The sequence below is a fragment of the Vitis riparia genome, chromosome 8 (assembly GCF_004353265.1).
Source record: "Vitis riparia cultivar Riparia Gloire de Montpellier isolate 1030 chromosome 8, EGFV_Vit.rip_1.0, whole genome shotgun sequence".
NCBI classification, from domain to species: Eukaryota; Viridiplantae; Streptophyta; class Magnoliopsida; order Vitales; family Vitaceae; genus Vitis; species Vitis riparia.
In genome coordinates this window covers 18,614,830-18,880,087 of record NC_048438.1, presented here as the reverse complement: position 1 = coordinate 18,880,087, position 265,258 = coordinate 18,614,830, and the positions used below count along the sequence as shown (strand labels likewise).

The following is a 265,258-nucleotide window of genomic DNA, read 5'->3' as shown; positions in this document are numbered from 1 at the left end:
ATGCCTCTCTTCCTCCTCGAATGCTTCCACCATGAACGAATGTGATTTCAGTTATTGGTATATATTTTCGTACTTAAAATCATAAGGAATTCAAATTACAGTTATTTTCTAATTTCTAATAATCACACCACTTAAAAATTAGAAACAAACACCAATAAGGAAACAACTTTTCTAAATATATTGTAACCACAAGTATCTAACTAGAATTCATAATCGATGAGACTTTTGGAAAGCAAGAATTACAAGTCAGGCCCAAACTTAATTCTTCTTAAATTTAAAAACTTTCTAAAATTTGTTTTTATAAATCTTACAAATCTTTCTAAATATTATTCGTAACAATTTAAAGAGTTTCTTCCCATAAAATAGATTTTTTTTTATGTTTATTTCAATTTATAAAGATTTCTAAGAATAATATCTCACTTTGTATATCTAATTAATGAAATCTTTTACAAATAAGAATTAGAAAAATACTCTAAATATATGTATATAAAAGGAAAGTCAACGAAACAAGTAAATTAATTTAACCAATTTTGTATATAGGTACCTCCTCGGCCGTACACGGCAACCGGAACAAAACTTCCCAACATGAAATAGAAGTCTAGAAAGTTGATTAGTACTAAATTAACTTCTTGGGGTCAAATTGTAATTTTCTTTGTTATATAACTGCCAGTGTGAAGCAATAATTTACTAAAATGAGGTGGATCAAATAAATGTTAAGTCAGGCCATGATCTATTGGGCTCATACGGTAAAGAAAGTGTGATCCAGTATTTATCGCCACTTGTTTGTGTGGGCTGGGTTTGGCACCTAATCCAAGTAAACTCCACTGCCGTAATCGTGGTGTGGCCGGCTCCGACACAATATTCATTTTAATCATAGAAAAAACTTGTTTAAGTCAAAAATCAAAATTTAACATTACTTTTATATCATTATAAAAGTGAATTTGAAAAGTGAGAAAATAAAATAAGATACTAAATTAAATAACAAAAAAACTAAATTTAATGAATTTACTAGAATATCATTTACCTAGACCTGGGATGACATGATCTTCAAATATTCTTAATAGAAATTGTTTTTCTTTTTTTTTTTTATTGAGGAATATGAAATATGAATTGTCTAATTCAATCCATTTTATATGTTAATGTTTTAAAATATAGGTTTTGGTTTAATTTATATTTTTCTAAACTGATTCCAATTAATTTTTAAAACATTTTTTCTATCAGGGGTAGAGATTGGAGGAAGGTTGGGTGTATTTTTGTGTCATAAACAGGTTAATGAACATTAAATTGTAATTAGACTAAGAAAGAGGCATCTGGTTCCGTGTGGTTGAGTGAGTTCAGAAACGCAAGATCAGTTATTTATTTTAATCTATTTATTATTATTATTTGTGATTAATTATATCAAATAAGTGGAAAAATGTTAGATCCAGAAAGATACATCCTTTGGTTTTTAAAAATAATTTTTATATATAATGTTTTAATTTTAATAAATAATTGTATAATTATATTTTTTAAAATTCTCAAAAACAAATTAAAGTGATTAATGTTAATTGATTCTCGTTTGAAATCAAGGTCAAATTTCAACATTCATTAACGTACAAAAGCATTTATGCTACACATCATTTGGGCGAGAATCCCATTATCTCTCTCTTTTTAGCTCACTAATTATACCATAGCTTTACGTAGCCCTAAAAAACCTACCTTTCCGCTCTTGTCTTTTAATCAGAAAACAACTTTTTGATTTTTCCAGGGGAGAAACACAACTGGACAAAGAAAAAATAATGTCCATAAAATTCATTCTTTTCAGACTGCGAAAAGAGGAGGAAAAAAAAATGTATCAACCGAAAACAAACTCGACAATTTCTAAATTCTAACTACATTTGTGTGAAGTCGGCATTTGGCCTCTGGGTCTGGACCCCAAGCTCCGTCCAGTTCCTTCTGAAACCACAATTGATCTTTTTTATACCGAGCTTGGTCTTCAAACATTCTTGAGAGAATTTATTTATTTATTTATTTTTTAATTGAAGAGGATGAAATATGATCTGTCTAGTTCAATCCATTTTATATGTTAATGTTTTCAAATATAGGTTTTGGTTTAATTTTTTTTTTTACAAGCAGACAAATTTCTAGTAAAATAACATATAAAATTAAACATACGAGGTATGACCCGATTTCACAAGCAACTTATTAATTGAAACATACATCAAAAAACATCTTTAAGGCATATAGATCATGACCTTAAATCTAAACTTAGAACCTAACTTTCAATTATATTTTTCTCCAAATTAATAAAAGGAAATGAATTATTTAATCCTCAATTTGTAATTTAAAGACTTAGAAACATGTGCAAAAAATTCTACTATGAAATTTTAAGAGGAGAAATATAACAACAACAATAAATCTAAAAATCGACATTGTGCAAAATCAATGTCGCATCCATTAAGCTTTAATGAATACTTAAATAATTGGAAATATCAATTAACAAGAAAAAAAAATTGTAAAGAAATACACCTCCAATAATAAAGGCATCATCACCAAATCCAATAAATATTCGACCGACTTTTGCTTACATTTGGACAAGGTAGAGATACTGTGACACTTTGATCATCCAAGTCAAAGACATAAAGATTTCGATATCGAGTAAAGTAAATGGAATTTTCTTTAATTCCTGCATTTTGAACAAGACAACACTTACCTTCATCTGCCGAAAGAAAAATTGTTTGTTTACCAATGTTTCTCACTTTTGTCCATGTATCTTTTGAACGGTCTAATCGATAAATTTCAAAGTTTAAAACCACGTGGCGTAGTTGAAACATTGTTGAGAAAACCTTGTGAACCACTAAAAGTTCGCCACTAGATTCAATCAAGTAACTCTTAAAGAATATAATTCCATGTGATCCAATGATTGGTGCACTCTCATTTATCAATTTCGTAAAGCGGATGATTGATCTTGTAAAATCAGCTACTAATATATATGCCTTCGGATTGACAATGGCATAAATATGTCCTTGATGAACAATTATACTTGTCCAATCAATGAATTCAACTTCAATTTGAAAGTCTTTTTTAACAAATTCATTGTCACCGGGTTGCCATGATAAAAGAAAATCATTAGTAACAAATAAGACATAACAATTAGGATCACTTGGAGGCAACGACAAGATGCAAACTTCATAGTCCAAGTCCATAGGAGGAAGCTGAATCTTCTCCATTGAGACAAGATTTAGAAGAAAATAGTCATCCGAATCAAAATCTTCTAATATCAACCATCCATAAGAAGAGCATGCTACACGTTTATTATGCAATTCTGGGATGATTCTGGTATAATAATGATGCTCTGGGATGTTAAAGAAAGTTTGCCTTTGTTTGTTTTTTCCATGAGAAAACATAAGCCAAGGATGCCTTTCACAAGTAGGAGGAGGGAGAGAATAGTGTGCTCGCTCTTCCATAATTATTTATGTTCCCTGTTGTTGTAAACTAAAAACGATCAAAATTTCAATTTTGTTTAGGCAATAAAAAAAAGTAATGTATAAAGAAAGCATCAAATTCAACTAAATTTCTCAAAAACATAATATATTTAAAAAAACCTCCTTAAAACAATGTTGTTGGGAGATTAATGAAGAACTTTTACATTTTGAAAGGTAAATTAATAATTTAAATAAATCAAAATAAACAGAGACAAATCAATGGAATTAGAATCTATTAAAGGGTATATAAAATTAAAAAAAAAAAACTGAAAAAAAAAATAAATAAGTCGTACCTTGTTTTATTGTTGGGAATCTGGAATTGTGATCGTGAGTAACTAGCTTTTGTAGAGAGAGTTGAACCAAGTTGCAACACTAGATCAGTTTTAAGAGCCGACACCACCAGGCATATTTATAATAAGAAAATTTAGAATTTGATCCTAAGAAGGTAATTTAATATTATCAACTTCCTAGGCTTCTAGTCAATGTTGGAATCTTTTGTTTGGGTTTCCATGTACGGCCTTGGTACCTATACACAAAATTGTTTTTATCATTTTACTTACATTGACCTTCTTTGTCATATTAATCAATATTTTTAGAAATCTTTATAAATTGAATTGTATGGGAAGAAACTCTCTAAATTGTTAAAAATAGTATTTAGATTTAGAAGATAAATTTTAGAAAGTTTTTGAATTTAAGAAGAACTAATTTTGAGTAGGACTTCTAATTCATGCTTTGACAAAAGCCTTCTCAATTAGGAATTCATGACTAAAACCAAATTGGAATATTGTGGTTATTATATATTTATGAAAGTTGTTTCCTTAGTGTTTGTTTCTAATTTTGAAGTAACAAGATGAGTAAAAATTAGAAAATAATTATAAATTAAATTCCTCAGGATTTTAAGTACCGAAATATATGCGTTAAGACAATAAGTCTATATTATATGTTGATAATTTTATTATAATTATTTTTTTGCTTAAGAAATCTTTTAGATGATGATTTATTATCTAATTAAAGGTTGTTATTCGTTGAACCCGAAAAGTCACATATAAGTTTAAAAATGGTTGTTAAATAAATGCAAGTTAGTTTTTTTGATAGGGTTGAATTAGAAGTTTTAATTAAGTTGAAACACTGAAAATTGAAAATATGAAATATTTTTTAATTATTTGAAAAGAATTTCAAATTAATAATTTAAAAAGAAAAATCTTTAAAAATAAATTAAAATGAATTTTAAATTAAGGATTTAAAATTAAGAATTTTAAATAGAAGAGATTTTCAAATATTTTTTCATTTAAAATTAAAATATAAAAACTTTCCAAATACAAAAACAAATGGTCCCATATGTTTATATATATATACATAAATTTTTTCTCTTTGAAATAAAACCAACCATTTAAATTTGATGCTGAGCTCCAAACAGAGACAATGGCCAGAGGGGTGTGGGGCGGGGCCAAGGTTTAAGAAGCCCAAAGTGGACCGGGCTCCAAGAGGCTACGCTAATGGCAACCTAGAACTCTCTACGCACGAGAGATTTTCAATGGTCATATGACTCTTTTTCAACATGGTTATTTGTTCTAAGAAAAAACAGAAAAACAAGTTTAATAAATAACAAATAAAAAATAGAAAACGATTTTCTATTTTAAGAACAAAAAATAAATATCTTTAAAAATTATTTTCATTTGTTTTTGAGATTTTTTTAAAAAATAATTATTAAAATTTAAATATAATTTTAAAAAATCATTTTTAAAACATATTTAAATATATAGAAAACGTGTTAAAAATATTTCAAAATTTTAAAATTTTGTTTTATAAAAATTAAAAATAATTTTCAAATATAGCTTAAAAATTTGACACAAAAAATTAATATTCGAAAAATTCATCCAATAAGGATGTTTTTACATTAGGGTCATGTTTGATAATTTTTTTTTAAAACAATTCTCTATTTACTAGTAAAAAAGAAAATAAAAAATTTGTTTGATAATTAGAAAATAGAAAATATATTTTTATTCTTTATAATAAAAAAATAGGTTAATAGCTTTAAATTGTTTTCATTGTTTTAAAAAATAATTATTTAAATATAAAAATAATTAAAAAAAAAGTCAAATCTAAATTTTATTTTTAAAAATATTTTAAGTTACCAGATATACTTAAAAAAACTATTTTAAAAATTATTTTCCAAAAATACTTTCAAGAAAGCCTTTCTTTCTTTTTTTTTCTCTCGATATCCATTTTGGTAAGACATAATATTTTGGGTATGTTATTATTATTTAATTTAGAGACGTGCGTGTTTTTTTTGGGCATCTTAATTTTATTATTATTATTTTTTTTTTATGGATTTTCATTTTTCGAGATAATTGTCATTGAAATTGTATTAAATTGAGCAAATGGTATGTTTCTTATAATTAAATAATAAAATGTGAAATATTGGGAAATAAATGATTTATTCAGGGTACTTTATTGTATACGGTATAGATAAGTCCCCTTGGCCTCCATAACATATTTTTCCTCCAAACATTTACTATTGGAGTGCGAGACTTTACTGGAGGCTTGTATCATTACCAAAATGAGGTGGGCCAAATTAACGTCAAGCCCAAGCTCTGATGCGTTGGGCTCATCAGTATATGTCCTTACCTGTTTGCGAGAATTGGGTTCGGCACTGGACCCAATTAAATTCCACTGGCAAAACCTTTGAGTGGGGATTGTGGTCTGCGAGGCAGCAGAGGGGGATAGCAGCATGGACAGAGACTGGGGCTCGAAGCCAGGGAGCGGTGGCGCCGCCTCCGCCCAGAATGAAGCCATCGACCGGAGGGAGCGTCTCAGAAGGCTTGCTCTCGAGACTATTGATCTCGCCAAAGATCCCTATTTCATGCGTAATCATCTCGGAAGGTACATCCTTCATTTTTCGTTTTTTTCTCTTCACAAACCCTTAGCCTACATTTGGTTGCGTAGGACCCTCAGGGAAAAGAAAAGAAAAGAAAAAGTGGGAAGGTGTTATCTTGATTTTTAGGGTTTTTTTCTTTCTTCTTTGAATCTTAAAAAGCTCCTTGAATTTTCTCACAGAAAATAACCCTATATATATATATATATATACTCCATTCTATTTGGATCTCTCTATTTTATTTTATTTTTATGTGATTGGGCGATTACAGCTATGAGTGTAAGCTTTGCCTGACATTGCACAACAACGAGGGCTATTATTTGGCCCACACACACAAGGGAAGAGGCATCAGACGAATTTGGCCAAGAGAGCTGCTCGTGAGGCCAAAGAGGCGCCTGCGCAGCCACAGCCCCACAAGCGCAAAGTCTCCGTACGCAAGACAGGTAAGGTTTCGATACGCTTCTCTGTTCAGAACTCTGGTATTGATAATGTTGTGTTGTGTTCCAATTCTTTAATTGTGAGTTATGTGATATACTTTTTGTTGATTGAGCTTTAGAACATGGGTTGAATCGTGCTTTTTCATGAGAAGAAATTGTAAAAGGGGAATTTTTATATGCTGTTGGATCCAATTCTAGAATGCGGCTGATTGACTCTAGGCATAAGAGTGCTTACTCATGGAAGGAAACCTTGTAACTCATATGATTTGTCCAAAAAAAAAATAACAGCAAAATCATTTGAAGAACTGGGAAGCTAGGGATTGTCACTTGGCTTGACTTGGGATCAAACAGATAGAAAAACAAATCTTAAATAGGTGACAAGATTGTTAGTCCATAGTGGCTTAAAAATAGGGCGCCTGCCCCTGGACATTCAAATCATTATGCACCCTAGCCTTCTCATGTGTAAAGTTTTGCACTCTGAAATGTGGTCAAATGAATTTAAATTTTCCTTTTGTTTTTAAAAATTAATGAAAATAACTTTTACTTATTTTTTTAAAATTATCATTTATTTCACTTTGTTTTAAAAAATTATTTTTAGAAAATAACGAATAAATAATGTTAAGAATTTTTAAAAATCGTTTTCTATTTTTAAAAATAAAAGACCTTTTTTAAATAACACGTCAAAATAGACTCTAAATAAATAAATAGTAAACCATCATAGAGAGTTGAATCGACACTAGATTAGTTTTAAGAGGCTGCAGTATCAGTTATATTTATAACAATAAAATTTAGAATTTGATCCTAAGAAGTTAATTTAATACTATCAACTTTCTAGACTTCTATTTCATGTTGGAATGTTACCTATATAGAAAAAGGCACAGCATTTGTGGTAGCCGACTCACCCAACCAATAGTCTCCAATAAAAGGATACGCACATCTCTAAATTAAAAAATAATAATATCCCGAAAATATTATATATGCCTTATCAGATTGGATTCTACCATGAAAAAACAGTGTTCTTAAAAACAGTTTTTAAAAAATAATTTTTAGAACAGTATTTTTATCATGTTTTGATATAAAAATATGTTTGGGATTCTAAAATATTTTTAAATATGTTTACATTAATTATTCTTTATGTTTGAAATATTATTGTTTAAAATAGTAAAAACAACTCAAAACAATTAATCTATTTTTTTTTAAGAATGAAAAAAATTATGTTTAATAATTATAGAACATGTTTTTTTATTTTTTATTTTGTTTTAATGAGAGAATAAAAAATTGTTTTCAGGACTCTAATGTAAAAAATCCTTATTGGATGAATTAACTTTTTGTTTCAAAATTTTAAGCTCCATTTGAGAGGTAATTTCTTAAACAGATTAAAATTTTTTTTTTAATCTTTTATAGAATAAAAGTTTGACTAAAATTTTAAACTGTTTTCAGCTTGTTTTCTATATTTTTAAATGTGTTTAAAAATAATTTTTATACGTAATGTTTTAATTTTAAAAAATAATTATATAATTATATTTTTTTAAATCCTCAAAAACAAATGAAAGTGATTGATGTTAATTGAAAACATCATGTTTTGTATTCTCAATAAAATTTTTATAATTTTTTTATTAACAATTAATGGAAGAATAAAGAATGGAAGTACAACATAAGAAGAAAATCTATTGAAATTATATGCTGCACCAAAAAAAAAAAAAAAAAATTGTAGTTTTGTGAGTAAAGAGTTAATGGGCCACCTTGGGCTTCTCAAACCTAGGCCTCGCCCCACACCCCCTTTGGGGCTCATCTCTCTTCTGGGCTCAGCATCAAATTTAAACGGTTGGTTATATTTTATTGGGTTTTAACTGTCCGTCCTTTGATTGAGATTGTTGATGATAAACAAGCAGGGCAATCCAAACCTTATTCCAAGTAAGACCAAAAAAAAAAAAAAAAACATGTGGCAAATCAACTTGAAGAAGAAATTCAAACACAAAACAAAAGTTACAAATTAATATTGTTACTTTCATAGTATATTACCAAGGTTTGATCCATGTAGAGTGGTACAATTGCTTCATGTGATAAAATAATTTTTGGGAAAAATCACATCCATTAGAATGAAATCTCCCAGTAGCAAGACAATAGAATACGACAGCATTATTGTCATAAAGCATGGGAAGATAAATCTTATTTCCCATTCCCTGAAATGTCGCTTCTTCTGCCCAGGATCCACCATTACTCACATACATCACTTTATTACCTAAATCCTCAACTTTCATCCATTCTCCTGTGGTGGGATTTAGCTTGCAGATCCAAATTTTTCCTTCTTCGTGAAGGAATACTGTTAACAACTCCCCATCGCTTTCAACCATGAAGCTTTGAACAACTGACTTATGGGGCACCTCAGAATATGACTTCCCACAAAAGTTCAAACTGCCCGCAATATCTTTCGGATCAAATACTATGACCTTTCCATCCACGTCCAAACAGTAACAGTTTCCATCGTGAAAGACCGGAGTGCCGGATATGTGAAAAGTGTCATTACCCTGACGGAAAAGTTTATCACCTTGATGCCTGGGACGAAAACGAATTTCAACTTGGATCCAATTCTCCTCTCCAGGTTTGGTGATGCCAATTGTCACCATACTATATCCGCTTGTTATTGCAACCACTACACACTCCGAGGAAGTTGGTGAAGAACAAAAACCAAATTGAAAGAATAAACCATCCCAAGGTATATCAGGAAGGTCGATTTTCTCATTTTTCAAAGGATGAAAGAAGAAAATACTAGAAACATCGTCACCAATTCCAGCCATGAGTAACCAACCGTACTTAGAATCCAATATTATCTTGTCTAACAATTGTGGAATATGTAGATAATAGGAAGCATGTATAGGATGATAAAAATTATATCTATCTCCCTTCAACGCCATTAAAAACGGGGATCTATGGTATGCAAAATCAAGGGGAAGTGGACGAGGTGTACGAAAAGCGGTGACCGACTTCCATGACTTACATATGGCACCAAAAATAATATGATCCCGTTTTGAAAAAAGATGTGAAAATATCAAACTTACAATCTCCGGTGGAAGCTCGGACCATGAATCATTCCTCTTTTCCTCCTCGAATGCTTCCGCCATGAAAGAATATGATTTTAGTTATTGGTATATATTTTCGTACTTAAAATCATGAGGAATTTAAATTACAGTTATTTTCTAATTTCTAATAATCACACCACTTAAAAATTAGAAACAAACTCCAATAAGGAAACAACTTTCCAAAATATATAGTAACCATGAGTATCTAACTAGAATTCCTAATCGAAGAGACTTTTGGAAAGCATGAATTACAAGTCAGCCCCAAACTTAATTCTTTTTAAATTTAAAAACTTTCTAAAATTTGTTTTTATAAATCTTACAAATCTTTTTAAATATTATTTGTAACAATTTAAAGAGTTTCTTCCCATAAAATAGTTTTTTATTTATTTTATGTTTATTTCAATTTATAAAGATTTCTAAGAATAATATCTCGCTTTGTATATTTGTTAATGATTAATGAAATCTTTTACAAATAAGAATTAGAAAAATACTCTAAATATATGTATATAAAAAGGAAAGTCAACGAAACAAGTAAATTAATTTAACCAATTTTGTATATAGGTACCTCCTCGGCCGTACACGGCAACCGGAACAAAACTTCCCAACATGAAATAGAAGTCTAGAAAGTTGATCAGTACTAAATTAACTTCTTGGGGTCAAATTGATTAGTACTAAATTAACTTCTTGGGGTCAAATTGTAATTTTCTTTGTTATATAACTGCCAGTGTGAAGCAATAATTTACAAAAATGAGGTGGATCAAATAAATGTTAAGCCAAGCCAGGCCATGATCTATTGGGCTCAATGGCTCATATAGTAAAGAAAGTGTGATCCAGTATTTATCGCCACTTGTTTGTGTGGGCTGGGTTTGGCACCTAATCCAAATAAACGTAAATCAATGTTTTCAGAATCGGACCGGTCATTGAATCGAAAAAGTTATCGGTTCACGGTTCACTGGTCAGACCGGTGGTCGAACCGCGGTTGAACCGGTGACCTCATAAATATATATTTTTATATATTATTAAAATTAAAAAAATAATTTATAATATTATTTTTTATATTTTTATTAATAGATTAAATATAAATTAAAATAAAATAATTAAAATTAGATTTTTTTTAATGATGAACCTTAACAAATTTAAATTAAATATATATTATCAAATACTATCATAGTCCAATGTAGCATGCATTGAACTCAAGCCACGGTTTCGATTTAATAAAAATTAAGATGAATTATTAATAATTAATAATTATTTATACGGAGGAATTCTCTCACTCGAGGCAAGGAAGCCCTTTTCAGTTTTCTCTGAAGGTGCCCTCCAGACGACACAATCCCTAAAAGTAAAAGGTAAAAAGCCCTACTTTCCTCTGCCACTCTCAATCCTCGCAGTTACTAATCTAATCATGTTTTTGATTTTTTTCTTTGCAACCCCTGTTTGATTCCCAAGAAAATCCATCCCCCATTTGATTTCCTGGAAAATTCATCCTCGTTTGATTTCCGAGAAAATCCGTTCAAAACCCCCAAGGAAAACCAACAAAATTGCTATTTTTTTTGCTTCTTGTGTTTTCCGGATCTGTTCTAAGGGTCTCTTTGCTTTTATGCCAATGGATTTAAATTTCACAAACCCTAACTCCACGATTTTTGAGAAATATCGCCAAAATTTTTCGATATTTCAAACACTGCCGGCGACAATGGGAACAGCCGCGGGGGAGGGGGGGTTGAGTGGCCGGCGACGGGGCTTTGCAGCGTTTCGGGGAAGGGCTTTCCAACGCGCGGGGCTGCTGCCAGAGGGACGACGCTCCAGTGACCGGCGAACATGGGAACAGCCGCGCGGACGCTGGGAGGAAAGAAAAAGAAAAAATAAAATAAAATTGAGTCGGACGGTTTGGAGGGAACCGGCTGGTTCGTCCGGTTCGGCAGTCCGATCTCCGGTTCAGCCGGTTCGATTCCGGCTCAACCTCTTTACGGGCCAAATGGCCGGACCGGACCAGAATGATGACCGGTCGACGGTCGTGGTGCGGCCGGCTCCGACACAATATTCGTTTTAATTAGAGAAAAAACTTGTGTAAGTCAAAAATCAAAATTTAACATTACTTTTATATCATTATAAAAGTGAGAAAATAAAATAAGATACTAAATTAAATAACAAAAAAACTAAATTTAATGAATTTACTAGAATATCATTTACCTAGACCTGCGATGACATGATCTTCAAATATTCTTAATAAAAATTGTTTTATTTTTTATTTTTTATTGAGGAATATGAAATATGAATTGTCAAATTCAATCCATTTTATATGTTAATGTTTTAAAATATAGGTTTTGATTTAATTTATATTTTTCTAAATTGATTCCAATTAATTTTTAAAATATTTTTTCTATCAGGGGTAGAGATTGGAGGAAGGTTGGGTGTGTTTTTGTGTCATAAACAGGTTAATGAAAATTAAATTGTAATTAGACCAAGGAAGAGGCATCTGGTTCAAGTACAAGACCTGGTGGAAAGTGGGGAAACATACCCACCGCTGCCTCTCTTAGGTTCCATGGTGATTTATCATTTTAGATTCTACTTTTCTGATCCGAATCATAGTTACTATTCATTCATAATTGATCGTCTGACCTATGTTCTCGCTTCAACCACAAGGTCAGTTATTTATTTTAATCTATTTATTATTATTATTTGTGATTCATTATATCAAATAAGTGAAAAAATGTTAGATCCAGAAAGATACATCCTTTGGTTTTTAAAAATAATTTTTATATATAATGTTTTAATTTTAATAAATAATTGTATAATTACATTTTTAAAAATTCTCAAAAACAAATTAAAGTGATTAATGTTAATTGATTCTCGTTTGAAATCAAGGTCAGATTTCGACATTCATTAACGTACAAAAGCATTTATGCTACACATCATTTGGGCGAGAATCCCATTATCTCTCTCTTTTTAGCTCACTAATTATACCATAGCTTTACGTAGCTCCAAAAAACCTACCTTTCCACTTTGTCTTTTAACCGGAAAACAACTTTTTGATTTTTCTAGGGGAGAAACACAACTGGACAAAGAAAAAATAATGTCCATAAAATTCATTCTTTTCAGACTGCGAAAAGAGAAGAAAAAAAAAATGTATCAACCGAAAACAAACTCGACAGTTTCTAAATTCTAACTACATCTGTGTGAAGTCGGCATTCGGCCTCTGGGTCTGGGCCCCAAGCTCTGTCCTGTTCCTTCCGAAACCACAATCGATCTTTTTTTTATACCGAGGTTGGTCTTCAAACATTCTTAAGAGAATTTATTTATTTATCTATTTTTTAATTGGGGAGGGTGAAATATGAACTGTCTAATTCAACCCATTTTATATGTTAGGTTTTGGTTTAATTTTTTTTTTTTACAAGCAGACAAATTTCTAGTAAAATGACGTATAAAATTAAGCACACGAGGTATGACCCGATTTCACAAGCGACTTATTAATTGAAACATACATCAAAAAACATCTTTAAGGCATATAGATCATGACCTTAAATATAAACTTAGAGCCTAACTTTCAATTATATTTTTCTCCAAATTAATAAAAGAAAATGAATTATTTAATCCTCAGTTTGTAATTTAAAGACTTAGAAACATGTGCAAAAAATTATACTATGAAATTTTAAGAGGAGCAATAATAAATCTAAAAATCGACATTGTGCAAAATCAATGTCGCATCCATTAAGCTTTAAGGAATACTTAAATAATTGGAAATATCAATTAACAAGACAAAAAATTGTAAAGAAATACACCTCCAGTAATAAAGGCATCATCACCAAATCCAATAAAGATCCGATCGACTTTTGCTTACATTTGGACAAGGTAGAGATACCGTGACACTTTGATCATCCAAGTCAAAGACATAAAGATTTCGATTTCGAGTAAAGTAAATGGAATTTTCTTTAATTCCTGCATTTTGAACAAAACAACACTTACCTTCATTTGCTGAAAGAAAAATTGTTTGTTTACCAATGTTTCTCACTTTTGTCCATGTATCTTTTGAACGGTCTAATCGATAAATTTCAAAGTTTAAAACCACGTGGCGTAGTTGAAACATTGTTGAGAAAACCTTGTGAACCACTAAAAGTTCGCCGCTAGATTCAATCAAGTAACTCTTAAAGAATATAATTCCATGTGATCCAATGATTGGTGGACTCTCATTTATCAATTTCGTAAAGCGGATGATTGATCTTGTAAAATCAGCTACTAATATATATGCCTTAGGATTGACGATGGCATAAATATGTCCTTGATGAACAATTATACTTGTCCAATCAATGAATTCAACTTCAATTTGAAAGTCTTTTTTAACAAATTCATTGTCACCGGGTTGCCATGATAAAAGAAAATCATTAGTAACAAATAAGACATAACAATTAGGATCACTTGGAGGCAACGACAAGATGCAAAATTCATAGTCCAAGTCCATAGGAGGAAGCTGAATCTTCTCCATTGAGACAAGATTTAGAAGAAAACAGTCATCTGAATCAAAATCTTCTAATATCAACCATCCATAAGAAGAGCATGCTACACGTTTATTATGCAATTCTGGGATGATTCTTGTATAATAATGATGCTCTGGGATGTTAAAGAAAGTTTGCCTTTGTTTGTTTTTTCCATGAGAAAACATAAGCCAAGGATGCCTTTCACAAGTAGGAGGAGGGAGAGAATACTGTGCTCGCTCTTCCATAATTATTTATGTTCCCTGTTGTTGTAAACTAAAAACGATCAAAATTTCAATTTTGTTTAGGCAATAAAAAAAAGTAATGTATAAAGAAAGCATCAAATTCAACTAAATTTCTCAAAAACATAATATATTTAAAAACCTCCTTAAAACAATGTTGTTGGGAGATTAATGAAGAACTTTTACATTTTGAAAGGTAAATTAATAATTTAAATAAATCAAAATAAACAGAGACAAATCAATGGAATTAGAATCTATTAAAGGGTATATAAAATAAATAAATAAAACTGAAAAAATAAATAAATAAACCGTACCTTGTTTTATTGTTGGGAATCTGGAATTGTGATCGTGAGTAACTAGCTTTTGGAGAGAGAGTTGAACCAAGTTGCAACACTAGATCAGTTTTAAGAGCCGGCACCACCAGACATATTTATAACAAGAAAATTTAGAATTTGATCCTAAGAAGGTAATTTAATATTATCAACTTCCTAGGCTTCTAGTCAATGTTGGAATCTTTTGTTTCGGTTTCCATGTACGGCCTTAGTACCTATACACAAAATTGTTTTTATCATTTTACTTACATTGACCTTCTTTTTCATATTAATCATTATTTTTAGAAATCTTTATAAATTGAATGGTATGGGAAGAAACTCTCTAAATTGTTAAAAATAGTATTTAGATTCAGAAGATAAATTTTAGAAAGTTTTTAAATTTAAGAAGAACTAATTTTGAGTAGATTCATGCTTTGACAAAAGCTTTCTCAATTAGGAATTCATGACTAAAACCAAATTGGATTATTATGGTTATTATATATTTATGAAAGTTGTTTCATGTTTGTTTCTAATTTTGAAGTAACAAGATGAGTAAAAATTAGAAAATAATTATAAATTAAATTCCTCAGGATTTTAAGTACCGGAATATATGTGTTAAGACAATAAGTCTATATTATATGTTGATAATTTTATTCTAATTATTTTTTTGCTTAAGAAATCTTTTAGATAATGACTTATTATTTGATTAAAGGTTGTTATTCATTGAATTCGAAAAGTCACATATAAGTTTAAAAATGGTTGTTAAATAAATGCAAGTTAGTTTTTTTGATAGGGTTGAATTAGAAGTTTTAATGAAGTTGAAATACCGAAAATTTAAAACATGAAATATTTTTTAATTATTTGAAAATAATTTTAAAAGAAAAATCTTTAAAAATATTTTGAAAATGAATTTAAAATTAAGAATTTTAAATAGAAGAAATTTTCAAATATTTTTTCATTTAAAATTAAAATATAAAAACTTTCCAAATACAAAAACAAATGGTCCCATATGTTTATATATATATACATAAATTTTTTCTCTTTGAAATAAAACCAATCATTTAAATTTGATGCTGAGCTCCAAACAGAGACAAGGGCCAGAGGGGTGTGGGGCGGGGCCAAGGTTTAAGAAGCGCAAAGTGGACCGGGCTCCAAGAGGCTACGCTAATGGCAAGCTAGAACTCTCTACGCACGAGAGATTTTCAATAGATTTTACTTTTATGTTTCACTACTCCTCGATTAATTGTTAATAGTAAAATTATAAACATTTTATTGATAATGGTTGTTTGATTGTCTTGTGATTTGTTAAGGTCATATCACATATGACTCTTTTTTTCAACACGGTTATTTGTTCTAATAAAAAACAGAAAAACAAGTTTAATAACTAAAAAATAGAAAACGATTTTCTATTTTAAGAACAAAAAATAAATATTTTTTAAAATTATTTTCATTTGTTTTTGAGAATTTTTTTTAAATAATTATATAAATAATGATTAAAATTTAAATACAATTTTAAAAAAATCATTTTTAAAACATATTTAAATATATAGAAAATGTGTTAAAAATATTTCAAAATTTAAAATTTTTGTTTTATAAAAATTAAAAATTATTCTCAAGAATCGTTTTTTAAACAATAATTTTCAAATATAGCTTAAAAATTTGATACAAAAAAATTAATATTCGAAAAATTCATCCAATAAGGATTTTTTTACATTAGGGTCATGATAATTGTTTTTTGAAAATAATTCTCTATTTACTAGTAAAAAAGAAAATAAAAATTTGTTTGATAATTAGAAAATAGAAAGTAGATTTTTATTCTTTCAAACAAAAAATAGGTTAATAGCTTTAAATTGTTTTCATTGTTTTAAAAAATAATTATTTAAATATAAAAAATAATTAAAAATAAAACATTAAATCTAAAATTTATTCTTAAAACATATTTAAAAATATTTTAAGTTACCAAATATACTTAAAAAACTATTCTAAAAATTATTTTCCAAAACACCTTTCAAGAAAGCCTTTCTTTTTCTTTTTTTTCTTTTTTCTCCCTGTATCCATTTTGGTAAGACATAATATTTTTGGTATGTTATTATTATTTTTTTATGGATCTTAAGTTTTCAAGATAATTGTCATTGAAATTGTATTAAATTGAACAAATTGTATGTTTTTTATAATTAAATAATAAAATGTGAAATATTGGGAAATAAATGATTTATTCAGGGTACTTTATCGTATACGGTATCGATAAGTCCCCTTGGCCTCCATAACATATTTTTCCTCCAAACATTTACTATTGGAGTGCGAGACTTTATTAGAGGCTTGTATTATTACCAAAATGAGGTGGGCCAAATTAACGTGAAGCCCAAGCTCTTATCCGTTGGGCTCATCAGTATATGTGTCTACCTGTTTGGGTTCGGCACTGGACCCAATTAAATTGCACTGGCATAACCTTTGAGTGGGGATTGTGATCTGCGAGGCAGCAGAGGGGGATAGCAGCATGGACAGAGACTGGGGCTCGAAGCCAGGGAGCGGTGGCGCCGCCTCCGCCCAGAATGAAGCCATCGACCGGAGGGAGCGTCTCAGAAGGCTTGCTCTCGAGACTATTGATCTCGCCAAAGATCCCTATTTCATGCGTAATCATCTCGGAAGGTACATCCTTCATTTTTCGTTTTTTCTTTTCACAAACCCTTAGCCTACATTTGGTTGCCTAGGACACTCAGGGAAAAGAAAAGAAAAGAAAAAGTGGGAAGGTGTTATCTTGATTATTAGGGTTTTCTTTTTCTTCTTTGAATCTTAAAAAGCTCCTTGAATTTTCTCACAGAAAATAATCCTATATATATATACTCCATTCTATTTGGATCTCCCTGTTTTATTTTATTTTTTTGTGATTTTATTTTTATGTGATTGGGCAATTACAGCTATGAGTGTAAGCTTTGCCTGACATTGCACAACAACGAGGGCAATTATTTGGCCCACACACAAGGGAAGAGGCATCAGACGAATTTGGCCAAGAGAGCTGCTCGTGAGGCCAAAGAGGCGCCTGCGCAGCCACAGCCCCACAAGCGCAAAGTCTCCGTACGCAAGACAGGTAAGGTTTTGATACGCTTCTCTGTTCAGAACTCTGGTATTGATAATGTTGTGTTGTGTTGCAATTCTTTAATTGTGAGTTATGTGATATACTTTTTGTTGATTGATTTTATTACACTTGCTTTAGAACATGGGTTGAATCGTGTTTTTTCATGAGAAGAAATTGTAAAAGGGGAATTTTTATATACTGTTGGATCCAATTCTAGAATTCGGCTGATTGATGCAAGGCATAAGAGTGCTTACTCATGGAAAGAAACCTTGTAACTCATATGATTTGTCCAGAAAAATAACAGTAAAATCATTTGGAGAACTAGAAAGCTAGGGATTGTTGCTTGACTTGGGATCAAATCTGAAGTAGTTGGGTAGGGCATTTCCCATTTTTATAGGATCTTATGTACCAAAAACAATGGTATCTCCAATTATAGCCCCTCTAGGATGTAAAATATATCTCATCTCACCATCCCCATAGTGTATGAGACAAATGTATGCATTTTGATTAGGGTTGTATTCTATGGTTACGATTCTACCATATATGTCTTTTTCATTCCATCAAAAATCGATTTTATGGTATAGACGCTTATGACCTCCCCCTCTATGCCCTGCAACAATGATTTCTCTAGCATTACAACCTTTACCACAACGATGTCAAATTATTTTGTGGATTGGATTTCAAGACGGGGGAATTTTGGTTCTTCATATCACACATCTTGTTTCTTAATAATTTAAACAAATTCTATTCTATTCTAACAGATAGAAAAACAAATCTTAAATAGGTGACAAGGTTGTTACTCCATACTGGCTGAAAAATAGGGTGCCTGCCCCTGTGACATTCAAATCATTATGCACCCTGGCCTTCTCATGTGTAAAGTTTTGCACTTTTGTGGATCTTTTATGGGCAGTTCAGTTTGAGTGAGTTGAAATAGTTAAAATCTGAAAAAAAAGAAAAGAAAAGATTATAACTCTGGTATATTTAGTGTCTTAAAATAAAAATGGGCATCGATGCATAAGTCAGTTCTCTAATTGGGTTTACCCAATCAGCAAACCTAAAACAAAAGCAGTGAAGGTTGATCCTTAAAACTCAATCCAACTGGACAAACCCACGGTCATGGTGATTTGGTTAGTTTCTCAGGTTGGACTGAAGCAAGGTGTATTTGGATTCATCAGTAATTCAAGTTTCAAAAGAGCCCTAATTAACTGTCCCTTCTGATAAAAGGAAAAAAAAGGATGCTTTATCCTTCAAACATTTACACTGGCATAACTATGCTGGGGTTATCATACGCCATGTCAGACTGTGCTGGAACTTGTGTTATGTTTGACTGCAGGAACGATTTGTTCAACTTGGACTAAGAAGTAAGATAAATTTTACTATTATTATTATTATTAGTAGTAGTAGTAGTAATCATAGTAGATATAGTAATGGTAGTAGTAGTATCTGGGAAAGTATTGTTATCACTATCATTATCAGGACTGATCATGTACCTTAGAATAAAAATGAGATATTATTATTACTACAACTATTATTGTTATTATTTGATTAGTCATCTGCTCAAAATATGATTGTTTTTTGGTTAGCCAACAATATGGTGGATATGAACTTGCAAAGCATTGTACAATAGAGTTGTTTTTGACTTAAATTTTGAAGTTTTACATAGAATTCAGGTTCTTAATCTCGAGAACTAAGTTCTATGATTCTTGGGTGTGTTTTCAGTTAAAATTGGTAGGCCTGGGTATCGGGTAACAAAGCAATTTGATCCAGAGACAAAGCAGAGGTCTCTTCTCTTCCAGGTGTGCTTTTTTCCTTTAATAGCGTGACTCATTTTTTATTAATTACAAGTTATATTAGTATATTTGTTTATGGTATGCTGAGGAGGAAGAGATGAAGGTGAAATGTTTTCCTGGCATCTTTCTTATGTAATGCAGATCGAATATCCTGAGATTGAAGACCTTGCAAAACCTAGGCACCGGTTTATGTCTTCTTTTGAGCAGGTAAGCAGTAAGCTATATTCTTTACCTGTCTCTCATGGTTAAAAAATGTTTTGTTCCTAGTGAACCATGCAGACTTTTTCTTCCCAGATTTGCCATTTTATTTATAATGCCTGTGAAGGTATAGGGATAGAATTGCATGTTTGCATTTCGAAATCAACTCCATACCTAATCTTTTGTTTCCTTTTTACATTTTCATTGGCACAGAGGGTCCAATCCTTTGATAAAAGATATCAGTATCTCCTGTTTGCAGCTGAACCATATGAGATAATTGCTTTCAAGGTACTTTAATCTCATCATTTTTTATGTTTTTGTCCTTTATTTTGTTATTTGTTATTTATATCCATGTGTTATGGTTGTATCAATTGCAGGTTCCGAGCACAGAAATTGACAAATCCACTCCAAAGTTCTTCTCACACTGGGATCCTGACTCAAAAATGTTCACGGTTTGTCTGTTTTCCTTTCCTGTTCTGCTGTTCTATATATTTTTGTAGTTCTCTGGGACCTGTACCCACCTGTGTGGTCAAAATGCCAACCAGATCCATATGCCACCTGTGAATTGAGCCCTGATTTAGGTTGTCCAAAACCTCATATGGAAAGAGCCCAGAAAAATAATTTGACTCATGTAGTGGGTCAAGTCTTGGCCATCAGACCCATTGTGTGTGTATTAATTTCTAAAGTACACTTCAAGAAAAGTTCTACAATAAAAAAAAACCATTAAATTATCTGTGTATCATTTAAACTCAATATGATTTGTTCTATATCCAGAAAAACCCAAATTATTGACTTCCATCGGAACTGTTAGAAAATTGGGATAAGTGGACATACCCTTCTTCCTCATTATCTGACATAAGTGAATGCTTAATTTTAAGGAATAATCCAAAAGGAAATAAAAATCCCCTTTTACTTCTTGCTGTTCAGTTACTCATCAGTAAGTGTCATGCATTCCACCATTTCCTCTGTCAGCAAGAAACTTTAGGACCCACCTAATTGGTTAACTTTCATAAAAGGGGCACTTTTTTTTTTTTATGTTTTTTGATTGGTAAACAAGAATGTACTGTGACGCACTAAAAAAAGTGCACTAAAGTACATGGAATGTATACAATGGCTGTCCAAAGATGGCTAAAAAAAGAAGGGGAAACAAAAAAAGACTTCCTCCCTTAGTGAGGACCCAACTAATCAATAAAGTCATACAAGGACATTGGACCTTCAACTATGTACAACTTGGTCCAAGAAAACAAGTTACAAGAGAATAAGCTTTTTAATCTTTGGATGGAGAGTTCCTCACTTTTGAATGATCTTCTATTTCTCTCCTTCCAAATTGTTCAAAAAAGACACAAAGGAGGAGTGCCCTACACATTTTTCCATTTCCTCCCAACAAAGGACCCACACCAACTTAACAGTCTCTCTTTTAGAGGAAGATAACACCCAGGATACTCCCAAAACAGAGAACAAAAGCTGCCAAAAAACATCTTGTCATACCACAATGTAGCAGAATATGGTCAATTGACTCCTTCTAGACATGACAAAGGAAACATCTATTAGCCAAGGACCACCCTCTCTTTTGGAGCTGATCTTAAGTCAGAGTTTTACCCTATGACACCTCCCAAGCAAAGAGACTCGCCTTAGGAAGAACCCAAGAATTCCAAACAATCCCTTCTAGGAAAGGGGCTGGACTCCTAGGCTCTAAGCAAGTGTAAAGCGACTTCATAGAGGAAGTTCCACTCTTAGTCTCCAACCAAATCACCTTATCTTCTTCTCCCACATCCAGCCTTATCTTGTAGCATTAAAAGAAAATGCTCCACACTCTCAATCTCCCAATCAGCTAGACCCCTAAAGAACCTTAATTATTCTTGCTTTTTTTTTTTTTCATTCTTTTGTTATTTTTAATCAGAAACAGAAGATGTATTAATTGTGATACAAAGTAAATGAGAAGGATGAGGGATCCTCTCCACAATATACAAGAAATTGATCAAAGTATGACTAAACTCCTCAATCCCGAACTAAGCTCCTCTCTTTGCTGTCCAGCCCTTTTGATTTATAAATCAAATGCCATCTGAGCTGATTAACTTTGCGTGAAATGCATTGAAAGGCTTTGGTACACGAGGCCTTGAAGGGAGAAAAGAAGTGAAGTAGATCCTACAAAATCTCCATCATCCTCCACTTTTCCTCAAAGATCCTAACATTTCTTTCTTGTCATACAATCCAAGGCATTGGGGGACAAACATTTCTTGCTATTTTCTTCAATCCAACCCAACCACCATAGCAAAGTTCATCTCCAGTGTAATAGTCATCATGATCTTGCCACAGTCATCTGAAAAATGCATGGGCACTCTTCTCACCACCTATGCACCATTATAACCACCATTCTTTTTCCTTTTGATTAGAAACATATCATGGCAACCATTGAGGCCAGTCATTATCTTCTGCCTCCATCAAAGCTTACTACCGTAGACCCCCACTGAAGTAAGTATCAAAATTATCAACTGAAATTATGGCTGCAAGTTAGTTAGGGTCAACCCAAGCCCAAAATAACCTTTGCACAAGCTTGGGTTGATTTTCAGTTGGTTCAATTGGGCTCAGGTTAAAAAGTTAACCTGACTTAATAAGGTTGTTATTTTGCACAAGCTTGGGTAGATTTTCAATTGGTCCAATGGGCTCAGGTTAAAAAGTCAACCTGACTTAATAAGTTTGGTCCTGGCTAACGGCCTCAAGCAACAAAAGTTGAACCCTTTTGTTGATGTATAACATATTTTCATCATTATTAAGCAAACCTTAAACCTTTCTTAAAATATTTAAACAAACTTCAGTAGACATGATGCAAACACTTTACAATTAGGTTCTCCACTTATTCTCTCTCTCTCTCTCTCTCTCTCTCTCTCTCTGAATCTGTCATTTTTTTGCGACTCAATATGATATAAGAGAAAAAACTATTAAGCTAGGTTGGCTTGGCCTTCACGGAGACATTCATATGTTGGGGTTGGGTTAATCTCTAACTTGATCCAATCTGCCTGGGTTTCAGCTCCAGGCATGATGACCAAGTTGGCAAAGTTTTCACCATCAGAATCACTTTTAATCAACATCTCTATCATAAAGTCACATGCTGTATGTTATTTTATTTGAATAGAGTACAAGTGATTGAATGTCTTTTGCAATGGGCATCTTAAATACTTATTTTATCAAGGCTATTTGATTTTTTTTTTCTTTGCCATATTTTAAATATGTTATTAATAAAACATCAACTTATGCATGTCTGACCTGCCACCTTGGTGGGGTTTAGCCACTGATCTGGTTTTGAGAAACTTTTGGATTATTTGTGAGTTTTCTATGACATAGTTCCTTGATGCCAATTGTACAGTTGCAATTGTATTTCAAAACCAAGCCACCAGAGGCAAACAAGCCTCAGCCTGCCTCTGCAGCTAATGGTACAACTGCTCCTGGTGCCCCACCAAGGCCTTTGCCCCCACCACCTCAAGCTCCTCCTCCACCTCCTCCTCCACCACAGGGACTCCCACCAGGTGCAACAATTGCTAATCCTCCAAGAGGACCACCGCCTCCTATGCCTGGAACCTTGCCGCCACCTCCACCTCCAATGGGAAATGGGCCTAGGCCTATGCCCCCAGGTGGAGCTCTACCCGTTCCTCCACCTCCTGTTGGCAGTGGCACAATGGCAAATTTCACTCCAGGGACTCAGATGGCTAGGCCTCCCTCAATGATGCCTCCACAAGGTTTTCCAGGACAGCAGATGCAGGGTCAGGGGATTCGCCCACCTATGCAGCCTCCTAACATGGGCAACAGGTTCCCAGACCCCAATGATGCCTCCACAAGGTTATCCAGGATAACGGATGTAGGGCCAGGGAGTTCACCTTCTTATGCTGCCTCATAACATGGGACAACAGGTTCCCAGACTTACATTGTCTTTGTAAGTTGATCTTTAAAGTGGTGTACCAAGCTGTGCTCTGTTCCAGATGCATTTTGCTCTATATCTACAAGGAACCCATTGTCTGAGATACACAACAGTTGCGATCTGATGGTCTAATTGAATTAGAAAGTAGATCTGATTACTGAACTATGTAAACCCGTTGCCCTTAAAGATGTTTGTATGTTTTCTGCTATACTTTTTACAACTTCCTATGTGTATTTGGATGTTTATTGAGTTTTTGAATATTTTAATTTGCTGTACGCCTAATCATTTTGAGCTATTTTCATTTTTTTAAAACGGGACTTGGATCAAAACTGTAATCTATTTTGTATCAGCTAGCATTGTCGAAAACTATTTGCGGAGGGGATATGTGATACTTCCAGGATTGTACTTTCAAGTCTCAATCAATTACAGCATTATTTCTAATGAATATGGGCACAACTTAAGCAGGATAAACCTGAAAATTCTTTTGTGCTATGTGTTTCTCATCATGCATGATGGAAATGGAAATGGGAAGAAAATAACAGTTTTTTTTTTTTCTCTGGTAGAAATTTTTTTTTTACATATTTAATTTGGAACATGAACAAATAATTTAATTTCCACTCTTACTTTTCTTGCTCGTGAGAGATGAAAGCAAGTCTAGTTGAAACAAGACTGGTAAGGGATTCCCAAGTTTGATAACGTTTCCTAATTGAATCTAATATAGGTCTTGATTCGCTGAGCTTATTGTTAGCAACATACCTAGGTAAAGAACAGCATTGTATGCTTCATGAAGCATCTGTGTTTCCTTTTAGAATTCAAGTATTGAAAGTAGACTACAAATTGCACAAGAGTGTTTTTGCCATCTAGTGTTCTCTTGTGCTTCAGGAATCTTTCAAATTCCATTAAAGATGTCATGTTTTCTAAATTAAGCAAACAAAACTTATACCAACAAACGCTTATATGGTCTTTTCTCACAAAACACTAAATCCCACAAGACTTATACCAACAAGCACATCTGTCTTTTTCACCTCAAATCTCCTACCTTCGCCTTCGCAAAAGGACTTGCAGATTCCGGTTTAAATGTTGATTTTGAGACCTTAGGAACTAGATTAGAATAATGACTTTTTCTTGGGTCTTTTAATGCTTTCTTTTCTATCTTTCAAATAAGTTTTTCAATCTTGTTTTTACACCAAAATCCTAATTTTTTTAGTCATTTCATTAATAATAATAAAAAAAACAAATAAAAAAAATCTTCACCCTCCAAGTGAGCATCCTTTGTTAGAGAGCATCCAAAGTTATTATGAAACAAAATATATATTTTAATCGTAATTAAGCATTGAAAGTGAATCCCTGAAATCGGTCAGGACTAATAACAGACGGAAACATGCAAGAGGGGAAAATAGATTTCAAACCTGATGCCCCACGTCTCACGGTTTTGCTATGTTACACACTTTCTAAGGACCTGGGTTTTACGGTCGCAAGGAAGGGGAACGTGTTCGAGTCCTACGACCAATAAGATATTTTAATTTTTCACTCGTCACCTGCAAAAATCAATGGCATCCTTTACAACCCAACCACTATTAATTGTAACTATACCATCTACGCCACAAGCAGGTACGTTTTGCACCAAATATAAAGGCATCTCTCTAGGTGTCCATGTTTTACTCCTAATTAAGAACCTGCTAAACTTGGTCCACTCACGCTGCACAGAGGTTCTTTGTAGAAGGGAAGAACTATAGGATGACCAGAAAGCATATCCGAAAGTCTAAGAACCTCAAATCATACATTCCCCTCACTGAAGCTCATTAGGAGTTGAAAAGAATACAAATAGCTGAAGAAATAACACAACCTGAATCAAACTCCAAACATAATGCAAAAATAAAAAAAAATAAAAAATGACAATAACATGGAAATAAATTTTTTTAACATCATTATCAACTAAGCCTTTAGGATGGGCTTGGAAGAGATGATTTAGCTTTGCCTACTCACAATATGCAACACTTTAGCCCCTTCTCCCAATCTTTAATTCTAATACATGAGTTCATATGGCCGGCCCCAAGAAATGAATGTTCTTGTTAACTCTGCAAGCAGTCTCCCACTAGGGCGGAACTCTCATTACAGGCATGGACATACTGGATCCAAGGCCTTTCAACTTGTTACCTCATTTGGAGGGAAGACCTTCTGAATGAATTCCAAGAAGCGCTTGGAGTAGAATGTAGGGTCAACCGCAGAGATGGACAAGGAATCAAATTGAAGAGATTTGTATGCATGTTCAATCTTCTTACTCATGTTGTACTCTTGCAATATGTCAATAATACCCAGGTAAAGAACAACATCGTATGTTTCGTGAAGTGTCTCTACTTCCTGTATCCCTGTAATCTTTTCTGCCCTTGCTGGCATATTCACACCAAGCTGGATTTGGAGTCTGCTTAAGAGGTCAAAAAGAAAATTAGAATTCAGATATTGAAAGAAAACAAGAATGTTTTTGCTATCTCACCTTCTACTCACACAACATGAATATTTCTAGTTCCTTTAAAGATAGATTGTTTTCTAAATTAAGCGCACTGATCTTTTTTTTATTTTATATGTATGAGCTTTCACCTTTAATTCTTTCCAGAAATTTTCATCTCTCTGAGGGTCAGGTAAAATTTTAATGTATCACTTTGTCATTTGTCTAGAAAAACTGATAAGAAACTCGTTCTGTTAACTGAAATTCAAATGGCAATTGGCATCAAGTTCAAGCAAGCTTTCAGAAGAGCTTTTAGGACACTACACATTTGCCAAAGAAATCAAACCTTGCTGTTCCAGGAAGAAGGAGATCCACTTCCTCACCACCAGCAGCAGATGATGCTCTCAATCGGCTACCTCTGATGTGAGGGCCCACAACAACACTACCGTCATCACTTCCACGAGGCACCAAGACAAGGCCTTCTGGATAGCTAGAGATATCATCCTCTATAGAATCTGTGGTTTGAATCATCACCAACAAAATTTTGAAATCAGTTCTTGTCCCACTGGATGATGAAATACTGAAATCAGTTCATGCCCTGCAGGACAATGCAACTATGCAAATGCTGTAGACAGGCAAAAAATGGGATCAGATTAGATTCCAGAGACATGCCCAGCCCAAGGGTTTGGATCCATCATCAATGCATGGTTTCAATCATAATCCATCAATTCAAACACATTGTAAGTAGACAACCACAAAAAACTGGAAGAGCACAGCTAAACAAAAATGAGAAATGGCATTTTTTACTTCAATGATAAAACTCATCCGAACCAGGTAATGGTTCAACATTCACTGCTTAATTCCATATCTACAATAGCTGCAACTCGAACTGTTCAATTAGAGGTTCAAAACCTTTGACCAGGTACTGAAAATCAGCCTCCACAATCCTGCATTTTGAACAACCCTGAAAATTGCAGCCTGGTAGGCCTTTTTGAGTATACATTAAAGGAATACTTGTTTTCTTTGCATAGAAATAAATCTTGGCTCTTATACATACTGCTGCTACAGTAGCAGCAGGAAGGTTTCTTCTATCTCAGTTTTCCTCTTTTCATAGTTATATTTAGTACCTTCAAAATATAAGGCTGATAAAAGTATTGGCAGAAATGTCATTCAAGGAAAGCCAATAAACGGAGACAGCTGTACACCACAAGTCACCATGAGAGAGTTCCACAATTTTCAAGTAACTGCTCATCAGTTCCAATGCGGTTAAAGATGGCAGTTTTTAAATAATAACTCACTGCTTATGAATTCTAATACACTAAAATATTACCAAAAATCATTTTTGTGACAAGCTTGTTATGAAAGCATTGTTGATTAAAATGATAGCTAAAGGAGGAATCAGTTGTCATTTTTGGTCTCCTCAACATGTAATCATATATTTAGAGACCCTGAGATGAGTCTCCAATAAAACTATCATTTCCTTTCAGTATCCACTATATTTTATTCTTTCTCCTATTGCATATAATTCTCAAGCACAAAAAGGCACCTGCAACTTAAGTTATTTACATTCCTCGAATTTCTTTTATTAACTTTACCATCAAGCAAGTGATGCATGCCCATATGAATCAAACAAACAGAACATCAGATATTGGATATGAAACCCACCTTCTTCTGCAAGAATTCCCAATCCATCAGCTCCTATACTTCGATTGTAAGACATGAGAGACCGCAGATGTTGGGGGGCTCGATAATGCACACCCAGTAAAAGGCTATAATCCATAATGTGCTGTGCTTCCAAAAATTTACTGTCAATCTCAATCTGCCTGCATAAAGATATACAAGGAAACTATAACCAACGACAGGAGCATTGATATGCAAGAAAAGAGACTACATACCTGACATTCATTTGCAGCCAAACTATGCTAAAAAATTTATTGAAATATAAATCATGGAGATTAAAGCTAAAACTGACAAGGAATTAGGGCTTTGGAAATCACCTAAAAATGAAATCACTCACTTTGTTCTCATAGGACTCAAAATAAATCATTTCTTCCCCTTCTGAAACATATAATTTTTTATAACACTTTCTTAAAATAAAATTAGTAAGGATCTCAAGAAAAGACAGCCCTCTACCTTTCCCTTCTTTTTCTTTTTAACCATTTTGGTGACATTGGTGAGGGAATTTTAGACAAAGGACTCAGGTGTTACAGAACTAACGAAATTGAAATTGAAAGACATTTTCAAAACGGTTTAAAAAAAAATTCATAATCAGTAACTGGACATAGAACTTAGATGAAAAATGCATCACTTGTATACCACCTTCATGCAGCTCAATGAACACTTGTTCTTTACAGTTGTGTGATACATTCCTGAAAAAGTTCATCAATAATTTCCCATTTGAAATTTGGTTCAAGAACCAATCTTTTGAAATTTGATTCAAGAACTAATACTTTTGAAAATATGCAAATGAAAATAAAATAAAATCTTCTTGATATCCAAATCATTGAGTGTTGCTTTCTCTAGAATTTCACGTTTGTCTCGTAAACTCAATTTATTATAAAAATTGACAGTGTTTTCAGATAAAAGGTTTGGTTAACTGTTCCTAGACATAACAATATATTTCTAAGTTTTAGTGATTATCATATCTCCTTTTAGCATTTTTTTTTTTGGCATTGCACCTTCATGATTGATGGATAAATGATATGTGAACTTCAGAAAATATGTAAATGGCAACGACATAACAGCTTATCAACTGTGACTTACATCAATAGAGCATCACGCCAAGAAGGTTCCAAATAAAAGCGGTAATTTAGATCCAGATCTTTCAGTGTTGTGTTCTCATCAATTTCAACCTTGTCTGTGGAACGCCCTAAGGAGGAACCTTTCAAATCAAATCTCCTATGGATTCGTAATTCTGTGCAGAACATGTTTCCCATTACTACAAAGCGAAACTGCAAAGTAGGACATAGTTTACAAAAATTAGTTCATTGTACATATATGCAATCATATGCTCAACAGTAGTTTTGTTTTTTTGGATAAGCAAACAAGAATATATAAAAAGCGCCATGTTCTCAACAGTGGGTTTCAAGAAAACAATACTGTTAAGGTAAGTCTTAATATACTCAGCTCATTGATATGGGTTTATTGACTTCCGAAATTTTAGTAACTTTAAAGATCCAGAACTAGGCATCATTCTAGATTGAAAAAGAACTGCAATATTAGAAATAATTAATTCATTAATTTGATTACCTTTTGCCCACTTGAAGGTTTGATCCTGTGAAGACCAAAAAATTTTGTTATGAGTGTGTTCTCATGGGACCGCACATGATGATGATAGTTTGGAAGCATTCGCAAAAGAACCTATAAAAACACAACTTCGATGACTAGAGAACTTCAATCTTGTAACCAAAAAAAGGAAAAGAAGGAAATAAAAATTAGATAAACTTCAGTTCTAGTAAAAAATATTTCATGCTCTAATGCTACATAGTTCATTGAGAAGAACAAAAGAAACTAATAAACTAAAATGAATGTTGAAAATCACACTTGTCCAGGATTAACAAGAACATCAAACAAGCAAGGGCAACAATTGAAGTTAATTGCCTTGTAAAATTAGGCCACTTCAAGTATTTTCATCATGAATTGAAGTCAATATTTACAATGGAAAAACATATTGTTAGCCCAAGGGTTCTCCTAGTCAGGTTTGATGATTAAAAAACAAGGTAAAGTCTACTAATGATTTAAATCAAGTGAAGTTTCCAAGTTTAAAAGTGTAAAACCAAAGAAATCTTAAGCAACTATGGAGGAAAGTCAATACCATGAAGTCTTGGAACTCTTGAAGACTTGAAGTGACCTAGGACAATTTGAAAGATGGTATTTATTGGTGCGCTTATGTCTAAATTATTTTTCATGCACTTAAAAGTTGATTTTTCATCCTCACTTAAGCTTAAAACATTATTTTTATCAAAGAAATGAATGAATCTTTGCTTTAATTCAAAACTTTGAGTCAAATTGTTTCTAAACTCGTCTTAAAAGATTTTAAGAAGGTTTACACAAGTTACTAGAAGTTCCAAACATCAAACTGGGTCAGTTTAAGCACTTTTCAATGTAACCAATTAAGAGGGTCAAGAACCGATTGAATCGGATGAGAATTCACTCAACTAGTTGGACTCGACCGATTAAGCGTCAGTCAAGGGTACTCATTAGTTTTTCTCTCTTCTAGTAGTTAGGGTGCAGCCAATTGAGGCATAGCCTCGACCGGTCAAAAGCCAATCGAGGACCAATTTAGGGTTGATGAAGGACAAGTCTAGGGTCGATTAAGGGCTGGTCCAAGGCTTGTCGAGGACCAGTTGCACATTGAGCTCAAAAACCTCAACAATCACCTTTAAAGCATTTAATGTCCAACTGCTAGTAAATTGATCGAACTGATGCTTGACTAGTCGAGGGTCTTTTATGGCTTTTTAGGTTCCCTATCTAGAAACCTATAAATTAAAGAATGTTAGAACATTTACTGATAAGAGAACAATTGCATTCAATTAGAAAAACATTTTCTCTCATTCAAAGCTCTTCATCTAAGTGCATTGATTTTCCACTTGCAAATTCTATTAGTGCACCTTTCAAATTCATCCTAGTTTCTTTTGTATTGTGAGCTAAACTTGTCTCTAGGATTGGAAGCATTAAAACTTTCTTATTTACTCATTGTGAGAGAAAGACTTCAAGTAGGTGGAAAAATTTAAAAGGATTGTAAGTGCTCTAACCATGAATCCAATTATAAAGCTTGACGGCTTGAGTTGGAAGTCTTGATAGAGAAACCCTCACTTGATCAAGAGGTTGAGGAGAGTGGATGTGGATGGATTACTAAACCACTATAAAAGAGTTTGCGCATTTTTTTCTCAATCCCCTTAATTTATCGTTGCCTTACTTCTCATTTTTATGTTACTTTGCAATTAATTGATTATTTTTTAAAAATATTTTAACACCCAAGCCCCCCCTCCCCCCGAGCGAATTACTTAATCAAATTAGCTGTTTTTCACACATTTTCTTACTGCTATTTTTTCTATAACCTAATACAGCAAAAAGAAATAAGGGATACTTCATACCGTCGTTAAGGAGATTTAGGAAGATCACAAATTTCAACCAGTTTACAATTGAAATATTATCAAACTCTTTTAAAATTTCCACGATATAAGTTACCCATGAATAACATTTGTACCCTCAGTAGTTGATACAAGGGTGGAAAAGGCAAAGCCCAAAATGACACTATCATGGATCCCTATAGACATTCGGTGGAAGTGGTGCACTAATCTTCCAATCCCTGTATGGTCCTAGGATCCAGCGTTATAGAATCCAACAATAGAGTTTGTGAGAGGGTGGAGGTATCCCATCTATTGTTTTCTGACCATACTCTTGTCTTTTGTGTGGATCTGCAAGCTCAAATGGTTAATTTAAGTTGGTTACTTGTGTGGTTTGAAGCCATCTCCGATAAGGAAGTAAACTTTGAGAAAAATGAATTAATCCCAATTTGTAGGTTTATTCTTTCTTCTGTATTTAGTTTCTTTATTGCCAAGGTAGGCAAATTCAAGAAAATTGGGAGCTAATAATTTATATACATGTTTTATTAACAAAAGCACAAAGGTCCCATTTCATGTGATTTGTCCACTAATGTTGACAATAGGACAAGGCAAAGAATCATAGGGCAATGCAAACTCCAACAATATCATTAAAAATTGAAATGTAGTGAACACCAAAAGTCCGGTATGGTACTTCCCCACCCCTAACTCTCAAAACATTGTGTATTCTAGTTGCAACAAGCTAGTCCTCTTTAAGTCTTGCCATATGTTCCCAACTTAGAAGATCCTTAACCCTCATTGACATCCATTCATATCCAATTGAAATTAAAGGCATGTTACACCTTCAATTCTAACAGAATAGAAGTGGCCCACCCTCTCTGCTTTAAACATAACCTCTGCTTTTATAAACATAAGCAAGCTCCTCTAACATGAAGCAATCCTCAATGTCTAAATTTGCATCTTAAGACAAAGTCCTTAAGCCTTGCTCTCAGTCACAAGACTCATTCATTCAGTCCTATAAGCCTTTTAAATTACTGCTTCACACTCAACATTTAGTAACAGTAGTTAATATTAAAATTAACACTAAACATTAGCAATTCCTTAAAGAAATTCCAACTTTGTGATCAAAAGTACATTCAAGGAACAAACAGAAGTTAATTTTGTGCAGCATCTAACAAGATGAACTCTTTATTTATCCCCACTTTTTGGCAGGTGTGTGTCATAGTTGAGTGGAGATGATGTGCCATTTCTGCATCACCCAAAATTTATGTAAAATCACACCGCATTATGCATCTTTTCATACTCACCCTCCCTTTATCTATTTGCCAAGGTTCAAAACTCTTATTTTGCACTGAGTGGCCATCAGTTTTTTTATAGGTAAGTGTTTGTCCCCATTCAGACTTGAACTTGGAACCTCTCACAACTCTCCCCAACCCTTTACCGCATGAGTCAAGCCTCCAACTGTGACTAGTAAAATTTTATGGAAATTTAAAGCCAAGATGAGAAAAGTAGGTAAAAATTATAATAGGTTTAAACTTTGACAACAGGTCAAATTTCAAGCCCTGTAGAGTTGGATTTAACCAATTATTTAAGAAATTTTGAGAAAGTTAAGAACTATGATCAACATTTCAAATTATATTTCTTAAGGTTTTCATTCAGAAAGAAACTAGCAGCATTACAGCTAGCATTCATAATCGTAAACAAAATCTAAATATGTATCTATTTTAACATTCTAGAAATGTTCTCCTAAATTTGTCCAAAGAAGTAAGCCACAATGATTTTCTAGAGGATTCACAAATAACCAAGATTAGTTCCAAGATAAAGGACACACCATCACTCTAGGTAGCCATGTTGCTATAGTCCTTCTAAGACAAATTCAAGAGGTGGTAAACTATTTAATTCACACTAACATAAAAGCGCCATCCCTACCATTTGCCTCATTATTTTGCTTCAGGAGGTTTTTTCATACACCAACTATGACAATTATTTGAAGAAAATTACCCCATGTTTCCCATTTTCTACAATAAGATTCTCATTTCTTTACAATAAAATTGGATGTATATGCGAGCAAGAATCTATGATGTCTATGATGTCTATATTCCCATTTTCTACAATAACAAACAACTCACTCCCATGTAGATATTGCCCATTCTAGGCCCAATGGGCCCTCATGACTTTAAAACAAATTTACTTAATTAAGAGAAGTTCACCACATATATAGTGTCGGAAACTTATTCCTCCATTCGATGTAGGATATTACAATCACCCCCTCATGTAGAAATAACACCCTCATTGTGTTCTATGCTTTGCAAGCCTAAACAAACAAAGGCTCACATTAGGGTTGAGGATCAACTCTGATACCATTTTTAACGTCTCACTCCCTTCCATGTAAATATTGTCAGCTTTTAACCCAATAAACCCTCACGGCTTTAAAACACTTCTATATGGTTAAAAGGAATTCATTATATATATAATTCCATGAATATTTTCCCCTAACCAATGTGAGATATCACAATCACTCCCATGTAAACACAATGTCCTCATTGTATCCTACAGGACTCGGGGCCTCTTAAACGGACAAACATTCTTTACAGGACTGGATAAAAAAAGCTCGCATGGAAGTCAAGGATTGACTTTGGTACCATTTCAAAACTACTCACTTCTTCTTGTCTAGATATTATCTACTTTAGTCCCAATAAGATTTCATGACTTTAAAACATGTCTACATGATAAAGAGAAATTCACCACATATATAGTGTCAAGAACTTATTCTTCAAATCAAATAAAGGAAAATATTTTTGATACTATATATGTATGAACTCCTCTTAACCATGTAGACACGTTTTAAAGTTGTAAGGGTCCATTGGGACTAAAACAAACAATATCTATATGGAAGGGAGCAAGTTGTTATAATTTAGGCAATAACTAATAAGATACAATAATTGTGAAAAGGCAAAGAGGCTTAGTGTTGAATAACTCCGAGAGCATCAAAGAGGAGATTTTACTTTACTTTGAAAAGCTCTACGCAAGTCCTACTGGAGAGTCTTGGAGAGTTGAAGGTTTAGATTGATCACCTATATCTGAAGAGAGTGCGTCTTTTACTGAAGAAGAGATTTCTAAGGTCATTTTTCAGTTGGATAGGGATAAGACGCCGGGGCCTGATTGCTTTACCATTGCAGTGTTTCAAGATTGTTGGGATGTGATCAAGGAGGATTTAGTGAGAGTGTTTGTTGAGTTTCACCGGAGCGGGATTATCAATCAAAGCACTAATGCCTCCTTCATAGTTCTGTTGCCCAAAAAAAACATGACAAAGAAAATCTCAAACTTTAGACTTATTAACTTGATCACTAGTCTTTACAAGATAATAGCCAAAGTGCTATCAGGGCGTCTAAGAGGGGTACTACATGAAACTATCCATTCTACTCAAGGCGCTTTTGTTTAAGGGAGACAAATTTTGGATGCAATTCTCATAGCCAATGAGATAGCGGATGAGAAAAGACGATCAAGGGAGAAAGGAGTCATCTTCAAAATTGACTTTGAAAAGAATTACGACCATGTGAGTTGGGATTTTTTGGATAATGTGTTGGATAAGAAGGGGTTTAGTCCTAGATGGAGGAAATGGATGAGAGGTTGTTTGTCTACGGTATCTTATGCAGTCTTAGTGAATAGAAACGCTAAAGGGTGGATCAAGGCTTCTAGAGGCTTAAGACAAGGCAACCCTTTATCCCATTTTTTGTTTACTTTAGTCGCAGATGTACTGAGCAGGATGTTATTGAGAGTAGAGGAAAGAAATTTGTTGGAGGGTTTCAGGGTGGGTAGGAACAGAACAAGGGTGTCCCATCTGCAATTTGCAGATAATACCGTTTTCTTTTCTAACACTAGTGAGGAAGAATTGCAGACTCTCAATAATTTATTACTAGTGTTTGGGCATATTTCTAGGCTTAAGGTTAACCTTGAGAAGAGTAATATTTATGGCATCAATCTTGAACAGGATCATCTTTCTAGGTTGGCCAAGTTACTTGATTGCAAGGCTTCTGGGTGGTCTATACTCTACCTGGGTCTTCCTTTGGGAATGAATCCCAAGGCTTATGGCTTTTGGGATCCAATGATTGAGAGGATCTCGAGAAGATTAGATGGGTAGCAAAAGGCTTATTTATCTTTTGGAGGTAGGATAACCCTTATCCAATCTTGCCTCACCCACATGCCTTGCTACTTCCTTTCCTTGTTTAAGATACCCACTTCAGTGGCTGCAAAAATTGAGAGATTGCAAAGGGATTTTTTATGGTCAGGGGTTAGGGAAGGTAAAAGAGATCATATTGTTAGTTGGGATGTAGTGTGTAATCCAAAGGCAAAAGGGGGATTGGGATTTGGGAAGATTTCTCTAAGGAATCTCGTTCTCTTAGGGAAATGGTTGTGGAGGTACCTTAGAGAAGGTTCAGCTCTATAGCATCAGGTTATTTTAAGCATTTATGGATCACACTCTAATGGTTGGGATGCCAATACTATAGTCAGATGGTCACATCGTTATCCTTGGAAGGCTATTATACAAGTCTTTCAGGAGTTTTCCAAGTTTACTCGGTTTGTGGTAGGAGATAGGGAAAGAATTCGGTTCTGGGAAGACTTTTGGTGGGGGGACCCACCTTTGGGATCCCAATATCCAAGACTATTTAGAGTAGTCACGGATAAAAATATTCATATTTCTTCAATTCTCGATTCTACTCGTTCCTTTTCTTGGAACTTTAATTTCCATCGTAACCTTTCCGATTCTGAGATAGAAGATTTAGAAGGCCTCATGCGGTCACTTGATGGTTTGCATTTTTTACCTTCGGGTTTAGATGCGAGATCCTGGTCTTTATCTTCTTCAAGGTTTTTTACAGTCAAATCTTTCTTTCTTGCCTTATCCCAATTTCCTGGTTCTACTTCAGTTTTCTCTACTAAGTTCGTTTGAAATTCTCAAGTTCCTTTTAAAGTCAAGTCCTTTGTCTGGTTAGTGGCACATAAGAAGGTAAATACTAATGACTTGTAACAATTGAGGAGACCCTACAAAGCTCTTAGTTCTAATATTTGTAAACTATGCATGAAGCATGGAGAATCAACAGATCATCTTTTCCTTCATTGTTCTTTGACGATGGGGTTGTGGCACAAATTATTTCAGTTAGCCAAGACGGATTGGGTTCCCCTGAGGAGCATTTCCGACATGTTGTCCATCAATTATAATGGTTTTAGTTTATCTAAGAGAGGGATCGTTTTGTGGCAAGCTGTGTGCATTGCTTTAATTTGGATTGTGTGGTGGGAAAGAAATGCGAGGATTTTTTAGGATAAAGCAAGGAATTCAGAGAATCTTTGGGACTCTATTCATTTCCTTGTTTCTCTTTGGGCTTTTTGTTCCAAGGTTTTTAAGGGGATTCCCCTTAACGTGTTACAACTTGATTGGCTAGCGATGTGTAATTCCAATGGATTGGTCTAATCTAGAGAGTTTGTTCGTTTTTTCTTTGTATTTTCCCGTTTTTGTATTATTGTAATTTAGTTTTCTTTGGTGGGAGGATTCCTCATCCTTCTCTTGTACTTCTTTTTTCTATCAATATATCCATTTGTCGTTTCCTATAAAAAAAAAAAAAAAAAAAAGTGGATTCATGTCCCATGTCAAGCATGCAAATAGTGTTCAAGCATGTCTACCTCACTATATGAAGCTGAAAGAGGGTAAGGGAAAAAAAGGTCACATCCTTGTACAAGGAAAGCCTAGAGTTATATTTATATAGTTCAAACTTAAAATTCAGCCAGGTTTTTCTTTGGGTGTTTTTTTAAGTCTTATTCAATGAGGGATTCAATTATGGAAATATTCGAAAGAAGGTTTTTTCTTGAAAATGACAATATCTTTCAAAAAAGAGACTTACGATTTTGAGGAGTACCTTTCTAGCTTACCAATTTACTTTTTGTCAGCCTTGGAATCCCTAGAAAGGTGAGAAGAGAATAGAATGGATAAAAAGGGATATTCTGCCATCTGGAGGTAACTTGGACAAGAAGATTCATTGAGTTAGGTGGTCCTGTTGTTTGTTTTAATAAATCTTGTGGGGATCTAGGATTAGGAGACTAGGGCCTCTCAATAAAGCATTACTTAGTACATGGCTTTGGAGATTCACAGAAAAGCATGACAACCTTTGGAGAAAATTAATCATGGGAAAATATGGGGAAATGGAAGAGGGTTGGTGCTAGAGAAGCTCTTGATTCAGCTTATGGAAGGCAATTAAAAGGGGTGGTAGAGTGCATGATATACATTATAGGCTTAAATCCTACAAACTTAAGCTTTTAGGAAAATTGTTAGTTCTACATGGTACTAGAGCTTTAGACGTTTTTTCTGAATAACCGTATGGGTTCAAGAAGTTTTGCAACTGCTAGTGTTTTCCTGCCAAAGACAAAGAACCAGCTTGATTTGAAAAACAACCTCGAGTTGTTTTGCATTCAACCATGTTAGAATATTCTAAGGTGAGTAACCAGAGGGTATGTGGAGCATCAATGATTGATCCTGGGGTGCAGAATAATTCCACCAGGTATGTGGCAGAACTCGAGAAGGCAGAAACTCACAAACCATTCACTAATAAGGATGGTTTGTGGTGCAGCTACTGTAAGAAACCGAGGCATGCTAAAGAGACATCTCGAAAGCTTCAAGCAAAAACTCAATCCTCTTATCAGAATGATTAAACATCCCTGAGATTGGCGGATTCAAGAAAGAAGAGAGAGATAGGCTTAGAAGCCTTTTTACATCATCATTGGATAATCCTAGTGCCTCGTGCCCCCTTGCATACTCAAGTTCTCAGATTCCCATCCTTTTAGTGCCTCAGAAAACTGTTTTCTAAGGGTCAGGGTCATTAACTCAGGTGCTACTGACCATATGACAAACTCTTCCCATCGGTTCTCTTCCTACAGTCCATATCCTGGAAATGGGAAGATTAAAGTTGTTGATGGTACATTGGCCACAGTGGCTAGTCAAGGCACAATAAATTTGTCACTCATTCCATCATTAAAATTAGTATTACACGTCCTAAGATTATCTGTTAATTTTTTATTTGTCTATGAAATCACTAAAGATTTAAAATGTCGTGTAACATTTTTTCAGACTCAGTATGTATTTCAAGACCAAGCTACTAGAAAGATGACAGGGCATACTAACGAACAAGAGGGACTCTACCTTTTTAAACCTTGTTGTGGAAACAGGGATTACAACTCTCCTACCTCTCCGAAAGCATTTCATCTAATAAGGGCTAAATTTGGTTGTGTGAAGATTGAGATATCCACCCTTTCTTTTGCTAAAAAAAAATGTTTCCTCCCCTATTTGAAAACTTAGATGTCAGCGCACTCCATTGTGAAGTCTGTGAGTTGGCTAAACACCATTGAATCTCATTTCCATTGATAAAAAAAAATTTCATCCATTTACTTTGATTCATACTAATGTATGGAGTCCTTCAAGAATTCCAAATATTTCTCGTCCCAGATGGTTTGTATCATTCATAAATGATTGCACTAGGGTTACTTGGCTTTATTCGCTAAAAAATAAGTTTGATGTGAGCAATGTGTTCCCTATGTTACACAAAATGATTAAAAATCATTTTGGAGTGAGAATAAAAGCTGTTAAGTCTGACAAAGGGAGGGAATACTTTAATCAAGTTCTATCACCTTTTTTCTAAGAAAAAGGTATTATCCATCAATCCTCTAGCATTAATACCCCGCAACAAATTGGGGTTGTAGAAAGAAAAAATAGGCATTTGTTAGAAGTCACAAGAGCCCTACCATTCCATGGTAAAATGCCTAAGTCCTATTGGGGGGAAGTTGTTCTAACAGTAGCAAACTTGATAAATAGAATGCCTTTTAGGGTCCAGGATCATTGATCCCTAATGATCGTCCTCTCACAATTTTTTACTAACTTCAATGGTTTCAACCAACTCCCTCTTGAAGTGTTTTGAGAGTATCTCATATGTTCATATGTATGACCAAAACAGCAGCAAGCTAGATCCTAGAGCCCTTAAGTGTATCTTTATAGGCTACTCTCTCCAACAAAGAAAGGGTACAAATGCTATCACCTATCTTCTAGAACATTCTTCACATCTATGGAGGTTGATTGAGGTTGTTTGCCCACAGGATTATGTGTCTCCCCATGTGGGGTTATGTGACTGCACGCAAGGGAGGGTGGGTGTTAGAGTGCATGATATACATTGTGGGTCCAAACTGAAGCTTTTAGGAAAATTGATATACAAAGGGGAAGGATGATTTTTTTTTTTTTATCTGAATAATGCATTTTTCAGTGGGAAATGGTCAGTGGGGTTTTGAAACAACTCTAGTGTGGATAAGGTCCATTAAAAGATTAGTTTCCTGGTTTTCTGGGATGAGGATTGTTGGAATCCAAGGATCAAAAGGAATTCTTCCGACCAGAAGCTGGCTCTTGTGAACCTACTTTTTGCAGGTGGTAAGCACCTCTTCATCTCCAATTATTTTATAGACAAGCTGGTATGGGGAGTAACAGTAAAGATCCATTTTTAGTCAGATGCTATTATTTTTCTTTGGATATGAGAGATGCAGTGACCCTCCCATCCAAACTAATATGAAATTCTAAGGCTGATTTTTTTTTTGAGAAGGAGCATGGGAGAAAACCCTCACCATGGATAATCTCACAAGAAGAAGATGAGAGCTGGTTGACAGGTGTTGTCTCTGCAGGCAGAATTCTTAGTCTACCAATCATGTTCTCATCATTGTAAATAGTGGTGTCTTGGGTCCTCCTGCATTAGGTTAGAATGGCATTGCTTAGCTGGCATGGAGCTTCATGGGTGCTTACCGTAAGATGGTCTAGAGGCTGATTCATTTTTCTGTTCTTGACTGTCTGGAAAAGCACAAAAACAGGATATTGGCAAGGGTGGAACGTACTAGATTGGGGTTGAAAATTCGTTTCTTAAGGACCTTTTTTTTGTGGTCCAATGGGGGGCTACACTCTTTCTTCTTCTTTGTGGGATTTTGTTTACACAATGGATTTCACAAAGTCTTGGTGTCTTGTGCTTTCTTTTCTCTAGGCATGGTTCATAAGTTCATATGCATTGTGTGTTCATGATTGCATCCCATTTTTTGTGGGCACCTTTATTAATACACTTCACTTTTTGTCAATTTCCAAGAAAAAAAAAGGACTTCCTGAACAAGCTCCACCAAAATTTTTAAAAAGAGGGGGGAAAAACCTCTTTGCAGAATGTAATTTCTGCAAAACTCGTGTGCACAAGCTCTGTGAAAAATGTTCTTGTGAACAAGCTTCACCAAAATTAAAAAACAGATCCTTCGCAGAATGTAATTTATCCATAACTAGCAAATATAAATGCACAAGATCCAATAGAGATGGCACACCTTCACTTCAGATTTTCGAAGAGTCTTAATCATGAAATGATCATCTTGAGACAGGAAGAAAACACTACCACTTTTCCCAGGAGAAGAAAGTTCCCTCAGAGCATCATTTCCGCAAATGGACATCATGTAGTCAGCGGCATCAATCTTAAACATCTCCCTTAAATTCCTTCAATCAGTAATCAAGCACTTGAGTTTTCAGAAAGGTGTGCATCTTAAGTACATTAATTAACAAAATTTAATTCTATAAATTTTGGTAAATCAAGACATAATTAATGCAGCTAGAAAGAAGGAAGGGAAAAAAATAAAAAACAAAACAAAACAAAACCAAAACCAACAGCTACATGTACAACTGGAAAAGAAGAAAGTATGCACATCAGAATGCATTATAATAAAAACATTTAGAGCAAATAAATAAAGACCTTTTACAAAATAAAATTTTAAATTATTTTCCAACAGAATAGCAATGCATGATAACGAGCTCAGTAAATGCAACAAGTAGAGTGTACACAAAGCAATTGCTAAAATAGCAGAACTGGGAAGATAGATGGATGCAATCCACAAAGAACAAAGTGAGTGGATGTTTTCATCCTCAATGCAATAGGAAGCCTGTGTGGTATAACTGAAATAATGATCCAAATATGCAGTTCCAAAGAGGAAAGTGGCTGCTTAACATGTACGCCAATAATCAATAAGAATATTGTAGATTCAGTCACAAATGAGCACAACTAAAGAGAAGAAGAAAACCATTTTTTTCCTATTTGTACCCTGACTAGCTCTTTCCACTAAAAGTGTCTTATTTTTTTTATTTATTTTTTTGATCAGAAACAAAGAAGATTATATTAATAAAAGAACAAATACATGAGAGAAAAAAGAGACAAAAGAAAGAGAAAAAAACCAAGGGAATGATGAGAGGTCCTTCCTACACAAATACCAAGGAAAACACCCAACAATAGAACTCTAAAAACAAAAGAAACCCCAACAATCTTCAAACTCTTGAAACGCAAACCCCAATCCAATTGAGTTGTAGAATGCTTAGAGGAACTCCTCTAAAAGCTTCAGTACAAGAAGCCCAAAGAGAAGAATAAAACCGGATCAAATCCCAAACCGTCTCTTCCGTTCTCCCTTTATCCTCAAAGATCCTGTTGTTTCTTTCTTGCCACACCATCCAAATCAAAGTAAGGCAAGCAATTTGCCAAAGTGTCTTGCCTCTTAATGAGTTCCCCAAGCCTTTAAAAGAAATAACCAACATGTCCTCAAGGCTCCTTGGAGGGACCCAAATCATACCTACTAGATTGAACAACCTGTGCCAAAGTCCCATGGTAACGGGACAATGAAGAAAAAGGTGATCAACCGACTCTTCATTTCCTTTGCAAAGAATGCACCATTGAGGACAAAGGGCTTTGTAGGGTCTTCTCAATTGCAACTTGTCATTAGTGTTTACCTTCCCATGTGCTACTAACCAAGCGAGAGCCTTAACCTTTGAAGGGACTTTTGAGCTCCATAAAAACTTGGCCGGAAGGAACATTAAAGGACTTGAAACTCTTGACAAGGCATAGAAAAAAGATTTCACTGAAAACGAGCCTGACGAAGACAAAGACCACGCTCTTGAGTCTGATGAAGAAGGGGAAAGAAGCACAGAATTAAGGGAGGACATTAATCTCTGAAGGAGATCAATTTCTGAATCCGTTAAATTGCGGCGAAAGTTAAAATTCCAAGACAATGGTAAGGAATTGCCAAGAACATTTGAAACAGTGAGGTTTTTCACAGAAATAACTCTGTAGAGATCAGCAAATTGAGAACACAAAGTTTGGTTTCCCCACCAAAGATCTTCCCAAAACCGAATTCTCTCCCCATTGCCCACCACTAGGCGGACAAAAGGGGAGAACTCCTGGAAAACTTGAGCAATAGCCTTCCAAGGACATCTGTGAGACCATCTAACCACCATGTTGGCGTCCCATCCATTAGGATGTGTCCCATATATACTCGCAATAACCTTATGCCAAAGACCGCTCCTTTCTCTAGGGAACCTCCAAAGCCATTTCCCTAAGTGTCTTATTTTTTAATAGGCAAAGAAATGCTAAGGAGACAACTAAGGACATGGAAAGTATAAACATATCAATGACCTCCCATCCCAACTACCCTTAGTCTCTAAGAATATCATGGCAAATATAGGCAATCCTTACAAGCTTCCCACACTAAAGAGAATACATTTTTCCTGAAGAAAAATTAAGAGCTCATGAAGTTATAAAAGTTTAAGCATGTGGGTCACAAATCCTTTCTTAATAGAATCATCAGCAATAACCGAAGAAAGTAATCCAACAAAGGCTTTCCTCAGTGGTCTACATTGCTTGTAAACATAATGCATGACAGCCATCATGATGACCTAACCAAGCTACCTTGTTCTTATGGTTAACAAGTTTTGCAAAATTAAGGTTCTAAAAGTAGGCTTGCTATTTTGATATGATAAAAACCTAATAAAATCAGCAGAACAAGACAGCACAACCCACATACTCATGAAGCATATTTTAAACTTTTGAAGCACCACAAAAAGGAAAGCTACAAAGAAAAAAGCCTCTAAACCACACAATCCATAGCCTCAAGAAATCCAAGAAAGAATCCCCCTTTCTTTTACTTCTAACACTTGGTACAAGATAAGAAAAGAAAAGACAAGAAAGAACAAAAAGAAAGAAAAGAAGGAAGAAAAAGCTACTAAAAAAATATGCTTCAGTTTGGGCATTGGTGTTTCTTTCCCCTGAATATGAAGATATTCCTATCCTCCCAAAGCATCCCTACACATCTCCCATACTCCATAAATCCACCGCACCAACCTTAAGACATCTAATTTGCAGTCCTTGAGATCTGCCAACTCATCTCTATCATCTGAAGAAGATACCACAATTTGGATATGACTAGACAATGCAACAACAAGTGGCCCACTATATCCTCCACCTCTTGCACAGTCAACACCAATTAGGGAGAATTTTCTCTTTCTCCTGATATGGCCAATGCTAAGAATTCCATTAAAAGGAACAAATATTTCTAACAGGTGGAGGCATATTATAAACTTGTATTACAATTTGGTACTTGTTTTCATCTTTTTCATTCGTATTCCTCATTCATAAGGTGACCTCGCGGCTATTTTTTGTTAATTTTCTTCCATTACACATCTCACACTTTACCCATAAAACCATGTACAAATAGGATACAAAAACCAAAAGTATTTTGCAAATGAGGTTTGGAGCAGGTCAAAGTCTCATATATTTTTTAACAATGTCTTGAATGTAATTTTGAAATATAATATTTTATTGACCAAAAAGAAATTATGGAAATTTATGTACACATGTTTTATTTGTAATATTAATATATGCTGTGAACTTCTTGGTCCAATAATATTAATTACACACTACTAATCTATTGCATCTATTTACAAAATGTTTGTTAAATCTAACGTTTATCTTTTATACTTTCACTTGATTTATTTTATGCGCTGTAAGTTTACAATATTAGCTAAGAAAAATATATGAATAAGATTTTTCAACTAAGAAACAAGAAGATAAGCTATATGCAGTGAACCCTGGTAAAAAATAGAATTAAAAATAAAAAATAATCAAAGAAAGATGTGATATGGTATGTAACATGTAACACTCACCCAAATGCAAGCCTTGTCCAAATACATTTTAATATCCCAGAAATACCCTAAGAGTCAAAGCCTCAACTTTTCCAAAGCTACCCCACAAAATGATGGTCCATCCATTTTTTTTTTCCTTTTCTTTATTTAGTTCCATGAAGCACTAGGCCCAGCTAAAAGGAAACAAATAAGACCATGCTACCCTGAAAGAATTAGCACTGTCTGTGGCATTCCCCAATATCAAACATGAATTTTAGGGCCACCTTTCATCAGAAGTAAAGTTCTATTAATTTGCACAAGACTTGAAAAGGTATACACAAGCCAGTTTAGAATTTGTAACCTCCAAAAACAGGGAAAGATTTTAAAAAGCTTATTTTTCTAAATATCCATCATAGAACCTTCCCCTACAATATATCACACAGCATTGTTGCTTCAAAAGCTTAAAATTTTAAGAAATGCACAATAAGCTTCAGTAGTTGGTTGCTTTGATGAATTGAATGACTAATTCTAATTGTGTAGTATCCATTGTACCCTGCATAAAGAAGACCATGACCTCAAGCAAATAATCTTGCCTTAATCATGGTTTCTCTGCAAACAAGTAAAAGGAAAACTTGCAAGCCACCCTGTCATGGTTCACAGTTATAATTTCCAAAGTGTAAGAGCAGCCGGAACAAGCTATGATGAATTTCACAACTATGCCAAGTAATTACATAAATAAATCAAATGCACTGCAGAAAACCTAATATGAACAACTAACCTGAAAACCATTGGGCAGTAGTCTTTCCACTTAAAATCTTCTGATTGATGAGGAGGTGTCAATTGGGATCCTTCTTTTGGAAAGCTCATCCAAAAACTGGCTCTGGGGCCAAAATCTGATGCACGAACCTCTCGCCTCTGTATTGGTGTAATTTTCCCCACAGTATATCTGATCACATTCAATTTCATACTCAGCAATCATGAGTAAAATATAATGACAGACATAAAGATCAGCATATATTTACATCCTTGATATGACAAGTGGGCCTATGTCTTTTGGGCAATGTTAATGAATTTACCTTTTTATAGGCAATCAAATCAACAAAGGTAAAATTTGGCCATGACATGATTATCTCCTAAGCTTCACTTGGAAGGAACATTTTATCTTAATAACTCAACATCCCATTTATTAATCTCTTTGGAAACCTGAGCCAATCTTAAGACTTCTTCCAACTTTCAAATACAAACCCACCTACAGTCAACAGTGTCCAATCCAAGTAGAAATATAAAATCTTCTGACCTAAAAATATACATTGAAGTTTCATAAACTCAATTCTTGAGTTCAATTCCTAAATGAAACTTAATATTAACCTCAAAAGTGAATTTTAAAACCCTAGAGTTTTGCACCAATCATAACCAATCTTGTCAAGTACCAGTCAGATTTAATATTTTATATGCTTTGCGTTATTTGAGGTAAACCTGTTACAACAATTTAAACATGAGAATTCGGAAGTGCATCAAGATGAACTGCTTTGAGAAGATCATTCAGTTACCAATCTGAACCAGCATGGTACGCATCTTACTCAGAGAATAAGCAGAAAAAATATACTTAATAATTCTATACAACATACTTGCATAAGATGCAACAAATAAGAAAAGATAAGAAGATGTATTAAATTAGGAAAATATAATTATCTCAGTACAGGAACATAACCAGAGAGGAAACAGTGAGTATACCGTATTCCAAGCTGCAAACTGAGCATTAGATCATAGCTCCTGTGACCTTTAATGATTGCTTCACCTGGCCTCTTTACATCCTTTGTAAGTTTCTTCTGCCGCCGTTTTGCACTTCTAGATGATGGTGAAAATCTATTATCTAACACCATCTCACTAATTAAAACACCCTGCATATATTCTCGTTCCAAAATTGGGGCATTTGTCACACTCTCTTTCTCTCCACCTTCTGAGACAGACTCAGATAAGCCCAATGACAAATCATGTCCAATTACTTTTTCGATAGATACCTCAAGACTCCAACGTCTTTCCAGGGCAACATTTCTGTTGCGAGACTGATCCAAATTTAACAGGTTTCCTTTTGAAAGCTTATCAGAAGAACCTCGACGAGATACCTGATTGCCACCAACCTTGACGTTTCCCATATCCACTGATGATGCACGATGAATATGTGAGACATTAAACTGCTTTTTCAAATCTGGCAACAGCCCTCGCTTTCTCAGGGCATTAATGTACAGTTGTTGTAAAGCTGGAAGGCTACTGCCTTTTGGATAAAATGCACCCTTTCCATCCTTCAAACCCCGTGTCCAAGTTCCAACATAGTAGCCACCATCACTCCATGTATATACCCCAAACCCATGCATCATTCCATTTAGCCAGCTTCCTTCAAATGAGTCCCCATTTGTCCAAGTAAGAGTTCCTTTCCCTGACATTTTCCCTCCTTTCATATTTCCCAAATAAACATTTCCATTGGCCCAGGTATACTTACCAGGCCCTTCTGGTGTTCCCTGGATCCAAGACCCTTCAAAGACATCTCCATTAGGATAATTTTGATATCCCAACCCATGTTTGAGATTCAACCTCCAGCGCCCATTATAGGTCATATTGTCAGGTCCAGTATAAGTCCCTGTACCATGCATATAACCACCTGAAAATTCACCCTCATAAGCGGCTCCAGAAGACCACCGAATTTTACCATTTCCATTCCTCATCCCCCGTCTCCATCCACCCTCATATACACAACCATCTGACCAGACATACTTCCCTGGACCTTCAGGTACACTACCGAGCAATGATCCAGAATAACATTCACCATTAGGAAGAAAGAGGTTCCCAGATTTAAACCCAACAGTTTCAGAAGATGCATGCAAAACTTCCCCATTGGTTACGATGGACTGGTAGTCTTTGCCATTGGAGGTAATGGCATCAAGAGATTTTGTTCTCTCTGTCCGAGAAATTGCTCCTTCCACAACATCACCAGTGGCCACAGGGCCAGACATGCATAATGTGCAAAAAGTTACAGTTCCTTACAAGACAGTAAGTGCCCCAAAATTCTCATTAGCAGCAATAACTTCTTAAAATGGCACTGCAACGCCAGAAACCTCTTGTTCTTTGATCTATTGAAGAGAAAAGAAAGAACAGGGAATTTGATCTCATGAGTGGCAGGTAATCATAGGCCATCCAGTAAACATTCATCATAACTGAAGAATATCCAAGAGAGTGACAATACAAGCACAGACCACAAGCCTTCCTAAAACAAGATTGAGACAGTAATCTAACCTCTAGCTATAACTGGAACTTTTGTTTGAAATTTAACCAACAAAAATGGTAACCACCAGAAGGGAAATTTATCAGAGCAGTGCAGATAACTTAAGAGCCAGAGCAACTCATAGAGAGGGGAAAATTTTTCCTTTTCTGGTAATAAACATCATATAGCGTGAATGATTGATGGCCCCATTATGATTCCAAATTAACAGGAAAACATAAATCAAAAGACAATCATCTCAAGGAAAGACAACAAATTATTATACAATTATCTTGTATATCGTCGCTAATTTCACCCGTCAACCAAAAAAAAAAAAACATTTCACAAACTGGAAAACCCCACTATACGTTTCTTTTTTCTCTAAGTGTCTGTGAAAAAGGCAATTTATGAACAGATTCCAACTCCATAATCAAATAGAAAGAAACTAATAAAGATAAAAATGAGGAGTAGACAGTGAGTAGTGTGAAAAAAGAAATTTCAGAAGTCTGGAAAAAGAAATATAAAAACCAAGGCATGCGAATAGACAACCCTTCCACCATCAAATACAAGAAATTCTCTCTCAAATCTCCAAAGCCCCATCAACTAAATTCAATAAATGCCCAAACAACTAAATTTGATCGTGCACCCATATTCTATCTTACATCACCAAAACCACAATATCCATTTCAGCCCTCAAAGAAATTTAAAAAACAAAACAAAATAATGACTGATAACCTCCATCCTTCAGTATACAACCTACTTAAAAGGTTTTTACTTTAACGAGAAAAACTTTTCCACTTTTTAAGTTCCTTTTCTCCCCCTGACTCCAAAAAGAAACACCAATTTTTTAATTCACCAAAATTTCCACACTTCCTCCGCATCCATGCCCAGAAACTGCAACGGCCCTCAAAAGCAACTCAAACAAATCACCAGAAACACACCAAACATCGCAGATATTAACTTCAAAGAAAGCCATACAAACAATGAATTCAACAGCCAAAAATTCTCATACAAAGAGAAACTTCAATGACTTTTGATCCAACCTTTTGATTCCACGGAATTGATTGAATCCGCAGTGGCAACGCCCTTAGCCAGACATAACCCAGAAAAATCAAAAAGCAAAATCAAATATCACTCAGATATACACTTATAGGCTTCTACACAAGGAGCGGTGTGTCAAAAGACGGTCCTGTCCATTGTAGTTCAATCATTTGAATTATGATTCTTTGGACCCAATCGGTAATTCGGGCTCCTAATTAGATAAGAAGTGCCCGGTTTAGTGAAAAGAGAAGTGCCCGTGAATGCTTGGACATTTTGGGTTTCCTTATATGGTAATATGAATTAAATAATGGGTTTCATATTATTATTATTTAAAAATGGGAAAAAAAAAAAAAAGGTTAAAACGTCGCTTACGGATCCTCTGTTTCTCACGTACGAGCCCCTCATTTATGTTCGGGGTTTGACCTGGGCTGATTGGGACGTTGGGCCCACACTAAAACGGCTGGGCCCAGCTGTTGATTGTTTCTTGCTGACGTATGGTTGGGCAATTTATGTGTTGAAATTCTGGCTGATGATGGAATCCTTTGTGGCCGAAAGTAAGCTAATATGATACTTAGTGACACATGGAATAACTTTCATGAAAAGAGGATCAACTTTAAAAATAAAAAGTTTAGAGTTGGATTCGCGCGGTTGTATATTCATTTAATTTTATAGTATTGTTAGACGGCATGATTAGTCATTGATAAGAAAGTTTATATTCTATATAATCCATCTTTTAACCAATGAATGTCAAGTAAGTATCCAATTAAAAATAATTGAACAATTTTAATTTCCAATTATTTTATTAAAATTTACATATCATTAATTTGAGTATACCACAGAAAACCGTTGAGGTAACAGAATTAGCAAATCCAAAAATAAAAATATGAGTCCGTACACCACAGCTTGTGCCAAATGTTAGGTTTATTCCATAACCCAAAGTTTGGTGAGAGAAGGCCATGATCGACAATTCCTGGATGACGCCGATTTATGCTTGATTGATAAACATGACTGCTTGGTTAGCATCCATCATTTTCTTCCAACCACATTTTATACGGTAGTTGATACATGTATGGTACTTGTTTTGTTTTGTTCTTTTTGCTGTTTTCGGCTGTGTGCTATACTGTCAGTTGTCATCCTAGGAGCTTTTACCCAATTTTACTAACAGGCGGCAGAAGCAGAAGAAGGGCACACCACAAGCATCTGGGGACAAGGCTTGTAGTCCAATAGTATCCTAGGCCTCTTTGTTGCAGAGTTGTACGTTGGGTGTTTATTTGTAGTACTTCGGGCGAGAGAGAAAGATGAAGACAGTTGCGGGCATCGCTATGTGGATGAGCATCTTGACAGTTGTTTCAACTTTCACCTCAAGCATCTTTCGAGGCATAGAATCAAAAAAGCTTTTGGACTGCTACTACATTTTGAGGAATCTATGATTGGAAGGAATCTAATGCGCGAAAATACATTCCAGTCTTTAGAACATTTTTTTTTTTTTAATCGAGTAGATATTCTTGATAAACTTTTTGTTAAATTTTTTTTCTTAGTACATATTTTTTATACGGTATTAGGAGTAACAAATGAAAATATAAATAATATTTTTTAAAATTATATTAAAGGTAAATATATAATATTTTCATGAAGAACAATTTTTAAAAATTTATTTATATTTCTCAAATACTATTTTTTTTTAAATTTGTTTTTAAAATGTTAGCCAAATCTGCAACAAAATTTCCAGTGGGAAAATTAATTAAAAATTGATTATAACAGTCGTGTTTAGAAATTTGGCCTGATAGATCCAAAAAAGCTTATAATAATAAATAATTAAATAAATTAATAAAGGAAGTAGAAAGGCCAATATTCACAACCATGCATTAAAAATATAATTAAATAAATATTTTTTTTGATGTTACTTTCATCTTTTGTTTTTTATTTATTGTTCCAGCATCCGTGTTGATATAATGCCACCTTCGTCATTGACATATGTAATGAAATCAACGAAGAAATAGCATGGGAGTAAAGTTGGTCGGTAGCCTGGGACTATGACAGCTGAGATGCTACCAAAACTCCCACTTTTATCCTATGATTGTGAGAAGGCCAGGTTTCAAAATTAGAATCGAAACGTTTTAAAAAAAATTATCGGCGGTGGCTGTGGTCGGTTGCCGGCACAAGACAACCTGGTCATTGGAGTTGGAAAATTCGAAAGCGACAACAGGGCCTTTGGCAACAAAATTTAACAATAACTTACCGCCTTCTTTTTCTTTGACTCTATGTATACGTCGACACGCTTTGTATATGATACTGGGTCTTTTTAAAAGGAGGTAGCATTAAATTTGTATTGTGTTTTGAGGAGGACATGTTCCTAATTTTTCAGGGTGAGATGTCCAGTGTGGTCAGTGGGTCACTATGGAAAGCCCATTGTGTTTCTAAATGATGTCTTGTCCTTCCTTGTCACTGCCCACCAAGACCGACGTCCCCTACAAAATGCTCCCTCTTTATTTCTAGATCACTTATCACTTACTGCCCCACGTACCTAAGGTTTCCATCGCTTATCTATCTCTTTGTCTACAATTAGTATATTTAGTATAGAGGAATGATAGAATCACTATCCACAAATTTTTGCTCCTAAGTTTATCATATTAATTAAGTTTTAAATTATTTTTAAAAATTATTAAACTCATCAATAAATAGGATGTATTTAATCATTGTGGATTTGAGGTTTAATTTAATTAATTAATAAAATTTTAAAAATATGATCATATGTGAATAAGAAATTAACAAAGTTTTTCACATGGTATGTGAATAAGGAACTAGAAGCTACATTCACTTTTATTATTTATTTAAAAAACTTCTATTTATTTAAAAAACTGTTTTTTTATTTATTTTTAAAGGATATTTTTTAAATCATCCGGGCAAGTTCTTAACATCTCAAAACATAGTCTAAATTTTAAAAAATGACAATTGTATTTTGGGCTCAAAAATTAAGATTTAATTCATATAAGTTCATCATTTAAGCTCAAAGCCTAGAGAAAATGTGAAAATTTAAAAGAATAATATAAATTTTTTATTTTTATAGAAATGACTTTTGCTCATTATTAAAAAAAAAAACGTAGAAAAACCTTAATTTAAATTTTATTTCTTTTGTAAACCTCAATAAAATATAATATAATTTAGTGATTTGGAAAAAAAAAACACCATTTTCTAAAACAAAATAAAAATAAATTATTATTATTATTATTTAAAAATCCAACATCTTCGAAAATATATATTTTTAAAATTTTGTATATAAAAAATAACTAAAAATATGTCAAATTTATTTTTTTAAATGATATATTTTTAGAATATATTTTAAAAAAAATAGTTTTCTAAAAATAATAAATTTTTAGAATAATTATAAAAAAAATTTAAGATAAAAAGACTTGTCAAATATTATGATAAAAAATAATTTTGAAGGATATATTAATCTTTTTATATTTTATATCATTTTTATTTATAGGAACTAAAACTTCATTTTTTTGCTCCAACTCAGCAAAATCGTCCCATTTTAAAAGCCATGTTTATCTGCATTAGTAGACAAAATTGACCTTGATGCTACTCATGCCGATCGATGCCAGTCGCAGCACATCACATCATCGTACTGCAACGGATATATGAAGTGAAATTGCTAAGCAGTTTGAACAGTTTTGATAAGAGTGTGATGTTTTTATGATGAAGAGTTGCATGTTCGCTTTTCATTTTAATATTAAATAAGCACTCCGTGCATTGCATTTATTACATGTTTGTGAGACACTTCATTGAGAAACTTCTGTGTTGCCATCTAAAGGGGAAAAAAAGAATGGATTATAAACATTTTAATTTGAAAGCTTTTCAATAAAATGAAAAAAAAAAAAAAAAACACCCCATTCATCTCAGTTTGATTTTATTAATTTTCATTGAAAAGAAAAAAAATTATTTAAAATATAAATATTTAAGCCGTTTGATAATATTTGTTTTTTTTTTTTTTTTATGATAGATAAAAAATTATTTTTGATTTTTTTTATTTAATTAAAAATAATTTATTGATATTAATTAATATAATTAAATTGATTTATTATTATATTGATTGATATTAACTGGGCGGGCCGAAATAGGTCGAGGGATCCCAAAATCGAAAACACGGCAGCCCAACCAGCAACCACTAAATTGATTTGATAGTACCAAAGAGTTGGTGGAAGAAAGATGAGCTACTTTTTACAAAGAGCCATGAGAATGGCCTACTTGTTTCCAAGTCTTTACAGTTAGCAAGCATCAATGCAGCATGGATGGCAGCCAATGCCACGGGATCACTCCTTTATGTTACCTCTACCCTCATCATCATTACCAAATATTCCAGACTTCAACCTTCACATCATGCCCTTTCCTTTCCAAAAGTTTGCCCATCTGCCATTCCCATCTTCATCCCCCTAAACCCTCCACTACACCGCCTCACTGTTTCATTCTTTGTCCGTTACTTGGATGGTAACTTTAACATAATATATATGGTGGTTCCAGCACAAGCAGCTGCATGGGTGAATTGGTCAATAAGAAAAAAAAAACACGCAGTCTTTGATGAAAACGGAATTTTAAACTATTAAGGACAGATCGACCTTTCTGGTAACTTAAAGCTAAAGGGGAAAAACTAAACTTGGCTTGGAGTTAAATCCGTTGAATCAGAAGAACTTTCTACCGTTTTAATCAATAAAAGAAGCTTGCAGGGGCTGTCGAAGGAAAAAGACATCTTCTCCACAAACTTTAACTAAAAGCTAGAATGGGTTTCACCAGAACAACCTTTTGTCGGTTAGTCAATGGAACTAATGATACAAGCTATGGTGATGAGAACAAAGCCTTGCCAAACACCACCCATCTCAATATTATTTCCAGAACTTTTTTCTTTTTACTTTCTAAGGTGTTGATATTTGAAAAGACTGCCTTGTCATTTTCCATGGTCACAAGATAGGGTTCGTACACTTCGTAGACGAAAAAACTTGGTTTTATTGAACAGCATTAATAATTGAAATAATAAGTTTTAAGTAATTTAGTAAAATTTGTCTGAAGTTCATTCAGATTTTGAATTTTAAGACTTAAATCGGAGAGGCTCAATCCGAAAACTTCGATCACATACTTTTTGTTGGGTCGGGAATAGGCTGAGCCCAATTACAGATATGGGCTAAGGTCGGTGATTACCCTAGCCCACTAAAATGCACAATGTAATTGGCAGCCCAGTTTAGCGGCATGAGGCAATTGGATAAATCCAAGCCCGGCCCAAGTTACAAATCCTTAAACCCTATGGAATCCAAAAGCGGGGAGAAGGCGGCAACTGCAGCGAACAATGGTGAAAGCATATCTCCGATACGAGCCGGCGGCGGCGTTCGGAGTTATCGCGTCCGTCGATTCCGATATCACCTACGATAGCTCCGGAAAACACCTCCTTGCACCGGCGCTGGAAAAGGTCGGAGTTTGGCACGTGCGCCAAGGCGTTTGCACTAAAACCCTGACCCCTTCTCCATCTTCTCGCGGCCCTTCTTTCGCTGTCACCTCCATTGCCTCCTCTCAATCCTCACTGGTAATCAATACCCGTCTCTTTCTCTTCGTTCTTTTGCCTCCGTATCTCCTTTTGGTTGTGGAGAAAAAAAAAAGGAAAGAGGGTTTTGAGTATCGCGTTTTATGCTGTTTCTGTTTTTAGTAAATAAAGAAATTCGTCGAGTGAGCTGAATGGCATTATTGGCTCGAGGGTTATTGTAGTCTTGGCTCTTCTAAAGAATGTAGCTTGGAAAGGTTCCTTGCGTTTGATTCCTTGAGGCATCTTGCATACTTCCTCTCTAACTTAGAAGAATGTAATCTCTCCTATTTGTGCATAAAAGAAATACTTTCTCAGCGACAAAACAAAAATAGTTAACTTTGCCATGTTCTTGACCTTAAGTATGATCTCTGAGAGAGCACAGAAAATATATAAGATTAGGTGAAGTAAAATTTGTCAAGTCACAAAAAACATGTGTGATTAAGATTATTTCTGGTATTGAAGTGAAAAATGAAAACTGCTTTGTCAAGTCACAAAAAACATGTTTGATAACAAGTTTTCAGAAATTGTTTAATATTTCAAGAAATGGGTTGTGTTTAGAAACTTATAGAACGTTGCTTTTCTAGTTTTTATAAAATGCAAGCACGTGGAATGTTGAAAAGTATTAAAAAAAACAAATGTATAGTTTTCATTTTCAAAATAAAAAATTAGAAAGCAAAACCATGCCATTCCCAGTCTGAATTGGCCCTAAGGTTTGCTATTTCATTAATGGATGAGAAACTGAGGAATAACTTTGGTTGCAGATTGCGAGTGGGTATGCTGATGGTAGTATAAGAATTTGGGATTGTGACAAAGGAACTTGTGTGACCACATTGAATGGACATAAAGGGGCTGTGACTGCTCTTCGGTATAATAAGATTGGATCTTTACTTGCTTCTGGTAGCAAGGATAATGATGTTATCTTATGGGATGTTGTTGGCGAGACAGGCCTTTTTCGCCTTCGTGGCCATCGTGACCAGGTTTTTATTTGAGATTTCCCAATCAAGATCTTAAATTTTGATATATATATATTGAGTTTGCTGCTTCTTGTTTTGTTTATAATATCTAAATGTGGTGAGTTCCTATTGTTTGTTTTACATGTTGTAGGTCACCGACCTTGTTTTCTTGGATTCTGGTAAAAAACTTGTTAGTTCATCCAAAGACAAATTTTTGAGAGTTTGGGATCTTGAAACCCAACACTGTATGCAAATAGTTAGTGGTCATCATACTGAAATTTGGTCCATAGACACTGACCCAGAGGAGAGATATCTTGTCACTGGATCAGCAGATCCAGAACTTAGGTTTTACACCATAAAGCATGACTTGGTGGATGAAAGATCTATATCAAAGTTAAATGGAACCGAAGCTGTGGACAGTGGAGATTCATCTGTGCAAAGCAAATGGGAAGTTTTAAAGCTGTTTGGTGAGATTCAGCGACAAAGCAAGGATAGAGTTGCCACTGTGAGATTCAACAAGTCTGGACATCTGCTGGCTTGTCAAGTGGCAGGGAAGATAGTAGAGATTTTACGTGTATTGGATGAGTCGGAATCTAAGCGTAAAGCAAAACGAAGAATTCACCGGAAGAAAGAGAAGAAATCCATAAAAGAGGTAGCTGATGTGACTCTAGATGGGGATGTTAATCTTTTAAAAGGGGAAGAAAGCTTTATCCCTACTGTTACCGTCTCTGATGTTTTTAAGCTTATTCATACTTTACGAGCTAGCAAGAAAATATGTTCCATTTCTTTTTGTCCAGTCACTCCAAAGAGCTCTCTGGCATCTTTAGCGTTATCTTTGAACAATAATTTATTGGAAATTCATTCTATTGAAAGCAGTTCAAGTACAAAAACACTTGCTATCGAGCTCCAGGGACACCGTTCTGATGTCAGAAGTGTTACACTTAGCTCAGACAACACTTTGTTGATGTCAACTAGCCACAATGCTGTAAAGTTTTGGAATCCAAGTACTGGTTCTTGCCTGAGAACTATTGATTCTGGGTATGGATTATGTGGTTTAATTCTTCCTCGTAACAAGTATGCACTTGTTGGAACAAAAGGTGGGACCATAGAAATTATTGACATTGGGAGTGGCTCTTGTATTGAAGTAGTGGAAGCTCATGGTGGCTCTGTCCGGTCGATTGCGACAATTCCAGATGGAAACGGCTTTGTCACTGGAAGTGAAGATCATGAAGTAAAGTATTGGGAATATCAATACACACAGGAACCCAATCAAGTGTGTTCTTTATGTTCTAAACTCTTTCTTTATTTTGTTTTGGATTTTACTATTTCATGTATCTCGTACTTGGTAGACCTTAAAATTCTTGTTATATGACAACTTTTTGAGATGTGTCTTGATATGAAGCTTAATACCATGTGGAGATAATGATCGAGGAATATTGAGTTTCTCATAGGATGCTCTTCATCTTGGGTTTTATAGTCTCATAAGATGCTCTTCATCTTAGATATTATAGTCCAACCTTAACTCATTAATTGCATGTATAACCTTGATAATATGTAAGAACTCAAAAATAACCCTTTCTGAACATTTTTATGTAATTGCCATGCAGCTTTTTCAATTGTCTATTAGTTATGGTTGTGTTAAATGCATATATATTCTTGTAAATTTGATTAGTCAAAAAAGGCTAATTATTAACATATGGTTTATTTTATAAAGTGGTGCTCTGGAAGTTGTGGATGTTATTCTTATTTTGTGAATTTCGTGTTTTTTCTTCTCCCCCCCCCCTATTTCCTTTTCTGTCTGGAAAACCATAGAAATTCAAATTTGAAATATGTGTTAGGGTGTCTCTATGAAGGTAATTGCAACCGTTGTATTGGTTATGTTGATAATAAGAGACTAATTCTGTCTAATTTACAGCATACCAAGCCCTTAATGGTATCACATGTAAGGACTATGAAAATGAATGATGATGTTCAAGTGGTTGCTGTTAGTCCCGATGCTAAGTATATTGCAGCTGCATTGTTGGATTGTACAGTGAAGGTGAGATGACTTCTTTAACCTTCTCCAGTTCTCTCTTTTTGCCATCCAAATTCTTGAAAAGGTATAAAATGTGTTTTTTTTTTATGCTAATTAACATTTTTATTAAATTCTGCTCCAGCACAGATTCCAAACACTTTACCATGTTACCTCCCTTCTTTCCATCCTTTTATTATCAATCCCAAATCAGAGAAGTTTGCTTAAAATTGAAAATTAATTTTGTACTACTATAATGAGGGTAGAGATTTCTTGTTTCAGGGTTCTGACAACTTGCCTCATATGCACATATAATGAGGCAAAACAGAGGGATAACTTTCTACATAGATTAACCTGAGATGAGAATGAAGCTAGAAGCTAAATCTTATGATTTGCAACGTTTATAACATTGTTAGTGAGAAGGTACAATCTAGCTAGTATATGCTAAAGATTCTTCTCATCTCATGCTTTAGCTTTTGACTGGTTGGCATGGTGGAGTTGGATTGCTGCTTCCAAATCCAAGAAGCAAACATAAAGTGTTTTGAAATTTAAATCATTTCTTGTTAAATATTTTATGGCAATGTGCAGTTTAGGATTATTTGGATTAGATTATTAGGAAGTCCAGAGAGAAAGGATCATGTAATGTATTTTTCTTCTTATATTTTCAGAACTTAATTATTTTTTTTTTGATATCTTTTAATTGAATTTTTCATCCTGAGTTTCTGTCAATGGTATGCTGGTTTATTTTCTAATCTTGATGTTTCAGTGGGCCAAACTGTTTAATATAAAAGTACTGCAGCTATTGCTTTGAAATTTCAGGTAACTGTTTTGACACAGTTATGTCAATCATTTTCCAGGTTTTCTTTATGGATTCCCTCAAATTTTTCCTGTCCTTATATGGTCACAAGCTGCCTGTGCTATGCATGGATATTTCATCAGATGGAGATTTGCTTGTCACTGGTTCTGCAGACAAAAATTTGAAGATTTGGGGTTTGGATTTTGGTGATTGCCATAAATCTATTTTTGCTCATGCTGATAGGTGCTTCATATTTAAAAATAAAATTTAAGATTTGATATTGTTTAGAGTTTAGATGATGTAAGCCAATTGTTACTTAGCAATTGTGAATTTCTCATAAGCATTTTTATGGCAGTGTTATGGCTGTGCAATTTGTTCGCAATACTCATTATGTGTTTAGTGCTGGAAAAGATCGCCTCATAAAATACTGGGATGCTGATAAGTTTGAACTACTTTTAACCCTCGAGGGACATCATGCAGAAGTTTGGTGTCTGTCAATCAGCAATCGTGGTGATTTTATTGTCTCGGGATCTCATGACCGATCCATTCGCCGTTGGGATCGTACTGAAGAGCCCTTTTTTATTGAGGTATGGAATTAGTTTGTGACATTATATGGGAATTGAAACATGGATGTTATGGCACACTAAATTTTTGTTTTTGTCCCTGTGATGGGGGTGTGACTGATGTTTAACCAAAGGAAATGCTATCTGACTTCGCAGGAAGAGAAAGAAAAAAGGCTAGAACAGATGTTCGAGTCTGACCTTGACAATGCATTTGAAAACAGGTATGCTCCCAAAGAAGAACTTCCAGAGGAGGGAGCTGTGGCCTTAGCTGGGAAGAAAACTAAAGAAACACTGTCTGCAACTGACTCAATTATCGATGCTTTAGACATAGCAGAGGATGAATTGAAGCGTATTTCTGAACATGAGGTATAAACATATTCTGTTTAATTCTAGACTAGTTAATGAGTCTAAAATCTTAATATGCCCATAAGATGTTGAGAAACAGTATAGTTTTGCTATGTGTATGTTGTCCAAGCAAAACAGTAGGAAAATAGCTGCAATCAGGCCTCAATAGTCATGGTTAGCTCATGGATTATAGGTTTATTGATTTATAATGAATTGCAAATGTTTGAAAATTGCAAGTGGAAACCATTAGAATTGGCTTAATATTTTGTTGTAGACTTCTCTTGATGAAACCATGTGTTGTTGGGCATCTGGTGAAGCTTCTTTTTGCTATTGGATTACTGTCATCATTGCTTTTGTCTTTTCGTTTTTTTTTCAAAACTTTTGTAACATTAAGTGCATCAGAGATCATAATTCATTGGTTGTGTAAGAATTAAACTTCGCTGGACTTATTTGTTCTGCAGACAACAATCTCTTGTTACTCAGAGGATATGCACCAAATTAGAAAAACTTCTGTGTATGCTTATGATATCATTAGGCATTCTAGTCATGGCTGCTGCAAAGGTTCCCAAACTTAGACCATCAGATCATCTGACGGCATTTGAGGAGCATTAACCCTCATTTTCCTCATGAGATGTCAGGGTTCTTCCAATACATTATTTGGTATTCTGTTGTGATTAAGAGCAGTAAGGAAAAGCATGAAGCTAGGGTTGTGACTATGTTCTGCTTGTGGCCAATACAACCACAACCTAAATTTCCTGAGATTCAACAACTGAAGCGACTAGTAGTTATGAGGGGGTGGCATCCTCCTATAATAGTTAGCGATACTGACCAATGCGAGCCATTGGTCAGGGGGGAGAAAAGGACCGCCTTTGAAAAAAAAGGATCTCACTTACCTTGCTAGGCAGGCGATTCGGTTCATACTTTAGAAGAATTGACTAATTATATACTGTATCTAATAATAGACTCTTCCTTTATTAGAAAGGTGAACCTATAGGCCTGTTGTAGCGCATTTCCAAAGTCAACCTAATTGGTTACCTTTGGAAATGCTAATAGTAAGCAATCAGTTTGAAACAAGTAGATGTACAAAGGTAGTTGTAGATCAGAGTGAATGACTCCTTTTTTCCTAAAGGTACAAACAACTTGTAGCAAAAGGCTTTGCTCAAGAATATTGGATAGATTATGAGGAAACTTCAGTCCAACTGTGAAGATGAAAATGATTAGGACTTTACTGGCTATTGCTGCGTCAAAGAAGTGGTTCCTATACCAGTTAGATATGAAAAATGCCTTCCTACACAGAAAACGATAACTCTATTTTTTACTTTCACAGAGCTTTATTGTTTCAGGCAATACTCATCTGATATGCAAATAAAAGAAGACCTTGTATAGCTTAAAGCAAGCTCTGTGAGCTTGTGACAAGCTTAGTGGTGTCTGCAATTCCCTTGACGCTAGACGATATGCTCATATTTTTTTGTTTGTTGGCCCTTGGAATAAGTTTTTGGTTATGCCAACCAAAAGGAATGGTGACCTTAAGTTGTACCATGTCCTTAGAATCAAGTACGAGGTCTCCCATGTAGGTAGTGGGTTTTTACCATGCTTGTGCAAGGTTCAGTGTAAGTTTTCACGTATTGGACATTTGAATATGGCCCTAGATTTGAGGCAAACGCTGGAACAAGTTGAGTTTGTTTAGTAGAGAACAGAAAATTGCAAAAAATATTTAAATGCACTGAATACAAGTTTTGATCATAAGGCACTGATTTTCAACTTGTGTTTTCAGTTTTCAGTTTCTTCCACAAGACAGCTGTTTTCATATTTTATCTCTCCTTGTGTTTTTACTCTTTTTTCGTTTTTAAATTAAATACACTCGATACACTAACGATTCATGCTTTGGAGCTTTATTCCTCTGACCTTGTCAGAAGTTTATTCTTGACCTGTGAATCTAACTTCCCTTCTGTCTGCTTGCTGCAGCCATGATGTTTCCAAGGGGGGTTGGGGTTAGCTTCTGGTTTAAATCTTTTTCCATTAGGCATGGAAGGGATGCACACATTCTTGCTTATATAAAACATTATTGTTCACTAACACAAATGAACAAGCTTGTAATAGGGAATTTTAGAAGTTTCATGAAGACACAAAAGTATCTTTTGTGAGTTCTTAGAAGTTCTAATTCTGTACAATCCTGATGATCTATGGTGGTTTCTATGTTTATTTGCAATGGGATGCTTGCTGTCCAGTTATTGTGCTGCTGGTGAAACCTATTGGCCTATCCTGTTGTGTTCTTGGATATTTGATTTTCCATTCTTTTTATTTTTTCTCTCCCTTTAATCTGTCCACTATTGTAGTAACATCGAATTTATATTTTCTGTTTCAAATGTATCACTGTTTTAACTTGTAAGAAAAGGTACAATTTTTTTGAAACAATGTAAAATTTTAGGTACTTGTGTCTTGCTTGTAATTATTTTTTACTACATGAGAATATTAAAAATTGATTAGATAAAATGAACAAAGAAATAAGGATTTTGGTGCTTTAATCTCTGAACTATGATACTACTTGGGGAAATCTCCTTTTTAATTTAAATTTACAGGAGATTCATAGGTTGATGCCATGTATCTACATTATGATTTATAAGTTTGGCTTTGTAATTTTCAGGAGGAGAAAACAAAGGGAAAAGTTGCTGACTTCCAACCAAATATTTTAATGCTTGGTTTCTCTCCATCAGACTTTGTTCTTCGTGCACTCTCAAATGTTCATACTAATGATATGGAGCAGACATTACTGGTATGTCAGTGCTATCCATGCCTTTCCACTCCAAAGTAAGGGGGCTAAATGTTTCTGTTTGGTGGAACTAAAAAAATACTATCTTCTATTTTGCATTGAACAGATTTTACTTTTTTTTTTCTTAAAAAAGAAAAAAGGAAAGAAGAGATTTTCTGTTAAATTTGACCATTTGATTTGTGTTTTATTTATTTATTTTTAAAGAAATTGCCTTGAATGCACTTTTGCATTAGCAATTAGTTGAATTCAATCAACACAAGGTTTGAGTTTTGAATAGGTATTTAGTTTTTTCAGTCCATAAAATTTAGTACATATGAATATTTCTCATAATTTTAACTTGGATTGAAGCATATGGAAAATCTGAGTCCTATAATTCCTCTGTACTTGTAACAAATTGGTCTAGGTTAGCTTTAGAGATATTAAAAGCCTGTTCTTCTTGGAGAAAAGGCTAGAGTGGTTGTCATCCAAAATTAAGCTTTCTTTTGTTTTATTCTTTATTTTTTAAAGTTCGAAAACATTTTCATGCTTCATCTTCCGGAAAAGCATATTGAGGCCCAACATTGCTAGGTGAGCTTCTAAATGCAAATTTCTTCTGCTGTAATGACCTTCAATCTGTGACATTGTAATTCAACATGCTCCAAAGCACTGCCCTTGGGGCCTGACTCAATTGGTAAAGGGTTGGGGAGGTTTTGTGGGAGGTTCCAGATTCAAGTCCCAATGGGGACAAAAATTTACCTATCAAATAAAAAATAATAATAATAAAAAAATAAAAGCTCCAGAGCACTTTGGTGGTCAGGGAATGATTTGAAGCTGTTGAAAATCTAATTGAATGAGGGGTAGCTCACCTTGATCTTTCAATCTTGATCAAGTCCGTTGTATTGGTACTAGGGATTTGGATTTTGCATTGTCCATTGTAACATTGTCTTCCTTGACATTCTTATTGCTCTTGCTTGTTGGGGCCATTCATTCAAATTATTTCCTTTCTTTCTTTAATCCAAGTTATTGTTGAAATTCTACTATGACAAGAGAACTCCAATGGTTCTTGCCTCAATATCAATTTCTGTATTACTTTAGACTGTCTCACACGACGGAAGTAAATTGACCTGATTAAGTAGTGAAAAGAAGCTGCACATTTTCCCTTCCTGCATCATTATTATGATCGGAAGCACTTTCCATATTTTATTCAGATTATTATTATTGAAAGGTTGACTCTCTGACCAGGAGCATTTTTTTTTTTTATGTAGGCTTTACCTTTCTCAGATGCATTGAAGCTTTTGTCCTACTTGAAGGATTGGACAATTAATCCTGACAAGGTTAGCCAATAAACACTTATAGATACTAAGGTTTTGGTAATAGTAATACACTGGGTCAATATATACATGGCACATGCTTGCACTTGGTAGAAAAATTAGACTTCTCAATGAATCAGTGGTCTATCATATTTCCTTTGCTTTTTACCATATGCGATCACAGATATGAGTCTCATGTTTAGATGCAGACATGGGGTGCTAAGCACATAACTCCCCAAAGTGAAGGCATGTGACATGGTTATACATATGTGTTTCTGTATATACTATATTCAATATGTTTTTCTATCTGTTTTGACTTCATTGGCCTAGAAAAATTCATACACATTTATATCGCAAAGTTCCATGGCTATAAAAGGTATAAATGTTATCGTGCATGTTCTTTTTTAGATAAAATATTTGTACTCTTTGCTAGGTGTCCAAAAAGGATTGGACACAGGCTGGAGTTAACAAGTGTGTTACATGGCCATCATCGATTGAGCAAAGTTTCCTTTGATTTATTATAGCTCATATTTTTTCATTGTGGCTTCATTTTGCATTGAGGTAAGCAATAATCCCTGTTTCCCATGCAATAACCATTTAGTAAATATCCTTATATGATAAATCAACAAGCAAGAGCACTGCATAAAATCTTCTAAGCTAGAGAGGGCTTCTTAATTATTATTTATTCATTCATTTTTTTCACTTTCTATTGTTACGGAGTTCAAGTTTTAACCTGTTTACATTTAAAAACCTGTTTTAAGATATTAAGATAATATGAAATCCTCATAGGTGATAAACACTGCTTTTGACATGCAAGAATTTGACATATTAATTAAATTAATATTAAGAATAAATTAAAAATACATTATATATATAGAAGTTACCTAAAGAAATATTTCTTTTTTTTAAAAAAATTTATTAATAATTTGTAATAATTACTAATTGCTTTGTCCTTGATTACTTCCCTCCTATGTTAGATCACTAATCTCTCTCTCTATCTCTATCTCTCTCTCATTCTCACTCTCTTTGTGCAAGCATGACCATGCACATGCACATGCACATGTACGTGCCCACCCACCCATATGTGGGCATACGCATACCCTTGCCCATTTCCTCCCAGCTACATGAATACATACATGCGTCCATGTATACATGCACATGCACTTGTGTGTCCATGTGTAGGACTAATTCTTCCTTATCACCACGAAAGGTTTCCTTGATCCTTTATTCTCTTGCTCAAACTTTGGTAATGTTTGAAGATGAGAACCTCATTATTTAATGATTTCAACTTTAATACCATGGAATTTTGTTGTTGATTTCCTTTTTTCCTTTGAAGTGTTTGATCTGGGACTGTTGCTTGATACAAGTAATTTAGAATATTGCTGTTTATTTTCCTATGCTGCTACTTCTGGTCTAATAGGTAGGTATTACTACTACTGAAATGTCAAGTTATCTTGTATCCTTGATTCAACTCATCATGATACTCCTGTCTATTTAGTGTGTATATCATAATATGAATCTGGATTAGAATTAGTATGGGTTCATACTTCAAGTTAGTTGCTTGATCACTTGGGAAATTCTATTATTGTGTTTTCTAATACTTGTGTGTTAGAAGAACATGGAATTTATTTAACTATACTGCAGTTGTGCTAACTATTGTGATATTATTGGTTACTTTGTGTGAGCAGGTTGAGCTTGTTTGCAGGATTGCTACAGTGTTATTGCAGACACATTATAATCAGCTGGTTGCTACCCCATCTGCAAGGCCTGTCTTGAGTGTTCTAAGAGACATTCTTTATGCAAGAGTCAAGGTAATTTTATAGTTCGGTCATGAATATAATTCAGAAGGTGTATGAGCTTCTTTTGTATTTCTAATAAAATTAAAAGATCAAAATTTGGTTTAGGAATTTGGTCATCTGCACATTTGTTGAGATGTTGGGTGAATAATCTGATTCTATCCTTTGATGCCTGGACTCTCCAACTTATGTTTTCACGACATGGGTGTGGTTGTGGGATCCTTGTTGAATACTCTTATTTGGCCTTGGATTATGGATATGACTGTTTGATTGTGATTGATTGATTTTTTTATTTTCAACTTCATATACAGTTAAAAATGAAAGTTTGCTGAAATGTGGACTCATAAAAATTAATTAGGGATAAGAAAGAAAAGATAGAGACAGAAGAGAAAAAAGTTTAGGGATAAGAAAGAGAAGATGGAGACAAAAGAGAAAAAAATGAGTTATTATAAAAGATATCTTTGATTTTATTGATATCATTGACTTCTTTTCCCCCCTTTATCATGCTGTATCCAAGTGTGTGGTGTGAAGGTTAAGACATCTAGGCACATATCCATGCCCAACACTCACATTTGAACCCATACGACATAGGCTGTATCTATTGTTGACCTTGGCAAAACTTAAATGTAAGGCTTTTAGTATCTGTGGTCAACTGAATTTTATTTAGCATGATGTAATTGGGTCATCAATGTGTCAACGTGTACCATTGGTTGAATAGTAAAACAGGTCGATTCACTAGTTGTATAGCTTGGACTTTTGATCCATTAAACTTAAGATGAAAAAAATATGCAGAAAAAATTGAATACGGGTATCAGCCTCTATTGCTTTTTTTCTGTTTGACTATGAGAAACTACAGATAGTAATAGGGTGATGTTGAATTTGAGTAATGTTGAGATATCATTTGAAGGTTTTTTCTATCAGGAATGACCATGTTTAATTTTTAATTGGTTGCATTTGAGTTTTAATCAGGAATGCAAAGATGTTCTTGGTTTCAACCTTGCAGCAATGGATCATCTAAAGGTGTGTATATTTGCATAGGTGACTTTCTGTAATTATAATTATTTCAAGTACAAGTGACTGAAATGGTTGCTTCTGTTTGATGGTGTTCAGCAATTGATGGCCTTGAAATCTGATGCACTCTTTCAAGATGCCAAAACAAAGTTGCTTGAAATCCGTGCACAGCATTCAAAACGCATAGAAGCAAGGACTGAAACTAGAGAAGAAAAACAGAGAAAGAAGAAGAAAAAGAAATCTAGTGATGAACATGCTTGGACCTGATTCCAAAGCTAGGCAATTTTCAAGAAATGGTTTTCAATGCTTTTGGAGATGAATTGTTCCAGCAGGCAAAGATATAACAACACCAAAGCACTGTAGCCACATGGCATGCTGCATACAGCAGCAGAAGAATGATTGAAGCCTTGAAATAGTAGTCATATAAATCAAAGTAATATGTAACATAATTGCATGTTCCCAATCTTTGTTTTTGTTTTTCCTCTGTCATCCTCTTTTGTCTTCTTCATCCCCTTTTTTGGGTGGTTTGTTTGTTTGTTTTGGGATCTAGGCATTTGGGTGGTGGCATGGCATTTTTATTTGCGGGCTCTTAACCAGTGCCTAGCAGCCAAAAGTTTTGAAGTTTTGATCTCAGCAGAGCTGCTTGAGGTAGGGGGGTTGGGGGCGGTGTTCTTCCTACATTTGAGTGGCAACATGTAATACCACTTGAGCCGGAAGTTGAATTTTGACAGCTGAATGGTTTAACATTTTGCTGATCTATTTATGTAGGCGGATGCTGTCTCCTATCAAAGACTACGCCTGGTATTTAAAATGTTCTGCATGAAATGGGAAATCAGTTTGCCTTGGACCAAAGAATATTGGGAGAACTGCTTTGTTGATGATTGATGGATAAAGGCAACGGTGTCTTCCTTCGAATTTTCAAACACAGACCTTCAATAATTGATGCCCTACCGTGGTTAGTCAATATAATCAAAGAATGTTTATTCTATGCGTGAAATGGAACTCAGTTTCGGTTTGTTGAATTTGCTTGTCTTGGACTGGACTAAGGACTATTGGGAGAAATGCGTTGTTGATTGATGGAACAAGGCAACAGTGTCTTGTTCCTAACTTCCAAACGCAGACCTTCCTTAAAAGATTGATACCCCGCCTTGGTGAATATGAGCTAAGAATGATGTAATATCTTCAAAGGTGAGATCCGACTTTATTTTAGATTCCAAGATAGACACAGACTTCTTAAATACAGGAGGTTAACCCTTCAAAGTATACAGAATGCACGTAATTATTTACAATTAGTGTACTGTTGGGAGTTGCATTCAAGGAAGAGGAATTTTGTTGAGCTGGTACGGGACTAGAAGCGCAAAAAAAAAAAAAAAAAAAAAATGCTTGGAGCATGTTTATTTAACCTTGTTTGGGACTCTATAGAATAAAAGGAATAAAAAGCTTTTCAAAAATGAAAAAAAATAAAAGCAAGCATTTAAGCTGTCTTTCGTGAATTCTATTTGGATTGAGTATATTGATGATCATTTTTATAACCATGTCAGGCTTTGTATTAGATTAGTTCTAACTTCTAAGTAGCCCTTCAAAGAGGATGGAATGGTACAATTGGTTAATATTTAATTTGCCAAGGTAACCCTTCAAGGAAGATGGAATGGATGCAATTATGAACATTTAGTTCATTGTTGGGTGTTGCACTCGAACAGTAAAAGTAATTCTGTCCAGCTGCCATGGAACCTTCACGGGCAAGAAACTCAAAAAGACAACAAATGCAAAAGAGCTTGGGGTTTTTTTCAAAACTCTCAGAAGAATCATAACAAGCAATTAAGCTATATTCCGTGAATTCCATTTTGAATGGGGTATATAGATAACCACTTTTTTAAACCATGCTAGGCTTTCTAGACTGTATTAGTTGTATAAGGGGAGGGTTTGTTTTTTACCTCCTCCGTTTCTTTCGTCTTGCTTGCCTTTTTTTTTATGACAAATGTATGTATTTACTTTGCTTTTTATATATAATCTTTTGCCTATCAAAAAATGAGTTTACTGCCACACCAAATTTGAACTTGAGAATTTGATAACAAATCCATTACTTTGGTTGCCCGAACAGACCCTTAAAAGCAACAAGCCAACAACACAGCGTTTCCGAGACTAGCTCAGAATTGGGTCAATGTGTCTATCCTCTAAGGTGCCTGGACTGCTATCTTAAATTTTTTTACTGAAAACGCATGATATGCATGGTCCAGCAAACATAAGAGATCCTTTGTGCCTGGCAGAACAGGAAGGATATTAAGATGGAAAGGTCTCTACTTGAAGTTCTTGCCTTCAAAGGTCTGGCCGAACTGCCAGTTCTTTGGGGCGATATGCCAGGAGGTAGAGTATCTACCATCACTTGCTCTGACTCGGAAGGTGAGTGATTCCCCAACCAACATGGCGTCAGTCTCCCAGTTCTGACCCCAATTACGCTTGAGTGTTGTCCATTTCAGTTTGCGATCGCCCTTCACCTGCACACTCGTGATATCTCCAGCTCCTCCAACATTCCATATAAACACAAGGTTGAAGTAAGGATTCCCAGATATTGTGAATCGAATCCCTCCTTTCTTCTTGCATGGGACCCTGCAATATAAAAACCCACTAAGAAATCCTCTTCGTCCTATGTGCTTGTGGCTGCCATTGTTACTCACAATCGTGTTACAATCAAGAAGTGAGTGAGAGAGCATGTAACCTGCGATACTGAACTGGAACAATGCCAGCCTTGTACTCGGCAATCTGAAGAAATGCAGGCTGGGAGAGATCAAAGTGTTCACGAGGTGGATTACACCATCCTCCATTGCTACTTGGAGGGCACAGGTTGGTGGCTGTAACCATGAGTGATGCCTGCCCTCGCTTGCACCCCTGTGGATCATCCACACATTTGATTTCGAAACAGGCCCCACATGCCTGCCCACCATTGAAGAGAACCGTGCTCAACGCTGCGGTTTGAACCCCATACCCTTGCTTATGCAGGTCTCCATAGCCACAAGCTCCCCCTACAATCAACGTTCTCTCAAAGAGGTTATTAGCCATACAAACAAGTATTCCATCAATAACTAAACAAGTACGAGAAGGTTTTCATACCCATTGTTTGTGAGGCATCGGCTCCTCCATAAAAGGTGGCATGAGCATTATGCCAAGGGCCAGGCTTGAACTTTGGTCTATGGTGCTTGGAAAGCAATGCATGACGTGCATTCCCTGTCCATCCATTGGCATGGACATCATGAGACAGCAGGAGCAAAAGCAGCGGCAGCAATGATGACAAGAGGGCTCGCAAAGGCAATGCCATGGTACCTAAAAACTTTGTTTGGCAATGCCTTTGAGAGTCCAAGGGACTTGTAGTTTTTTTTTTTTTTTCTTCTCTCTTTGAGGTGAATGTCTTTAGATTCTGGGCTAGCTACAGAGATATATATAATGCTCAGATTTCAGTTAAGTCTGTTTTGCCTGTTTCGGGTGAGGAAAATTTATGAAGGGATGTCAATGAATTGAACCGTTACGAGGGGTTGCCTCCAGCTTTTGGCCACTGTTTCTAACCAGAACAAGGGCATCTATGTTTGGCTCCCCTCTACAAATGGCTCCTAAAAAAATTTCCTTTTAATGCATTTAACAACATATACAAAAATAAGAAATAAAACTGTATAATTAATTACATATTTTTAGAGCAATTCTATAATCAAGGGAATTTGTCTAAGGGATGATGACCTGATATAAAAAAAATAAAAGAGAAAACTGACCATTGAATTTTGAAGCTTACATTCCCCCCTGACCTTTTCTTATTCATTTATACAAGACTCCATGTGGAATCTCATAATAAAGATTCCAAATGACATTATCAATAATAATCATAATAGTAAGACTTTGTTCAGATGTCCCACAGAAAAATTCCTGAATAACAATGATGACAAAATTCTAACTCCGATTGAGAACATATATAATGATTAAGCTACAACAATATTGGTAGAGAGAGAGGTCCGTTATCCAAGACTACTTAGAGTAGTCACGGATAAAAACATTCATATTTCTTCAATTCTTGAATCCACTCGCCCCTTCCCTTGGAACTTTAACTTTCGTCATAACCTTTCCGATTCCGAGATAGAAGATTTAGAAAGTCTCATGCGGTCTCTTGATCATTTATATCTATCACATTCGGTTCCAGATATGAGATTCTGGTCTTTATCTCCTTCAGGACTTTTCACAATCAAATCTTTCTTCTTGCCTTATCCCAATTTTCTGGTTTGCCTTCAATTTTCTCTACCAAGTTAGTCTGGAATTCTTAAGTCCCTTTCAAAATCAAGTCCTTTGTTTGATTAGTGGCTCACAATAAGGTAATTACTAACGACATGCTGCAATTGAGAAGACTCTACAAAGCACTTAGTCCTGACATTTGCATGATGTGCATGAAGCATGGAGAAACAGTAGATCATCTTTTTCTTGTTCTTTGACGATGGGGTTGTAACACAAATTATTTCAGTTAATAAAGACAGATTGGGTCCCTCCTAGGAGCATCTTTGACATGCTATCTACCAATTTTAATGGTTTTGGATCTTCTAAGAGATGAATTGTTTTATGGCAAGCTGCATGCATCGCTTTAATATGAGTGGTGTGGCGGGAAAGAAATGCAAGAATTTTTTAAGATAAAGTAAGGAATTCAGAGAACCTTTGAGACATGATTCATTTCCTTGCTTCTCTTTGGGCTTTTTGTTATAAGGTTTTTAAGGGGATTTCCCTTAATGTGATACATCTTGATTGGTTAGTGATGTGTAACTCCAATGGGTTAGCCTAACCTAGAGCAGTTGTTTGTTTCTACTTTGTATTTTCTCGCATTTGTTTCCTTGTAGTTTTGTTTTTCTTTGGTGGGAGGATTTCTTATCCTTCTCTTGTACTTCTTTTTTATCAATATATTCATTTGTTGTTTCCTATCAAAAATATATATATATTGATAAAGAGAGAGAGAGAGATAATTTGTGGGAAATCATGGTATGGGGATTCGACAAATCGTATCTTTTTAAATCCTCAAAAAATAACGAAATAAATACATTCATTTTCGAACAAAAATCTACCTAAAATTAAATGAACAACATGGGTATGTTTAGAATAAAACAAATGCATGCTGATCTACTTTTATTGCTAGGATTAGGAATGGCAGCCAATTAAGAAACAGAGAGTGGAGACTATGGCAACATTATAAATGTGCATGAGAGGCTTGCTGTTGCTGCTATTATTTCCTTACTGAATCTCCAACTGTTTTGTTTATTCCAGACCATTATAAATACCCACATACAAGCTTGCCCGAAAATAACAATCATAAGTATTAGATGTTTTAATCCAAACCAATAATGTACCCTGTGGTGTACAATGGACCCCCAAGCGATCCATCTTATTTGTGGTTAAATTTCATGTAGTTTTGGTGCAGCCTACTACTTGAGAGACTACCCATCCATCTCAGCCAGCACATCAAATAGTCAACTTAATAGCGATGTATAAGTTGCTTGTATGCATCTACATTCTGCGAGTAGTAATTGATCTCTGCCTGCAAAACAAAAAATGATGCTCAGTATTCAAATTTGCCTTTAAATCGAAATTCTGAATCAAACTCTGGGCAACCACTTCTTATTTGCAATCTTTTTGATCCAAATAAGTTGGTTTTGAATTGTAATCAGGAATCCTGTTTGGTTAGAGGAGTGTAAAAATTCTGGGGTTTAAGGCATCTGTGCTGATCTGTTCTTAGCTTCCAAGAGAGTGATCTAGAATTAGAATAATTTGAAGACAATGAAATTTGTAAAAATAGTTATGATCATTGACAAATTTGAGCTTTGGGACTTACTCGTCCAAGAATAATTCAGAATTTGGGAAGTACTAAAAAAAAAAGGGTTCATGAGAAGTTCCAAAGTCGGTTGTAAAACCAAAACTGAACAAAATCAATAAGAAAAAGGAAGCAAAAAAAATTTCAAAAATTACAACAAGAGATTTCATAGGGAAAAGCAGTAATAAACATGCTTATTTATGATAAGATTTTTATCGTAAGGGTTGACTTGCATACAGTTCAGTCCAGTGCAGTCTGACAAGTTTCTGATAGAATCATGCAATTAGGTCAGCAAAGATAAAAAGGATAACAACACCATATGATCTAATTTCAAACCAACTTTACTAATTAAAATTCTTAACTTCTCTTTTAAGAAGGAAAAACCACCAGCTACAACTCCAACAAAAACAGGGGGCAAAAAGGACCTTGGTTAGAAAATAGTTTTCTTGAATTAAATGAATAAAAGGATATCTTCAAACTGTGTAACCTCAAAAAAAAAAAAAAAAAAAGGGTGTCAACTTGCCAGAAAGAAGTCTTCACTTGTATCAGAGCAAGTGTAATAAGAGCTTTCCAAGACCTAATCAATACTTTATGATTCCAACAGCCTATGCATGAAGTCTCAGGACTCAAATCATTTCAACAGATATTTCCATGAGAAAGAAAAGTTCACCTTCAGAGTTTGATTACAAGGCAATCTTGTTCATCCAAATTGAATCCTTTAATAATTTAACATCTAGAGAACAACATTTTTTTTTTATCAGAAACAAACACATCTGGAGAACAACATTCAGAAGCATATTTGAAACATACCTTGCGAATTCCTTTTATGGCGACAAGAAGCTTTTCACCGATTAGATCTTTCATGACATTATCTTTCCCAAGAGCTTCTAACGATTCAGAAAGTGATTTTGGCAATCTTCGAAGTTCTGCACTGAGATCTGAAGGGTTTTCATCTGTTTCATAAAGTGATATGATTAAACTGTCAGCTTACAGTATCATTTTTTTCCAACATGAGTGCATACTACCAACTCAAAAAGGTACATAACTTTCTTCAACATTTAACAGTCATCAAAAGTTAGATGGTAGTAATCGAAAGTTCAGAGTCTTAAAATTAACACAAAAGGCTGACTCATTCTTTGCTTTTGAGATCTTCAACGATAACAACTTCTGACATGCTGAAGCAAAGAATCACCTGTCTTAGCCTTGCTAGATACTAAATGACCTAATAATCAAAGGCGAGGTCTGAGGAGTTACTTCACTAAGTGAACATCATACAAGCTCAAAGAAGAGGTTGTAAAAGTTGAGGTGGGGTAATTAAAGGACATTGATCTCTGCTTATCAGAAAATACTTTCTGCCTCTCTTAGATAAAATGTGATGATGAACAGAATTCATTTGAGACTCAGAAGTAGAAAAGATGCACTGATTTGGAGAGTCTATGACTAGGATCATATGGAAAATTCCAGACAAGAACTGCTTTAACAAGTAAAAGGCTTCAGTAAGTAAATCTAGGATTTTCCACATATTTTTTCTTGATCTTTTTACAACGGAGATTAGCATAAAATATTAGAAGAACGAGTTTTAAATTCTCAATAACCCCTTAAGATGCTTCATGGAGATACAAATTTTTTCAATACCATGTACATGCCAACAGACATGTGCATTGGGTACTTTTTGAGAACCCACATCTACCTCCTAGTTCATTCCTGTGGGGATTGCCATACCAGGTGCTAGAATTTTAGTTAGAGAGAATGATGTGTATGTTTCACACTTCTGGATACCAGTGGTAATTAAGGATGAAAACTGCACACATGGTTTTCTGATTAAGAAGGAAAATGTTGAGATGGAAAGGAATCCATCATAATATTTATGTGGCCATCTTAAGGTGAATGATGTATCAAAAACCAAGGTCATATAAAAATTTAAATTTCATGTTACAAGATATTACTAATGGTTAATCTTAAGCATTTCTTAGTATCAAAGTTTACATAATCTTACCAACAGGTACAGGAAGCTGAAGATGTTTCCGAAGGCCATCAATACCAGAAGCAATTATAGAAGCCAACCCCAAGTGTGGATTTGCACACCCATCAAATGATTTGATCTCAAAGTTGCTCACAAGACCATCTGGAACTCCTGGTGGGCATGCAGTTCTTAATGGAGCTTCTCTATTTTCTTGTCCCCAACACTGGTATGCTCCACTCCATGTATCGGGTTGTATTCGATCATAACTACAAGGCCAAAAAGCCAAACAGGATATAACAGTCAACAGAGTATAAGAGTATAAAATCTGAATTTTATTTGTGATATACATCCAAAATGAAGTTCAGAAGCCAAATGATATCACACACAATTTCCACCACCACAATGCAGCAATCTTCCATAAAAGGCCAGTCACTTCAATTCCAATAATATTTTCATCCTCCAAAATACGAAAAACTAAACAACAAAATTTGAGGACATAGAGAACTACAGGAAAAATAGTATAAAAAATGATTATGATGACAAAATGAATGTCACTGACAAGAAGTTCCTTTTTAACGAGTTGTTTTCATATAATATATTGTATGAAACCTTTCAATCTACAGAGCTTTGATATACTGATCCAAGTTATAAATAATATTTTGTTGGTTCAACAAATCCAAAGTTGTTGAAAAATCCAGACATAAATCATATTAATGAAGTACTAAGTTTGCAAAGGAAAAATTGCACATGCAATAGACAACATTGTCATGGAATAAATTTTTAATATAGTAACAGCTTCAGATAATATCTAATAAATGTGCTTTGCTTCATGCTCAATGGAAACTAACAAATGGAGACAACTTGAACCGGATATTAAAAGAGAGATTTTCCTCAACATTAACAAAGAATGGGGATAATTTTAAAAAGTTTTCCCTTGAAACACAATTTAGCCTCCACCAAGTAAGACTCTATGAGTTTTACGGTGTTTATACACATCTGTTAATTTTCTAAAAATATGGATAGATATGATAACTAGTTTTACTTTTCAAAAAATCATAAAATAAAATGAGGTACCTGACAGAAACATTGGTAATCATTGAGGAGATGACTTAAACATAAACAAATTGAGCCAGAAGTAATCAGTTTTCAACGTTCAAGGACCAATGGCTGGGCATTATGGAGGTAGGGATGGGGCATATTAAATGACATAAGTAAACTAGATACTTCCAAAGCATTGGAGAAAAATGTTTAGTTCTACATATGTATATCCATTTCAATTCTAGTGTATGTTTTTTAAAAAATGAAAATAAATAAACAAAAATTAGCAAAGAGTAACAATGAATTATTTACTCAAAGATAAAGATGATAACCTATTTGGAACTGGTGCTGTAAATGCCAAAATTGAAGGAAGATGATGCAAAACTCCTGCCATGAACTCTTCTCCAACCTTGGATATTCCATAGCGAGAGCCTTGACCAGATGCCATAAAAACATTTTCTCCATTCTCCCACAAACTGATATGCACATGGGATCCAGACCCAATGTCATCCAATGTGTACCTAAAAAATAAGAAGGAAATGTTATGTTGTGCAATGAAACAGATAGGTTTGGTAGGTTAGAGAAGACAATTCTACAGATAAAAAGGTGAATAAGGTTCCAAGTTCATACCATACTAAGTCAGTTCAAGTAATCATCAAAACAAAAGAAAACAGTTACAATTGGAACCACTTTAAACCTTTGAGCAAATTTTTGAAATTTCAAATTTCAATAATTGGAGAAATATCACATATGTGCATAATTGGGTGGACTAAGAAAGTCACAGGAATTTTGATATGTTTTTTATTATTTTGTCAATCTAGACCAAATTAGTTAGCACACGATTTAACATTTTGTTATATAATTGTTGTGACCTACCTAACTCCTTCTAGACCCTCCCTCAATCAAAACTTAATAATTATTTTTTATTCAACAATAGATAAAATACTTGAAATGCAATTTTGATTAGATCATGAATTGAAGAATGGAGGCAGTTAAGCTCCAAGGCCAAGTGTTAGCCCAAAGTTTTAAAATCAATTTTGATGAAGCAAATCCAATCCTTGTCTTGAGATTTTTTAATAGATTTAATTGCAATACTCTTAAAAATTCTCAAGAAGAAAGCTTTTTCATTAAGAAGCTAAAAATGCAAGAGGAGGCCTTGTCAAGATTATAAACAGAATAGGTTCATTTGTAAACCAAGTCAAGGTTCAAGTAGTGTGGGTAACCATACCTTAAAATTAGACCATCACAAACTAAGTCCCTTTTAACAATAAAGAATCAACTCTTCAAAATATTTTTTTACAAGAATTATTTATGCCTTATTGATAAATTTTTGTATAAATTGAGTTCATCCATACAAGGTTGAAATCCTATATTTTGACACATTTTCGTCATCAAAAAGGGACTTTCAATCTTAAGTTTTCAATCTGCACCAATCTGAGTCATCAAAAGATACTTGTGCCGCATTTTTATTTTTGGTGAAACCAACTTAAGTGGTCTACTAGGAGGTTGACCCATTGATCAAACTGTCCCCCATGGGTTGGTTGCTCAAATGATGCACTTTTAGTCTAAAGATGACCTATCAAGTGAGCAAGTGGCCAATCAGGCAGTCGTTGACCAAACATTTTGAGTCTCAATATTCATCGGCAAAAGCAATCAACGCACAACGACTAGATGGGTGGTCGTCTGGTTCATCAGAAAATTATGTCTAACCACCCTATTTTGGAAGAAATCCATTTAAATGACTCTTGAACATTTATGAATACCAACTACAAATAATTCTAGTTGTTCTACTTTGAGATTTCAAGATATGTTTAGTACAATTACACCCTCATTTGCATAACTTGTTTATTGCATCTTGAAGACCAATTATTTTTCTTTTGTAATTAAGTTACAAAGCTATTTCTTGTATTTCATTGAAGCTACATTTATTGCTTTTGTGTGAGAGAGTTGGAATGTTAGAAGAACACTTATAAGATTGTAAAGATCCATTTATACCTAGAAACTAAGTGAAAATAGAAGGAATCCTTGGTTTCAAGGATTTTTGATTAGTGGACCTTAATGCTTGGTTTGGAGCTTGAGGTCGTGCAAGTGCATAAGAGCATGCCAAACCATATTAAAATCATTGTTTGCACTCTCCATGTCTTGATATCTTTACTTCATTACTTCTTATTTTGCTTAACATCCATATACCTTGTGTTTAAAGTATAAACTAGCAAAAAGTTAGAAAAGATACCATCACTTGATTCACTCTCCCTTTTGGGTGAATAACATAGGTTTGTCATAGGGTACTTTACAGTACCTTGGAGTAACTATGTTGGTGCTTTGATTCTTGATCCATAAAGAGGAAAACTAAAGAGGATGATCCATGCATTCTTCTGCTATGCATTTTCATGGATAGCAGGATACCTCATCTTTTGTCGCATATAACTTCCTTTACACGTAATACCTTTTTGTTTATGACCAAAAAAGGTGATGATGCCTACAGGATTAAAGATTGGTGAATTGCATGGATAAGAGGTGGGAGATAGTTAAGATCTTTTGGCCAATGGGAGCCTTCAAGCGACCACCTTGTGGCACTTGGTTCTATTCAAAAAGGACCTAGAAAGGTTGATGCCTACAAGAATAAAGCATAGTCGTTAAAATAAGTGGTTCCAGAATATTATGTTACTATCTTGTTCCAAATCAGAAATTCTACAAAAAGCAAACTATTATACAACTAAAAAACAAGATATCAAAGAGTTCAAGATGATACAGAGATAGAGAGAGATCCATAAAATACATGTAGGCAAGACCACGATGTTGAATGGGTTAGGTGGGCAACCAGGAGTACTATTATTACAACTAGGACATAAGATTACTCCACATATGATGAGATGAAGAAGTGATGTTTGTAATAGTTCACCAATCCAACATAAATGATGTGGAGGAGAAAAATGGTCATTAATAAAAATATACTATGCAAGACAAGTGAGAGGAAGGCTGGATAGGGCACAATATAATTTGCAATAAGAGATTTAGAATTTCCTGTTTTAAAGAGAGAAATATCTTTTTGAGGTTTTAAAATCACGCCCTCAGAATGAGAGCCCATGGTCACATGCAAAATCTCTCTAGATGTAAAAGTTTAACCTAAACAGATAAATGCTACCTAGTCTAAACCACAAAGTTTAGCTGTTTTCTGGTTATAATTCAAGCATGATTTAACAGTTAAGTTGCTACTTAAATCAGCGATGCAAGTTTAGGCGAGGTGACATGTATGATACAAGCAAAAGAATGATACCAAATAATATCTATTAATGTACTAGCATAGCTAGATTATGTTCACGTTTTGTTCTAAAAGAACTTGATCCAATGCCACTACTTTTAAAGGACTTATTGGCTTGAAGAGCAAGACTAAAAATTGAAGGACGTAAATCAAATTAAGGTATGTGATTTTGGATCTGGTTAAGTAATGAAAAATTAATGATTGAATTTAATGTAAATGGAAGTCTAAAAAATTTAAGGAAGTTTAAAAATTTGGTTTCCTTATTGGTTCTCTCACTTTCCAGCTTTATTAAGCTTCCTATTGTATTCTAATTAGGGTTTTATGCTTATAAAAGGAAAAATATTTTTCATAACCCTAGAAGAGGAAGGACACATGCTAAAAGAAAACAATATATTATTTTTTCATTAATTCACCATAGTTCCTAAACTCTCAAAAATCAATTTAGTTGGAAACTTAAAAGTCCTTTCGATGGAATGGCATTGATGAGTTGATAACATTGCCTCAAGTTGTTGAGGTGTCCACTAAAGAGCACAAGATGTCACATCAAGGATGTGAAAGCAAAGTGTAGGTGCTGGGTAAAGTAATTCCTTTAGGAGAAAGTTGCATTAGGGTCAGGTAAATCAGTGTACTTGGTTTTCATATTTAGTAGATTTACTTTATGGTTGATTGAGACTCGTGGTTTTCTACCTCTATAGATTTTTGGAGGTGGTTTCCACATACATCACATGTCTATTGTAGGATTGATCTAGGTCATGATATCTAATATCTCATATTGATCAAAGAATACTTATACTGTCAAAAAAAAAAAAATCAATTTTTTGGCTGAAAAAACAGGACTACCTATTCAACCACCACACCCCACACCACACAACCCCCCCGCCCCCCCAAGGTAGTAGTTTCATGAATGAATATCTAAACTTTCAATATCTTTGTATAGATACCAAGGACGTTAAATGTTAAATGATAAAATAAGTATTTATATAAATCATGCAACTCAAAAAAAAAAAAAAAAAATGAGCGAGAGAGTGAGAGAGCGGGCCGGTGTGAGAGAGGGTGAAAGCGATGGGAGGGAGCGAGGCGAGCGGCGCGTTACAGAAGGATTAGAGGGAGACTTAAGGGATGAAGCAGAAGGTGATGGCTTCGTGGGGGTTAGAAGCAGGGCTAAGAAGGGAAGCTTTGGTGTGGAGTCGAAATGGTTCGACGTAGAGGTAAAGGAAAAGAAAGGCAAGGTGCAAGCCTTGATTGTTGAAAGGAAAGGGGGAGTCTCCTCGTGGATCAGGATGGGATCGAACAGCATTGGGTGTTTCGTCGAAGGTCTGGAGGCCTGTATCGAGAAAGCAGGAAACGGTTTTTGGGAGAAGAGGTGGAAAGACAGCGGAAGGTCCTTCTTTATGGTGCGCGACATAAATAAGGGAGGGCTATTCATTCGGGTAGGGGTCACAGAGGTGGGAAACAAAAGGTTCAGTATCTTTATCCCGAAGGGTAACGGGGATAAGGATGGCTGGGTACTAATGGTAGAGATGCTGCGCCGGCTGGGGTGTAACGTCGGCGACGAGAGCTCTCAGAAAAAGGGTGCGGCGCTCCTAAGGGCTTCAATGGAGAAATCCTTTGTGGAAGCTGTGATGCAACCAAAGGAGATGAAGTCTGTAGCGGCAAGGGCGAATCTTCGGCAGAGGGGAATGAGCCGAGCTTTGGGGAAATTGGCCCACTGTCTGGTAGGGAGTTGGGACCCTAGCTCAGGGGATGAGGACGACTTGAGAGGCTGGGGGATGAAATTGGCGAAGTTTTGGAGACTGAAGGGTAATTTAGGAATCGCGAAATTGGAAAGGGGGAAAGTCCTATTAGAGTTTGAGGAACGGGACGAAGCAGAGAAAGCCCTAAGAGTTGGGGGTTTCTCATGCGAGAGATCCTTTCTCAGCCTGGAAATATGGAGGCCTGAGAGTGGGTGTACGTCGGAAGGGGAACAGAGGCGCAAGGCTTGGGTGCGTGTTCTGGGGCTGCCAGCTTCGCTTTGGGATCACGACTCCCTGAAGAGAATAGGGGATGCATGTGGAGGATTCCTAGATATCGACCCACAGACGGAGTCGCTGGAAGACATGCAATGGGCAAGGATTTTGGTAAAGCTCAACAAGGAGAGGCCCCCCAACGTCGTGGAAGTGCGGACAGAGGAGGTCTGCTATGAGCTTACACTCTGGTGGGAACTCAAACCCACTGTGAGGACGGCGAGGGAAGGAAAGGGCAAAGGTCTCCTTGTGGCAGAAGGCGAGGACGGGGGTGAAGTCCCTGCACGCGCGGGGGGGCGCGTGAGGGGGTTGGTAGGTGGCGCAAGTCTCGAGGTCAGGCTGCAGACTGACGATGGGACGAGGGGCCAGACCTCGGGGTCGGGTCCGGAGGCGGTGCTGGATTCGGGCTTGAAGGAGGATGGGCCCCATGTAGCAGGCGGGCTGGTGATGCAGAGGGCTCTTGGGCCTTTTGAAGATGCTGGGCCCTCCTTCCCTAGTGCGCCTGGGCCGCCCGGTCTTGGGCCGTCTTCTGATGTTGGGCGGGCCCCGAATTTGATTAAAGGGGTTGGACTGGGTATTCGAAGCCCACCTAAGGCGGACGAAGCCCAGTCGAGGATGGTCCGTCCATATATAGGGGCTGATCCAAACCCTGTGGGAGGCCTTGATCAGTCTTGGTCATTAGTGATGAAGGGATTGTGGAGGCCAGTGGCTGAGGAGAACAGAGCGGAGGGGAATTCGAAGATGGCTGATGCTCTTCTGGAAGAGGCTTCGAGGTACGGGAACGTCCTTAATTTCTTTGGGCCATTGGTGTGTGTTTCTCCTTCTCCCCCTTCTTCTTTTTCTGGTCGGACTCCATTGGGGGAGTATTACGACCGTTCTAGGGTGGCTATGGATGTTTCTCAATGGGAACATACGGACCGGAGGGTGATTGAGAGAACGCCTGCAGCTCTGCAGAACGTGGAGTGCTGGCAAATTTTGGGAAATAATAATGACGAGACGGAATCCAATGGGAAGGATCTCTGTCCGGTTGGTGTGATGGCGCCAGAAAGTAGAGATTGGAGGGAGGGCAAATAGGAGGAGAGTGAGCTAGCAAGATTCAGCTAGTTTCTGGGGTTCTCTACAGTGGGTTTAGAGAAGGACATCTTGGACTTTATGGTCAAAATAAGAAGAAGAAGGGAAAAAGTGCACAGCAAATCTCTCTTAGATAACTCGAAATTTGAGAGGGAATTGAAGAGGCTTGAATGCTCCATCAACTACGATGGGGGAAGGAAGCAGATAGGAATTGGTCAAGGAAGAGGGGGCAGTCTTCAGTTGTATCATGAAGATAAAACTGGTTAGTTGGAATGTTCGGGGAGCTAATGACAGCTCTAAAAGGAAAGTGATCAAGGCGTTGATTAGGAGTCAAAGGGCGGACTTAGTTTGCATTCAGGAGACGAAAATTCAGACTATGACTGAGGGGGTGGTGAGGAGTCTGGGTTCTGGAAGGTTCATTGATTGGGGGGCTATGGGAGCTCAAGGCTCAGCGGGAGGAATTTTGGTTTGCTGGGATAAGAGATCCTTGGAGCTGCTGGAGATGGAGGTGGGCAATTTTTCTATATCTTGTAGATTGAAAAATGTTGAAGATGGAGGGGTTTGGATTTTTACGGGAGTTTATGGGCCGTGTAATAGGAAGGAGAGGGAGGAGATGTGGGAGGAGTTAGGTGCGATTAGGGGAATTTGGGAAGACCCATGGTGCTTAGGAGGGGACTTTAATGTCACTTTATCCCAAAGAGATAGGAGCAGGCAGGGGAGCCTTAATGGAGCAATGCGTAGGTTTGCCCAGGTGGTGGATGACCTTGCCCTCATTGACCTCCCCTTGCAGGGGGGTGTGTTTTCTTGGAGTGGAGGTAGGGGTAATCAGAGTTGGGCAAGGCTGGATCGTTTCCTGGTGTCTCAGGGGTGGCTTGATACCTTCAGGGGGGCTGTTCAGTGTAGGCTCCCTAGGCCTACCTCCGACCATTTCCCTATTCTGTTGAAGGGGGGTGGGATGAGGCGGGGTCCTTCCCCATTCAGGTTTGAAAATATGTGGCTCAAGGTGGAAGGGTTTAAGGAGCTGCTTCGAGATTGGTGGCAAGGAGGGGTAAGAGTAGAAAGAGCAGGAAGGGCTAGCCTTAGATTGGCTGCTAAAATGAAGGAGATGAAGGAGAAAATTAAAATATGGAACAGGGAAGTTTTTGGCAGAGTGGAAGTGAACAAAAGCTCTGCCCTCCGGCAAATTGAGTTTTGGGACAGGGTGGAAAGCGGCAGAAACCTCTCAGATAGGGAAATGGATCTGAAAAATGAAGCTAAAGAGAATTTTAAGAAATGGGTCCTATTGGAGGAAACCCATTGGAGGCAAGCGTCTAGGGAGCTTTGGCTTAGAGAAGGGGATAAGAACACTGGGTTTTTCCATAAGATGGCTAGTGCCCACTGGAGAAACAGTTTTTTGGACAGAATTAAAATTAATGGGGTGGATTTGGTGGAGGAGCAGGAGGTGAGGGAGGGGATTGTCAAGGCCTTTCAGCACCAGTTGAGGGAAGATGCAGGGTGGAGAGCCGACATAGAGGGTCTTTCTCTTAATAGGCTTGACCCTAGTGATGCTGAAGCTGTGGAGGTTCCCTTTACTGAAGAAGAAATCTTCTCTGCCCTGATGGATATGAATGGTGATAAGGCCCCAGGCCCGGATGGGTTCACTGTGGCTTTTGGCAAGCGTGTTGGGAGTTTGCTAAGGAGGAGATAGTAGAGCTGTTCAAGGAGCTCTACGATCAAAAGTCCTTTGCCAAAAGCTTGAACGCCACGTTTCTGGTCATCATCCCAAAAAAAGGAGGTGCTGAGGACCTTGGGGACTTCCGGCCTATCAGTTTGCTTGGGGGGCTGTACAAGCTTATGGCCAAGGTTTTGGCCAATAGGCTGAAATTGGTGCTGGATAAGGTGGTCTCGGCTGATCAAAACGCGTTTGTAAAGGGAAGACAAATTATGGACGCCTCTCTCATAGCCAATGAGGTGGTTGACTATTGGCAGAAGAGGAATATTAAGGGGATGGTGTGTAAGTTGGATATTGAGAAAGCCTACGACAGCGTCAGCTGGAGCTTCCTTATGAGGGTCTTGAAAAAGATGGGCTTCGGGCCGCGCTGGATGGAGTGGATGTGGTGGTGCTTTTCAACGGCAAATTCTCTGTCCTTATCAACGGGGTCCCTGAAGGCTTCTTCGCCAGTTCTAAGGGTCTGCGGCAAGGAGACCCAATTTCTCCCTACCTCTTTATTTTGGGCATGGAAGTGCTGAGTGCTCTTATTAGGCGGGCAGTGCAAGGAAACTTCTTATCTGGGTGTAGGCTGAGAGGTAGGGGAGAAAAGGAGATTATGGTGTCACACCTGCTCTTTGCAGATGACACTATTATCTTCTGTGAGGCCAACAAGGACCAATTAACGCATCTTGGATGGATCTTGGCGTGGTTCGAAGCGGCCTCTGGGCTTAGGATCAACTTGGCCAAGAGCGAGCTGATACCAGTAGGGGAGATTGAAAATATGGAGGAAATGGCGGTGGAGTTAGGTTGCAAAATTGGCAGCTTCCCGGTCAAATACTTGGGGCTGCCCCTTGGGGCCCGGCACAAAGCCTTGTCCACGTGGGATGGGGTGGAGGAGAGAATGAGAAGAAGACTTGCCCGGTGGAAGAGACAATATCTGTCCAAAGGTGGGAGAATCACCCTGATCAAGAGTACCCTTGCAAGCATTCCCATTTATCAAATGTCCATCTTTAGAATGCCTAAGTCAGTGGCTAAAAGGCTTGAGAAAATACAAAGAGATTTTTTGTGGGGAGGGGGAAATTCGGGTGGAAAGATTCATTTAATAAATTGGAAGGTGGTGTGTACTCAAAAGGAGAAGGGGGGCCTTGGTATTAGTAGGTTGGGGCTTTTGAACAGGGCCTTATTGGGCAAGTGGGTGTGGAGATTTGCCGTTGAGAAGGATGTTTTGTGGAAGAAGGTAATCGGGGTGAAGCATGGGATGGAGGGGTGTGGCTGGATTTCTAAGGAAGCCCGGGGGCCCTTTGGAGTGGGAGTTTGGAAGGAGATCTTAAAGGAGAAGAGCTGGTGCTGGAATAACATGAAGTTCAAGGTGGGTAGGGGGAATAAGATCAGGTTCTGGACTGATCATTGGTGCGGCACCGGCGCGCTGTCCAATGCGTTCCCCCTGATTTTTGAGTTGGCAGTGGGCAGTAATGAGCTGGTGCATGATGTGTGGGACCCAAGGCTGGGCCAAGGAGGATGGAATATCAGGCTGATTAGAGACTCTAACGACTGGGAGCTGGTGCTTATAGAAGATTTGCTCCTTTTGCTAAGGGACATCAGAGTAAGTTTAGAGGAGGACTGTGTGCTTTGGAAAGGTGGGGTTTCTACCAGATTTAGGGTTCGGGAAGCTTACAATCTGCTGGCAGCCCCTAGTTCTTGCGTTTTTCCGGGAAAAAATGTTTGGGTGGATAAGGTTCCGACCAAAGTGGCTTTCTTCGCATGGGAGGCTACTTGGGAAAAAATTCTTACTTTGGATAGGCTGCAAAGGCGTGGGTGGCAGCTCCCAAATTGTTGTTTTTTGTGTGGGTGTGAAGAGGAAAATGTAAATCACATTCTTTTACACTGTACAGTGAGTAGGACCCTTTGGGATATCGTCTTTGCCCTATTTGGGGTTCAGTGGGTGTTTCCAGAGAAGGTTAGAGAGGCGTTGTTCTGTTGGCGGGGCTCTTTTGTGGGCAAAAAGAGGAAGAAGATTTGGAAGACCATTCCGTTATGTATATTTTGGACGGTTTGGAAAGAAAGAAATAGGCTAGCCTTTAGAGGGGGTTTCTTGGCCATTCAGACTCTCAAGAGGTCTTTTGTAAGTAGTCTGTGGAGTTGGGCTAAGTTGTATAGGGGAGAGGAGTCCTCTTCGCTTATAGGCTTTTTGGAGTGGGTTGCGACTCCTTAAGGGCTGGTGAGGTGTTTTTGTTTTTTGGCTTTTTGGCCTTGTGGTTGCTTTGTATACTTCCTGTATGCGGTGCGGCCTTTTGGCCTTCTTTATATATTTTCTGCTGTTGCTTATTAAAAAAAATAAATAAATAAATAAATCATGCAACTCATACCCTTGTGATGAATATGAAACTTTTATTTTCCACTAGTATATTCATCCCCAAATTCGTATTACACCACATGCCCCTACCAGCCCCGACCCCCAAAGAAAAATAAATTTTTCAAAAATAAAAAAGTAAAAATTTGAGAGATTAGACATGGATCAAATTTAATTAAGATTTATAACTTTCTGCATACAAGAAAACAAGTATCTAGCATATTCTAACAAAACCAGGCTTACTTTGGAACAAAGGTTGCCAACAGCCCGTGTCTCCTTGCACAGGCCTTAATAACTTCATGGGTGAAAATCAAGTTGTCAGCAGAGCAACTACAAACTGTATGCCCTAGAGCAATTTCAAACTGACCTTTCCCAGCTTCTGCATGGAGCTACAACATTTAAAGAGCCAAAAGAGTTGGCAAAGGTCAGCAATATTTTAATTGAAGAGAGAGATCAAAACAAAGAAAAAGCATGGAACAGTCAATTAAGCATCAACGACCACAGCTGTTATGGTATCTGATGTTTTCCATTTCTTAGTTGTTTGCAGACAAGTTATATTTATACCCCTATGGAATCTAACACTTTCATTCTTTTGCCTGTTGGTGTAACTATGTTCAACATTGCTAAATGAAACCTTCTCCACTGGAATTAGCTTTCTCATCGATAGCCATAGTGGGGAAAATGTTATTTACTTCTCACTGCACCAAATGTGGATGCAACACATCACTTCCAATGAATCCCTAGGTAATCTATGCAATTTTTCCCTGCAACTGGATCCAGTAAAATGCCCACTCATAGGGAACACCTTAAGTAGTTCCTTCTCATGATTATGGTTATAAGATGCAACTATATGTTGACTTTTAACTCTCATGCTAAAACAATGAAAGAAGAAGAAAATGGAATAGTAATAGAATTCAAGTTCAATAGAGAAGTATTCCATAATAAAACTTTTGAGTAGCTTAATGAAGATGAAGTAAATACGTATGAAAAATTATTTCATGTAAGTATCTGCACAACAAATTTTCTTCTTTACCTGTTCCACTGGAACATTCAAGGATTGGAGAGCAGCAAGAACTTCATGAAAAATAGGGGATGCAGCATCAAATGCTGATGTAGAGCAGTAGGGGGTTGAGTCAAATGGCACCCATTCTTCTTTCCCTTCCCTGCAGAGACCATCAACAATGACTGCAAAGTGACATGGGAATCTTAACATACAGAGGTATAGAAGATAGCTTCACATACCTTAGTATCCTCTTCAAGAGATAAAACTCAACTTCAAAGCCTGCATTCACTACCTGAACAATTAAAAAATTGGTAAGGGAACAATAAAGGCATTTCACATTTTAGATATAAACAATCCAACATTCACTACCAAGTTAAATTCTTCTTTCAGAACTTTTGAAATCCTTCGTAAGGCCTCTCTTGGGCAGTATTCCCATGGTTTCCCAGGTTTAAGGTGCATGTCAGCCAAAACCATTTCCTCTTGTTTTGCCCTATGAGGAAAAGAAGTGGCATTAAAATCAGTGAAATTCAGTTACAATAACATAATGTTTCCAGCTCAAATGGTCTCATCCAATAACCATTAAAATCTATAAATTCTAATTGTAGATATATAACTCATCAGTACTCAGTAGATTTATACAGTATTAATGAGCTTATGCATAATTATACTGACAGAATTGCAAATGAACATGAAACAAGTGAAACTACAAAATTTTATGATTGTAAAATACGAGAACAAACTTAAAGTTATCCGATTACATGATTTATCGGCACTTTACTCAGAATGTATTAATTTCCAAACCATTAGGCATCATTTGCATATATTTTTCCGTTTCTTTCAGATTTGCATTAAATTTTAAGGGTATCCTATCATATACAAGACAAAGAGAAGCACAAAATTGACAATCTGATATATGATTTGACAATTGCAGCTATTATGATACATATGCATCCCTGTTTGACCGTACCTCATTCAAAGGGAGATAACGAATAAAGGGTTTTCATCTTCCATTTTCAATATTCAATGACCAGTAGTGGGGATATAGAATAAAGGGATAAACATAAGATAATGTACAGATGGAAAACTCAACCACAAAGAGTAGATAGAAACATCCAGGAATGCAGAGGAACATTGAAAGCCGCATCAAATTATTCAGTACCATGGAATTCTCCACTTGGTTGATAAATCAGGAACCAGTCTGGTCTCACCCACTCCACTCAGATTGGTCCCATCAGCTGGACCATCAATAGCTGAACTCATTCCCATACAAGCAAACGTTAGACCTATACCATTCTTCAAAACAACATCATAGAAGCGTCTTGCTGGCACAACCTGAAACAATTATATACAACAATTGCACGGAAAGTCAAGCTATATTTCACCTTAGCAAACAAATTGGATTTTACAAAATATAGAACATAAATTATTCAATTTGTGATAAGAATAATAAACACACCACGCCCGGACAGTTTGAGAATTCTTAAGGACTGAAAAATATTGTCTATGTTTTTAAATAATATAGCCAGTTGATTATTCTAGAGAAGTTACAAATCCAAGCCTGAACTTTTGTCTAATGGAAGCAAATATGTTCTTTTGTCATTTTTCTTTCTACACTACCGTAAGGACATTATACATTTAAAGATGGATTGGCTCAAGCAAAAGAGGGAAGAGTACAATAGAGGAAAGAGAGGAATTTGCCTAGTCTACGACTCAAATCCAATTTTTAACTGTGTAGCCTGGTGTACATTGTGAGTCTATATCTTAATAGCTTAAAGCTTTTAGAGAAGTTTGGTAGCTTAACAAGGTAGGAATAGAGATGATTAAATAATCCAGAACTGCTACTTTGTCTCTCCATGTGTTTGTATGGGATTGCACGAGGGTGTTAGCGTGGCACACTTTGTGAGCTTATATTCTAACAGCTTAAGCTTTTAAAAAAGTTGGTAGCTTAACAAACCTAGTTCTTCTTATTCTTCCATCATTAAGGTGTTTGTCTTCACATCCCTATAATTAAAAGACACTGCATAAAGTAATCATCTCATGAAAGAACAACTTGCTTCTAAATTTGACACAACTGAGATGGGGGAAGATATTAAAATTATTCAATCTCTAATAGTTTAAAGAATCTCTTTTCAGTTGTGGAGTTCCCTAATTATTGTGATATCTGACAAATAAAGAACTTGCCACTTTTAATGCCATCCAAGTCTTTATCACTAGCACTCCAAAACCTTCTAATCTTCCAGATAACTCTTATGTTTTCCAAACTTCGGTTTTAAATCATTCATGCTTCCCTCCATTAATTGCCTTGTTGAAACTGGTAGACAAAACCACATTGATCTATTCTCATTTTCAGGATCTCAGAAAGTTCAACTTGCTCATGAATATTCGATAATGAACAAAGCTGTACCATGGATGGCTTGATTTTTCTTCCATATGATGCTTTTACCCTTTTACTTTCTGGGAAAGGTATTTCAGTATTAATTTCACCAAGCAATTAATTTTCAAAGCTCTAACCAGCATGTTGTTCAAAAAGAGAAAACAAGAAACAAACAAACAAGAAAGGAAAATAAAAAAAATAAGGAGAGAACTTACACGGCATCTTTGCTGCCCAGAAGCATCAACCCAGATAATGCGAACAAGTGTGATGTCATTTTGTGAGGAATTATTGCCTATGCTCATGAGCTTAGGGCATATAGCATTCTTCAAATCAATAGACTTCATAGCTACATTTAGCTTGTAAAACTGAATTGCATTTTTAGCAAAGATGTCTTCAGCTGCCTCCACAGCTTCAGGAATTGAGAGATCACCGTCAATGCATGCATCTCGTAGAACAGTAAAGACAACTTCACGTGCTTTCTTTGCACCTGTCAAATAAATTTAGTAGATAATATAAGAACACAAAGAGTGCAACTTTTCAGTGATTAATGACATACCTACTTTGTCCCTGTAAGTCCAACACAAAGATATATCCCCTGATTGTCCTTTTAACCACAGAGAAAATATATCCACAGAATTGATTTTCAACCAGTAGTATCTTACAACTTCACAACTCAATTCAAAAGATGGATGATAGCAATGCTTCTCACATTGATTTTTTACATGTTCATTATTTACATCAACACTATCACACCCTCATTTACGAGGAACAAGATTTTATCACAAAAAACAGTGATAAAATATATGGCATGAAGGATGCAGAATCCTTTGAATAACAAACAAGAACAATGAAGAACCAAAAAGAAAGGAAAAGAAAGAAAAGACTGCCAAAAAGACCCCTGACATAATACCCAGGGTTTACAATATAATGTATGAGAATATAGGAAATAAACTCAAACATGATATGACCAAGAAATTACCAAAAATATGATAAATTGTGGACACAAGATGTGAATTAGTTATTTTTGTTATGACAAAGGACTGACTAATTTCTTTGCATAGATCTTATTGGAGGCCATTTATTCTTCTACAATCCAAAGTCACATTCTAAGGAACAAGTTTTCTATAAATTTCAAGCTTAATACAAGATCCTTGTCGCTCTAAAATTACTAACACCATAGAGCTACTGTACCATCTGGTTCATAAATTTTAAATTTTCCTTGCCATATTAACATGTATGAAGGGGCAGGTGATGACTGCTAGCTTCCAGAAAACCAGGCTTCTCAGAAGCATCATTGCACATAAGTGGGTAAAATGCAACATGAAAATTGAAATTGATGTCAGAAATCTGCTATTCTGAATGCAAGGAATAGAAGGCATAGAACAAGGCATTGATTCATTGCATAAAATCCTGAAACTAGAGTTATCATCAAGATTGGATATTGTATTAATAGACAATTAGTTAAAGATACCTAAGTAGAAAGTTTCAGGAAATGCATACCCATCAGTGCTGAACATCACCTGAAAATTCATCCATACGTGTTAGTGGTGCAAACTAGACAATTTAAATACACAATGAAAGTCTACTACTGGCCTTCTTCTGGACATTATTGCAGAATCCTACCTCCAAAAGTATTCATACATGTGAAGAAATTTGCAAATATTTAAAACCAAATGTGCATTAAGGCAAATAGCTAGAAGCTAATGCATATTGATATGACATAGATAAAATAAAATTCATAACTAAAGCAACTTCATAAATTCAATCAGATAAATCATGAGTGTTTTGAATATAGAGAAATAAATATAGAAGATACCTGAAACAAAATGCTAGCTGCCACAGGATTGTGAATGAGATAAATGAATACAATAACTGAGAAAATACACATTCTGTTATTTGAACTTCCAAAATGTGTTCAGGTTTAATTGTGAAAATCAGTTATCTTGTTGTACAAATGAAATGTAGTGAAGGAGCTGCATAATTCTGGTGAAGAAGTTGCAGGAGAAGAAATACTCAAACCTAAATCATGATTCGTTACATAAACTCCCTATTTAGAAGGATGAGGCATCCTTCTATATCCTAAATAGGAACTTAAACCCATCACAAACTTTTCAAACTATTAGATAAGTTAAATGTGTTAACAAAAGAAAAATATAGGTAATCCAAGACTTACCTCCAAGCATATGCTTTCTGAATTTTCCATAAATCCCTATTAATCTAGTCAAAATAAGTTAAATCTTTGCACTCTTCCTGTATCAATGACACCTAGACACCAGGTTTGATCCATACTCAAGACCAATCGTACAGGTAATGATGCATGCCTACAATGTGTAAATGTTGTTAGAAGTATGAGTTTCAATGTTATAAATGTGCCTCACCCCTTATCGACTTAAAAATGGAACAACTCTCTTTCCACTTGGACCAACTCCAATATTGCAAAGTTGTTTTAAAGAGATTTAGTACAATGTTTTAAAAATTGGATCAAATCGGCTGGTCGGACCAATTGGATCATCGATTGGCGGCCTCTCCGGTCCGGTCACCTTAGTTGAACCATTCTTGGATCGAACCAGGGTTGAACCGTTCAAACCAACGGTCAAACTGTCAAACCGCATGAACCGGCTGGTTCTCCAGGAACCACTCAAGCCTATTTTTTTCAAAAATTTTTAATATTTGAGTGCTTATCATTGGGCCTATTGGTTCTGGCCCATAAGGAGAACAGGTCAAGCCTCATTGGGCCAAATGCTTTTGACCCATGCCCCTTTGGTTTCTGCTCCAGAGTTCCAAGGGGTATTTATACCTATGTTTTCTATTGCGTAGCTTATGACTTTCTGATGTAGGATTTATGTAGGAAGTAGAAATATTTTTTGCTTGCCTAAGGATTAGACTATTGGGATATGAAAGCATCTTGTTAACTATTATTGTAAAACATCATATATTAAAGTAATGCTTCTTTCAAATTTCTATTATTTAAAACCCTTAAATAATTATACTTATCATATAATAATATTTATGAAAATAATATAACATTTTTTAAAATTATAAAATAATAAGATACACAATTTTGGACATGTAAATAAAACTAAATATTATAATTTTTCTTTAAAATATTATGTGTTTTATTTAATAAAATTCAAAATATTAAATTATTAATACATTTATATTTATCTTTACCATTTAATTTAACAACATCAAATATAAAGAATGAATTATTATTATTTTTTAATCTTACAAATTATACATCTATTACGTCACCAGTTCGACCACGATTCAACCACTGATCCGACCATTAAACCATGAACCAGTAAATTTTCCGATTCAATGACCGATTCAATTATGAAAATATTAATTTAGTATTTGGATTTCCTAAGCCTATCATAATTGTTGAACAATTATTTAAATAAACTTTTATACTATATACTCCCAAATGCATAAGAACTCACCTTCTTGATTGGAGCAAGCTCCAAAAGTTCTTTGACTGAAGATATCATACCATGGATGCTAAGCTTGGGAATTGCCAAACCAAAGTCAAGGTAGACCTGAAAATGAAGGTATTTTATCTGTATGGGAAATTTTGTGCTCAACACCATAATACATTTCCAAGAAGTATTTATTTGAATTCCAAATATTTTACCTGAGGATAAACAGAGGCTAGATATGATGCTTCCTTTGAGAATGGATAGGATGCATGTAAAAGCACTATACGACACTTGGAAAATCTCTTGTCCTCAAGAAGAGTACGGAGATGAAGTGGATTGGCCAGCCTCAAATCCAAATCTCTGTCTCCGAACCTAACAGCAGGAAAATGAAGGAAGAAGGAAACAATGTATTCAGAAAAAGATAACCAAGTAGTACAGAGAGAAACAGACTGCCCTAGTGCTTTGCTTGATTGCTGATCATAAGGCAACAAAATGAAAACTTGGAAGCTTAAAATAGCCACTCCATTGTCCTGTTAAAATTTCCAAGTTTCCAGTTTTTTTTCCTATATTTCCTAAGACATCAAAAGAGCATAAGGTGAAACAATAGTTCAACAATTCTAAAACTTTCTATTACCCAGTGTGTAGCTGCATTGGCAAGTCAAAGCATAGAGCGACCTCCAAACTACAAGTGAAGATATAGTCAATAAAGTTTTTATTTGTGATGCGGACAGGCTTCCCAGCTGGAGAAAAGAAAGGGATTGATTAACATATTATATGGTGGATACAATGAAACCTCTGTTCAAATGGGAAACTCACCATATAAAACTTCAGCAAGACCTTCCTCGGCATCCTGTCTACTGACATTTGTATTAATTTCAAGACCACTACGGTATGCAGCTATGCTTTTCAAGCCAGAGATCCCATCAGCAACTGTAACAGATGATAAGGAAACTAAAAGAAGCAAGAATCAAATTTTAATACATATTTTGACAACTAGCAGAAGAAATCCACTATGAAATATGAAGAGGATATGATTTTAACTTTCCCACAAAGATAGCAGTGAAGACATCCAATGTCCATGGAGATCCATCTGGCGCCTCCTAAAAGAACAAAAAAAGGAGGACAAAAAGCTTATGGATCCATCATTTGATGTATCTAAAAGAACAATTCTAGCTGAGAAGTTGAGATGAAATCCCATTAATGCAAAAGAAGGGAAAAATAAATATCAATGAACACAGAACATAAGTCTAGAATTTAAAGGTTGAGGTTGATATAAAAATGCTAAAACCAAAGGGAAGAACTACTGGGTCATTATAAATTTCTAAATCTAGAGTAGAACTGAATCTAAAGTTTTCTGATCACTGGGAAATAGGACAATGCACAGCATCATATAAAATGCATTTGCAACAAAAAGAGCAAGCTAATGATAGATTACTATGTCATTAAGTACTTGTAACCATAAAAGTAGGCAGACCAAAATTACTCACCTCATCAAGTATCTTCTCTGCAAGATGCTCAATTCTCAATATTCTACCAACAATGGGTGTGAAACTCCTATGCCACTGGATGTCATGCTTCTTGTCAAAGTCAATTCCATCATCAATCAGTATAGCAGCAATTCTTGCAGCTTTAAAGCAAATTGAAGTAATGGATTGTAACCCTGAGCATCTACGATATTCTTCAACTCCACTCAAAGATACCTCGGAGCCATACAGTTCAGCAATCTCCCTCAAACTTCTCTGCCATGAACAAACCAGTGCCATCAAAATAAAAGCCCCAGAAGCCACTATTTGAAATTCTTAACATACAGTAGCAAGTTACAACATCTATTGTTTCCCTTTTGCAAAAATGTCATCAAAACAGAGTGCTTGAAGAATTCCTTTGGTACTAAGTTCAAAGAGATTTGGTGGAAAGTTGTATCCCAGTTGCTAATTTGATACTACCCATCTCTCCCCTTTCCAAGCTTGGAACACTGTTTTGAAGTAGGATGACATGATGAATGGAACGAGGTTAAAATGTGTCAAGAAGTTGATCCATAGATGACACATGCTTTTTAAAATTATCCAAAACACCCACCAGCAACCAAAAAAGAAAACCAGAAACTCAATTTGAAGGATAATGGTGCAGTGTAACAGTACGAGTTAATATCTTATTTATATTTGTGTTTCAATTTGGGCATAAAAATAAAAGCTGAATTCAATTGGAACCAAACACTCTTGAGAAATATTCTATTTCATCAGAACAAACCGGGAATTGCGATGACACAATAGTGATACATATATCAAATGATTCATGCATCGAAATCACACCCTAATAACAATATGCAAAGATCACAAACCACGACATCATACTCTATACTGGTTCTCTTACCTCATAGTTGAAATCCATAAAGAATTTATTGAATTTTATATATATATAATAGGGTCTAAAGAAACTGATGAATCCAGCCTTCTTGGTGATTCCTAGAAATTCAATAGGGTCTTATGTGCTTATGTAACAAATATAACGAACTTGAATCCTAATCCTGATGCCTTTTCTTAGCCTTCATTAACCAGAAAGAAACCAAGAATAAATGATTATGCATATGGGTACACTCATACACAGACAAATGGTAATATCCATCCAATCGAAATATGGTAAATCTAAAAGCTTAGGAAAAAGTATAGATGGAAGATGAGAGCAGGAGAACGCGGAATGATGGATTAGTAGTAGGGGTTGCCTTGAAGCAGAGGGAGTGGGTTGCGAAGGATAAGGCATCGCCATTGGCCTCAGAGAAGCAGCCGATGAAAGGGAAGGCTGAATCGAGGGCGACGATATTGTGCGCATGGGCGTCCACTAACTCAACCTTCTCCACTGCCTCCCGCAGCTCTGCGTATTTCTCCATCTCTTTCTTTCTCCCTTTTCTTCGCCGACTGCTCCTGTCTGCTGAACTGAACAGGTAGGCTTTCTCTAAGAGTTTCCAATTTTTATTTTTTTCTAATATTGTGAAATTCTAACGGGCATGGATATCTCTGCGCATCATCGGTTCCAATTTTTTATTTCCAACCATGTCAACACCTGGATATCAGCAGATATTCGACTGAGTTTGAAATTTTGAAATTTCCAACTTATTAGTTGTTACAATATTTTTCTGGTATAGATTTGCAAATAAATGTAAAAAGTAATGATGAAAAAATGAGAATGGTTTTTATGAATAGGGAAATTTTTATTAGAATGGGAATTTGTCGAGACATTTTGACTTTTCTGTTTCCACTCTGCAATAGTCTAACTGTCTGACGTAAACGCCCTCGGCATTTTGAAGAGAAAATTACATTTGCAGTACCAATATTAAAACAAAGTAGCTATGGCGTGCCGGCCTTTCAACGTAGCCGACGAAGCGTCCAAAAGTCAGAACAATCCCATTTTTATTAGCGAATCTTAATGGCATGGTATTAGTCTATTTTGATACTCACAGATATGGTACACTGCATTTGAATATAAAATAATAATTTTTTAATATAAAGCTGTGGGAATGCAATAATATCGGGGGATATAAAAAAATATATATAAATGTACTAAAAAATAATATTTTTTATATTGAGTTTTTTTTTATTATATTATGTTCATGAATCTAATTATTATGTAGATGTGTGTTTGGGGTGTATAGGTGTCTCTTATATTTATTCAAATGTAGAAAATGAATTATTGGCATAAACCAAATCCTTCAATTAAATTAGGACTTCAAAATCTTGGAAGTTGATTAGAGAGACATTCATGCATGATGTGAGTATCATTTGAACACTTAAATAATTCAAGACACTTGAAGTCTTATGTTTAATTTGTTATGTTAAGATACACAGGTGTTTTGGTCAAATAAGGTCATCGCCTATTTACAGGCAGCCCACAAAGATTCCCCTCATAAATTAATTTAAAGTTTTCTATAAAACTCTATATGAATATTTACACGCTAACTCCACTCATTTTTTTATGTCTAATTTGCATTATTCTACCAATGACTAAAGGTAGATTGCTCTAAAAATTTCCAAAAACTTCTTGTCTACCTATATATGCTTAAGGGAGGGTCATTTGAGCAGGTTATTACACATTTTCTCAAATTCATTGTCTTCAAGATTGAATTGATTTGATAGATTCAACCATTGCCTAAGTCTTTATCCAATTTGGTTTTGAATTTTCCATAACCGACAAGTTGTTTTTGTGGGCACCTTGGCCTTGGGAGGGGTGGTAATTACCTTTTTTTTTTTTTTTCTTTTGGGGTGGATGAGTATGTTTTTGTGGGCTGAATTTAACATGCTTTGTGTTTTTATTACTGAACTATTTTTATTAATGAACTAACACAATGAGATACATATATTTATCAAATTGGTTACAATGAAGAGGCAATTAGGTATAAGGAGGGAACTACATACATAAAAGACTATAACTTGAACGGGTTGGATGGGTTAATGGCTAACCTGAACTTAACCTGAATTAAAAAACAATGAACTTGAACTCAACCTAATTCGTCCTCTAACCTAATGTATTCAACCTAGGTCTAATCCACACCTCATTTTTCTAAATTCAGAGTTGAATTCAAATTGTTTAGGTTAGACATTTGTTTTAAAATTGAATTACTTTTAATAAATTTTATTTATATTATAAATAAATAAAAATGTAACATAAAAACGTTTTCAATGTAATGGATATCCAAACAAAATTAGGGTTTTTCAAATATTTTTTTCTTCTCAAAATTAGGAGATATTACCAAAAAAAGATATAAAAAAAAAAAGAAAAAAGGAAAAGGAAAAATGAAAATAAGAATTATAGGGTAAATATTAAAGAAAAACATCTATAAATTCATTTTTATTCTAAAAGGACAGATCAAAATGTGAAATGGTAAATAAATTTTAATACCTCATTTTTAATTTATTTATTTTAAATGATTAGCAAGCCTATGAAAGTTATTATTATTCTCGTTTTTCAAATTAAATATTTTAATTTATTTATTTATTTTTTAAATATTTATAAAATTAACTTTATCATTTTTTAATTTTATCTTCAAAAATAACAATCTATTTTTATATTATTGAATTTTTAAAATTTTGAAAACAAATTAGGAATAAGAAGATCAGTCAAAGATTGGAGACTAGCCCATTGGTTGAGATGATCTACGACCGTTGTGGTGAACTTGTGAGACAAAGATAGTAAAGACTTGGATTTTAAGAATTGAAGTAAGAAATATAGAGATGACGGAAATGAATGAAAAAAAAAAAGGAAAATATGGGTTGATTAGGTAACAAATAACATGACACTTTTGTCTATCACATTTCATATCTTTATTAAATATTTACACTTTAAACTGGATCAAATCCCACATCGAAACCAATGAGGGTGAAATATTTATATTGCCATTTACCCATTAGACACCTGAGTGGTAACCCGCCCGCAGCTCAGCTTTCACAGAGATCCATCCACATTGGCTACTTCTCTAATTTTCCACAACGAAATTAAAAACATTTTCCTTTAAGCATAATTCATTTCTTTAGCAAGATATCTTTATTTTTAGTAAAATGCTATTTGTTTAAAAATTTGTTAACATATATACCAAGGGAGATATTTTATAATTCTTTTATAATAAAGTGCAAAATCTTCCTAAATTAAAAATCTGTGTAAGTTTTTTTCCTTGAAGAAATATTGAGGACTATTTAAAACCCTTTAAGAAATAATACAATGTCAAATATTTATATTTTAAAAAATATATATTATTTTAGGAAATTTCTAAATTATTTTAAAAATAATATTTAGGAAAGATATGTAATATTTAAGAAATAATGGTTTAGAAAAAGTTGTAAATTTAAGAATAAATATATTTGACTAAGGTGATGTTTGTTTTTTTGGCTTTTTACTTAAAGTAATTTGTTTTCAGAATTTAGGTCGTTTGTTTTTCTATTTTTTTCATGATTTATTACACGTTTTTTAATAAATAGAAAAAGCCAAAATATGAAATTTTTTCTAAATAGAAAAAAAAAATATAATGATTTTTCTTTACTTTTTAATACTTAATAGAAATAAAATATTACAAAAACAAACAATCTAATATTTAATACTATTAAGCATTAAGATTCTATTTAAAATTAAGTAAAAAAATAAACACTACCTAAAATAAAAAAGGTGTATTTATTGGGAAAGAAAAATTCTAATATTTAACATTTACTATTATTTTCCTTTTAAGTTGACGGGATAAAATTGGAAGGCGATCAAGAATCTACTTTTAAGGAGGAAATATTTCTAATTTGTCGTCTAATTTACAAATTAGGATTGATAAAAAGAAAGAAGTAATTAATATATAAATTATATTTCAAATGAGTCGTTGAAGAGAATTGGAGTTAGAAAAATGTACAATATTACATGTCCTTGAATCATGAGTAAATAATACATTCATTTTTCTTAATTCCACCGCAAGTGCCACTCTTACGGATTGGCAATTACCATCCGCTATCACGTGGGATGTAACTCATGTAAGCCTGGTAAAATTATATTTAAATTTATTCATTTCAAACTTATTAATAATGATCCAATAAAAACGAGAATGACCTCCATAAATATTGGATAAAAATGCATTTCAATTGAAAGGAATAAAAATATCAAAAGAAGATTATATTTAATTTTAAAATATTTGAAATAATAAAAAGTAATATTTGTAAAATTTATTATCTAACTATTACTTTTAGCATAACCTTATATGTTGATTAAATAATCATATTTATCGTCTTAGGTGTTCAGTAACGAGGTTTTCAGTGAAAAATAAGAATTGTTATTAAATTACCTTGTCCTTGAATTGCAATTCCACGTTTGGCATTGTTTCTGAAAAACACTTCCACTAAAAAAATAGAAACCCTGCCAGAAGTAAACAAGACGTTCATTTTTCTTAATTCGAAGCCAAGTATTAGTCGGGATCTAAGCCAAGGTTCATGGTCTCGGCCGCAGACATTTTGACCCTATCTTCTCCTCAATTCACAGATATATTCAATATACTTATAAGCAAAACGAGACATCTTAAAAACACACAAGAAAAAATCAGAATGCTTTCATGCAAGACAAAAATGAAAAATAAGAAAGTGTACAAATGCAACAAAACATTCTAGGGTCTAAAAAGATGCATTCAAGACATCTCATTTTCCGTCCAATTCAGTGATCCGGCATCAGTTGCCATCCTGCTAGTGAACAATTAAGATGAATAGCTACCAAAACCCAAAATACTTCTCCGCATTCTTCCATGTAAGCAAAGGTAAGCCCCGAATCAACATCAAGAAGACAGTGAAATATTTAGTACTTTGGGGGTGGACTTTGGGTGGGCAACAATCCAAAGCGCTTCTTCAAAAGAACCCTTTGCCGTGAATATTTATCATCAGGGGAGAAGCGAGCTGCATTAAAGGCAAAGGAAATGGATGACAAAGACAGATGAGTGTCATAGCAAATCCCAGCAATCAAATGATTGGTGACAATAATTCAGCTGATGATGGAAACTATAATAATCACACCAAATCAAGTGACAAAATGCAAGAAACTCAGAGAAAATAAGTCGATGGGTCATGGAGCACGGACTGATAGCAGTAATGCAATTAAGCATAAAAATGAATCCAGAATAATCATTAGCACCTTCTCTTCTTGTTCATTCTGGTATCAGTAAATAGAGTAGAGCATTCAACATCTTTACCTTTTTCCTTTGTTTTTTCGATGTGTTGTTACCATTACTTACAACCCAAAACTTGATATGAGGGCTACTTCAACTAGCTAAAGATGGAGTCCAACATCCATTATCCCATGCTAAACTTACCAGCAGTAATTCAAAAACCCAAGTAAACTGGAAATTAGGATGGACAATAAAAGGGTAATTACCCTTGCGAAAAATTTTAAGTTTACCTGGATGAGCAGATTGTGTGTTCACTCCAAGTGGTGATTCTTTCTGCATGCCACAGATGCACGAAGGTAAATGAGCAGAAGTATATGGAGAAAAATATACTAGCATGGACAGTATCATGTTAGGACAATGAGAAGTCGGACCATAGAAAAAATATCTGCAATTCCATGCCAAACAAATAAGACATGTTTGCAAAAGCATCAAGGATATGCACACAATCAGAATCTAGCTCAGAGGTTGCCATGCCACATGGATAATGCTCTCTCACAAACCAAATACATTAATGAAAACAACGTCAACTATTAGACGAGTATGTCAACATCTGTTTCAGTGTTTGAGGGGGAATTAATGGTGCACTGCCCCAAATTAAGTAAACAGGTTGCTACTGAACTGGACCGCAACAAAATTATCATCTTTAGGGTGTTTGGAAAAAGCATGAAGGTAGAAAATAGATCAGGACGGTAAACAGAAGCTTGCGTTAGAGGGAGAAAGAATGGAAAGCTCACAGGACCTATTAAAAAAGCAGAAAAAGAACACTAAAGTGCAACAGTACAGGGATTTAAAAGAAAAGTAGGAGATGGAGAACAAAGAAGAAACCTAGGTGATCACTTCCTCATCAACACTTCTCCTAGGAACCACACAGACAGGGAAATGACTTTTTATGATAGAAATAGGAGTGTCAATGGGTCTACCATCTAAAGTTATTAAATCTATATACAGTCTTGGAGCTGAGAAGAAAATTGGGACAGGTCAGATTCCACTAGTAGACACCAACACCCAATTAAATCCAAACCTCATTTCATCTAATATGAGCATGCATTTCAGGTTTATAAGCATAAGTTAGAACATCCAGTGAAAAAGATGAAAAACAAAAACCTCAATTAGCATACCTTAGTAGTGTAAACTTTATCGCCATTCTCATTAATGTAAAACTGAAGATACATTTTGGATCAATTCACCTGCTGAAACCAGAGCCAAATCAGATATCTCTAACAGAATAATTTTTATGATGAAAGGTTTAATAAATCTCAAAGGAGGGAAAAAAGAAAAACCTGGACTCAAGATCACTTACAATCATTACACAGAATAATTCGTGTGAAATAAGAACACAAAATGGAAGGAATAAATCAGATATCATGCTATATGACAAAAACATTTCCTTCATTTTTTTGAAAACAAGTATAATCATGAAAAACAAATCATAAAATAACCAAAATCCAACATCTTTGGTAACTAAGTACAAGGTGGTCATGAGATTACCAATAGTGCCTCAGCCAATCAAGTATCTAGTATGCATATAACAGTTTGTTTGGCACAAATCCTGGGTTTCATTAGCTAAACTACCTAATACAATACAGTTAGTAACCATATGAATATGTCTCATGATGCATTGTGATGCAAGATATTTGCCTTTAGTCGGCAACTCAGATCATCTCATGCAATTACCAAAAGAAATTCTGACTTGTCACTCGTCAGTCCATTTCTAATCCAATAGATTCAACTCCTTTCAAAATTAAAGGAGTAACGTGAATACATTTTTCAACAAGTGGGGAATCATTTTGGTTTTATTCACTGGGACAAATATTCCATAAGGTGTTACCAAAGAGAAAAAAAAGGATTATTTTTTTCTTTGAAATGTCACATATCATAACACAGTACAGGTTCAATATCACCAATACTGACCTCATATTCAAATCTAGACATAATGAAGTACCATAGGGATAGCAAACACTGAGAACTCCCAACCAAAATTGTCAACTCAAAATCTGAGTTTCGCATTGCTGCATCATTAACTCATTCACTCTATTGAGTTTTACAAGTGATTAAGTTTGTTGTGTTGAAAAAGAATTTTCCCCAAAAAAATAGATAAATTTTCTTTGCATTAGGAATATATGAGAAGATAAAATTTCCATGGAGATAACAAAGTCTAGCAGAAAATTCTCTTGGGAATTACTTTCAATTGAAACTTATGGATTCTGTGGAAAACTGTAAAAACATATAACCTATAAAGCAAAAATGAGCTACAAGAGTTAAAAATCACAATGTGCTCCCAAGTTTTGAGTCCTCAGCAACAACACAAAGGCATTGAGAATGCATAAAGATTCACAATTTTCACTTTCTTCACATTTCCACTGTCTTCTGAGCAACCAGATGAAAAAACACAAACTAGGACAGCATCCCCTTATTAAAATTATTTCAAATAAAGATGGAAAAAAGTTATCTTCCATTTGGTTGCTGAGAAAAAAGGCAAGGACATGAAAACAAGACAAAAAAAAAAGGCGACTGAAATCAAATGACTGAAATTGTCAGTTACTTTCTCCTTTCCTCCGATTCCTCAGGAGCCAAACAGAAATAAATAAATAAATAAAAAGGGCAAGTCTTGCTTTCCACAAAATAGAAATTGATTGAAGATTCAGGTTTGGAGAGGTGACAAAATAATAATAAAAGAGACAGTTAAGCAGCTAGGGTTTCTATTGTCAAAAATGCGCACCACTTTATTCTCTACTAATCAACATTTTTATGTCCCTTCTCTTTCTAGCAAAACCCTTCCTTTCTATTCCAAAATTTACTTAAAATTCTACTCAAATACAACAATATGCTGTCCAATTTAATAACAAAAACTTTTGTTTCTCTAAAATATTTCTAGATTCGGTTAAAGGGAAATCATTATTGGAAAATACTTTACAAATGTAATCAGAAAAGTATAAATATAAGAGTAAGATTTTCTATAATCGAAAATTACAATAAATAAATTTTTCCTAACAGAGTTTGTAAAATCATTTTTTAGAACTAACTTAATTGTTGCCCTTATTTATTGAATTGTATACTGTAGGAGAAGCTAAAAGATGTCTTTCCCTCCATGGTCCTTCATCTTATGTATGATGACAAGGGTAGCAAGAAAGGATGTAACTCCCTTGATACCCTTGGTGTACACACATGTCCTTCACATCTTTATAATTGAATCAAATTTCAACGGGTGTTATTTACACAACTCAAAAAATGGTTTTAGCATCATGAGGGGAATGGTTGGTACCCCCCCAATCCAAATTTTTAATTACTTTTTTCATATATTCCCAATATCTAAGCTAACTCTGTTTTTATACAAAGAAAACATTCCCGAATAGCAAAAACCATTAATCTAACAAAAATTTCATTGTGAGCTCTAATCCAAACTGGCAACAGTTCCACAACTGTTTAAAGAGAAACCCTAGAATTCAAAACATCCCAACATGTAAAGACTGAGAGTGAAATCCGACACTCTGTTTGAGTTGCCAATAAAATAAATAACACTAAAAGAAAACCACATTTTGATTACTATCTCAAACCCTAGATGGTGAAAATTTTAGTATTCAAACTTCTCTTTCGTTTTCTCGTTATTTTCTGATCTAGAACTCCATTGAACAAATTGGTAATAGAGATTGGAACTGTACCTTGAAGGCTTCAACTCAGGGATCGATCGAAACGCAAATTCTGGAGAAGGAATGATTGAGTGCTTTCGAGTAAAAAGAGATGGAGGCTTCTTCTCCTTAGCAACAAACCCTAAAAGCGTGTACAACATGAGTTTGGTCAGGTAAGTGGGCTGGGCCTTAGCCAGCCCAATTTGTGGACTGTTGAGATGTGTGTGGGCCCGATAATTTAGTCCCAAAGGAAACTCTCTCAAGTTCAGCCCATCACTTTAAAGATTCCAATCCACAATTAATTTAATTACGTTTAATTTAATTTCGGATTCAAAAATCTAATAAATAATTTAATTTTTTCAGTTTTTATAACTTATATTCATTAATATTTAAATTTTATAATCAAATTAATTAAGTGCGCCTCAAAATGATTCAGATTGATATTATGTCAATTTTATATTAGTTGATTTCCAAGGGTCAATATATTCAATTTTACTTCACATATAAGAAAGGTTCTTATGATAGAATGGACCACAAAAAAATATATTTATTATAATTAAAATAATAACTATATGGTATGAAATTTTAATATAGATTCTTATAATTAATTTTTTTTATTGTTATTTAATTAAAATGGTCATTAAAAATCTAATTTTAAAAGTCTTAACCCTTCATCATTTTTTGATTATATTTTGACAAAAGTATTCTCACTTTTATTTTTATAAAATATATATATATTTTTTTTAAACCTATATATAAATACTTGAAATAGTTAAGGGTATCTATATAAAAAAAAAAAATGAGTTATTTTTTAAATAAAAACATTAATGAGGTTAAATTTATAAATACGGTGATTATTTCATCAATTTTAACCAAATGATTTTTTTTTTAAATGTTGACTTTGGGAGAGAAAAATATGCAATCGTACACTTTAATTACATAAATAATGTAGATATAAACCTAGATAAGTAATTCTAACTTATTCATTCAAATACCTTATTAATAAACTATTTTAATTAAAATTTAGTTCAAAATTCATCCAATAATTTATATTTAATAAGAAAATAGTTATGGTTGTCGCATTATTAAAATTGTCATAACAATAAAATTTGTTCTAATCGCTCACTTATTTGGTAAGTAGAAATGAGAAGTGGGGATGAATATCTGATTCATTTTCTCATTAATTTTTATGTTCGGATGACTTAAATGATGATGAAAATGAAATTAAAAGTGATTCAAATAAAAATGAAATTTCATCCATAAGTGAGATTTTAATTCATTGTAATTATGAGGTATTTTGATTCCTTAATGCAAATTATTTTTCAAAAATTAAAAAACTAAAGATGTTTTCAAATAAGTTGTTTTTAAAAATAAATTTTTATTTTGATTTTATGAAAAACGTAAATTGTAAATTCAATTTATATAATGTAAACTAAATTTAAATTACATCTTAATAAAAATAAAAATAATTTTTAATTATAAATAATTTAAAATAAAATATGAATATTTATAATAAATAAAACCAAAAATTATATTTTTTTTATAAATATTATAAAATACATAGATATTAACATTAATTGTGTTTATTTTATTAAAAATAAATAATAATTATTCAAAATTAATAACTATTAATACCATTTTATTTTAAATGAATATAACAACAAACAAAAATTAAAATTTTAAGGTATAAATAAGCCCAAATTTTCCTTATATGCATACATTTATTATTAGAAGTTGAAATTCTATATTATTTTATTTAATCTATAATTAATTAGTCCATTTTTTGAATTTCAAATTATTATTAAAAAAACATAAGATTTATTAAAGAATTTAAAGCATTTCTTATTTCTATTATTTTTTATAGTCAATATATATATATATATATATATATATATATATATATATATATATATATATATATATATATATATATTGGAAAGAACAATTTTTATTTATATATAATGGGAAGAACAATTTTTATTTCACTTTGTTTTTTAAAAATTGTTTATAAAAACCAAGGAAATAATGGTATAAATTTTTAAAAAATCATTAAATCACACACACAAATATGTTTTTTAATATTTAGTAAAAAAAAACTCTAAAGGATTTTTAAAAATGAGAATAAAAAGTTATTTTAAACTATATATGATGTGATATTTAAAAATAAATAAAAATATAAAATTATTTTAAACATAGTAAACATTATAGACAATTTCTATTTTTTTCCATTATTGTTTTTATTTCCATTTTACTTGTGCATCAAAACACGATAATTTGAATTACCAAATTCATTTATATTCAAAAGGAAACATGAATGAAAATAAAATATTAATTATTACTCCTTATTCTCTCGTACCAAAAAGAGCCTGTATTTAATGCATGGATGAAGAGTTATCTCATCTGAATATTTTTTTTATAGTATAGTCTTCATATATACCTAGAGTCAATTTTATATATTCTTCTACTTAAACCTTCATTTTTAATTGATAAATAAAAATTCAATTATAGGATAAAAAATTATTACGACATAATTGAATAGGCATTAAAGGTGAAAATTTTATTTCTCTCAGTTTTTTCATTTGAAAATAATTATAAAATAAGCTTTACAATTATGTGTATTCGGTTTCCTTCTTTATAATTTAGTATTTATCTTTTTAATATACGTGATTAAAAAGTCAATCTTCACGTTCTAAATTCATTAAGCATAAAAAGAGAAAGTTTTTTTTCCTTGCTATTTTAAATAAAAAAACATTAATGGTTTATATCTCCAAGTTTTTTTTTATAAAGGCAAAAAAAATAAAGATTTATTTGGTAACTATTTTTAAATTTTAAAAAATAGTTTTTAAGAATAATTTTTGAAAATTGTTATATGATGTTTTGTAAAACAAAAATTTGTTTGAAAACTTAAAATGTTTTTAATATTTTTAAATGTTAGTGTTTTATTTTTAATTATTTTACATATTTATAATTATTTTTTAAAATAACTCTCGTAAAACAAGCGAAAATAATAAAAAAAAACAGTTAAAAAAATTATTTGAAAACACCAAATTTTATATTTTTAATAGAAAACAAAAAACTAAAAAACAAATTTTGATTGTCAAATGTTTTTTTTTTTTTTTTTTTTTGTAAAAAACAAAAAATTATTATTGAATATAATTACCAAACAAACCCTCCTAAATATTGGACATAGAAGCAAAATTTTTTAGTTAAGGCTAAATGAAATTTTATTGAATTTTTCTTCTCTCTCAATATATATATATATATATATATATATATATATATATATTAATCATGAAATTCAATAAAGTTAATTTAGACTCAGTGAGAAAGAAGTCCTGGTTTTGTGGTTGTTTATGTTGACGAAAATTGGATACAATGGAGAAAAGAAACACTCTCACACACTCACTTTGATACAATGAAACTCTCAAAGATACAAAATAAGAAGAACAAGAAGAAGAACACAAGAAAGGCTCAAACAAGTTCTTGGAACTTTGTCCAAAGACTCTATTTCCTCCCACCTCTAGAAATCTTTAGGGAACTAATGGAAATAGTCTTGGGATTGATCAAGCCTTTTCACTTTTCTGCATAAGATTTCAAAAGAAGAAAAGTCATATATATAGCACTCTTAGGGTTGAAAAAAGGTTACAAGGATGAGAAAAAACCCATTGTCTTCCTCAATCTCTTCATATTTGTAACATTCAAAAATTAAATCATATGTTTAATTCACACATTAAACATGATTTAATCTCAAATGTGTAACTCTCTTACACTTAACCTCTTAAGCTTTGTAAAGTTACAAAGATGAGAAGACTCATTGTCTTCCTTAACCTTTCAAGTTTTGTAACATTTCAAAACTTAATCATATGTGTAAATACCTCTTAAGTTTTGTAAAGTTACAAAGATGAGAAGACTCATTGTCTTCCTTAACCTTTCAAGTTTTGTAACATTTCAAAACTTAATCATGTGTTTAATTCACACTTTAAAAGTGTAACCCTTCTTACACTTTTATTTTCAAAGGTTATTTTTTCAAAAGTGTAACTCTTCTTACACTTTATTTTTAACCAACAATATATATATTTATATAAATATAACAATCCCCCACTTGGTTAAAAATAAACATCAACCCTTATAACCTTAACAGTGAAAATGCATAAAATAAAATATCTTTCGATTTGAATTTTACCTTAGTGTAATTGTCACAAAGCTCCGTTGAAATCCCAGGTTGCTTGTAGCATTGAACCAGTTATTCCTTGTAACGAAACCGGTAACAACACACACACTTCCACTAACCACACGAGTGCCCATTATTTTCTTGCTTAGCACTTTTATGGCCATGTGCTCAATCCATTCATGAACTTTCTTGAAAGAAACTCTAACTCTCATGAGAGGCGGCACCACCCCTAAGTTCACATAGGTGAAATTCTTCCAGCATCCTTGTTACCTTTAAGATGCTTGTCACACATAGACTGAATTTCATTAAAAGCTTTAAGCTTAACCCTCCAACGGTAACAACCAGCATTAATCATCACGGATGGAACTCACATGTTCTAATGCTGCCACAACCCACTTATCAATGACTTGTTTTTACCCATTGAACTTAAGACTAGTCATTTCTTAGTATTAAGTTGGGTTACCATCATTGGTGAGTTTTATTTAAGGAGTTTTAGTCCCATCCCTCTAGATGTTATCCTTACTAAATCTCTTGTAAGAGGTTTAGTAAAAGGATCCGCCAAGTTTCCACTTGACCTCACAAATGAGATTGAGATGATTCCATTTTGAATCAATTGTCTCACATAATCATGTCTAATGCTTATATGTCTAGACTTCCCATTGTACACTCCACTGTACGCACGAGCTAGAGTGGCTTGACTGTCACAATGTATCGACACTGTTGACACATTATTTGCAGTAAAAGGGATGTCCATCATGAGATCCCTAAGCCACTCAGCTTCTTTTCCAGTTGCAGCTAGAGCTATAAACTCTGCCTCCATGGTTGAGTGTGATATACAAGTCTGTTTCTTGGATCCCCAAGAGACAGCCCCACCACCAAGTGTAAAAACCCAACCTGTGGTAGATAAATTATCTCCCACACTCGATATCCAGCTTGCATCTGAATACCCTTCAAGTATAGCAGGAAACTTTGAATATTGGAGGCTTAGTTCTTTGGTATTCTTTAGGTAACCAAGAACTCTACCAATAGCTTTCCAATGTTCCACGCTTGGATTGCTAGTAAACCTACTTAGTTTACTAACTGCAAATGAAATGTCAGCCCTAGTACACTGAGCAGCATACATAAGACTTCCAATTGCACTTGCATACTCAAGTTGAGCCACCGATCTACCATCATTCTTTTCAAGTTTTATACTTGAATCAAATGGAGTATTAGCATTTTTAATCTTGAGATGACTAAATTTGCTAACTACTTTCTCAATATAGTGGGTTTGGTTCAAAGCATAACCCACACTATTTCTTTTCACTTTGATACCCAATATAGTATCAACTTCTCCAAGATCTTTCATCTTGAAGGTTGAGGATAGAAACCTTTTCGTTTCTATTATTCCTTTCATGTCATCACTCAAGATTAACATGTCATCCACATATAGACACACTATGACCATATAGTCATCACAAGTCTTAGAATATAAGCACTTGTCCGCATTGTTGTGTCTAAATCCATCCGAAAGAATAGCATGATCAAATTTTTCGTGCCATTGTTTGGGAGCTTGTTTTAAACCATATAATGATTTGACAAGCTTACACACTTTGTTTTCATTCCCTAGTAGAACAAAACCTTCCGGTTGTTCCATGTAGACCTCCTCATTGAGATTCCCATTCAAGAATGCCGTTTTGACATCCATTTGATGAACAAATAGATTATGAATTGATGCCAAAGCAAACAATATCCTAATCGATGTTGTTCTAGCCACCGGCGCATAGGTATCAAAATAATCAATACCTTCTCTTTGTTTAAACCCCTTAGCTACTAATCTAGCCTTAAAGGTTTGAATCATACCATCAGTGTGATATTTCCTTCGAAATACCCACTTGCACCCTATTGGTTTAGATCCTGGTGGAAGGTCTACCAATTCCCATGTTTGGTTGGACATAATTGAATCCATTTCATCATTGATGGCCTCTTTCCAAAAAGCAACATCTCTAGAAGCCATAGCTTCTTTGTATGTTTTGGGATCCTCCTCTATTTGAAGTACTATAGGAATTTTTCTTATAATATCTTCTCTATTTCCTTCTACTAAGTAAAAGGAAATTCTTTGAGAATCAATCTCATCCGATCCCAACACTTTCTCTTTTCTAGCTCTTTGGCTTTTCCGAGGCACAATGGGTTGCTCAACAACCTTTGAAGGTGTCTCCTCTTGAGACTCTCCAACACTAGTAGGCACTTGAGAATTGCTATCACTCAACAAATTCTCAAGAACTCTACTTCTCTTGATTCAATTATCACATTAGACTCCAAGTCTAATAGCCTATAAGCTTTGCTATTTGAGGCATAGCCTACAAATGCACACTTAATGGCTCTTGGACCCAATTTTGTTTTATTTGGATCCGTTTTCTTGCAATAAGCAAGACACCCCCACACTTTGAAGTAACCTATATTAGGCTTCCTTCCTTTCCATAACTCATATGGAGATATCTCATTTTTCTTCATAGGAATTCTATTCAAAATATGGCAAGCAGTCAATAAAGCTTCACCCCACAAATTGAAATTCAATTTAGCATGCAATAACATAGCATTCACCATTTCCAAGAATGTTCTATTCTTTCTCTCCGCTATGCCATTGTGTTGAGGTGTATAGGGTGCGGTGCACTCATGTATTATGCCATATTCTTCACAAAAAGAATTGAATTCACTAGAGAAATATTCACCACCTCTATCACTTCTAAGCACCTTAATATTTTTTCCTAGTTGATTTTCAACTTCGGCTTTGTAAACTTTAAAGGCATTGAAAGTTTCACTTTTGTTTTTCAACAAAAACACATAGGTAAATCTAGAACAATCATCTATGAATGTAAGAAAATACCTATTTCCACCTCTTGTTAACATGCCATTAAGTTCACAAAGATCACTATGTATTAAATCAAGCAAATTAGATGATCTCTCAACACTATGAAAAGGCTTTTTAATCATCTTTGATTTAACACATATTTCACACTTTTCAAATTTCTTGGTATCACAAGCAATCAAACCACATTTCACAATCCTTTTAATAGTGCTTAAACCAACATGTGCAAGCCTATTATGCCACAAAAGTAAAGAATTTGAATCACACATATAAGCGGAAGTAGAAGCCATTTTATAGGTATTGTCATTGGTACAAAGTTTGATCATCCCATCACAAGAATACCCCTTTCCCACAAAGTTCCCCGATTTGGATAAAATTAGCTTACCGGATTCAAACACCGCTTTGATACCCGGTTTGCCAAGCAAATCCCCACTAACCAAATTTTTATTCATATCGGGGACATACAATACATTTGTAAGGGTAACCTTTTTGCCGGAGGTAAAAACAACTTCAATAGTGCCCTTGCCAAACACCTTGGATCTTCCTTCATTGCCCATTTGAACCTCTTGATCTCCCTTTGCATCTTCAAAGGTCTTGAAAAGAGATTTGTCATAGGTAACATGAATTGTGGCACAAGTATCATACCACCATCCTTGCACCTTTCCTTGGACAACGCACACTTCGCTTAGTGTTGCAATGATCTCCTCATCAATTGCATTCACCACAGCCCCTTTTTGGTCCTTTCGGAACCTACACTCCCTAGCATAATGCCCGGGTTTTCCACACACAAAACAAGGACCTTTCTTGCCCTTAAATTGCTCTTGATTTTTCTTGGGGCTCATATAATTTCCGGAATTCCTTTTGACGTTGTTATTTTTACCTCTAGGATGATTGGCCTTTGAAATCGCATTGGCTTTGTTAGTCCCACCATTGGACTCTTCCACCATTTTGTCTCTTGATCTCGATTCTTCCTCAATGCGAAGATGTTTTTGAATCTCCTCCAAGGAGTAATCTTCGCTCTTGTGGAGAATCCTCTTCCGGTAACCTTTCCAACTTGATGGTAATTTAGCCACAATAGCACCAACTTGGAAGGCCTCCGGAAGTTCAATTTTGAGAACTTTCAACTTATTCACAATTACTTGCAACTCATGAATTTGTGGTAAGAGAGGCTTTTCATCAAAAAATTTGAAATCTATGTATTGAGAAATAAGAAACTTTTTGGTACCTTCTTCCTCGGCTTTGTACTTGTTTTCAAGAGCCTCCCAAATCTCCCTCGCGGAATTGGTGTTGGTGTAGAGATCATATAGCCTATCGGATAAGGCGTTCAAAATATGACCCCTACATATGAGCTCATCCTCCTCCCTCTTCTTCCTTGCCGCCACCACTTGAGGTGTGTCATTTTCCTTTGGTTCCGGTAACGGTGCCAAGGTAGGATCAAGGATGTAGAAAATCTTGAGTGCTGTGAGAAGGAATCTCACCTTGTCTTGCCACCTAGTGAAGTTGGAACCATCAAAACGATCCAACCTCACAAGGTCTTGGTTCATAATCTTGATAGTCTCTCCTTCCATTGTGAATAGAGTCTTTGATTGTTGACGAAAATTGGATACAATGGAGAAAAGAAACACTCTCACACACTCACTTTGATACAATGAAACTCTCAAAGATACAAAATAAGAAGAACAAGAAGAAGAACACAAGAAAGGCTCAAACAAGTTCTTGGAACTTTGTCCAAAGACTCTATTTCCTCCCACCTCTAGAAATCTTTAGGGAACTAATGGAAATAGTCTTGGGATTGATCAAGCCTTTTCACTTTTCTGCATAAGATTTCAAAAGAAGAAAAGTCATATATATAGCACTCTTAGGGTTGAAAAAAGGTTACAAGGATGAGAAAAAACCCATTGTCTTCCTCAATCTCTTCATATTTGTAACATTCAAAAATTAAATCATATGTTTAATTCACACATTAAACATGATTTAATCTCAAATGTGTAACTCTCTTACACTTAACCTCTTAAGCTTTGTAAAGTTACAAAGATGAGAAGACTCATTGTCTTCCTTAACCTTTCAAGTTTTGTAACATTTCAAAACTTAATCATATGTGTAAATACCTCTTAAGTTTTGTAAAGTTACAAAGATGAGAAGACTCATTGTCTTCCTTAACCTTTCAAGTTTTGTAACATTTCAAAACTTAATCATGTGTTTAATTCACACTTTAAAAGTGTAACCCTTCTTACACTTTTATTTTCAAAGGTTATTTTTTCAAAAGTGTAACTCTTCTTACACTTTATTTTTAACCAACAATATATATATTTATATAAATATAACAGTTTAGATGGTAAAAGTCTACTTGAAAATTTTCCATATTAATGAAGGAGTAATTTTTCTATTTAAGCATGGGTGTATGCCTATATCAATCAGTGCCGCTCAATCCACTTTCATCCAGGCAAAAGCTAGCTGTCAGAACTAAGATCAAGTGATGGAAACTCGAGTTCTTCTCTTCTTGACTCTGGTTTCCGTTTCTTTCGTATGTATGTTTTTATTGATGATTCAGTCTCATCTCTGATTGTTGAATCTTCAAACAATGCATTTTAATTTATTACTGGAAATTCTTGTTTTCTTTCAGGGGTTCATTCAGCCACGTTCACTTTCAAAAATCAGTGTCCGTACACGGTCTGGCCAGCAACTTTAACCGGTGCCGGCTCGCAGTTATCATCGACGGGATTCGAGTTAGCATCGGGAGCTTCATCTTCTCTTGACGTTCTCGCTCCATGGTCCGGTCGATTCTGGGCCAGAACCCTTTGCTCCACGGACTCTACCGGAAAATTTGCTTGCGCCACCGCAGACTGTGCCTCTAATCAAGTGTCATGCAACGGAGCCGGTGCAATCCCACCGGCCTCCCTAATAGAGCTAACTATCGCAGCTAATGGCGGACAAGACTTTTACGACGTGAGTCTGGTGGACGGATTCAACTTACCGCTTTCAGTGACCCCACAAGGTGGGTCTGGGGATTGCAATACCACAAGTTGCCCGGCAAATGTGAACTCTGCTTGCCCGTCGGACCTGGCTATGAAGGGGTCAGATGGGAGTGTGATTGGTTGTAAGAGTGCTTGTTTGGTCTTTAATCAGCCACAGTACTGTTGCACCGGCCAATATGCTACGCCGGAGACTTGCCTGCCCACCGACTATTCTCGGTTCTTCAAGAGTCAGTGCAGCCAGGCTTATAGTTATGCTTATGATGACAAATCCAGCACTTTTACCTGCTTTGGTGGGCCTAATTACCTTATCACGTTCTGTCCGTGACGTGTACAAGCTCAGATCACTTATCACAAAAAATAATTACTTGCCTTCTTCCGTAGATATAAAATATCTTCTCGTGCTGGTCTTCTATTAATTTCTAGTGTTTCAAATTACTTAAATTCATATACATTAACACATAATGCGGTTTTATAACTTCTAAATTTTAAATCCACGTTGAGAGCATGGTATTGATTTTAGAATACATTTTTTTTTATCTTTTTAATATTTAAATTATAAAATTTTTTAAGTGTTAAAAATAATAAAAATACTTTATAAAATTATTATTAAACTTTGACAGTAATCCTATAGAATATTTTTAAGCGAAAAAATATATTTGAAAACAAAATGGTTATTTAGTAAAATTTATAAAACAATTATAAAAATCTAAAAAATTACTTATAATATTAAAAGAAATCATTTAATTTGATAAGTGATCGTCCTAAAAATATTTTTAATGAAAATACTTATATTAAAAACTCATTAAATGAAAACACTGTGAAATGCAATTTTATGAAATGTTTTTATACTTTAAAATTATCATTTAAAAGTCAAAACACAATTCATATTTAAGAAAAAAAAAAAAAAGGAAAACAAAAACATTTTTAAAAAACAAATTGGAAACATAAATTTTAATAGTAATTACTTTTAGTTTATTAATTATTATTATTATTGCAATAATTAAATGTAGAAAGTAAACATTATTCTAAAAATACTCTAAATTACAATGAAAAGTCATATTCAACATGAAACCTTATTTTACAAATAGTTCTAAAAAATTTAGGGTCATAATGATTTTTTAAAACAGCTTTCTATTATATATAAAAAAAAATACAAAAAATACAATTGACAACCAAAAAAAATTTATATTTTATATTTTTAAGAATAGAAAATAAAGTGTTTTTAGATAATATTTTTTAATTATTTTAATTATTTTTTATGACTATTTTAAGAAATAATTATACACGTGTAAAATAATTAGAAATAAAACACTAAATATAAAAAATATTTTAATATATACTTAAAAATATTAAAAATATATTTAAAACATTTTAAGTTTCTAAACAAACTTTTATTTATAAAAATTTTAAAACAATTTTCAAATACTATTTTTTAAATTATAGTTATTTTCCAAAATAGTTATCAAACACACTCATTACCTCATTGCCATTTTGAATTTGATGGTCAAAGTCAACAATAATCTTTAATCATACTATTTATATTTGGAATGAGAAGTTATATTTAATTACGACTTTATGCCAATTTATATTTAGTTGTTATAATTAAAGACAATGTCTATCTCTCCGGATTTGTGTTTTATAATGTTTTGTTATTAATTTCGTAGTATACAATTTTTCTTTAAGTTTTTGAGGTTCTTTCTAACAAAAAGACATTTTTTAATATTTAGTAAAGGTAGTTTTTAATAGCAATCAGTCTTAGAAGGAAAGTTTAATAAAATAAATAAATATAATTTATGTAGCAAAGTAAATATAGTACACTTTATATTTAATTATTTTTCATATTTATATGATTTTTTTAAATGAATTTCATAAATTTAATAAAAACAGTTAAAAATAATTAAAATATATTTAAAAAATACATATTTTTTGAACAAATTTTCAAAAATATATTTCATGTCAAAAAATTACCAAACCTGTTTTCAAAATTTTTTAAAAAATTTAATTTTAATAATAAAAAATTAAACCACTTTTAAAACATTTTCCAAAAAAGCTCTTATTTTTCATGAGCTATAATTACTTTATTTACATCTCTATTTTTTTATTGTTGTCTAAAACTTCTCCATGCCTTATGATGGTATTTGTTTTTTTCACTTTTTACTGAAAACAATTTGTTTTCAGAATTTAGGTTACTTGTTTTTCTATTTTTTCATAACTTGTTATAAACTTTTTATTAAATATAAAAAGTCAAAATATATAGTTTTTTTTAAATAGAAAAAAAATAATGTATTGAGCTTTTTTATTTTTGAATACTTAATATAAATAATATATTAAAAAAACAAATAATCTAATATTGAATATTATTAAACATTAAAATTATATTTAAAATTAAATAAACAAACAAACACCACCGTAGTGATTCTTACAATTTACCAATTAGTATAAGTTATGGCCACTTTCATGCAAGGGGAAAACAAATTCTTGATGGTGATTTAGCCCAAAATCTCTATCATTTGATTGGGTATTTTTATTAGGGTCAGCTTGTTTGATGTTGCTGTTAGGAAGCATGAATTGAGAAACTTTATTGTGCTTAAAATTTATATTTGACCATGAATTGCTTTTTGGCCTAAAAATTAAACAACCTTAGTTGTGATTGTGAGTTAAAAAAAGGAAAAGTTATGGAGAAAAGGGAATATTTGGGGCAAAACCAAAGTAGTCTTCGTTTTTGTAAAGAAAACCTTGTTTTTTAGCGCAGCCAGTAGTTTTGCGGGTGCATGGAGCCAGCATAGAGCAGGTACGCTGCTAAGGGGCCCGAAAAAGGAAAATAGAAAACTTTTAGTATCATGTCATTAATTACATAATTTTCCCATAATAATTATTTTAATCCTTTGACGAGGAAATAGTTGGGATTTGAGAGCAAGGATAAAAATATCAGTATTTACAGATATATTGATACGTCGATTTATTGATATATGGAAGACATATCGACAAATATTTTGACATAAAAAATTAATAAAAATTCTAAAAATATTATAAATTTTTTTAAAAAAATTATATAAGAAGTAAAAATATATATTTTAAAGTTATTTTTAATATATATATATATATAATTTTTTATATTTGATAAAAAATATAAATTTTATAAATGTACATTTATTATTAAGTTGTATTATAGATTATTTTATAATATTATTATGATAATATGTCTAGTTTTAAAATATATTTAATATTAAAATTATAGTTCATTTTAATTTAAATGTATTAAATGATATCAAATAAATAATAATATATGCATAATTTTTTAATATTTATTTTTATTATATTTAATAAATATATAGATTATATAAAAAGACGAAAATTATGTTTTTATGTTTTTGGTAATAAATTAAAACAAATATAAAAATAAAATAATTATAAATTATTTATTTAATAAAAAAATCAAAAAATCATTGAAATATTAGTAAAATATCCGAAAATATCGATGAAACAGGAAAAAAATCGAAAAAATGATAAAATATTGACAAAATATATGAAAATATTAATTGACAGATATATCTTCCTGGAATTTTGTATCGGTATCCGATATAAATCGCGGATATATCCACAATATATCTAGATATTTTAATCTTGCTTACTTGGGAGAGATTATTTTAAAACTAAAAAATGTATACGCATTTACGTGTCAAGAAACAGCTCCTCACCTGTAAATACATAGTGCATAGCTAGTCAGCTACACATCAATCATTTTTAAGCACGTCTTTAGAGGGGAAAGCCAAGGCGGAGCAATGGCACCCAAAGCACTCTTCAACCTTCTCCTCTTCTTGCTTGTGATCACAGGTCTGTTTGTCCATTTCCATGTAAGATTAGTCTTGTGATAAATTTGTTTAACAAAACGACCAATTATGTGATTGCAGGCGGAAGTTCAGTGCAGTATTTCTACTACCTGAATCAATGCCCTTACACAGTGTGGCTTGCTGCAAGCCCCGGTATTGGCGATTTGATGCCGGAAAGGCCACCTTACACTCTGTACATCTTCCCCACACCAGATCAGTGGAACGGCAGCATTTGGGCCCGGACCAAGTGCTCCACTGATGCTTCACTGCATTTCTCGTGCGAAACCGGAGATTGCGGGTCCGGCACAATCGATTGCCAATCTCCACCTCCCAAATACCCTGTCACCCTACTCAATTTCGGCATCGACCAATCAGTGGTCTCCTACGAAGTAAGCTTGAACCACGGATACAATGATGTCCCGGTTCGGATCGAACCGATTGGTGGGACTCTAGAGGGGCGCTCTGACAAATGCCCCACGGTTGACTGCATCCAGGATCTTAGCAACGTGTGTCCGTCTACGTTGGTGGCCAAGAACAAGGACGGTTGGGCCGTGGGGTGCTTTAGCCCATGTGATGCATTCAAGGATCCCCAATTCTGTTGCACCGGAAACTTCAGTGGGCAGGCATGCCAGCCCAATGAATACTCCAAGCGTTTTAAGGAACTGTGCGGCCTGGCCCACACTTACCCAGCTGATAAAACCCCTGAAATTTATCGCTGCAAAGATGCTGCTTCCTACAATATAACCTTTTGTCCTTGAATTACCCATCATGTTCGACTTGTTAATATTGTGATTGTGATCCATCGTATATTTTAAATAATGGGGGTACTTCAGTCATCCACTTGCTTTCATCCTTGGAGGTAATGTTTGGAACTTAGATGCTTGAACCCATATTTAATCATCCATACCGTACCACATTACTTTAACAGCAAAAGCAGCTTGAACTGAAGGTTAAGGAGGATGCTGGTGGGCATGACTGCTGACTTAATGATTCATTTATCGTTATGATTCATGCTTTATGGGGTCAGCCGAGAGTTGACTCTTGATTGGCAAACAAATAAAATAAATAGATGCTTTTTGGTTTTCCTTTCAAGCATTTGAAAAGCAAATTTTTTGTGAAACAACATTCTTAATGAGCCAAAATTTATAAACTCAAACGGAGCATAAGCAATGCTACCAAAATTATTTTCTTTCTGTATCAATAATTTGGATTTTATGACTGGTAAGACTGAGACAATATAATTTTTAAACGTAATTTTTTTTTGTATTTTAAATTTTTTCTTAAATTTTTCCTTTATATTATCGTTAATGTTATGTTTGATTCCTAAAAAATATGAAAGAAAAAAAAAGTATGGAGGAAAAGTTTAAATAAATAAATAAATAAGAAAGGAAAATAAAAAATAAATTTAAAATCAATAAATTATTTCATATGCTGCTTCAAACTTATTTCTTATTTTTTTTCCTCTTGTAAAAGTTAAAATAGTTTTAAAATATATAAGTTTTTATCCATTTTTAATTATATTTGATTTCCATTCCTTTTTTTTTTTTTTTATGTTAAAACAAAATATGAGAAAATTATTTTTCTTTAACATTTTTTTATTTTCTTAATTTTTTTGGGAACCTAAATATAACAAAATCTATCAATAAAAATGTAATGTGAAGCAAACATAACGGAATTCCCATTCTTATTACATATTGAAGATAATGAATTGGTCACATTCTTTCTTACACTTATACTAAAAAAATCAGTTTATCAAGATAAATATTATTAAACATATGCTCAGAGTAAAATCAATTGGTCATAATCAATATGGGTTTTCAATAAGATGCATTTCATTTAAAATTAGAACTGTCATCGGTAATTAAACTAATATCAATGGAGCAATGCCTTTAATCCCAAAATTGTTTTTTTTTGTTTTTTTTTTAATCATAATATTGAGACGAATTATATAAGGAGTATTATTGGTGACGATAACTATGGAATTCCAACATCTAAACAATCACTTTCCTCCATTTTTAGAATACGCCGTTACCCCCACGATCGAAGTTTTAACCATTCTCATGTTTCAGCTTTTCCATATCTACTAGACAAAGTTGCAGCCATCTACCCTACTTGGACATAGTTTAGGAACTTAGAAAACGGGACCCGATTCGTTGCCCATTCCATTTAGCTGCATTAGCAAGAAATATTTGCCATTCGCCTCCGCCTCCGCCTCCGCCTCCATGCTCTGTTGGAAGCCGCCTTAGTATGCACGGTGACAAGCTTAATTACAAAAATATTTTGGGATGACAAAAATAGGATGAACCCTTAATCGTTCCAAAAGAAGTTTTCAAATATTATTATACCCATTTTTAAAAACCTAGGTTCTCTAAGTCAATTAAATTATTCAATATTATGAAACTGCCTAATCCAGATAAAGTTCCACTTTTAAGGCAAAATATAACATAACTTTATTCAGTATGCATATTTCGTGTAGTTGAGGAACAAACTTTCATTTATAAGAATTTGGAAATATATAGCCCTATTATCTTGTTTGTGGGGCGGTAAAATAAGTAGGAGCCCGATTATATTAATGTTATTTGAGTAGTAAATTAATTTCCATTTAAAGAAATTTTCATGCGTTACAATTACAAATTTTTTGGTCCTAGGTTTCAGGTTGTGGAAATTAATGCAGTTGGTGTACTTTTAACATGGATGGTGCGCATTTTAAGAGGGAATCGACTACTACTTGTGACTATGTACCATATTTAGTGACAATGTCATTGTCGTATTTATTTTGCTTTCAATGGATATCACCAGAAGCCCCGAGTGTCTGTACATGTCACAAACTCGAAGATAGGATTCAATGGAAGCAAAGGCCCTCTTCACCCTTCTCCTCCTCTCATTGCTGAGCATAGGTTAATTTTACGTTACGTTGTCTTCATTTTATAATCAATGCACCATGATATACACTGTTGGATGCTGGCTCTCCAGAAAATATCATTTATGATGATAAATTATCTAATTTGATGGTATTTTGGATTTGTTTTTCAGATGGATATTCGGTGACTTTCAACTACTTGAACCAATGTGTCCACTCGGTGTGGATTGCTGCCAGCCCCGGAATTGGAGACACCATGCCTGAGTATGGACCTGATACGCTCACGATATTCGACACTCCAGATGCATGGAGTGGCATGATTTGGGTTAGGACCCAGTGCACCACCAATGCCTCAAACTATTTTTCATGCGAGACGGGTGATTGCGGAACCGGCCAACCCGAATGCCAAGACCCACCGCCGACTTATCCGGTGACCCTACTGCACTTCACCATTGACCACTCGTTGGTCTCCTATGAAGTGAGCTTGAACCACGGCTACAATGATGTCCCGGTTCGGATCCAGCCGGACGGTGGGACTCTGGTGGGTGGGTCAAGGGCATGTCCTGTTGTTGACTGCATCCAGGATCTTAGCAATGCATGTCCGTCCACTTTGGTGGCGAAGAACAAGGCGGGGTGGGCGGTTGGGTGCTTTAGCCCATGTGACGCATTCAAGGATCCCAAATATTGTTGCACTGGAAGTTATACCGGACCACAATGTCTACCCAATGAGTACTCCGAGACCTTCAAGCAGTTGTGCAACCTAGCCCATACTTATCCGAGTGATAAGGATCCACCTTTTTACAAGTGTAATGGAGCTAAGGCATATAATATAACATTTTGCCCTTTTTAAATCCACCAATTTAGATAAAATACCCTCTTCACCCCAATGGTTATCATTGTCTGTTTCTGGTATGCTCTATTCAAGTATGCGTGTGCATAATTTCACTTGTTCTTCTTTTTAGTACGCGTTCGAGTTATAATATCTGGATTTGAGTTATACTTCTTTTCAAAAATAAATTTTTATTTTATGTTCTTTTAAAAAAAAATCGACAAAAACAAATCTTACTTGTCCAATTTCACTTTATTTTTTTAATTTACTTTTAAAGAAGAACGATGAAATAATATTAGAAAAATTTTAAAATATATTATTTTCAAAAACAAAAAAAATATTTTTAAATCAAACTATTGAACAAACTTTTATTCATATTACTATTTTTTTTTTTTAAAACTACTCACGTCTTCTGATATCTTGTACTGCACCTTTTTTTCATGTTCTTTTATTATGATATAAAGTAAGTTATTCGAATCCAGTTATAGGAGTTAAAAAAAAAGCTTTAGGTGGTCTTTTCATCTAATACCTAATACTAAAAATTTCTTTGAATTTGAGATGAACTCAACTTAAAACGGAATCATGGATCAGTTACAAACATTATTCTTAAAGAAATAAAACATATATACGATGAAAAAAAATTATAAAAGGAAGCAACAAATTGTCAAATACACGAGCGAGAGAGCAGCGGTGGCCCGTTCCAATTTCCAACCCATTGTTCTCATTCTCAATTCTTCATCTTCGCCTTTTTCTAGGGTTGTCTCCTTTCTCTAATTTCAGACCTGGGCTTCTTCAATTCTAAGCAATGGCCAAAAAGAAAGAGAGCGTAATCCGAATTGATCACATACCAAAGTCTTGCCGGCAGCCCAGAAGTCATCCCAGACGCCGCACGGACTTCTCCACCCTCCTCTCAACTCCTTTCCATGGAGGTCTTTATAAGTTTATATGCCTAGAATCCAAATTATTCTCTGTTTTCTGTAATTTTTTTAAGCTTTTTCTTGGCGCTAATCTTAATAAATATTGTGACTTGGGATTGATTTTCTATCACATTACTGTTTTGGTAAGAGAAAATTGAACTAATTCCATCGTTATCATCGTAACTACGTTAAGTTTCTCTGAATTCGTCGATGTTATCTTTTTCTTTCTTGAATTTGCTTAAATCTCATACATTGTTGCTTTGATCACTATATCTTGAGGTTTGATTCTGTAGCCATTCCAAATTGAAACTAATTCCGCTGCTATGAAATTCACCCCAATTTTTTGTTGTTGGTATTGTAATTATTTATTTATTTTTTTGTAACGACTCTGCACAAATCTTTTCCTCATCCTTAGAATTTACTTCATGCTTCATCACTGCAGAATCAATAATTATTCTGATTCTCCATGTTGTAGTTAATCATTGTGGCTTTCATTGAAAATTTTGTATCTTTGGAATAATACACACATCTGCATTGATTTTTGTCATATTATTGGGCTGCTGTGAATTAAGCTGATTCTTTTGTGGATAAGGGGACTGAAATAATGTAATTTTTTTAGTTGTTTGGTTTTTAAGGTTTATTAGTTTGATTTCAATTTATCATATTATACTGTTTAATTGATTCCTCTAAATTGAGCACGCCATTGTTTTTGCTTTTTACAAAACCAGAGCATTGGGTAATTAGCAAATTTATGCAACAGATACAAATACGGGAATAGGGTTGATATTGCATTATTGTAAACCCTGACTCAGTGAAGGGTGAACACATTGTTGCCTTTTTCACTGTCATTAAACATTCAGATCGTTCAATTAAATTCCCAATGAAATATTTTGCTAAAGGCATATGAGGGAAATAAAAATTTTGAAGCATCCCTACTGGAAGAATGTCCAAGAGAACGAGTGTGTGACCATTGTTTGCATAGAAGTGTACACATAGCTCAGTACATTTTGGACTCCTTTAGTGTTGAAGGGTTAACTTTCTTATGTAACTGTTTAAAACTAGAACGCTCCAACAATCCTGTCTGATGTTTATGAAGTTTAAGATTCTTGTTGCTGTTTGATTGAAATTTTTTTTTAAAAGATATTATTTTTTGAACATTTATACAGCAGGTTCCTTGCTGAGGTCCTCCAGCAGCAAAGATACACTGTCAAGCGTCAGTATAGCTAGTTTGGATGATAGGATGGAAAAGAGGACAGAAATGGCCAAGCTTCCTCTGATTAAATGCAATAATTCTGAGGATAAAGGATTGTGCTCAGATGTCTATGAAATTCCCATTGATGAAGTTGAATCAGTTGACCAGGGTGCACATTTTGACTCCGGCAATGATAGGTTTTTCTCATACTATGCATGCCATGATCTTGAAATATTTGACATGCTTTGATAATATGTTTTAAACAATAACTAGATGCATGAGTATGAATAGTTATTTATGCCTGGTTTCCCCTGATAGCTTTTTTTTTGTTCCTTCTAATTTTTTTTCCTAATAACTATTCATGTGGACATCTTTATAGTTATTCCAAGTCCAGTTATTTGACAATAATTGAGTCTTTTCTATTCTATGTAGGACTTTCGATGAACAAAAAGATGATAATGCTGCAACATTGGATTTCATGCCAATAAAATCACAAGTCATGGAAAGCAGTGGTGCTTTCACAAACCCAGGAAGTGTAGTATGGGCTAAGACAGCTTGCCAAGTATGGTGGCCTGCTGAAGTAAGTTATCGTTATGATCATGTTTGAACTTAGCAAGATTTGGATTGTCCTTTGCTTTTTCATTCTTATAACGTACATCTGAATTTGTAGAATTTCATCAAATAATAGATATTTTGAAGAGTAAATATGTGGCCGGTGACAATCAGGATTCTTAACAACATGATCTGGTTTTGCACCAGAATGGTGATGTAACATATAGACAGTCAAAATGGTAATGCTGTTTCATGAAAATAGAGACTGTGAATAGATGTTGTATTGACATGCCAATGTAAAAAATTTAATGAAAAGGGAATATGGATGTGATGAAAACACATCAATAACTTAAATACCTGTTTGTTTTTTTTTGATAGGAAACTTAAATACCTTGTTTTTTTGTGTGTGTGTATGCATACAAATACAGTTTTATCATCATTCTACTACTCTCTTGCCTACTTTCTGAATTCTTCTTATCATCATCCTTCCCTCATTTCCTCTCTTTTTTTTTTTTTTTCCTTTTGTGCTGAAAAAATGTAACTATGTCCTGGTGTATTGAGAGAAAATGACTTATGCCACTGTACTTTGTCAAAAGTATTGTTTTAAAAATATTGAACATGAATGTGGGATGTTGAACATGTGTAAGGCATGTCATGTCTGAAGGATACTAACCACATCTATACCATTTTTTTCTTTTTCTAAATCCCATGAATTGAATTTTTTTTTCTGCTTCTCTCTCCTTCTCTCTTTCAGTAGGCAAAATAAGAGTTGAATGAAATCCTAGAAGAACAAACCTGGAAATGCCATTTGCTAGCATTTCATGTCTAAGGATACTAACCACATCTACACCAATTCTTTCCTTTTCTCAATCCTATGAATTTAACTTCTTTTTTTTTCTTTGATAGGAAAAGAAAGTCCTAGAAAAATGAACCATGAGTTAAAAAAACCTCTACCTTTTTCAAATAATTCACATTAGTGTGCCACCTTTCTTTTTCCTGTCGATTTCTTCTTGTCCTTCTTGCTGTCCCATATTTAAAGTAAAGCTTTTTGAGAAAAAATTATCCTGGGATAAAAGTTTGAGAAACAAAAAAGGGAGTTTATCTAAACACGTAGCTCATGAGTTTTCTGAAGTGGCAAAGGGGTGGGGATATGGAAGGTTCTAGATTCACTCCTTGGCAGGGACGAATAATTAAATAAATATAGCCTACCAACAAAACAAGCCTGTATCTGTTTCTGAATTGTTCGATATAAGTTTCCCACAAGTTTTTGAAACATCTTAAAATATTTCTAGTGTTTCCCAAAGGTTTCTCCTAGATTTCCAAAAATTTCATCCCAGTTATGAAACAGGCTTCTAGGGAAGCAGTTTTGGTCGAAATATTAGTGCCATCTACATGGTACTGAAAAGATGCATTTTATATTATTGGGGTAGGCAGCACTTTTTATCATACGTTAATTTTTGAGCTTCCTTGTAATACCTACCTATTAGTTCCATAACTTTTGAGAAGTTGGTAGTTTTGTGTTCTTGCATATAAATCCCACTTGCTTTAGATCCCAACCTTTTAATTTGTTATGATATAAAAGTAGTTTTCAAGTGTGTCATATGACTTATTTCCCTTCTTAGATTTTTGGAGACGTACTTTCATATTGGCCAACTAATGAGGTTTGAACTGACATCTCCAGGTCATGGAAGAAAAATCCACCGATTCAAGAAACCAAGGCATTGATGGACATGTTTTAGTACAGTATTATGGGAACCATCACAGGTGAAGTTTCTAATATTTCTGCCTCTGCCTGCATTATATGTTTGGAATTTCCAAGTATCTTAAATTTGGAAACGTGTCAAATCTTCTTCTTGTGCTGAAATTTTGACGTAATTTTTTTTTCAGTGCTTGGGTTGATCCAGATAGAGATCTGTCACTGTTTGAGGATGTAAGTGTAGGATATTTCCTACTTATAAGCTTATTAATATTGCTTCATAAGACCCTTCGTTGTGATGGTATATTACAAATAACAGGCTTTAGAGTAAAGACAACTCTGTATTGATTTGGCTCTTCTAAATTCTCTTTTCCTCTTAGAACAATCACTGTATTAATCAACTGGACGCCTGGCATGGAATTTCAAATTTGATATAGGTGTGGAGGGTCATCATTGGCATTATTTTGCAAATAAACTAGAAGTTATTTTGAGAGTTACCTGTTTAATTTTCTTTGGGACGAATGGTGTCAATGCCCTCCATACCATGATTTTGTGCTGTGTGACAGGCTGGTGATTGCTGCAACTGTGCCGAAAATGATGGTAGAAGAGCCTGTAGCATCATTAACATAGTTTATATTGTGTTGTTGATAGACAGTTCATTTACCACCCACTTTCCTTACCCATGCCTAATACTCTGCTTGTGCTTTCACTCTTTTCAGTGCTTTGAAGAGAGAAGCTGTAACCCTATGGAAGATTTCCAAGATGCTTTGAAACAAGTACATAGCTGACCTTTGGCAAAAAAATGCAACTAATTTTGATGGTTCTCATCATTTTGACAATTTGCACATGCCCAAATTTGGATTTACACACTCTTGTATTCTCACCTAATTGCAGGCACTGCACAGAAAGAGACATCTCAATTCATGTAGACAATTGGTTGGAAGCCCTGATGGACCAGATAACTTACATCAGCAAGACCAGTCATCTGGTACGTACTGTGGTTTGCACACCTTATCATGCTTTTCGTCTTCAAGTATGACTAAGATACGCGTAAAGGTTACTTCTTGGGACTTCATGGTTGTGTCTTTTTGCCTGGGTTGCAAACAGATCTTTGGTAATATCTGGGGGATTGAAAATGATAGTGATCATCCTGACAGTTGAGTCTGTCGTTGGTAAACACAGATGGCTCTATTTGCCTGCAAATCAGTTCCAAGGTGTGAAGGATGGGAGGAAGGGTAAAAATATCATAGAAGAGGAACGCAAGCAGAATGGATTACACAAAGCAATTGCATAACAAAAATTGAATGCGCAAATGGAATTGATTAAATATAATAAACCAATATTTGCTAAGAGTGTAAGTAAATATCTTTGATTATTTAGCTAACTGATCAGAATGGATAGACCTGGAAAATGCTATTTCGCTAAAATTTGGACTTCTATGCATGCAACTACGGAGTTGGTCCTGTTTGTTAGTCTTGAAAATTATATATCTTGATTATTTATTTATTTATCATAGGTAAAGTATCTTAACACTTAACCTTGAAGTTGATAGTTTGTGAATACAAGAATCAAATCACATGCAATGTGATACTTTGTTTCCTTGTGTCACTCTATATCCTGTTTGCTATGTAAGAAGAGCATAAACTGTCTTTTTGAATTCTGAGTGTTACTGCTAGCTCTATAATGTGCCTGCCTAAAGGTTGTTACATGTGGAACTAAGGTGTGCCAACTTCCTATCTCCCTTTGCCATTCTAATTTCTCCATTTGGTTTGAACAGAAAAATGCATTTCATCATGTTCAAGCAGAACGGAAGATGATTCCATTGAAAGGGGGAGGGGGAAGAGGAAACGAAAGCCTAAAGTTCACTTTGATGTGAGTTGTTGTCGTTTTATTTCCCAGCTAATTGAAGGTATTCTTTGAGTCATTTGCCATATTTACAGTTTCACATACCTACTTTTGTAGGCGGTGGCACTTCCATTGAAACCAGCAAGAAAGGTTCGCCGGTTCAGGATAATGCGGTACCTTGGCCTCATAGCTCCAGTTGGTTCACCTTTTTCACTAGCTCATGCAAGAATCGCTTCCAAGTAATGTGGAGCTTTCAATCTGATTTCCTTCTTTTTTGCAGCTGTAGAATATGTCTTATTTATGATAGTGAATTTTCCCTCAGTTATTTTGCCTGTAAAAAGGTCACTGTCAAATCAATAATAAGTGTCTCCAATGTTACCATTTGGGATGTACGGGAGTGTATATAAAACATAGTTTTTTGACCAGTCCCGACCTCTCAATTATCCCTATGATGGATGATAGTAGATTAGATTATGCAATTCTTTTCAATTATGTAGATGCTATTTATCTTGTTTTATGATTCAAAAAGTTGTTTCAATCGCGTCATATACAGAATATTTTTATTAAAAGGAAATAAAAAAACAGTATTGAATTGAAGAATCCAAATAGCATCCAAATTATGTGATGCCATAAAAAAAAAAATTAAATAATTTAAATTGCTATTGGATTGTGTGATTGAAATTAATCATCTTAACCGTTGTTAAATGTGAAGTGTGGTTAAACCTTGATTAGAGCCACGAGGGTTAAAAGTGCAAGCTTTGATGCCTATGTGCGTGTCCCATCAGGCACGTCATCAATGATTTTTTATAATTGTACTATAATATTTGAAAATATATAATTCAAAATCATATCTTGAAAATCTCTCCATTTCTCACTTACTATTCTAATCATCAATTTGAGACCGTTTAGTTTTATCATGAAAATATTATCATACGTTTATATTTTATAATAAACAATTAATTTTCTAATTATTCATAATAAAACATAAATATTTTTATTTATAAATAATATTTCCATAATAAAATATATGAATAAAAAAATTAACTCTATAATTTATATCTCACATGATAGGTTATTTATAATATTTTAATTTTTCAATCAAATTAATTCATATTAGTAGAAGAAAATTAATTATTTGTGATAAGAAGGAAGGAGGACAGGAAGCAAAACGTTGGGGGATAAAACCAAGTGGGAGAACATTTCTGTTAGAGACATCTTCTACTTAAATAAAAGGCACAATAAAGGGAGATTTATTTACTCAAGTGCCTACTTTTGACTTTATGAGGCTTTTCGATATGGTGCGGAAAAAAGTTATTTTTTTTTTGGTAGTTAAGAGCCTCTAATTATCTTATTTAAGTATAAAATTTATTAAATTATTTTATCAATTATATTTAATTTAATTAATAATTTAATTTAAGTCATTAAAATATTATATTGGTTTAGTAAATACCCACTTAATATATTTCATGGGATTATATGGTTGGAAATTTTGGAAATGAATTATAGGAAAGGAAAAAAGTTAGAAAATTTATTTGATAAAGCTATCATCCAATATTCACATGTAATAATTATCATATTCTAATTAAATGCAATAATAAAGCTATTAAGAGGGTGCTATGTACTATGAGAAAATATAATTTTAATTAATGGGGCTTTACACAAGTGAATAGAATAAAATCCAACAAAATGCATTCCATTTGATGGTGCCGAACTTTTAAAATACTTATTTTTAATTTCAGAAAATTGGTTTAAATAAATTAATTACATTTTCAGAAAGCTACAGCATAATTACGTGGAATAATAGAAATATTTTTAATTTCGAAATAAACATAAAAAATTCAAATAAAATATTCAAAGAATCCAAATAATGCAAAAAGGAAAGTTTCCAAATTGAGATGGATTGAAGTGGCCAGCTGGAGAGAGCCACGGCAGTTAAAAAGGCTATGCCTATATATCCGTCCCCCCACCGCCTCGCAACGGGCAAGAATCATAGAGGGTCTGGTTGGAGCTAGGATGGCTTCTTCCAGTTCTGGAAACTCAATTCCCGCGCCAGGTCTCTCGAATTGCTTCGTCCAATTACGATGATTTCTCCAATTTGATCAGTGTATTACAGTTATTTGCTTTTGCTTGTTTCAGAGGCGGTGCAGGTTTTAGTTTCGTCGCTCGGAGATGAAGCTCACGTGGTCAAAGCAGCCTCCATGGCTGCTCTCAGAGACATCGCTGCCATGTGCCATTCTGTCCTCATTTTTATCTCCGTTCATACACACTTGAAAATGTGAATTACGATTTGCGGATCTAACGTTTTCTTGATTGCAGAAACCCTCTTTTGGTACTTGAATGTTGCTGTGCCGTTTCTCGAGGAGGTCGTCGGGTACTTGTTCTCATTCCCTTTTCTGTTTATTTGGAATCTAAGCCAGGGTTTCACTTTCTCAAAGAATGTTTCTTGATTATGCTTTTGAATTGAAAATGTTTCAGCGATTTGGGAACATGTCGGGGCTATTCCAAGTAATGGCATCTGCAGTCCGCGCTTTGGAGAAGCGAGACGTGGATCCTCCTTTCATGGCGAAGCTGGCCAAGATCGCCACTGCCGAGATGATCTCGTCCAAGGTGCATCAAAACCCTAAGTTACATCGCTATCATTTTGAACAGTTGAAAAAACTCTTTCAGGTGAATTAATATGGAAACACATCATCGTAAATTCTTGTGGGGTTGACCATAAGATTTCGGGTTTTATCAATACTTGAAATGGTGTAACTGATTGCGCCATCTGGGGCAAACTTTTTTTTTTTTTTTTCAAAGCAATGCCGCTGATCTGAACTTTTTTAATTTTTATTTGATTAGAAAATATTGATACCATTCAATGCAATGACAGCCGTATATTCTCATCATGTGGAGTACACCTTCATCATGATTCCCTCTTTACTGTAAATTGACCTTTCATGGATCACCTCTAGTCATTATTTTATTTTTTGCTTTTCATCTTTGATGTAGGAACTCAGTGCGGACTGGCAAAGGGCTGCAGCAGGACTACTTGTTTCCATTGGCTCTCATTTGCCGGACTTAGTAAGTTCTGTTGATTTGGTTGCTTACTAGAAACTGAAAGCTGTTCTTTTAGTTGGAACCCTTTCATTTGTCCAAGATAATGGGGAATCACTGTTGAACAATCAGTGGAGGTGGCCTCATATTTCGTTTTTGTTTGCAATATCATGGATAAGGTGTTTTAGTTGTGACCGGCTCTTCTCTTTTTTTGGCATTCTCCCTCCTCGCTCTCCTTTGTCTAGGTAATTCTGATTTAAAACTTGATAAACTTGAAATCACCATGCATAGAAGAAAGGAGTCCAATACTCCAATGAAAAGGGTAAGGAGGTGAGACCAGCCCAGCCCAAAAGCATTGACTGTAGGCGGTCAATTGGCTACCAAATTTATCAGGATGCCACCCAACTATCAAAGGTTAAACCTTTCCTTTCCAATCCAAATTGGTTGAAGAGACTTCCTTTAAAGCTAAGCTCAGTGGTATAACAATATATCACCGAGCTAAGTTATTTTCTTGGAAGAGCAGTCTTTCCTTTAATTATAATTGTTCTTTACATATTTTAGATAGTTTTTTAGTTTAAAACAAAGCCTTTATTTTTTGAATGAATCATGCAAAAGGGGCACTGTATAGTAGAGAATAATTGGGCCATGGAGTCCAACTTCCAAATATGTAAGTTCTTGTATTGAGTTGAGCATCGTGCCGCCCCACAGTCTGGATTTTCCACACTATTGCATAGCACGGAGGACTTTCTTCGTGTACTAGAGAATAAATCCTGGAAGGAAGTACAAGGTGGAGACCTTGGGTTCTTCTTCTAACATTTCATTTTTATATGGTCGTCCTTGTTATAATGTATATTATGTTTTTTACATTGTGTGATATTTGACTTCCTACTCTCTATCCTTCTCTTTCGATGAATGTGTTATTCAACATTTCTGTTCTCTATTTAATGATTTTTGCTTCTTTTATTATCTTTTTGGCAGATGATGGAAGAAATATTTCTTCATTTGTCAGGGCCAAATTCAGCTTTGCCTGCCATGGTTCAAATTCTTGCAGATTTTGCTTCTGCTGATGGTTAATCATCAAACTCTATTTTTTTTTTTGGTTTTCTTTTTCCTTGATGAAATATTATCAGATGATGGTGTTTTGGTTGCATGAAAGTTTTCTTCTTAAAACTAAAGCATCTCCTGCACTCTTAAATCTGTTGAAGCCTTGCAGTTTACTCCACGACTAAAAGGTGTACTTTCTCGAGTCTTGCCTATTCTTGGAAATGTCAGAGATGCCCATCGGCCAATTTTTGCAAATGGTGCGGTTGATTCTTTTATATTATTGTTATAAGCATGTCACACTTATAAAACTGTCCCAGCTCTTGATTTATTGTAAATCATCTTACCATGATATCTGGATCTAGATAGGACTAGATGACCTTACGGTGTAACTTTAATTGTATATATATAGCTTGCATTTCGTTATGGCTGTTCAAATTGAAAAGCTTGACTTGACAGTCCAAATTGTAGTTGTGCATTTTTAGAGGTTAGCTATGAAACAATTCTTTTCTTAGCTAGAGTTTGTTGTTTTGGCATCATTGCATCCCATATTTTTGTTGGAGCTGAAGAGGATTTTAGCTACTAAAAGAAGATGATGAGTTGATAAACTGCTCACTTTTTGGGTCTAAGTTCAAGGCTTGTTTTTAACTAATGTTGCATTCATTTAAAAAAAAAATAAAATGATTTGAGCTTGCAAATCTTTTCTCATGTTGACTATGTTGTAGATATGCTTTATATTCACAATTCTTTCTTTTTTATTCAATAAGGAATTGAACCTATGACATATGGTTAATTCTTTTCCAGCATTTAAGTGTTGGTGTCAGGCTTCTTGGCAATATAGTATGGATTTTCCATCGACTTCACCTCTTGATGCTGATGTGATGTGAGACCAGTTTTATGCTTTTACATGTTCTCTTGTTTTATATTTGGATCTGTATGTTCCATCTTGTCTGAAATTAATTCTCATTTACACAGGTCATTTCTAAATTCTGCTTTTGAACTTTTGTTGAGAGTTTGGGCAACTTCAAGGGATCTAAAGGTTATTTAAATAAATTTCATTGTTCTTTTCTCATTGTCCTCTTCCTTTCAGATAATCCGTTGTTCTAATTTTTAACTACAGACATACTATTCCATTGGTTATTATTTCAATTTGTGTTATTGTTCTGTTAAAAGTAAATTTTTGTTGTTCCCTTGCTTTTTAAAATAAGATTCATGCTAAATTATTTAGATAAATTTCATTGTTCTTTTCTCCTTGTCCTCTCTCTTTCAAATAAGCTGTTGTTCTAATTTTTGACTACAGACATACTATCCTATTGGTTATTATTTCAATTTGTGTTATTGTTCTGTTAAAAGTAAAATTTTCTTGTTCCCTTGCATTTTAAAACAAGATTCATCCAAATTATTTTGCATTTTGGTTCTTCTTGTATTTATAAATTGATTGATGAATGAAAATGTTTGTTTCTGATCAAAAAAAGAATTTTATTTATTTATTTATTTACATTTTGTTGTATTTTGGATTTAAACTGTTTCATTGTTTTCCTATTTGTTGCATATTCTATCCATCTTATAGGAACAAAGGCATAAAAGCTGAGTTAGGATTTCATGCTTGTCTCTACTTGCACGCTTAGGTGATTTGTTATCCATATTGCATGGCACATATTTTTTTTTTTTTCATTTTTTTTCTGCATTTGGACTGCTTAAGAATTTGTTTCTAAATATTGGTTTTGTTTGTAGTTATACATTATAGACATTCAAATTTCTTGCTGAGATTTTTACACATTTTATTGAATTGTATTATATATTATTTGGACATAATTCTTGTTTGCAATAGGTACGAGTCTCTTCTGTTGAAGCATTGGGTCAGATGGTTGGTCTTATAACTCGTGCACAATTAAAGGCAGCTTTACCAAGGCTTGTTCCTACCATATTGGAATTGTAAGATGTATTCTGAGTTGTGATATTTGAAACTGGCAGCTTTGTACTGTCATATTGTGCCCCGATTTTTCCCTTTTCAGAATAAAACTCATGGGAGCCCCCATACACACACAAACACACATATGTATTACAGGTTCATTGAAACAGGGTACCATTTCCGACCTTGACTAGATGCCTTTTAATGTTACGTAAAAGGTCTACCCTTGCCTTAGCAGCTCATATCTATTTACTATTGACATGAATGAACTTTGAAGTGTTGGGCAAACACCAATGACCCCATCTGGATGCCCCATGTCAAATTCACATCATATATTCCCAACCAAAGAAAAGGGGAAAAAGGCAACTATTGAAAGGCCTAAAAGGAAAAAGGCACAAAAAGGGGGTTGAACATCCAAGTTTCAGTTCGTATTTCTGACCAAGCTTACCTGGCTCTAAAGATCATGCAGAAAGCTTGCATCTCAGATTTGTCTTCTTGACTTACTTGGATGTATGCCATGGATCACCCATCCACAATTATAAGCAAAAATAATTTCCCAATTATTTATAGGATGAAGCTTTTCTTTGATCCCTAACATTTTCTCCAGTCTCATCACGTGCTTCTTAAACAGTGAGCTCAACAACCAACAGCTACCCTTGCATTCAAATTTGCATCTTAGTATGGGTCCTTGAGGATGTAGGTGCGGCCCTAGTTGCAATGTGTCTCCTTAGGAGATACCTATGGTATAACTTGGTTCTTCTCATTGTTGAGAACTTCAAAATATCAAGTTCTGTGCTGAACAGCTTCAGAAGCAATAGCTTGAATGGTGCACACAATGTTTGGACATTCCATCCCTTGAGGAGTGGCAGCCTTACGGTTGTTTGTCAGACTGATTAGACTATTGGCAAGAAATAGAGTTTCCAGTTTTTTTTTCTTTTTCCAAGTGGTCAGATAGTAAAATGTTGCTTGGCTTTGATGAGACAGGAGAAACATAGCTGGAGAGAACAGATGTCAATACATTCTTTATCATCTCTTTGGTCCTACAACATGTTTAAAGAGACATTTGCACGAGTAGAACAGGTTCACATGCCTTCTGGCTGTTCTGTGGAGCTAAAGTAGCTTTCTTGATGATATTGCTATTAATTTCTTCCTACTTTGGACGGCCAGAGAACCTGGCTTTCACTGTTTTGCACTAACATAGCACGACCTGATTGGGCTAGTTCATGTGACTGGGATCTAGGGTCCTAGAAAGCTGAAGCAATTGAACTGGTAGTCTTTTCAATGACTGGACAAGAATGGATGTCTTTTGTGTCTTGATCTTTACCATAGTTAACAGGTTTTTTAAATATTTGGTAAGGTAGTAACGCATTAGCTTCTATATGAACATTAATGAAGATTGTACTCTGCCTTTTCCTAATTTATTTTTTCCTTATTAATCAGGTATAAGAAGGACCTAGATATTGCTTTTCTGGCAACATGTAGTCTCCACAATCTCCTTAATGCCTCTTTACTATCTGAAAATGGGCCTCCTTTGCTTGATTTTGAGGTAATCCTTTTTGTTTCTCTTCATGTATATCTGTAGTTAAAATTGAGTTACTTGGTTCCAAATGTCACTTCCACAGGAAATTTGTTGGTTACATTTGTCATATGTGTTGATATACTTTCGGTTATCTCAATTTCCTTTCTGGTTAGGTCGGGTGAATTTGAGTTGATTCTCTGATGGAATTTCTGTTATTAATGTTTTGTCACTCTTTGATTTGATTTCCCCCCCCCTAATGTTTGTAAACTTGAGTTTATATTGGCGTTCTCTCTAAATTTGATGGTAGGTAAAGAGAAGCTAAATGTGGGATATCAGCTAATCTATTGGATTTGCAGGTTCACAAAATTTGTGAATTCTTACTCCTAAGCAAAACATGGCTTCTCTTCTCATAGAGAATGAAAGTAATGCTACCATGTTTGTAAACTGTTATTTGGGTTATGAATTGATTTATAACTGGATCTCCATAGATGTTTAGGCTCCAATTCAGTGTTCTCATATTGACATTGTGGGATGAAGGGGTGGGTTTGCGCAACATGGATACTTTGTTACTGCAATATAAGCTCCTAGGAAGGAATGTGGCCAGCTCTATCGACCATATCTGAGCACAAGTTCACTTTCCTATGTTGCAATGGCCAAATAAGAGGCTTTTTTTTTTTTTTCCTTTTTTTTTGGTGTCATTGCGATATTGGCTCAATATATTAATTGCAATTATCAGGAAATTACATTGAATAATCTCTTTAAAATTGTGAAATTATTCTAAGAAAAGGCCTTGGAGAAGGTGGATACAAATAAAGCTGAGTAATCTGTTTTTAGTTTTACCTCTTTCTTAACAAGAACGGTGGGAGATCTATGATCACCATTTTGTTATGTAAACATTTATATTTTTTGTTACTCTAGGTAATAAGAGTAAGGCTGGACACTTTATTCACTATCTTATTTTTTGAGGAGGTGATGGTTTGTTCCTTGTGAATTTTGTCTTGTTTGTCCATTTGCAAGGACTAGTGGAGCTGAACGCTTTGACTGCACCAGTACATGTATGTGGTTGCTCAATAGATGTGGGGTCTGATGTGTTGTGGATCCTTGAAGTTCTTGATGATTGTTTTCTATTTATTCCAAAACGAGAGATTGAGCTTGATAATTTGGTTGCAAATAAGCAATTGTACTTGACATTTGAAGATTAGAAAATCCCATTTGTTACTTTTTCTGTCTCTTTTTTTAACATATTATTGCTAATTCCTGGTGGCCATAAGTACTGTTCATCCCTGTAACATACGCATTTTTTTTTTGGTTCTGGGTTACTTTACATCTAGAGACTCTGTTTTATATTGCAGGAACTTATGGTTATTCTATCAACACTTCTGCCAGTGGTTTGCATTAATAATGACAGCAAAGAGCAGTCAGATTTCTCTGTGGGATTGAAGGTGTTCTTATATAATAGCGTTTACCTATCTATTTGTATACAAATGTTCATTCTTTCGACTTAGCTGGTTTTGCTTGCCATTGAGTTCATTATGTTCTATTGCCTTAAGATTTTTTTGGATATCCTTTGTTCATTTCTTGTAGCCGACATTTCTTGTTGCCTGAGTGATACATCAAAAGAATGTTCTTCTTTATGATTACATCCAACTCCCTATTCTTATGTTTGACTGATGATGGTTTTTCTATGGTAATTTTATTTTCATGTCTTTATATATTTCTCTGGCAGACATATAATGAGGTTCAACATTGCTTTCTGACTGTTGGCTTGGTATACCCTGAAGATCTATTTATGTTCCTTTTGAATGTGAGTACCATATCCGGGCTTGATAGTTTTCTAAGCTTTATGGATTTTTAAGTTTAAGGCCCTACTTATGTATTTTGTTGTGGTTGTTATAAACCTAGAAAAAATGAAGTGTTGTATTAATTTTTTGCTTGTACTGTTAAAAAATAAGTTACAGCAAACTCTCCTCAAGTTTAAAACCGATAAAAAGATTTTTCTAATTATTCAACATGTAACCAATTAAACAAAATTATCTGACAAATATCTTTTTTTCTTTAATCCCTTTCTTTCTCTAGAATTTTCCATTTTTGCAAAATATTTTAATTTTCTTTGTTATTTCCTTTTTCTTAGAAGAAGTGACAATCCATATCATAACATTCATTCTTTCCTAATTGTATTTTTTTTTAATTCTTTTAAGCTCACTTTTGCTCTATCATTAATTTAATTAGCTCATTATTTCTTAAATTGTCAAACCTTTTCTAAATCCTTTTAGATCTGTTTTCAACCTTCTTTCCCAGTATCTTAATTGTTTTGCTTTATTTTTTCAACCTGGTTTTATAGTTTTGGCAAAAAAGAGGGAAAGAGAGTTGGAGGGGGGGTAGGTTTGGTTTGAGAGATGGATATTAACATTGATTTGAAATGACTGCTACCAGAAGTGCAGGTTGAATGAAGAACCTTTGACTTTTGGTGCTCTCTGTGTCCTCAAGCATCTCTTGCCCAGGTTTCTTTCACTTCCATGATTTGTAATTGTTATCTATGTTTTTCTTGTATTTCCTAACTTTCTTACCATTCCCATATGGAGATTGTCTGAAGCTTGGCATAGTAAAAGGCCTTTACTTGTTGAAGCTGTAAAGTTGTTGCTAGATGAACAAATTTTAGGTGTTCGTAAGGCACTTTCAGAGGTACATGTGATGAAATGATTGCCCTAGCTGTTCCTGTAACTTTTAAGGGATTTTTTTTTGTTCCTTTTTTTTTTTTTTTTTTTTTTTTTTTTTTTTTTTAAAAAAAAACTTGCTCATATGTGATTCTGTTGGTATTGTGATAGTTGGTTGTGATTATGGCTTCGCATTGTTACTTGGTTGGTCCATCTGGGGAGTTGTTTGTTGAGTATCTTGTACGCAATTGTGCTCTGTCAGATCAAGAAAGCTATGCACTTGAGAACTCCAAGGAAGTGATTAGGTCAAACAGCAATAACTATGGTTGCCAGTACAAGAGATTGGAGGTTTTTATCTTACTTAACAAATATGGATAGTTCACAAATATTTTTTTTTAACCTGTAATCATGAACTTGATTATCTAGTTTACCAGATTGTTGTAAACTGCACAAAATTTTTCGTAGTCCATTGCAAGGAAGATCTTCAGCTTAGATGGTAAAAATAATGTGATTTTGTTTATGAAAAAATGAACCTACCATGATGTTTTCCATTGACAATCTTATAGTTGGCCAGAGGGTGGATCCCACACATTGAATATGTGCTATTCTTATTGTCTGGTTAGAGTGTTTTAGAACCCAAGCACTGTCTGAGGCTCACATTCCATATGTTGCCATGAAATATCACAATTGTTGCGTAAAATCTAGTCTTCTCTGACACATTCTTGCCATTTAATATTAGGTGATGTTCTTCTCAGGTGAAGTCTGGAGCTGTTTGTCTGACAGAGTTGAGATCTATCTGTGAGAAAGGTTTGCTTTTGCTAACCATTACCATTCCTGAAATGGAGGTATGCTAGATTCCTGGTTCTATATCATATTTCTGACCTTGTCTTGATTCCTTGGTGGTATTGCATTTTTTTTTTCTTTTCACCTTTAGAGTTCCTTGATACCTATAAAAAAAAAAAAAACAAAAAAAAGAGCTCCTTGATTGTGTATATTCAGTGAACTGCAAATAACATCTTGTATTTGATGTCTGCTGTTTTGCAGCACATTCTTTGGCCTTTTCTGTTGAAGATGATTATTCCACGGGCTTATACTGGTGCAGCTGCCACGGTAGGACTTTCTGCATGTCTTTCTTTGAGTTCCCTCTTCAAGGATTGAAATTAATTCTGGGGCTTATTCCACAAAGTTTCTTGTAGTACGTCTCTGGTGTGCATGTGTGTCTGCTCTAATGTGATCCTAGCTCATTTTGTTTGGGGATTGGTGCTTGTCTGAACTTGAAATTCCATTGCAATAACTTGTTTTTGAATATCGTTTTGCAGGTTTGCAGATGCATCTCAGAATTGTGCAGACATGGATCTTCTTATGCTAATACAATGCTTAGTGAATGTAAAGCTCGTATTGACATTCCTAATCCTGAGGTAGAATCTGATCTAATCTATCTGATGTCTCCAATGTTCTTTTTCACTTCCTATCCAGAATGACATATTGTCAACCATTGCATATATACTCAGGAGCTCTTTGCTCGCTTGGTGGTCCTATTGCACAATCCCCTGGCAAGGGAGCAGCTGGCTACTCAAGTTTTGACTGTAAGCAGCTGTTACCCTTAATTAATGTGCATAACTTTACTTCATATTGATATGTCTGGACAAATATAAAAAATGAAGTGGTGGCATAAATCTTCAAAATAAGTGTACAAGTACTAAAATTTAAACAAAGAACTTGGTAACTTGAGTGCACTTTGTTGACCCTCTTATCATAACCTAGTTAAACAGTTTGTTGCTATAACTCCTGAATATTGTGAGGTACCATTACATTTATTAGAGTTGGATTGTGGAAAAAAATTAATAAAGTTGGTCAATGGCTTTAACTTGATTAAATACACATCAGGCAATCCTTAATGTTAAATAAAAGGATGAAAGGGTTTTAAAATTTGTTAACAGTTATAAGTAAAACCTTAGTTTAAAAAATTAGAAAAATTAATGGTAAAGTAATTTTTACTTGGAATTCTATCATAGCTTACAAGAAGCCCCTAATTTGGTAAGTATATGAGACAAACATCTAAGATATAAGATAAGCCTCAAGGGGCTAGATGTGGATGCTTTGTCATTATGGTGTATCACCATGATATAATACAAGCAATGAAAATATTATGATAGCTTCAATATTCCCACTAATTTATGGACTAAAACCATTAGTTGTGATAAACTACAAGGAGCCTGAGAACCATAATTGATCAAACTGTGAAGTTTGGAAAGTATTATGGCTGCAATGACAGATTTTAGAAGGATTTTCACTTACGTAGTGAAGAACTGATGATATGGAAAACATGCTTAGCTACTAGTCTAAACTGAAAGTGAGGGATCACGTTGAAAAATGTTATGTTGATATGAAGGTCGTTGTTCAATGGAAGTCCCACTAGGTGGGTCCTTACTCATTGGAGGGGTGAGCTAGATATGTTTCTAATATTTGGCACCTCTCTCAATTAACTTGCTTGGGTTTTCCATTATGGGGGAATCTAAAGGCCTTTATGTTTTGGGATATTGTGATTGACATGGTCTTGGGGAGACTGGATGGATGGAAAAAGGTGTTTTCTGTTTCTAGGGGGTAGAATAACTATAATTCAATCATGCTTATCTTACATCCTTATTTCTCGTCTCATTTCAATATTCTAATGTCAATGACATCTAAGAATGAGAAATTGCAAGGGGTATTCTCGGTTTTTTTTTTTTTTTTTGTTTGAAGGAGGGGAGGGGGTGTGAAAAAGATCATCTCAATTGTTGAGACCTAGTGTGTGTAAACCTAAGGAGTGTGAAGGTCTGAGATTTGGGTTGATCTCTTTGAGGAATCATGCTCTTTTAAGAAAGTGACTTTAGAGGTTCCCTAGGGAAAGTTCTTACCTTTGACATTAGGTTATTTTAAGCATTTATGGGACACATTTGATGGATGTGACACCAACATTATAGTCAGATAGTCGCATCAGTGTCTTTGGAAGACGGCCATTGCATAGGTGTTCTAGGCTTTTTTAAGTTACACTTGTTTTGTGGTGGATGAGGTGAAAATTCATTTTTGGGAGGATTTGTGGTGAGGGGATCAACCTTTGTGTTCACAGTTTTCAAGTCTATAGAATTGTCACAGTTAAAAATCTCACAATTTTAGCTATTCTTGGCCATTTTTTTTTTCATGGAATTTTAATTTCTGTCACCACCTTATGAATTCGGAGATTGAGGACCTTGAAAGTCTTATGTCATCCCTCACTCTTGTGCACTTGTATCTATTTGCTCTAGATGTGAGAGCATAGTTAGTGACCCATTCAGGATTATTCTCAATTAAATCATTCTTCATGTTTTTGTCTAATATAATCTCACTCTTGTGCGCTTGTATCTATTTGCCCTAGATGTGAGAGCATAGTTAGTGACCCATTCAGGACAGTCTCAATTAAATCATTCTTCATGTTTTTGTCTAATACAATAGATATTGTTCTTTTTTCCCTAACGAAATTTATATGGAAATCTAAAGTCTTATGTAAAGTCAAAGCCTTTGTTTGGCTAGTGACACATAAAAAGGTAAATACTAGCAACATGCTATAGCAACATGCTATAGTTGAGAAGACTTTTCAAATCCCTTAGGCTTGATTGGTGTGTTTTATGTAGGGGGAGTGAAAAGACTATTAACTATCTTTTCTCTTTTTGCATTATCTGATAACTTTAGAGCTAGGACATTGTCTATCTAGACTAGTCATATTGATTGAGCTTTACTTAGGAGTATATGAGATATGATGATCATTTCATATAAAGGTTATGAGAGCTGTATTAGAGACAAGATCATTTGACAAATTGCTTGTCTCACTTTGTTTTGGATTGTATGATAAGAGAAAAATGTTAGAATTTTTGAGGATAAGTGGAGGACGACGGAGGGGTTGTGGGATTTACTTCATTTCTATTTCTCTTTTTGGGCCTCATGCACTAAGGTTTTTAAAGGCATTTCTCTTAGTATTATTCAGTTCAATTGACATTTTTTGATACATAAAAGAGGTTTGGACATTATTGAGAGGAGCTTAGTCGATGTTGTAGTGTAAACCTTTTGTATAAACTCCTTGTATAGTGGAGGAGTTCAATCATATTTTGATCAGGTTTTTTGTAATTTTGGGAAGGACTCCTCATCCTTCTCATGTTTTCTTTAACATTAGTATATACATCTTTTGTTTTTTTATTAAAAAATTATTTGGCACCTTTCTTAAGACTTGAAATATGGGTTTATGCTTGGAGTCAGAATTTTTTGCCTTTAAACTATAATGACTTGTGGAGATTTTTTATGTATGAGAGAACTTTATAATTTTTATTATGAACTTTTGTGGTTAGATTTGGTCCTAATTTTTGACATTAGTATGAACTGGTCACTTGCAATTCTTGAACCTTTGCATTTGTGCTAGGCATTTTGAAACTTTTACTATTTCATTGGACAATGGCCCCTCTAAAAGCAAGGTTTGAAATTTTGGAAATTATTGGCAAAACATAGTTGATATTTCGTGTATCGGCATGGGTCGATATGATATTACCATCGAAATTTTGAACGAGCGAAAATTTCCTAATTTCGACATTTATTGGTTTTTTTTACCAATTTTTTGGGAATTTCCTGATATTTTTTACCACTCAATGTGGTGAAAGGGTGCAATCCCACGTGGTCGAAGGGCGCTCCATCTGCTGGTCAATACGGTTAAACCGAAAATTGTGATAGACAAGGGATTCAAACCTACGTTAAAAGGATGGAATTGAACTTGGGCAACCACCAGGGCAACTCGGCTCTTGTTTATATATATGCAGAACATTAATATATTAAAGCCACCAAGGCAACTCGACTCTTTTTTATATATATATAGAACATTAATATATTAAAGCCACCATAAAACCAAAATACTAAAACAAATATTTTAATAAATGAATTAATTCTAATTATTTTATTTTAATTCATTTAATTGATTACTAAAAGTACAAAAACTATAATGCTATGATTTTCTTAACAAGTCTCTTTTTATATGATTTATATGATAATTAAATATAAAAATATAAATATTTAAAAAAAATCATACATGTATCATTATTTATTTTATATTATTGAATACATTTGAATTAAATAAATTATAGTTTTAATTTTAAATGTATCATTATTTATCTCATTAATCCAATTTTAAAAACTTACTGTCACTTTATTTTTAATATTTTTTTTATATTTATCCTTTTGATTTTATTTAATTTTGAATGTTTTTATTTTAAAATATTAAAAATATAAATTTATTCAAAAATTGCTAAAATATAAAAAAATTAATGAAGTTCTAATATTTTATAAATTAAGATTAATTTGATAAGATAAATTGTTAATATAATTTTTAATAGTTTTGATTATTTAAATAAATTAATGTCAATAGCAAAAAGTTGTCGCCACAAATTTGTAATAAAATTTTAGAAATTAAATCTCAAATAAAATATTTATATATAAATCTTAGAGATGATTTAATTTTTCATTTAAAATGTAATAAAGCATGTCTTAATAAAATTTGTTTTTAATTTTTAAAATAAATGAATATAAGTATATTAAAGGAATTTAAGATATTTTTTTTCAAAAAAAATTGATAAATATTATCCTTGACCATATCTATGTTAATTACACTTATAAAATAACTTTAGTGGGTGTATTCTTGGTTATTTTATTATTTTTTGAAGTTTTCTTTTAAGCATTTTCATGAATTTTGAATAAATTCCGTTATGTCGATATTTCTAATATATCTGTAAAGTCCAAGTACTGATATATTTGTATTTATTGATATTTTCATCCTTGTTTAAAAAATTTATTTAAGAAAAGAAAATAGGAATGCTAAGAATATTCATGTTACAAATGAATGAATCTGATGAGGGCTAGTTCTCTGAATTAATGGAGATTTGGTACCATGTTAGATACTAAGAGATGGTGCATGATATTGAGCCAGGTTTCATATGCAGAACATAAGCATAAATTAAAATAAGCAGCAGTTACTCTAATACTAATCAATGATTTCGTTTAAGATAGTACAATATGCACCATATGATGGAACCATCATTTTTTTTATAGGCAAACATAGAGTGTATGGTTGGACCATCATGATATTGTGATGTTTTAAGATTTTCAATGATTCTAGTTTCTTTTTTATTTTTTTGATGATAAACAACGACATGATATATTGAATTAGGAATTAAGAAGTACAATAGAAGGATGAAGAATCCTCCTATGAACAAGAACTAAACATAAGGAATGATTCTAGTTTCTTAAAGCAAATGGTTTCATTATTAAGAATTATTCAGTAGCTCCACTTTGATGTTCTTAAATGAAGAAACCTGTGCTTCACTTGTTCTCTTTTGTACATGCAGGTCCTATACTATCTTGCACCTTTATTTCCGAAGAATATCAATTTGTTTTGGCAAGATGAGGTACATAAGTTTCTTGTCAAAGTTGATTAGAGAACAATGGTTATTGTTTGGGTTGAGGGTTCAATCTTTCTTAAGTTTGCTATCAGGGAAATAATTAGAGAATTCTGGGTAAAGTAGCTATCACATAAAATAATATAAAATGCTAGGAAAATTTTGATAATATTAATAGCTGGCTGTTTTTTTGATAGCAAACACAGTTTTTGAATTTGGCATGATGTTTCATTACATAAGTCTTACTCAGCAATTGTTAGCTTTAGAGGTTGCACTTTGAGACCTCATTGGTGATGAATGGAATATCTTCATATAAATAACTGGAACATTCTAGATAAAGTTCTCAATATAATGATGAGAAATTGTTGGTAAAATTTAAAAAATTATATTAGGGCTGACTTTATTAGCTAGCAAATGTTAGCAAAGTTTTGAACATTGACATATGGTTATGGAAGTCCATGTCATTCTAATAAGATTTTCTGAATTTTGAAGAGTCCCAGTTATACAACACTATTTCATTTAACTTTTACAACACCGCTTAATTTTGCATATATAATCAGGTACATCATGGTGCCATTCACAAGTACTGTTAATGATTTAGCAGAATGCTTTCTACCAAAAACAAAAAGAAATAAATAAAAAAAAAGAAAAGAAAAAGATAAGAAAGGAAGCAGGGTGCTTAGTGGATAGCAGAATCTCATCTAGTCATGATGCTTTCATAATTATAATTTTAGCTTACCATATAATTTATAAAATAATAAAAAAAGGTTATACCTTTGAAACTAGAATCTAACTTGTTCCCCTACTTGGTAAGTTCTAGATTCCGAAAATGAAGGCATATGTCAGTGATACAGATGACTTAAAGCAGGATCCTTCATATCAAGAGACTTGGGATGATATGATAATCAATGTAAGTTTCACTGAATTTTGATACCTTTCAGAAAAAGTTTGTTCAACTCTTCAAAACTTTTCTTTTCATCATTAATTTTGCTTGACTACATAGTAGAGTGTATGGCCTAAAATTTCATCAAATGTTACTCTCGCAATGTTGGAAGATCATGGATTTTTTATTTTATATTTTCGTTTCCATTGGGTTTGAGTGTACAGATTTATTGTTCTGAATGAAGTCACTTAAAGGCAACATAGAGTTTAATTATCATTTTTCTTTTGCAAAAATAATTTACAGAAGTTGTATAGCTGGTTTATTTTACATAAGCCCATGAAAGAAATCAAGTTTACTTGTTTTGTATACTCTAAACAATTGAAAAACTCATTTTAAGTGCTTTTAAAAAGGGAATCATTTCAACAAGTGTTTGGTTGGGGATGTGGGAAGTTCCACATTCAAGTCCTGCAGGACAAAAATACCTAAGGAAAAAAAAGGAATCATTTCAAGCATTCCTAAGTAAATCCTTATGATTGGTATGTTTCTGTTTTTGGGTGACAGTTTCTTGCAGAATCTTTGGATGTAATTCAAGACACTGAGTGGGTGATTTCATTGGGAAATGCATTTTCCAGACAATATGAACTATATACATCTGATGATGAGCATTCTGCACTGCTTCACCGGTATTAATGCATTAGATTCATTTTGTTCTCTTACCTTATCATATGAATTTACTAATTTTGATAGAAAATCATTATATGTGGATTTTTTTCATTCTTAACTGCCCATCTTTTAACATTCAAAAGTTTGATTGAAATGATGTCTTTAATAGTTCTGGTTATTTATATTTTCTCATCTTTACTTATGGAAAAAAAAGGTTCTGGTTGTTATTATTCTATGTTGTTTCATCTCTCTAAGTCTTTGTTGTATGACAGTTGCAAATGTGTTTCATCATGAATTAAGGTATCTTCTTGCTATGAGACTAGGATTAAGAGATCTTTGATCTTTGATAATTTGATTTTAGTCAACACTTGTATTTGATTAGGTTTGATGCCAATCATGTATGCAATTTACCTTTGTTATTTATTTTTCCTTGTAGTAGAACTTGTATATTGGACGCATGATAGTAATGAAACTCTGACCTTGCAAATTGTAAAAAATTAAGAAAGAAATGCAGTTGTCTGACAAAAACATATGTGAAAATCAAATTTGGCGAGTCTCTTCCTCCCTATCTCCTTCTCCTCTCTCTCCTCTCTCTTTCCCCCTCCCCTCTCTCTTTTCTCTCTCTCCCCTCCTCCTCTCCTTTCTCTATCTCTCTCCCTGTCTCTTTCTCTGCCTCCTAAAAGAATATCTTGTGAGGAACATTGTATCCTAAATGTATAGGGTGTGTTCTACATGTATCAGGAATCTAGTTTTTTTTTTATTTTTATTTTTTTATAATAAAAAATTATTATTGTCAGAAACGAACAATTTGTTTCATTGAATTGTAGAAGGATGCTAAAGAAAGGATGAGCTATCTTTTACAAAATATGAACTGGCCAGTAACGAAGTAGAGAAAATTACAAGAAAAACAGTGCAAGAGCCAAAGGTCAACAAAAAATAGATAGATGTTACTGATTTTTTCAAAAAGTTACTTTTAGTTGTAGGATATGAACCGCATTGCCCTGACAAACATTGGGGAATATCCAATTAGTAGCTGTTTAACCTTGTCCAACTCAAGTTTCTATGGACAATCTCATTCAAAGAATATAACTATGCTTTTAGATTGTTTCTTATTCCTATGGTTGTGTGTTCTCATCTTTTGCACTTTATTAGCATTGATTTTGGATGTTGTTGTTTCAAAGATACCTCCTACCTTTTGCATTTCTTTTGTTAAGGTACTTCTATTCCAAAGATGGATCTTCATTCATAGGGCTTGGGTATACTTTTGTTGTGTGTATCTGTATTTGATCGTTTCTTTTCCATTGTAGGTGCTTGGGTATCCTTCTTCAGAAAGTTGATGATAGGCTTTATGTCCTTGAAAAGATTAATTGGATGTATACGCAAGCTAATATCGCATTTCCATCAAATAGGCTGGGTTTGGCAAAAGCCATGGGATTGGTATAGTGGAAGTAAAATTTTGTTGTTTACTCTTTTATTCCTTGCATGTTTTTGATTCATTATTGTTACTTTTGTGCCAGGTTGCAGCATCCCATTTGGATACGGTATTGGAAAAGCTGAAAGACATTTTGGACAATGTTGGGCAAAGTATCTTTCAAAGGTGCATCTCAGGATTATAAAATGGAAAAAAACTTTGATTAAAGAAAAAACCAACTTGATCCATCTACTTGATAATCCGAGGCACCATTTTACCTATGAAATCTTCTATTAATATGTTTGCTGGAGTCAAAAGTAAGTGGTCTCAACAAAGGACGTTGCTGTTTCCTATTAGACCCAATTTCAAAAGCCAGTTTGTAGCATGATTTGCTTACCTATAAACATATCTAGTTTTCCAGTTCTCAATTTTTCTATTGAACAGTTTCAACATATGTGATTTAATAACATTGATTTCAAACATTAAAAAAATACAAAATTGTAATCTTAGAATCCCCTTTGAGGTAAAAATTCTTTCCTGACCTCATAGGCATGGTTTCAACCTACCCCCAATATATGATATTCAAAAGATCCAGCCCTTCATTGTGAATTGGTAATTATTGTAGATTTGCTTAATTTGGATGTTCCCCCCTCAATTAGGTGGAAGTGACAAACTTTGGTTACAACTAGGTCTTATGGTTTTCAAGGAAGAGTAACTATTTTTACTTTTTTGGTTTGAGGATTTTTTTTAAGGAGTGTTGTTCCCTGATTTTTATGATTAAAATTTAAAATTTTAAGCAACAATTTACTTTTCAGTTTACTTCAAAATGACATTATCTTTTCTTGTTTGCTTTTTAAAACAGTTATCTATTAATTTGAAGAAGATTTAGACTGCTTTTGAGATAAGATTTTCTTTTTGTTTTTGGATAGAAGTTGAAGCTGAAGGTAAAGACATAATTTAAAGGGGCAATCTTGGTACCATGAAAATTTCATTAAAATTAAAATATTGAAATAACCTCTGGCATAGGCTAAAAAGATGCTTTCACAGAAAGCAACATCCTCCTTGTTCCATATGACGCCTTTTCAACTTAGAAGCTCTTTGTTTAAGTTAGTGAAATAGATCTAGAAGGCCTTGTTGGAGTTGAAAAAGCGCTGTTGGCTTCTGAAAAGCGGTAGGGTCTTAGTCTGGGTTAGTTCTTGTTGTTTTGTTTTCTCATAGGAGAAGATACACACACACACACACACACACACATATATATATATATATATGTATGTATGTATGCATATATTGATAGACAACAAGAGCCTGTATAAAAAGCACCAACAAAAAGGGGGTGCACCCTATGCATAACAGGCAATATACACAACATCACAATGAAAATATATACATAATTTATGCATGTGTGGCACTTGACAGAAGGAGCACAATCCTTGTACACAGAGGGTATACATGGAGCATCTAAAGCTAGTTGTTTCCTTTTTAATCCTTTTGATTTATTTATTCATTTAGTTTTTGTCGATATATGCAAATTTTGCCATTGATTTGAACAGTTGGGATTTGCCTATTGCAGAATTTTGTCTTTCTTCTCTGATCGAGGCAGAATGGAAGAATCTGATGATATACATGCTGCTTTGGCACTAATGTATGGGTATGCAGCAAGATATGCTCCATCAACTGTTATTGAAGCCAGAATAGATGCACTTGTGGTATAATATATCATCTAATTATCTTTTTCTAAATCTTTGTGGTTATTTGTATTGCCCCTTTCTTGATTGCTGTCAGCTTTATTTTTGATATTATTTTTTGTAAGCTAAATATAGAGCTATGCTTATTTTAACATGCTCAATCTTTCTGGATTTTAAGTGTGGCTTTCATTGTGATGATATCTTGGGTGCATATTTTTGTATTCTTGTTTGCATTAATCACATATTTCTCTTGCTTATAGGGGACTAACATGCTCTCACGGCTTCTTCATGTACGGCACCCTACAGCAAAGCAAGCTGTTATCACTGCCATCGATTTGCTAGGTTGGTAAAGCATTTTAAAGGTTCAAAATTAGTTTTATCTTTTCTGCTGCAGTTATCACACATATTTCTTTGATAAGCCTTGATGATCAGGAATATATGAGCAGTTTTGGTTTTCTAGAATTCATGATGTTTGTCTTCATAAAGCTATATTTAAAATGCAGTAGTATGATGTTCAGGAAAAATCAAAATGCTGTATTTGGTCATTCCTAAATTGTTATACAGGGCACTTTTGCTGATTGTTTCCCATCTAGTTTGAATTTTGGGGGGCTTTTTTTTTCCTTTCTTTTTTCTTCTTTTATTTTTCACTATATAGAAGCTTGGGGCCATTCTATTCTTTGCAAAATCTGCATTTCTTGAGAAAATAGCATGTCGTGAAGCATTGAACTTAATTCTTGATTGGCGCCATTGGCAATTAATCTTTTCTGGGAATTCAAAAAATCAAGAAGTATTGTCCTGTTCTGAAATTGGGTGTGTTGTATATTTCTTGCAATCTATAATTGATTCAAAATTTGATGTTCCGTGTGTCATTTTGCTTGTCTGAGACAGGTCTATGATATAGATAGCTGTGAACATTTTATTTCCAAATAACACTACGATCTTGTGAATATGACAGCACTGTTTTTGTGAATCCAGGTCGTGCTGTCATTAATGCAGCAGAAAGTGGTGCATCATTCCCATTGAAAAGAAGAGACCAGCTACTTGACTATATATTAACTCTGATGGGCTGTGATGATGATGATGGCTTTGCTGAGTCTAGTCTTGAACTTCTGCATACTCAGGTTTGTTTATTGGTTTGTATGTTGTTTTATACTGCACTAACAATGTTAGCCATTGGATCAACCTTTTTTGGTGGAGATCTTTTTCACTTTTTGGTGTATTAATGTCCATGCAGGCTCTTGCTTTAAGTGCCTGCACTACTTTAGTGTCTGTGGAGCCAAAATTAACAATTGAAACTAGAAACCATGTTATGAAGGTGAACTGCACTGTTTATTGTGATTATATGTCAGTAACATTGGAACTTCTGTTCTATGCTTAGTCACTGTTGTGAATATCCTTCTTTGAATTTGACAGGCTACCTTAGGATTCTTTGCTTTACCAAATGAGCCGTCTGATGTTGTTGATCCCCTTATTGATAACCTTATCACTCTCCTATGTGCAATACTTCTAACAAGGTAATAGCTTTATGATGTTAAAATATTTGGTGTGCGCTTTTTTGAATTGCTCACTCTTTTCATCAGCTTACCTTTCTGGATTAATTCTTTGATTTTTATTTATGTCTCATGGAAAATTTTGATTTTCCTTTTTCATGAACGTTCCTAGATAATGGAAGCAATTAAAGTGATTTGCTTAGGAAATGGGAGAAGTTAGAAATGTAAGTAGTTGGGAAGACTTACCACTTTCCTTTGTCCTCCCACCCTTTTACAATTCTCAATATCAGAGACATGCAGGAGGGAAAGAAAAGGAAACAGAGCAGGAGAATAGAACTGGACTCTGTGATGATTTAGCCATTTGTGATCATTTTTCCGCAGGAGAGAAAGAAAAGGAAATAGAACAGGAGAGTAGAACTGGACTCTTGTGATGATTTAGCCATATGTGATCATTTTTCCTAGAATTACAACATTTAAATTATGAAGGTTGCCCTTCTTAAAATTAAAAGGCTTCTTGTAACTTTTTTCAGTTTTGTGTTAACCTAACAAGAAAAACAAAATCCATGATAATTGTTATGTGTGGTTTCCATAATTTGTTCTTTGTTTATTTATTTAGCAAGTTCATTTCTTTCAATACATGTATATAATATTTTGTTTTGTCCTTGTCTAATAATTACAAGTTGGAAACTTGTAATTATTTCTATCAATATCTCTGTGTCGTTTCCAATAAAAAAAAAAAAATAAAATTACAAGTTGGAAATATTTTTGTTGAAGATAGTAAATGACATTTTTCGTACTATAATATTTCTATGCAAGTGACTGAAATTATTATGCTTTGGGGGTAACTGATGCAAACCAGTGATCAGTTATGAAATTTTATGTGCTGTCCTGCGTTGAGAGGGGGTAGTTGCTGGTTTGTGGTGGATTCAAAGTCGTTTGAGGTCTTGGTGGGGGAAGTTCGTGGGAAGTTGAGAGGTATCATCGTGGAAAGAAGTAGAGGCTTTTCCTCTTGGATTCAATTTGGAGACTTAAGCCTAAGGAGGTTACTGGATGGAGTAGGAGAATGTTGTAGGGAGGAAAGAGAAGGAATGTTGTAAGGAGCTCTCAGAGGATTATGGAGAGATTCTTGGTGTGTGACAGGTGATTTAACATGATTAGATATCCCTCGGAACGTAGTAGAGGTGGTGATTTATCCCTTGACATGAGGAGATTCTCAGAGGTAATTGAGGACTAGAGTTGAGGGATTTGCCCCTTTAGGGAGGTTGGTTTACTTGGAGCGACAGTTTAAGTAATCAATCTAAGTCTAGAATTGATCAGTTCCTGATTCTTGATGACTGGGAGGTTAAGAGGAGGGTTTTAAAGATTTGTTGAGATTGTGGTGGGATGGGCTAAATTTTAGCAGGTCTGCTAGCTTTATACTAGCTAAAAAGATGAAAGCTTTGAAACCTATTATGAGGAATTGGAATAAGGAAGTGTTTGGGAAGATTGAAGTTCATAAGGCTTTGGCATTGATCTGTGTGAATTTTTGGGATAAGGTGGAGAGGTGTCGTTCACCGTCTTTGGTAAAGGAGGATTCTAGGAGGGAAGCTAAGGAAAATTACAAGAAGTGGGTCCTATTAGAAGAGATGTCTTGGAGACAGAAATCAAGGGAAATTTGGTTGAAGGAGGGGGATAGAAACTCGAGTTTTTTTCATTGAATGGCAAGTGTGCACAGAAGAAGGAACCAAATGGCTAGAATCAAAATTAATGGAATGTGGATCACTGAGGACATTGAAATTAAAGAAGAAGTGATTAGAGCTTTCCAGAAACAACTCTTAGCCATTGATGAGTGGAGACCCAACTTAAGTGGTCTGTCCTTTGAGATGTTGGGCTCTATGGAGGCAGAAGGGTTGGAGAAACCTTTTACAGAGGAGGAGATTTTTGGTGCTCTGTCGGATTTTAACGAAGATAAAGCTCCAGCCCGGACGGTTTTTCCATGGCTTTTTGGCAGTTTTCTTAGGAGTTCGTTAAGGATGAGGTGATAAAATTTTTTTAAGGATTTTCATGAAAATGGTGGGCGTTTTGTTCGGAGTGTGAACATGACCTTCTCAATGTTGATTGCAAAGAAAAGGGATGCAGAGGACTTGAGGGATTTTAGGCTTATTAGTCTGGTGGGGGGTTGTATAAGTGGTTGGCGAAGGTGCTGGCTAATAGGTTAAAACTGGTGCTAGCCAAGATGATTTCCAACGCCCAAAATGCATTTGTGGGAGGTAGGCAAATTATGGATGCAGTGCTTATTGCCAATGAAGCCATTGACTCGATTTTAAAGAGTAAGGGTGGAGCAATTCTCTGCAAATTGGATATTGAGAAGGCGTATGATCATGTGGAGTGGTACTTCTTGTTTTCGGTTCTAGAAAAAATGGGTTTTGGAGAGAAGTGGATAAGATGGATAAAATGGTGTGTGTCTATTGCTAGTTCTTCGGTTCTGGTTAATGGCACTCCTACGGGCTTCTTTCAAAGTTCTAGGGGTCTTAGGCAGGGAGATTCTTTTTCACCTTACCTGTTTGCGGTAGTGATGAAAGCTCTTAGCTGCCTCATAAAAAGAGCTGTTAGGATAGGCTTTTTGTCACCTTGCCAAGTCAAGGGTAGAAGGAGTGAAGGGGTAAAAATCTACCATTTGCTGTTCGTTGATGATACCCTGATTTTCTGCAAGTCCAACGAGGACCAAGTGACCTTTTTGAGCTGGTTCCTTATGTGGTTTGAGGCAATATTAGGGCTGAAAGTTAATTTGGATAAAAGTGAGCTGATCCCAATGGGCAATGTTGAGAATGTGGAGGAGTTGGCTTCTGAGCTTGGTTGTAAGGTGGGTAATCTGCCCTCCACCTACTTGGGGATGCCTTTGGGTGCTCCTTTCATGTCTGTGGCAGCTTGGGATGGAGTAGAGGAGAGATCCCATAAGAGATTGATTATGTGGAAATACTAATATATCTCCAAGGGAGGGATAATTACTTTGATTAGAAGCACACTGTCCAACTTGCCTATTTACTTCATGTTTATTATACAAATGCCAAGGGGGATCAAATTAAGGTTGGAGAAGATTCGGAGAGATTTTTTGTGGGGATGTGGGGCCCTAGACCAGAGACCTCACTTAGTAAGATGGGCAACAGTGTGTCTTGAGAAAATGGGGCTTGGGGGCTAAGAGCCTTTCTATGCTTAATAGCCCCCCCCCCCCCTTGCAAATGGAGTTGGCGCTTTGCGAATGAGAGAGGGGTTTTATGGAACCAAGTAATTAGGGGAAATATAGGGAAGAACGAGGAGGGTGGTATTCTCGGGATGTAAGAGAGGGGTATGGTGTAGGGTTGTGGATAGCAATTAGGAAGTTTGGGCACATTGTGAGTAGTAGAATATCTTTTGTGGTGGGGAACAGCCAAAGGGTGAGCTTTTGGAAGGATACTTGGTGTGGGGATACACCTTTATGTGCTTCATTTCCTTCCTTTTTTTGCCTTAGTTGACCTTAAAAAAGCTTGGGTGAAGGATGTTTGGAACGGGACAGTGTGGGGGGTTGGAGTCCTTGCTTCACTAGGTCTTTTAATGATTGAGAGATGGATGAGGTGGAGGGCCTTCTGTTATGCCTGTGTGGTCAGAATCTGATCTTGGAAGAGGAGGATAGGGTGCAGTGGATGGAATCAAAGGATGGTTTTTTCTCGATGAAGTCACTTTACAAAGCTCTAGAGCCGGGCTCTTTAGTTTTATTTCCAATGAAGAACATTTGGAAATCATGTGTGTAGCCAAAAGTAAGCTTCTTCGCTTGGGAGGCATCTTGGGGTAAAATTTTAACCTCGGACTAAGTTAAAAAGAGAGGCCAGGCCTTAGCAAATAAATGTTATTTTTGTCAAGCGGAAGAGGAATCCATTGACCATCTACTTCTTCATTGTGAGAAAACAAGGGCAGTGTGGGAGATGCTTTTCACTCTTTTTGGAGTGTCTTAGGTGCTGTCGTCTTCAGTTAGGGAAACCCTATTGGGTTGGAATGAATTCTGTGGGAAAAAGACTCAAGATAGTTTGGAGAGCGGGTCCCCTTTGCATTTTTTGGACAGTTTGGAAGACAAGGAATAAAATTGCCTTTGAAGATGAGGTGTTGTCCATCCAAAGGCTGAAACCTTCTTCTCTTAACTCACTTTGGTCGGAGACTAAACTGTTTATAAAAGATGGTCCATCAACCTTTTTGAAGTTTTTTGATTGGGTGGGTTCCCATTACGGGAGGGGTTGTTGTTTTTTTTTTTTTTTTTTATATATCATTGTGGACAGTTTTTTGTTTCTCATGTTAGGGGGTGAGTATTTCCTTTTCTTTTCTGTACATTTTGAGTCACTATTTTAACGCCTCCCCATAATACAATACTTCTCTAACTTATCAAAAAAAGTTCTGAAATTTTATTCTTGAAGCCCTCATACAGAGCCTGTTAGATCTCATTAATTATTGTCCATTGGTTGAAAACTTGAGTGAATTAGGAGTGTCTTGCTGTTTGTTGTAATATATGAAAATTTCTATTTAGTTATTGATATCTACAGGGTTCTCTGCTTCATAATCTACATAACAGCAATCTAAAATAAATTAATAAAAACATGAACAAATCCTTCTTAAAAGAGAACATAAATTGATTTCTACTAGTTCATACACATGCTGAATCCATACAAGTAATACTCCTGGTGTTCCAAAATTGTTATTTTATTCGCCTCAGCATAAAACTCATTTCCCTTTTGCATTCATTCCACATTGGTATAAATCTATTCACATATATTTGTTGTAGCTGTATATTTTCATTTAATAGAACTTCTTTTGAACCTCATCTGACAAGCAATCTGTGGATAATCAGTGGAGAGGATGGAAGAAGTAGGGCAGAGCAGCTGTTGCATATTTTGAGACAAATTGATCAATATGTTTCCTCACCTTTGGAGTACCAAAGGAAAAGAAGTTGTCTTGCAGTGTATGAGATGCTTCTCAAGTTTAAATCAGTTTGTGTTAGTGGATATTGCGCACTTGGCTGCCATGGAAGTTGCACACATAGCAAGCATATTGACCGTACTCTGCATGGGAATTTCTCCAATTTACCATGTAAATTCTTTTTCTTGAGACATCTTTGTATATCAATTGTCTTTTAGTAACCTGTGTTGTTCATGTGTTTGATTTCAGCTGCATTTGTATTGCCAAGTCGTGACTCCTTGTGCTTAGGGGACAGAGTCATAATGTATCTTCCACGTTGTGCAGATACTAATTCTGAAGTTAGAAAAATTTCTGCTCAGGTCAGTAAATAGCAGACAATTGTTTGTGATCTTGGTGAAGTTGATCGCCTGTAATGAAATACTCCCCCCCTAATTTTGGCTTCTACATTTTCCTTTTGATAGATTCTTGATCTATTCTTCAGTATATCTCTTTCACTCCCGAGACCTGTGGGTTCTAGTTTTGGTGTTGATATAGAACTGTCCTATAGTGCTTTGTCTTCTCTTGAGGATGTTATAGCTATCTTGAGAAGTGTAAGTGCATTTTTTTCTGCCTCTATTTTATTCACTTTATTTATTTAGGTGTTGTTTGGATACTCTTTTATTTTCTGTTTTTAAAAACAAAAAATGATTGTAAATCCTATATAAAATTCAAAAACTCTTTGAAACTTACCTTAAAACGATAATTTTTTTTTGGTAGGATTGTGGTATAAAAATTTTACTACTTGATCTATCAAAAAAATAATTTTTACTACCTCAAATTTTAAAAGTAATTTTTAAGGACTTGAAATAAATCCATACTTTTTATACCAAAGTTACTATATTTTAGATAGAAGTTAACATCATTTTCTGTTTTTAAAAAAGAAAAAACAAGAAATGTATCCAAATGGCGCCTTAGTTATCCGTTTATCATTACTTTTGTTTTCTTCTGGTTATGTTTGGAGCATTGAGGTAAGTTATGAAATTAGCTGATTTCCTTTTTTTCTGTTCTATTTCCATCTTCAGGATGCTTCCATTGATCCATCAGAGGTTTTTAACAGGGTTGTTTCCTCTGTTTGTGTTTTATTGACGAAAGATGAGGTGAATGGAATTTATTATGTTTTTATGGACACAGTCTGAAATTGAAATTTATACTGCAGGTATTCATGCTGCTGCTGATTTTTTTGTGTTGTTGTTGCAGCTAGTGGCTGCACTGCATTATTGCACTGGAGCTATATGTGATAAGATCAAGCAATCAGCAGAAGGTGCCATTCAAGCTGTCACTGACTTCGTTATGAAGAGGGGGCATGAGTTGAATGAAATGGATGTTTCGAGGTGTCTGACATATAAAAGGAACTATGAACTAGTCACATATTTTGAATAAATATTTCAATTTTGAAAAATGTTTATTCTTCTTATAAGTAAAATAAATTTTCAACTGTTTACATGGTAAAAATAATCATTTATGTGTCTTTGCCCAACAGGACGACCCAATCCTTGCTCTCGGCTGCAGCTCATGTGACTGAGAAATATTTACGCCAGGAAACTCTAGCTGCTGTATCTTTTTGTTTATAGTCTTTCACCTATAAATTTTAAATGTTGCTACCTACTGTTTTCTAGTTATTTGACTGTTTCACCTGAACTGAAGTAATTTCACCATTGCATGATTTTTGTTGTGTATATTTGTTGACTATTTTCCTTAGCCATGGGAAGATATCTTCTCTGGCTGAGAACACCAGTTCAAAAATTGTTTTCAATGAAGTATTGGCTACTGCAGCAAGGGATATTGTCACAAAGGATATATCTAGACTACGTGGTGGCTGGCCAATGCAGGATGCATTCTATGTAAGTCCCATTTGATACTCAGTAGTGGGATTGTTCTAATTATGTGCTATAAATTGTTTTCCATATATCAGGTGATATTGATTATGATGATGATATATGTTTCTCACCTACTTCCAATCTTATTTCCTTTGTTTTGTTTTTTCCTATTTTGATTGATGAGGAACAAACATTTTCTCATGAAATTAGTAAGTAGTAAGAAGGATGAGAAGCCTTCCCCAATTATATAGTCTGATACATAAAATCCGATCAAAAGAAGGAAAACCTATACCTACTGCTTTGGCTAGCTTTGGGCCTTCTAACAAGTCTTGAATCTTGGCCTCAATGACTGGACCTTCCTCAATGCTTAGAGAATGCCCTCACTAGTATATTAGAATGATATATAAGTACTCCTCTAGTACCTTGTTGCCTTGAGCTTAGCTCAAATGTACCTGTCCAAATTTAATTTGAATCAGCCCACTGAATTTGTAGTGCACATAGGGTGTCTCCTCAAGCCAACCTAGTAGTTTTGCTTATTAGGTTCTAATCTAGTGATGTAATACCTAAAGGGATATTCTCAAAAGCTGTACAAGCCTGAGCTGAGTGGGAAGAGGAGAAATAAAACAAATCCCTAAGTGCTTCTAAAGCTTCCATTGATCCTAGAAGATAATCAAATTTCCCTGTTGTCAAATAGTCCAAATTAAGTCTTTTCTTTAGGAAGTCCCCTGAAGGGTCAATATTTTTGCCACAACTAGGTGAAATATGTCAATTTTAGTAAATCTGAACAACCTATCCCGCAATCCGAACCTCCACCCCACCTGAAAAAAAAAGGATCCACCAGTTTTCCACTCTTACATATGGCACAACATTTCACTTAATGGCTTTGTTCTTAGTTGCAATTGTCTTTGCTTGCCACAATCCTTGTGAGGATCTTAACTTTTGGTTGTGTTTTAGATTTCCAATCAACATTGCAATAGTAGAAGGATTTTGGTGCATAGGAGCAAAGGGAGCTTTAAAGATAAATTAACCTAGGATAGAACCTAGGAAGTCAAATGGAAAACCCTGTGTTGGGGAAAATGCGTGATAAATGCATGAGGACTACAGTTAACATAAGTAGAATAAGTTGGTCAATTTCCTGGTCAGAAAAGTTGAGATAGAAATTGAAATTCCATGACAGAGGAGGGGATGAAAACAAAACTGAAGAGACATAGGAGTTAACAATCTAAAGGGATTTGGGAGTTGAATATTAATTGTTGATCACGCCGCCAAGTATCTTCTCAAAAATGAGTATGTGCTGACTCACAAATAATTTGTGAAACAAGAGAAGTCAACGAATGCTTGTGCGATGGCCTTCCAAGGAAGTACTAGTAGGACCACTTAGCGATAGCATTGGCATCCCATCTATTATAGTCTCACTCACATAGCATAAATAAGTCATTTTTCCCTAGGAACCTTTACAACCATTTTCCTACTAGGGCCTATTCCGCAAAATATCCTCCTTACATCTAAGCCCCCTTCTGCTCTTTGGCTTACGAACCTGATCCTATGCTAGGAGATGATCTTTCTTCATTTTCCCAATACTCAATCCAAGAATTCTCTTTGTACTATTGTAGAACTTTGATAGGAATCTTAAAATGGAGAGAAACTGTGAGGAAACATAGGACTACCATGACTACATGAGTTATTCTATTACTTGGGAACAGGAAAGTCTTTTCCCAATCAGCTAACCATGCAAAATCTTATCAAAAGTGCATCCTGAAAAGAGGCAGCTCCATTTTTCCCCCTCTAAAGGAAGACCCAAATAAGATAGTCATTTAGAAAACCAATATTCTAATAGGTTGCTAGTTGAAGAAATAGGTCCTGACTCACATTGATACCCAAGAGAATGCCCTTTTCTAGATTTGTATTCAATCTTGAAATGTGCTCTAAACCCATGTACTTATAAACTTTTTCAAAATCAATCTTAAAAATAGCCTCTTAATATTTTAATCGTCTTTTCTCATTTGTTGCTTCATTTGCCTTTAGAATTATATCCTAAACTTGTCTACTCTAAACAATAGCCAATCTAAGAAAGATGGATGGTCTTATGCGACATCTCATGTAATCGTTGAGAAATCACCTTGGCTATGTCTTATAAAGTCTAGTTACCAACTTAATGGTTATGAAATAACTTGATTCATTGGTTTGACTCCTCTTAGGAACTAAAACAATGACATTGGTAATACTCTTATTTGTGACCTCAATACTGTATAATTAAGGAAAAAATTTGAGCATGTTTGGCTATCAATTTTGGCCTAAAAGTGTTTAGTAATTAGATAATTTTCTTTTTGATAGAGAAATAAAATAAATATATTACCAATGCTTAGAACAAACTCACCAAAAGTTCAAAGGTCGTAAAGGACACCAAAAGGCAAAACACAAAAGAAAGGGCAACAACAACAAAAATCTTTTCATGAAGACCCTAACGAATCTATAAAATCTAACATGGTAAGAGAATGCCCATTTATGTAAATCCTAAGCCATAGTAAAAAGTTACAAAGAAATGTGAGTTGTGCTTAATTAGACATTTCTTTACTTTCAAACAATTGTCGATTCCTCTCTCCATAATATCCTAAAAACACATAGTGGGATAACCCTTCAGACCTTCCATTTTTTATCCATAAAAGAACCATGCTGCCCTAAAAAGGTTTATCTTATCAAACTCGACATTACTTATGCAAACCCTAAGGAAAACACCAAATTCTATAACACTCTAGCTTTGACACAATACAAAAGGACGTGATCTATTGACTTTTTATTTTCCTTATAGATTCACTAGAGACTATCATCTCTTTTTTAACTGATCTAAAGTCAAAACCTTTCCCTATCTCATACAAAGAAACCTACTTTAGTCTGAACCGTCGACTTCCAAATAGATTTTGTAAAGAATGCTTTTGCTTTTTCCTTACATTTCTCAATTTCATTTTGTCTTCCTCTCATCCCATTTGACACTCTTACCTTGAAGCCTTAAGAGGAAGGCCTTAACCATCTTTTTCAAAGCTATAGAATACAAAAGGGGAAAGATTTTTAGAGTAGAATCTCCACACCATTAATCTTTCAAGGATTTCACCTTTCGACCATTGTGCATGCTAAGTGAGGTTTTGCCATTAAAATTTCCTCAACCAACTACTCTTACTTTCTTGAGAATATCAATCCTTTTGCTCCTCCTCATACTTCTTAGTAATAACTTGCTTCCAAATGGGACTCATTCCATTAGGTGAACCACTAAATCCACTTGCCTAGTAGTGCCTTGTTGAGGGTTGATAGCTTTCTAATACCCATGCCTCCATTACATTTCTCGTTGCAAGTGATTTCCATTTCATCAAGTATGGTTTTTGTTTTTTTTGTTTTTTTGTTTTTTTTTTGTAATGAACCTGCAACTAATAAAAAGTTTCTTTGGATTTTTTCAATCCTTTAATTCACCTTCTTAGGTAAGACAAATAGAGACATGGTAACTGTGCTAGTTTAATAGAGTGTTCTTGATAAGAGTAAGCCTCTTGCCCCTAGGAAGACACTGCCTTTTCCATATAGTTAGCCTTTTCTGAACTCCCTCTTCTATTCTATGCTAACAAGCCCTTGATTTATGGTAGGCACTTAGAGGTAAAACCCAAATACATGATATAGAGTTCCTCCTTCCTACACCCTATCTTAGCCACCAATTTCTCCATAAAAACATCGCCCACGGAATTAACTCTATTTTCTCCAAATTGATCTTCAAACTTGAGATGATTTCAAACCACATGAAGATTCAACTTAGATAAAGAACTTGCTAACCACCCTCATAAAAAATGAGAGTGTCATCAATGAATAAAAGATGAGACACCTCTACTCTTTTGCCTCCTCTTCCACTTCCCTAAAACCTCAAATATATCTTATTTTCCTTACCTTTAGCTAGAACAAACAAATATGGGGAAGAAGGATCTCCATGCCTTAATTCTTTAGATCTTTGAGAGAAGCTGGTTGGGGTTCCATTTACCAACATCGAAAATGTGGTTGCTCCATCCTGAGTTTAAAGAGAAGTTTAGAGATTGGTGGCAAGAGTGTACGGTTGAAGGTTGGGAAGGTTACAAGTTTATGAGGAAATTAAAGTTTATTAAATCAAAGTTGAAAGAGTGGAATGTAGTGGTCTTTGGAGATTTAAGAGAGAGGAAAAAACTCATTCTTACGGACTTAGGCAGAATTGATCGAATCGAACAAGAAGGGAATTTAAATCTTGATCTGGTTTCGGAAAGGACCTTAAGAAGGAAGGAGTTAGAGGATTTGTTATTGAAGGAAGAGGTACAATGGAGACAAAAATCTAGGGTTAAGTGGATTAAAGAAGGGGACTGCAACTCTAAGTTTTTTCACAGAGTGGCCACTGGAAGAAGAAGCAGGAAGTTCATAAAGTCTCTGATTTCTGAGAGGGGGGAGACTTTAAATAACATTGAGATTATTTATGAGGAGATTGTAAATTTCTTTGGGAATCTCTACTCCAAACTCGAAGGTGAATCTTGGAAGATTGAAGGGATTGATTGGGCCCCTATTTCTGAAGAGAGTGCAATTTGGTTGGATAGACCGTTTTCTGAAGAGGAGGTTCGAATGACAGTTTTCCAATTGAATAAGGAAAAGGCCCCTGGCCCTGATGGCTTTACTATAGCAGTTTATCAAGAGTGTTGGGATGTGATAAAAGAGGATCTTATGAGGGTGTTTTTTGAGTTCCACACTAAGGGGGTAATAAATCAAAGTACAAATGCGACATTCATTGCTATGGTGCCAAAGAGAAGCCAAACTTTTAAAATCTCAGATTATAGACCTATTAGTTTGGTTACAAGTTTATATAAGATAATTGCTAAGGTCTTATCAGGGCGTTTACGCAAAGTTCTTCATGAAACAATCTTTGGCTCTCAAGGAGCCTTTGTGGAAAGGAGACAAATTTTGGATGCTGTATTGATAGCCAATCAAGTGGTGGATGAGAAAAGAAGGTCAGGGGAGGAAGGGGTTGTCTTCAAAATTGATTTTGAGAAGGCCTATGATCATGTGGATTGGGGCTTTTTAGATCATGTGCTTCAAAGGAAGGGGTTCAGCCAGAAATGGAGATTTTGGATGAGGGGCTGTTTATCTTCTTCTAGTTTTGCTATCCTAGTTAATGGGAATGCAAAGGGTTGGGTTAAGGCCTCTAGAGGTTTGAGACAGGGAGATCCTCTTTCTCCTTTCCTTTTTACTCTAGTAGCAGATGTTCTAAGTAGGTTGATGATTAGAGCTGAGGAAACTGGGTTAACTGAGGGGTTCTTAGTGGGGAGGGATAGGACTAGAGTGTCCTTGTTACAGTTTGCTGATGATACCATATTTTTCTCTAAAGCCTCTTTGGACCTTCTTCAAAACCTTAAGATTATCCTTTTGGTTTTTGGGCAAGTATCTGGTTTAAAAATCAACTTAGAGAAAAGCTCCATTTCAGGTATTAACACTAGGCAGGAGGGGTTGTCTAGTTTGGCTTTGGTTTTGGAGTGCAGAGTATCAGAGTGGCCTTTGTCTTATTTAGGCCTCCCTTTGGGAGGGAACCCAAAGACAATAAGCTTTTGGGATCCAGTGATTGAGAGAATTTCGAGGAGGCTGGATGGGTGGAAAAAGGCCTATTTGTCTTTGGGAGGGAGGATTACTTTAATTCAGTCTTGTCTGTCTCACATCCCTAGCTACTTCCTCTCCCTTTTTAAAATCCCTGTATCTATAGCTTCAAAGATTGAGAAGATGCAAAGGGATTTTCTTTGGTCTGGTGCCGGGGAAGGGAAGAAAGATCACCTAATCAGATGGGAGGTTGTTAGTAGACCAAAGGAGATGGGAGGTTTGGGCTTTGGGAAGACTTCTATGAGAAATATTGCCCTCTTAGGGAAATGGCTTTGGAGGTTCCCTAGAGAAAGGAGCGGTCTTTGGCATAAGGTTATTGCGAGTATATATGGGACACATCCTAATGGATGGGACGCCAACATGGTGGTTAGATGGTCTCACAGATGTCTTTGGAAGGCTATTGCTCAAGTTTTCCAGGAGTTCTCCCCTTTTGTCCGCCTAGTGGTGGGCAATGGGGAGAGAATTCGGTTTTGGGAAGATCTTTGGTGGGGAAACCAAACTTTGTGTTCTCAATTTGTTGATCTCTACAGAGTTATTTCTGTGAAAAACCTCACTATTTCAAATGTTCTTGGTAATTCCTTACCATTGTCTTGGAATTTTAACTTTCGCCGCAATCTAACGGATTCAGAAATTGATCTCCTTCAGAGATTAATGTCCTCCCTAAATTCTGTGCTTCTTTCCCCTTCTTCATCAGACTCAAGAGCGTGGTCTTTGTCTTCGTCAGGCTCGTTTTCAGTGAAATCTTTTTTCTATGCCTTGTCAAGAGTTTCAAGTCCTTTAATGTTCCTTCCGGCCAAGTTTTTATGGAGCTCAAAAGTCCCTTCAAAGGTTAAGGCTCTCGCTTGGTTAGTAGCTCATGGGAAGGTAAACACTAATGACAAGTTGCAATTGAGAAGACCCTACAAAGCCCTTTGTCCTCAATGGTGCATTCTTTGCAAAGGAAATGGAGAGTCGGTTGATCACCTTTTCCTTCATTGTCCCGTTACCATTGGACTTTGGCACAGGTTGTTCAATCTAGTAGGTATGATTTGGGTCCCTCCAAGGAGCCTTGAAGACATGTTGGTTATTTCTTTTAAAGGCTTGGGGAAATCATTAAGAGGCAAGACACTTTGACAAATTGCTTGCCTTACTTTGATTTGGATGGTGTGGCAAGAAAGAAACAACAGGATCTTTGAGGATAAAGGGAGAACGGAAGAGACGGTTTGGGATTTGATCCGGTTTTATTCTTCTCTTTGGGCTTCTTGTACTGAAGCTTTTAGAGGAGTTCCTCTAAGCATTCTACAACTCAATTGGATTGGGGTTTGCGTTTCAAGAGTTTGAAGATTGTTGGGGTTTCTTTTGTTTTTAGAGTTCTATTGTTGGGTGTTTTCTTTGGTATTTGTGTAGGAAGGACCTCTCATCCTTCCCTTGGTTTTTTTCTTTCTTTTGTCTCTTTTTCTCTCATGTATTTGTTCTTTTATTAATATAATCTTCTTTGTTTCTGATCAAAAAAAAAAAAATAAAATCTAGTTGTCAAGATGCACGGTTGGATCTAATTGATCTATTTTGACAAAAGTTCATTTTGTTAAGAATTTCTAGCAAATAATCCCAACTAACATGGTTATAAGCCTTTTTCTATGTCAAGTTCGCATATCATACCATTTAAACACCTATCCATTTTGACAAAAGTTCATTTTGTTAAGAATTTCTAACATATAATCCCAACTAATATGGTTATAAGCCTTTTTCTATGTCAAGTTTGCAAATCATACCATTTAAACCAATGTTTTAAAAACCGGACCGGACCGGCCGGTCCAACCGGTTCAACCGTCGACCGGTCGCATTTCCGGTCCGGTCCACCCTATTAAACCGTTTAACTATTGGACCGGTTACAAACCGCCTGAACCAGCGGTCGAACCGGTGAACCGGACGAACCGGACGGTTCTAAACGAACCGAACAGTCCATATTGGCCCATCATTTTGCAAGCCCATTGTATAAAAAATAAAAAGCTGCAGGCCAAAAACCATGCTGGGCCAAGTCTTAGCATGACAAGCCCACACCCAAATCATTTAAGCAGGCTCAGTCTTGAGCCCACAAGATGGGCATGCTGTAGCTAACACTGAGGATACCTTTTATAGGCATCCTTTGCACCCTTACTTCTCTCCCCAGCCGATGTGGGATTGCAAACCAATAATATCAATGAAAAAAGTTTAACAAGTGCAACAGGAGGATTTGATGCTAGGACCTCAAGTTTTGTAAGTAACCTGGGACACCACTTGGCTACTCGTGTTTTGTTATTGGATATGCCAAAACAAAACAATATATATTACATTTCAGTTTTTATATAATATTAAATAAAAATAATATAATATTTTTAAAAATTATAAAATTAGTTAAAATTTTCATTTTTAATATATTCACATTTAAATATTGTATACATTTCATTTAATATGATTTAATTTGATAATATCAAATATATAAAATAATATTATTGATTTTTAATTTATTCATATATATTTTAAAATTTTTATAATTATTTTTAATTTTAATAATATATAAATTACATATTTATGACGTCACCGGTTCGATAGCGGTTCGACCACCGGTTCGACCGGTGAACCGTGAACCGGTAACTTTTCCGGTTCAATGACCGGTCCGGTTCTGAAAACATTGATTTAAACACTGATGCATGTTGACAAAAGTCCATTTTGTTTAGAATTTCTAGCAAATAATCCCAACTAACATGGTTATAAGCCTTTTTTGTGTTAACCTTGCTTATCATACCATTCAAACCATTCTTCAACCTAGAGTTAATTGCTTCTTTAGTAGTAAGCACTAAATCTAAGATTTGTACCCCCTTGGCAAAACCTAAGCAAACAACTTGTATAAACCACTTCTTTTTCCTTCTTCCATTGGCTATAATATGAAGTATTGGGAATTTCAATCATCCTCCTTGTGAACCTTTTTGCTTAACAATAATTCTTTTGGCCCTACTTTTGTGGTATCCTTTAAGGCAACTCATTCATTTGTTAAAAGGCACCCCCCCCCGAAGAGAGTCTACCATGGTAATATCCCTAATCATGATTTCCGTTCTCTCCCTTGTATACCTAAAAACGATCTTATTCCTCTTTGCTCTGATGCTTTGCAACTTTTGCATAACCTTCCCACTATGAGTTCAACTATAAACTTACACACTTACAACTCAAGATGTCATGCCACAGAGTTTCAAATCTAAGGTGAGTGCTTCCCACTTGAATTGATTGATATCTAATTGATGGTAGTAGTGATCAAAGACAAGATGGGATAGGGTCTCTTGAAGACTACAAAGGAAAACTAACATCCTAATCTAAAGAGTATAAAAACCTATGTGAACTTTGTAAACATGTGACTGTTGCAAATTTGATCAAGTGAAGGATGCATTTTTTCTAATAAGGGGATCAACTAACTCATACTCTCTGATTATGCCATCAAAATCTCTCATACTTGAGAAATTCTAGTATTTCCTGACTTTTCTGTGGTCTTTCTAGTAACGTTGAAATTGTCCCCAACATACCATCTCAGAAAAGTGAGCCCTTATATCCCTGTTACATTTGGGCATATTCCTAGAACTCTTACCTATGTCCTGTTGTGCATATTCCTGTTCTAGATGTCATGTTTGATTAAAGCTATTTTTCCTTTTTGATTGTGTGCTCTTACATTAATTAGTTAAGTTATTTGATTTATTACCTACTTATTTTTTTTATAGGCATTTTCCCAGCATATAGTACTTTCTTATTTGTTCCTGGAGCATGTGATATCTGTCCTTAATCAATCACCTATCGTTAAAGATGATCCCGAGAAAGGAGACAGTTCTAGTCATCGGGTTGATAGTCATATAGAGGATAACATCCTGCAAGCTGCTATTTTTGCTCTCACTGCCTTCTTCAGGTTTGTATTTTTAACTGCCTACATTAGATGTCTGCTTATGTGTGCGGGTCTCAGAAATTTACATCATTTCATGATTATTGTAGAGGTGGTGGTAAAATTGGAAAGAAAGCTGTTGAACAAAGTTATGCTTCTGTTCTTGCGGCACTTACACTCCAATTGGGAAGTTGTCATGGTCTAGCTACTTCTGGTGAGCAGGAACCCTTACGGTAATTGCCCATAATTTGTCTCCTTTTTTTTTGGTTAAATTCTTAGGAGATTTATTTCTGAGCTCATCCTTGTTCCCTGCTTCAGGGCTCTCCTGATTGCATTTCAGGCATTCTGTGAATGTGTTGGAGATCTTGAAATGGGCAAGGTACTTGAATCTATAGACACATTATGTATCCTTTTAATGATGGTGACTTGAATTTTAAGTTCTTCATCATGGGGTATAGAAAATATAAGGTATTTTTCATTTTTAGATTTTGGCTAGAGATGGAGAGCAAAATGAGAATGAGAAGTGGATCAATCTTATTGGAGATTTAGCTGGCTGCATTTCTATAAAACGTCCAAAAGAGGTAACATGTTCTTTTCATTCTGGTATATATTTGTTTCTTTTTTTCTTTTTACCCAATCATTACTAAAATTCATAAAAGATTTTTAGGCGAAGGAGATATTGAGAAACAAATTAGATAAAAACAAGGAAAAGTTGGAATTTTTTTTTTAGAAAACATTTTAATTTTTTTCTTTTTCTTTTTCGTTTTCTCCCTGCTAGGATTTTAATCTGGAACCTGCCATATCTCTACCCTAACCTTTTTCCACTTGAGCCTGGACTTAGGGGCCAAAGGAAAAGTTAGAATTATTTAATTGTTTCTATGATTTCTAGGAATTTTTTCTTAGTATTCTTTAATTGTTATGTGTTTATTTAATTTTATTTTATTTGTCTATCAAAATTATTTTTGTCCTTTGGTTTGAGAGTTTGAACCTTCTAATGGGTTAGTTCAACTTTCCTTTTTCTTTAATCGGATAGAAATGAGTAAGCTTTTGATTCAAATTTTTTTAGTTGGTTTGGATACAATTCTACTCAACCCCACATGATGCTGCTCCTTTGCTAGCCTTCTTGTCTAGAAAGAACACACTTTAAATAGAATTAGGGATGTCTTGTTTCCTGGTTGGTTGTTTTTGTTTTCTTTCCTTCTTTCTTTTGGTTGCTCCAAAAGTTCAAATGAAGTTGCCCGACATATCATATTATACTGGCTAAACTCCTTGAAGCTTCTGTTAGACCTTCACAAACCAATAAAAAAACTTAAAGAGTGTTATCAACAAACCAAATAGTGGCAGAACCAGAAAGTTTGGTGGGTGGGGGGCGGGCAAGGCAAAATTGTTCATAAATTTTAAAAAATAAAAAATCTTTGCAATAAAATAGAAAACAAATATAATATCCTCCTTATCATTCCAAAAATAAAAAAATTGGGAAAAAAAAAATTTGATTTTGAAATATATATTGTTAAATTTGATTAGAAAATTTTCAATATTTTTTCATTAAAAATCTTTTAAAACTTTTTCGATTAATTTTATAATTTTTCAAATAAAATTTGAGATTTTTTTTTTCCAAATAAGTATAAAGTCAATTGAAAGTGATGAAATCTTTGACTTAGAAATTATCTATTATATGGTAATATCCTTAATGTATTAAGTGTCTTGATATTTAGACTTTTAATGAATTCATATATCAACTTAAATAAAGTATAAGTAGTCACTAAGAATTTGATACTTATTAATTTATTATTGTCTAACGTTGAAAGCATTTTCTTAGTTATATTATCTTGAATGAGTAAGACTAAATATAAATCCAATTAATGTGAATAAATTTAAAAATTTCAAATGATGGAAGAGAATATACCATGAAAAATTTATTTAATAAAATATAAAATATAAGATGATAAAAAAAAGAGAAATAAAAATAGAATAAAAGGAAACAATAAGTAAGGCTATTAAGTAAATTTTAGAAAATATTTTATTTTCTTTTTAATTTTATTCAACTTACTAAAGTAAAAGTTAATTTCACTCATTCGGATTAAATATACTAGGCTCCCTGAGATTTGGATTAAATATACTTGATCATTATTGACTTGAAATTTCGTTAAATAGCTACTTTATTTTGAATTGAAAGGAAAACGAGTGAAATTAACAAATGAATAGAATAAGGGAGGGTTTTTGATGAAATTTTAAATTAATAGTGGTTAAGTATATTCAACCCAAACTCGAAGGAGGCAAGTGGAATTAACTCTACTAAATAAATTTACTTTTTAATTTTATTTAAAATTTATAACATTATTTTTATTTAAATTTTTTTGTGGTATTTGAAATATAGTTAATTTTTATATTCTAAAAATTTAAAACTAAATTTATATATATAGGGGTTCATTTTAATTTTTTTAAATCTCTAACTATATGTAAAATATATATATATATATATATATATATGTTTTGGAATTTGATGAGGGATAATACATCATTTTTAATTTGGGGGGGGGGGGGGGGAGAATATGCTTCCCCGGCCCATTACTGATCAAGGGCCTTTGCTGCATTATTGATCTTGAGTAGACAATATAATAATTTTGCTATAACAACATTACAGATCTCTAAACAGATTAGTAATTTCATTATACTTGAATTAATTTTTTATTCGTCCTTAATTAACTTTTATCCCTAGTAATGGGTTCAGACTTGATTCAGAAGCCAAAGGATCTTTTTTACTCTATTATAGAGTTTCCGTGTGGGTTTCAATTATGCATGCCATATACCTACTGTTCTTCTATGCTTTAATGAGGTTTTGTGGGACTTATGTCTCTCAAAGCTCTATCTTGGAGTATATTCCCTCCATGTCATTAATGCTTGCCAACCTCAAGTTGATGAAGGATTAAAAACTATTCATTCATAAAAAACACCAAATAATCTATCTATTTAAAATTTTATACAAAGATGTAGTTTATGGATTGACAACTATTGAGCAAGGATTAAAATATCCCAAACTATCAAAATATTGGTGGTTCAATTTTATGGAAAATTTGGCAAATGTTGGATGGAAATTAATTAAACCTCATAGAAATATTTTTAAAAAAACTTCAACAAATGATAAAACATTTAATAACATATATTGAAGTTGTATGATAAAATTTGTAATGTTAGGAAATGACATAATGTGCGCTAATAAGAACTATAAATTTTGAAAGCATATACTCAATATTAACATGAAGGTAAAAAAAATTTAATTAATTTTTTAATAAAATAATATATGTATAGTCAAACAAAATAATACATGGATAAAAATTTTATTTCATTGAAAACATGTTATGTTTCAATAGTTAAAATTAAAACATGTTACATTTATAAAATGGTTGAAATTTCATCAATTTTAAAAGTTATTCTTAAGTTAAGATGTACGATATACATATTCCATGTATCATAAATTTAGTTTTTTTAATCAATTTTTATTTTTTATATTACTTATTTTGCAGAATAAATTTTTTTTATGATAAAATTAAATTTGTGGTTGAAAAAGAAGAACTAAAAAAATGTTTGTAAAATATATTATAAAATAATATTAATGTATGTATTATTTCTAAATATTGAATAACATAATATAAAAAAATATTTATAAATTTTAAATATTTTAATCATAAATATTGTTAAACACAAGATAAATTTCATATATTTTTTTTAATTAGAAAATATTGGAATGCAATATAATTTTTATTTTAAACATTGAAAAATAATATATACATTCCATTTTATTTATTTTTATTCATTTTATAAACTAAATATAAACATTACATGTATCCCATTGGATATGCTACCTTAGGATATCATGCCTGTTGGACATAATATTCATGGATATCATATCCTAAGATATGCATTTCTATATTCCATTATATTTTTTTTATTCATTTTACAAACTAAATATAAATATAACATATCATTGGATATGTTACCTTAGGATATCATGCCTATTGGATATAATATCCAAGGATATCATATCCTATTGGAAATGATATCCTAGGATGTGCATTTCCTATCCAATGAGATACAAAGATATACATATCCTATCCTATCCCACCAACCAAATGTAGCCTTAGGGAATATCAACACAAGTAGATTGATAAATAATATCTTTATGTGTAAAGAAAACACCAAGACTCTCATTGAAATACTCCCTTCCATTATCAGACCTAATTAGTGTCACTGTGCAGAAAGTTGATTATGGATCATGGTGTAAAAATATTTGAGAGTGGGAGTAGTTTCAAATTTTTGCTTAAGACACCCATGTAGTCTTGTTGTTGTCATCAATAAAATTGATAACCACCTAGCCCTAGAGAGACAAGCTACTTGTGAGGGTTCCTAAACATCAATATGGATAATGGAGAAAGCACTTTCACTTCTTTTGTTACTTAAAGGATAGAGAATACAATGACTTTTTACCAACTCATATACTTCACATTTGAGTTTAGAATGATCTAAATTGATGAACAATTTAGGATACAACCATTGTAAGTCAAAGACATTTGAGTGTCCTGATCTCTCATGCATTATCCAATATTTTCCTGTTGGTTCCTTCACTACATTGCCCTTTATTTGATAACCTTGTATTCATTCCTTGGTAGGTAGTAAAGGTCATCTTTCCTGAAGTGAGGTTCTGAAAAATACTTGAATTGAGAAAAAGGTTACAGAGCAATTGCAAGTTTTTGTCAGTTTACTGATGGACAATAAATTGCAAAACATGTTATAAACATGTAATACAGAGGAGTGAGTAATTTCTGTGAAACAGACACGTTTCCTTTATCACTTACAGGGGTGACAAATCCATTTGCAAGATGCACCCTCTTGTTTTCCTGAACATGGTATAAAAGATGAGAAAAAAATCAAATTCTTTGGCCCTATGATCACTGACACTCGAATCAATGATCCCGGAGCTTAGGATTAGAGACTGAAAAGGTACTAAGGGCTTCACCAATTGTACTTGATTGTGCAAATGCATAAGAATTGGAAGATGGGGGAAACCTCTGATTTTCTCATGATCTTATACAAAAGATCAAGTTGCTCCTTTGTCAAAGGTAGGTTCTCAGCACTTAGAGAAGATCCTGTGTTGTCTGCAGTGAACATAATTTTCTTACATGTTCAGTTTTCTTGTGACATACAAAAGGACTTGTGAGAGCTATTTTACATGGGCTTGGGTATGGGTGTGACGTGCAAGTGTCAGGTACTCTGTAAAAAATTGAAGAGTCCAGTATCTCCATGCAAGATAGAGATCCTAGTAGGTGTCAAATTTAGATACATAAACTTTATTAATAATTTGAAGAAGAGAAATTGGACCTGACAATGTTGGCTAGTTAAAATGGTAAATTATGTTAGTGGTTGTACTGAGTTGATCTTAGCCTGTGGGTAAGTATGGATTCATTTCTAAAGGACCAGACAGAACCAAAAAGAAAAAGGGGAAACTTCGTACTTCCTACTAAATCATTTATATGCTAAAACTTGTAATTCTAGCGTTTCCATGCAAGGACCAGTGAAGCACATAAATCTGCAATTGTTAAATTCTACACAAAGAAAGCATTATAAGGTTTGGGAATCAAACATTTAAAGTAGCATTCCCAACCAAAGATCAATCTATATCTCTATAGTAGTTCCAAACTGATAAAACTTATGTACTTGTGTAGAAGTTGCTTAATTGAATGATGAATTTCATGGATCATTGATGAGATCCCTTCTACACAGGTTGGACTATCTCTATAGTTTAAGCATAAATTATGGACAAGTTTATTCAGATATTAGTTCCAAAATGGTGTTTTTGATAATTACCTAATTCCTTTATTGTGGTCTTGCATTAAATGTAAAAAATTGGATTTTAACTAATTTTGTCCTCTTATGGTATTTTTTTTTCAGGTACCAACTATATGTTTAATTCTGACTAAATCACTAGATCGGCACCAAGGATTTCAAAGGGAAGCTGCTGCTGCGGCATTGTCAGAGTTTGTTCGGTACAGGTATGGTTAACTGATGTACCTTAGGAAAGATGTTTTGTTTTTCTTTTTACTTTGTTTTTTGAAGTTTTGTCAGGATAATTGGTATATTATAACTATTTTACTCTTTAATTCTGTGTATGAGTTTTTGTTGGGTTGGGCTGTTGAGGCTTGCCCAATTTTGTGTGCCTATGGTTATAAGATGTTCTGAGGTATCTCACTCACCAGGGAAAGTACATATGATGTGCAAGGGTTGTATATAAGGTTTTTTCAGGTAACCCAATCAGGGGAAGCACATATCGTACAAGAATTACCTCTTTACTGATTCTGTTGTATTGACAGTCACTTTCCCACTGCTAGTGGCAAATTGCTCTGAATATGAATATTTAATTATCAATTTTCTTAATGAAATTTTGTTATTTTCAACTGAAATGACGCATTTAGCTTGTGGTGAGTGATGATGTTCAATTCTCTTGTTCTTAATTTGATTATATTGGTCTAAATTAGTTTTAAGCTTACTCTTACCAGCAACTTCTCATTGGTTAAGGGTTCTCATGGTGCAGTGATGGGCTTGATTCATTATTAGAGCAGATGGTTGAGGCATTGTGTCGACATGCATCAGATGACTCTCCAACTGTTAGATGTCTTTGTCTAAGAGGATTAGTGCAGGTTTGAGATTTTATAGATTTTAAATGGCTGTTTTGAATTCATTGGATTCATTGAATTTGGAGAACCCCTCTATTTTGAATTTCTTAGATGCTCCTTATTATGGTTAGTTCTGCCCTTTTTTTGTAGGCTAACTTTGTCTTTGTTTGGTGTTTGCTTTGGGATGTTTTGTGTATACTGCCTGTATACGTGGGGTGCACCCCCTCTTTTTGGCGTTTCTTATTACATGCTTTTGTTGTCTATAAAAAAAGAAGTCTGTTTATAGTGAATTCCATATTTGAGCAATAACAATGTAGACATCTTTTATGCATGCTTCTCAAAGTCTTGCATCTATGTTTCAATATTAGTTTTTACTTAAAAAGGATCAGCCATGTCTATTACATGCATGCAAAGTCATTCTCCTCAGAAATATTAGACAATCACCAAGACATGCACACACCGTCTAGGAAATCTTTGAAGTTCAATTCAGAATTTGAATCAAGAATCTGGAATCATTCTTTCTTATGTATATGCTTGTGTTCTTTGTCCCTCTTTTCCACCTTAGTTTTTTTTTTTTTTTTTTTGAAAGGATGTCAATTTAGATCTTCGGCGTGCAGATACCATCTATTCATATTCTTCAGTACACTAATCAAGTTCTTGGGGTGATAATGGCTTTGCTCGAAGATTCAGATGAATCAGTTCAACTAACTGCTGTTTCATGCTTACTGAAGGTGATTCTGCTTGCCCTATTGCTATGATTCTTGTTTTTATTTCTTGAAAGACTTATTGTTCTTAGTCCTGTACAACATCCCATCTGCTGTAGGTTCTTGAGTCTTCACCTAATGATGCGGTGGAACCCATTTTGATTAACCTTTCTGTGCGGATACGCAATCTTCAAGTACGTTCCTTATTTATTAAATTTTTCTGCATCCTAGACTGTTATTCTATGCATGCAATGAAGCAACTATAGTTGGCTGATAAGTTTCTTTTGGACACAAGTGGATGAGATACCATATTTTGTTGCATGACCCTATGTTTGTTCTCTCTCTCTCTTTCTCTCTCCACCTTTGATGCCTAATTAATTTTCTTTTGATTGGTTGTTAAGTTCATGCTTTAGTTATTATGTATGTCCTTTTATTAAAAAAGATGCTACTTTAAAATGGAAAACGGAAAAGGATTTAGAAAAAAAAGGGTACATGCAGAAATCAGGTATAGTTTCTTACAGAGTGAGAATGCTCACCCAAAGGAAAATAAAAGATTCCATAAAAATATAAGAAGGCCACTCAACTAAAATTTCTTGGAACCATTGTTAGCAAATAGGCAGATCTTTGGCCTTTACACAAAAACCTTTAATTTGGAGGTTAGCAGGCTGGTAATTTCAAAATTGCTGTTATGATGCTTCTCTTCCAATGAACAACCCACCCACATCAGTAGCACCACACCAACATAAGAAAGGAGGTCAAGAAAGTAGTTAAACAAATATGGAAATGGTTCACCAGTTTCTTCCTTCTAAATTGACCATAAAGATTTAAAAACAAGAAAGGTAAGGAAATGATGCATAAGATCATATCTTCTTGAGATAAGGGACTCTTATTTTGTAAAATCTTGCAAGTTGGGAAGATCCATTCCTTATCCCCATCCTATGAGATAATTTTTCCTTTTTTTTTTTCTTAAATAGACAAGAGAAAGCATCTAAAGCTCCTAATAGGAGGTGTGTCCCAAGTAAACATGTCTAAAGGTCAACTGAAGAAAAAGAGCGGCACAAGCTAGTTACTTTGACAAAACCCCAAAACTACAAATTGACAAAGGAGATGTCATTATCCATCATAGAACCTTTAGACCACTAAAATGGAGCATTAGGGGATCCTTTTTTACAGCTAAAATTGACTGCTCCAGCTAGTTAAAAGATCTCTTATCCTTTTCTTTCCATATTATCCAAAACAAACATAAAAGAGCCATTTTTTAAACCATCTCGTGTCTCTTTTCCTTGAAACTTCTATGCCAACCAAAAGAACATCTGTAGCTTCCTTAGGAAGAGCCAATGACAATCCAAAGGGGGAAGAAGACCAAAAACCACAAAGTAAAAGACCAACCACAATGAATGAGGATATGTTTTTCCTTTTCTTTTCTCTGTTTGCACTTAGCATCAACTTCAGCATTTTCTCTTACACTACGTACCTTGCAAATAAGTTGATGGAACGTTAGAATCCCAAATCCCCTAGTTGGAAAAACAGAATGTGCTGTCTACATCTCTGAAAGGGGCATGGCATCTGAAAGCTTGACAAAGACTTGACAGGCTTTAGCTCCTAATCCTAAAAATGAGATTCTGGCTACCATAATGCACTGCTTCTTCAACCAAAATATTCACTACCTAAGTATATCTGAACACAACTCTATTAAACAATTTTGGGAACCACATTTTTAGAGTTATACCAAATATCATCCCAAAATTTGGTTCTAAGAACATTTCCTATCGAAATGCAAGTACTCCTGTGATCCCAAATGAGTCCACAATGCCCATTTAACTTGGGTGGCCTGAGGAACATTGTTGAGTTTGTACTTTAGAGTGCCAAAAGGTGGAGGAACCAACTCAGTCTGTATAGCTACCAATCTCTTAACTGGAAGATGGACTGATTTCCCATTTTGCAAAATAAATGCAATTTTATTGTGCTTGCTAGTCTCATTGAACTTAGTCTACTATATCACATGTGGCAGCCTGCTCATTACAAGATATTCTCATGGTTGCATCACTCGAAAACTACATCTCTTGTAGAAGAGATTTCATCATTGCATCTTTCCATTCTACCCTACATTAGCTAGTAAATCATGATGGTTAATTTGGATACTCATTTTTTATAAAGGGGATACTGACCAGCTGAAAAAGTTTCACTTCTCTGTTATGTAATGCTAGTTTACTAAAGCCTAATTACGTAGTGATCTTAGTCAAGAAAAACCAGTGAAAAGATCATCACAGCTTGTAGCATTCCAAGTTATCATTCTCAAGGAATCAGAAAATTTAACTAATTTTGCCTAAACCAAATCAAGTAGTGATTTTTATGAAAAATGGATTGGATCAAAGATGTGATTTGATTGGTAAACTGAGTTATTAATTGAGAAAACAATGATAATTAAATCTAGATATTTTTACAAATCCGATTTCAGACCTAGAATTGAGAGATAATAGGTAATGATTAAAGAATTTTTGGTCTTTTCAAGATTGAAACATCGATATAGATCATTCACATTAGGAACTATGTTTTAAAACTTGAAGCTTGTTCTTTAACGGTCATCCAACAGATAATTTGATAAAAAGTTTTAACCTTTAAGACATTTTAAACTCGATATTCATTTGGTATATTCTTTTTAGTTATCAATTACATAGGATCACACCAAGTCAGTCATTGATCATAATCCTTTATGCATCAATAGACTTATAACATGCATTCTATGTATCTTTAACAGGGACAAACTAACAAAGAATTTAACTTGCTCATGAAATTTAAAGATTAGAAACTTACTACCATGAAAAGATTTCACTTTTCTTATCATCTCTCTCTCCGGGATCATCTAACTTCATTTTTACATCTCTATAAGAGGATTTAGCCACTAATGCTCAGATTAACACCATGCATTGAATTAAACTAAACTATATGAGATTTTATTCAAACTCACACGATTACAAAAATTGTGAATATATCTCCTCTCTTCCTTTTCTTCTTTGTATCATCTATGGTATTTATACCATTATCGAAAACTAACCTAAAAACATAATTAAAATTCCTAAAATATTAAAAAATATGCAAAAGAGCAGAATGAGGTAAGTCTCAGAGTGAAATTCTAGGAGTTCACAAATTGAATATTTCAACACTCCACAATGGTATCAAAATGGATTTCAACAAATACCCAAACCTTCTAGACCTATGATATACTTCTAATGTGGTATCAAAATGCATATTTTGTATTGAATTGCACTTTGATATATGGGATTGAGAACTTCCACTTTACAATTGTATCAAAGTGGTCTTGAAAAGTCTTCCAAACTTTTTGTATCTTCAGAATACTTTTGCCGAGTAATTTTGATACCCCACTGTATTGAAATTCATTTTGATAACACCCAAAACTCATTGTATTTGGATTGACTCTACTCCCTTGTATCAAACTAGTGTTGAAATGACCCTCCAGTGTCAAAATTGAATTCGATAAAAGGTAAAACTCTGTATCCAATGTAACTTTGATTCCCTTGTTGAATGGATGTATCTGATATTTCAATATTGAAGCTTGATGTATCAAATTTGTTCTGGGCTCGCTTTCTTATGTCAAATTGGCACAAGAATCCAATCTTATGTATCAAAATTCCTCTCTTTCTTGCTTTTTTCATCTTTTGTTGTACATTCAGCTTCTCCACCTTACTTCCATAATCCTTGGATCTGCGGGTTGTCATGCACTCACTTTTATGCACATGTTGTCCTCTTTTTATATCACTCTTCACTAGAGGCCAACACTAGTCCTCAATGGGGACTTAACATATATTTAAGTTAAAAGATAATGATTTTTACTCAAGAGTTATTTAAAAACCTATTTTTATATCTGGAGAAACAACAATCTGGAATGCTAATCAGATACACCATTTTCATTATTTGAAAATGAAATGAAATGAGCTTAGTGCGATCACAAAGGTGCTAACCCCAAGAACCTCCAAGGAGGTGTAATCTCCTAGCTTTCATACTGTATGCCATGAAAAAAAAACGCATAGTTTTCAGTCTTTATATTTAAAATTTTAGCCCACAGGCTACTATCTTGGGATGTTGCAAAATCAGTGCTGTAATAGTATCTTTAAGACCATTGTTTGAAAGTTTTAAGAATTTTGCATAACAACAATAGCCTTTTTTATTTTTTTTATTTTTTATTATTGTCTATCAAAAACAAAACAATAAAAAGGCAATAACTTTATATGAGCCCCTAAGGCCATTAAACACCCACCTTCTCTGTGCATAACTAGGAGTATCTTTACAAATAGAAACTTACATGAAAGGTAACTGGTAATAGTCTTGCTTGTGTTTGCCAGTTGAAATTAACAGATATAGAGTTGGTGTTCAACTATGATAACCCTTTCCAATGCGAATCATATATTTTTTTTTGATATACTTCCAATGCCAATCAGTTGGTAATATATAGATATAGAAATGTGCAAAGTAGAGTGGAGATAGGATATTAAGGCTTTAGGATTTTGCCCTTTGGTGCAAGGTGGTTGGACATCATTTCATTGCCTATAGAAAAAAGACTTCAGAATCTGCAAATTTATAGACTCTGTTCAGTAATGAAAATGGAAATTAATTTCTGTTTTCAGAACATAAAAGACAAAAATGTCAGAAAAAAAAATGTTCTTACAGGTTTTGGAAAACTGTTTTCCAAAATAATTTCAGAAAAGATCATTTTAGAACACAGTTGGAGAAATTTTTTGTACTCTACCAATTGAAAGTGATCTAAAATCAGACATATTTATTGTTTCGATTTTTGAAAAGAATGAGAACATTTCTGAAAAAGCTATTTTTATTTTCACTATCAAGTAGGACTCAGATATAGATTAAAAAAACAGCATCTGTTTTGTAGAGCCTATTGTTGCTTTATTGGTTTCTCATCTTTTGCGATGCATCCATCTAAGAACATTTTTTATTATCAGAAATGAAAACACATTGAATAAGAATTTGAAATTCATGTGAAGGATGAGAAATCAGATATATAAACTACATACTCCCCAGAACTATACAAAGGAAATGTGGTTCTCCTTTCTTTAAGGAACAATACATCTACAGAAAAGACAGAATCTTTGTTCCAATATTTGCTCTTTTAACCCTTTAATTACACACCAAATTCCAATTGAGCTGAATAATATTTAGAGGAGTACCGTTGAAAGCTGTGGTTGTTGAAGCCCAAAAAGAGGAATAAAAGCATCCAGCCAAGAACATCGGTACCAGATCTGCACTAGGGTTGCAAATTTGTGAATATTGTTTGGAATATATTTTGGCCTCTTTTGTCTCGGTATTTGGGATCCATTTCTTAATTTGGACATGTGTTGCAACACTTTAAGAACAAAGCTTGACATGGATTATTTTTCTTATTGTTTGGAAACAGATATGCACGAATGTGAAGATGCGAGCCAATGCCTTCGCAGCATTAGGATCACTAAGCAACTATGGAGTTGGGGCACAACGTGAGGCTTTTCTTGAGCAGGTTCTTTTATTGAACATGATCTGTGTTAAGAGTTTGAATTTTGGAATTTAGGAATTTATAACAATATTGTTGTTTCTCTTTTAGCAGATAATGATTGGTGGCTTCCTTTTATCTTGAGGAATTAAATTATAATATGATTGATCAAAATAAGAAAAAATGACATATGGTGCTACATTTTCCAAACTCAATTTGGTTTGAGTCTCTAAACAAATACAAGCATAAATGTCTCTAAATTTGCAAAATGTTCTACTTTGCCATTAAGTCTGTTGGAAAAGGAACTTGAAGAAGCATTTCAGACAGAAAAGTATTTTCTGATTTTTTCTCTATTTCCATAATATGTATAATAGAAATCAGGTATTGTTTTTTTGTTGCACCCATCTTCTTCTTTTCTGTTTGTTTTTTTTTTTTTTTTTTTTTTTTTTGCGGATATGCATGCACATATGTGTGTGGCTAGAGAGAGAGAGTGTATTGTGCACGTTTGTAAAGAATGTGTGTAGGCGGGTGTGGATGTATCTCCATAAAGAGTGTTAGTGTGTTCAATGAGCATGGGTGGGTGCTTGCTTTTTTGTGTTTGCAAACTTGCTTGTCGACAATTGCTCGATGTAAGGTTCCAAGAATGCTAACTATTACGTTGAAGAAGTACATGAGATATTTTAGGTAGAGGGTGAATCTAATTGACCTCTTTCATTCAAGAAGATTAATTTTGATGACCACAAGGCCCTGCATATAGAAATAGATGCTTGTTTGGTGCTACTTTTTATTGTTGTCTCTGTCAGGATGTCATTCTGCAAGCTTGTGCAAGAGCCTTTTTAAAAAATAAAAATAAAAATATAATAATAATAATAATAATAATTTTCTTCTTTTGGTATCTTACCTGGCATATTAACATGGAATTTGTATATCAGCATGTTTTTGGTGTGTACATTGGTTTGCTTCATCTCTTACGTAAAGGAGATAAACTGGAGATTTGATTTTTCGTATCTTGTTGTTCATAGTTTTAGCTTTCTGAAAACCAAAACCTGTGAGTTCTTTCTTTGTTGATGAATGAGTTCCTTAGAGATTTGTAAGTTCTTTCTTGGTTGGTGAATGAGTTAGTCGTTTGGTTTTCAACCTTCTTCTCAATGTCAAAGGCTTTTAACTTTTAGTTGTCTTAGAGATTTATGGTTTCCTTTCTTCACCTTGCAGGCAAGTATAAGGTTAATTACTCATCTTTTTTTTTTTTTTTTTCTGTCTAATTATTTGAGGATGCTAATCTGATGTTGTTACTTTTCTCAGGTACATGCTGCCTTCCCACGCTTGGTTCTGCATATTCATGATGATGATCTTAGCGTCCGACTAGCTTGCCGGGTAAATGATTAGTTTCCTTTACTCTCTTCTTTAGTGGAAGTTCTTCCTGACAAACCCCTCACGATTTCTTATGATCTCATCAATAGAGCACCCTCAAACGGATCGCTCCATTAATGGAGTTAGAAGGAATGTTTGCCCTATTCAATACTCATTCTTTTAATTCCGACCACCGGTACGCACTTTGAATCTGAAACAAAGGTTCTGAAACTAGTGTCTATTTCATTCCAAGTGCTTCATTCTGATGGACTGGAGTCCCTGTGTCTTTCAGAGGTGATTATGAGGACTTTCTCAGAGACCTTTCAAAGCAATTCTCTCTACGTCTATCCTCCAGGGTTGATACTTATATGGCATCGACTATACAGGTTTGCTCCCTGCTGAAGCATCTCCCTTGCCTCTCTCTCTCTCTTTGAGTCACTGGGCTTTAGTTATGTGATAACCGCATACAATGTCACAACCAAATGGAGCTGGTAACATGATTTCTCTCTACTCTCTTATCTTCTATTGAATCCTAGGCCTTCATGTAGCAAACCCCAAATAGTAGGGATGGGTATTACCTTTTATGATGGTGCTATGTCCAGGAATAACACGTGGGGTTATGGTCCTCTTTTTTGGCAAGCATTTTCCGTACTGTTGAATTTGGCCCCTATTTATTCACAATTTTATTTAATTATCCTCTCTTAAATTCTCCATGCAAACTCTGGGAGTTGAAATGGGAGAACAGTGCAATACTCTGCAAATTGTGCTTGTACCTCCTAGCGACCACAAGCTAATAATATAATTTAGCAACATTGAATAGATCTCCTTTTTCATGATGCAGGCTTTTGATGCTCCTTGGCCGACAATTCAAGCTAATGCCGTTTACTTCTCAAGCAGCATGCTATCTGTATCGGATGATCAACATATTTTGGCTCTATATTACACGCGGGTAATGCCTGGGATGCAGTTGCCACTTATGGTTAAAATAATTATATTTATATGTAATAATAAATCTCTCTCTCTCTCTCTCTCTAGGTGTTTGGAATGTTGATAAGCAAAATGAGTCACTCAGCAGATGAAATCGTTAGAGCCACATGTTCCTCTGCCCTTGGTTTGTTATTAAAATCAACGAATTTGCTCCAGTGGAGGGCTTCCGGACTTGATCGTGCAGACTCAGCAAGGGAAAGGCCATGATTCAGAGTCTACTGGAAACCAGTAGTAGTGCACAATGATAAATGCAAAAAGTTACTGCTGCCTTTTGAGGTTTGAATTGGATCACACTTGGGATTGAGTAGGATCTGGTTAGGCCACCCAGGGAACAAGATGATCATGTTGGTTTGTGGACTGAAGTGAGTCACTTTTTGATGGGTGCGTCAAAGTTGGATATGATATTCTGTATATGTTTTTTCTTTATTTTATTTTATTTTTGTTTTTTGTTTTTCGTTTCTTCTGCAACATGTACAGTTGCCTGTGTATGTAGTGGGGAATGGGTAAGTTATTTGAGAGGCATCTATTTGTAATGATATCTCAAACCCACAAGAATTGTATTATTATTTAGGCTGTGTTGTAAACTACAGTTGCGCCAGACTTGAGAACAGTACCCAGAAAGAACCAGAGCTCACTCTGGTTTCAGTAATAAAATTATGGAGGTTTGTGTTGTTTTAAGTTTGATGCCATCTTCAGGATGTGACATAATGATTTAATTAAAACAAGCTTGTGCCAAGATTGGTTTTCCTTTTCCCTCAATTTGAGAGGTTTGTAACTCCGGCAAATAAGGGACCGCTAGCGAGTTATGACTTATGATTTAATTATTCTGATTTTTAGTGACTTTACCAACTCTCTACACTCTCTAACTGTAGATGGTGCGTTATCTCATAGTTCAGACACAGACAGATTTTATTCTGATTTTTAGTGACTTTAGTGATTTTATTCTGCCTTGGTGATCAACTCTCTAACTGTAGATGGTGCGTTATCTCATGGTTCAGACAGAGACACTACGCCTGACGAGTTGAATTCGCGGCGATTCTAGCAAGGAAATCAACGCAACCACCCGCCAAATTCAGCCACGACCTTCGCCAAAATATCATCCTCGCATACTCATTCGTTGCTCATGTAACTTCAATTCTCTGGCCTTATCCTTCTCTTTTCTCATCTTTTTATTGCTATTACCAATCATGTCTGGCTTATGAAAAAAGAAAAATTCAAAATTTTGGTTCGAGATTTCTAGTCTATTTTCTTATCTTGAGGAATTTCTCACCATCTCTATTTATTTAAAAATGTTATTTTATTTTATTTATTTTGTTTAGCTCCTCCGATTTCCATCTCATTGGAACCTTCTACAAATTTTAGGAATTTAAAGCACAAACCCTAAGAATATTCCAAAAAGATAGTTGAGTGAAAAAATTGATGATTTTCCTACATTTTCTCATATTTTCTTAGAGTTCCTCTTCAATTTGTACTCGAGTGGTTTTTAGAATTGAACAGGAGTGTTTTCGGACAGTGCTTCAAATGAAGGGCATTTAACTAGATTCTTTTGAAAATAGGTCTTCCTGTAATTATTAGGGTTCGCATCCTCTGCAAATTACTCTAGGAAATGTGGATTGTACATGGATGTTAGACACGTGTGTCCGACTCCCACGGCCTTAATGGTTCAAGTCAGTGCATTCCATGTCAAGAGGTGGACTTATCTCTTTTATCTTTATAGATCCACAGATCCACTCGGTTCCGGAAATATCTAAGCGGAGAAAATGCTTGAAAATGACTTCTAATATGTTTAATCGTTTTTTACAAACTCTGTTTTTTTGTTTCCTCATTCTCTTTCATAAACAAATATCTGACTTATTTTTTTTTTAATTTGTTTTTCTTGTGCCTGGATGGTCGGAATCCCCACTTAGCTATCATTTTTTGTATTGGAGACTTGGACTGTGGTGTAACCGTGTAAGTTCATCAATCAGGCCAAAGGTACTGTTCTGTTTTGAACTCTTAAGGTTTCCTTTCAGCAATTGTTCGAGAACTGATGATCATCATTGTTATTTTAATTCCCTGTAATTCAATATTTATTGTTTGTCTCTATCTGTTATCTGTTGTTATACTATTTGTCATAGCTATGGTGCATGAGGAAATTTGGGTAGGAAGAAGATTGAAAATTCAAGGGCAAAAGTAGAAATTAGTTATTACCAATGACAGAGGAACCGAAAAACAAGCTTGTTGACATGACACTGTCTGTCTTCACTTGTCCACCTACATGTATGTTGACATCCTAAAAGAAGGCGCTCAACAATCAACATCAGCCCTTATCATGATAAGCAGGCAGACATATAACACTGTCTCTATGTATTTAATGACCACAGGGTAACCCTGCTAGAACCCACCCTGGAAATAAGACTCCAAAGCATCACCTTATTTCCAACTCTTCTCATTCAATTCCTCTGTTAAAACTCCTGATGCTATGGCTTCACAACTCCTTCAGCTCCACTTTGTTTTGATACCCTTCATGGCCCCAGGCCACCTTATACCTATGGTAGATATGGCCAGGCTATTGGCACAGCATGGTGTCATTGTCACTGTAGTCACCACACCTTTGAATGCTACAAGATTCAAATCAATGATTGACCGTGCTGTTGAGTCTGGACTCCAGATCCATCTTCTTGAACTCCAGTTTCCAGCAGTTGAGGCTGGCTTGCCTGAGGGGTGTGAAAATGTTGATTTACTCCCTTCACGTAGCTTAATCAGGAATTTCTTTGTTGCTGCTAGCATGTTACAGCAACCACTGGAACAATTGTTTCAGGAGTTGCAGCCCCGTCCAAGCTGCATAATTTCTGGTAAGAATCTTGCATGGACTGCTGATACTGCTCGCAAGTTTCAAATTCCAAGGCTTTATTTTGATGCTATGAGTTGCTTTGCTTTCTCATGCTCACACAATTTGGAAGCTTCTAAGGTCCATGAGAGCATCTCCAAGTTGGAGACCTTTCTGGTGCCGGGCTTGCCTGACCAGATTGAATTGACTAAAGCCCAACTACCTGAATCCCTCAATCCGGATTCATCAGACTTGACAGGCATTCTTAACCAGATGAGAGCTTCAGAATCTATAGCAGATGGGATTGTGGTTAATACTTATGAAGAGCTGGAGCCAAGATATGTGAAAGAATATAAAAGGATTAAAGGAGATAAAGTTTGGTGTATTGGCCCTGTGTCAGCTTGCAACAAGTTGAACTTAGATAAGGCAGAGAGAGGTAAAAAGGCCTTAGTGGATGAAAACCAATGTTTGAGGTGGCTTGATTCATGGGAGCCTAACTCAGTAGTTTATGCATGTCTTGGAAGTATCTCTGGCCTCACTGCTTTGCAACTTATAGAGCTTGGTTTAGGCTTAGAAGCATCAAACCGGCCATTCATTTGGGTAATAAGAGGAGGAGAGAAATCAAAAGAGTTGGAGAGATGGATTTTAGAGGAGGGATTTGAAGAGAGGACAGAAGGGAGAGGCCTCTTGATCTGTGGTTGGGCCCCTCAAATGCTAATCTTGTCTCATCCATCGATTGGGGTATTTTTAACCCATTGTGGTTGGAATTCAACCCTTGAAGGGGTATGCACCGGTGTGCCTATACTAACCTGTCCTCTGTTTGCTGAACAGTTTATAAATGAGAAGTTAGTAGTACAAATCTTAGGGATCGGTGTGAGTGTGGGAGTTGAGTCGGCTGTGACTTGGGGAATGGAAGAGAAATTTGGGGTAGTAATGAAGAGAGAGGATGTAATGAAGGCTATTGACGAGGTTATGGATAAAGGAGAAGGAGGAGAGAAGAGAAGAAAAAGAGCAAGAGAACTTGGAGAGATGGCACAGAAGGCAATAGAAGAGGGGGGTTCTTCTTATCTTAACATGAAAAAACTAATCCATTATATCCTCCAACAAACTATTGGAAATCCTAGTACACAACTAAGTTAATTAGAAATTTAGAACTTTATCTTACCTTTTCTTTTGTTTAAAGGCTTGTACTTTATTATGATTTGGAATTGAACTTTGCTAGTTATATGATTGACGGTACAAGGATATTCAGAAAATTGCTGAGGTCAATGCTCTTCTGCATCTTGTTCTCTTCCTTTTTCTATTAACTTCTTTTTCTCTAATACTACTGTTCAATCCAGATTCACCACCATCAGGTGGCTCTCTAAATCACCTTTATCCACTATACACCTTTTGAATCACTACTCTTTTAGTTTTTCAACTCCTTTTAATATTATTGTCTCAACTTCTATTGAAAGTTGCTCCAGAGTTCTTCTTACTAGCAATACACCTTTGTAGGGTGGGAGAGGTCTCTTTTCTTTTCTTAGGAACAAAAAATTAAGCAGAACTCAAAAGATCACTGGAAGTCATTTTCTTTCATTGGGAAAGATGAAACAAATTAAACTGAACTGGACAGATCAAGAGTTCTCAACAATCAGAATACAAGAACTTGCCATCTAACTCATATGAATTAGAGGATGATATGGGTGATTCTTATTATTTTTGCTGGTTGGATATAGTGTTCAGAGTAAATCAAAAGTAAGTAAATGACAGCCAGATTTGATTCAACGAGAAGAAATTTTAGTTTCTCAGCTTATTTGATTCATTTAGTTAAAAAGGTGGCACATGTGTAACTGTTGGTTCTTTCCTAAGGATTGCCATGGGAATTGAATGTGCATGCCTAAGGTAATGCTATCTGCATTCCATCTGAAGATCTGATTGCATATGAGTGGAGAAAATACTCATCCATTGATCTGAATGCCTGTAGACACTGTTTGGAATGTGACGCATTCAGTTGGTATGCCCCCATCTCTTTCTTGATCCTTATGTGTCCGGATTTAGAGTGTAACTTGCCTCACCAGAAAGTCTTGTTATTTAGATTCAGAAATTTCAAAACAGGCCTTGATAGCAAGAATTTATAAAATATTCCACTGTAAGAACCTGTGCTTAAGATCTAGCTCAAGTGCTAGTTAGGTTGGAGACAGGGGAGGTTTTGGTTAATTTTTATGAAATTATAGAAACAGAAAAAGAAATCTGTAGGCATTTTAGTTTGATGGTGGAAATAAGAAATTTTATGTTGGCAAAATTAAAATGAAAGCAGAGGACATATTTGGTAGTGGAATTGGGAATTGTTCTTTTCTTAAAATTGAAAAAAATGATAGTGACACAACAAATATGTTCATTATTATGCCTCTTAAAACTATTTTTAATGATGCTTCCTATATTGGTTGTTTTTGAAACAATATTAAGAATATTGTTTTTCATGTTAATATGCAAGTGTCCAAAACCTATTAGTTCTTTATCATGCCGATTTTTCCCCATTTTCTGACAATGAGAATATCTTCTAAAACATTTTTATTTGAGCCACCAGAGAGGCTCAAATATTTGGAAAGTTTTTTCAGGTTAGACCGTTGACAGGTTTGTTCTTGGAAGAGTACGCTTTTATTCATTAAACCATGCTTCTACCACTCAAAACATATCATGGAGTGGTGCTTGGCAATGTACACTTACATTCGTTAAAACCATTCTTCCATCACACAAACATATCGAGTATTGCACTACATGGGGCAGGTGCTATAGAGAGTCCCCATCGAGTAAGGTTTTGTCTTAGCAAGGATGATATCATTATTACCACACCTTATTATGTGTTCCGAGTCTAATGGAAGCAAAATTATGATGTTGATTCGAGATTTTTTATTAAATTTCTGACAGAAACTCGTTTTATAGAGATTGGTGTTTCTAGCTGGCATTGTTGACTGGATGTAGAGGTTAAGGTGGCGTTATCGACTTTTTTTAAAAGTTTAAGTTGAACAATGTTGTATAGAGACAGAATGAACTCACTTGCCCTATTAGTTAAGGTGGCGTTATTTGCTAATTTAATTGTTCAAGTTGAACAATATTTTTTAGGGACAGAATGAACTCATTTGACCCTGGAGTAATTGTCGGAAAATCTCCATGCTTATGTATGCTCTTGCGTCACCAGCACTAGAAACACACGCAAGTTCCACGCAAGCCATCCAATCCCGCAAGACACACACCTAAACAAGCACCCATTTTCTACAAATTGAAACCCTTATGGTTTGATTTACCAATTCTCTTCAACCCCCCAAATTGCAATGGCTTTGCTATCCCACCAGCTTCATGTTGTTTTGATACCCTTCATGACCCAGGGCCACCTCATTCCCATGATAGACATGGCCATACTACTGGCACAACGAGGTCTGATTGTCACTATAATCTCCACACCCCTCAATGCCAGTCGGTTCAATACATCTATCAGCTGGGCAATAGAATCTGGGCTCCTGATTCGAGTTATCCAACTCCGGTTTCCATCCCATGAGGCTGGGTTACCAGAGGGATGTGAAACCATGGACAATCTCCCCTCTCGAGAATTACTCACGAATTTCTATGTTGCTATTAGAATGTTGCAACAACCAGTAGAAAAATTATTTGAAGAGATGAAACCCAGTCCAAGCTGCATAATATCTGATGCAAATCTAGCATGGCCTGCTGATACTGCTCGCAAGTTTCAAGTTCCAAGATTTTATTTTGATGGGAGAAACTGTTTCAGCCTTTTGTGCTCACACAATTTACATATTACGAAGGTTCATGAGCAGGTCTCTGAATCGGAGCCCTTCGTGGTGCCTGGTTTGCCTCATCGGATTACATTAACCAGAGCGCAACTACCAGGAGCCTTCAGTTCAAACTTCCCGGATTTGAATGATACTCGCAGAGAAATAAGAGCAGCTGAACTAGTAGCTGATGTAGTAGTTAATAGTTTTGAGGAGTTGGAAGCAGAATATGTCAGAGAGTATAGAAAGGTGAAAGGAGATAAAATTTGGTGCATTGGCCCAGTGTCAGTCTGCCACAAGGAGGATATAGACAAGGCTCAAAGAGGTAATAATGCTTCTACCGATCAAAACCAGTGTCTGAAGTGGCTAGATTCATGGGAGCCGAGCTCTGTAGTTTATGCTTGTCTGGGAAGCCTCAGTAACATTACTCCGCCACAGTTAATAGAGCTTGGGTTAGGTTTAGAAGCTTCGAACCGCCCGTTCATTTTGGTTTTAAGAGGACACAAAGCAGAAGAGATGGAGAAATGGATATCAGATGATGGATTTGAGGAGAGGACAAAAGAAAGAGGCCTTCTGATTCGGGGTTGGGTCCCACAAATACTAATCTTGTCTCATCCTGCAGTTGGAGGGTTCTTAACACACTGTGGTTGGAACTCGACACTGGAAGCGGTTTCTGCTGGTTTGCCCATGATAACATGGCCTTTCTTTGCTGATCAATTTTATAATGAGAAGTTAATTGTACAAATACTGGAGATTGGTGTCAGTGTAGGAGTTGAGGTTTCTGTGCAACTGGGGCAGGAAGAGAAGTTTGGCGTGTTGGTTAAGTGGGAGGAAGTTCAGAAGGCTGTAAACAAGGTAATGGATAAAGGACCGGAAGGTAGAAAGAGAAGAGAAAGAGTAAGGAAGCTTGGTGTGATGGCAAACAAGGCTATGGAACAAGGAGGATCTTCCAACCACAATATTGCTCTATTAATAGAAAATATCAAGCAACTTGCAATGGTGCATTCAAGCAAAGATACGAGTTAAGAGTCAAACAGATTTGTTGATCCAGTCAACCAGGAAACCGAAAGATGGATTCCCAATAGGCTACCTGTATGCTTTGAATCTCTCCTACTCCCTCATACTGGAAAGCCTCCTTTCACCCGTAGCTGATATCACTCCTTGCATTCCGTTACATTCCCAGTGGTGGTGAATCTTTTGGCTTTATTTTTATTTTTTATTTTTTATTTTATCAAAATAGCTCCGGAAAATAATGTAATTTTTTCATTTTAGATATCTTATTTTCAAATTTTATATAATTAATTGTTAAAAATATAAAAACAAACCATTGTGATAATTTTTTTAATAAGTTTTTATTTATATCTTTTATATACTAATTAAATATAATAAAAATATAAATTCATAAATATTTAAAAATATATATAATGCTTTTTATATTCTTGAATATATTTAAATGAGATCATTATTCTAATATTAAATATTAATTTTTGAATTTTATATATTTTTAATAGCATTTTGGACTAACCCCACCTAACATGTCACATCAGCTCACGTAAGCTCTTACGCCACCAGCAGCGGCTAGCGGACAAGATGTCAAGAACACACAGAGCTTGGATCTACACCCAGACTTGAAACTCCAAAGCAGCATCCAATTCCATTCTCCATCACCTTCAATCCTCAGCTGTAATGGCTTTACAGAATTGCGATCGGCTTCACTTTGTTTTGCTTCCCCACTTGGCCCTTGGGCACCTAATCCCCATGATAGACATTGCCAAGCTATTGGCACAGCATGGTGTCATCGTCACTGTTATCACCACCCCTGTCAATGCAGCTGGGTTGACTACCATTATTGATCGAGCTGTTGATTCTGGACTCCGAATACAACTTCTCCAAGTCCCGTTCCCATCTGTAGAAGCCGGATTGCCAGAGGGTTGTGAAAGCATGGATCGTCTCCCCTCCCGAGACTTGTTCAGAAATCTCCTCATTGGCATTGGCATGCTAAAACAACCTGTGGAAAAATTGTTTGATGAGTTACAGCCGCGTGTTAGCTGCATAATTGCTGATAAAAATCTTGTGTGGACTGATGATACAGCTCGCAGGTTTCAGATTCCGCGGCTTGTTTTTGATGGAATAAGTTGCTTTTCGCTGCTGTGCACGCACAATTTACACGTTTCCAAGGTACATGAGAAGGTCTCGGAAGGGGAGCCCTTTGTGGTGCCAGGTTTGCCTGATCGTATCGAATTAACTAGAGCCCAGTTACCTGGAGCTGTAAATACGGGTGGAACGGACTTGAGAGAGATGAGGAACCAAATAAGAGAGGCTGAACTAGCTGCATATGGGGTGGTGGTTAACACGTTTGAGGAACTGGAACCAGCATATGTCAAAGAATTCCGAAAGGTCAGAGGAGATAAAGTTTGGTGCGTAGGACCGGTGTCACTGTGCCACAAGGAAAACAAGGACAAGGCTGAGAGAGGCAACAAGGCCTCTATCGATGAAAAACAGTGCTTCAATTGGCTTGATTCAAAGGAACCCAGCTCTGTGGTTTACGCGTGTTTAGGGAGCCTCAGTAGGCTTACTCCTCTGCAGCTGATGGAGCTTGGGTTAGCCCTAGAAGCATCTAACCGACCTTTCATCTGGGTTATAAAAGAGGGAAAGAATGCACAGGAGTTGGAGAAGATATTATTAGAAGATGGGTTTATGGAGAGGACAAGAGGGAGAGGGCTTTTGATCCGAGGTTGGGCTCCGCAGGTGCTGATCTTGTCGCACCCAGCAATAGGGGGGTTCTTGACACACTGTGGTTGGAACTCTACGCTTGAAGGGATCTGCGCGGGCGTGCCAATGATAACATGGCCGCTGTTCGCAGAGCAGTTTTACAATGAGAAGTTTGTGGTACAAGTATTGAGGATTGGTGTGAGGGTGGGGGCTGAGTTCGCGGTGAAGTGGGGAGAGGAAGAGAAATTTGGAGTGGTGTTGAAGAGGGAAGTGGTGGAGAAAGCCATAGAGCAGCTGATGGAGGAAGGAGTAGAAGGCCAGGAGAGAAGAAAAAGAGCTAGGGAGCTTGGGGAAATGGCAAAGAGAGCAATGGAAGAAGGGGGCTCTTCTTATCTCAACATGACATTGTTGATCCAAGATATTATGCAACAAGTAACATGCAATCAAACCAAGACATGAAGATTGAAGAGAGTGACCTCATTGTGCCCCTAAATTCTGTAACTTTTCAAACTGAGGGTTACCTTGCTGAAGAGTAATGGTAACTGGTAAGTCAGATATTTTGTAAAGAAATATTTGGTTAAAAGGGATGAAATAAGTACATTGATGGTGCCCATTTTAAACAACTGTAATAAGTAATAAGTTGATGGTAGACATTCATGATTTCCAAGGATCCGTCAGCAAAATCAACCCTATTGGCTATTAGTTACTCTCTGCAGCCATGGAAAGGAGACTTGGTAATGTGATTGGTAAAGAAGCCCCGACCAGCCCAAGCCCACCTCGACTGTAGCTATGGCCATCGTACTGTTCTTGCCGCATACTTGCATTGTTTTGAACGTCTCGTGTGAGTTGTGTGACCAACCGGAGTGAAATGGATATACTTGTTTCTTTAAAGGTAAATGCACTATTTTTCTTCTTTCTTTAAAGAAAATAAAATTAAAATTTAGATGTAGAAGAATCAATTAAATTACATCTTTTTCAACCTCCAAACACAGACATCCCAAACCCTAACCTCATTTTTCTTCATTTTCTACTCCCTTTCCTTTTTTTTCTTCTATTCTCTATCTTATTTCTCAAACTTTTATTTGACACTAAAATAAAAAATTTAAAAATAAAATTTTAAAAATCCAAATGTGAAAAATAAATAAATAAATAAAACTGAGTGTGATGCACCCGGCCTATCCACATGAAAAAAAAATAAAAAAAAAAACCATTTTTGAAGTCAAGTTTTACGAGATATTGAATTTAACACATGTTTATTTTTTTTAATTTTATAGAATCGAGAGAATTTGAGTCAATGTGAAGATTATTCATTTTAATTTTTAGGAAAGTCAATATTTATAAAATTTGTGTTTTAGTAAATTATCTTTTTGAGTTTGATTAAAATTACGAAATTATTGTTTTAGGATTAACACATGAGACTTATGTAGTTTTATATTAGTTTTAGAGAGAGAAAAGAAAAAAGTAATGGAGAAAAATAGATAAAAAGTGTATTGGGTTTTTTGACAAAGAAAGATTGAGAGGGTTTGAAATATGTATTCTCTAAATTTATTATTAAATTTTTGTTCCTCTTTTTCCGTGGACATAGTTGAATCACATAAATATTTTATTTTTTATGTTTTATTTTATTTTTCTTGTTGTAATTGAGGGTTGTGATTTTTCCCAACATAATATAAATAAAATGAAATATAAAAAATTTAGAAATGTATTTTATAACTAATGTAAACAATAATACAAGTCATTGGAACATAAGTTTTGTTTCTAAATATTTTGTATACAAAATACATATCAGAATTTTTTATAAGAGTACGATAAATTTAAAAAATAATTCTTAAATTATTATAGTGAAAAAAATAATTCCAAATCTATCGTAATTTTTGTTAAATAGGAAAAATATATATTTTTTTAAATCGTCTCTTCAAAAGATGATTTATGACATTTTAAAAAAATTATAAAAAAAAATCATATTTATGATAGAGAGGATATTATTAATGGAGGATATTTGAAAGTTAGTAGAATATATATGTATTTATGATTTTTTACAAAAATGGTTTTGTAACATTTACATATGCTAAGGAAAAAAAATAGTAAAATTTTATTTGATTTTTTTGGAAAACACCAACTAAACAGGAAAAAGAAAGTTAAAAAATATAATTTTTTTTTCATTTGAATGTTAAGAAAAAAGTGAGAAAAAAATACTAAGGAAAGCAATAATATATATATATATATATATAAATTTAGATAAAAGTGAGCAAAGTTTAATTATATTCTTAAAAAAAAAAAATCGTCTTTCCAAGAAATGATTTCTAAAATTCCATTTTTTATATGAGAAAATGTCTCTTGAAAATACGATTTGGACAAAAAAATATAAAATAAAATTGAGAAATTGTCTCTTGAAGAGAATTTTTTTTTTTTTTTTTGTTAAAACCGTCTCTTAAAGAGACAATTTCTCACTTTTTGTTTTTTTAATAAATTAATAACATTTTTTTAAACTCAATTTTCACATAAATTTGATAATAGTTTTTTTTTAATTCCAAAGTAAAAAAATAATAATAGATAAATATTATTTATCTTATATTAAAATTTGTATATTATTTATATATTAAATTTAATAAATAAAATTAATTAATTTTATAATATATATTTATAATAATTGTATTATTGTATGAGTATAATAGGGAATGAAAAACTGGATTTTTGAAGTTTTTTTTTGTTGAAAATCGTCTCTTCAAGAGACAATTTCTCATATTTTTTTTTCTTTTTGAAATCGTTTCTTGAAGAGACGATTTCTCAATTTTTATTTATTTATTTATCTTCAAAAGACAATTTTTCATATAAAAAATAGAATTTTAGAAATCGTATCTTGGAAATATAATTTTTCTTTATATAATTTTTTAAAAATGTTATAAATGGTCTTTTGAAGATGCGATTTTAAAAGAAAAAATTTCCCTCTTTTCTACATGATAAATTTGGAAGTATTTTTCGTGTTACAATAATTTAAGAATTATTTTTTAAAACTGTCGTACTCTTATAAAAAAATCTCACATATCATCCCTTTTTTATGTAACATGGGGCCCATATTGAGAAATAGTATTGTTGTCTTTCTTGCCATGTCAAGGTTGATCCTTATTATTATTTGTCAAGTTGGTACAGGTCATAGTTTTTGAACAATAATCATAGTTGTAGGACAATAGTTGCATTTCCAAGATGCCTTTTCTTTAAGGAACCGAGTTGTGTCATTTTTAAATGACTTCTCCTTCCATGGGGAAGGGAAAAGTCTCCACATTGAGACTCAGATGCTGGGGGAGGAGGAGCCATAGTTCGAAGGGTGGGAGATGGAGAGTGTTGGATGCTACATCAAGGGTTGTCGCTTTTGATTAAATTGGTCATGTTGTTGCTCTAGTTTCTTAGATATTTTCCTCTCTGTCCGGTGGATCTACTTGGTGTAATATAGATTGTTGTTCTTTTCCTACTAATAATATCAAATTATAGGAGAAAATTATCCTAAAATACAAAAAATATTGTTGATACTATCTATGTTTTTTGAGAAGATAAATTTATCTTGGAACCCTAAATTGGGATAATTTTGAAATTATTTTTAATAACCTAAAAATAAAAATAAAAATTAGTGCTAAAAGACCCTTGATAACACCCATCTTTTATCTTGAATCACAGCCTCTCCCACCGATTATTTGGTCAAGGCACAGCAATCCTATTTCACCACCAATCTCATCGGTCCAATTGCAGGGGCTCACTCTGGGGCACAGCAACCGATCTCTATTTAATTTAAAGACAAAGCATAACTCTCGTAATCACATTCATAGATTAAAATAAAACAAAAACAATATAAAGCCAAGTCTTAGTCCAACAGAAATATAACTCCCGGACCATCCTAAATGACCTCAATGGTCCAAGCTTCTACTGGATCTGAATTCAAATAAATAGCTAGTAAATTTATGTGTTCTAAAGTCTGATGCTAGCTCCACTGCAGCTTTTGCTGATTTGAAGGTGATTCCAGTGGCCATCTTGTTCGTCGGTGACCAAGGCAAGGACGACTCATCTCTCTTCACTGTATGAGATTCAGTGATGACTGATGAGTTCACCAGCTCCAGGTAAAATGTTTGCTAATTGCAGAGACCATCTCTGGAAGCTACTATACTATTTCTTTGGTTGGTCCATTTTGATTGACTTGTTCCATGATATCTTGGATCAATAATGTCGTATTTAAGTGGGAAGAACCCCCTTCCTCTACTGCCATCTTTGCCAACTCCCCAAGCTTTCTAGCTCTTTCTCTTCTCTCTTCTCCTTCCTTTCCTTCATCCATTAACTTGTCCACAGCCTCCTTTATTTGATTCCTTTTCACCAATGCCCCAGCCTTCTCTTCCTCTCCCCACTGTACCGTTACTTCTACTCCAATCCTCACGCCAATCCTCAGGACTTGGACAACCAGCTTCTCATTATAGAACTGCTCCGCAAACATTGGCCAAGTTATCATTGGAACACCACTGCAGATTGCTTCAATCGTGGAATTCCAACCACTGTGTGTTAAGAAGCCCCCTGCTGCTGGATGGGACAATATCAATACTTGAGGGGCCCATCCTCGGATTATGAGACCTCTCCCCTTGATTCTCTCTTCGTACCTCTCTTCCAGCAGCCATTCCTCTATTTCAAAGGAACAATCACTTTGTCTAATTATCCAAACGAATGGACGGTTTGATGCTTCTAAGCCCAAACCAATCTCTATGAGTTGTGAAGTTGAAAAGTGACATAGGCTGCCAAAGCAAGCATAAATCACAGACTTTGGCTTTCTGGAGTCGAGCCACTTCAAACACTGGTTTTCATCAATGGAGGCCTTGTTGCCTCTCCCAAACTTATCTGACATCTCTTTGTTACATAGAGAAACAGGCCCTATGCACCAAACTTTGTTCACCAATTTCTTGTACTCCAGCAAGTAGTTTGGCTCCAAATCCTCAAAACTGTTCACCACCTCCCCTTGCGCCAAAATGGCTGTGGCTCTCATCTTCTCCACAAATCCCGAGCCATCTGAACTTGGTTGAAATCCTGGGGGCAACTGGGCCTTCGTAAATTCAATTTTATCAGGCATGCCCGGTACCTCAAACGGCTCTGAATCAGCTGCCACACTCTTGAGAACGTCGGAGCGCTCAATGTTTTTAGCGCACAAGAGGGTGAAGCAAGAAATCCCATGGAATCTTGAACTTGACGGCAACATCCCGAGTCCAAGGAAGACAAACACTAGCAATTATGCAGCTAGGCGGCGGCTCCAAATGTCCAAGCAAATTTTCAAGAGGTTGTTGGAGCATACTAGATGCTAAAAAAAATTGTTTGTTCAAGTCCGGAGAGGGGATAGTGTCCATGTTTTCACATCCTTGAGGCAGGCCGGCTTGTTGGCAGGGAAAGGGGAGAGGGATGAATTGGATGTTGAGGTTGGAATGGATTGCTTGATCAATGATGGTTTGGAATCTGATGGCATTGAGGGGTGTAATAATAATGGTGACGGCTATGCCCCGAAGGGCGAGGAGTTTAGCCATGTCGGTGAAAGGAATGAGATGGCTTTGGGACATGAGAGGAACCAGAAGGAAGTGAGGATGCTGCGTGTGGGAGGCCATGGCAGAAAGTCTAGCCTGAGCTGTGTGTGGTGGTGGATGGAATGAAGCAGATTACCCAAGACTGAAAGATATCTGGTAAAATTTGACTGCTTCCCCCTACACTTGGCCACATGCCTTATAATTCAGTTGTTTTAAATAAAAAATATATATTTTTTTTTAATTACAAAATGATGATAAGAATGGTAAAAGTTGATGTTGAAAGGGAAATTATTTGATACTTATTATTCTAACAATCTAACACCACATTTTTATCTTATCTTATTAAAACTCAATAAAATTATAATGAAGACAGATATAAAAGGCCAACAAATATATAAATTTTTAATATTTGATTTTTTTTCTTCTTTTTTATAATGAAATCAAATATAAAAAAAAATCATTTTATTTTTTATTTTTTTAATACTTTTAGGAATCAAATATATCCTTATCCTCCAGGTTAAAAAAAAAATCTCCAATTAAATATTAAAATAATATTAATATTAAAGTGAAATGAATAATGAGTTTGTTCTATTTTCTCCCATTAATTTAAAACACTGTCTTCCATAATTACCAAATAATATTTTCCCAAAACCATCAAATCTGCATTCTTAGAATCAAATGACATAAACAAATCACTTTCCTCTCGGAAGTACCATCAAAATTCACATTCTGCAACCCAAATAACACGTAGCTCCTTATTACTCATGAAGACTTCTATCCCAATAACAGAATGTTTAGTCCAGCCGAAAAGAAAGAGACAACTCCCTAAGCGTAGGAAATGCCCAATGCTCTGGAAGCCCGCACGCCACCCCGGTCCAGACTGGCCCAATGATTAATAAAAGATGGAAAGAAATTTATAAATAAAATTTCCATAAAAAAATATGTAAATATGTTTACCAAAAAAACACCAACCATTCAAGTTTTCCTCAAAAGAAGAACTTCAATCAGCACCGACCCACTTTCCTACCTGCTAAATCTGCAGTCACTTTTTTGGCGGTTGGTGGCCAAACCCAATAATGACCACAAAAGGTGAGCTGGATACTAAAAAGCTGAAAGGATAGAAGGGAAAAGGGCAAAAACCCTCGAGATCGAAGCTTCAAGCATGAGCAGGATGTAAGTAGCTCCTTCCCAGTCAAGAAAGGGGAGCTTCCCCTTGAGAAACTCTCTCTAAATCCTGAATAATTTCTGTATCAAGAAACCTTATTTAGATCCAGAAATGATGAAATCAAAATTTTCATTATTCAAGAAAAATTTTTAGCATCTTCGATTATGAAAAGCTTTATTTAGAATTAAAAATTGAGATTCGAGAAAAGGGATAGGAATCGATGGTGTGTCTAGTTGATTGAAGTTTGAATAAATAAGGAAACAAATATACAAATTATAGAAATAGGTAAAATAGTTTTTAGGTGTTTTTATTTAAATTATTTTTTAAAAACTAATAGTATAAATATGAAGAATAAAAAAAACAAATATAGCTATTTTTACTTATTCTTTAAAAGTTGTTTAAAAAAATAATCATATAAATATAAAGAGTAATTAAAAACAAATATACAAATAAGGAAACAAATATTCAGGTCATTGCGAAACAAATATGTAAATTGTAGATGCATAGTTCATGAGATAATATCTTTTAGTTGTTTTTATTTATTTTCTTAAGATTATTTTAAAAAATAATTATATAAATATGAAGAATAATGAAAGATAAATATAGTTGTTTTTACTTGTTTTAAAAAATAATTATATAAACAGGTAGAATAATTAAAAAATATAATTATTTTTATTTATTTTTTAAGTTTGTTTTAAGAAAATGGTCACATAAATATGGAGAATAATTGAAAACAAATGTGTAAATAGAGAAGAAATATGCAAATTGTGAATAGAAACAAATATGTAAATTGATAAGAGGCGCAACATTAGAGAAATCTTTTAGTCAGTTTTATTTGCTTTTTAAGGTTGTTTTAAAAAATAATCATATAAATATGAAAAATAATTAAAAAACAAATATTTTGAAAAGTATAATTCTAAAAGATGACCACCATCTCCCCAAAAAAAAAAAAAAAAAAAAGAAAAAGGAAAAAAAAAAGACTCATTGAATTCATAATTTTAAGATTGAAGAGGCCATTGTAATGAAAAGAAAAAACTTACCCTTTATCTACAAAATTAAATTTTAATACAAAAATAAACGTTTTTTTACAATAAATTAAGTAATCACTAAAATAAATTACAATTTTAATTTTTTCTTGAAAAAATAAAATAAAATTTCATTATATATATATATATATATTTGGAAATTTAGAAATAATATTTTGTGGCTATTACGGAAGAATATTTATTAATAAATTGAATAATAAAAAAGATTAATCCATTACCTTTTTAAGTGACAATTACCTAAAAGCTAAACAATAACAGTCCACTTGAAAGCAACAAATGATGTGTACTTTTAGGTTATTTGCTTGAAGTGGTCAAAATAATACTCATATTTATAAAAATAGCCCATCAATTAAAAAAACACAAAAAAATGAGTTGGCAAAGACAAAAATACCCACTTTTTAGTAGCCAATAGTGACATACACATGCTTGGTTTCTAGGTTTGGCTCCATGCTTTTGAAGACTAGCTTGCAGTCAGTTTCAAATTTTCAATAGAAAGAGAATAAAAGATATATTTTTTAATTTGTTTGGAAGTATTGTGTGAAACTTCAACAGGCGTACGTGGAAAGTTGCTTGTAGTTGAATGATACCGAAGGCAGCAAGAAGCCAGAAGCATCCTTACGGTCCTTAGTAGGCCGGACGACACATTGAACATCAAATTAATGCCGTCACGTCACTGATCAGTGAAAAATTGGTAATCATAATATAATGTGCAATCTCTTTGTTTTCATTTGGACCCCATGTGGGTGTTTGCTTCCGAAGAATCACGACTTGGCTTGAAGTGAAATGAAATTTTATTTTTCATCTTCTGATAGCTAAAAGCATTTAGTTCCCTTCTTGAACATGTGATTGCTGGGAAGAAGAAAATATTTCATGGACACTTCGAAGAGAAGGGAAAAGATAATATGAACGCACGAGGACTACAAGCAATTTAGAGTTGGCATATTTGTCTTCATTGACAATTCTGAAAGGATGGCTGCAAGAAACTTCATCAGTTCATGGTTTCTTGTTTGGCTCTGATAGAATTTTTGGTCCAAATGGTCGGTTACACCACAAAAATTTTTGAAAATTTATTTTTTAATTAACCTCAGATTTTAATTTAAATTAATATTTTTTAAATATATGACTATTTTAAATATAAATTTGATAAAATGGTTAAATCTATTTATTTATTTTTCCATAAAAATGTTATTTTGCTCAAAACTCGGCTTTGTTATCTCTTGATTCCCTTCTAGAAACCCAAAATATGAGATTTAATTATGGATTGCTGCTTCCCATGTGTATGTTTGAAGGCAGCATATAATAATAGCCACTCCATCTCTTTGCTTTGTCTGATTTTCAATCACAGAGTCTCCAACCGATACCATCAATTATTTGAAGGCACCAAAATCCTATTCCTCTTGTCCTAGAATAGTAGAGACCCTCTCTGTAGAACAGCAACGGCTACCTTCAAGGGAGTGGGGAGGGGAGAGTACTCTACCACAATAGATAATTCAATTTCATACAATATGGGGAAGAAAATAAAAAACATAGTCTCAGGCCATGAGAATACTGCTTATTTACGCTACTAATCCTAAATGGATCAAACGTCTACAGGGCCAAGAGAATACAACTGCAAATATGCTTACTAAAAATGGATTCAAGATAAATACTAGATAGCAAATACAGGCAAATATATGTACACTAAAGTACAAGATATCATGACATCAGTGTACATATCATATGGGGAATATGGCAGTTTGCTTAATCAAGTCTGATGGTAACCAAGGACTACTGACCTCTCTTGATGTATGGGATTCAGAGATGAGTCCACCGGCTCTAGGTAAAATGTCGGGAAAATTGTGTTTTGGACTCAACTGAGTTCAAAAATTAACATTTGATCCATATACCATGTATATTTAAGCTTAAGACCCAAATAAAGTATAAAAATTAAGATGAAGGATATTGTCTTTCATTAATCCTTAAAATACCCTTAACCCTTACATAGACACAAGTGAGTGTGAATTTCAATTTTTTTGTGTTTTTTTTTTCTTTTTGTATTCCCTATTAAGTATTATTCATTTTTAACTTTTTTTTTTCTTCCAATCTATATTTCTATTTTATGTCAAATAAAAAGCAATAATGTTTTTTTGTTTTTCATTTTTAAAGATATTGAATCTTTTTGCTCTTATTATAAGCAATGATAAAAATTTTGAGATTTTTCATCTAAATATTTTTTGTCTTTTTGTATTTATCTTTTAGTTTAATTTTCATTTTTTATTTTAAATTTATATTACCCTTTCATTTATATATTTTCTCTTATTTTTAATTGTTTTTTATATTTTCTACATTAACCATATTTTAAATTTTTTAAAAATTGGCTATCACTTCACTACATATATATCCTTTTAGCTTTTTAATTTTTAATGTTTTTATTTTAAAAGTTTTAAAAAGATAAATTTATTGAAAAAAATAACTAAGATATGAAGTTGTAATATTATATTAATAATTTTTCTTATCTAGATAGACTAATGCAAAGTATTTTGACTCACAACAAGAAAATTGTCAATACAATTTTTTAGTTAAACTTTAGAAATTAAATTTCAAATAAAATATATTATATAAAATTTTATTTAAAAATTATTGAAAGTGGTATTTCATTTTTTTTTATTGATTTTCAAACTTATCTAATTTTTTACTTGAAATGTAATAGAATATGTTTATAAAAAAAAAAAATTAGTTTTTCATTTTTTAAATGAATGAGTATAAATATATTAAAAGAATTAAAGATAATCTTAGTAAAAAATTTGATAAATATGATTATAATTTTAAATATAGATTCATTTGGATAAAATTTCACAAAAAAAAAAAAAAGTGGAAAGAAAGAACATTGTTAAAACTACAAAAACAAAATATGCAATTACAAAATTTTGATGATGAAATTTAAAAATAAAATTGGAAACAATTCTTGAGTGAGAGAATTTGAGTTGGGAAAAAAATTTTTGAGTGGAAAAAAATGGGAAAGTTTTCAAAATCACTTGAAATTCTTAATAAAAAGTAGTATTGTACATCCTTGTACAATTAGTAAATTTGTCTTGTAAAGTTAGTGTAATACCCTTGTACAATAACTCAAATTTCATACATCATCTCATGAATATTTAACAATAGGTCGGTTAACCATGTTTGCATTAGTTTGGTTTTAAAAAAAATAAAAATTATTGTATAATTTTGTTTTACAATCATCATAAGTGAGGTACCTATTCAAATAACCATATACAAGTTAGATAAAGTGCATGAGATGAATGTATGCTTAACCAATGTGTGTAAGGAATGTCATTTATCATCGGTTAGGGGAAATAAATAAACAAGTTTTTCAGAATCACTTAAAATCCTTCATAAATAATAGTCTTGTACACCTTTGTACAATTAGTATATTTGTCATGTACACTTAGTGTAAATACCTTATACAGTGACTTAAATTCCATATACCCCCTACTCAACGTGTAACCATAGGTAGGTTAACCATGTTTTCATTGGTTTATTTCACAAAATAGTGGAAGATGGAAAAACAAAATTTTGTCTCAAACATCATTAGTGGGATAACTATTCGAATTATTATGTGCGAGTTAAATAAAGTGCATAAGATGAGTGTGTAATAGAGGAATGTGTACTTTAAGATTGTGCAATCCTTAGATGACAAGACAAAAAAAAAAAGTTGTCCAAAATTGATTAAATCTTTTACAAAGGATAGCCTTGTATACCCCTTGTATAGTTAGAATATTTGTTTTGTATAATTAGAACATTTGTTTTGTCTAATTGAACATTTACCTTGTACAATTAGTATAACACCCTTGTACAATGGTGCAAATTTCATCCATATGTATACATTACGTGCCACTATACATTACGTGCCACATATGATGTGTGAATCATGTTTCCAATGGTTTGATTTAAAAAATAATATAAAACGTAAAAACAAAATTTTTCTCCAAATATCATTATTAAGGTAAGTATTGGAATTGTTATATGCGAGTTAAATAAAGTACATGAAATAAAAGAATTTTTGGTAGGAGAACGTATAATCCCTAGATGACAAGAAAAAAAAAAGTTGTTCAAAATGTACAGTTTTATACACCCCTTGTACAATTAGTGTAATAACATTGTATAATGATATAAATTTCATATATATGTATAAATTATATCTATATGAGTGTGTAAACTATGTTTCCAATAGTTTGACATTTAAAATAATTAAAACAAATAAAAATTTATTTTATTTTATTTTATTTTCAATGCAAAATGTAATTAAAAATAAGACAAAGAAATTACTTAAAAACTATCATTTAAGCCAAGTTTATTTATCTATTTCCTTTTATTTTTGGAAATAAAGAAAAAAGAATAAAAATTTATTTAACCATAAAAAATATGAATATAAAATCAGTTAGAAAATATCAAATTTATTTATTTATTTCATTTTATTTTTGGAATGAAAGAAAAAATAAATAAATAATTTATTTAACCATAAAAATATTGATATAAGATATGTTAAAAAATAGAAATAACTCCAAATTTATTTACTTTTTTCATTTTATTTATTTAAATTAGAAATTAATTTATTTTAATATATTAAAATATGCACAATTGATTTATTACTTTGTTAATTATGGATATATTAAAATTTTCTATTAGACAAAAAATAAATAAAGAAAATAAAATTAAAAAGTGTAATAAATATATATAATTTAGTTATTTAATTATTTTTCATATAAAAGATAGTCCCACAAAAAAGACATAATTGATCAATTTCTTTGTTTAATTGTAAACATACTATATTTTTTATTTTATTATTAAAATAACTAATGAAAAAAAGGAAATGGATAATCAATGAATGAAATTTAATTATTTTTATTATTTTCATATAAAAAATAGTACTAAGGTTTTCAATTTTTATTTTTAAAAATAGTTTTCATTTTTTAATAAATATTTTAAAAAAATAAAATATAAAAATATAAATCATATTACCATTTTTTTAGAAAGTATTTTTTAAAATAGTTTTTGAACATATTTTTTTTATTTTTAATTTAAAATAGAAAATAATGCTAATTTTCAATTATTTATAAAAAAATTAAAAACAATAAAAAGTCTAAATTATTAAAATATAATTATTATCGTTGCATGAATAATGGTGTAATAAAGACAAAAAAAACTTATATGAAAGGTTATTGGGTATTTTAGTTCATAACTATTTTATATCCTTAAAAGGTAATATATAGAAATTTGAAGGATATATTGGCCTTTTATTATGGAAGTTATATGGATCAAATATTAATTTTTGGTTCCGGTAATGTTGGCTAACTGCTGAGACCATCTCTGGAAGCTACTATACTATTTCTTTAGTTGGTCCATCTTTAGTTGGTCCATTTTGATTGACTTGGCTCATGATATCTTGGATCAACAATGTCATATTCATTTGGGAAGAACCCCCTTCCTCTACTGCCATCTTTGCCAGCTCCCCAAGCTTTCTAGCTCTTTCTCTTCTCTCTTCCCCTTCCTCTTCTTCATCCATCAACTTGTCTGCAGCCTCCTTTACTTGATTCCTCTTCACCAATGCTCCAGCCTTCTCTTCCTCTCCCCACCGTACTGTTACTTCTACTCCAATCCTCACGCCAATCCTCAATACTTGGACAACCTGCTTCTCATTATAGAACTGCTCAGCAAACATTCGCCAAGTTATCATTGGAACTCCACTGCAGATTCCTTCAACGGTAGAATTCCAACCACAGTGTGTTAAGAAGCCCCCTACTGCTGGATGGGACAATATCAATACTTGAGGTGTCCATCCTCGGATTATGAGACCTCTCCCCTTGATTCTCTCTTCGTACCTCTCTTCCAGCAACCATTCCTCTAATTCAAAGGAGCAATCACTTTGTCTAATTATCCAAATGAATGGACGGTTTGATGCTTCTAAGCCCAAACCAATCTCTATGAGTTGTGAAGTTGAAAAGTGACATAGGCTGCCAAAGCAAGCATAAATCACAGACTCTGGCTTTCTGGAGTCGAGCCACTTCAAACACTGGTTTTCATCAATGGAGGCCTTGTTGCCTCTCCCAAACTTATCTGACATCTCTTTGTTACATAGAGAAACAGGCCCTATGCACCAAACTTTGTTCACCAATTTCTTGTACTCCAGCAAGTAGTTTGGCTCCAACTCCTCAAAACTGTTCACCACTTCCCCTTGCGCCAAAATGGCTGTGGCCCTCATCTTCTCCGCAAATCCCGAGCCATCTGAACTTGGTTGAAATCCTGGGGGCAACTGGGCCTTCGTAAATTCAATTCTATCAGGCATGCCCGGTACCTCAAACGGCTCTGAATCAGCTGCCACACTCTTGAGAACGTCGGAGCGCTCAATGTTTTTAGTGCACAAGAGGGTGAAGCAAGAAATCCCATGGAAGACGAGCCATGGAATCTTGAACTTGACGGCAACATCTCGAGTCCAAGGAAGACAAACACTAGCAATTATGCAGCTAGGCGGCGGCCCCAAATGTCCAAGCAAATTTTCAAGAGTTTGTTGGAGCATACTAGATGCTAAAATAAATTGTTTGTTCAAGTCCGGAGAGGGGATACTGTCCATGTTTTCACGTCCTTGAGGCAAGCCGGCTTGTTGGCAGGGAAATTGGAGAGGGATAAATTGGATGTTGAGATTGGAATGGATTGCCTGATCAATAATGGTCTTGAATCTGATCGCATTGAGGGGTGTGATAATAATGGTAATGGCTATGCCCCGAAGGGCGAGGAGTTTAGCCATGTCGGTGAAAGGAATGAGATGGCTTTGGGACATGAGAGGAACCAGAAGGAAGTGAGGGTGGTTGGATTGGGTGGCCATGGCAGAAAACCGATCTTTAGGTTTGTGTGGCACTGGCAGATTTTAAAGTTGCTATAAACATGGGACATTTGTAAGACCATGAGGTCCATGACTAGTAAATTAGGGTTATTTTTTTTACTTCTCAATTTTATTTTTATTTTTTTCATTTCCTTTTTTTCCCTTACTTAATCTTTTACCTTTTTTTTTCTAAATAATTAATTAATTCCTTTTATTGTGCACTTTTTTTTAATGTATATTTCGTTTTCCTTTTTATCCCTTATATAATTTTTTACTTTTTTCACTTTTTCCTTCTACATAAAAAAATCATTTATGGTATAATTGTAAATAATATTGAACTTCAATTAGGATGACAACAGTAGGAAATCCATACCCTTCTCTCTCTGTCTTATACAAAAAATTTCAACTCTTTTCAATTTTTTATTTTTAAAATTTAAAATTTTATTAAAATTAAATATAATTTATAAATAAAGAAATATTATAAATATTTATAATTTATTTTTATAAAAATAATATTTTATTTATATTTAAAAAATAAAAAATAATTAAAATAATTTTTTATTTAAAATTATATATAATCATGATAAGGTGGGGGTGGAACGTGCGAGGTGGGGTTATACGTCAACCTGTACTCCCAAGTCCTCATTAAAGGTAAGGTGGACCAATACCTGGAGAAACTCGTCCCCATCCCTAACCTCAACTACTATTACTGTGCAATATGATGGTAGGTGAAATGACATGTTGCTACATTAAGTATTCAACGTCAAGTTTCAAGTAATAACGTTAAAATATATATATATATATATTTTTTTTTTTTTTTTTATCTATATATACTCCACCTAGAAACTTGATCTGGTAACAACAGATTGTGTGATTAGGCATGATGCTGATTGAACCCTGAAGGTCTAGTAGGATGGTCCAATCTCCCCAAATCAGTTGTTACTTAATTGGGTTTCCCTGGAGTTCAGAATTTGAATTTTTGGTAACGTCCCTAATTGCCTATTCATGCCGAATGAACAAATTAACCAGTACGTGAATAATTATGCCTTCTTTATTGCAATTTTATACTTTTTTTTGTCTTGATTGATATTTTTCTTGTGCAAATCAAACATCTTCTTAGAATACACTTTATAAAATAATACATTGATTCATAAGGATACAAATTATTTTGAAAGTTGCGTAGAGAATATTCGGGGTCCCAATAATAAATTGAACGCATCAAAATAGAATACGAGGGCGTTACATTTGCATACAAAGTATAAGACAACTAGGTGACTTTGGCTTCATCGTAGAATTAAAAATGACAATGAAACTACTTTTTGTTATAATACGTTTCTTATTACTCCGTCTCTAATAAAATGAGTTCACAAAAAGTATGTACAGATAAGACAAGAAGAGGAGTTAGATTTGAAGTTTGCTTAGGTATTAAGAAAATATAAATAAAAGAATATATATATATATATATATCTGCGAAAAAAATATGTATCATTCAGGTGGGATCGGGACGGTGGTCACCCAGTCCGACTCATTCAAAATTTTATACGCGTTAAGTGGGGATGATTGGAGAAGGTCGGTCGGATCGTGAGCCACGCTGCCGCCCCTAGATAGAATGCCCACACCTACGAATTTTAATAGAACAGGGCTGAAGCATTCAATCCCTAACCAAACGTCGCTCTTGCCAAACACCCTACCCCTATGATCTCTCTCCCTTCCACCCCATGCCCCTCACCAGCTGAGAAACAGGAGTGGAAAGGGATTCTCTTCTCGCTGATCTTCAAATATGGGCTCCAAGTGGGAGTATTAATGGCAGTTCCGCAGTTGGTCATTGATTCGCAACAAAGTGATGGAGATTGGAGATGCGTCGATCATGGTTCAATGAAAAAGGATCACAATTCTGCAGCGTGTAAATACAAGGCCGCCGTGAATGGGAAGTTCAGGCAACAAGAACGAAACAATAAATAATCACAACTTCACACTGGGTATGTAACTGTGCCTTGCTCGTCCTTTTCTGCCACAATTTTTTTTTTTTAAATTTAAATTTGTAGAAAGATAGTATAGTATAAAATATTTACAAAATTGCAAATATGTTGTTATATTTGATTCTACATGAATATAGCGTAAAATGTAAGTATTTAAATCCCGAGCTAATTTTCATATATTTTATACCAATAACTTAATAGAATTAGGATATTACTCTTTTTATTATAACAATCTATCATTATTTTTAATTCATTTTCAATTCATAGGGTTAAGGATCCCGTTGTTCTTAAGAACTAACATGTCATCTTTTAAAATCATGCACTCTATAATAGTAATGTATGCTTTATTTAAATGCCTAATTGCAAACATTTTTATAATTCTAGTAGTCTTTAATCATTTCATCTTGAAGTATTTTTATTTTTTATATTTGATTGATCAAAATTTAGTTTGAATATTTCATTGATTACAACGATTCATCAAATTAATCTTTAAACAACTTGAAAGATTTTATGCTATCCTTTTTGAAGGAAAGGAGTTGAGATTATTATCACAAGATATATCTAAATTCTTTGAATTTATATATTTCTCATGATAATATCAATTTTTTTTTTCACAAGATTGTTAAATTTTTTTAATTAATTTTAAAATTTTTGTATACTATTTGAAGTCAAGGTGTAAGGCAAACAATTAATTTATGATGATGGAATATCAAAATGACATAATTTATCATAATTTCAAATTTATTTATTTTTATTTAGCAAATCTTAGGATTCTGAAACCAAAATACGTTTTTTTTTAACCAAAAATTATGTTGAGTTAAACCTAAGTTTCTTTCTTGGAATTTTCTTTTTGTGAATGCTAGAGTACAATTGATTGATCCACCCTAGAAAAAACCTAATGCTTTTATATGCGCTTGTAAGCTTGATAGTGACTACTCAATTAAAAATATACTGATCGGTGTTGGACACCGTGGGCCTATGCTTTGGTGGTCATGACTAATGAGATTGAAGGCATAGCAGGCCATGAGAACGACAAATAGAAATAGGATTTTGGTGCCTTTACCAATTCATTGCTGGCATCGGGTCGGAGAATTGGTGATTGAAAATAAATCAAAGGAGGTGGTGGCGTGGCCTTTTGTGTTGTCTTTGAGTGGAATCAGGAATCCTAGCCTCACATTTTTGGGTTTCTAGAAGGGGTTACCGGCCACTAGCCCTCCATTTCTTCCATCTTGATGCAATTCTTCTTGGACATGGACTCACGCATTCACCAAATATAACGCAACCTTTTACGAGTTAATCAGGAGATTCACGACACATGTTGACCGTTCAATTTGTCCTCCTTTTTCTAATCTATCAAGAAAATTTTCCTCCTAGCCACATGCTATGAAACCAAATTGAAATCAAATATGTTTTCAATTATGAGACTTCGCTTTAAACCAAGTTCAACGCAAGAACGGAGATTCTAATAAACTAATTGTTTTTTAATATTTATCAAAATATGATAATTTAAAATTATTTTAAAGTTCTTTTAATTGTTTGTTTTCCTTTTAAATTCCCGTATAAATGGTATTAGTTCAACTTTAAACTACTTTTCGAGTTATAAATCTTTCTTATTCTTATCATTCTTGATTGAACTTTCTTTGATGACATGTTATTCTTATCATTCTTGATTGAACTTTCTTTGATGACATGTTATTCTTATCATTCTTGATTAAACTTTCTTCGATGACATGAGATGTATACTCATTCTATATCTATTTAAGGGTTAAATTCTATGTAGTATAATTAGACATGTTATTCTTATCATTCTTTATTAAATTTTCTTCGATGCATGAGATATATACTCATTCTATATCTTAAATTCCAAGTAGTATTAAATTCCGAGTAGTGTAATTAGGTAGATTAGATAGAGTCCAAAACTTTATTTGTAAAATAATTTTAAAAATTATTTCTAAATCTATAACATTTTTAAGATATTTTTGAAAGTTATTTTTTAGAGAAATATGAAAATTGTGTGTTTGCTTCCTTCTAATTGTTCATTTTTTTATAAAAAAAAATCCTCATAAAAATATTAATGATTCAACTTTAGATTATTTTTCAAGATATCGATCTTTCATATTCTTATTATTCTTGGTTGAACTTTCTTCCTGACACGAAATTGATACTCATTCAATATCCATCCAAAGGTTAAGTTCCAAATAACTTAGCAAGATTAGATAAGAGGATGGAAAATATGTCATTCAAGTAGAATTGGTAAAAGATTTCAAAAAAACTATTATTATCTGTCTCTATATAACCTGAGACCAAAAAACATGGTTGGGTGACAATGTGTATAATGCCACTAGGCCAGGTCATTTAACCATATTTCTTAAATTTGAAAGTTGGGTCCAGCCACTAAAGTATGTATCACGTGGGACAGATCTGATTGGAGGTGGTATTGGATTTGTTGATGGCGTCCTAAATTACCTACTCACCCTGCTCGTGCTTCATGGACGTATCAACCAACAAATTCCTGGGGGTACAAGATCAGAATGAATCACGTTAAAGGTAAGGGAATTACTATAATATTCTTAATCATCTACTGGTGTTTTCTTTATACAAATCAAACTTGCGTGAAACATACTTCATACAAATATTACATTAATAGGTGTAGCAACTGAGTCAATATTATCAAATTCAAATAAAAAGTTGTGACAACTATTTGGTGAAAGTTATTTTACAGGAATGATATTTAAAAACTTTCTCGACTAGATATGGTGATGAAGTAAATACAGGTAAAAGTATGTTTATTTTTTAAAAATAAAAAAAAAGTAAAAAAAAAATCATAAGATAGGAATCCGACTTTATAAAATTCAAATTTCATACGTCCATCTAAAAAATAATTTAGACATGGAAAGAAAACATATGAACAGGCGGAGTCCAAAAAAAACACCAAGCGTGTTGACCAAGTCAACCAAGCCAAAAAAATTGAAGTCAAGTCATGGAAGCCGAAGTCTACCTCAGAATGCGGTGGGGAGGCCCATCCACCGTTTTGCACGCAATCGTCCAATGAGACTTGAGACTTCAAAGTTCAAATAATTGATCAACGCAGGCACTCGGTTCAAGTCCATCCACCGTTCCGCACGGAAACGTCAGTGGCTAAATGGGCGGGGGGTCAACCGTCCCACACCAGCAAGTGGATGATTCACCCTACGTGTATGTACTAATCCAATAATGAATTCTGACCTCTTCCAAATGCCTCATTTCCATGCAGACTAGCATCGCCTGCCCAGAAGACTTTCTAAGTCAGTAGGCAATAACAATCACTCCTAATTTACAACAAACACCTTCAACATTAACAAAAGCCGCATTGCATTTCTATCGTGCAAATGCATGCGAAAGTTCCAGCAGAGACCAATTTTGTGCTCTCTTCTGATTATGTAATAATCAATCATGCTTTATCTTGATGTGATGATAGCAGTAAATAGACAGATAATTTATAAATTCATCCCCCTCTATAGTCTAATACGCATATCTATTGACTTGTCAATCGCACAGCAAATTTGAGTCAAGTCGTTGATCTAGAAACAAAGGAGACTCTGTCAAAGGTCAAGCTAACGCAGAGAAATTGATAGCAAAAGCAAAGCATTGCTGCATCCACCTTCAAATTCTAAACACAAAGTGCATATTCCATTTTGGCGAAAACTAGTTTTACGGACTGCAATGGCATCAACATCCAACCGGCTTCACTTCATTTTGGTCCCGTTACTGGCACAAGGCCACATGATCCCCATGATAGACATGGCAAGGCTATTGGCTGAGCGGGATGTTGTGGTAAGCTTGATCACCACCCCTTTTAATGCCTCCAGATTCGAGAACACCATCCACCGAGCCGCTGATGCCGGGCTTCACATTCGGCTAGTTCCAATCCCATTTCCGTGTCGAGAGGTTGGGCTCCCTCCGGAGTGTGAGAATCTTGACATTGTACCTTCAAGGGACCTTATCAGGAACTTCTATAGTGCTATGGATAAGCTACAGAAACCATTGGAACACTACTTGCAACAACAGAAGCCCCCTCCCAGCTGCATAATTTCGGATAAATGCCTTTCTTGGACATCTGGCACAGCTCGAAAGTTTGGGATACCGAGGCTTGTTTTCCATGGGATGTGCTGCTTCTCGCTTTTAAGCTCCCATAATATTTGGCTTCACAATGCCCACCGTTCTGTGCTTTCGGATTCCCAGCCATTTGTGGTGCCCGGGATGCCTCAGAAGATTGAGATAAAAAAAGCCCAGCTGCCAGGAGCTTTTGTTACCTTGCCAGACCTGGACGATATTCGGAACCAGATGCGGGAAGCTGAATCAACAGCATATGGAGTGGTGGTGAATACTTTCAACGAGCTGGAGCACGGCTGCGTGGAGGAGTATGAAAAGGCTATAAAGAAAAAGGTTTGGAGCATAGGACCGGTTTCTCTAAGTAACAAGCATAATTTGGACAAGTTTGAGAGAGGAAACAAAGCTTCAATAGATGAGAAACAGTGCTTGGGATGGCTAGATTCAATGAAACCAGGGTCAGTTGTTTATGCCTGCCTTGGTAGCCAATGTCGTTTGGTTCCAGCGCAGTTGATAGAACTTGGTCTGGGTTTAGAAGCATCAAAACAGCCGTTTATTTGGGTAATCAAGACAGGAGAAAGATTTTCAGAGCTAGAGGATTGGCTAGTGGAAGAGAGGTTTGAAGATAGAATCAAAGGGAGAGGACTTGTGATCAAGGGTTGGGCCCCTCAAGTTTTGATTCTGTCCCATCCAGCCATGGGAGGGTTCTTAACCCATTGTGGTTGGAACTCAACAGTAGAAGGGGTGTGCTCTGGGGTGCCAATGATAACGTGGCCGTTATTTGCTGAGCAGTTCTTGAACGAGAAACTTATTATCGAAGTTTTGAGGATTGGAGTTAGCTTGGGCGTTGAGGTCCCCGTTAGATGGGGAGATGAAGAGAGAGTTGGGGTTTTGGTGAAGAAATGTGAAGTGGAGAAGGCTGTAGAGACATTGATGGATGGAGGAGAAGAAGGTGAAATGCGGAAAAAGAGGGCAAGAGAACTTTCAGCGTCAGCAAGAAGAGCCATGGAAGACGGAGGATCTTCTCACGTTAACATGTCAATTTTGATCCAGGATATCACGAAGCTACAATCCACTCAGGAGAACAGCTAAAACCCTTGCAGGAGAAGCTGCTTTAGTTTATCGGTAATTCTGTAACTTGCAAGAAATCCACTTCCCTTTCAAATAAAATTGCAAGTGCAAAGCCCTATGGTATGAATGGGTTCAACTTCAGACGATGTGGAAGAGAACATGAGGAGTGGAAGTCAGACTTACCAGAAAGGTGAAGGCGCGTATGAAAGAGAAGAAAGAAATTCCTACTCCTTTTTTTTTTTTGTGTTTTATAATGTTTTTTGAAGTGACTAATAAATCACGCAGCTCACACCGGGCATATAAGTATAAAGCCATGATCCCACACCCCAGCTGCCAAAGCTTCAACAAACTTGTAACTGGAAGTGTTGTAAACTCTTTTAAAGGACAAAAAAAATAACGTAATTGTACTTTTGGTGCAGGATTTACCATGCTACATGTTGGTGCTAGAACCCTAAAGTTAGGTCGTCGGATGATCAGATCCAACAATACTTCCTCCTTGAAGTGGTGACTGACCTGTTTTCCAATCGGCTGCTTCAGCTGCTGGACACTTGCGTAACTGGAACTCTGATTACCCTATTCAAGAGGGGCAAGACGAGGCCAAACAAAAAGAAGAATGGATAGATCTATGGCCTAAAGTGGGAGATGAAGGGTGGAATGGGGAAATATGAGATATTTTAAAACTTATCAATTGTATTGAGTTTCTATCCTTTGCAATATTCTCTGTAGTGTAGTAGTGGAATTGTCTTTCATATATGGATGTAAGAATGATTAATTACATTATGGTAAAATTCCGTGGACGTTTGTGTATGGATAATTTTATCTTTATGTTTTTACATTAAAATATTTGCATTGAAGCTTCTGTTAGCACAACAAACTAGTTTCAGAGCCATGGTTAAAGATTTCTAAAAGAGATAAAAAAAACATAATATAGAAGAAGATTACAAAAGGAATATTAATTAAAAGTAGAGTTAATTGTTCTATAATCAAAATATGATACAAGAAACATGTTTTCATTGTCCATAATGACTATAATTTCTCTTATAGATTTATTACATCTTGAAAGGTAAAAATTATAAAGCGCCTTAATAATTTAAATTGTAGCATACAAGGGGATCATGGTGTATGATAGGACCTTGGTGCACAAAGGAACCATGGAATAAGAAGAGAGCATGACACACAAGAAAGTTATGATGTAGTGTAAAGATTTGGTTTAGATAAGTTTTCTATATCAAGAAAGAGAAAGACGAAATTAATGGAATTTGATTGAAGGATTGTTAGAAAGTGTTTTAAATTTGTAATTAGTATAAATTCATTTAAGGAATACCATTTAAAATATATTATATATTCATATGTCACTGTAAAATTAGATTTTCTTATAGAATAATGAAAAAATTTTATAAATAGTTTACATCATGAGGATAAAAGGTTATAAAATGGATATGAGTTTGTGAAAATTAGACGTTATAGATAAAAATATAAGGAAGAGTAAGCGACACCCAATTGAGCGGGAGAACTCCTGGTTCAAGGCATAAAAATGAAAAGTTGGAATGAGATGTTTCATGGCCAAATAGTTGTATCTAGTTTGTATCATTTATAACATTCTTTATATATGTATAGTGGAATGATTTCTCTCATTCGTGGATATAAGTGTAGTTAGCTAAACCACATTAATACCTCATGCATTTTTGTGGATGAGTGGTTTTACCTTAGTGTTTTTGCATTAAGATATTTTCATTGTAACTTCCATCACTACAATAAGAGTCAATTCCCTCCCCCATGAAAGGAACCTTTTGGCAATTGGGCAAATAGCTCTACTATCACGCGGGCGGCGCCTTGGATGCCACAGTTAGCTTGACATTTATTGCTAAGGCTTGTGTTAAGCGACTGACTGATTAGGAATGTTTGTCGTTGATGGGATACGTCCTTGACCATGCGTGCATCGACTCTATTATTCCACATGATCACAAACAATTCTCTAATGGTAGTTAGAAACTTTTGGCTTTTCTAGTTTGGAAGTAGGACATTAAAGTGGTGTGCTTTCTCTTCATCATCCGAACGCAATCTAGCTATGTGACAATTAGACATTTTTTAGGTGTGATAATAGAGTAGAGGAGGACAATACCCAAATGCATACCCTGATGTAGCCATATGGGGTGATTGGACCCAGATGCACAATATGAGCAATCTATGTTTATATATACATATATATGCATATATATGAATTCTTAATCATATATGCATATATGCACTCATAATTTAAGATAATATTGCTACATGACACCATTTAATATAATATTTAATTTTTATGTGTATATAAAATAATTTCGTATATTTGTTCTATAATATAATTTGTATGTCTAATAATACTGTATAATATTTATTTGTACTATACCAGTTCCATTTTTTATATGACCAAAATGCCCTTTTAAATAAAAATAAATAAATAAAAACCTTTTAAACGTTACACACTTGTTATGCATAAAATATTTTCTTAATGCTATAAATTAAATCATTTTGTTAGTGCTTGTATTAACAATCTACTTATTTTATATAATATTTAGTACTGGGCTGTAGGCCCAACAAAATGTAATAAAAAGATATTAAGTTGGGCCTAGTCAGCCCATTTAGTGGTATGTGAAACCCAATATCAACACCCAACCGAGAACCCAGAAACCACACTGTTCAAAAATAATATTTTGATATTTTCAATATTTTTAAATAAATTATTTGAAAAAAATTATATCTCCACACACTCGTATAAAAACAATTATAAAATAGGAACTCTCTAAAAATAATTCAAATTTCATATATTCATCAGGTAAACATAATACCTATGATGGTTAAAGGTAATATTCATATACTTAAATACTTTTAACCAAAAAATGTATGAAATAATTATTATTTTTAGATAGTCGTTTGAAATTTATATTTTATAAATTTGAGTTTCTAGTTTTTAAATTTTAAATTTTTTTATTGAAATTTCTTAGTGATTTTAAATAAGTCATGTATATGTTTGTTTCATTTTTTCATTATCGAATATTATCTTTTAGGTTATGTTTAGTTCTTAAAAAGCATTAAGAAAAAAAAATGTTAAGAATGAATTTCTTATATTTAGCCGTCCAATGAAACATATCTAACAAAATTAAATATAATTAAATATATATAATTGTTAACTTTTAATTTTTTTTTTCTCTCTATTTTTTTTCCCTTTATTTCCATCCTTCACATTTTACTTCAAATTTTTCTAAAAATCAAATATAAGTTGAATGTATTGTAAGTTCTTTGTGAAAAAATAATAAAAATATTTTTTTATTATTTTAAAAATAGTGACCTTTTGAGAACACAGGAAACACAAAACATAAAACACAAACAACACCCCATCCCCAAACATGATTTTAATATTTTTCGTTCTCAAAAACAAAAAATAATTCTTGAAAACAGCAACTAAATAAACCTTTAAGTTATAAGTTGCAAATGATTCATCAATCTCATTTTCTTGATTTGTAATCTTGATGCACCATACACCGACGACTATCAAAATAATAATATGATAAATTTGTAGTAATTATAATATAGTACAAATGTGCATGTATAGTATAAATATAATGATAGATTTACCTCCCCATTTGATTATTTTTTAATAGAATTATTAGATATCATATAAATCACGCTATAATTGGAAAGCGTGAAACTTTTGTAGTATGAGAAGTACAAGTAATTGTCGGATAAAAGATAATTAAAAAATTCTAACATTTTTAAAATTTGAAATTAAATAAATAAAAAATTACTTTGGCATCAAGATTGAGGAAAAGAATGATAACTTTACGTTTCTAAAATAGAAATATATCAAGTTGGCAATTGTGGAAATCATAAATGAGAAATAGGATTTCTATTTCCGATCTCCTGTTGTTCTATTGCGTAGATAAAGTAATCTTATAGACACTAACAAAGCCGAGGAGATGGGGGAAACGGATGCCTGATTTCAGCGCAGTTGCCCATTTCCATTCCCGTGGCTGACTCTATTTGTTTTCCGCTTCAACAAATAAAACAAGTATAAAAATAGAGCACAAATTCCGAATAAAGTACCAATAATTGGAATGCATTGTGCCACAAATTTAAATAGGCATCTAGCTTCGAGGCCCATTAATAAATTGGCTGGTGAATGTATAAAGTTGTTGGACTTGGACCAGATGGTGGTCCAACCCCCCTCCTGACCTTGTGCTAGCTTTTCCTGTGTGTTCAGAAAGCCAGTTTACTTATCCACAGGCCAATAGCTCCACCTCCGCATGTCTTTTACAAGATACACAAAGGGGAGAATGCAAACGAACAAGAGAAGTAAGTTAAAAGCCTGCTTTTATGGAAGAAATACGGTCCTTTACGACAAGTGCCCCCCATTTTTTATTTTTTATTTTTCACTCTTATCTCACACAAGCTGTGGTGGTTAGCACGATGACCTTTGGAGGTGTGATTAGGACAATTCCCCTCTCCTGGGTCATAAATAAAACAACATCACTACCCGCCCTCTCAACTCAACATCTTCTCAAAGGGCATCTCTGGCTTTCTGCTGGCCTTCTGCTTTCACTTCAATTACTAGGATCATTCCACGGCCCTTCTTCTGGGTGGGGTCTCAGGGAGTCGAGGGCACAACATGAGCCCAAGGGCTAGGTCTATCATGGCATCCCCAATTATTTCTCATCCTCCAAAAAGCCTGCCTAATCCGAGAATATTAACATTTTGATCAAGTCAACAGGACGCTTATTACCAAGTGACTAAGCATGGTAGTGGCAATTTTGGTGTCAACATCAGCAAATCAAAGCCTGTATGCATGAATGGTGGTTCCCAGGTCAGCTATCTGTGTTGCTGCCTCTTCATATTTTATAATCAAAAGCTGTTGAGCTGGTACTTCAAAAAGTACCATATGGCAACCCATGTGAATTATATGCTTTTGAGATTATATCATTAGCCAACATGAACTTTATGATTATATCCCCTAAAGCTAACGCATTTTCTAGGGGATTTACAGCTAATGAAAGGCGGGTGTTGCCAGCCTTGCTCTTATTGTTTCATACATAAAAGTCCCTCAAGCCTCTTTCATCCCCACCTACTCTGTGGAAACCACTGCAACCCATCGAGGATCCCCCATCTCAGAAACCTTGATGTATACTCCCATTTAATCTACAGTTCCTTTTAAATTAAAAAATGAAGTCTAAAATGTTATGATAGCGTACACATTGCATCCAAAACCCTCGAATTAAGCACATGAAGCAAAGCATCCCTTATTAACAAGTCTTCGAAATGTTATTCTAAAATCTCCTTCTTTTTATCACGGCATAAAAAGCTACCGCTCCATTCACATCAATCCCCATGCCAAACTTTCCTTCTCCTTTTCCTTCCATCACGGAAAAGAAATGCTTTTTGTGGAGCGCCACAAACAAACCCTTGATTTAGCTCATTTCTTCCTCATCTCTCTCCAAAGTGATGCTCTACAGGTTGTTTAAAAAGTAGGCCTTTCTTTAGAAACAATACTCCTATAAAGTTAACCCCCTTATGCATAGGAATATATGAACAGAACCCAAGAGTTCACTAATAACTAACTTGATGGGATGTATGAGTAATAAACACATGGCTTGGATGCCGTTTTTTTTATTGACACCAGGGTATTTGATGTTCACTAGGTTTATGTTTTTCTGTTGACATTAGGCGTTGCAGCAAGATGTGATATGTTTGACATTGAAAATTATTCTCTTGGAATCTACTGAATAAGGGGTGGATTTCAAGTGGTTAATACTCCCACCCCCCACCGCAGAGGCCTTATAGAAGGAAAGGAGAGGCATGTGAGTGAGTAAGTCTTATCAGCATCAAACTTTTTTAACCGTACAAATTGAAAACAAGATGCCCATGAATTCTAATTGATGGTAGTAATGGTCATGCATATTTTTTAGAATCTTCATTTGATTTGTCATCTTGAAATGTTCCATTCCATATGAGCAGTCCTTTGCAGTGCTGTAACCCACCTGAACACTGTGCCGCCGGCAGGATTTTATTAATGTACATTTTAATATCTGATTTCTGTTAATTAATGTACATGATTATCTCCTTAAAATTGTTGTACCTCTCCCACATGGCACACCGCCTAGCAGGCTAACACAAATAAAAAGATGCTGTCTGAAGAAAATCTCGACCATTAAAATTTGTTTCTAGTCCGACATGATTGAGGAGAATGGTCGTGTATTTATTAGGAATTTTCTCTTTTATTAACCTATTTTAAGAAATGGAATTTTCAGAAGATAGAAAAAATTCATTAATAATATAATAAGGCCACAAGGACCTTTCAATTTGAATTGAAACGCTTTGTAATTGAAAAATGGATGGCAACATGTCCAAAATGGAAAGCAATATAATTTTAAATGTGTTGGGCGGGACTCAGATGCGGGCGAGCACACGATGGGAAATTGCGCCGTGGAGCGCCCGTCATTGGCTTTTCTACTTCCACGTCATCCATTTCACGTCACACGTCATTATCGGGCCCCCTCTGTGAACAGACCACCTAACTAAGGCCACGTAAGAGGCTATGGACACGTGGCAGAAGATGGGGAGGTGTCGTTTTTATGAACAGCTTTTTTGCGCCCATACGTAGCCTGGTGGCCGACCCTGTGCCTACGTAGAGACGCAAAGAAGATCCAAAGTGGCGTAAGCGCCAAACCCACCTAAATCCAAGGGTGGAGAAAGAACTTGAGCCACCACGCTTGATCGAAGCCGTAGGTGGGGGGAGAGTTTAGCTGATTTGTTTATGAGACTTGTCCTTTAGTCTAGGTTGTTGAATTTCTAAGTCGCAAGTCGTCTAAGCCTCTCTGGTTCTCTCGTTGTTCTCGGCAAATTCTCCATCATCAGCAGCAGCAGAAGAATCTAACGGAATTCCTGGAAACAATCACATTATTTTCAGTACCCATTTCTTCATATTCAGCAGCAATCTTTATGGTAATGTAGAACATTTGTCTGTCCAAATTCATTTCTCTTTCCCTCTATAGAAAAACAAATATGCTTGCAAGAAAGCAACTCATTCCGTTGCATTTTTCTTTAATTGCATTCCCCTTAAACCTTTCTCAGATACCAAACAGTGCCTGACTCTCTCCCTGAATTCCATTTAAGGGTTCAAAACAAGAGGCAATGCCGGTTCCACCGTGGCTGGAACCATTGCTCACCACACCCTTCTTCTCCATCTGCCGCACCCATGGAGATGCGGCCAGGAGCGAATGCAACATGTATTGCTTGGATTGCAGTGGCGACTCCTTTTGCTTTTATTGCCGCTCATCAAGACACAAGGATCATCAAGTCATTCAGGCAAGTGCCGGTTCGGTTTTCTCGATCCCCTTCATTGGATTCTTATTGTATGACTTTTGGGAGAGTGGTTGATTGTTTTTTAATTTTTTTTGAGGAAATAAATAAGTGAATAACAGTATATATGCTTTGTAATGTGAAATTGCATCAGATAAGGCGATCTTCGTACCATGATGTAGTGAGAGTAGCAGAAATTCAGAAGGTATTGGACATAAGTGGAGTTCAGACGTATGTGATAAACAGTGCGAGAGTTCTGTTTCTGAATGAGAGGCCTCAGCCGAAGACTGGGAAAGGAGTTTCTCATATATGTGAAACCTGTGGAAGAAGCCTCTTGGACCCATTCCGCTTCTGTTCATTGGGATGTAAGGTTAGCATTTCGTTTATCTCTTCTCTTGTAATATTCATCTCATTATTATTATTATCATCATCATCAATATTCACGGCTGATCATCATATGCCCATCCATACACATCATGACCCACATTCATAACCCACCACCACCACCATCACCCATCATTGCAAACCCGACAATGACCACCATTATCATCCAACACATGTTATGCTCATCATGCATACATCATGACCCACATCTCCATACATAATAATACACATCCATCACTATCATGCATATGCTCATCATTATCAATGCCATAGCTATTACCTATCTACCTATGTATTTCTTGGTAGGAAAATTTTGTATCAAAGAGAGTTTAGAAGAAGGAAGATTCGATGAATTATTGATACAATGTGGGTTGGTTGGTTGGATGGATTATAATTTTGTTTTTGATTGAAAAACTTAGCTTGTAGGAATAAAGAGAAATGGGGATGCAAGCTTTAGCTTAGAGGCGAAGAATGAGATGGCGATGGAAAGAGGAGAAGGGATATCAAGGAGAGAATCGTCAAGGGATGAAGATGAATTGCGTGAAGGCTTACAACAAGACATTTACCCGCCCACGCCTCCTCCACCTCCTTCAAGTGCAAGGAGAAGAAAAGGCATTCCCCATAGGGCACCCTTTGCCTCCTAATTGCCCTTAAAAAACTAATATACCCGACTCATCTTTTTCTTTCACAAAGTACTCTTTGGGAGGGGTTTCCTTGTCCTAATGTGGGGTAGGGTACCCTTTGGGTGGGGGTGACCAAATACAAAAGGGTAAGTGTGCTTCCCTTTTTGGTTTGGGGCCCAAACAACAAATTCTCTCTTGCGGAGATGCAATAATGCACAATTGTTATTGATACTTGCAAGGTGTACATTTGATTAAGAAATTAAAGCAGCTCATTGTGGACTCCGTTTATTAGTTTTCATGGCCCCACCATCCACATGGGCCGTTTACATAAAGAACCAACAGCTTTTCTTTGTTTTCTTCCATGTAATGGGCCTAATCAACTTTCTATCATTGTTACTGAATTGGAAAGCTCCATGAATTGGGATCTTCAATTTTTTTACCATTATAACTCTCTATTTCTCGGTGCTGCCATTTCTAATATAAGGTCACACTAATAATATTTTATTTGTCTTGTTACATGGGTGAAATTTCGAGGATAGAAACCAAGTCCCAACGTTAACCTTGAGAACTCCTACACACTGAAACAATGTCGGCACAACAGTACAAAATCATAATTTTTGAGGGTCAGGGCTCGCAGAGAAGAAAGAAAAATTTTCTCTACTGACCTTTTCAGTCTAGTCCAAGTAAACACATTAGTTTAATAGGAGGGTCAGGAGCCTTGACATAAAAGTGAAAGAAAAAAAAGCCGAAGAATAAGATCTAAATGAGTGAGGTTGAAAGACCCGCAGCACACCACGAGCTTGGATAATGATATTTCAACCGGTAGGCCACTAGACTTACTGATACAAGGCACGAGCTCTCCAAATTTTCCGTCCATTTCATGAATCTTATTCATATTATGATTTACTTGTGTGTTGAAATTAGGAAATATTTCAAATAATTGTTGATTCGATAATTGAATTCAGCAGAACCTAGCTGATTCTTAAATAAAAGACAAAAGGCGAAAGGTCGAAATTTAAAACACTTTGTCTGCACAAGTGGCCATTTCTTCAACTCTTCCTTGGTTGCTCCGCTCTTATGGATCTCACGACACCATTGGCATCATCGGCACATGTACAATGTTGCGCAACTTTAGCCTGGCCCCAACAAGGCTTTGATGGTGGGTTCTCCAAAGAAATTCCATGGATTCAAAATGAAGTCAATAATATTCCCATTATTATTTTAGTCTTTTAGATGCCTATAAACAAATTGGTTCGCAAGAGAAATAAATGAAGCACATGAATAAGGTTGATTTTGCTGACTTAAGTGGTACCATTCCTTCTGTTGCAAAGTCAAATCATGAATTATATCCCAACCATAAGATTGTCCTGTGATCTGTTTATTGAAAAAAAGAGAAAGTGATTAATTGCCGCTCACATTAGTTAATGTGATAAGAAGATAGGTTTTGGATTGAATGATGAGATAGAAAACATCCCCATTTCTGCCGAGGTTGACCTTCAGATCAGAAGCTCTGGTTGTTGAATATTATAAAGTGTGTATATATATTAGACTGAGTGGAGTTGGCTTTAAATGTCAGGCTCTGTCTTCTAAACCATGGGCAAACTTACACTCAGTAATCAGTGTTATGATTTCCAATTATTATGGATTGAAGGTACAAATGTTAGCCTTTTTTGAATAGGCAAACTTTTCCTGTAATAATATTCCAATCATCTAATAAAGAAATTATTTTTTGCCTTATATTTAATATAATGTAATATAAAAAATTTTAAAAATTATGACTACTTGGGCTGACTGAAAAATCTCAACCCTCTTCCAATTTTGATTATGATAATTTAAGAAGCACTGAAAACATTATAGTAAGAGCATATCCAATTGATTGGAGACACAAATTTTGGTCACTTTCAGTGTAAAAGAGTCTTAAGGCCTATAGGATTTTGGCACAAAAAACTTGAACTCGGCTTGCTCCGAATAAAGCGTCCCTGAATTGCGGAGGCAATGGTTCCACATGGCTGCCCATTCCGACACTGAAGCACTTCTCTGGGTGCACGTGAGGCTGACTGTAAAAGTTTAGATTGATTGTTGGAGGCCAAGTGGGCAAAACACTGTGGTCTTTTTTCCTAGTGATGACCTGGTTGGAGGAGCAGAGCGATGGATACGAGACCCACAAGGCCAGAGCCCTGAAACTGGAGGGAGACCAATATTATTATTCTTCTAGCTAATGGGCATCAAATATTTCTTTGTTTTCATGACTTCCTGTCTCAACTCTCTATGTAAGAAGACAAAATTTGGTGACCTTATCAGACTCCACTATGGGAATGGGACAGAAACATGGTTTTTTTTTTTTGTTTTTCCAAAAATGAGATCAGCCTATAAAATCCCCCCTTTTTTTAAAAGAAAAAAAAACCTTTATTTGGGTTTTTTTTCGGTGCTCAAGGCAATTTTTGGACTGCCCCAGTGTGAGGTATTAGGTCTAAATAGGGGATAAAATTTTCAATTATTGCACCCTAATTTTTTATTTTTTATTTTGGTTCCTCACTTTTCAAAGCGCTTTGGATTTTATGGCAAGAAGGAAATACAAGTTGGGCTTGCCACCTGCTTCATCTAAACGCACCAATATCTCCCATGCATGTATGTTTCAGACTATGCTCTGGGGCTTAAGACACAGAATTGAAGTCAAACCTCCAACTATTGAAAATGGGTAACACAAAACCCTCCATTAGTTTTTCGTTTCTGTCCTTTAATTTTACCTTCATCATTTGCATGCCAGCCCACAGCCTAGCGTATCCATAGCCAAAAAGGCTCCATTGCAATGCGTCCTCCTTGGCACTTAGTGGGGATGTTGTTGACTTGTTGGCATAGTCGCATAAATTTCAGGGAGGTTGCTGTCTTTTCGGAAAAAGTCAAGAGAGCTCTCAATGGCATAATACAAGCCGACGAGACACCAGGATCTGCACACTATCTGCGGCAACAGTGGCACGGAACACGCTTTTCCACACCTTGTTGAGATCTTTACGGAGACAGAGATGTCAGAGAAGAAAAAAAAGAAAGAAGAAGAAGAAGAAATATATTGATAATAAAAATTATGGTTACAATTAATAAATACAAAATTTATACAATCCACTTATTTATTTTTTTTTTTAATGATAACAAGTGATCATCAACTTGTTGAGCACAGTCAGCATAAAAGATCCATGAGAAGCACCGTCTGATCAGTATGGAAGAATTTGATTAGCCCTGCCACTCAAACCCATGCGCAGTCGGGAGTAGGACCTTCTCAGCGTTGAGGACGCTCGATCCAATTGTCTCATAGACCTCGCCTTATACGATCTACTCCGCCCAAGTATCGCTTTTGACGAAGAAGATGAAGCTCTTTCACTTTCTCTTTGTATGTCAATAATAACATAGGATTGACCCATGGACAAAGATCTCTTCAACCCCGCCATCACAGGCCTCGGCTTCCCATCCATATGCAATACACATGATTCACAATGGCGAAGCTGCAGACCCAGATCAGAACCATTACTTCTTTGATGTTGAAATTGAGCTGTAGGCCGATTAAACCCATTTCCTTCTTCAATAGCATCAGACAAGGATAGAACTGCGGTCACTGGTGAGCGGCACAGTGGGCAGTTGGTATGTCCAACGAACCACTCATCAATGCAAGTGATATGAAAAGCGTGGTGGCAACTAGGCAACAAGCGGACTATGTCATCATCCTCCAACTCTGCTAAGCATACAGCGCATTCACTTTGATCCGCATGGAACAGCAAGCCTTTTTTCTTTGAGTAAGAAAGAATCGGGATTGTTTCTAGGATCTTTGCATCCACTCCGGTAGACAATCGGGCACGTGGGGCGGATAACAATGGCCTAGGATCTGCTTGGCGCCTCAGGCAATATTTCACGATTACGAGATGGTATACTACTATTACTAGAGATGTACCCAATATACCAACCATGGAAATGAGTAAGGGAGTGAAGATAGATGCATGGGGTGGGGGAGGTATCCCTATGTTCTCCATGGCTCATCATCCATGGGAATTTGGAGTCGGAGCTGTTTGTAATCTCTGGTTTATATTCGGAAACTTGGAAGTGGATTTTTGGAAAGTACATAAGAATATTAAATTCTTTTGGTTGTGAATAAAGGACAAAAATAATGGATTCTGTTTGGATTTTTCTTTCCCTCAAGCGCATGGTACTCACCGTGGCTGTGTTCAAACCCAAAGTTTTTATCATTTGGGGTTTAACCTTTGCAGTTAAGAATCTTTTCACCCAAGGCAATAGATATATATTCGGCGAGTTTTAGGACCCATTGTTTTCGAGCCTGGCCAATAGCGTAGGTCTTTGATGTTGCAACCCCATTTCACAATGATGAATTGTTCGGTTTTTAGGATCTATGAGGTGAAAATTGTTTTGGATTGTCATGGCCATCTTAAAATGTTTGATTCATCAATACAAATTTGATAACTAATTTAACCATGTCTGTTTATTGAGTGATGGAGGAGCGTGAGGATGACAATTCTGTTTCAATGTGCATGGTATATTTTCTTTAAAGTTTACCGACTTGGCAAATAGATAATAATACACCAAATAAAGGGGCTGCCATGCAAGGAATAGTGAAGACAACCCCATTTGTGATTCAACTTAAAATTGAGACTTCTGTTCAGGAATTGTGAGGGAGGAAGGTGAAAAGACTCCACATGTGCGGTGGAGGTTGAGGCACGTACGAGTGACAAGGATAGATGGGGAGATTTCTAGGCTACCACCCCATATTTTAAGGCTACAAGCCAAGTTTGGGCAAACAGAATGTAAACGGTCAGGTGGGTTAGGTTTATAGGGATTATCTGTATCAGCGACAACTGGACTCGGTGCTATCGATCCTCTGTCATCTCACTCATCTCTGGCGCTTTCTGGGCTTCCGGACGGTGGATGCCAACTACTTTTATAACATCTGGCATGTCCGGGTTTATGGTCTGGTCAGGCCTCAATCTATAGTTTAAGACTCTAGCCCAAGGATGTCCCAACTCAGCCTAGTGAATCGAGCAGTGAGCTATAAAATGGGCTCTGCCAGGCCCACATAGTTAATGCGATATTATCATACATTGTGCTACTTGCTAAATAGTAAATACCATACTTAGCGTGGATCCCCTATTCAAAATCGAGCCCAATTTTGGACTGGTCAGTTATGAACTCTCTTGTAAGTGCAGAAGTATATGGGCTGGACAAGTTTCTGGCCCAACAAGGGGAACATTGACAGTGGGACAGGGTTATCATTGGTTGGGAAATCAGTTTTCCACCAGTCGAGCAGTAATCCTACGGAGGGACGCAGCTAAAGAATCATAGCCCTCTTTTTAAGCTGAATTTAGAAAAACAAATCAAGTGTGGGTTCTGGTTTAGAGATTTTAGTTGGATGGTTTTCAATTCTGTTGGGCCACCGGAAAGAGAATCCGGAAGACTTTAAGCAAATCCCATGCCCTACCGTCTCTTTAAATATTTAAATCATTCAGATCTTTTCAAATAGGCAACTGAATCATCGATACACTTATTAAAAACGGGATCATTGACCTTTCAACCCCATTATTCATTCGCTGCCTAGTTTTAGAAGCGCGTGTACTGAACTGCTTCATCGATCAAGGTGATGACACAAAGTCACCTGTTAACAAGGCGCGTGATCAGTTGTCTTGAAGCTCAAGATCCTAGGCAGAAAAAAATCTCCGTATAGCCACCTTATTGGAATCACAATATTTTCAAGGAAAAAAACAGGAAATGAAAGCGACTAGAACGATTGGTATCTGCCATTCAGCGTCTATCCCCAAACAAGACACCATTGATTCCACGCCACAATTCTGAAAAGTGAATCAAGATGGTGTCCAAGTATCTCAGCCTCCATCTCCCTCCCAATCCCCACTCGTCCTCGACCACTGCAATTTCTCCCACAACTACACGCTTCCTCACCACTCGTCCATTTCCAACTTCCATACCTACGAAACTGTCTGTCCCCATAAGATGGCTCTCTTTTTCAACCATGGCATCAAGCCAAGCCACACCCTCACCCACACCCACTCCCAAATTCAATGATTTTGAACCTCATCCCACCCTCACCAACGATGATCTCAAGCCCACGGCACCCCACCAAAGGACATTTTCCGGGTGGGAAATGGCTAGCCTGTGGGTGGGTCTTGTCGTGGGTGTTCCATCCTACTACCTTGCTGGCAGCCTTGTTGAACTTGGGATGGCTTGGTGGCAAGGAATTGCCACGGTTGTTGCTGCCAACATCATCCTATTAGTCCCATTGGTTCTCACAGGCCATCCAGGCACCCGCTACGGCATCTCCTTCCCAGTCCTTGCCCGATCGGCTTTCGGGATTCGCGGTGCCCATCTCCCTACACTGCTTAGAGCATTGGTGGGTTGTGGTTGGTATGGGATTGAGACATGGATTGGAGGTGAGGCAATTTTCCTCCTACTCCCAAAAACTATCAAACAGTCCTCTTTGTCCCAGTTCCTACCCTGGCTGGGCACATCCCCTCTTGAATTCTCATGTTTCATTGTCTTTTGGCTGGCCCAGTTGGCCATTGTCTGGAGGGGAATGGATGGAATCCGTGAATTGGAGAAGTACTCGGCTCCAATTCTCATCATTCTCACCTCCTGCCTCCTCCTTTGGTCTTATGTTAATGCTGGTGGATTCACCCCCATGCTCTCCTTGTCTTCAAGGCTATCCTCTTCACAATTTTGGTCACTCTTCTTTCCCTCACTCACAGCAAATATAAGCTTTTGGGCTACCGTTGCACTTAACATTCCAGACTTCACTAGATATGCAAAGACCCAGACTGACCAAATTATCGGTCAGGTTGGCCTTCCAATCTTCATGGGCGCATTCACATTTGTTGGCCTGGCAGTGACCTCCTCTACGACCGTGATTTTTGGCCGTTTAATATCCAATCCAATTCAACTTCTTGGGCAAATTGGAGGATTCACAACAATGATCCTCGCCATCATTGGCATTAGTCTTGCCACCATTACAACAAATATTGCTGCAAACGTTGTGGCCCCAGCAAATGCTCTTGTCAATCTCAGCCCCTCAAAATTCACATTTAGAAGAGGAGCTCTGCTCACAGCATTGCTTGGAATTGCTTTTCAGCCTTGGAGGCTTCTTCATTCCAGTGAGAGCTTTGTTTACACCTGGCTTGTAGGCTACTCTGCATTGCTGGGTCCAATTGGAAGCATAATTCTTGCAGATTACTACTTGATCCACCGCATGAATCTAAGTATCAATGACCTATACTCTTTGAGCCCCCATGGAGCTTACTATTATTCAGGAGGTTACAATTTGGCAGCAATGACAGCTTTGGTTATTGGGATCTTGCCAGTGGTTCCTGGTTTATTGCAAAAGCTTGGAATTCTGACTTCAGTTCCTGATACATTTGTTGCCATCTACAACAACGCTTGGTTCTTCAGCTTCTTCTCTGCAGGGATCCTTTACTGGATTCTTTCATGTTTGAAAGGGAAAGACAGAAATTCCCAACCTTTAGACCCCCTTTTGCCTGCTGCAAACTAATGGTTTATCCCTTTTCCATCTTCTCTTATACCTCTGGAACACAAACAAATTTACATACAAAATAAGAAGCTTTGTGATTACATATTTTAGTTTAATTTCGTTTCCCAAGTCTCAACAGTTACTGGCATTGAATATTTCTGTATGCCTGAATTGTCAGTCACCATGGAGATCTTCTCTATTGCTCCCCATCTTTTTTGTTGGAATGCTGAAATAGAAGTGGAGTGCAAGAAATGCCAACGTTCAATGATCTCTGTAATGTGAATAAAAATACAATACAGGTCTTTTTTTTTTTTCTTATTTGGGTGCATTATCTTATTTTGGCATTTGCAGAACATGGCATGTGCTCTCAGCTGCATATGACTACGCGCTTGTAAATTATATAAAGAAAATAATGATAAGTGAATCTCTCCCATTATCAACCCCAAATTGAGGCCAATATTTAAATTCATCTCAACTCTTTCTTAAACGTTACAGGATCTAAACCAATCTTCATGTCTCACAATTATTTCTTATTGCAGTTTTTTGCTTTCTCATTTGTTAGCCCCCTTTTCGAGCTGGTAGCCTGTAGGAGTTGTTTGATTAAATATGGTATGTTTTAAAGGAGAGCTCCGCCGACCATCACCCTATGTACCCTGTTTGATTCATTACATGGGACTGCTTTATTTTTAATTAAGAAAAAAAAAAAGAACATAAAGGCTAAACTTATTTTTTAAATCTATTTTCAAGGTAGAGAACAAATTGATATTTTTATTATTGGTTTTTAAAATAAGGATATCTGGAAAGTTGTTTTAAATATTATTTTTTAAAATTTTTAAAAATTAATAACATATTTGGTGATTGTTTTCATAAATAGTTTTGAAAAATAGTTTTTGATAACGGTTTTCTAATATTTTGTAAAATAAAAGTCTATTTGAGAACATAATTTTTTTTACTTTTTAACTTGTTTTTAATATTTTAAATATGTTTTAAAAATCATTTTTATATCCAATGCTTTATTTTTAATTATTTTTTATACTTGTATAATTATTTTTTAAATAATCATAAAAAAACAAGTGAAAATAACTAAAAATATTTTTTTTAAATAAAAAATTGAAAACATTTTTTAATTATTAAACATGTTTTCTTGTTTTTTTATTCTAAAAAATAGAAAACCATTTTAAAAAACAATTGTCAAACAAGCTTTAACTAATTTGATCGGATAAAAAATTATCCTTTTTTTAAAAAATAATTATTTTATTTTTATTTTGTATAAATATTTAAGTTCAATTTATATCAATATTAATCCAACCCAATTTTAGTCTATTAAAAAAAATGGAATTACAAGTATATGTTTGGAACTAGAGTGTATTTTCTTCTACTGATAAAATTTGAAGGCCTCCAAGAAGCCCACAACCCACGGCCCGGTCTGGCCCAGCGGGCTAAAGCCCGACAAGTCTGGGCCTGGCAGGTCCTAGCCTGGCCCAATCCCATTTCTGGATGGGTCGGGCCACCGGCCCCAATTTAGGCCCGAGCCGGCCCGCCCGTAGGCCCGCCACTTAAAAAAATGTATATATATATATATATATATATAAAAGATATTCAAAAAATAGAAAATGCTACATTAATAAAAATATTCATTGTTAACTATTTTATTCATTGAATGTATACATTATATTTGAAAATGTGGGAAAAGTTTACATCACTACAAAATAAGTACATCCCAACTAGGTTGGCACCTACTTATTTGTCAATCATTTGTATTTTTCAACCACAAAAAATAAAAATAAAAAGATGACATACATTTAGTAAAATATTTTAATCATTATCTTTTGGCGATGATGGAGAACTATTGCAAATCCATGAAGATCTTGATAATTTTAGTTTTTCCATATCGGCAAGCATATTTTTTCTTGAATAGAATCAAATATCTTTTTATCTGCTAGTGCCCAGTCTTTCACACATATATTTGTTTCAATAGAATCTGTCACTAAGCTGCAGCGTTTATCACTAACTACTCTTCCACCTGCACTAAAAGTAGCTTTTGATGCAACTGTACTCACAGGAATTGTTAGTACATCATAAGCAATGATAGAAAGCACAGGATATTTATGTTGTTGTGATTTCCACCATATTAAAATATCAAAATCTTCATCATCTTCAAATGAAATTAAATCAGTATTAAGATATCTATCTAAATCAGTTGTGTTGTTTGGAGAACTATTTGTTGCATTCTTTTGACTTTTCAACATTTCTAGAGCTCCTTTATAAAAAGATGAAGAGCTTGTAGATGTAGGTGGTAATTTAATAGAACTAATATTATCACCATATTTTTCTCTATAATAGTTATATAAATTATATAATAATGAATTTATTTCATTTATAATTTTTTCAATTTTTATTTGGTCATTAAAATAAATAATTGTTAACCATTAATCCAAAGCTTCAAATTTCAATCTAGGGTCCACAATTAAACCAAGATAAAAAATTAAAGGTATTTTTCCCAAATATTTTCTAATTTTTTCTATCTTTGCAAATATTGCATCATTAAATATATCCAAAATTAAATATTTTTTAAGTACAATAAAAATATTAGTTATTTGCATGACACTCGGTTTGAAGATGAATAATATACACCACAAAATTTTTTTGTTGAAATATCAAATACTTCAAAAAGATCTCTTAAAAGATCTACAATATGCTAATCGTAATCATTTAATACATCAATATCTGCTTCACAATCATTGCTAATTAATTGTATTTCATATAGTTCTACTACTTTTCTATATTTTATAATAGTTTGTAAAAGTTTATAAGTGAAATTTCATCTAGTGGGCATATCCAAATTTATATTTCTTTTTTTCATATTTAACATTTTGCAACAATAAAAAAATAATTCATATTTTGCTTGAGAACTATTAAGACCCGCAGCAATACCTCTAATTTTTTATAATGTATCATCAACGTGTTTAATCCATCTTTTACAATTAAATTTAAAATATGTGCACAACAACGCATATGAAATATTTTATATTGATCTTCTTTTATTTGCCATATATTTGAAGTAAATTTTTTGTTATCACATGCATTAGATGAAGAATAAGAACCACTTGCCATAATTATAATTATTGATAAAATATTATGCTAAAAATAATAAATGTAAAATTAAAATGTAACAAATAAATAAAAGAAAATGTGAAATATGTTATTAAATTAGATAACCGAAGCAGAAATTCCTTCAAATTCAAACTCTTTGAGCCACCAATTCTTGTTTTTCACCACCAATAATATTGAATAATTTGAGACAAAATGTAATAATTGGAAATATTGTGGAATGAGAGAGAGCTTGAGAGTTGAGATAATAGAATAAATTGAGGGTATTTAATATTTATAGGGAGGTATGTGACCGTTAGGATTTTTTTTTTTTTTTAAATGCCAAGATGACTGTTCAACGGTTATATACTTTGAAATTTAACATTTGAAGTGAGTGGCTTGTTCAACGGTCATGTGACTGTTGAACAGTCAACTCACTTTTATTTTTTTTTCAAAAATCATACAACATTTCTAATATATATATATATATAACTAATGCAAAATAATTATATAAAAGAGGGTCAGCTCAATTGGTGGTTGGCTCTCCTTGAAATCCTTAAAGGGTTCAAATCCTCCTTCTTTTAAAACTCAAAAGGCATTTTAATTTTTACCCAAGCCTGTAGGCCCGCTCGCCAAGCCCGGCCAGTCAACGGGCTTAGTGGCCCACCCCTAGCTGGGCCATGGGCCTTACTCCTCCGGGCCGGCCGGCCCGGCCCGTTGGAGACCCTTAGGTTAAATCAAAGTCTCCCATCAACTTTCCGAAACCATTTGTTTGGGTATGTAAAACTGCCGGAAGCAGAGGTCTAGTTGGACAAGTAGAATGGAAATGAAAAGATATAAATTAAATAATCAGATATGAGTAAAATGGAATTACAATCTATAAGCTTCTCGCAAAAGCCAAGGACCAGCACCAAACTCAAGATGCAAAATTAGGAGAGGATCTTTACAGCAAGGGAGGGAATTGTCCATAATCTATTGTTCTCAATTGTTCTCAAATAGATACAGCATCCCATCCAATCGGTATTCAATAGATCATACACAATATCAATTATGAGATGTCATGCATGGAGGGTAAAGTGGTAAGCATCCAAAAGAATTTAAAATAGAGAAGAAAAGAAGCTGGAAAGGACATAAAATAATATGATAGATGCGGAGGGCATAGAATATTGAATGGCTGAGGTGGATCAAGACCATGCAACGAATGAGTAACAAAAGACAAAAAAACTCAACACGGGAGCACCATCCTGTTTGGACACTGGGCCAGGATGGCACCAACTCCAGCCACTACTTTTGTCGAAAGGGTAGATTGACTTGGAGGTGATGGTCATAGGTCACTCCTCCTTCACATCATTATTTTAAGGGCGCAGTGACCTAAGAAGAAAGAGCACTAGGGTTCAAAGATTAGTTAGGCAACATATAAAGACTCAAGGCCCATAGGATCACTTGGTCCTACCCCAATAAATCCAACAGCAAATGGCCCAACTGCAAACAAAGCTCTTCAATATCTACCTGGTTCTTTTAATTTAAAAATGAAGAGCTCCTTTAGGTGTCATATAGGATAGATACCTAGCTACCTCATATAACACACGTTTGTAAAATATTCGTATTTAGTTTTATTAGTACAAAAATGCTTCTGAGGTCAACCGCTAGCTGTAATGCATGGATAAGCTTATTTTATGCGTCGAGATGATGAAGTCTGTGACATGTGAAGAGTGATGTATTCAATTCATTTTTCTTTTCTGCAGTTTCCTGGAAATTAAATGAACAATTGATTTAAATCTATATGTTAATATTGTAGGCTCATTAAGTAGACATAGTCATTCATTAATGGTGGATACTCTGATATAAGAATGCAAGAATGATTCTTGCAGATAAGTACGTGAATGTTTAAGTGTTGATCATATTATCTCCAAAACGATGAGCAGATATATAACATGTCACCAACTGACCAGAGGGTTGCTTTGCATTTTAGTCGGAATATATATATATATGTGCTATAATATGTTTCATATTTACTGTTTGGTCTGTTGGTCCGACGTATCCACAAACCCAAAAGTCATCTAAAATACATGAAGCTAGCACAAATGTATATATACCAATTAATGAGATAGCTTTATTTAATACGTCCCAGACCATGCAGGTGCATGTTTTCATATTTCATATACGAGTCAATGGAAAGTTGATATCCAATGACAGCCTCTGAAACTATAAAATTAATTGACTTATTTATGCTGACCAAATGCTAATTGAATTAAGCTCTATGCTTGCTAATCAAACAGGTCCAAGCGGGCTCCAAGAGAGGATCGATCTCAATGCACGGTACAGCTCCTAAAGCGCCTTTTTCTGAAGCTCGGGCCAATCTGATGATCACCTGATCAATATATATGAGGTGTTTAGGCATGCAACTTAAATAGTTTGAGTTTTAAGTCATATATAAACTACTAATCAAGTACATTAAAGTAGTCTGGCTGCTTCAGGCATCGTCCCAAGTCAAACACGAATTGAAATTTGGTTGATGTTTTCCAAGTCAAGTCATTGTTCAAGCCTACAGATAGATCAAGCTGGGTCACTGAGACAAATTACACTGTTGCCGGTCTGCCCAATGATTTGTCCCGAAGTTAACGAGTGATAGTAATCTGCTGAGAATAATGAATAAGAACAAGGATAAATACGTACGTGGTAATACTCAATTTTTCAATCAAAATCACCATAAAAGTCATCAAGGCAAAAGGTGGATAAGGACTGACCAGTTCTTCCCATGACAGCTTCAACCTCTGGCCCTCAACTTTTGAGATTTAGTCCTTAGAATTCTCTGGATGATGCGTGAGCTTCACGAGAAAGTCATAGAATGAATAGTTAGATCCGGTACTCATCAGAATACGTATCCATAATAATTGAAGAAATTATAAAGGCTCATTTAGGTCATTAAGACAGCCTAGGAATGCATAGTTTGTGGTAAGCAGTAAAAAATGGCCGAAACAACCCACCGAATTGCCTGGAGTTCTGACCAATGTTGTCGCTAACACTAGCCCCCAACAAACTAAATAAAGAGAATTAATCAAAATATTTGAGATTGAGAGGGAGAGGACAAGCATAAAACCCATAAAATTGTAATATTCGAGTGAATAGGAAAGGGACCCTACTCAAGCTGAGGTGAGTACCAAAAGTCAGCCATGGCATTCCACCATTTATATAAAGAGACAGATTCACTCTCAAGGTAGGTCCTAGGAAAGAGGACAGTGCATTATAGTTGAAATTTTGTGGCTATCTTATTGGGGGTTGCTGACCCTACCATCTCGTGCTGTGACTGTGCGCAGTCAACGGTTTTGTTATAGAGAACCAGTCTTGAATGGAATTCACAAACCGCAGACCCCATTTTCTTTTTCATAAAACTTGCTACTGTTGCACCATTCGAATCGCTTGATTCTTTCTTATAAATACACCTACTCCTCTTCAAAATCTGCACTCTTCGTTCTCAGTCCGTGTATATCCTTGTTCTACCTCTTTCAAGTTTTTTTACTAGAAGGTAAGTGGGGGAGTCACCTTTATTCCTAGTCCAAATTCTCTTTTCTTTTCTCTATTTTTCACCTACACGCAGAAAAGATTGGTGTATTACATTCTTTTTTTCAAATATTTATGTGTTTCAGGTGGTGTTTGATATATACTACATGTCTCCTGCAATGGGAATAACAACTGAGAGTAAGCAGGAGAATGATCCCTTAGAAAGCCACTACCAGAAAGGAGTGAAGCACCTTTGTGAAAATGGGATTTCAAAAGTTCCTAACAAGTACATATTGCCTGTCTCTGAACGACCCAGTTCGGATAATGGAGTACCCAATGCAGCCGAGCTTAATCTGAATTTGCCCGTAATCGATTTTGCTGAGTTGCAAGGTTCCAATAGGTCCCAAGTCCTCAAGTCTATCGCTAATGCTTGTGAAGAATATGGGTTTTTTCAGGTGGGGGTATTGCTCAGTTCAAAATCATTTTGCCTAAAACTATGATTTGAATTTTCTCCAGACATATAGCTGAATTGGAACTTACAAAATATGGGCTGTTTCTGGATTAATGCAGTTGGTAAATCATGGTATTTCCAGCGATATCATCAGCAGCATGATTGACGCGAGCCAAAGGTTCTTTGATCTCCCCATGGAAGAAAGAGCCAAGTACATGTCTGCAGATATGTGCTCGCCAGTTCGATATGGAACTAGCTTCAACCAGACCAAAGATGGTGTTTTTTGTTGGCGAGACTTCTTGAAGCTAATGTGTCATCCCTTATCAGATGTCCTTCCTCAATGGCCATCTTCTCCCGTGGACTTTAGGTGAGACTTGAGAGCTCAGCTCAGAATAAACCAGAAAAACAATATATATGTTAACATATGACTAATATATATATATAATTTGTTGTTTTTATATATATAATATATTAATTAATAGGAAATTGGCTGTTACTTACTCCAAAGAAACCAAGTACTTGTTTCTAACGCTCATGGAGGCCATCCTAGAGAGCTTGGGACTATGTGGAGACACCAAGAAAAAGACAGGAGAAGAAGATGATGACATTTTAAAAAAATTCCAGGATGGGAGCCAGCTCATGGTTGTTAACTGCTACCCGCCGTGTCCGGAACCCGAACTCACACTAGGAATGCCTCCACATTCTGATTATGGATTCCTTACTCTCCTTCTACAAGATGATATTCAGGGTTTACAGATACAGTTCAAAGGAAAATGGTTAACAGTTGAACCACTTGCCAATTCTTTTGTCATCAACATCGGCGACCACCTTGAGGTAGGTCCATCAAATTAATTACCATTCACGATTTGATGCTTTTTCTTTTTTTCTTTTTCCTTTTTCCTTTTTCCTTTGCTTAACCATGTGTATATATGACTTGGTTTGTATCAGATCTTTAGCAATGGGAAGTACAAGAGTGTGTTGCATAGAGTAGTTGTGAATTCAACAAAGCCTCGTATTTCGGTTGCTTCTTTGCACAGTCTTCCCTTCAAGTGCATGGTAAAACCGGCCCCCCAGCTCATCAGCCAAGAAAATCCAAGGCATTACAAGGACACAGATTTTGCTAGCTTTCTGGACTACATTTCTTCCTGTGAGCCCAAGAGGAAGAATTTCCTGGAGTCTCGGAAATTGAGTTGAAGTCTGAGAAATATTATTATGTAGTTTGACTTTTGTGGCCTCAATTATTTAGCAGTGGTTGTGGAAATGTATAAGTGATTTCATGAGCAAGTATAGGAATGATCGATTAAAGTTTCTTACCACTTCCCTCATGTCCTACCTTCGGGCTAATTGTAAAATCCAGTTCCAATTGTGTTGGTACCGTCAGGCGCATTCATTGAATAAGGCTGGAAGAAGCTAGAAAGAGAAACAAAATTCTAGCAACATGCATCTATTATTGGAAGCATACAATTATTAAACATCAAACATCAAACATCAAACATCATGTCCCAATACATTAATCAATATGTTGGCTGCTTTCAATTACTCCATATTCGTGTCAGATCAACTAATTAATATGGGTTGACTTCAATTAATTCTCTGTGCTCTCCTTAGATCTCTTATTTAAAAAACTAATAGGAAGGCGCGCAAGTATACTGCTCCTTTCTGGAGACTTTCATACCTTCTTTTTAGTATTCAATAATGGAGTGAGAAATGAACAAGGGAGCCTTAAGGTCATGGAGTTACAAATAAGATGATGAGTATGACCTGGTTGTCCATAATGAATGTCTAATAGAAATGAAATCGCTCCATTCTCCTTTTCATTTAACAAAACCTGTTGCTTTTGCTTGAAATGAAGTTATTTGAATTCAACAACAAAGATGATTTCATCTTCGGCCAGACGATGAATGCATGTGAATTTGAGGGTTTCTATTTTATTCTAAAGCAGTCCGTTAACCTGGTAAGGTGCGTGAATCCGAGATGGAGGACTCAGGAAGGGTGGATCCTATAGTATGTACGAAAATCGTTACATAGCTCTGACTTGGACCCGGATAAGGTTCGTCTCAGCTGGGACCTGGTGGCTTAGGGGACTTGTAGGGAAGGCGAATCATGGCACTTCTCCAACAAGATGTACACCAACGAATTTAGAGAGACAATTTACATAAGAGGAATTAACCTACTTGATTTATCTTATTTATTTTCAAATACAAATGACATATTGTTAACTATTGTGATAACGTACGCTTTAATGCAAACAATATTAGATTAAGAACAAAAAAGATAAAATAATCACAACATAATATACGAGGTTTTAACATGATTCGACAAACCATGTTTACATTCACGAATGAAAGAGAATATTCTCACTATACCATAAATAATTTTATAAAGGATAAAACCAAATACAACGATTGAGTTTTAAAAATATTTTATGTTTTCCTACCCTTTGTATTTACATCTTGAATCACAAGTTTTCTCACTCCATTAAATATCTCTCGTTTTTCTTCATGTGTCTATTCAGCTCATATAATTTTGACAAATTCATCTCTATCTCATGACCTATTCTTTTTATAATTTATAATATTTATAAAGATATTTATAATAATTATCCTTATTTTACAAAAAAATATAATATTATAATAATATATCAACGTAAGATACATCGATTAAAAATTTAGGTCACTTCCTAACAATTACTCCTTATAATAATAAGAAACTCGTTTAAGAATATCTTCTATCAAGAAAGCATCAATTAACCTTCTAATTTTCTCAAAAATAGCATTTGAGTCGGTTCCAATATTACTAACCTTTGGGATAGATGTAATATATTTTATAAAAACTTGTTTGAATTAGTGTGTTCAAATAAATAATATTATGATAGCTTTTGCAATAGAATAAAAAAACAAAACAAATTTCAAATATATAAATGCAATTTTGAAAACTTGTGATTAGAGAAGGTTTGAGAATCAGGCTTTCCATGTGAAGGACCGAGCCAAGGCAGTAGGGAATGGAATTGATTGTAGTAGGTGATTTATAACTGATAAAGAAATTAAGCAAATTTCAGGAAAAAGTAGGGATAATAGGACTTGAAATTGCAGCAAAAATCAAAGGGCAAAATTATAAGCCACATTGAGAAACCCAATCTATACAGGCGGCAGCAGTGGCTATGGTGATTGTTGAGAGAGTGAGGTGGAGAGAGCAGTAAGGTCTTCCAAGGCTAATTCTCGGTCCCCAGACCCAGAGCCATTATTACAAACATGCCTAGTTTGATGTCTCTCTCTTCTTTCGCACTCCTCACACCCCCTACCTTCAACTTCAAACCCACCACACTCCCTCCTAATCCCTCACTTCCCTATCTCTCCATAACATGTTCCTCAGACAACAACCCTAAACCAACCAGAAGCAGCTCCTGGGTGAGCCCTGACTGGCTGACCTCTCTGAGCCGGTCTCTCACCATGGGCCAAGACGACTCCGGTATACCCATGGCCACTGCTAAACTGGATGACGTGTCTGAGCTCCTGGGTGGTGCCCTCTTCCTTCCTTTGTTCAGATGGATGAATATGTACGGACCCATTTACCGGCTCGCCGCCGGGCCCCGCAATTTTGTGGTTGTCAGTGACCCGGCTATTGCTAAGCATGTTCTGAGGAATTATGGCAAATACGCCAAGGGTCTCGTGGCCGAGGTTTCGGAATTTTTGTTCGGATCGGGTTTTGCCATTGCGGAAGGCGAGCTTTGGACGGTACTCCCCTGCTGCTTCGCTTGGTTTTTTTTGTGTATAAAGTTGTTATAATTTATTACGGTGATGTATAAGGGCTTATGATCAACAGCCTCTATGCTCCATTGGCTTCTGAAAATTGTAGGAGAAAAGAAGGGATCCGAATTTTTTTATCTTTTGTTTGTCACATTATTTGTAACGAAGAAAACAAATGCTTCCATTCAACTGAGTTGGGTATACAATTTGGATTATTTAATGTGAATTATTATTATTATTATTTTTTATGTTTTGGAAGCCATAACAATATAAAAAGCATAAGAATCTTTGATATCTTCTCCTTGTGCTTTCAGCTCTTTACTATCTCTTAATTCATTCCCATGTCAATTTAGTTTTTGTCGACTTAAAGAATCAATGGAGCCCAAATTTTATTTTCCTGTCAAGTTAAATCAGCTCCTAAAATAATGTTTGATGTTACTTTGAATTTTTAGTTTAGAAGCTTTCAATAATTGTGAATGAATATTTAAGGGTTGTTCTTGCTTCTTTAGTGTTGCTCTGTCAGAATAAAAATCTGATTTCTGATAGGTGAGGCGCAGGGCTGTGGTTCCTTCTCTTCACAAGCGATACTTATCCATAATTGTTGATCGGGTGTTTTGCAAATGTGCTGAGAGATTGGTAGAGAATCTTAGAACTGATGCACTCAATGGCAGTGCTGTAAACATGGAGGAGAAGTTTTCTCAATTGACTCTGGATGTCATCGGTCTATCTGTGTTCAACTACAATTTTGATTCACTTACTGCTGATAGTCCTGTTATTGATGCAGTTTACACTGCATTGAAAGAGGCTGAGGCTCGATCAACTGACCTTTTACCATACTGGAAGGCAATTCCTAACTCACACCCTTTCTTACCTTTTTTCTTTGTTATTTTGACAATTATACTAGGCCAATTTTGTTCATGTTGCAGGTCAAAGCTTTGTGTAAGATAATCCCTAGACAAATAAAAGCTGAAGAATCAGTAACAGTAATAAGGAAAACTGTAGAAGAACTTATTGCTAAGTGCAAAGAAATTGTGGAAAGAGAGGGTGAGAGGATTGATGAGGATGAATATGTTAATGACTCAGATCCAAGCATCCTTCGTTTCTTGCTTGCTAGCAGAGAAGAGGTCTGTTTATGATTTTCAATTGTACTTCTTTGAACTCTGGCATTTTTCTCTTGTTGTGATTGTTTTTGACTTTAGTGTTGAGATTGCAAATTTGCATTGAAGTGGACAAAAGCAATTCTATATCCTCTGGGAGCTAGACTACTTCAACCTGCTCTAGAAGTGTCAAGGGCATATGTAGATTCCCAGATAAAACAGATATGTAGATTTAAAGCATGTGTAAAACAAGTCATAAGCAGAAAAAGCAATAAAGTAAATTAAAATGTGGGAAAAGGGGAGATAAGGAAAATAAAAGACACGCACACAATAGGGACTATACTGTCAAGTGAAGAACTATGATGTAGTCAATATTGGGCTTTGGTTTCCAAGGTGTCTTGAGATTTACTGCTTCTGTTCAAACCTGATCCAATATCAGATTTATTGTTTCCAGCTTGCTTTATTTTCATAGATTTAACATAATGGTGCTGTATATCTTAGGTTTCAAGTGTGCAGTTACGAGATGACCTTTTATCAATGTTGGTTGCTGGGCATGAGACCACTGGTTCAGTGTTGACTTGGACATTATATCTTTTAAGTAAGGTATCATTACAATCATCATGTTTCTCTTTACAACGTTTTCCCTTCTATTAGTAAAGAAGATGTTGCCACTTTGTATGTTGAATTGCAAAGATAAATTCTCTAAGTTTCTGGTCTAAAGTAAACAGTGAAATGTGGAACAGGACAATAGTATTTATTTATTTATAATAAGTAAACAGGTATTGTATTAATAAAAAGGTATACACGACGTATACATATACAGAAAACCAATAGGGTTGATAACATAACCACACCCTACGGGGTATTTATTCACTTATTTATATTTATGGAATAAGGTATTTATCATATGAACTTTATCACAATTAATTTCTCACATATATTGAACCAAAGGAAGGCAAACCACTTGAGCTTGGGTCAGCCATGAGTCAAATATAGATTTAGTAAATGCAAGAAAAAAAATATTCGAAAAGATATAATGGATTCAATCTTGCTCAGCTCTAGGGGGTTTCAATAGAACAATGTATTTAAATCACCCCAAGGTTGCTGGGTCTTTTTCTTTTAGAATTTGTATGGGCTTTAACTTATCATATAAAAAGAAAAAAAAGAAAAAGAAAAAGCAGAAAAAGATAAAAAGGAAAAAAAGAAAAAAGAAAAGTTATGTAGAGTTTGAAACAATGACACAGACAATAGACATTAGATCAAATGGTTCAGATGGCAAGAAACATTGGCCTATCAGAGTATAACTTATGTGACTGGGGGTTTCTATTGAAAATGAGAAATCATAATTAGGGGCATTGAAATTGTTTGCTGGATATATACTTGCAAAAATTATGGTATTTCTTGTCATGTTTAATCTATTTATGGCCTATTCATTTTCAATGATAATGTTTGTCGTGTGTATAAAGTGAAAGGCTTTTACAAGAGCTGGTTTGTGGTGCTCAATCAGTAACCCAAACACCAAGGTTGTTTGTATAATAATATCATTTTTTTTTTTTGTGTAAGATTTATGTTTTTATCACTCTCAGGAATTTAGATAAACTATTTGTGTTTGGTGACAGATTTCTTTCTGGCATTCAATCTATCTAAAGCCACGTCTTTGATTGAGGCATTTATTTTTTTAACTTATTGCATTAATGACTTTATGTCCCTTCAATCATTTGCTCAAGTTTGTACAATCTTTACCATGTATCTAATAATACATATACTTGACATTTTGCTGAAATGTAAAGCTGGAGATTGGTTCAATTGAAAAGGGCTATGGATTAGCTGCCTATTGTTCACAAATGTTTTCATGCAGAACTCTTCTTCTCTGATGAAAGCACAAGAAGAGGTCGACAGGGTTTTACAGGGAAGGTCTCCCTCGTATGAAGATATAAAGGATCTCAAGTTCTTAACACGTTGCATAAATGAGTCCATGCGTCTATACCCTCATCCTCCTGTAGGTGCAACCCTGCATCCTTCAAGTTGACTGAATCATAATACAATTTTTTTCTGTGAAGATATTTTCTTGCGGGTGTCAGCATTTCTTATTTGTTGTAGGTTTTGATAAGAAGAGCTAAAGTCGCTGATGTGCTTCCTGGAAATTACAAGGTCAATGCTGGTCAAGATATAATGATTTCAGTATATAATATCCATCACTCCTCTCAGGTGTCTCCTTATATACTATCTCTCTTTAACGTTTGTTTTAATGGATCAAGTGTAATTTCTTTAATTCAAGCTGCTTCTTACAAGTAAAGACCTTTGCTTTCTGCTGCATTTTGATGAATTCTATTTAGTAACTCAGTAATTAGCATTCTCTAAATTTAGTTCCTTATCAGCTACCAAGTTTCAAAGTTCCCCTCTTCACAAATTCTGAATATGGAAGAATTAAGCCTGATTCATATATTGAACTTTCTACTCTAGATTCTTGGTGTACAAGAAGTTTCCTTTTCAATCCATGATGCATGCTTTTAGAGGATGCTGAATTTCCATTCCTTTGTTTTCTAGTTAAATAATTTTTCCTTCTACTTTTATCACTGTAAATGTACACAAGGTCTGGGAAAGAGCAGAAGATTTTCTGCCAGAAAGATTCGACTTAGAAGGTCCTGTGCCTAATGAAACAAATACAGATTTCAGGTATTTATTTTTTCCAAGTCCTTTCAAGATGCCAAGCTTATCCACCTTCTCATTTTTCTGTGGTTTTGAGGTTTGATTCTTGGAAATCAGAGCTATTTATTGGGCATACAGCCCAAAAATAATGCTTTGCTTTTATGTTTCCTCTTATTCTAATTCCAGAAAATATGTTGTAGATTCATTCCATTTAGTGGGGGCCCACGTAAGTGTGTTGGTGATCAGTTTGCTTTGCTGGAAGCGATTGTTGCACTTGCAATCTTTGTGCAGCACATGAATTTTGAGCTGGTTCCTGATCAGAATATTAGCATGACTACCGGGGCAACCATTCATACAACAAATGTAATATTCTTGACATACACTTATGTTCCTCAATGCACCAGTACTCATGACACAGCCTAATTAGGATTCCAAACCTGAGTTAAATAATAGTACTGTAGCAGTATCATACATTTCCCTAGCCCCTATCAGAGACACAAAAAGAGAAGGCAAATTTACGTATCTGATTAGGATCTGAATGTGATAAAAAAAACATTTATAGAGATTTTTTCGGAACTCTTGCTTGGTAATATCTGGATAGGAACACTGTCTAGTCAAAGTCAAACATACCCAATCTAATAGAGATAAAAAAGAAAAAATGAAAAAAAAAAAGATCAGGCATACAGTTGCTTGTGAATCTGTAAATGTCTTCTTATATCTTGGATCCAAGAATACTCTGTGTTCGAACTTGATTACTCCAACACAGGCCTGAAAAATGCTTGAACTTTATATGATGCACTGTTTGAGCTGAACAAATAAAAATATGTTTAACCTGTTCACAAAATGACGCCCTAAAATTTGATTCATACCTGATTCTTAACTCTTGATATATGAACATAGTTATCCAAATAATGTGTTTTTTTGTTGCAGGGCTTGTACATGAAATTGACTCAAAGGCAAATTCCATCTGCATTTGTTCCAACATCTTCTAGGTAAAATCGTAAATTTTATATCCAAGTGATAATGTTCTGATTCTTTTCATTCATCACTAAAAATGTTTATACTTCTGTTGTTGAGTGTATAACAATTAATAGCAATCAGTAAACAATGCTGTCTTCCATATTGGTAGAGGATTTCTGGTGTGGTAAGAACATTTGTTTGTTAGGTGTTGGGTGTTATACACTTGGGGAAACTGAAAGTATGGCATCAGAATTTAGGCCTCCACATGCATGAACATCCATAGAAATATTGATCCCAAATTTAGCCCAAACATCCCAAATTTTCCCAATCGAACACACATTTGGAAGAGATTAATAATATGAAAAAAGAAATGATTTATAATTCAATTCAAGAAAGTGATGAATTACAAGTGCTTACAATTGGACATGGCAAGGATGTTAAAATGCTACCATCTTCAATATCAAACATATAGAGATATCTATCTTCAAATTCTATAAAATAGATAGAATTTTTTCTAATTCCGGTTCAACAACATCAAAACATCTGCCTGTGGACTTCTCAAGAAATATTGATCGTTCCCCTATGTTTCTCACCTCCACTAACTCCATGTTGGAGAAATCTATTCAAAAAATTTCAAAATCAATATCCTCTTCCAAAAATCTGGCATAGTTTTGAGTATATCTTATGAACTAGCAAGAGCTCACCATGAGATTCCATCAGGTAACATTTTAGTCTTCTTGGTAGAATCTGCTCATCCCTTATCAATGGCCAAAATTGAATAGATGAACCTTCAAAATCAGCAACTACCAATTTGCAACCTATTAGAGTTGTGTCATAAATCTTAGATAAACGTCTCCATCCCCATGCTGAAATTCTTCATCCTCAAGTCCAAGTTCTTCATTTTCATTTTCTACGTAAATTTCTTCATCATCATGTTGAAACTCAAACTCAAGTTCTTCATTGATTTCCTCATTGTCATACTAGAATTCTTCATCCTCAAATCCAAGTTCTTCATTCTCATTTTCTGTGTAACTTTCTTCATCATCATATTGAAATTCTTCATCCTCGAATTAAAGTTCTTCATTCTCATTTTCGGTGTAGCTTTCTTCATTATTGTATTCAAATTCTTCATCCTCAACTATCTACCTGAGATTGTCCCTTGGCCTGTAGGTCCTAACATAAGGTTAAAATTCTAGCTCTTCTAGAGTAATATCTCACTGATGGCTCAGGCCCCTATGAAAGAAGGCCTTCTTTGCCCTCCACCTAAGCTATGCAAGAAAGACCCAAAGTCAATCCTAGGGAACAATGAAACTTCATAAGATTGTTTTGTCCAGGTTGTCTAGTGTAGGTAGTCTGCATCTTCACATACATGTGTCAGAACTTACCCAATAAGGGATTTCTCTACTTTAAAACCATTAAAGAATTCAATTTCTTCCTTCTCACTTTCTAGATATGTTTCTTGATCCATAAGCTTCAATTTGATACTCTTTTAATATATTCATTATCGCCGGGACGACAAGACAAAAAAAGGTCGGTTACGATGAACAAAATATGGCAATTGGGATCCTTTGGAGGCAATGATAAAATGCATATCATATAATTAAAAAGCCTAATGGAGGGAGCAGGATAGTCCCGGATGAACTAGGATTAAGAAGAAAACAATCATCTGATTGAATATCATGCATCACCAACCATCCATATGAAGAATAACATGGCAATTTTCCGCGCATCTCTGGAATGATTCTAACATAGTAGTGATTTTTAGATATGCTAAAAAAAGTTTGTCTTTGCTTATCCTTATCATGACAAAATAAAAGTCAAGGATGTGAATGTTTGTCTTTGTTTATCCTTTCCTTAACAAAATAAAAGTCAAGGATGTGATTGATCACAAAGTGGGAAAAGTTGATGTTGTTTTATGGAGGCTACTTGCATATCTTTTATATTTTCAAATAAGCAAAGAATATTCTGAATTTTCAAATTAATCTATATATAAGCGAACCTGGTGCCTGTGCCAATGCAAATAGGTCTTCTTGAGGCCTTATAAACATGAGACGTGTGCACATATCATATCCTTATCCCTTTTGGTCTTTGCTTCTGTTAATTCATGATCCCATACCAAATACGAACTTTATAAAATTACCAATTCTTAATTGCATAGGAAAATTATCCTCTTTAAAGAAAATATTCAAATATAAAAAATTTAAAAGAAAATTCTCAAGAAATATTTAGGAAAATGTAGTGATTATGTGATATGAAAAATATAAGGAAAATTGAAATTTAACTCAAACATGAGGGAAGGTGATTGAAATTTACCTGAAAATATGCAAGCAAAAACGAAATTAAAAATATTATTATTATTTTTAGCTAAACATTATCATTAAAAAATTAAATATTTTGATAACAAATTACTTTATCACAAAATAGCCATGCGTTTTTTTTTGGCTTTCTTCACACCTTTCATCTTTGTTTGTGGGTGTGTTTGGATTTTACACCACTCTAAATGGTAAATACCTGTCAGGCCGCAGAGGTTGAAATTGAATGAAGCAACTAATCATATATATCATAACTAAGAAGAAACTTGAGAGGTCTTCAAGCTTTTGTTGGGTCTTCTGTCTTCGTCATGGCCAGATGTTAGACGTCCTTGCCGTCGCGTCAGAGAGCACGCCTAGGTGGGCCAAGGGGGTGAAGGTGACCAACCCAAGAGAAAATATGAATTTATTACAGGAAGTTAATGATGGTCGGATGATAAAGTTATGATTATAAAATGAATTAAAGATACAACCAAATAAGGTTGACACAGTAACCCATTCTAAAATGGCAAAAATTTAGAACGTGTGAAGTGTGATTAGTTCCTCCATTCAATTTCAAGTTTCAAAGTTTCAACTTTTGTGGGCTGCACAGGTGCCACAACTAGGTGCCATTTACCACTCAGAAGTCCCACAAATGAAAGATGGAAAATTAGGGGCAAACGACAAAACATAACCCTACTATAATTTTAGTATCCAAAAAAATGCATCGGAAGCATCGTCTGATAAATTGACCAAAACACCCTCCATAGGTGGAAAGTGGAAGGGACTCTCTCCTTCATCCAACCAAGGCCAAGAGAAGAGAGTGCAGTCTACAGAAAGAAAAAGAGGCAGTCATGGAAGACGAAACCTTGGAGAGCCGAAATCAAGCCAGATTGGCTATATTGGAGCTCACCAACATGATCAGTGTCCCTATGTGCCTCCACGCTATCGTACGCCTCAACGTCCCTGATGCCATCTGGCAAGGTGGCTCCAACGCTCCCCTCTCCGCCTCCCAGATCCTAACACGTGTCCTCCCCTCCGGTGATCCCCACAATCTCCAACGCATCCTCCGCCTTCTCACCACTTACGGCGTTTTCGCCGAGCACCTCCTAACCGACCCCTCCTCCGAGCAAGTCCTTCGGAAATACTCCCTCACCGACATCGGAAAAACGCTGGTCACCGATGCGGACGGCCTCTCCTACGGAGCGTATGTGCTGCAGCACTACCAGAAGGAGTTGATGACAGCGTGGCCATTGGTTCACGAGGCCGTTGTGGACTCCACCACCGAGCCCTTCGTCAAAGCCAACGGCGAGCCGGCCTATTCTTACTATGGTAAGAAACCAGAGATGAACGATCTGATGCAGAGGGCAATGTCGGGGGTATCCGTGCCCTTCATGAAGGCTATTTTGAACGGGTACAATGGGTTTGATGGAGTGCAACGATTGGTGGACGTTGGTGGGAGTGCAGGGGATTGTCTGAGGATGATCTTACAGAAACACACAAATATTAAGGAGGGGATAAACTTTGACTTGCCGGAGGTCGTAGCCAAGGCCCCAGACATTCCCGGTGAGAATATTAGAGTGTTTTTGAGATGGATAAGAGGAAGGTTTGAGTGTGGGAAATGGATGTAGAGTTAATCAGGGTCGTTGGATTTTTGCAGGTGTGACCCACGTTGGAGGTGACATGTTCAAATCTGTTCCTGATGGCGATGCTATCTTTATGAAGGTGCGTCCTGCTTTTCCCTTCTCATTTCTCACAGCAATATTTTAGACGTGCTTTTTCCAATTCCATTTTTGTCATTTCAACCCCGAAGAAGCATGATTCTTTTTCCTATCTTATTATAGTTGAATTGCTCAATATATTATAATATATTTTGAAAGTGAGGACTAGACTCACCAGAAGTTAAAACATTGGTTCCTTTGTAACCTTTCAGCTTTGGTTAGTATGTACATAAAAGAAGGTTGGGTACATTTGATTGATTCTAAATATTAAGTGATGTCTTCTCGAGAGGGAGGGTGGTTTGTCCTGTTTTCCCTTTGGCGGTCTTTCTTGTTTAGCGGTTATTAATTTATACATACTACCTTTTCAAAAAGGACAATTTGTCCAGAAGTAATGAGTTTGACACTGTTGAGGGCTGGTACCTGGGCCTTAAAATTTTTCAATATGTTGGCTCATCAAATCGATTCTCAAGTGAAGATTTGAAGATGCAAGCCAAGCCACCGCATGTATGGTGAGATTAGGTGTGGAGGGCAGCCTGGATCTAATGTTGTTCAGGAGGTAATTGTCAATTCAAGTATGAAACCCACTTTCCAATGGTCATACATGTTTAAGTTTAGTCGATTGGATCCCTCTTTTATTGGGATGGTTCCCTCTTTTTATGGCTTCATTTGGAAGGTATTAATCACTTATGTTTCAAGCTTAATGTTTGGTGTTACTGGATCTTGATACCAATACTCGCCCCCTGACACCATTTACACCTTATACGTGCGATTTTCCTTTCTTTTTTTTTTCTTTTTCCTAAGTATGTTGGCTTGGGAATATGCCTTTTAGCAGAAGAAGAAATGAAAATTATTGATATTAAGAGCCCCTCTACTCTTCTTTCTTTTAGCCATAAAAGTAACCAACCAATCTGGTTCAACATGAGATTGAACTTGAGAGGACACTGTAGTTAAATAATCATATCATATGAATTTTGATGATGCATTTGCAGCAAGGGGGCCTTGGTGCATATTTTTCTACTTTGGGACTTTTCTGAGGCTTAAAACTTCTGGAGTAATGAGTGAACATTTTTCACCCTCTTAGTGAGTCTAAATGAGCAGCGGACAAGAAAAAAGCTGGTTGAAATGGACATGATGATGGATGTTTTTTGGACTGGGTTTTTTGATGTGGTCCACAAATTGTGATGTGAGGTATATTTTGAGATTCTAAAGAACACTATATGCTACAGAGTGAGCATCAACACTCTTCCAGCCCCTTCTCAATAATGCTAATATCACATGTAAGCGTGTCTTGTGTTCCTGTGGTATTTTTTAACTTATATACTTTCTTAGTACACTCTGAATAGTGGTAGCTGTACTAGTTCCACGTGAAAATTTTTGAGCAGGTTTATTCAGGAAATGGAACTTACTTTCTTGACATTAAACTTATTCTTTTTAATTTTGTAATGTTAATTTGACAGTGGGTGTTGACAACTTGGACTGATGAAGAATGCAAGCTGATCATGAAGAACTGCTACAATGCACTACCGGTGGGTGGAAAGATGATAGCCTGCGAGCCAGTGCTGCCAAAGGAGTCAGACAATAGTCTTAGAACACGAGCCCTCTTGGAAGGAGACATCTTTGTCATGACAATCTACAGAGCCCAGGGTAAGCATAGGACTGAAGAAGAATTTAGGCAACTGGGTCTCTCTGCAGGTTTCCCCCATTTACAAGCATTCTATATCGACTATTTCTATACTGTCCTAGAGTTCCAAAAGTGATTTCCAGAAGTAAAATTCAACACCCAAGGAAATGGAATTCTCACATTGGGAGGCCCTAATCTGTTGCTCAGATTAATAAATCATGCATATTGTGCATCAAAACATTGCAGTAACTGTAGTAAGATGGGGTCATTTGTAGTTATTTATCAATTTCATTACTTGAGCTTTAATTAAAGAGATAACTAGAAGCTCCTCTTTAGATACCAAGGTGTAGTTTTGTACTGATTTTTGAACCCAAAAACCAGTCTTACCGTAACTTTGGTTACAAACTAGAGCTCTTCTTTTGGAGTTTGTGGAGCATCCCTTTCCTCTTAGAAAACTCTTTTCAAGAGTTGGTCAATTCTAAATTCAAAGTAAATCCTTTAAAATAAAATAGGAATTTAAGATTTAAAAACCTTTTTTTTTTTACCTATTTTATATATATATATTGCACATTTTGTTATTGCACTTGAAATAGGAGCATGGATTTTTTTTGAAGGTTTAGTCCTCATTTTTGGAGAGAAAAAAAAAAAAAAAGTAGGTGAAAGTGCAAGAATGGGGATATGTATAAAAGACGACCTATGTGAATACGGTGATAGGTGATGAAACAAGAGAAAGGAGAAAACAAATCGAGATGAGAGACCCTAATTGGTAGGAGAGATAGGGATGAGAGTATCCATGTAAAATTTATTCCTTTGAGAGATTGAACCTAGGGAAAATCTAACCCTAATTGGGAAAGACTAAACCAAGACTTTAATTGGGAAAGATTGAACCAAGACCTTAATAGGGGGAAATTGAACATGAGGAAACCTTAACCCTAATCCATAGAGATTGAACCTAAAGAAATGCACGGATTAAAACTGGAGGAGGTGATTGACTGTGTGAGATCATGAGATACGAGAGAGATGAGAATGACATCAACACTCAAACAATTCAAGCCTCTTGAAATTGCTTAAGTGAGCCTTAAGCTTTACATCGATCTTAACTCATAATGTAAGCAAATCGATCTCAACTCATAATGCAAACAAAGCTACTCAACTTGAATAGAACAATGTATAATGTTTTATTAAACTATAACACTTCACAATGTTTAGAAGACTCTCAAATGATTGATGTCTTGACCAAATGAGATTATCCCCTATTTATAGGCACTCAAGAGACTTGAGAAACTCTTTGGATGCTTCAAAAGTTTTCCGCTACTCTAAAATACTTTACAATTCTTTAAAATATCTTACACAAGTTATGTACATGGTATATACTAAAGTCCACATCAACTCTTTAAAACGATAACTTTTTAGAATATTTTATAATACTCTCACTTTCTTTTATTAATGTCTTTAATTTTGTATTTGGATTTGACTTTGTAGCCATTGTGATTTATCATTTCGGCATCTCCTTGTTTGGTTTGAAGAATTTTGAACAATTTGTAAATCTAACTATTCACTCTTTTTGGCCTAAAAGTTAGGCAACAAAAATGTCATCACTTTTTTTTTTTTTCTTTTATGGTAAAAATCATTTAAAATATATATATATATATATATTTGGTATTTATCCATTCAAAATGGATTATTTTTCAAATTCAATAATGGAAAAGGGTAGATTTATTTTTCAAAACTTTGACATAAAACCAAGTTTATTGGAGAAAATTTATGTTTAGATGGAATTTTTAAAGATATTTATTAATTACTAGTTAAAAAATACGTGCAAAGTAATAAAATATGTTTTTTAAAATATTTTACAAAATATAATAGAAAATTTTTAAACAAAGGTGTTTGTATTAATTCTTTATATTAATAAATTAATAATAAATTCCTATAATTTTTTATTGATAATAAATAGATTCATATTAATATATTTTTAAATAAATTTATACTTACTTATCTTTGATCTTCCAATGAATGTTGAAGGGTTAAAATATTCATCTCTTTACATAATATTAATATTTTTTAATATTAAAATATATATAAATATCATATAAATAAATATAATAATAATAAGATAATAAATATTAATATAATGTAAATAAATAAATAAAAATCATAAATTTAAAATTAAACTTTTATTTTTTAACTTAGGAAAATTATTGAAAGATACATAAATATCAAATTATTTATATAAAAAATATATGAATATGCATTTATTATTAATTTATTTATTATAAAATATATAAATATATTATTAATTTATTAGTCCAGGAAAATTACTCATTCAAGTAAAATATTTTATTTCAATTTTTTTATAAAATATAAAAAAAATGTTTTTTTAAATATAAATTAATTATGATAAATGTGGTAATTACTAATATCATCATTATTTTTTATATTATATTTAATTGAAAACAAATCACATGCAAAAAAAACACACACGGAGGAAAATTAAAATTGTAATTGAATTGTAAAAATTGTCCTTAAGTAGGTGCTATAATAGAATTTGTAAAAAATATTGACTAGAAAGTAGAAGAACCAAGTGTGTATAGTTTAGATAGTTAAACCTTAGAAAACTTTGTACAGCGTTTAGAGGGTAAAACAAAACCTTATAATTTTTTGGAAATATTTAGAAATAATAATAAAAAAATACCCCTACAAAGGAATTCATAAAAAATAAATTAAACCATCAATAAATAGAAGAACCAATAAATATTATAAATACAACTATACGAATAAAAAAACAAATTAATATGGAAAATAAGGTTAAATCTATTACATTTTCAACAACAATTAAATTGAAAACCTTATAATTAAAAATAGATGTTATTTTGTAAGCAAATAAAATCTCACAAAGATAAAAAATAATAAATCAAAAAAATAAAAAACTCAACATGGTATCAAATAATGAGAAAGAAAAGAGAGAAAAATAAAAGTTCAATTGTTCTTCATATTACAAAAAAATTGAAAAGACAAAATAGAAAGGAAAAAAAATGGTCTCCAAAAAACTTTGATTTGAAGAGTAAGAAATGAGAAAGTTATAATATTTGCTTTATTCTACAATTTAAAGGTGTAGATTAATTCTTTCAAGAATTTGAGCAATTTTTTCTCAAGAATTTGAGTGACTTCTTTAAAGTAAGGGTTAATAATGCAGTAAGTCATCTTATAATTCTTTCTTTATTTTCATCTATTTTTAAAGTATCAAAATGTTTGAATTCCTTAAAATAAATCAAATGATTTTTTTTTTTAAAGATATTATAATTTGTTATTTGGTTTATAAAATAAATTAGGAATATCATATGATTTGTTTGATTATTATGCAAGTAAATTTTACCATTTCAATTAATTAAAAACGAGAGTTTAATACACTTTATCCCTTCAACCTATTTTGCGTTTTACACATTACCTCCTCAGGTTTAAAATCGAACAAATTGTCCTCCAAGCTTCTTAAATACCAACATTGTGACTTTTTTTTGTTGAATGAGATTAGATTAATTGGACAAAAATGTCATATATTACACATGTAACCTAATAAGTGAAGGTAGATTTATAATTTGAATCACCGTGTAGGTCTATATTAAAATTATCATCATGTCATTGAAAAGTGGAATGAACGTTGTCCTTCACTTTTTCGAATCAACCAAGGCGAAAAGAGAGTGCAATCTATTGACAAAAGGAGTTGGTCATGGAAGAGACCATGAAAAGTTAAAACTAAGTCCAATAAGCTATATTAGAGCATGATAATCATATAATCATACACCCCTAAAAAAAAAAAAAAATTTTGAGAAATTTGACTTTTGGTTTTCAAGGTACATATATTTTAGGGAACTAACCCTCAAAACATACAATCTAACAGTAAAATCATCAAAATTTTGAAACTACCTTTTAACCCTCCTCTCGTCTTGCCATGAGCTACCACAATTTTTTCTTCTTTTTATTTTCCATGCGGGTGCTAAAAAATGCAATTCTTTCTTCTATCTTACTGTAGCAGAACTACCCAACTACCTTAAAAAAGCAAGTTTAATTTTTATTTATTTATTTATTAACTAATCACATTTGGACAACACTAAAATAATGTTTTCCTTATTCTCCCACAATCTCAATCTCCAATGGTAAAGAATACCTAATTCGTAATTCCATTACACACTCGTAATGCTTCCAAACTTGGCAATATCAGCAAGGCTCAGAATTTCTACAATTACGGAATCAAAGCCATCTCAATTTGTCCAGCAGTAATGAGTTCCACACTGATGTGGGCTTGTACCTGGGCCTTAGAATTTTTCAATAAGTTGGCACATCAAATTGATTCTCAAAGTCGAGAATTGAAGATGCAAGCCAAGCCCCCCTCATTAGGCGTGGAGGGCAGCCTGGATCTAATATTGTTCAGGAGGTAATTGTCCAGTCAAGTATGAAACCCACTGCCCTGGACCTAAAATCTCTCTTTTTCATACATTGATTTGGCAAAATTTCAATTCATTGGAACCATATATGTGACAAAGGACTCCAGAGGACATCAGGAGATAATACCAACTTTTCAGTGGTTGTACTTATACAAGTTCAAGTTCAGTCAGTTGGATCCCTGTGTTATTAACTTCATTGGGTTGGTTCCCTGCTTCTATGACTTCATTTGGAAGGTATTTATTACTTATGTTTCAAGTTTGATGTTTGGTGCGACTGGATCTTGATACTCTCCCTCTCATACCATTAACACATTGTATCTATCCTTTTCCTTTCTTTTTTTTTTTCCCAAACATGTTGGGAACGTACATTTTGGTAAGAAGAAATGAAAATTATTGATATTTAAGAGCCCAAGTTACCGAGCAATCTGAGAAGAGACTATAGTTAAATAATCAGATTATATGATTTCTTTTATGATGCTTTTGCCGAAGGGGGCCCTGGTGATGTGTTGTTGCATATTTTTCTCCTTTGGGACTTTTCTGAAGCTGTAAAACTCTCTTAGCGAGTCTAAATGAGTGGCGGACATTGGGAAAGAAAAACTCAAAGACGGTCCACAACTGATATACGAATCTTTCTGTGTCCGGAGTTGGCATCATGTAATGTTACACAAGAAAAAAGCAGGTTGAAATGGACATGATGATGGATGCTTTTTGGACTGAATTTTGCGATATGGTCCACAAAAACTGATGTGATGTATATTTTGAGATTCTAAAGAACACTGAACATGTGATATATGCTGCACAGTGAGCATCCACACTCTCCCTGTCTCAATAATGCCAATATCACAAGTAAATGCGTTTGTCTCGTATTTTTTAGCACAGATACTGTATTTGACAATGGGTGTTGACAACTTGGAGTGATGAAGAATGCAGGCTGATCATGAGGAACTGCTCCATTGCACTCCCGGTGGGTGGAAAGATGATACCTGTGAGTCTGTGCTGCCAAAGGAGTGCGACAATAGTCTTAAAACACAACCCTCTTGGAGGGAGACAATCGTTGTCATGACAATCAACAGAGCCAAGGTGTAGCATAGGACTGAAGAAGAATTTCGGCAGATGGTTCTCTCTGCAAGTTTCCCCCATTTACGAGCATTCTATATCAAACATTGCACCAAAACATTGGAGCAACTGTAATAAGAAAGCTGTTAGCGGTAGTTACTTACCAGTTATCACTTTGTTACTTGAGCCTCGATTAAAGAAACAACTCCGAGCTCTTCTTTTAGATTCCATCAAGGTACTGTTTTGTACTTATCCTTAGGCCCAAAAGCAGTCTTACCATAGCTTTGGTCACAAACTACAGCTCTTCCTTTGTAACTTGTGGAGGTCCCTCCTCTTCTTTGGAAAACTCTTTTCTAACTTTTGAAATGAAATAAAGCACTTTATCAGAACCATCTATCAAATTATCAAACTAAGTCCCAATCTTGATTTTGTTTCTATTATAACTGTGAATGGTTATAATTTTAATTTGTAGTCATTTCCATACCAATTCGAAAAATTAAAATTGGGTGCAGACAATGAAAGTAACATCATCTATGAATTATTTTATACAAAACCTTCAACTTTTGTATGTTTGTTTGTTAATTAGAAGTGAAGATAAGTGTGGTTGGATGCAGATAAAGAAATATGAATGGGGCAACAGCCAAAAAAAAGACCATCAATCAAATCAAAGCGGTGGGTAAATTAGGAGAGGAGTGTAGCGGTCGGACATTCCATAGAAAAATGTAGAGTAGGAGACAAAACAAACGGAAGGAATGGAAGACATCGGAAAAAATCGTGGGAATATCACAGTGTCGATGATGCCGAGGGGGATGGCCCACTTCTTTCTTCCTTTCTCTTGTCGAATTATAGATTTATAAGGCAATTTATTTTGAACACGTAATGACCTCTTTATGTACGCTGGAGATGAACATACACACCGGTTTAAAATTATAAATGGGGCCGGCTGTTTCCGCATTTGCCTTGAGTGCATTGTTCGTGTATACTCGCTCGTTGTCATACACATGAATGAGACGCCAAAGAAAAGGAAAAGCAGTGTGCGAAAATAAAACAACAACCTACAATAATGACCAGCTAGCTAACTCTCTCCCTCCCCTTCCCTCTGCTTTGGTTCTGTCACTCGATTCTTTCATCATTCGTTTCTCCCACTAAGTAGGCGATGAGTTTGTGATAATGGTGGTTGTTTTCTGAATTTGTAAGAGTTTGGAGAGAGAAAGGGAATTAAAAAAAAAAAAATGTTCAGGTTGCATAGGAGCAAGGCGGCTAAATCAGGGGAGAGGGTTGATTTCAAATTCTCAAACTTTCAGGCCACTCAGGTACGCTCCCTGTTTGGTGGAAAAGGAAGGAAAATGCGTGAGAATATAAGCCCTTTTCAAGCGTTTTACCTTTCTTTCCTCTTCTTCCTTCTTTGATGGAATTAAACATAGGCTCTACTTTCTTGTAATGCACTTTCTCGTTCAAAAACATTGATAATTTTCATGAAAATGTTGCAATGCCTTACAGACTTCACATTAACGATTTCCCAGAATTTGCTCGAACTGCTATAAATTTTTCTGGTCAAAATTTTGAATTCCGTACTATGCAAGACCGAAAAACTATCTTTTATTTCATATGCCGGATTTGTTCATGAGAGGTTGATCTAAGTATTAGATAATGGCATGTTATCTACTATGATTGTGAAATTTTTCATAGTCTTCTGAGATTCTTAAAGAGGTTGAATACTTAAAACTATCATCTACTGCTGAATGGTGGAATTGTTTCAAACCAAGTGATAGACTGAGGATTTATTTCCATCAGATTAATGATATTGTATAGCTAACCCCATTTGGTTCAAAGAAAGGCTTTGGCTGAATTGAGTATCTAGGATATGTGCTGAATTGTCACTCCTTCTGCTAACTACTAGTATTTTGTGGTAACAGGTGCCAAAAGGGTGGGACAAACTTTTTGTATCTATTGTCTCCGTCGAAACAGGTAAATCAATTGCAAAGTCGAGCAAAGCATCAACACGGAATGGAAATTGTCAATGGACAGAAACCCTGTCAGAATCAATTTGGATTTCCCAAGAGGATAACTCGAAGGATCTGGAGGAGTTTCTCTTCAAGTTTGTTGTTTCCATGGTATTATTGTTGTTACTACCCATCAACTCTATGTTCTAACCATGCATTTCTTTGACAAATTGTCCTTGTAATGGGAGACAACGCTTGAGGGGTCTTAGTATTGTCAACTCTGTACAATGTGCACATCCTCTCGTTGCTGATTATCGCTACTTAAATAACAGATTGGCAATTATGATTATTGTTGTTTTATTCTCTATGGACCAGGAAATGATTTTCTTTTTGTTCATTATCCTTTGCTTTCTTTAAATGAACTGTTATAATTCCTAGTGACTTTCTTATTATAGGGATCAGCTAGATCTGGAATCCTTGGAGAGGCTACCATCAATATGGCAAGTTACATGAGTTCAAGTGCCTCTGTTTCAGTTTCATTGCCTTTGAAGAAGTGCAATCATGGGACAATTTTACAAGTGAGTCATACACTCCTGCTGGTGATGTTTCCATTATTACAAAATTTAAAGATCAGGGATTTACTTATGAAGATTTGATTGCAGTCAACTAGAAATTGAGAGTGGTTTGTTTGAGAATGAATTGAGTAGCAGGATCAAGGATTTTCTATCTGTGATTTCCAAGATGTTGAATGGACAGGAGATGTAGAGGCTAGTTTAATCCATTGAGTCAAATTTTATTTCAGAGAATTTTCTCCTTGTTCTATATGTATATGCATGCACACATATACATATATCTTTGTTTCTATGGAAGATTATATTTGAGTTATTTGAGCTTCCTCGACTGCATTTTAAATGGAAGATTCTAAATGGTCTGTCATTAAGTGAGGAGTATGATTTTTGCGAGGAGCTTTTCCACCCAAAAGGAAAAAAATGTGGAAGATAGTCTCTCTTAAAGCGGTTAATAGTTAAATATCTATTAGTTTGGCATGTGATGTTTTAGTTGTTTTTTCAATCACTAATCTGCAATTCTTCATAACAGAAACTGAGTCATATTTTCATGTCAATGTCGAATACTCAACCATGCGTTCCCCAAAACACCATGTAAAAGTCATGGTGGGGGAGAGTGGATGAGTCCTAATTCCCACAAAACACTCATGTAGGATGGGAGATTGATGCCTAAAGGATATAGGAGATATAGATACAAATGGAAATAAGAATATTTCCAAGGAAGGTGCATCTAAAAAATGTCCCAAATGTATGACAAAACTTATCAAAACCTTCAAACCACTAGGGTCTTAACAAGACCTTTGTTCACCACTCTCTGTGGTCACATCTACTCTATGACTGCCCTTAATCTGTGTTGCATTCACATACCCTTCTCCTCTTGTGAAGGTAACGTGAAACGCAGGCAATGTGGTGGAATATTTCACTAACCTTCTGTGATCTAGCAACAGTAAAAACAATGCTTTGCTTTGTTTTGTTAGCAGTTGCCAGTCATTAGAATTGAGACAATGGTTCATAATTTTTCCAAATATTTTTTTTTTAAAATCTAGAGAGTTATTCTCATGATCAACCAGAAAATTTTGAAATTCATTATGTAAGAAGTCCATTCTTGACTTGGAGAGAAGTTGTCGAAGAGGAAAAGGAGGAGAAGCCTTCGAATCCACAAAGCAAAGTGAAAGGAAATTCACAAGTAGTACTAAGCAAATTTCTAGTTCTATTTAAAATAAGTTAAAAGCAGTTACTGATGGTGTAACTAATAGAGAAATAGAGTTATTGAACTGACAATGTGAAGTTCAAGCCTATAGCTAGTTAGCAGTCATTACTATTCTCCATCTCTCAGATGGTTTTTTCACTTTGTAGTTATGGCCTTGTATTTTAGCATTAGCTTGTTTGGTAGTGCACTGCCACTACTAAAAGCCATCAGATCTGCCATTCTGGCTCTAACTCTGTTTTTCTTGTCTGTCTAATTTGTAGGTAAAAATTCATTGCTTAACACCAAGGATAAAACAAAGGTTTGTTCTTGATGCTGAAGCTTCTTTATTCTTTGTTTGAATTTCCACTAGTTCGTTTCATTTGGAAGCTTTGCTGCATGTTTTCTAGGGATGAGGAATCCAAAGACACAAATTCCCATGAAGAGGATCCAAAGGTGGATAATCATGATACAGATATAGAGTTGGATGGGTCTGATAATGCTGCAAAGAATGGAGGATCATCCTCTAGTAAAGACTTGGGCCCTGCCTCACATCCTGGAGAACTTGGGAGTAGGGTGTGACACTTTTTCTCTCATCATTGGTTGTATAACTCTCTTCTGTTGTACTTAAACATGGTGGATTTCCCATCTTTTGTTATGCTCATGCTCAATGCAAGAACATGTCAGTTGTGCATAATTTTTCTTGCCTGATATGATTTTAGAAGACAACATTATGTGTCCAATGTCATTAGAATTGTCTGAACCACTGCTTTAGTCATAAAAAAAATTAGAGCCATGTGATCTACAAACTTGAAAATCTATATCTTTGTCAATATCTAATAAGCTGAACCAAGACCGATTGTCTCACTTTCCTAAAAAATTACTTTATGGCTAAATCACATTAACAATTACTAGGAATTTTATAAGGTTAATCACATTTTACTTTGTGGAATAGTGCTGCAAACTTTGAATGATGATCTCTCATCTTGTGAAATATTTGATAGATTTAGTATGCTGTTTGTTGTGATATCCTCCTCTGCTGTGTTTTCTATTTCTATGTATGTACTTCTCAGCCCATTTGCTCCCCTTGGTGCATTGTTATGTTAGCTTCAATATTCAAAGAAAAATATACTGCATAACATAACAGATACAACATGTCCTTGAGCGTCAACACATCATAACTATAGAATAATGCAGAAAGTAAAAAATTTAGAACAGGCGCCACTATAAAAATGTTGATACACCTTCTTGTACACATTTTTCAAGAAAATAAAGGTGGAATCTCTTGTAAGCCTCTAAATTGGTCTCAGGAACTTATGGAGATTGGAATTTGAAGAAACCACACTACAACACGCATTTCAGCTGTTCCTTGAGAGCTGGAGCCGGAGACAGCTTGAATCCAACTCCTAAATAGTGAATAGAACCACAATTGGAATTCCTAGGTAGTTATATATTTGTATTATGTTAATAGGGAGGAGTGCCCTACACATTTTATCTTCCTATAGCTCTCTACAGTTGCATTCCATCCTATTTGGTCAAAACTTGTACTGTTTTTTGAATGAACTCTTCATTGAAACATAGACTTCTTTCAGCACTGAACATACCCTACAACAAAAGGATTAAGGAAAAACTAATGTGTGAGTTCATTAAAATCTTTTCTTTCAATCTCCAAATTGATCCTATTAATCTTGGTTGGCGAACAAGCATTCCTGCCTCATTTAGGGAATTTAACTGCAATCTTTGCCCCAAGTTATTAAACTGGCTTATGATGCAGAAAAAAGACATAAATATATAAATTTCCTATAAATGTTTGAGTACAAGCCATGAAATCATATTCATATATACTCCCAGTAATCGGGGGCTCTGTATATGGATTTATTAATTTTCTGCTGTGGTGTGCATATGGTGTATGCAAAAGAGGCCATTACTTAATTACTTTAATCATTCTTTGTTGTTACTATGCAATTGACATAACATCCTCACTTCCCTGCAGGAAACAAGTTTCTCCACATCAGGTTCCAATCACAGCTTTGACTCTGCTGGGGGATTTGTAGTAAGGGGAAGTTTCTCCTCTGCAAACAACATGAATGGTGATGGGAACAAACCCACTGGAAGAGATGACTCAACCAGCTCCCAAACTAGTGCATCTCACGACAAATATACCTTTGAAGATCCTCCTCAATCAATTCATTCATTATTTAATTCAAGGGTAATGGGTTCAGGAAATCTTTCTCAGAATCCTCCGCCAGACATAGCTCTAAGTGCTTCAAATGTTATTGCCTCATCATCCTTGACAAATGGTGGTTCTTCTAAAAACCTTCTGGAAGCTGCAGAAGATACAATAGAAGAGCTTCGTGCAGAAGCAAAAATGTGGGAAAGAAATTCGCAGAAGCTAATGCTTGATTTAGAAATCCTGAGGAAGGAGTTCTCTGATCAGTCAAAAAACCAGGCAACTTTGGATATGGAGCTTTCAGCAGCATACTCAGAACGTGATGCTTTGAAGAAAGAAATTGATCAACTGAAAATATTGTTAGAGGAATCAGAGATGAAACAAGCCATGGGGGAGTCCACATTTCAAGATGAAGGAGCAACCCATATTCAAAAGGAACTAGAGGATGAGATAAAATTTCAGAAAGAATCCAATGCAAATCTTGCTCTGCAGTTGAGGAGAAGTCAAGAGTCAAACATTGAGCTTGTTTCTGTCCTTCAGGAACTGGAATTGACGATAGAAAAGCAGAAAATTGAGCTAGAGGATCTTGCAGCTTTACGGTTGAAACTCAATGATGCAGATAGCTCCATCCATGAGAGTTTAGCAGAAAACAAGGATGTAGCACTCCAGCTGCAACAATTGCAGGATTCGGAGAAAAATTTACAAGTTAAGGTGGGATTTCTGGAACAAGCCTTGGAAGACAAAAACCATGAGTTAGAGAATGAACGGAGTTTGAGTAATCAGGCTATTTTGGATGTTGAGACAGGATACAAATCCAAATTATCTGCTAAAGAAGAAGAAATCGTCGACTTGGAAGCAAGATTATCCGAGTCTATCAAAGGAACAAATTCAGAGCAAATGGTTGCCAATAATGGAGGTGATGAAAGTCTGATCAAAGAAATTGAAGCCTTGAAAGTAAAGTTGGAGGAGCTAGAGAGAGATTGCAATGAGCTCACAGATGAAAATCTGGAACTCTTATTCAAGCTTAAGGAATCAAAAAGCAAATCCATGGGAGGAAGCGCATCCTTTGATTTTTCATCCACTGAGGTTCCGGCTAAATCTTATTCCAGTTCTGAGTCAGAAGTGAGTGAACTTAAGCTCCAAATATGCCATCTGGAGCAAGAGCTGGAGAAGAAAGTGCATGGGGAGGATCAGCTTGCTGCCTTTGGAACATCAACTATTTTTTCTGAAGTATTTAAACAGCTTCAGATGGCTCTGTCTCAAATAAAGAAACCATGGTATGGTGTATCTTCTCATGTAAATGAAGAATGTGGCTGCGATATTGATAACTTAGTTGATTTGAAGAGTGTAGATGCGATTGCTCACAGAGACCATGTGGAATCTATCATGAACTGTTTAGTTGAACTGAACAGATTATTGGAAGCAAGGATAATTGAATGTGAAGAAGTTCGCAAACATGATGAAGCTGAGATCAGGGATGGGAGCAGAACAATTATAGAGGCCCAAAAGAAGCTGGAAGACTACATTGTAAAGGAAAATAATCTTTATCGATCGATTCATGAAATTGAGAGTTCAAAGATGGAACTGGAAGTTAAAGTTACAGATCTGGATAAGGAATTGACAGAAAGAAAGTCTGAGCTAATAAAGCTTGAAGCTTGTCTGCTATCAAAGGAAGAGGAAATTGGTCTCCTTAGACAGTCCCAAAGGGAATCAGAAAGTCAGGTTTCTGAGCTTCAAAAAGAAAAAACTCAGCTGGAGGAAAACATTGAAATTGTGGTGAGAGAAAGTAATATTACCTCCAAATGCTTGGATGATTTGCGAAATGATTTAATGGTGCTTAGCAGCAGTGTGGATTCCCATGTTTCTGCCAACAGGATCCTTCGGAGGAAAATGTCAGAGCTAGAGAATGGAAAGCGTGAACTAGAGCTCCATATATCTGAGTTAGAACTAGAGAATGTTCAGTTATCAGAACGCACATCAGGCTTGGAAGCTCAACTAAGGTATTTGACAGATGAGAGAGCATCCTGCCAGCTGGAACTAGAGAATTCTAAATCTGTAGCCTCGAGTTTCCAAGATGAGATCAGAAGACTGGCAATTGAGATGGAGACACAAAAGGTGGTTATAGAACAAAAACTACAGGACATGCAAACTAAATGGTCAGAAGCTCAAGAAGAGTGTGACTACCTGAAAAGAGCAAACCCTAAATTAAAGGCCACTGCTGAGAGACTCATTGACGAGTGCAGCTCTCTTCAGAAGTCCAACGGAGAGTTGAGAAAGCAAAAACTGGAGTTGCATGAGCGCTCTACTCTATTGGAGGCCAAATTGAGGGAATCACAGAAAAGATTTGCCAATTGCTCCAAAAGAGTAGAAGTTTTAGAAGAAAATCTTTCTTCAATGCTTGAAGATATGGCTTCAAAAGAGAAAATCTTCACTTCAGAATTAGATATTCTACTTCAAGAAAACAGGAAACAGAAGGAGAAACTTATTCTGGGGGAAAGCTTGTTCAATCAGAGGTACTCGGAGAAGACAGCAGAAGTTGAGAAGCTTCAGAAAGAGGTAGAACACCTAAACAATCAAATTTCTGCAACCCATGATGAAAGAGAGAGAATAACATCCAATTCTGTTTATGAAGCATCCAGCTTACATGCAGATAAAGCTAAACTTGAATCTGAGCTTCAAGAAGTTCAGTCCAAAGTTAAATTGATTGAGAATGAGCTCTATATTGTCCAACTGGAATCTGAAGAAAAGGTACAAGGCTTGACGAGTGACCTTTCTATTTCCAAACAAAATCATTCAATGCTGATGGCTGACCACAAAAAAAATTTGAAGTTGCTGGAAAATTATAGATCAAGTGAAGAGAAACTTAAGACCACTTTGAGTGATCTTGAACTAAAGCTTACAGTTTCTGAATATGAGCGCCAACAACTCCTGGAAGAAACTGCTAGTTTGAAGGTTCAGTTGCAGAAATTAGCACCTCTTCAGGATGAAGTTTTGGCTCTGAAGGCTGAGTTTGATGCAGCTAAATTTGAAAGGGGAAAAATGGAAGCTTCATTGCATTTAATATCTGCAGATAACGAAGAACTCAAGGCAGAGAAGATTTCATTCATTGAGAAGATTTCTAGCTTGGAAACGTCCACATCTGAATTAGAGGACTGCAAACTAAATCGAGTTGTCTTAGAAGAAAAGATTTTGCGCATGGAGGGTGATTTAACTGCAAGAGAGGCATTCTGTGCTCAGGATGCTGAGCTGAAGAATGAGCTCAGCCGGATTAGGAGAGAAGTCAGGCAATTTCAGCGAAAAGTAGAACAACTTGAGGAGGAGAAGAATGAATGCCTGAAGAGAGCCGAAGCCCTTGAAGAGGAACTGAAATTGATGAAGGAAGAGAAACAAGGTCGGAGCGAGTCCAGCAGTAAAAAATTTACTGGTCTCTCCAATGCCAAGGTGAATCATATGAGCTCAAAGGTTAGTGTCATTCTTCCTTGGAAACATAAAAACTTCAAATTGAAATTCATCTTTAATAGTATGTTGAGTTGATTTAGATATTGATAGACTTTAATTCTAACCTTGGATTTATCGGGCAGAATGAAACAGCAAAGAGCACCAATCAACATCGTGATAATAGAAGGAAGCAATCCACGAAGACCGGTCAAGTACGAGAACTTTTGAAAGATCAACAGAATACCTACAGCACCCAACATCAACAAGAGGTTAGACATCTAAATTGTCTACTTTATTTTGCCTCCAGAGCTAACATAGACCCTCCAACCTTGTAACATCTTTACCTTTGCACATGTACTCTGTTGAATCCTGCTTGACAGTATTTGATTGTAAATTAATCCTCTCAACATAGGCGAGTTCTTCTTACTCTTTGAAGCTTCTTCTGCCCTTCTTTCATTTTTTTTTTTATTCATTTCAGGGTGATGAAAAGAATGGCTTGCAAGATAAAAATTCTCATGCTGTTGGAGTTGATCCTGTTTCAAAGGTGCAGTTGCTCGAGAATGAACTTGCTGAGGCATTGGAGGCCAATAAAAAGTATAAAGTTCAGCTTAAAAGGTGGGTATAAGTGGAACATATTCTGGCTATGGATATATCATTGATAGAACTAACCTTCACTTAACAGCAACAAAGTTATCTTCAAGAGGCAATATCCAAATTTAGTATGCCATTAGATCTCTTATTATTAATTCTGAACATTTTAGCAGGACACATAAATGGTTTCCAAAAGAGGCAATATCCAAATCTAGCATTTCTCATTTTTGGCCTATAGATGATAATCAAAACACGTCAACAATTTTTTTTTTTTTTTTTTCAAAAAAATTCTACTTCATATCCTTATAATAGTCCCAATCTAGAGATATCAGCTTATTTAAATTTTTTCTAGATTATATGATCAGAGGCTTGGAGGAGTTTAATCGTGGTCAGTACAGAATTAACTTAAAAAAATAAAAAATAAAAAACTAAAAAGGATGAAATAGAGAAAATCCCAAAGAAATTTGAAGAATTAAATTTCTTTAAGAATTAAATAAAGGAAGAATAATGTTTATGAAACAACTTTTGTTATGATAGAAAATGATTATTTTTTTCTTTTCCAAACATCCTAAACCAAGTCCTTGAATTACATCTAGGTTTACATCTTGTGGTTTTTGGCTGCTCCTGTGGTTGTTAGTTTGTTTTTGGTTGGTTATGTCTTGTATGATTGACAGCCATCTAAGCTGTCATCCAGTAATGATCTTTGAGACAGAACCTTTCCTATTTTGATTCCTTCCTTCTCTATCACTTAAATTGGGAAATAATGGTTCACTTTGATCCATCTCCTGCTTCAAGAACTTAAATCTGGGGTTTCTGTGTAGAACTCTG

General features: G+C 34.7%; 22 protein-coding genes and 1 pseudogene across 37 annotated transcripts in view; 16 read left to right on the top strand and 7 right to left on the bottom strand.

The window, feature by feature from the left end:
- The first annotated feature begins 6,152 nt into the window (after nt 1-6,152).
- LOC117920426 (splicing factor 3A subunit 2-like) lies at nt 6,153-7,108 on the top strand. Of its 2 annotated transcripts, none has more exons than XM_034837938.1 (3): nt 6,153-6,347; nt 6,611-6,782; nt 6,975-7,108. In XM_034837938.1, the coding sequence occupies exons 1-3, from the start codon at nt 6,196-6,198 to the stop codon at nt 6,987-6,989; spliced, it is 339 nt and encodes a 112-aa protein (XP_034693829.1). In that variant the 5' UTR covers nt 6,153-6,195; the 3' UTR covers nt 6,990-7,108. The 2 variants fall into 2 exon arrangements, with proteins under 2 accessions (XP_034693829.1, XP_034693830.1); XM_034837939.1 differs by having other exon boundaries at nt 6,896-6,994.
- A 10,219-nt stretch (nt 7,109-17,327) lies between these two features.
- On the top strand, nt 17,328-24,201 carry LOC117920425 (splicing factor 3A subunit 2-like). The gene is made up of 7 exons (XM_034837937.1): nt 17,328-17,524; nt 17,794-17,963; nt 19,671-19,747; nt 19,883-19,948; nt 20,153-20,227; nt 20,317-20,391; nt 23,304-24,201. Exons 1-7 carry the CDS (start codon nt 17,373-17,375, stop codon nt 23,829-23,831), a joined length of 1,143 nt encoding a protein of 380 aa, XP_034693828.1. The 5' UTR covers nt 17,328-17,372; the 3' UTR covers nt 23,832-24,201.
- A 1,405-nt stretch (nt 24,202-25,606) lies between these two features.
- On the bottom strand, nt 25,607-48,754 carry LOC117920175 (phosphatidylinositol 4-phosphate 5-kinase 9). 4 transcript variants are annotated; one of them, XM_034837556.1, is made up of 9 exons: nt 48,649-48,753; nt 46,084-47,477; nt 45,128-45,295; nt 40,743-40,908; nt 29,548-29,658; nt 29,062-29,249; nt 27,964-28,121; nt 26,645-26,813; nt 25,607-26,274 (listed from the first exon to the last, which is right to left on the bottom strand). In XM_034837556.1, the coding sequence occupies exons 2-9, from the start codon at nt 47,358-47,360 to the stop codon at nt 25,998-26,000; spliced, it is 2,514 nt and encodes an 837-aa protein (XP_034693447.1). In that variant the 5' UTR covers nt 47,361-47,477; nt 48,649-48,753; the 3' UTR covers nt 25,607-25,997. The 4 variants fall into 4 exon arrangements, with proteins under 4 accessions (XP_034693447.1, XP_034693451.1, XP_034693450.1 ...); XM_034837560.1 differs by lacking the exon at nt 25,607-26,274 and having other exon boundaries at nt 26,727-26,813; nt 27,964-28,144; nt 48,649-48,754; XM_034837559.1 differs by lacking the exons at nt 25,607-26,274; nt 26,645-26,813 and adding an exon at nt 26,820-26,923 and having other exon boundaries at nt 48,649-48,754.
- A 5,193-nt stretch (nt 48,755-53,947) lies between these two features.
- Nucleotides 53,948-66,771, top strand: LOC117920423 (WD repeat-containing protein 3). Its single transcript, XM_034837935.1, has 12 exons — nt 53,948-54,218; nt 54,977-55,192; nt 55,320-56,441; nt 57,084-57,206; nt 58,037-58,218; nt 58,331-58,562; nt 58,695-58,904; nt 61,528-61,656; nt 62,898-62,966; nt 64,631-64,753; nt 65,708-65,758; nt 65,849-66,771. The coding sequence occupies exons 1-12, from the start codon at nt 53,985-53,987 to the stop codon at nt 66,014-66,016; spliced, it is 2,859 nt and encodes a 952-aa protein (XP_034693826.1). The 5' UTR covers nt 53,948-53,984; the 3' UTR covers nt 66,017-66,771.
- A 1,026-nt stretch (nt 66,772-67,797) lies between these two features.
- Nucleotides 67,798-69,135, bottom strand: LOC117920424 (expansin-A4-like). Its single transcript, XM_034837936.1, has 3 exons — nt 68,858-69,135; nt 68,466-68,769; nt 67,798-68,356 (listed from the first exon to the last, which is right to left on the bottom strand). Exons 1-3 carry the CDS (start codon nt 69,060-69,062, stop codon nt 68,047-68,049), a joined length of 819 nt encoding a protein of 272 aa, XP_034693827.1. The 5' UTR covers nt 69,063-69,135; the 3' UTR covers nt 67,798-68,046.
- A 1,733-nt stretch (nt 69,136-70,868) lies between these two features.
- LOC117920380 (protein fluG) lies at nt 70,869-94,859 on the bottom strand. The gene is made up of 18 exons (XM_034837864.1): nt 94,466-94,859; nt 93,234-93,485; nt 92,779-92,846; nt 92,563-92,678; nt 92,381-92,486; nt 91,962-92,118; nt 91,771-91,866; nt 89,802-89,850; nt 88,546-88,817; nt 87,116-87,288; nt 86,326-86,446; nt 86,196-86,248; nt 85,987-86,116; nt 85,197-85,342; nt 74,910-75,098; nt 73,573-73,805; nt 72,387-72,529; nt 70,869-71,303 (listed from the first exon to the last, which is right to left on the bottom strand). Exons 1-18 carry the CDS (start codon nt 94,628-94,630, stop codon nt 71,241-71,243), a joined length of 2,532 nt encoding a protein of 843 aa, XP_034693755.1. The 5' UTR covers nt 94,631-94,859; the 3' UTR covers nt 70,869-71,240.
- Nucleotides 94,860-98,757: 3,898 nt separating this feature from the next.
- LOC117919571 (H/ACA ribonucleoprotein complex subunit 3-like protein) lies at nt 98,758-103,179 on the bottom strand. Of its 2 annotated transcripts, none has more exons than XM_034836750.1 (4): nt 103,075-103,179; nt 100,534-100,605; nt 99,646-99,688; nt 98,758-99,146 (listed from the first exon to the last, which is right to left on the bottom strand). In XM_034836750.1, the coding sequence occupies exons 2-4, from the start codon at nt 100,585-100,587 to the stop codon at nt 99,049-99,051; spliced, it is 195 nt and encodes a 64-aa protein (XP_034692641.1). In that variant the 5' UTR covers nt 100,588-100,605; nt 103,075-103,179; the 3' UTR covers nt 98,758-99,048. The 2 variants fall into 2 exon arrangements, with proteins under 2 accessions (XP_034692641.1, XP_034692640.1); XM_034836749.1 differs by having other exon boundaries at nt 100,534-100,602; nt 103,075-103,178.
- A 9,318-nt stretch (nt 103,180-112,497) lies between these two features.
- Nucleotides 112,498-113,364, top strand: LOC117919545 (thaumatin-like protein 1). The gene is made up of 2 exons (XM_034836704.1): nt 112,498-112,588; nt 112,684-113,364. The coding sequence occupies exons 1-2, from the start codon at nt 112,537-112,539 to the stop codon at nt 113,358-113,360; spliced, it is 729 nt and encodes a 242-aa protein (XP_034692595.1). The 5' UTR covers nt 112,498-112,536; the 3' UTR covers nt 113,361-113,364.
- A 3,453-nt stretch (nt 113,365-116,817) lies between these two features.
- LOC117919719 (thaumatin-like protein 1b) lies at nt 116,818-117,623 on the top strand. The gene is made up of 2 exons (XM_034836957.1): nt 116,818-116,869; nt 116,947-117,623. Exons 1-2 carry the CDS (start codon nt 116,818-116,820, stop codon nt 117,621-117,623), a joined length of 729 nt encoding a protein of 242 aa, XP_034692848.1.
- A 2,087-nt stretch (nt 117,624-119,710) lies between these two features.
- LOC117920680 (thaumatin-like protein 1b) lies at nt 119,711-120,575 on the top strand. The gene is made up of 2 exons (XM_034838275.1): nt 119,711-119,762; nt 119,899-120,575. Exons 1-2 carry the CDS (start codon nt 119,711-119,713, stop codon nt 120,573-120,575), a joined length of 729 nt encoding a protein of 242 aa, XP_034694166.1.
- Nucleotides 120,576-121,220: 645 nt separating this feature from the next.
- On the top strand, nt 121,221-127,245 carry LOC117919951. 2 transcript variants are annotated; one of them, XM_034837264.1, is made up of 9 exons: nt 121,221-121,483; nt 122,641-122,860; nt 123,096-123,243; nt 124,897-124,979; nt 125,103-125,145; nt 125,631-125,687; nt 125,806-125,899; nt 126,689-126,783; nt 126,874-127,245. In XM_034837264.1, exons 1-9 carry the CDS (start codon nt 121,360-121,362, stop codon nt 126,997-126,999), a joined length of 990 nt encoding a protein of 329 aa, XP_034693155.1. In that variant the 5' UTR covers nt 121,221-121,359; the 3' UTR covers nt 127,000-127,245. The 2 variants fall into 2 exon arrangements, with proteins under 2 accessions (XP_034693155.1, XP_034693153.1); XM_034837262.1 differs by having other exon boundaries at nt 122,638-122,860.
- A 1,467-nt stretch (nt 127,246-128,712) lies between these two features.
- LOC117920317 (protein SHOOT GRAVITROPISM 6) lies at nt 128,713-181,686 on the top strand. 4 transcript variants are annotated; one of them, XM_034837762.1, is made up of 51 exons: nt 128,714-128,809; nt 128,893-128,983; nt 129,073-129,127; nt 129,232-129,363; nt 129,748-129,819; nt 130,771-130,861; nt 130,998-131,093; nt 131,638-131,716; nt 131,809-131,872; nt 132,665-132,768; nt 134,186-134,291; nt 135,617-135,706; nt 135,991-136,068; nt 136,698-136,765; nt 136,847-136,946; nt 137,090-137,266; nt 137,674-137,763; nt 137,963-138,028; nt 138,238-138,336; nt 138,430-138,504; nt 143,317-143,376; nt 144,188-144,277; nt 144,812-144,933; nt 146,221-146,350; nt 146,431-146,510; nt 147,895-148,030; nt 148,270-148,351; nt 148,985-149,130; nt 149,244-149,324; nt 149,423-149,523; nt 154,352-154,590; nt 154,669-154,778; nt 154,881-155,009; nt 155,481-155,555; nt 155,656-155,789; nt 155,939-156,011; nt 156,168-156,299; nt 165,641-165,822; nt 165,906-166,028; nt 166,114-166,174; nt 166,281-166,376; nt 171,742-171,842; nt 172,382-172,487; nt 173,081-173,194; nt 173,287-173,361; nt 178,596-178,694; nt 179,970-180,041; nt 180,128-180,213; nt 180,310-180,403; nt 180,859-180,966; nt 181,053-181,686. In XM_034837762.1, the coding sequence occupies exons 1-51, from the start codon at nt 128,770-128,772 to the stop codon at nt 181,209-181,211; spliced, it is 5,169 nt and encodes a 1,722-aa protein (XP_034693653.1). In that variant the 5' UTR covers nt 128,714-128,769; the 3' UTR covers nt 181,212-181,686. The 4 variants fall into 4 exon arrangements, with proteins under 4 accessions (XP_034693655.1, XP_034693656.1, XP_034693653.1 ...); XM_034837764.1 differs by lacking the exons at nt 180,310-180,403; nt 180,859-180,966; nt 181,053-181,686 and having other exon boundaries at nt 128,713-128,809; nt 178,596-178,674; XM_034837763.1 differs by lacking the exons at nt 128,714-128,809; nt 128,893-128,983; nt 129,073-129,127; nt 129,232-129,363; nt 129,748-129,819 and having other exon boundaries at nt 130,781-130,861; nt 131,006-131,093; nt 181,053-181,682.
- Nucleotides 181,687-181,893: 207 nt separating this feature from the next.
- Nucleotides 181,894-190,957, top strand: LOC117920318 (UDP-glycosyltransferase 73C4-like). Of its 2 annotated transcripts, XM_034837767.1 has the most exons (3): nt 181,939-182,129; nt 182,912-182,978; nt 189,131-190,957. In XM_034837767.1, exon 3 carries the CDS (start codon nt 189,270-189,272, stop codon nt 190,752-190,754), a length of 1,485 nt encoding a protein of 494 aa, XP_034693658.1. In that variant the 5' UTR covers nt 181,939-182,129; nt 182,912-182,978; nt 189,131-189,269; the 3' UTR covers nt 190,755-190,957. The 2 variants fall into 2 exon arrangements, with proteins under 2 accessions (XP_034693657.1, XP_034693658.1); XM_034837766.1 differs by lacking the exon at nt 189,131-190,957 and having other exon boundaries at nt 181,894-182,129; nt 182,912-185,082.
- A 3,120-nt stretch (nt 190,958-194,077) lies between these two features.
- Nucleotides 194,078-196,000, bottom strand: LOC117919803 (annotated as a pseudogene).
- Nucleotides 196,001-203,405: 7,405 nt separating this feature from the next.
- On the bottom strand, nt 203,406-204,929 carry LOC117920679 (UDP-glycosyltransferase 73C3-like). Its single transcript, XM_034838274.1, has one exon. It carries the CDS (start codon nt 204,906-204,908, stop codon nt 203,406-203,408), a length of 1,503 nt encoding a protein of 500 aa, XP_034694165.1. The 5' UTR covers nt 204,909-204,929.
- Nucleotides 204,930-210,564: 5,635 nt separating this feature from the next.
- LOC117920493 (UDP-glycosyltransferase 73D1-like) lies at nt 210,565-212,851 on the top strand. Of its 2 annotated transcripts, none has more exons than XR_004652257.1 (2): nt 210,565-212,234; nt 212,464-212,851. XR_004652257.1 is itself a non-coding variant. In XM_034838063.1 (2 exons), the coding sequence occupies exon 1, from the start codon at nt 210,587-210,589 to the stop codon at nt 212,063-212,065; it is 1,479 nt and encodes a 492-aa protein (XP_034693954.1). In that variant the 5' UTR covers nt 210,565-210,586; the 3' UTR covers nt 212,066-212,098; nt 212,464-212,851. The 2 variants fall into 2 exon arrangements, 1 of the variants encoding a protein (XP_034693954.1); XM_034838063.1 differs by having other exon boundaries at nt 210,565-212,098.
- A 5,860-nt stretch (nt 212,852-218,711) lies between these two features.
- LOC117920033 (uncharacterized protein At3g50808-like) lies at nt 218,712-220,828 on the top strand. Of its 2 annotated transcripts, none has more exons than XM_034837378.1 (4): nt 218,712-219,022; nt 219,194-219,385; nt 219,534-219,749; nt 220,183-220,828. In XM_034837378.1, exons 1-4 carry the CDS (start codon nt 219,020-219,022, stop codon nt 220,405-220,407), a joined length of 636 nt encoding a protein of 211 aa, XP_034693269.1. In that variant the 5' UTR covers nt 218,712-219,019; the 3' UTR covers nt 220,408-220,828. The 2 variants fall into 2 exon arrangements, with proteins under 2 accessions (XP_034693269.1, XP_034693270.1); XM_034837379.1 differs by having other exon boundaries at nt 218,713-219,022; nt 219,152-219,385.
- A 2,719-nt stretch (nt 220,829-223,547) lies between these two features.
- Nucleotides 223,548-224,493, bottom strand: LOC117921267 (RING-H2 finger protein ATL52-like). Its single transcript, XM_034839110.1, has one exon. The coding sequence runs from the start codon at nt 224,403-224,405 to the stop codon at nt 223,596-223,598; it is 810 nt and encodes a 269-aa protein (XP_034695001.1). The 5' UTR covers nt 224,406-224,493; the 3' UTR covers nt 223,548-223,595.
- A 1,688-nt stretch (nt 224,494-226,181) lies between these two features.
- LOC117919634 (purine-uracil permease NCS1) lies at nt 226,182-228,364 on the top strand. The gene has a single exon (XM_034836842.1). The coding sequence runs from the start codon at nt 226,247-226,249 to the stop codon at nt 227,936-227,938; it is 1,692 nt and encodes a 563-aa protein (XP_034692733.1). The 5' UTR covers nt 226,182-226,246; the 3' UTR covers nt 227,939-228,364.
- Nucleotides 228,365-234,439: 6,075 nt separating this feature from the next.
- On the top strand, nt 234,440-236,354 carry LOC117920872 (protein DMR6-LIKE OXYGENASE 2-like). The gene is made up of 5 exons (XM_034838540.1): nt 234,440-234,533; nt 234,655-234,963; nt 235,079-235,326; nt 235,442-235,793; nt 235,908-236,354. The coding sequence occupies exons 2-5, from the start codon at nt 234,676-234,678 to the stop codon at nt 236,151-236,153; spliced, it is 1,134 nt and encodes a 377-aa protein (XP_034694431.1). The 5' UTR covers nt 234,440-234,533; nt 234,655-234,675; the 3' UTR covers nt 236,154-236,354.
- Nucleotides 236,355-237,956: 1,602 nt separating this feature from the next.
- LOC117920315 (carotene epsilon-monooxygenase, chloroplastic-like) lies at nt 237,957-246,669 on the top strand. Of its 4 annotated transcripts, none has more exons than XM_034837757.1 (10): nt 237,961-238,693; nt 239,252-239,548; nt 239,632-239,829; nt 240,304-240,405; nt 241,661-241,801; nt 241,903-242,010; nt 242,396-242,478; nt 242,652-242,814; nt 243,382-243,443; nt 246,470-246,669. In XM_034837757.1, exons 1-10 carry the CDS (start codon nt 238,211-238,213, stop codon nt 246,618-246,620), a joined length of 1,788 nt encoding a protein of 595 aa, XP_034693648.1. In that variant the 5' UTR covers nt 237,961-238,210; the 3' UTR covers nt 246,621-246,669. The 4 variants fall into 4 exon arrangements, with proteins under 4 accessions (XP_034693651.1, XP_034693648.1, XP_034693649.1 ...); XM_034837758.1 differs by lacking the exon at nt 246,470-246,669 and adding an exon at nt 245,930-245,996 and having other exon boundaries at nt 237,962-238,693; XM_034837759.1 differs by lacking the exon at nt 246,470-246,669 and adding an exon at nt 246,313-246,448 and having other exon boundaries at nt 237,963-238,693.
- On the top strand, nt 246,632-249,177 carry LOC117920678 (caffeic acid 3-O-methyltransferase-like). The gene is made up of 3 exons (XM_034838273.1): nt 246,632-247,265; nt 247,360-247,424; nt 248,878-249,177. Exons 1-3 carry the CDS (start codon nt 246,632-246,634, stop codon nt 249,175-249,177), a joined length of 999 nt encoding a protein of 332 aa, XP_034694164.1.
- A 6,313-nt stretch (nt 249,178-255,490) lies between these two features.
- The window catches only part of LOC117921356 (girdin-like), a 10,992-nt gene continuing 1,224 nt past the window's right edge, over nt 255,491-265,258 (top strand). The window contains exons 1-8 of the mRNA XM_034839230.1: nt 255,491-255,849; nt 256,453-256,650; nt 256,935-257,057; nt 258,516-258,553; nt 258,642-258,807; nt 260,225-263,863; nt 263,983-264,108; nt 264,318-264,454. Coding sequence (XP_034695121.1) covers nt 255,769-255,849; nt 256,453-256,650; nt 256,935-257,057; nt 258,516-258,553; nt 258,642-258,807; nt 260,225-263,863; nt 263,983-264,108; nt 264,318-264,454 — 4,508 coding nt within the window. The 5' untranslated portion in view covers nt 255,491-255,768. The remainder of the gene's footprint in view (nt 255,850-256,452; nt 256,651-256,934; nt 257,058-258,515; nt 258,554-258,641; nt 258,808-260,224; nt 263,864-263,982; nt 264,109-264,317; nt 264,455-265,258) is intronic.

Excerpts from the sequence above, each read along its gene's own strand:
- LOC117920426 (XM_034837938.1), top strand. The coding sequence starts at position 6,196 with ATGGACAGAGACTGGGGCTCGAAGCCAGGGAGCGGTGGCGCCGCCTCC. Across the intron at positions 6,348-6,610 it reads ATGCGTAATCATCTCGGAAG|CTATGAGTGTAAGCTTTGCC; the intron begins GTACATCCTTCA and ends GGGCGATTACAG.
- LOC117920425 (XM_034837937.1), top strand. The coding sequence starts at position 17,373 with ATGGACAGAGACTGGGGCTCGAAGCCAGGGAGCGGTGGCGCCGCCTCC. Across the intron at positions 17,525-17,793 it reads ATGCGTAATCATCTCGGAAG|CTATGAGTGTAAGCTTTGCC; the intron begins GTACATCCTTCA and ends GGGCAATTACAG. Across the intron at positions 17,964-19,670 it reads AGTCTCCGTACGCAAGACAG|TTAAAATTGGTAGGCCTGGG; the intron begins GTAAGGTTTTGA and ends GTGTGTTTTCAG.
- LOC117920175 (XM_034837556.1), bottom strand. The coding sequence starts at position 47,360 with ATGTCTGGCCCTGTGGCCACTGGTGATGTTGTGGAAGGAGCAATTTCT. Across the intron at positions 26,814-27,963 it reads GGGAATTCTTGCAGAAGAAG|ATTCTATAGAGGATGATATC; the intron begins GTGGGTTTCATA and ends TTCAAACCACAG. Across the intron at positions 26,275-26,644 it reads CTTCTTCCTGGAACAGCAAG|ACTCCAAATCCAGCTTGGTG; the intron begins GTTTGATTTCTT and ends CCTCTTAAGCAG.
- LOC117920423 (XM_034837935.1), top strand. The coding sequence starts at position 53,985 with ATGGTGAAAGCATATCTCCGATACGAGCCGGCGGCGGCGTTCGGAGTT. Across the intron at positions 61,657-62,897 it reads ATATGGAGCAGACATTACTG|GCTTTACCTTTCTCAGATGC; the intron begins GTATGTCAGTGC and ends TTTTTTATGTAG. Across the intron at positions 64,754-65,707 it reads TTCTTTATGCAAGAGTCAAG|GAATGCAAAGATGTTCTTGG; the intron begins GTAATTTTATAG and ends AGTTTTAATCAG.
- LOC117920424 (XM_034837936.1), bottom strand. The coding sequence starts at position 69,062 with ATGGCATTGCCTTTGCGAGCCCTCTTGTCATCATTGCTGCCGCTGCTT. Across the intron at positions 68,770-68,857 it reads CGATGCCTCACAAACAATGG|GGGGAGCTTGTGGCTATGGA; the intron begins GTATGAAAACCT and ends CGTTGATTGTAG. Across the intron at positions 68,357-68,465 it reads GTTCCAGTTCAGTATCGCAG|GGTCCCATGCAAGAAGAAAG; the intron begins GTTACATGCTCT and ends TTTATATTGCAG.
- LOC117920380 (XM_034837864.1), bottom strand. The coding sequence starts at position 94,630 with ATGGAGAAATACGCAGAGCTGCGGGAGGCAGTGGAGAAGGTTGAGTTA. Across the intron at positions 89,851-91,770 it reads AGCTTGCTCCAATCAAGAAG|GTGATGTTCAGCACTGATGG; the intron begins GTGAGTTCTTAT and ends ATGAATTTTCAG. Across the intron at positions 85,343-85,986 it reads TGAATGTTCCAGTGGAACAG|CTCCATGCAGAAGCTGGGAA; the intron begins GTAAAGAAGAAA and ends TAAATGTTGTAG.
- LOC117919571 (XM_034836750.1), bottom strand. The coding sequence starts at position 100,587 with ATGTATCTTCAGTTTTACATTAATGAGAATGGCGATAAAGTTTACACT. Across the intron at positions 99,689-100,533 it reads ATAAAGTTTACACTACTAAG|AAAGAATCACCACTTGGAGT; the intron begins GTATGCTAATTG and ends TGTGGCATGCAG. Across the intron at positions 99,147-99,645 it reads CACACAATCTGCTCATCCAG|CTCGCTTCTCCCCTGATGAT; the intron begins GTAAACTTAAAA and ends CCTTTAATGCAG.
- LOC117919545 (XM_034836704.1), top strand. The coding sequence starts at position 112,537 with ATGGAAACTCGAGTTCTTCTCTTCTTGACTCTGGTTTCCGTTTCTTTC. Across the intron at positions 112,589-112,683 it reads GGTTTCCGTTTCTTTCGTAT|GGGTTCATTCAGCCACGTTC; the intron begins GTATGTTTTTAT and ends GTTTTCTTTCAG.
- LOC117919719 (XM_034836957.1), top strand. The coding sequence starts at position 116,818 with ATGGCACCCAAAGCACTCTTCAACCTTCTCCTCTTCTTGCTTGTGATC. Across the intron at positions 116,870-116,946 it reads CTTCTTGCTTGTGATCACAG|GCGGAAGTTCAGTGCAGTAT; the intron begins GTCTGTTTGTCC and ends ATGTGATTGCAG.
- LOC117920680 (XM_034838275.1), top strand. The coding sequence starts at position 119,711 with ATGGAAGCAAAGGCCCTCTTCACCCTTCTCCTCCTCTCATTGCTGAGC. Across the intron at positions 119,763-119,898 it reads CCTCTCATTGCTGAGCATAG|ATGGATATTCGGTGACTTTC; the intron begins GTTAATTTTACG and ends TTTGTTTTTCAG.
- LOC117919951 (XM_034837262.1), top strand. The coding sequence starts at position 121,360 with ATGGCCAAAAAGAAAGAGAGCGTAATCCGAATTGATCACATACCAAAG. Across the intron at positions 121,484-122,637 it reads CTCAACTCCTTTCCATGGAG|CAGGTTCCTTGCTGAGGTCC; the intron begins GTCTTTATAAGT and ends ACATTTATACAG. Across the intron at positions 126,784-126,873 it reads AGCCTAAAGTTCACTTTGAT|GCGGTGGCACTTCCATTGAA; the intron begins GTGAGTTGTTGT and ends CTACTTTTGTAG.
- LOC117920317 (XM_034837762.1), top strand. The coding sequence starts at position 128,770 with ATGGCTTCTTCCAGTTCTGGAAACTCAATTCCCGCGCCAG. Across the intron at positions 138,337-138,429 it reads TTGACATTCCTAATCCTGAG|GAGCTCTTTGCTCGCTTGGT; the intron begins GTAGAATCTGAT and ends ATATATACTCAG. Across the intron at positions 178,695-179,969 it reads GTGAGGCTTTTCTTGAGCAG|GTACATGCTGCCTTCCCACG; the intron begins GTTCTTTTATTG and ends TACTTTTCTCAG.
- LOC117920318 (XM_034837766.1), top strand. The coding sequence starts at position 183,466 with ATGGCTTCACAACTCCTTCAGCTCCACTTTGTTTTGATACCCTTCATG.
- LOC117920679 (XM_034838274.1), bottom strand. The coding sequence starts at position 204,908 with ATGGCCACCCAATCCAACCACCCTCACTTCCTTCTGGTTCCTCTCATG.
- LOC117920493 (XM_034838063.1), top strand. The coding sequence starts at position 210,587 with ATGGCATCAACATCCAACCGGCTTCACTTCATTTTGGTCCCGTTACTG.
- LOC117920033 (XM_034837378.1), top strand. Across the intron at positions 219,386-219,533 it reads AGGATCATCAAGTCATTCAG|ATAAGGCGATCTTCGTACCA; the intron begins GCAAGTGCCGGT and ends AAATTGCATCAG. Across the intron at positions 219,750-220,182 it reads TCTGTTCATTGGGATGTAAG|CTTGTAGGAATAAAGAGAAA; the intron begins GTTAGCATTTCG and ends TGAAAAACTTAG.
- LOC117921267 (XM_034839110.1), bottom strand. The coding sequence starts at position 224,405 with ATGGAGAACATAGGGATACCTCCCCCACCCCATGCATCTATCTTCACT.
- LOC117919634 (XM_034836842.1), top strand. The coding sequence starts at position 226,247 with ATGGTGTCCAAGTATCTCAGCCTCCATCTCCCTCCCAATCCCCACTCG.
- LOC117920872 (XM_034838540.1), top strand. The coding sequence starts at position 234,676 with ATGTCTCCTGCAATGGGAATAACAACTGAGAGTAAGCAGGAGAATGAT. Across the intron at positions 234,964-235,078 it reads AAGAATATGGGTTTTTTCAG|TTGGTAAATCATGGTATTTC; the intron begins GTGGGGGTATTG and ends GGATTAATGCAG. Across the intron at positions 235,327-235,441 it reads TCTTCTCCCGTGGACTTTAG|GAAATTGGCTGTTACTTACT; the intron begins GTGAGACTTGAG and ends ATTAATTAATAG.
- LOC117920315 (XM_034837757.1), top strand. The coding sequence starts at position 238,211 with ATGCCTAGTTTGATGTCTCTCTCTTCTTTCGCACTCCTCACACCCCCT. Across the intron at positions 238,694-239,251 it reads CGGAAGGCGAGCTTTGGACG|GTGAGGCGCAGGGCTGTGGT; the intron begins GTACTCCCCTGC and ends GATTTCTGATAG. Across the intron at positions 242,479-242,651 it reads GAAACAAATACAGATTTCAG|ATTCATTCCATTTAGTGGGG; the intron begins GTATTTATTTTT and ends AATATGTTGTAG.
- LOC117920678 (XM_034838273.1), top strand. The coding sequence starts at position 246,632 with ATGTGCCTCCACGCTATCGTACGCCTCAACGTCCCTGATGCCATCTGG. Across the intron at positions 247,266-247,359 it reads CAAGGCCCCAGACATTCCCG|GTGTGACCCACGTTGGAGGT; the intron begins GTGAGAATATTA and ends GGATTTTTGCAG. Across the intron at positions 247,425-248,877 it reads GCGATGCTATCTTTATGAAG|TGGGTGTTGACAACTTGGAC; the intron begins GTGCGTCCTGCT and ends TTAATTTGACAG.